Genomic DNA, 285,756 nt, shown 5'->3' on the forward strand with positions numbered 1-285,756 from the left:
TTTCTTCTTGGGACACACTTCATTCCCCGATTGCCTCTAGTGTTAAACAAGACTGATAAACAAGGGCAGGTGCATCCGCTCAGGCAGCACGGCAGGGGCTGGAAACCTTCCTGCCCAGAAACCCGTACTTCAAGACTTGAGAGGGTTCTGATGAGGGCATCTTTACCCACGTGCTTTCCCTCTGGCCCTGAGCGGTGGGCACTGTAATTACCTGGGGTAGAAAGACAGGCTCAGAGCAGCCGAGCCCCAGGCCTGAGGTGATACATGAATTCGTGGCACAGCTAGAATTTGAACCCAGCTCTCGTGATTTTAAAGTCTACCGTCTTGCCTTTGCGCTGTCCTTGTTTCTGGGCTCTGCACGTTCTGGGATACGGGAAGAAAGGCGGTCCCTCTCCACCCCACGTCACCGAGACGGTCAGAGGCCAAGAAAGAGCTTTCTCTGGGATGTCTTACTCGGGAGAGGAACGGAGGAACGAGCTACACATGCCGACTGACTCCAGAGCCCAAAGGAGCTGGCTGTGGGTGCACATGGCCACAGGGCCGGCGGATGGGGGAGGGAAGGAGGGCCCGTGCACTGGGCTGAGGCTCACAGGGCGGGCAGGAGGTCTGGGGGGGGGGGAACGGGAGGTGTGATTATCCTCTGGCTTCTCCCCTCAAGTTCTGCACCCACCCCTTTCACTGTGGGCAGGGACGGAGTGTTACTCCTGCTGCTCCTAAGAAGCCATCCAAAGCAGGGAGGGCTTGGAGACATTGGCTCCTCCAGCACCCTGCACACACCACACACACACACACACACACACACACACACCGTGCACACATGCACACACATTTCCACCACCTCGCAAGAGAATCATTTGACAACGTTTGGAGAGCCAGCCTTCCACACATGACCCCTCAGGGTGCATGGAGATCCGCCCTGGCTTGCTGTAGAGGGACCTCCCCGTCGTTCTGGCACTGGAGAGGCTGAGGCGGTAGGATTGCAAGTTTGAGGCCAGCATGGGCTACATAGTGTGTTTAAGGCCAGCCTAGCTCATATAGCGACACTGACTCAACCAAAACTCACGACTCCGGCTCATGTCTGTGATCCTATCTACTCAGGAGGCAGAGATCTGAGGATTTTGAGGTTTGAAGCCAGCCCAGACCCATCCCCCACCCCCCCCCGCCAAAAAAAAAATCCTGGTCCCGACTTGTCCTCTCTCACATGATTTTTCAGCAGAGTTGGGACTCCAATTCTGAGAGGTGGGCTGCTCACTCACTGGGGACCCTCTGAAGGGGGCCAAGGTCTCTCTCTGCTGAGAGTTGTTTTCCACACACAGCCCGAATCCTGACCTGCTTCCTTGGTCCGGATCCTGCTGGAGGGCCCACTGGGCTCCCCGGTGCCCAGGATGTTGCTGGCTATGACCCGGAACTGGTAATCCATCCAGGGCGTGAGGCCCAGCACCTGGGCCGTCTCCGCGTTGCCCTCGATGTTCGTGGGATCTGCAAGGGAAGGCAGTCGATTCCTCTCTTAGAAACGATGGGGGAGCTTTTGCTAATGTTGTGTGCACCTCTGGCACCCCACGCCTTCTTTCACTGCTCCCGTAATAATACTTCAAAGCCTTCAAAGGCACAGACCCAAACAACTCAGGACTCGGTGTCCTGCCACGCCCCTCCCATGCTCCGTGCAGCTGTCTCTGCCTGACGGGGGGGGGGGGGCTCCCTCTTTGAAGCTCCAGACCCAGTCCTGGACCTCCAACCCCTCCACCCATCAATGTGCCCCAGCCAGGCCCAATCCCTGCCCACCCAGTGTGGCCTCACACTTACTGGTCCGAACCTGCTTCCATTTCCCTGCAGGTAGAGTGCGGGCTTGCAGGGTGTACTTGGCAATGGGGCTGTGGTTGTCAAAGCCGCGGCTCCAGCTCAGCTGGACAGTGGTGTCAGCGACGTCCCTCACGACCACGCCTCCTGGGGGACCGGGTGGGCCTGTGCCAAAAGACAGATGCCGCACCCATGGGTCAGCTACTAACGTTAACGTTAAGCCAGCCTCTTCCAGGCCCAGCGTGGGGTGGTGCAGTACCCAAACCGGGCAGCAGAGGGCGTAGCGAGCACACACAGGTGTGGGGGCAAGGGTGTGTGTGTGCGCGCGCGCGTGCGTGTTGGGGCAGAGGTGGGAAGTTCATCACCTCGGACCAGGACGGTGGCCTCCTTCGATGCCCCATCCACCACCGTCTGGGCCATGCACGTGTACTTCCCTCCGTGGCGCAGCTGGGCGTTCAGGATGGTCAGGTCCCCGACGGTCTCCTTCTGCACCCGGGGGACGGAAGGAGGTGTCAGAAGGAGCGGTCCACAGACAGCAGCCGAGCGTGGGGGTCTCCCGCTCTGTGAACTTCCGCGGGCCCGGCTGTGTCTCGGTTTTCCTGTCTGCTCAGTGGGAGGAGGCAGCCGCCCCCTACGCGGCCCCCCCCACCCCAGGGACTGGGTCTCACAGTGGTCATCGGAGCTCACGATGGCCTGGAGGCCTGGGGCTGATCCAGGAAGGGTGGCTATGGAGGTGGGGAGCAGCGTGCTGGGCGAGGGGAGCGCTACAGGGGGGGCTTGGAGCTGGTGATGGGACAGGACAGCTTGGGTCCCCCGCCTCTCGGGAGCAGAGGAGGCGTCGCGGGCCCCTGGCCCCGGGCCTCACCGCGCTGGCCCTCCGGTAGTGCCCCCCGGGCTTGTGGAAGTCGATGGGGAAGTCGTCCAGGGTCCAGGTGAAGGTGAGGTCCATCGTGGGGTCGTGCGAGGCGTGGCACTGGAGTGTCAGGTTGTCACCCAGGTTGATGTCGGCGCTCGAGGGGGCTAGCGTGATCTTGGTGGCATCTACCAAGAAACAACAGCCCCTAGGTGGGTTGGGGGAGGGCCAGGGCCAGGCAGGGGCCCTGGGACAGGGCCCGACACCCCAGGAAAGGAAAGGAGGATGGCACCCCGGGAGCTAAGTCATGCGCCCTATCTTACCCCGCACAGACAGGACCCCGGTGCTGTTGGCTTTGCCCATGAAATTCTCAGCAAAGCAGGTGTATTTGCCTTCATCGGAACGACTGATGTTCCTTATAATCAGGGTGCCGTCTGGAGTCACAGTCACTCTGCAGCAAGAACAAAGCAGATCTGCCAACCCAGGAGCACACGCCGGAGTCAAGGGGAGAGGACCCCCCCACCCCCACCCCAGGGGGGGGGGGCTCAGGGAAGCAGGAGCGGCTGGCGGGCTCAGGGTACCTGCTGTTGTTCGCCAGAATCTCAGTGCCTTTGCTCCAGAGCACCGTGGCCTTGGGAGCCGCCCGGGGCTGGCAGGGGATAACGATCTCCCCGCCGCGGGCTGCGGGGATCAGGCGTCTCACGGGGTTCTGCCTGAAGTCGGGGGCCAGGGCTGCAAAGGAAAGGAGAGCCACGGGATCTGCGTCACTGTCCACTAGGAGGCGACCTGGCTGCAAAGCTGCCTTTGTACTTCCTGATGCACACCCAGTGGAACGCCACCAGACCTGCCTGGACTATGGTAAAAGCTCCTAGTGCGTTCCTTTCTTCTTTCCCTTCCTCCCTCCCTCCCCACTCCCTCCCTCCCTTCCTCCCCCTCTCTCTCTCTTGTTCTTTTTGAGCCAGTGCTGGAGCTTGAACTCAGATCCAGGCAGCTCTCAGCTGTTTTTGCTCAAGACTAGTTAGTGCTCTACCACTGGGGCCATGCCTCTACTTCAGGCTTTTTACTGGCTAGTTAGAGGTTAGAGTCTCATGGACTTTCCTGCCCAGACTGGCTTTGAAGCAAGAGCCTCAGATCTCAGCCTCCTGAGTAGCTAGGATGACGGGCGTGAGCCGCTGGCACCCAGCTCAACTTCCTTTATACTGTGTTCTTTTAATGACACTCTGGCACTATTTCTTTGATTTTGTGTTTCATTTGTCCCTCTCCTGTAATAAAGTTTGCTGGACCGTAAGCACCTTGAAGGGTGAGACTTGATTGCTAGCGCTCGTTCTTTGGCAAGTGTTGATCAACACAGTTGAATGAGTGACGAATTGAGTAAATCTTTGTTACACCTCAATGAGAATCTACAGGGTAGGTATCATCGTGTCCAGACCAGAGAACACTGGCCCTCGGTGACTGTTCCTGGGCCCCCTGCCATCTGCAGGGCAGTCGGTCCCTTTGTGGCTCAGCCCATTTCCCCCGCCCCCCCCCCCCCCGCAGAGTGGCAGTGTGTGGGCAAGGTTATCGCTGCCCCCATTCTACACAGGAAACTGAGGCAGAGAAATGAAACCGCACAGCAGAAAGGTTAGATTAAACACAGATTGGATCGGGTTGGTTACCTATGCCTTCTGCCACCTTTTTCTTCGGTCACTGCAGCCAATAGTTGCTTTGTGCTTGCCAGATGTGAGGTGGGTTTGAGGTCCCCGTCCCCTCCCCCCAGAACTCCTCACGTTAGTGTCCCACCTTCTTTCCTGAATCTGAGTCCTCCTAATTAGAAACCCCTGGGAAACCAAGGAAGATTGCCCGTGTGTGTGTGTTGTGTGTGTGTGTGTGTGTGTGTGTGTATGTGTGCGTATGTTCATGTGTTGTGATGTGTATGCCTTGCACGTGCATGTGTGTGCTTAGAGATTCAGATGCTCAAAACTCCTGCAGCCCGCCCCCAACGCCCCAGTGTGGACACAGGGATGTCCCCTGCCGTGCCCCCCTCCACCCTTTACCCTTGCACCGCCAGCTCGGCGCTGGCGTAGACGGTGCCGTGTTTGTTCTCTGCCACACACTGGTACATTCCCGAGTCCTCCAGGCTCAGCTTGGAGAACTGCAGGTCCCCGGCCTGCACCTCTACCCGGTTCTGTACAGAAAAGCAGAAAAGCCCAGCCCAAGGCCGGGCAGGGGGATGAGGACCTAGGCCTGGGGAGGGGAGGGGAGTGGCGGGCAGGGACACATACCATGGGGGTCTAGACCCCACAGTCCCTTGGCATGGGGAAGTTCTACCTCAGAGCTATCTGGCGTCTCAGAACTCTGAGACCCACCTAGGACCACATCCTTGGTTTGTGGCTCAGTCGTGCCAGGACCCAGGTCTCTGGGATTCTACCCAGTTGACCAGCCTGGGCACATGGGACTCTGGGATGGAGAGAAGCGCCCAGAACCACCAGATGACACCTTGATTAGCCCGGCACGGAGGAAGACTAGTCCAATGGAAGAGGGCGGTGGTCGATGGCAGGGAAGCGGCCGGGGTTGCCTACCTGGGAGGCCAGAGGCTCTCCATTCCGCAGCCAGCGCACCGTGGGCCGGGGCTTGCCTGCAGCCGCACAGCCCCAGCGCAGGTTGGAGCCGATGTCGGCCTCCGTGTCTGAGATCACTTTGAGCCACTCAGGCTGAGCTGGGGGGAAAAAAGAAAAAGAAGAGAAAACGCTGGGATGGTTGGGAGGAAGCGGAGGCTTCTGAATGGGCTGGGATTGCGAGGCTGCAGTACTGGTGACAGACAGCAGAGGTCGCTACCTGCTTTCTGGACTAGAAAAGGCGACTGGGAGGTGGAGGCGGGGGGCAGGAAGACACTGGTGGAAGAAAGATGGCGCTCTGTGGCTGTGCCCGTGGCTTAGTATTTTAGTTTTTGTTGGTCGTGGGGCTTGAACTCAGGGCCTGGGCGCTGTCCCCGAGCTCTTTTGCTCCAAGCTAGCACTCCACCACTTTGAGCCACAGCACCACTTCTGGTTTTCTGGTGGTTAATTAGAAATGAGTCTCACGGCCGTAAGATTCATCTCTCTTTCCCGCCCAGGCTGGGTTTGAACCGCGATCCTCAGACCTCATCCTCCTGAGCAGCTAGGATTACGGGCGTGAACGACCACCACCCGGCTTTCGTTATTTTATCTTTTAGCAACTTAAATCATTGCTAAGGCCTCCAATGTGCTCTCCGCACCCCTCGCTGGAGTTCGAAACCGGCCTCTCCGTGTTCAGAGAGGACAAGGGGGAAGGCAGGGAGGGGGAGCGGCCGGGCTCCGTACCCTGCACGATGATGCGGCCCTGGACGGTGTCTCGGCCCTTGGAGTTCTCCGCCTCGCACTCGTAGGTGCCCTCGTCCTCGAAGCTCACGCTGGGGATCTGCAGGGTGGGCTCGGCCGTGGTCCACTGCGGGGATAAGGTGCCGTCCACCTTGCGCCACTTGATCCTGGGCACGGGGCTGGCAGAGGAGAGAGACCAAGGCCGAGGGGGCACCCTGGTACCTACGGCCTTCCCCAGGCAATGGGCAGGGGAGGGGCCCGAGGGCATCTGGGGACCATCCTCAGGCTCTTCTCTGGGGTAGGTTCAGAAGGCAGGCGGGGGACACGAAGCAGAGCCCCTCTATACCCACCCCATACCACGGCTATGAAGCCAGTGATGTTGATCGGTACTCCAGAGCTGCCCGTCCCTCCCAGGCCTGGGACCTGGGTGTACACGGATCCTTTCTCCCATCTCCACTCCGGTTACTGCCAATCTGTGAGCTAGTGTGGACTAAGAATCAGCGAGCCCCACGGGACCCTCGAGGTTCCCCTGCTAAGGGTTCGCCCGGGCCGTTTGCAAGCCCTGGGTCCTGTGACATAGGTACGGCTCTTCTCAGTAACAACTTTCCAGAAGGCAGAGGCCCAGGGGAACCTGGGAAGATGGAGAAGGCCACACACATTTCCTGAGCATCTGCTATTGCTTTAGGCCAGTCCCCCGTGAAGCCTTTTGCTGTGATTTTTAAATAACGGTTAACACAGAACACCTCACCAAAGGCGGGGCGTTTTGGTGAAAGTGAGTTAACTCATTCCATCTTCCTGACAATCCCATGCAGACTTATTACCATTCAACAATAGGGAAAGGGGCCCAGACAGGTTAGGTCATTTACCCACAGTCTCCCAGCCAGCTAGTGGCAGAGCTGGGATTTGAACCAGGCAGGGGGCGAGTTGGCATCTGTGCTCTGTGCCCTCTGCTTCCGGTCCTGCATGACTTCAACAGGCCTGAGCCTGACAGGCTCAGGAAACATAACCCACGTGTGCGGGGCCCAGGGGTGGGGCGCCTGGGCGGGGGCTGGCGAAGCCCCCTGTGTGCCTGCGGCCCGTGCCTGCCCCCACCCCGGGACCCCCCCATGTCCCCGAGGGGACCCGCGCTGCTTACTTCCCAAAGGCGAAGCACTCCAGTGTCACCTGCTGCCCCACCAGTGCGTAGGTCTCTGGGGGGAACCGGGCCTTGATGCTGGGTGCAAAGAGCCGGGGGTCTGGGGAAGAGAGGCGAGGCTCAGAGTCATGGAGTCAGAGGCTGCCTTGCCCCTGGGGGCACAAGCCTGAGGGCTTTCAGCAGGGGGAACTGGGCTCCGGGCCTGGACCCTGTGCCCACCCAACCCCCCCTCCCCCACCCCCGGGAGAAGCCCCGGTTCCCAGCGCCCTCCGCCCTGCCCGCCCCCTCCTCCGCCGAGCTCTGCCGCTCTCTCGGGCTGACCTTCGGCCGCCAGGTTGAGCTGCGCGAACTTGCTGAAGACGCTCTTGGTGGAGAAGTCCATGTGGCTGGTGGCCAGGCAGGAGTAGTTGCCCAGATCCGAAGCGTTGGTCCGGGCGATGTACAGGTTCCCTGTGGTCTGGGACACGAAGTGACGCCCATCCGTCGGGATGAAGTTGGGGAACTCATTGAGGAGCCAGCGGTAGGACAAGCCTAGGATGTGGGGGGTTCGAGGAAACCAGGGGATGCTGGGCTCACAGCCAAGCTGGCTTGGACCCCATCATATTGGGGGGGGCTGGGCTTGTGGTACCCTGAGACCCCCCCCATACTCTGAACTGGAGCTGAGGGGACCCCCTAGAGGGAGGGAAGAGGCTTTCACTCTGCCCCGGGGGGGGGGGGAGCACACACCCCTTCAGGGACAGCTAGGACATGATGGACTCAAATGGAAACCGAGTCACTTAACCTTGGGACCCGGGATCCAGGCTTCCCAGAGCCATTTGCCACGGCTCGCGCCTCCTCCCCGCGGGGCGTGGGGCGGCCTCCCGAGCCCCACTCACCTGGGTAGTGGGCTGGCGGGTTGCACGGCAGCATCACACCCCAGCCCTCGTGGGTTTTCACCGGGTCGCGCTCTTCCTTGGAGAACTCCTGTAGAACTGGAGGTGGAGACCGGGGCTCAGGGGCTGCCCTGAACCAGGGGGCCCTCCGGCTGTCCCCCACGGTGGGGGGGGGGGAAGCAGCAATTCACTAGGGCGGGGAGTCCTTTCTAAGCCTTTCCTCCACCCCCCCCACCCACCCCCGCCCACTGGGGCCTCCATCCCCCGTGGCTCTCACAGCCGAAGCGGAGCACGGCCTCCCTGCTGACCACGGTGCCCACTGGGTTCGAGGCCAGGCACTGGTAGACGCCGGCATCCTGGGCCTTGGTGGGGTTGGTGATGACCAGGTTACCCCCCACCAGCTGCTGGCGGGAGCCGGGTTCCAGCCTCATCTCCGTGCCGTTCATCTTCCACCTGCAGCGGCCACAGCAAGGCGACCTCAGTCCTGCCCGGCACCAGGCTGGCACGAGGGAGCCGTGCGCCCTGCCCAGGCCTCCTCACCTGTAGGTGGCCGGGGGGCTGGCCCGGGCGCGGCACGCCAGCGTCACCTGCTCCTCCGTGGACTCCTCCGGGAACAGCAGGCCGAGGGGCTGGTCTTCAAACACGGGCCCGAAGGTGGCCGGGGACGCCCACGTGGAGCTCCGGGCTGCGGGCAAGGGCACCACCGCGAGGCCTCAGGGCCCAAGGCCAGCTGGCGTCACCCCGAGGGTCTACCCCGCCGGGATGGGTTCTGCCGTGGCACTACGCACTACGCAATATGGCGGCCACCCGCCTCTGGTGACTAGTGGGAACTTGAAATGTGGCTGAGGGACCAACACTGGATTTGATTCGTGTGTGTGTGTGTGTGTGTGTGTGTGTGTGTGTGTGTGTGTGTGCATGTATTCTGGTACTGGGGCTTGAACGCAGGGCCTTGGACTCTCCCTTAGTGTTTTCGCTCCAGGCTCGTGCTCTACCACTTGAGCCACACCCGCTTTTTGCTGATTAATTGGAGACAAAATTCTCACGGACTTTTCTTCCTGGGCTGGTTTTCCACTGCGATCCTCAGATCTCAGCGTGTCGAGTCGAGTAGCAAGGATGGCAAGTGTGAGCCAGGGCCTTGGCGCGATGGGACTGAATTTTAGTTACGTTGAATTTGATTTTAAAGAGGCTGGGCAGGGCCCATGGAGTTCAGGTCACGCCTCCCGCGCTTCGTTACCCAGTGCCTGCTGGGTGTGTGGCCCGGAGCTGAGAGAGGTAATCAGACCCAGCTCCTCTGCCTGGAGGAGCTTTCAGTCAAAGGGGCCAGGCGGGGGGGGGGGGGGGGGGGAGGGAGGGGGAGGGAGGGCTGGGGGGGAGGGGAAAGGGAGTCCGGATGGTGACGCAGCCCCCGGCAGACAGGGGTGGCTCGCTCTTGTAATCCTAGCTACTCAGGAGGCTGAGACCTGAGAATCGTGGCTCCAAGCCAGCCTGGGTAGGAAAGTCCGTGAGACTCTTCATCTCCAGCGAACCCGCCAGAAAACCGGAAGTGGCGCTGTGGCTGAACGCGGTAGAGTGCGCTCGCCTTCAGCTGAAAGAAGCTCAGGGACGGCGCCCAGGCCTTGAGTTCAAGCCCCAGGACCCGCACAAACCAACCAAACACGCCACACAGCAAATGCATGGCCTAGGCAGCCTGAGGGCTCCTGACCCTGCAGAACAAATGGGCGCCCCCCTCCCCCATAGCAAGAGGGGGTTTCTCTGCCAGCCCCGTGCCAGGGCTGCCCTGCCGTGTCCTCCCCGACGGGGGCAGGGACAGGGGACAGCGTCTCACACCTGCCTTTGTACGGGAGGGCCCGCGGTGCCCGTTGGTATTGCCACTCTGGCGTCAGGTGGGAGCCAGGTCCCCCTAATTGGCTCCCACCTCAATGATTTCCAGCCCCCGTGGTGGTCATGGAGGGAAGGGTCCCCATTAACCAATTAGCGCCTCCTTTCCCGGAGCATCCAGCTGTCAGCCCTCTTCCAAGGGGGGGCCCCCCACACACCGCAGATGAGGCCCAGCCCTGTCCCCCCCCTGCCCTGCCCCCAGCCCTGGCAAGCTGTCAAACAGCTCTGAGAGCCAAGGGGAGGAGGCAGACATCCCCTGGGCCTGAGCCCCTCCCTGCCACCCGCCATTACTCTCCCCCACTGCCTCCCACCCCCCCTCCCCGGGGCCTGGGGGGCTGGGAAGCCCTGCTTAATCCCGAGTTAATGATGATGGTGGAGGGTGGGGACCCTGCCCCAGCTGGGACCCTGAGAAGGGAGGGGAAGGAGGGGGGAGGCGGAGGCAGCCAGGCAGGCGGCTGCAGCCCCCTGGTACAATGGGGGTTTCCGGGAACTCTGGGGTGGGGCGCTCTTCTTCCTGAGGAGAAAGCAGCGTTCTCCTTTGTGCCAGCCATATGCAAGCCCTCACAAACACCCCAACAGTGTTCAGATGGCCACACGCACACACACACACACACACACACATCGGTTCCTTGCACAAAAGCCGAAAATGACCACGCACGCATCTTGCTAGGCAAGTATTTATCATCCGCTGAGGGGAAGTAGTGGCAAACACAAGTGCTATTGTTGATCACGCGCTTACGGCCCGCCGGCTGCCCCAGTCCACGCTTCCTCCACAGAACCCTCTCACGAGGCAGGCACGGTACCGCCTCACGTGGCCGCCGAGGTGCAAAGTGAGACTCAGAAAGGTTTGGTAGCTTGCCCCAGGTGGCACAGCAAGAAGCCGCAGCTCTGGGTGGTTGGGCGGGGACTCTGCCCACGGCTGGCCTTTCCCTCCCCCTCCAGCTTCTCAGTCGGCATCCTCCGTCACCAGTCTTCACCTCGAGTTTTGGGCGCATCTAGGACCCAGAGGTGTGCAAGCAGACTCACTAGGTGTGAGGCTCAGCGAGCCAGGATGTGCAACTCCCCTGGTCGTATTCTGAAGGGCCGAGAGCCCAACAGCAGGTGACAAAGGCTTCTGGGCACAACCCACCCCCAACCTGGTACCCCCCCTTCTCCCCCTCCCCCGTCACACCTCCCTCCACCCCCGTCCCCACAGCTCACATCCGTGGACACCCACACAGGCCCTACACTGTCTCACACTACATACATACCCATCTGCACACGTCCCTTACACACACACACACACACACACACACGCACACCTACTCCAGAAATCTTGCATATGCCAGGCATGGATGGTGGCTCACACCTGTAATCCCAGTTACTCAGGAGGTAAAGGTGGGGAGAATTACAGTTCAAGGTCAACTTGGGCAAAAAAATAAAATAAAACAAACAAAGCCAGACTGGATCTGAAAGCAAACTAAAGCAGAAGGGGATGGGAACCTGACTCTAGAACTTGCCAATGAGGGCTTCCCTCAGTTCAAACCCCAGCAACCCCCCCCCCCCCACTTGCCAATGAAGGCTCAGTTCAAACTCTAGCACACACCCCCCCCCCAAACAACAACAAAGACTGGCAGAGGGAGGAGGGGGAGGGGTGAGAAGCGGGGACATCCCTTGCTCTCCTGACCAGGGGTTCAGGGAGGGTTTTCTGGTATGGAGGAGGGGGGGGCGTGCAGCAGGTCATCAGGAGATGAGGTGCTTCCTGGCAGGGGCGGGTACCAGCAGGGGATTTGCCTCTTCTGCCTCTTCCTTGCCCTGGGAGGTGGCAGGCCAGGTCCTCCCCACCCCCTAATACCCTTCTGGAACCGCAGGCCCTGAAGGCTCAGACAGAGTGGTTGGGTTCGGCACTGATTTGTCCTGGACCTTGGTGGGGAGGGGGGAGGGTGTGGGAGTTAGGGAGGGAACCAGATCTGTCTTGTGGGTGTGGGGCTCCCTGCTCTCCCAGCTGCCCTGACAGGGATCCCGGGGAGCTCCCCTACTCTCTGGTGTGAACACGTGCCCCTATGTGCAGGGACCCAGGCACAGGGCTGGGCCTGGCAGGGGTGTGGTGGGGCGGGGGCAGGGGGGAGGATGGCGAGTGGGAACCTCTCTGGCCAGAACTCCAGCACCACCGCAGGGAGGAGATCCATCCCTGGGAATTCTTTGGGGGGAAAAGGAATCTCAGTTGCCCCGGGGCCTAGTGTTAGGGACCGAAGCCCCCTCAGCAGTAGCCCTGGAGACCCCTCCCCCCAAGCTCCAGGACGTCTTCTCCCCTCTTGCTCTGCCGGCTGAGCACCGTGGGGACCAGGAGTTTCATGGACTCCCAGGTCTGCACCCTGCCCTCTACCCCTCCTCCCCCGGGCATGGTGCCCCCCTCGTGGGAGCCTCCTGGGGGCCTGCCCGCTGCCCCCGTTGGACTCCAGAAGAGCCTCTTTGGCTCGGCAGGGCGTGGCCCGTGCCCTGCCCTCCCTTGCTCTCTCCTGTGTGCGGCACTGGGGCTGGAACGCGGGGCCTTCCCATCCTCACTCAGCTTCTTCCGCTCACGGCCGGCACTCTATCACCCGAACCGCACTCCCACGTTTGGCCTTTTGCTGGTTACTCGGAGATAACAGTCTGTAGGATTTTGCTGCCCAGGGACCGGCTTTGAACCCCAATCCTCAGATCTCAGCCTGCCTCCTGAGTAGCTAGGATTATAGGCGTGAGCTACGGAGCCTGACTCCATGATCTGTCCTTTCTGAGGTGGCTCCGGAGCACTTGAAACGTGGTGAGTGACACGGAGAACATTTTTATTTGTTGTTGTTGTTGTTGTTTTTTAATGAGTTGAATTAATGAATTGTCTGTTGGACAGAGCGGGCCCAGCTGTAGCCTAATTTTTCCGGGTGACCCGGGTAACCCCCTCACCCTGCCCGGGTCACTCTTCCTTCATCCACCACACAACCAAGACCCATCTCTCCTCCTAGCCTGGAAGGGAAGGGAAGATCCACAGGTGGGGAGGAAGCTCCAGCAAGGCGACTACTCCCGTCATCGTCACCCAAGTTGGGGGGGGGGCGAGGGTGGCTTCTAGCCCAGGTGAACGCTCTTACCTGGGGAGGAGGCGAGGGCCCAGGTCACCAGCAGCAACGGCAGCAGCAGCAGCGGCAGAGGTGGCGGCGGGCATGGCTTCTTCCTGGTGAGGGCCCCCATGCTGGGGTCCCCGGGGGGGTGGGTGTCGTGTGGGGATCGGGAGAGAGAGCACCTGGGCCCACCCGGAGTCTGGCCAGCACCTAGGGAGGCTGAGAGGACAGAGGAGGCTGAGGCAGGTGCGTCTGCTCAGCGAGCGAGTGCTCCCCGTGCCTGGGTCCATGCTGGCGAAATCGCTCATCCTCCCAGAGCCCCAGGGGAGGGGGCTTGGCTATTACCTCCAACAATATCCAAGGGCCCAGGGCCTCCTGCTGTCCCCCTGGGAGTCTGGCTCTGCCCTGTGTTCCTGCCCACTCCCTCCATAAGCCGGTGGGAGTGCTGGGCAGTGTTCACGGAGAGGCGAGGACCCACCTGCCTGCGTGTCTAAGCCCCAGACGGCCCTCCACGCAGGGGCTGCAAGAGCTGGGGCGGGGGGCGGAACCCGCTGTGAGGGCCAGGATGCCCTCCTCCTCTGGGAGTTGAGAGATTGGGACCCACTCTCCCCGCCCCTCCCCGTGGCTGCTGGGGGTGGGGGGCGCGGCTCGTAAAGCCCCTCTGGGAGCTGCATGAGGTCTCTCCAGATCAGCCTGCTTTTCTTGCAGGAAGAAAGAGGTCTCCTGACTTAGCCACACCCTGGGGCCAGGATGCCCAGGAAAGGCACGGAAATGCTTCGTGCGAGGGAGGGAGTCATGACCTTGGCCCCATTAGCAGCAGGTGGGCTGCTTGCAGGTGCTGCTGCATGGAGTTCAGGAAGCACTGGGACGGCTAGGGACTTGGTTCTATCTGCAGCCGCCCAGGCCCTGTCCTGGGCAGGCCGTACAGAGCCAGTCGGCAGCCTGGCCCACTGATCTCTCCATCTCTTCACAGCATCCCGAGAGCAGGGGCCGGCCGGGACCCGCGTCCCCACCCACTCTCTCCCCTCTGACTGGAGTGCATATTCGGGGTCCTGTCTTCCAGTCGCTGGCATGTGCCTGGTCACCAGTCCCTTGGCTTGGTGCAGCCACAGGGGTCAGGTTGCTTGCCCAGCTGCAGGTTCTGCAGCTCTGCCAGCCTGTGACCGGACCGTCTAGGCACAGGGCGGGGTCTGGGTGGGGGCGTTGGTGCAGTCTGGCCATCTCTGGGTCTCACATCTACTTCTCCTTGTCAGGGAGGAGCGCAGTCACCACCAGCCAGCCGCCCGCCCCTCTAGTCCTTGCCACTGTCAGCTCCAGACCGAATCCAGACGCCTCCAGCCTTCTCTGGCAACCCCCTAATCCATTTCCCTGTAGCACCTCACCCTGCCAGGCCCGAGCCACGCTTTACCCCTCCAGAAAGCGCCTGCGAGACCCCAGTTGTACAGGGAAGTCAGTTCCGTGCTGGCTGACACCCTGTGGGGAGAGGGAGAGGGCCTGCCCGCCCCATCCCGGATCACCACGCCCGCACGTTTGTGAGCAGTGCTAGCGTGCCACATCTAACCGTGGCTCCGCACTGCCAAGAGCCACGGCTGCGCAGGCGCACACACAGCCATGGAGCTCAGAAGACAGCTAACAGGTTGGGGGTCTTTGGTGTTCTTTGGGATAACCCCAGGCCAAACTGGTACACACACACACACACACACACACACACACACACACACACACACACACACGTGTCTGTGGGGCTGGGTGTCTGGTCACGGGAAAATGATGCCTTCATTTGGGGCAGTAGCACAGAGAGGCATTGGGACAGCCTGGAATCTTCCAGCATTTGGAACCTGATGGGCAGGAGTGGTCATATGGGCTTCATCCCCCTAACAGCTCTGCGAGCTTGGGTAAGCTCTTTCTCCTCAGGGCACCTCAGTGTTCTTATTTGAAAGATGGGGCTTGTAATACGTGCTTTGCCCAGTCGTTCTTGCACACCCTATGTGGTAACACAGCTGTGTGGTATCACAGCGCTCTCTGGTCTGGCCCCTAAGTTTCTATGAAGCCTCAGGCCAGCGGGGCTTTGCAGGGGAGGAAAGCCACCTCCGTAGGGAGAGACGGGGAGAAGCTGCTCTCCACCCCTTCCCCGCTTCCGCAGGAGCCTCTCCACTTCCAATGGCTTCACCTTAGAAGCGAACTTTCCAGGAGGTTTCCTTGTAGGGAGCCTCCTCCAGCCAGATTCCAAGCTCCCTGTTGGCACCGGTGAGCCGCGACCTGGTGCCTGGCAAGGAGAATGTGCTCCATCTTCATTGGCTCCAGCCTCCTGTCAGCCTGCCAGTGTGAGAGCTCAGCGTGGGCTGCGGGACTGGCCAGGGCAGCGCTGGGCGGCAGGGCGGGGTCCACCTCCCCCCCCCCCCCCCCGAGTACCAGGGCAAGGCCAGGCGGGGCCCCCTGCAGTGGTCAACATCCTCTGTGGTCTCTATTCCCACAGGTGATTACTGTAGATCATGGAAAATCCAATCTCCGGGCTCATCTTTTATGAAGTTCAGTGTAATCCAGATTTCGACCAGCCATCTTTCCAGCCCAAGGCTCTGGGGATATCTGGGGACTGAGCTGTACAGCCTTAGAGCAGGGGTGAGCAGGGCCAGCTTGGCCGAGGGCTTGGAGTGGCCCTGGGGGTGGGCACTGGGCACCAGTGAGCCCCATCAGATATATACTGAGCCCCATGGTGTGCTAAGGTCTTGGGTGAATAGTCTTGCACACACACACACACACACACACACACACACACACGCGCGCGCGCACAGACACTCGTGTATAGTTTGGGCTTGAGGTTGGAGTGTGTTATTGCTCCCTGAAGGTGAGGCGGCTCGCGGGCACCCTTGCCTGTGTCTGTTTCCATGACAGCATCGCTTGACCATGTGCCAGGCGTTGTGCTGAGTGCCGGGGAGATGGCAATGGAGCTGCTGCCTTTACAGAACTCTGACCAACAGGGAGCAGCCATAGGATGGATGAGTTCCCATACCAGCCACCGCCCCCTGCCTTCGGCCCCGGGACACGTTCTAGGATGCCAGCGATGGACGGGGCTTTTTGTTAGGAGCGAGCCCGGAGTGGAGCTATGCCAGGCCCAGGCCTGAACCATCCAAGCCTTGCCCAGGCCAGCTGCCCTGATGTAGGGGTGCAGGCACAGGCTGGCACAGGCTGGCCCAGCACATGGAGGAACTGGCCACTTGGGGGTCTAGGGAGTGTGGGGGGGGGGGTGTGTGGAGCTGGTCAAAGTTCTCAGCCCAGGAAACAAAGGGCCCGGGACACAGCTGGAGGGCAGAGGCGGCAGCCAGACTCCGGCACACAATAGGGCTGGGGAGATTTGCTGCTGAAGACCTATGCTTGGAGCCAGTTGGAAAGTAAAAGATATACCCTCCCCAAATGTTAGCTCTTGGGGTGCCCAACTCTGGTCCCAAATCAATCCGTCTCCCCCAGACAGTGGAGGCTGGAGCCGTGAGGACCTGATAACTTCTGCGCAGGTGGTGGGGGAAAGAGGGGAGTTTGGAGCCCAGTAGAGGGCAGAGCTAGGTTTATTATCAGCCTCCAAAGCACCCTGGGGCCCTACCGTGGCCTCTATCCCGTAGCATAGCCCCAGGGGTTAACATGATAAGGAAATGGAGTCAGCCAGAGCCCCCCGGAATAACCAAGCAACTCCCATAACTTTAGTTATCACTGTGGTGAAGCTGTCCTTGCCCCGGGCAGTATGGGGAGGTCGGGCAGGGGACCGTGAGGCCGGAGCCGGCCCCTGGCCCTTGGAAGGTGCCTGGGGAAGAAGAGAGCTTCACGAGGTGTCTGTGGACGCGCTGCCAGTGTGAGTGGATTTCCTGACTCAGTTCTGGCCCTAAGCCACAACCCCCCGCCCTGCTTTAGGGCGCTGTGTCCTGGGAAGGCGCCTCCCTCCCCTTCCATCCCCAGGTGCAGTGGACCTAGGTCAGCACCCGCCATCACCCCCCCCCCCCCCCCCACCTAGGGCATGGTGTATTCGGGACAGATGTCTACGTGGGTTCTCCCGCACAGGACTCCGCAGCCCCCACTTCCGTCCTCTGCTACCTTGGACAGCACCATTGGCGTCCAGGATGATCAGGATCATTTTATGGCCCCCCTGGGGAGGACAGGGCTCTGTGAGCCAGACAGGATCTCGGGGTAGCTATGGGATGGGATAGGATGGGGATCTCCTGGGCCCCAGATTGGGGGACTGGGGAGAAGTGTAGCCACGTACCCCCTCAGTGCCCTTGCTCTGCCACTTCCCTCCACCCCATAGCTTTCTCTGCCAGCAATTCGTGTCAGCAGCTGGTTGCCCAAGGCCCCGCCTGCTCCTGATGGGGGAGTTGGGGAGCTGGGGGACCCCTGGGGATCATGGGGGGGCCTGACACATGATGGGTAGCCTGGAGTCTCTGTTCATCCTGTGCCTGTCCTCTGGGCTGAGGACCCTTCAGGGTGGGGAGGAACAAAGGCAGAGACTCAGGTCCTTCCAGGAGGAGGCGGGAGTCCAGGAACAAGCCACCTTTCGTGTTTGTTTGGGGTTTTTTTTTGGAGGGGGGAGGTGGATCAGTCACGGGACTTGAAAGCTGGGCCTGGGCCCTGTTCCCGAGCTCCTTTGTAGGTAGTGCTCTACCACTTTGAGCCACACCTCCACGTCTAGTTTTCTGGTGGTTAATTGGAGATAAGAGTCTCAAAGACATTCCCGCCCAGGCTGACTCTGAACCGAGATCCTCGGATCTCAGCTTCCTGAGTCCCTAGGATTACAGGTGTGAGCCTCCAGCGCCCAGCCACCTTTGGTTTTCCAATTACCTGCCTTGCTACTTGTGTGGTAGGAGCAGTGAATGCCAGCCTCAGAAGAAGGGCTCCCCTCCCCTTGTGTACACATGCACACGTGCGTGCGTGTGAGCACACTAGAAAAGCACTCTGTCACTGAGCTACACCCCAAGCCCCTGAAGGACCCCCTTTAGAGATGTCTGGGGTAAGAACAATAGTCTCAGCACGTTCTCACCCCCTCATCTCCACTGGGAGGAGACTACCCCAATGGCCAGGCAGCTTCCTGCAGGCTGGCTCAGGGCAGAAGTCTGGACAGCACAGCCGGAAGGCTGACCCCTGACCCCTGACCCCTGACCCCTGCTGGACCCAGTGGGGGGACCTTGAGGTCTTTGAGGTGGCCAGACACTGAGGGGATGGGGCTCTGGCTGGAGGAGACCCAGCAGGTTTCCCCCAGGGCGGTGGTTCTGAGGTGTCTTGGGGACGGGGTGTGTCCCTGATGGAAGATGTCCAGATTTGGGGTGAGGGGTGCGGTTGCTATCTTCTTCAGAAAACAAAGTAACCTGGGCTCGTTGTGAGGTAAGACCGTGTTAAATGGAAGCAAGGCTGTGGGTTCTCCAGGAAGTCATTAGTGAGGGCGCAGAAGTCCCATCACGAATGGCTCCAGTCACCCAGAGCCCCCTGCAGCGTGGCCATTTTACAGGTCACCCAGCCCCACCTCTGCCTCTCGGGATGAAACTAGTTCCCTACTCCCATTTTTCCAGTCATCTTTAAAGTCATCTAAAACAAAGGCAAATGGCTTGCTCGCGACTCAGGAAGTATCTCCTCTGGTCTAACTTCTATCCCTTCTGTGATAGTGGCCTGTTCTTTGCTCTGATCTCCCCCATGTGCCAATCAACCGCTTCTTCCCGGACCTCTGGTTTTACCCTAGAAATCCCTCCAAAAATACAAACACCACCCACACTCCGGCTTGGAGATTGCATTTGAGATGCACTTTCTCACCAGCATGTGTCCTTTTGAAAAGGTTTCTTCCACGGGGATGGAGCATGCTCCAAACCACCCTCAGATGCATTGCTGGTGGGCTCAGGGTGGACTGCCTAGCAGGGGCCATCCTCTCGTGGGCGCGCTCCACTCCTGGAGAGGAGGCGCGGCCAGCCAGGGGCAGGACGCACAAACGTCCGGTCCATCAGAGCTGCTCAGAGCCCATCCCACATTGTCTCCATTTGGACAATTGCTACTAGAGTAGGTGCCGGAGTGGAGTTGCATAAGAAGGAAAATCTGGCAGGGGAGCAGAGCCAGAGGGGTGCATGCAGCCAGGGAGGGGTACAACGGAGCAGTGGGGGCGGGGTGGGCCGAGGGCCAGAGCAGTGTGTGGAGAGGGGAGCAGGGAAGCGCTTGGCCTGGTAGGAGAGGAGGGGAGAGGAAGGGAAGCGAGGAGGGGGGGGGGCTCTCCATCCAGAGCCCCTCCTTCCTGGGCGGCTTGCCTCAGCTCACCACTCCTGGTGAGGACAGGACCGCGGCTTCTGTCTAAGGCAGGCTGGCTCTGGGTGATTCGATACCTCTAGCTCTGTCTGTCTCCCCTCCCGCCTCCCTCCCTCTTCCCGGCTGCAGACTACTCCCAAGGGTCATTAGGAAGGCCTTTGACCTTGTGGCTCAGCTCTGTGAGCTTGGTTAGCAGGTAGACAGGGCTTGTCTAGGGGTGTCTCTGAGGACAGGACCCTCTTCCATCAGGGCCGGGGGGACAGGGCACCTGTTCTGACTTTCCAGTCATCTCCCTGCCTCACCCCAGAAGCTGAGTCTGCCTCTGCCTTTCCCATAGGTTGACTTCTCTTGGCTGCCCTTGAACCCCAGCTGTGAGCCCAGCCCCGTTAGGTGGGGCCTCGGAGCAGGGGCTGGAGAGCTCAGACACAGCCTTGTCCAGGGCTGCAGCCGGGAGCACTCACCCCCTGCTAGTCACCACCACTGAGTCCCAAATCTTTACACAAACTTTGGCAGCTATCTCCCCCCACCCCACCCCGGACACAGGCTCAGCTCCAGCGGTGCCTAGTGCAGCCCGGTGTCTGCCCCTCCGTCTCATCCTCTGGGGCAGGGGACAGAATTCAGCCCTGGACACCTGCTGGCTCCGCTGCCTCCTCCCCTCCCTCTGGGCCCTTACGTAAGCCGTGGTGCTGGGCAGGGGGGACTCTCCTCTCCGGAGTCCCCAGGAACGCAGAACTTAGAGTCAAGCCTCCCCTCCTCCCCGCGAGGCCGAGGGGCAGGGATACAAGGAGAAGACAAGGTTGGGGAGCAGGAGGGGGAGGGAAAGGAAACGCAGGCTATCGCCCTTGGAGGGGGTAACTTGCCTCAGTTTCTCCTCCCCGAGTCTCCACTCCTGGATAATACGCCTTTGACCAAACTTGTGCCCCACACTCTCCTGTCTCTCCCACAGTCTCCCATGCCGTCCGGGGGAAGCAGGACTTGGTAGGGGCAGTCCCCTGGGTGACCTCAAATCCAAGCCCGGGCAGTTCCACCCAGGGGCTGTCAGGGGCACGGCAAGGCCCTGGCTTGACAGGTTGGTCTAGCACTGGAGCAGCGTTCCCAGGAAAGGTCCGCCAGCCCCTGGGCAGGCGATCCGGCCATCGGGACTGTGGGCCCACGGGGGGCTAGGATTCCTGGGGACCCACTTCCCCAGCAGGCCCTGTGGGATGTCACCATGTAGCCCCCACGGTGATCCCCCGGGGGCTGCTGATCAGCCCGGGCCCCATCCCGCAGGGTGGCCCTGGCCCTGTCCTGGTCCCCACCCAAGTTAGAAGGGAGGCATCTACAGGGGCTGAGCGCGCAGCCTCTGCCCAGATCGCGCTGGGCTCACCGCCGCCGGGCTGGAGCCGACAAAAGCGGTGGGCGCCTACCTGGAGCGCAGGCGGGGTGCTGGCGGGGGCGGGCGGGCGGGCGGGCTCCGCGGGGCGCCGGCCTGGGCTGGGCTGGCCGGCTGGCTAGCAGTCCTGGCGCAGCGGCGGCGGGGCCGGGCGGTGGCGGCGGGCGAGGGCGCGTGTGTGCGCGCCCAGCCACTGCGGCATCTCCGCATTAAGATGTGCTCCTCCCTCCCCCGGCCCGCGCTCACTGGCTGGCTCGGCGGCGGCGCGGCCCTGCCCGGCTGCCTCGGCCCCCCTCCCGCCCCCTCCCCCTCCCTCCCGTCCCCACCCTCCCCGCTTTACCTCATTTGCTGTCATTTAAGGGCCTGTCTTCCATAATACATGGGCAGCTCCTGCGCTCCGGCCTGGCCTGGCCTGCCGGCTGCTTTGGGGGGTCGCTCCCCTCCCGGTCCCCACCAATCCACAGGGGAAGGGGCCCCCAGAGGGGTGAGCCGGGGAGGCACAAAGAAAGTCCTCTCTCTGGCTTCTCAGTCCCTGGAACCAAAACTCCTTGTCTTCCCTGGACATCTCTTAGTGGAGAAATGAGAAATCCCCAGTTTTGGGGGGGGGGGGGAGAGAAAGCCAAAAAGAGCCCCCCCTCTCCCGCTGTGGCAGTCCCCTCCCCACCCCCAACCCCTGCCATCACGTCACGAAAGGCCACTGGATTAGGGGTACCAATGGCTGAAAGGCCCCCTGTCAGATGGGCTGTGTGTGTTTGGCTAAGTGCCGGGTGTCTCTGAACCGTACTGGTAGCCTTGAAGGGGTTAAAGATGGCTCAGGTGAGAAGCTAGGTGCTCACCGGAGCCGAGCATCTCTCCGGTCTCACTCCTGCCGCCAGGGAGGTGCGGGGCGGGGGGGGGGCGGGCAGGAAGATGGGGCTGGAGGCAGAAGGACCAGCCATCTGTAGCACCAGTCAGCCCTGCCAGGCTACCAGGCGGTCTCCCCGCCCCGGCTCGCCGGCTGTCCAGCTCTCACCGGCGAGGCTGGCCATCAGTCCAGATGCTGCAACAGCTGGCGGCCCAGCCTCTGGCTTCTCAATGCCATACCTGTCAAGTAGGGGCGTGGCTCTGTGCTCACTGACCGGCCAGGGGACCTGTGGGCCCGAGTGGCGGGAGAGAGCTTGGGGAAGAGGAGGAGGCGGCCCGCTAGAGTCCCCCATGCGCGCCCCCTCCCGAGGCCTTGTGCAACGGGGAGCCCATCTGCTTTGCTCCTGATGGATGTAGGTAGATAACTTGTTGTTGTTGTTGTGGGGCTTGAACTCAGGGTCTGAGCGCTGTCCCTGGGCTTTTTCTTGCTCAAGGTTAGCGCTCTACCAGTTTGTACCACAGCTCCACTGCGGGCTTTCTGGTGGTTAACTGGAGATAAGAGTCTCACACGGACTTCCCTGCCCAGTCTGACTTTGAACTGTGATCCTCATAGCTCAGCCTCCTGAGTAGCTAGGATTACAGGCGTGAGCCACCAGTGCCCGGTTTTAAAGATAGAGGTGTGTGTGTGTGTGTGTGTGTGTGTGTGTGTGCATGTGTGTGTGTGCATGTGTGTGTGTGTGTGTGTGTGTGTGTGTGTGCCAGTACTGGGGCTTAAACTCAAGGCCTGGGCACTATCCTTTAACTTTTTCAATAAAAGCTGGTGCTCTGCCACTTGAGCCACATGTTCCGCTTCCAGCTTTTTGGGTGGTTCATTGGAAGTAAGAGTCTCACAGACTTTCTTGCCTGAGCTGGCTTTGAACTTTGAGCTACTGGCATGGTAGGCGTGAGGCACTGGCACCCGGATGAGATAGCTGATTTTGCTCAGGATGTTTCTCGGCTCACTTTGAATGCTGCTGTGGGAAGAGAGATAGGCACACGGACCCCCTCCCAGGATGCCCTTTCCCTTCCCGCCCTGCCACACCATCCCGTCTATTTGTCTCTCTGGCTGCAGTACACTGGCCCTGAGTTCAGACCCTGAGCTCTCGGGGTGCGCCTTGCTGCTTGCCCAGGCCTGGGGAGCCGGCCTGCTCCGCAGAGGCTCCGCCAGGTCTCTCCGGCGGGAAGTGGCGGGAGCAGGTCCTTGCCAAGACGAGAGTGATCCGTCAGCCTCTGCGGGGCTGGCGGGCCAGGAGATCAGCTGGCCCTGGTGCCAAGGGCTGCTACAGAGTGAGACAGCTGTCTTTGGGAGTTCATCTCAGCATAGTTGTTGTCCTTGTGGGGGGGGGGGGACCAGGCCGCTGGGGAGGGTCATTCGCGGAGGTGACTTTGGGGTCAGCCGTGCCTCGTCCAGGTGAATCTTTTTGGGGGTAGTGGTTCCCGGATCCTCAGTGGTGGCCTCTGCGGTACTCTGTTGTGAGGAGAGCATGGGTGAGATAAGCATGTGGGGGTTCAGATTGAGTTTTGCTGTGGGGGTGCACAGGGTGGATGATAGTAGCATTGTGATCTGTTTTGATGAGCTCCACATCTCCAGGTGTTCACCCCAGAGGTGAGTGGGGGTGTCGTTTCCTCACCACCATGGCTGTTATCCTCACCCTGCACGTGCTCGACCTCAGCCAGGCCCTTGCCGAAGGAAGCAGAAGACAGGGAGGGGAGGGAGGGGGAGGGGGAGGGTCAGGGGGAGGGGGAGGGGGGCTCTGACTCACCTCCCGGCCTCGCCCTGGGCTGTGCTTGCCAGCCGCCCGCTCCGGTCCACCCTTCAGCAGGGACAGCTTCATCTTCTTCACACACGCACACGCACACACACACACACACACACACACACACGCGCACACACACACTCAACCCCGCTCCACCTTGTCCGGAGCTGGCCACCGGCCCTCTAAGTTGAGTCCCCACCGACTCTCCAAGGGGACAAAGAAGAGCCAGCCGAAGAGAGCCAGATGATGAGACGGCTAATGAAACGGGGTACTGTTATGCTTGCAAACACTCGGCGCTCCCTGGGGAGGCTCGGGAGGCATTCTGAGGACCAACCCACCCTTCCCAGACCATCTGCTCCTTCCTTCCGTGGCCTTACCAGATCAATCGTAATGGAGTCTGAGGGCCTCCCAGTGGGGACTGAAGCCAGTCCCAGAGGACACGGGAGGAAGGACAGGGGAGCCTGCCACGGACGTTGGCTTCATGCAATCTCCCTCCTCTCCACTTCCTACCTGGGCGTCCCCTTACCCTGCTTCTCCAACGTCCTCGCTTCTGGGATTACCCCAGAAGCCCCGCTCCCCCGCTCCCTTTTCGGGAACCCCCAGGGGACTGTACTTAGGCGCAGCGTCTCTGCCTAGAACCGTGGGGATCAGAGGATAGGGTCTGTGACAAAGGGCCTGGAATCCCATCTGGAAGCAGACTGGCCGTGAGAGACCTGTCCATTGGTAGCCCTGGAGGAGAGAGACGTGGCCGTTGGCAGAGCTTTGCGAGAAGAGCCTGGACCCCCTCTCTTACCGAGGGACAGTGTGGCACAGACATCTTGCCTCCCTCCGCACCCAGAAAAGTCACGTTTAAGACACAGGCCTCACCGAGCTGACTGGGAGCCTGGACTTGCACGAGAAGGACAGAGAGCAGTAGGTGCTCAACAAACACCCACCCGTGCGTTCTGCCTGGACCCTTCTGGAATGCAGCGTCTGCCTTCGTCACGTGAGGCGGCTCGCTGGGTGTCCAGGAGGCGGAGCCCATCCGGAGGCGGAGCCCATCCGTCTCCAGATCCGCCACGCCCACTGGGACCGCCACATTGAATCCGCCACGGAAGGAAAGCAGTTGGCTGGGAGAATCCATGAGTAAAATGGGAATAATCCTACTTAGGGTAGGTGTGAGGATGTCTGAGTCAAACAAGTCTTGTTACTGTCATTATTTTAGGTATGGGATTTGAACAGGTGTCCTATGCCTGAGCCACGCCTCCAATCCTTTTGCTCTGGTTATTTTGGTAGTAGGGTCTTACTTTGTTCACAGGCCAGCCTGGACCGCCATCCTTCTATTTTTGCTTCCTGTCACAGCCGGGATGACCGCTGCATGCCACCGGGCCCCGCTTTTCCCGTTGAGAGGGGATCGCGTGGGCTTTTTGTTCAGGGTGGCCTCAAAACATGAGCATCCATTCTCAGCCTCCTGAGTAGTGAGGATTGCGGACATAAGCTGCTAGGTGCCTGGCTAAATAGAACGTTTTCTTTTTATTCTTCCAGGACAGATAATGGGGCTTGAATTCAGGGTCTTGAGCTGTCATTTGGCTTTCTTGCTCGTGGCTGGTGCTCTACCCCTTGAGCCACGCTTCTATTCAGAATTTTTGTCGTTAACGGGGGATAAAAGTATCATGGGTTTGTCTGCCCAAGATACTTTGAAACTTTGTTCCCCAGGTCTCACCCTCCTTAGGAGCTAGGATTACGGGAGTGAGCTACTGTATCCTGGCTCTGAACATAAAGACTTCTAAGAGCACTTGGTGAGTTATCAGGTGCCATTCCAAAATACTGGCTACCCTGCCCTCTGCGGTGTGGTCCCTAGGAGCCGGGACCATCCGAGCAAGGTCTGTGCTTCCTAGTCCTCTCCCTCCTGCGTGGCATTGTGCCGGCTGCATGGCAGACTCAGAAAACGTGTGGGCCAGGCTGTCAGAGGCAGGGGACAGAGGGGGCTGGGAGCAGGTAAAGGATTCTGTGGGCTGGGTCCTGCGTTTGGCCTGGGTAGGTGAGAGGAGGTGGGAATGGTCCTCTAGAGAGTGTGAGGGGTGGCGGGATCTGGGATGATTTGCGTAGGGCTGAGAGGAGCCAAGTCAAACTGAAGGGGAATCTCTACCCCCCACCCCCTGCCTGTGTTTGCCTTTCCTAATTTTGCTTACAGGCCTGGCAGGGTCTGTGTCCCAGCGGGGCCTAATTATACTCTTCCCCATTTCAACCCAGGGCTCTTGGAGATTCTTTTTTCAGGCTTATAATAGACAATGCTAATGTCATTATTAATATTTAATAGTAATGATGCTAATAACGTCCTGCCTTTATGTGGTCTCTCCAAAGTGCGCACAGAACCTTGAGTTCTTGCTTTTTATGTTTTGATTATGAAACAGTTTGTTGAGTGTGGGCAGAGGGAGGGCGGAGGGCCAGAGCCGCGGCGAGGGATGGAGGGATGGGACCAAAATCCGTCAAGGTGAATGAATGATCAGGACGAGGGGACGTGGACTGAGGGCTGCCCAGACTCCCTCAGGCCACCCAGGGCAGGCGCGTGTTTTAGTCCTGGCAAGAAAGCAGCCTTGGGGATGGGGAGGGGGGTGGGGGGGAGGACCTGGAATTGAGCCGGGCTGCGGTGGAGATGGACTTTGTGCCTCACTGAGCCTGATTGGGGTTGATGGGCAGGCATGGACCATGTCACAGAGCATGGGGCCCAAAGGGCAGCCGGGAGACTCTGGAATCCTTGTCTAGAGTCCGTAGGCCTCCCCGGTGGTTAATTGGAGATAAGAGTCTTCGGGAACCTTCCTGACCAGGTTGCCTTTGAACTTCAACCCTCACATCTCAGCCTCTGGAGTAGCTAGGATTAAGGTGTGAGTCAGGAGTGCCTGGCTTATCCAGTCTTTTGAAAGGCCTTAGGAGCAAAAAATGAGGTTTTCCTGAAAAATAAATTCTTGCTGGGGAGTTTCTGGTTTACCCACTTGCCCTGTAGAAAGCTGACCAGTCAGCCCCCCCGTCCCTTGAGTCAAGCCCTTGAACTTGGTCGGCTATGCGTGTGGTATACGTTTTACACATCCACACACCGTCCCTGACTTAAGATGCGTTGACTTTGCAGTGGTGGGAAGGTGGCATGCATTCCGCAGACACCCTGCCTTGAGTTTTGAGTTTTGTTCTCTTCCCCGGCAGGTGATAATGTGGTACGGTGCAGGCCAGGGCAGACGTCACCACAGGTTTGTTGCTAGGTGACGGAGTTTGGTTGGCTCGGGGTGCTAAGTGTGTCGTCACCCTCCCCATTTTCACTTACGATAGGTTTTGTTGAGACACCGGCCGTCCAGGAGCATCTCTGTGTCCCCCTGTTCTGTTTCTCTGTGGAGCCCAAATGAAACTCTGCCTCTGCCTTCTCCACCCGCAGCTTCTCCCCACTCCCTGCTGTCCCAGTGAGTTCAGGCTGCTACCACAAAATACCCCGGAAACTCCAGACCTATGCTTGCACGGTTCTGGAGGCTTGAAGTGCGAGATCAAGGCGCCTGCAGCTCCAGCGTCTGGCAAGGGCTGCTTTGCACAGGTGGCATTTGCTCAGGGCATCCTTACCTAGCAGAGAGCCGCGAGCTAGCTCCCTGTCTCTTCCTAGAAGGGCACTAATGCCACTCAGGGGGCCGCACACTCAGGACCTGGTTACTGCCCAAAGGTACCACCTCCTACTCCCATCCCTCTGGGGGTTTAGGGTTCACCATAGGTAATTTGGGGTGTGCATGGGGCAGGATGACCCAAACATTCAACCTGTAGGATGTTGGGGTTCAGCTTTGGCCTTGAGGGGGAAGGGCTGAGGAGAGCGCTCCCGAGACGCCGCCCTTCCCCCCAGCCCTGGGGGAATGCGGAAGCAGGCCATAATTCTCTGGGTCCGGAACCAGAAGAACTGGCTTTGCGACCAGCCCCCCAACTTTCTCGCCAGCCCATGTGCTCCCCATTCTCGCGGGCTTTTGCCCCTGGGGTGGTGCTATCCAAGTGATGTTAGCTCATGAGGGGGTCCTATGACAAGCTCGCCAGCCTATCGCAAGCTCTTTGGTCGATCACCCCTTTTCTCGTCACCCCTACTATATCAGCTGCTAGCCACTCCCTTATTAAATCAGATTTGCTCTTGAAGCGTCTCCGAGATCCGCATACGCCTGGCTTTCTTCAAGGGTAAGGAGGGAGGTAAAGTGATCTCGTACGGCCGCGTGCACCTGAGGTCTTAAAATGCCGGGCTCGGGTCGCCTCCCCTAGCACGGGGGGGGGGGGGGTCAGGCTCTACTCTAATCGCTCCCTTTCTCACCCTCTCCCCTGGTCACCCGACCCACAGGTAAGGCCAGAGTGGAGTGAGGGGCTCAGGAAAGACCTCAGGTGCACGCGCCCTTTCTATCTTGGTCAGCCCTTTCTGTCTGGGAGTTCGGGATGGAGATAGATAGGAGCATATTGGGGACCGTGTTGGGGCACAGATGATTGCTTCTCTCCTCACCTTGGGTGTCCTGGAAGCAGGGCCAGCACCAGCCTGTACACTGAAGAGCCCGTTAAGCAGGTGTTGCATTGACCCAGATCATAAGGCTTGGGGAGGGAGCAGGGCCCAGCCCAGTGCAACAGCTGCTGGCCCAGCCTGAAGGCCGGTGAGAAGCATCCGCTCCCCAGTTCTCTGAGTGTTGGAGGCAGAGAGGGGGCTCACCCTCCCCCGGGATAAAGACTGAGGTCCAGAGTACCCTTCTGCAACCTGGGCAGTCTCACGCAGCCTGTCCTCACGACGCCCAGGTCTCATGTCAATGGTCTTCTGCTGCCGTCTTGGAATTAGGAATCATTTTGAAAACAAGAAGCTCAACACCCCAGTGTTGCACCAGGCACTGGAAGTCATTTGTTGGTGGTAGAACAAGTGCCTAGCAAGTTGTAAGGCCCTGAGTTCACATCCCAGCACCACCAAAACAAACAAGCAAGCAAATGAGCCCCCATCCACCCAAAATGAACCCCTAAGCCCGCACAAACCAAAATGGTAGCTGGAGTTACTGGGTCATCGTAAATTAAAGCAAATGATCCAGGCTGGGCACTGGTGGCTCATGTCTATAATCCTAGCTACTCAGGAGGCTGAGATTTGAGAATCATAGTTCAAAGCCAGCCAGGGCAGGAAAATCTGTGAGACCTTTATCTCCAAGTAACCAACAGAAAATGGGAAGTGGCGTTGTGGCTCAAAGTGACAGAATGCTGGTCTTGAGAGAAAGAGCTTAGAGACAGTGCCCGGGCCTTGAGTAGAAAGCACTGAGATGGAGAGAGAGAGAGAGAGAGAGAGAGAGAGAGAGAGAGAGAGAGAGAGAGAGAGAGAGAGAGAGAGAAGCAAATGACCCCACCTCTCCACTCACCCTGAAGGAGCAGGACTTCTTCGCAATTTCAGCCTCAGAGGTCTGGTCTTTATCTATGAATGAGTATTTTGTGACTTGTGAAAGTAATACATAGTTTCTATTTCAGTGTTCACAAATAAAGATCAATTGGAGCATAGCCACACTTGTTCATTTTTATTTATTTATTTATTTATTTATTTTTTACTGGAATGAACGGCCCACCTTCCCCAGGGAAGGTAGCCTGTGTATTGAATACAGAGGATACATTTTCAAACTGAGTACACAAAATAAATAACCACACATTTTCCATCCACGGTCCGGTCCGTGGCATGAAGGCCCAGGAGGCCTATCAAAGGCCGGTGACACCAAACTCCTTAAGAACCAGGCCCACCTAGGCAGGAGAGGATACAAATCCTCAGGACTTCAGGCCCCTAGAGACACTTGGAGAATTAGGGGGAAATTCTGAGGCCCTGAGGCCTGGGCACTCCACTGCTTCCTGCACTAGGTACCGTTCGACAGAACAGTCAACTTGGCACCCAGTGGTCTCTTTGGTTTGATTTCCCACTGAAGGTGGCACACACAGAAGGAAGAGGACTTGGCCCAAGGCTGCCCACTGGGAGGAGCTGAGTACAGCTCAATCTCTCCACAAAGTCTAGCTAAGGCCCAAGCTGGGCCCTGGCCCTTCTTCTCCATTTCAAGCAGCTGCAGAGGAAGAAAAGCTTGCATCCCAGCCTGGTTAGCGATGGGGGAGAGGAGACACGATGGCAGCTATGGGGACACAGTTCTGGCTCAGTCCTCTGGGACTTTCCCCCATCTAATAAGGACTTCCTCCAGCCTGAGATTCATCAGGGCCCAAAGTAGAAGGTGAATTCTGTGAGGGGAGGTGGGCAGGGGAAGGCCGCTCTCACAGCAAGGCCTGTATCCCAGGCACCCAGGATTCAGAGGCCAATGACATGGCGGAGTTCCAGGAAGAGGTGCACGGAAGTGGAGCAGGAGGGCGGCTGAGCGGTCCAGGACCCTTTACTAATGCAGCTCCTCCTTCCGTTCCCTGCTCATTTTTATATAGTCTAGGACTTGGTACTTTTCTTTTCTGGCGGTACTGGGGTTTGAACTCAGGGTTTCGCTCTTAGCCTTTTCTCCTCCACCTGCTCTTCCTCCTTTTCCTCCTTCTCCTCCTCCTCCCCATCCTCCTTCTCTTCCTCCTTCTCCTCCTCCTTTTCCTCCTCCTCCTCCTTTTCCTCCTGCTCCTCCTCCTCCTTCTCTTCCTCCTCCTCCTTTTCCTCTTCCTCCTCCTCCTCCTTCTCTTCCTCCTCCTCCTTTTCCTCTTCCTCCTCCTCCTCCTCCTTCTCCTCTTCCTCCTCCTTCTCTTCCTTTTCCTCTTCCTCCTCCCCCTCCTCCTTCTCTTCCTTCTCCTCCTCCTTTTCCTTTTCCTCTTCCTCCTTTTCCTCTTTCTCCTCCTCCTCCTCCTCCTCCTCCTCCTCCTCCTCCTCCTCCTCCTCCTCCTCCTCCTCCTCCTCCTCCTCCTCCTCCTCCTCCTTCTCCTCCTGCTCCTCCTCCTCCTTCTCTTCCTCCTCCTCCACCAATGGGAGGACAGCTTCTGTCCTTGTTCCCCCACAAGGATCAGGACAGGTGTCCATCTGTCTGGCCAGGCGAGCTGGACCCTAGAGAGATTACGGAGGACCCCACCATGGCCCTGGGTGGGGCCGCAGGGGCCAGGAGGAGGCATTCTCGTGGACCAGGTCCTGGGGGTGGGGGTGTAGGGCTCAGGCGAGAGGGGGAAAGGAAGGAGCCTGAGATCGGGGGCCTCGGGGAGGAGGCTGGCTCGGCTCCCACCCACCTTCTGGAGAGTGCGAGGAGCAGATGCCGCGGCTGTCAGATGAGAGGCTCCTGGCACTTTGGGAAATTGCAGAATTAACAAAAGGACGGTTGCTTTCCGAGACCCTGAGCAGGGGTGCAGCGGGCACAGCTGGGCGGGTCTCGGGGGAGCCCCCTTGCCTTGCAGGGCATGGAGCCGGGGCGGGGGGGGGGAGGAGGGGAGGAGGGCAGAGGTGATGGAGTCATCAAGCCTGGGGGCTCCGAGGGTCAGGGTAGAGCCCAAGCCAGGGCCAAGGCCGCCCTGGCTTGGAATGGTGAGCGCGGCAGGGCTGTGTGGAGGTCAGCTCATCCATCTTTGTGCCTGGAGGTCCAGCCCCGGCAGATGGCATCTTGCCGGCAGAGGACCGGGGCGGAGGGGTCCTCAGCAGGAATGAGAACTCACCAGCTGTTCCCCGCCAAGCCCCCAGCCGCCGCCAGCTCTCTTTGGAAGCTTTGTGAACAAAGCTAGCTGCGTGCAGGGTCTGCGGGGCGGTGGGGTGGGGGGGGGGGAGCCTTCTCCTGGTGGAGAGCAGGGCGGTGGGAGTGGCTGAGCCCGTGGGCTCTCCGGGCTGCGAGCCTGGCCCGCAGGAGACACCCCAGGTGGATTGGCATTGTGTGGCTGCGGAGGCAGGAAGGGCGGGCGTGGCACAGGTGAGCTGGAGGCAGGAGGAGGGTTGGACTCTGTGCCCCTCAGAAAGTCTATTAAAAGAGGAAGAGAAGAGGATGATCAGCCATTTCTTGTGTGGATGGTTTTAATTGCAATGTGGAGTTCATTTAAACCCCAAACAAATGCTTTCTATTCAGGCGCAGTGGTTCCAGCCCGTAAACTCAGCTACGCTCGGGAGATGAAGATTTTGGGGGGAGCGGGAAATCCGGGCTTTGGGGAAGGCGTAGGCAGGAGGATTTGGATCTGAGGCTGACTCCGGCAGAAACATGCAGGACCCTAGGAACATGAACCTAGGCTCAAAACAGATAGGGGTTTGGCCTAAGTGGTAAATCCAGCTTGCTTGCCTAGCAAGCTGAGGCTGCGGGCGGGGTGGGGGTGTGTGAGAGAGAGACAGACAGACACACATACAGAGTAAGACAGAGACAGAAAGACAGGGAGACAGAATATTTTCTAAGGCTGGTGGGAGGTAAGTGAGCGCCTGTGGAATTCTCCAGGCTGAGGCCCTATCTGGCTGGTCTGGTGGTTGGGGGGACGGGGGTAGCTAAGGCCCCCTGCCCCGTCCACCATGGTGCTGCCCTCGCCCGTCAGTCCTGCTGCTTCCTGGCCCTTGGGGCTGGGGAGTTGAAGTGCAGGCCCGAGCGGAGCTTGCAGCTGCCCCTGGGAACTGGCTCCGAGGACCAGCGCATCTGGGAAGTGGACTGGCCATCAGTTATGCCCATGACTGGAAAGCAGGAGGGTGAGGGCAAGGAGCAGCAAACAGACGCGGGGGTCACGTCCCTCATTTGCTGGAGTGCTATCCTTCTCCCTGGCAACCTCTCCAGGGGCCAGTCCACAGATGCACCGCCCGGGAGGGCCGGGGGGGGGCTCCCTCCTCCTTATTGGCCAGAACCCCCACTTTCCTGCCAGGTTTCCCTGGAGCCAGTTACAATGGTAGCCAAAGGCCCCGAGGGGGGACAGACTTCAGATGGAAGGAAGGGGGTGTGTGTGTTTGGTTTGGTGGGAGGGAGTCTCTGAACCAGGAACCTATTTGGCTAATGAAGTCATAATTACTCCCAGGCTCACTAATAGGATGAAAGCCGGGGGCTCGGTTAAAAGCCACTGATGGACCCCAGAGAGTCACCTGGCAGCTCAGAAGAGGGACTAAAGAATCAGACATGGAAGCGGGGAGGAACGGGAGGGGTTGCAGGGTCTCCACCCTGGCAGCCAAACTGTAGCTCAGCCTCAGTTTATCGTAGGACGAGGAGCCTGAGAATTACTACGGCAATCCGTCGTCCCGCCTCCGACATCCCCAAACCTAGCACCCTCGCAGCGCTGTGCCTTGGTGAGAGGCCGGAGCGCCGGAGAGAGTCCAGGGTGCTGGAAAACGCCCCATGATTTATTTCTATCTGGCTTTGGACGAGTACAGATCAGCCTGCACCGCCCGCCGAGGCCCGGGGTGCCCTTCTCCAGCTGTCTGGTTGGCCAGGTTCGAAGTGCGGCTGGTGTGAGGGAGGGCACGCTTGCTGTCCAGGGCAAGGCGGAGATTAGACGTCGCCTTCGATGCGGGGAATCCGCACTACCTGGTGTGAACCAGCGCTCGCTCCACCCTGGTGTTCCAGGGTCTGAGACACAGGTGTGTGATGTCCACGGAGGTAAAGCCCCGGCCCTTGATCGCTCCTGTGCCGCAGGGCAGGGCCGTGTGAAGCAGCTCGGGGAAGGAGGCTGACCCCGGTCTTGGAAGGAGGGACCTCGTGCCATTTTTCACGGCGTTTCTGCCGGGGCGGGGCAGGCGGAGTGTTGGCAGAGTTCAGCGACTCCGGCGCTCATCGTTGCTTGCTAGTCCTGTCCCTGGGACGGATAGACAGTGGAAGGGAAGAAACCCCAAATCTTAGGCTTGTGGCCTAGATGGGGGTCCCAAGATGGGGCGCTAGGCTCCTTCATCTCCTTGTAAGATAACCCCAGGGAGGTTTCTCCATCCAATCCCATCCGGACCACGGCTAGGAGCGCTGGTGGGAAGAACGTCGGCCGAGTGGCGGACCTGGGGCCGCCCTCTCGGGACAGAGCCACGCCGTCTGGATGGCGAGCCGCGTCTCGCGCTGTGGTCCGGGGGGCAGAGGGCCATGCTGCATCCTTAGCAGCGAGACGGGAGCGAGGAGCAGGAGGGCGGGGCACGCAGTCCTTTCCAATACACGAGGGGGTTCCTAGGCTTGAAGGAGAGGTAAGAGCACTTTGGGGGTCAACGAACCAATGGGGCTGCAGATGAACCTCCAGCTCTCAACACTGGATCCCGCTCTCCACTTGCTCGATTCTAGGGAGAGAGATACTACCCGGGCCATTCTCCCCACTCTTTTGCACCCCAATGTCACAAAGTTGAAACCACCAGCCTGGGTGTAAATATAGTCATGGAGACTTATGCACAAAAGAGGCGTGGTGTGCAACCAGGAACGACTGGCCCCCCCAAGGCTGGTCCCTGTGCATGAATGGACGGCCCACTGTGCCCAGGGGGGAGCAGATGCAATGCCACAGGGGCACAGGGCATGGGGGGGGCACCGGGCCTGCCCCCCAGGCACAGAGGAGACAAGTCCTTGCAGAAGCTGGAGCTTACCCAGGAGCAGGAGGAGCAAGAAGGTGGAGAGGCAGCCCCGGGCCAGAGCTGCTGGAAAGAAGGTGTTTGGGGGAGCGGAGAAGGGTGGGGAGGGTTTGAAGGCAGAGGGGACAGGCCGGGGAGAAAGTGTAAGCCGAGTCCCACAGCCATTCAAGTAGAACCACACGGTGACACACGTGCGCCCTTGGGAGAACTTTCAGCACCTTCACTGATGAAAGGAGTCGTGATGGTTACAACTCCAGTTTTGGGGAGACTCGGGCAGAGAGAGATCTGAGCGGCAGCACCCCAGCTCTTCTGTCGCCGTGGAGATGGAGGTGGTGGCCCCGATCCCGCGCTGCGCCCCCCCCCCCCCCTCCCCCCGCTGCCTCTGGCAGGAGCTGTTCTGGCAGGATGCCTTTGAAGTGCAGGCGCAGGGCTCATTCTTCATAGGGAAGCTCCCTCCCTCCCCGCTCGAGGTAGTGGAAGGCGGGCGTGTCAGTCAGGCGGACCTGGCCTCTAGTGCCGGCTTTGTGGTTGACCTCGTGCTGATGGTTCTGCTACTTGGGGACCATTCCCTGCGGCACCAACAGGACACGGCTACCCCCCCGCAGGGCAGGTTAACGGGGGCATTGCCTAGCGGGCAGCCACGCTGTCTCACGCAGGAGGCGTCCACATCCTCAGTTCCCTTCTCCTCTTAAGGGTCTCCATGCGAATGTATTGTGACCGAACGCCACCCACCGACGCCCTGCCTCTTTGGCATCAGCGTTACAAGGCTTGTTCCTGGACCTGAGAGCACAAGCAGGGCTCTGACGCCATAGTCTCAGGTCTCCACCCTAGAGCAGCTCACCAACTTTGATTGCTGGCATAAAATATCCACTTGGGCAAAAGACATCTACCATGTGAAATAAGCTTTCGGGTTGAGTTGGCCCACGGGATCGTGCCAGCTGGGTTCCTCTGAGTGTTCCGCGTCGTTAGTCTGGATCAGAATCACTGAGAAGGGTGTTTTGCTTTGTGGTGTTTTCTTGGCAGTACTGGGATGTGAACTCAGGGCTTTGTGTTCGCTAGCCAAGTGCTCAGCTGCCTGAACCACAATTGTGGCCCTTTGGGCTCTGGTGATCTCTGAGATTTTTGCCTGGACCATCACCTTCTTAATTACATTTTCCACCATAGCTGGGGTGGCATGCCACAATGCCCACCTTTTCCTGTGAACGCAGGTCTCCTGGATTCATTACACTGGCTGGTCTGTAGCCGTTTCCCTCTCATCTCAGCTTCTCGAACAGTGAAGATGAGAAACGTGAGCCGCTGGTACCTGGTGAGCAAGGAAACACCAGCGTGTCTGACAGGCAGGAATTCCTGGGGCTGAGGTTCCAGGAATTTGCATTTCTCTCGTTTTCCAGGCAATTCTAGCACTGTCGTTTTGGTGGGGCTCTGCTTTGACACACCTGCCACTCTCATTATCCTGCCTCTCTCCCCCATCCCCTGCACTGCCCTACAATCTCCAAGCCTCCCCTTCTATTTCACATCCTCACCCGTGGTTGTTATCCGCACATCCGAATTGGGTCCTCTGCGCCATGGTGTTTGGACCTCTCACTTTTATTTGCTTATCGTTTTGCTTTCGCAGTGCCGGGGAGGGAAACCGGGGTCTTCCGTGCTAGGCAAGCGCTCTGTCCGTCTCCTGTGTCACCCGCGCCAGACCTGCCTGGACTCAGCCTCGGCAGAGGGCACGTGGGATTTCGAATGCTTTGGGTCCAATGTTGTGCGTTTCACTGCGAAATCAACCTGGTCCTCTGCCTCTGGGCTGAGCCGAGCTCCTTGTGAACCCCAGGCGGGGCTCGGGCCTGTGCGTGGACAGGGGTCAGGCTCGGCTTCTGCTCTGGGACCCCGGGGGGCTAATCAGCGACAAATTCTGGGGTGGGGCTGGGAAGGGGGAGGGGCTGGGGCTGGGCTGTGGGGCCGCAGCTGTGGCTCCAAATTGCTGTGAGGCCCGGAAGTTCTTGCTCCAGCAGGGACCGCCATCAAGCAAATGGGCTCGGATGCATTAAGTCGGGAGGGGGAGGCTAGAAGACACCCCCCACCCCCCCACCTCCCGCCGCTGCCTGTCTGCACCTCATAGCGTCCGTCCATCCGGAGCAACGAGGCTGCCCCTGATGAGGAGGGCGGTAATGAGTTCCCCCATTGCAGCCTGTGGGGGCAGCTGGGTAAAAGCAAGGCCGCCTTCACTCTTAATAAAGATTGCCGAGACGACTTGCGCCCTCCCCACAGGGTCTGTTAATCCAGCTCCAAGCTGGAGGTTAGCATTGCTAATGGGCCGGGCGGCGCTGCATTCGGGAGACAGGGATGAGGGATATGACAAATATTCCCCGGGTCCCTGGGGCCCTGAAGAGGGGCCGGGGCTTTGTCTGGCCTCGGTTGAGCGGCGCGTGCTTTGTCTGTTTCTGCCCATGGCCTGGATGTTGTGTGTTTTAAACACCGGATCCCACTTCCACATGCCATGCGTGTTACCCAACATCCCAACCCCGCTGCTTCTTTTGAAGAATCAGGTCCGTTCCTTCCGGGTGGCAGTCGGGCCCTTCTCTGGACTAGATCTGGGAGCAGAGAGGAACTGCAGTGAAAGAAGGAGACGCTAGGACAAGCCAACCCTCAAGACACATCAAGGGTGCCCTGCTCCATGCGTGCAAACTGACAGAGGAGGTTATGAAGAAATACATGCGTTTGATGGGATTGTCTAACCTGGGAAGTGTGGGTTGTTTTTTGTTAGGCCGGGAGGAAATGGAAATAGGTTCGAATGGCTAGAATTTAGGGTATATGTGAGGAGTGATAAAGAAAAATGAGCCCCAGATAGTGAGTCCCAAAGCTCTGCCATACTGAAGCAAGGAGTTCAGTGTTTACCTTGTGGAAGCAGAGGTTTCAAGGAAGGAAGGCACTGGAATGATCCATTGTGTTTGAGAGGCTCTAGTTTCCTGGCCAGTAGGCAATGTAAGGCAAGGTCACCATCCGTCCGGGCCACAAGGGCTAGGATTCGGGACGCGGCAGTGTGAATGACCATGCGGGTGAAATTCAGAGAGGCTGTGAGCTGGAGAATGATAAGGAAAGCTCTTTCCTCGTACTTCAGGAAACGAGCAGAGTCCAGAGGTGGTGTGTGTGACATGTCCGAGGTGTCACTGAACAATTCAGGGGTTGGCCCTGAAAAGAAAGGTCTCCTCTAATGTAACCAAGTGATATCCCCTCCCCGGGCTTGTGGAGGGAGGGCCACCACGGGGGTTGGAGAATTATTCGGTCTGCATTTTGGGGGTTGTCCTTCAGCCCTTTTCCCATCACTGCTTACAGTGTGGCGGTGACTCCCGGCGCCGCCCTCTCTCCACACCCCCTTCCCCTCCCACCTCCAGGCTGAGGATAGACAAGGAAGAGGGTGACAGTGTCCGGGGTCCCTCAAAATTTATCCTACACGGGTGGATGTATTTGGCCACTTTCCAGCGAGCGCTGCATGATGCTAGGCCACGGTACCAAGAAAGGAGTGTGCAGAGGCTGAGAGGCCCACGGCCCCCTCTGCCTCTTTGCCATCAGCACTGGGTCACTGATAGAGACACTAGTGGCCTTTTCGTGTGCCACCAGGCCTGGGCACTGTCACTTAAGCGTTGACACTCAAGGCTGGTGCTCTCCCACTTGCGCCACAGGTCTTCCTGTGCTTTGTGTTGGTTAGTTGAAGAGTCTTGTGGATGGACTTTTCTACCCTGGCTGGCTTCAAACCTCGGTCCTCAGAGCTCAGCTTCCTGAGTACCTAGGCTTCCAGTGCATAGTTCTGGAGCCTCCTGTCAGTCTATGAAGATGCTTTTAACCGGCAGTCTTATTCTGTAAGCAACATGGATTGTCTGCTCTGTGCCGGAAAATGCTGGGCCCGTGCAGGTGTCACCGCATCCAAGGGCAGAGGGCGTAGAAAGTTGAGGGGCTGGACAGCACAGTGCAAGTGCTCCTCCAATGCCGCGCGCACAGTCGTGTGGAACTGGCGTGTCTCCACGGCTGCACGCACCCCTCCGCCCCCTGCCCCCCCCCGACCCCCGTACTAGTCATTCTATGTGGAAAACACAAATCGTGCCAATGAGCTTTCCAAATGAAGACCAACTTCGAGATGGGGCCTGGCAGAATTCGAACACCACACTATGCCATCGGGGCCTATGAAAAAGCCTTTAATTCAGCTCTTTCCTTTCTTTTCCTTCCTTCCTTCCCTCTCCTCCCCCTTCTTTTATGAAATGTATTTTCATTGCATAACCCAGGCTGGCTATGTTTACGCAGGCGGCCTTGAACTTGAGACCTGGCTGCTCTTGCCTCCCGCATGCTTGATTTACAGGCATGGTCCGCCATGCCTGGCTCTCTTGATTTATTTTGGCCATTAACCCCTTGACCTCTTCTCCCACTCCTTAGTCAAGGGAAACTAAGAAGTCACAAGGCCACAGTCCATTTTGAACAACTTTTATTATATGTTTAGTGTTCTCTATACAAAAGAAATCAGTTTTTTTACAGTGATTCAAAAAAAATTCAGAATAATTTGGCCTTTTCGTTGCTCATGCAGTCAGTTTATAAGTCCATGTGTTAGACGGCCCTCCACGGCCCCAACGTCCTCCCTGCTGAAGGTGGTGTGCAGCACCCTCGGGCACGCACCTGTCGCCGACAGAGTTGGTTAATGTGAAATAATAACTCACGGGAAAAGGAAAGAACGCAATGTGAGGGGTTAAAATGATGTCTGCCATGGAGAGTTAAACGTTTAACGAATGGGAAAAAGATCAGACCACTGGGTGTGTGTGTGTGTGTGTGTGTGTGTGTGTGTGCACGCGCAGGAACGTGAGAAGGAATGGAGACACGGGGAAGAAATTCTCCCACCCAAACTAGCACATCGGAGTGGTGAGGGGGATGTGGGGGGGGGAGGGTCCTCCAGGGTCCAGCATGGGTGAAAGTGGGTCCAGGACAGAAGGTGGCCATGTCGCAGGCGACTGATGCTCTGCTCAGAAGGAGAAGTTGGCAAAGAGCTAGGGATCTGGGCAGAGGGACAACACTGACTGAGGAGATCACATTTGGGGACCAGGAAAAAAAAAAAAAAGAGGCCAGAGTCACCCGATCTGCATCTTTTTTTTTTTTTTCTTCTTCTTTAAAGAAACAGTAGTGCACACAATTCTGGGTGTTTCACCCAGACTTTTGTATTTATTGCTTCACTGAAGTCTTTACATCTGCTGAGCAAATATCAGGGTGGTGGGTTGGGCGGGCCCAGCGGTGCCTCGGCCCCCGTAAGTGCACTCAAAAGAGACAGGGACTCCCTTTATGCCTTACTTCTGAGGAATACAGTGTGTTGAGGGCCCAGTGGGGGGCAGAGCACAAGACACCATCCTGGGGGTACAGTCTAGGTTCACAGTAGCTCATCAGCTCACCGTTCTAGTCCACTGGTCCCGCACTGCCTGCCGTGGCATGTCTGGCTGAGCCGCAGCCTACCACAGACAGACCGAGCTAGGGGAGGTGCCGAGGATGTAGAAGAAGTGGCAGGAAGGGACAGGAGCGGAGCCAGCAGGACAGATCTTAAAGTAATAACACCTGTGAGTCCCGGGAGGCAGCTGCGGTGAGATGAGAGAACACTGGACAAGGAGTCAGAAGGCCCACGCTCCAGCTCCGATCCTACCCTCCCCTGCACGGCGGTCTGAGCAAGTCCCCCTGCCCCTCTGTGTTTCCATTTCCCTGCCTGTACGGCGACTCGTTTCAATTAGATCAGCACTGAGATTCCTTCACTTGCAGAAATCCGATTCTGATCTAAGCTGGAGGCCTTTGTATCTGTTTCATTTCCCTCATCTGCCTTGTGGTAACAGCTGGTTAATACTAATGGGCTGAGAGCAGCACTGGCCCTGCTGTGATCTGAGACACTGTTGGGTGGGACTGTCTGAGCTCCTCTGGTTGGTTGTCTTCCTTTCCTTGTTCTCCCCCAGTGCACCTCAGGAAGGCCCCTTCTGAGGAGGAAAAGCAAGGGCCTGCCCCAGCTTTGGGCTGAGCATTGTGGGGGCAGCTATAGATCTGGTATGAACTTATGTGGGGTGGCACCTGTCTAGTTTGAGGGAGGTAGTGCCCAACCTGCTCATCTCCTGGGGCACTGAGCCTCCTCTTGATATGCTGTGCCCTTTGCTTCATCCGGTCTTGTTTTGCTTTCTTTTAAATTATTTTTGAATCAGGGGCCTTCTGCCTGCGACTCCAAAGCCACCATGCCAAGGTCATGTTCCTTCACTTCATTAGAAACAAGTTACTCTATGAACCCAACTGGTCAAACATAACCACAACCGTGGATCTGGCCTGTGTTTGGCAAAAACTGCTGGACTGAGGTCTGAATGGAGGGCCATCCTACCCCGCAGGTGGCAGAAGCTGGCTGGTATCCTTGGAGCCTGCGGTCTCCTCATGAGGAATGAGTCCCTGGCCCACAGGAGACCTGAGAAGCTTCACCTCAATACCGGCAAACAGATAGGGACAGATAAAAATGTGTCGCATCCATGCTTCTTTGCTAGCAGCTATTGGTGATGCCTTCAGACAGTCAGGCTCAGCATGGGGCTCCAGGAAGGGGCTGGAAGGAGCTGTTGCCTGTGTAGCTTCTGTCTCTTCATTCTTCTCTAGGTTCTTCCCTCAGGAGACTCTCAAATAGGGCCCAACTCGTGGTTTCTCCACTCCCCTACCCCACCCCCCTTTGCTGCTTGTCTGACGTGAGCCCAGATACAAGCTCACCCTCTGTGGGATGATGTCATGATCTGGCACTGTCCCCGCTGGCAGGCAGTGCTCTGCAATGGGACTGCCGTCTGCTGTGTACACATGTGTATTCGCGCACATTCACACGTGGCTTGACTCAACTAGAAGCCCCACAAACACCATAGATCTGTTTCCATTTTGTTCCCCAAAGCTGACTTGGTTAGGAAAAGTAGGGATGCATTTTGTCCAGGTCTCTTTGCTGATGCCTCTTGCAGGGCAAAAACAGTACTGGGCAACTCCCAACATCGCTTCCAGACCTCAGGACTTGCCAGGAATGGGTAGACCAGTTGTCTCTGACTACTGCCTCCAGCCCTGAACCAGTAAAGGTAAAGGGCATGGGAGCGAGCCAGTGTGGCTTTCCCTTTATCTCACACTCAGCAAGGCAGGGAAAAACCGGTCCTGTTCCCAATTCCCCAGGCAAGGTGGGAGGCAATGAGCTGTCCTGATGGACGTTCTGGAAGCAGCTTCTGTTCCTCAGCTCCACTCAGCAAGGGTTGAGGACTTACTCTGTCCTGACCAGACCGACCATGTCCTATCTGGGAAGTCTCCTCCTTCCATCAGCAGCTTAAGCAATAGAGGACAAAATGCTTCCAACTCAATGGCCACTGTGACCCAAGACTCCTTTCCAGTAAGATCAGCGCCATAAAGGTAGGGGTCAAACTTGACCTTATTCACTATGGTATTTAGGTTTCAGGCCTGGGCCCAGACTAGATGCTTGGAGAGCATTTGATGAATGGATGGATGGAAAGACGAGGAGGGTACAGGGAGCCACAGTGCTTATGGCTGGGCACAAAGTGGGGATGGCAGTGGAATCCAGGGAACTTCTAGAGTATTTTCAACATGACCTACACTGCCCCCTCTCTCCCCAGCCGGACAGGCTGAAGCACCAATGGTATCGCACACTGCCAACATCACTGTTGGTAGGTGTGGGGGTGCTGGTTGGGCATGCTGGACAATACTTCTTTCCAGCTGAGCTGGGGTGGACTCTGGCAGGACTCCATGGAAAATGGCCTCTCCTTTTTCTGGAAGGAACGGTCTCCTTAACCTTGAAACTCTCCCACCTCAAAGCTTGGTCTCTCTGGGCAGTTCCCATCTTCACTTGGAGAAAGTTGACTCTTTAGCCCCAGTTCTGCTCCTGTGTGGAGGGCTGTGATTGTGTGGTACGGTGGGAGCTGTCAGCCCCCCTGCCCCCCTCCCCACAAAACAAACAGCCAGAGAGAGGGGCCAAGAGCCTTCTCCTCATACACAAAGGAGGTTGATACAGAGCATGAGCATGGCAGGACTCTGGAGTGACAGTGGGGGCCTCAGCTCCTTTCAGAATTCAAGACAGAAGGTCTTCCTAGTCGTCAGTCTGTGTGGCTAAGATGACAGGTGCCATGAGTTCACTAGTGTGGAATGAGGGCCTGAGAAACTGACCACTCTGCTTAGATCCAAAGGGCTTTCCATGAAAGGCCTTCCTCTCATCCATTGACACCCCTTTCCCTTCGGGGCCCGTGGCCTAGGCTCCAGGGATGCGTAGCTTTATTTGAGCAGGTGTTGGAGAAGAGTCCATGGAGGGACCCTGAGCTTTCCTCCAACCTCTGTCGTTTACCCTGTCTCCCTTCACAATGAGAGCTGCCCCGTGGGGAGCAGACTTTGGCCAAGGCCTGGGCTGGGTTCAAGCAACATTACTGGCTCAGCTCTGGGCTATGTTTTCTTACCTGCAGTCAGAGAGTGTTGACAAACTTGACCTTCGCCTGAATCCTTACTAAGTGATGTAAGCACTGCTAATACCTCTGCGGCTTAGACATGTGGCAAATGATGTTTGAATCAAGTGTCTGAAGGACATAGCCCTGGTCCTGCCTAGGCCTCTGCTCAGCCGCTGGAGGCTGGGATTGGAGGCTGTGCAGTTGGGGGGGTGACCCATTCCTGGTGGTCAGCCTCATCTTCTGACAACTTGCCTGGAGCTGCAGCCTCAGGGTTGAGCCCAGGCTGAGGTCCCCCCTCTCCTTGCGTCACTGAGGCCGGGTACCTTTGGTTTAGAGTGGGTTAGGTGGGGGAGGAGGAAGGCAGCACCTCCGGGCTGAGAACTGCAGGTCTGCAAGTGTCTCCGTTTGGGTGACGGGAGCGCGTGGAGCGTCTGCTTCTGGTCCTGCGGGGGTACTTGCATAGGCTCCCCCGATCTGGAGACAGACGTCATTGGAGGCCTCAAGGCGTGCGGGGAGGGGGGGGAGGGCGGGTAAGTCCAGGGACAGGTCAGACTGCATAAGGCATAGGAGGAGCACTGAGTCTTCTCGGGGTAGGGGCATCACAGCACTTAGTATGGGTCCCCTGATGTGTATTATCCCCTAATGGAAGGACAGACAGGTCAGTCTCGGGATGCAAGGTCACCGTCCACGCATGTCAAACAGGATGGACAGAGGAGAGAATATCTGCGAGAAGGCGGAGGGGGAGCAGTGCTTCTACACTGACATGCACCGGCCAGACCTCCGGAGCCCAGGGTTCCGCCTGAGAGCCACAGCATCGACCTCGAGCAGGGACACCGCGCCCCTAGGCCCGGCATGACGAGTGAAGTCCTCACCTCTCCTCCTCGGGTCTCACGGATTAAAGGAAGGAGAAAGAGGCCACGCTTACCCCTGCTCTCTCTCCAGAGGTGGGGCCAGACCCAGACTGGCTTCTGCCTGAGGCCCAGTCACTGCAGTTCCAGCTCCTGTTCCTCCATCTTCTCCTTCAGACTCCTCCAAGGCGGGGGGGGGGGCGGGGTAAGAACGAGGCACAAACCCAACCCAACCGGAGAGAGAGGCAAGGAGGCCTGGCTGCCTTCTCCCTGCCAAAAACAATACTGTCATTTTCCAGAAAGGAGCCAAGCCCGGCTCAGCAACTGACAAGGCCAAGGCAGATGGGCTGGGAGCGCGGGGAGGAGGCGTGTGGCGAGAAAGGCATCCTTCGGAAACAAGTTGGCCCCGCGGCAGCTTGAATACTACAGCTTTCCTGTATGTTCTGTGACGGATCCATCCTTCTATTGTTTCTGGCTTCTGGGGGTGGGGGAGAATCACCCTGTTCTTTCTGCTTCAGGGACTCTTCTTCAAAAGAAAAAAAAAAAATAAGGAGGTGGGGGACATTGGGTCCAGAGGGGAAGAGGCACAAAGCAAAAATAAGGTAACCGACGGACGCGGGTGACGAGGCCTAAGGCGCCAAGTGTGGGGACAGCTCCGGACGGCCGCAGCCAGCTCCGTCAGAGCTCAAGCTCCCCCATACCGGGGGCACCCAGGGGGGCAGGGGGTCATCTGCAGGGGGGGGGTTGTGGATGGCAAGGTGTTCACGGGTCCTCGCAGCTTCAGAGGCTCTCCTAGGATCCCCTCGTCCCCGAAGGCGGCGGCGGCGGCGGCGTCCTCTCCCCCTTCCCCCTCGTCCCACGCGGGAAGCAGTGGCTGTGCCGGGTGGGGCTCTGTTAGGCCAGAGAGTAGATGGCGTTGACGGGCGATGTGGCCTCTGAGCTCTCGTTGCCTTCCGTCTCCTCCTTGTCCTTTTTGACAGTGTACTGGCCGATGAAGGAGCCGTCCTCGTTGAACTGCCCCTCACCCCCTTCGCCATAGTCCACCAGGCTGTCGTCGCTCTCCTGCTGCTTGATGGTGCCGTCCAGGGAGGTCTGGCTGCCCTGCAGGGGTTTGTTGTCCTCATCGCTGGCCAGAGAGAGAAAGAGAGACAGAGAATCAGGGCCCGAACCAGCTCAGCCCAGCCCAGCCCGGGCCGCTAGCTGCTCACTGAACAACGCCATGCACAGCTCGGAGAGGACGGGATCCAAGAGGTCAGCCGGCCTCCCCCTCCCTTCTGCAAAGGGGAAACAGGCCCGGAGAGGACGCGTGTCTCCCTCAAGGTGAGATGGGGTCAGGAGGGGTGCTCCAGGCCCGCGTGTCACCACCTGTGCCTGGGACCTGGCCACGGATTATATCCTCCAAGAGCTGAAAGGTGGGTCACCTGGGACCTGGGACTCTAGGAGACGGCTCTGCCTCCCCTCCCCCCAAAGAGCCAGGGTGTAAGCGAACGGACCCCCCTGTCTCTACATTGCTTCTGTAGATACGTGGTTTAGCAGATAGTTCATTTATCTACAAATAGGTGCCTAGCAAGTAGAAGAAGTGGGGTGGTAGGAGGGAGCGGAGTATGGGGATGCATCGGGAAACAAACTTAGAAAGACGTCGCAGGATTCTGCCAGCCCTTCCCCCGCCGCCCCCCCCCCCCCCATCTTCAGCTCCTCCTGAGCAGGGGGAGCTGGGAGGCTGCTAAGGTGGCATCCGCCCTGGGGCACAGATGCCCACTCTGGATGTGTGCTGTGCTCCCCAGGACATAAAGGGCGGCTCTCTGAGCTGGCATCTGCTCAGGCAGTGTCCCTCCTCTTGGCTGGGAAACCCTGCCCTTTAGGTTTGGTGAGGGGAGCCAGGTGCGCCTGGCTGCACTTCACAGGGGTACGAGCTCCAGGGCCGGAGGCAGCTGTGGACCAGCCGTAGGGGCCTGGGGTCCGGCAGGTGGAACTACAGTGGTGCCAGATGTTCTGAACAGAAACACGACACCTTCCCCGGCTCCCCGCCCCCAGGGTGCGGGGGAAAACGAGTGGCTGAGTTGCCGTTCCAGGGGGCAGTGCATTCTGATGGAGGCGCCAGACCGTTAGATGTCAGGGGAGGGCCTGGATCGGAAGCTGAGCGGGCAGAGATGGAGAGCCATTAGCCCACTCCCTCTGTGCAGCCCGTTCAAGCGTGGAGCCCTGTGCTCGGGGGCAGCGCTGTGGGCGGAGGGATCAGGGGCAGGCCAGGGGAGTGTGTCTCTAGGGCTGAGTCTGGGCAGAAGTGGAATTTTATCAGGGAGGGGGTTCTCGATGCCAGTTGCCCATCTTTTCACACGCTCTCTCGTTCTCACCCCCTGCATGGTGCAAGGACAGTGTGTGGCGATTTGTGGGAGTTCCCACCCTGGTGCCAGCTGAATGCAGCCGCTGGACAGAGATGGCTCAGTGGTGGAGAAGTCTTTAGTGTGAGGGGCAAGGGGACCTCAGTCTAGAAGAAACGTCATCACAAGAAGCTAGAACAAAGGGGTGGCCTCGTCGACCCACCTGTCAGCCTGAGGGGAGCAGGAGGACAGGCACAGAGGTACAGAGGAGAGGAGGCAGGGCTCTCCCCCCTTAGAGTGGTCAAGCGTCGCAGCCACAGATGATGAGGGGAGCCTCTGTGGGGGCTTTCCCTAGTTTGGGACTTCGGTTCCTTCGAATGGGGGCTCTAGGGGAGCTGCTGAAGAGCCCCCAGAGTCAGGGCACATCAGTGTGTGTGTGTGTGTGTGTGTGTGTGTGTGTGTGTGCGCGCGCGCTGGGCCGGGTGTGCTCTGTGCAGGAATGCACACGTGTGCAGGAGAGCATGTGTGTGCACTGGCTCTGTGCAGGCATACTCGTGTATATATGGGAGGCAGGGGTCCTGCCCTACGGGGGAGGCGCACGAGGGGGCAGCTTGTCCCAGGGCAGGTTGCCCGGCCCCATCCTCATCGCCTGGGAGGCATCGCCTGCCTCCTTGTACAGAGGCTTCTGGAGAGAGGAAAACCCATGGCCTTTGACACTGAAGACACGGAAGTGCTCAGGCAGGCCCTGGGGAAGCTGGACTCTCAGCCAGGGGGGCTGGGGACAGCCAGGAAGACGAGGAAGGCCTCCGTGCTTGCCCTTTGCGGAGGGGATCTTGGCTGGACAGTTGTGGCCCATAAGCTGCCGGACGGGCTCCTGCGCCACCTATTGATCTGGTCCTGCCTTCCAGGCGGCTGAGGGGCAGGGTGGCAGAGGCCCAGAAGGCACAAAGAGAGGGTAGATGAGGATGGCGGTGACCTGGGCCCAGAGAGCAACCTGGTAGAAACGGGGGAGGAGGGCTCTGATCAGACATCTCCCCCCCCCCCCACCCCATGTGGTCTGGAATGAGATCCATGGGCTTGAATGCACCCACCATCCAAACAGCTTAACTCCCCAAAGCCTAGAACCAAAGGCTGGTAAAGACCGGGGGGGGTGGGGTGGGTGGGGGGAGATGGTACAGACATGGAGTAGCTGCCAGACATGAGCTGCCAGTCAGCTCTGCCACTCACTCCCAGAGGGGCGAGCATGGGTGTTCCGGCCAGTCACTTCTAGGTGTGGGCCTCAGCCCTGTCACCTGGGAACCAGGATGCCTCTCCAAGACTCATTCCAGTCTAGAGTCCAAAGATGGGGCCTGGTTCCTGGGGCCTGGAACTCCTCCCCAGCACCAAGGCTTGAAGACAGTCCCGCCTCCCTGCGTCATTAACCCAAGCTAAGGGTGAGGTGCAGCCAGAGAAGGACTCAGGGTTCGCTCACAAAGTGCAGAAGTGGAAGGGCACAAACAAGCGCGCTGGAGCGTGCAGGTGGATGAAAGAGGGCCGGTGTGTGTCGGGGCCGCCTGGCATGGTCAGGACTGGCAGCCTCTCTGAGTTGTGCCCTCGGCCAGGTGCCTCTGTGTCTTGAACAGAGGCCACAAGCCAGAGAGAGAGGACATGGATGCAAGGACTTGAGGGCTGCGTGGAGCCAGTGGGCTGAGGGCCTGCCTCGGGAACTAGGCACGGCGACCAGACGGAGAGAAGGGAGGTCACACACCTGTAGTCAAAGGATCCATCCTCTTCTTTGGGGTCTTCGGGGCCCAGGGGGACATCCTTCTTCTCTCGCACTTTGTCGACGAGGGAAGCAAAGACAGAAGTCATGAGTAAGAAGCACAGCCTGCTCTCTCCAGGGCTCTGCTGAATGGAGAGCCAAAAGACAGCACCCTGGGCTCCATGACACCCCCCCTCTTTTTACTAAAGCCCCGGTGTCCACGTTGATTCTGTCTGCTCTTCACCCCAGGGGTCTCTACATCTCACTACCTCTCCACGAAGCTTTCCCCAACACCAAGGAGTTAAGATCCTGTCTTTTGCCAAGGGTAAATCCTCTGTTCCTCATTTCTTTCTTACTCTGTGCTGTATTATGATCTGCATGCATTTCCTATCTCGTTAGCCCTCTCAAGGGAGAGGGACCGCGTGTTTCTGCACAGATCCTTGCCACTGTTTGGAGGTCACTTGTCAGCTTGTTCCCTCTTCCAAAACCCACGTACACAGCCAGCCACGGCCTGTGCTCCTGGGGATAGCCGTTCCCTCCGAGTACAGCAATGCCATGGAGCCACGTCTCCCCTGGCACCTCTCACAGAGCTAAATAATCACCCCTATTTTAGGTGGGAAATGGAAGCCCTGATGTATATGGATGGGTCCCAGAGCTAATCAGCATCTGCAAGAAGATGAGAATGAGGACGAGAACCCAGACTCCTGGTCACTCCTTTCTCTGATGTACCAGGGGCTTGTCCTGAAGTTGGACGAAAGAGGACTAGCTGTGAAGGACTAGCTGCGCACTGTGTGAACGGGCAAAGGCAGGTTCAGAGGTTATCTGACACATCCCAGGTCTACCCGGGAAAGAGAAATGACTCCGTGCGTCCACTAGCCTGGACATCACGGGAAGGCCAGGTCTCTCCTGGACTCTGGGTCTCTCTCTTATGGAAAAGAAATCATAGGAGACCATGTAGCAGAGAGCCAATCAGGAGCAACCATTCTCCACCCCCCTCACTTAAGCATAGGCGTGGCTCCAGGATCCCTGCATCTGTGGATACCTGGCAGAGGAGGGAAGTAAGCCTCTCCTCACTTTCCTCTGTGTTGTTTTGGGGGCCCCTGGGGGAGGAGAGAGCCAGGTGGGGGGGTGGGAGGTAACTGGCGAGTCATGAGTTCCTTCTGCAGTCCAGCAGGACTTTTGCTCTGGGGTCACTCAGACCTTCCATTCCACGATGTGACAGGCAGATGGCCCAAGAGCAGTATTTCCAGGAACCAGAAAACCAGAGGTCCCTTACCTTGACCTTGTCTGGCCTGGAGGATTTTTTTCCCCCCAAGTACTGGGGATTGAACCCAGGGCCTCCTGCTTGCCAGGCAGGCATTCTAACAACTCACAATGCCCAGATCCCTTTTGTTTTTATCTTGTTGTATGAGAGGCAGCCACGAACTTCCCCCTAGCTGACCTCCACCTCCCAATCCCGAGCGTGGAGATGCTCTTGGAAGTGTCTCTGCGATATGAACTTAGGAGCTTCCAGGGCCATGTAAGAGCCATGGGGTACCCTCCTCCCCCCACAACAGCCAGCCCCTCAGCTCCTCCCTGCCCACCCACGGGGCTGCTGAGCCTGTGGTAGGTTCAGCTTGCATACTGCCCAGGCCCCTCTGCCACTTTCCTCGTGGCTATGCTGCTTCTGTCCAGACCCCAGTCGCCCTCCCTCCTTGTCCTCTCTGCCAAGGAGTTTAGAAATGACGGATGTCACTGGCTGGGCAGATGTGTGGGTCACACCATCCCTTCCCTGGAGCTCTCTGGACTGCCTCTGCCATGCCCCAGGGAGAATGTAACTAACACAAACACTTGCTAGCAGCTCCACAAGGCACAGAGCGGCCCCAGGGCCAGAGCTCCAGAGTGGAGAAGCAGAGGACAGCGGCCCGCACCTAGACAGGATCTGGGGATTCACAGGAAGGCTTGTTTCCGACCTGTTCTTCCGTCTCACCTGGGTATTTGCCACCTCGGCTCCTCTTGATGAAGCAGACGATGAGTAGGATCAGCACCAGGAGAGCGATGGCACACATGAGCCCGATGAACCAGCCCTGGGTGGCGATGTCAGCCTGGTTGTTGGTGTAAGCTGGCAGGGAGGGTGGGAAGCACACTGGTGAGTGATTGCATAGTGTGTGTGGGGGCGTGGGGGGGTGCAGTTACTTCCTGTGAATGCTTCTCCTGGAAGCCCTCTAGCCCAAACTACCCCGCTTGCTTGAGGGACATAAAACAGTGAAAGAGTGCGGGTAAAAGGTCAGAAAAGAGGCAAAGGACAGGGGTGCAGGGTGCACGGAAGCAGAGAAGCAGCAGCAGGCGACATCCTAGAGTGAGCACGTTCTTGCAAATAAGAGTGCGGGCCACAGCCTGGAGGAGCTGGCAGAGGCCAGGGTTGCCCATGGAAGCACAATTCTGGGTCGATGAGCTCAGGGAGCCAGGCTGTGGCCACGTCTCATGAACCGCCGTCAGAACACCCGCAGGCCTGCCCAGGCGCAAAGTAGCATCCGCACGCAGCAGCTCGGCCCTGAAGCCAACCAGCTTTCAGCAGTGTCTTGGACCAGGTGGAGGTCCCGGGCACCCTGAGCCTCTGTGTGTCTTCATCTCCCTGGCAACCACCACCCAGGCCTGGGGACCCCAGATCGGCCAGGGAAGCTGGGGCCTCCTGCTCAGTCCAGTCACTTCTAGATGATTCACGCAGGGAGACGCTTCTGGCGGTCCCGACAAGCCACTTGCTGTCTCCTTGCCCTGGATAACCAGCCTCTCTATTCAAACCCGGGACCCATCTCCAAGACCCTTGGTGGCTTGAAGGGCAAGGCAAGTCCACAGACGTATGGCCGTCATCGCTCCCATCTACACAGGCTTCCACGCCCGCTCCGGTGCCTCCGCAGAAACGGTCTCCAAATCCCCCCTCGGGATCAAAACAGCACCTCATGGCGACCCTCCAAAGCGGCTCACTCCAAACTACCCTCCCCATCCTGCCCCGCCAGGCTGCCGGCTGCTCTCATCACCTCCCTAGTCCTGCGCCCCATTCTGCTGGCTCTCCACGCGCACCCCAGCCTCCAGGCCTTTCTATCTGCTGCCCTTTCTTTTTCATTTACTCCATGACATGCTGCTGCCTTGGGAAGTCCTCAGAAAGGCCTTCCTAGGCCTTCCAGCCCAGCCAGCCCCACTCTAACCACGAGTTCTGATTTATCTTTTTTCTCAGCACACATAACCATTCGATGCATGACTACCAGTTCTCATTTCTCCTTACACCCATTTCCATGGCACCACCCTGAGTATTTTCCCAGACGTTATCTAGCTCGTTCCTTACCACAGCCTCAGGAGGCAGGCTTTAATTTTCAATCCTTATTTGGCAGATGAGGAAATGGAAGCACAGAGAGGTCAAGAGATGTACTCGAGGTCACCGAGCTCCTAAGTGGTGGGGTGGGGATGTGGCTGCAAGCTGTCTGGCTCCAGTCTAAGCTCATCAGCACCCCACCTCCTCCCTGTGCCCAGCACAAACTGCTGTTGGTTCTACTCCATTCCCTGGGGCTGGGAGCGCAGCTGGGTGCGGCGGACCTGGACCGGTAGACATCCCACATCTTTCCCTTCGCTCAGCCCCCTCCCCTCTCCTGGCCCCTGGGGGGCTGCTGCTACCTAAAGCCCCCCATCCACACTTCGGGGTCACCCTGCCACTCAGCTTGGTTTTCTGCTGTGAGCCCCTGGCAGACACTGCGTCTGGAGACGGGCTGATCACTGTGTTGGACACCCATCATTCTGCTAGATGTCGCAGCCTGGGGTACAGCGAGCCTTCCATTCCTCCCTGTCCCCCCTTCCCCCGTGCTGCCCCCTCTGGCCCCCCTGTGTAGCCCCTCCACCCCCTCCACCGATGCTCGAGAAACCCCAGGCACTCACAGTCTCTACAGCCACCCCACTGGTCAGGGACGGCTGTCTTCCTCAGCCCCCCAGAGCTGTCATGCCTTGCCTTGTTCAGGTGAGTGTCTGCCTCTGCCCGGGGCTCCCACTTTTCCCGCCCCTAGGGCTGTATGGCCCCCTCCCCTCCACACGGCTCCCATGCAGGCCCGCTCCGCTCCAGATGGACCCTCGTGTCATGGCTGTCAGTGCCCATGGGCACAGTGAGATCTGGTGTCAGGGCTACTCTTCTACTTCTTTTTATTGGTCCAAGACTGGTACTCATAAGTGGGTACCTGATGCTTTCACTCACTGGCCAGCTCTACCAACGGAGCCTCACCTCCAACCCCAACTCTTTGACTTCTTGCCACACCCCTCCGCCTCCCCTCCATACAGCTTCCCACCCAACCATCCATTCCTGCTTACCATCTTTCCAGAATCTTCCTTCCCAAACCTCTGACTGCTCCAACTCACCATCCCTGGACACTTAAATACATATTAATACTTGATGGCTTTTTGCCGGGTCCTGGCTTCCAATTGTAGTCTTGGGAACAAGAGGTCTTTTTGAGTCCCCAAGGACTAAGCAGGAAACTGGTCATGTGACACGGAGTCAGGGATCACTCATTAAGAGATCACGTTCATTCCAGTGGAATATGGTTAGCCTGGGACCCCATCCTAGCCCCCCTGACCATAGCACTGGTGGCCTCACCGATCCAGGCTAGCCCACCCACCATGCCTGGACACTGGGTCCTTCACTTATGAGCACACAGGGGTGTCTATCGTTTGCGGAAAAATTGGTCTGCATTTCTACAGTGATTCACTTGAGCCACCGTCTTCCTGGCGCCTGTTCCAAGACCCCGGGAGCCACCTTCATGATACGGCCTTATTCTTGGGGAAGAAGTTCACAATCCCAAGGAAGAGTGGCCACATGGGCAATTTAAAAAAGTAAATGTAGTGCTCTGGCCCTGACAGTGGCACAGCGAAGTTTAGATGGCCTTTCAGTCACGACTGGAAAGGCCAAAAAGCCTCCTCTGGAGTTTGGACACAAAAGGCTGTTGAGAAGCAGGTGGGGCTGGGTGCTGGTGGCTCATACCCGTCATCTTAGCAGAGATCGGAGGTTCCCAGCTCAAAGCCAGCCAGCGCAGGAAAGGTCTGAGAGACTCTTATCTCGAATTAACCGGGAGAGGAAGGCACTTCAGAGTACGTTTATTCCCCTGCCAATGCCACACTCAATCGATCTGCTAAACTGGCTTTGAGATTCCTAATGTGCCCAACAGTATCAGCCGAGGAAGAAGACTGGTCAAATTTCCATTCACCACCGTGAGTGGCTGGGGGCGGATGCCGGATCATGGTCCTCTCCCAGGTCGGGTCGGGCAAGCACACCGCCTTCTACACCACACCCCGCGACCCCTGGGGAAATTCCCCCAGCCAGGCCGCCAGTACCACCCACTTCTACATCTACCTGGGAGGAATTTGGCTTAGCCGAAGAAGACAGGCCGGTCACTCTATGTCAGTGGAACTGTGTTGTAGAAGTTTAAGAGGGGTGGCCTTTTTTTCCACGTGCAATGTGGCTTGTCTGCTCTTACTTAAGCCCCATGCGGCTCCTCCCTCCATACCTGTCTGTCCGTCCTATAGTCCCTCCCTGCTTCCCTGAGGTCTGAGCAGCAGCCTGACTGCTGGTCAGCCGTCCGCATCCGGCAGGCCCTGCTCATTCTGGCCATATATTCTTATCCCAACAGGGAGGCACGGATGGGACTCAGAGTCCTGGGTTGGGTGTTCATAGCCCTTCAGGTCTCTATGGCTTCAAAAGCTTCGAGGAAGTGATTAGCTTCCCAACAGGATGTTCTGGTGAGGGTCAGAGAACCCGACGAGTCTGGGAAGGATGCGCGCAATCTGAACTCAGAGCCAGGGCCACGAGCTTGCCTGCTCCGGCTTGCCTCGATTGCTCTGAAAGCAGCAGAATGCGCGGATCCTCTCCAAGGCCAGGGTAGGAGAAGGGCGATGAGGACTTAGGCCACTGCTCAGAAGCAGATATCAGCCCCGTGAGCTTTCTCTTCATGGTGAGTTTGGCACCTTGAAGATGAGGACATCCTCACGGGAGTGGTTCTTTTCTCTCCGGTTTTATTTTTTTCCCTGATTCTCACCTACAGCCACACCCGGCGATGTGAAACTCGGGAAGCTGATTCTGATGCTCTCCCAGCACTCTCAAAAATGGACCTCTAGCCTCGAGCTTTGCTTCCTGCCTCAGAAATGCATGCGCCAGCGAGCAAGAGTGCGGGACCCCCCCACCTAGTTGGGGCAGAGACCAACCATCTGCTCTACTGGGTCAACTCCCTGTCCAGCAGCCTGGCTTTCCCTGCAACAGGATAGCAGAGCTGCTCACCCAGACATCCTGCCTCCATGGGCCTGGTCACTCTCAAGCAGGGTCATGCCATATGCCCTGAGTCCCGGGAGCGTAGACTTGTGTGGGACAGGCGGAGGAGCAGGAAGGACGACGGAGGGGGCGAGACTGGGTTAGGAAGGGAGACAGGGGCACAGATGGGGTACCAGCCTCAGCCTCAGCCTCGCCTGGCCAGCCATGGGGAGGTCATGAATATTCAAATTGACGTTCAGAAATGCATCTAAATCATTGTGGTCTGCCCCCTACCCTGTGTGTCTAATAACCTGCATCTGATTAGGACGTCCCTGGGGGCTGGGCCTGATCCTTTTCTGTCTTAATCTCTTTCCCTCCCATCCCCTGTAGCTCCAGGGCTTAGCATACAGGCCCCTCGGTTGCCCCTCTGTCCGATTTTCAACCCTCAGAGAAGCAAGTGCTCGTGCACTCTCTAGACACCCAGCCGTCGCCACCAGCAGAGTTGGGAACCTCGCACCAGGTCTGAGCCCCGGACAGCCTGCTCATCTGACACACGACGGTGCTCCGTATCTAGTCAAGGCCTCGTCACAGCCAGCGTTTCTTCCCCACTTACTTTAAGGCATCAGACACTTGGGAGGAAAATAAAGACAAAGCCCCACACGAGCTGTGTCACTTACTGGAATTCTGCCTCACAGATGAGCGAGGGTGACAACGCAATGACTCGCGCGTGGATCCCAGGTTTGGCTCCTGGGGACGTTTCTGGATGGGGCCCCTGGCATGGCCCTATCTCTTACTCTCATAGGGAGCAAGCAAAGCCCCGAGCACGCAGGGCAGGCTGCATGACTCGCTCCCGGAACCCCCTCACTGGGATCCGGGGGGACACATGCTTCCAGCCCTCTTTGTTGCGGGCCTCATTATGCAATCCTTTGTTCCCTTCAAATCCCAGCTCCGCCCCACAGGCTCGGGACCGTGGTTTGCTCTGGGCTGTGCATGCACTTGGGCCCCCAGCTTCCTGGGGGCCTTCGACACACCATGCAAGGTGGGAATGGGGAGATGAGTCCTCTTTCCAGGGAGAAGAGACAAGCAGGAAGCTGGGATGAAGATGAGAGGCTCCATGCTGCCAGGGGGGTGGCCAGGCCGGGTCCCCTCTCACCTGTACTGGTCATAAAGGTGATGGCGGTACTGCTGATACCCTCGTTGTCCCGGGAATACACCCGCAATGTGTAAGTCATCCCGGGATAGAGGTCTGTCAGCTGTATAGGCTGGGCCTGGGCCTTAACAGGGACAGTTTTTTTCGTATGGTTGCCTGGGGAACAGAAACCTCGGTCAGCCTACAACCAGGCACCAGGAGCTGGAGACAGGGCTCAGGGTCCTGGTCACCTGCCGAAGGTAGAAAGGGTGGGGGGGGGGAGGGGAGCGCGGGTCCAGTCCACCGCGCAGACCAGGCAGCCCCGCCTCGCCCCTCACGCGGTGCTCTCTCTCACACCACGCCCAGCTTGGTCTCTCTTTTCGCAGTTCTCCTTCCTCTCCACTCTTACTTAGCACTAAATCTACCACGTCCTGCTTCCCTGAGCTCCGGGCCTCGCAGTGGATTCAGTTCTCTCTGGGGGTTTTCTCAGAGTGGTATTGAGACTCCTGCAGGGCTACCCAAGACAAGGCAGCATCCAGCTCCTGATCGCACCCAATGGACACATTGGAGAAGCGTGTGCGTGTGACAGGAAGCTGAACACATCTAGACCACGCTAGGGATTCTGGGTTCTCCTCGAGCCACAGAGAGCTCAGGACTGACTTGGGTTACTGGCTTGAACCCTCCCTCTAGGAGGGCAGAGGTCCTGACCCCACTCTGCAGCCTACGGAGTCTCCCAAGCCACCTGTTGTGGGACAAGAGGCTGTGGTCTCAGTCTCTGCCTGTCCACTGTCGACATCAGAACACACGGACTTCTGAATCAAGAGATCAATACAGGGGTGAAGCCTGGCTTCCTTTGGGGTTACTCGGAGGTCTCATCGTGGGCAGGAAATGGGCAAAGAGCCCATTCCGCCGATTCCGCCGGTCCTCCATAGCACTAATGACTTCAGAAGCCCCTTCCTTCTAGATCCTGCTCCTCCCACCGAGCTGCCATCCAAACATGCACTGATTTCATGAGGCTATAATTAAGCCTGGCTGAAAGGCCTCTCTGAGCCTCGGGGAGTTCACAGGATCTCCCTTAATGGCATCTAGCACTCCCCGCGCCTGCCACAGCCGCCACCCGCGCAGCAATGCTTACTGTCGATGTACTCAACCACAAAGTCAGTTCCGGGCCCGAAATTGTGCTTCCAGGTGATGTTGGCCCATTTACTGTTGGGGAGCACCGTGACGTTCCATATGGACTGCTCGTCGGGGGCTGGTGGACGGGTTAGAAGAGGGGTTAGTGATGAGGGGGGGAGGAAGGAGGAGGCATGGGAGACCCGCATGCATGCACACGCACACACGTACACACACACACACACACACACACACACCATCAGCTGGGAAAGGGCAGAATCACAAATGCCTGTGCACAGGGCCTGGCAGAGCTCCAAGCTGCAGGCCAGAGGTAGGCATCCAGAAACGGGCAGGAGCGATCAGAGGCCTGATATGCAAACAAGAGGCACAAACCGTCTGTGTCCACACAGCAAGGGCTGGGAAGGAGAACGGGTTCTGATCCACATTGTTTGTGGCCCTAATCTGGGCTGACTTCCTTCTTAGATCCTTTGTCAGTGACTGAACAACACAAGGGCAGAGGTCAGGACAACAGCCTCCTTGACCAGGATCAGGATGCTAGCTAGCAGAGGGGGAGACTGGGCAGGCTTCTCCTTTAACCTTTGGCATTCGACAGAAGGGAGAGAAGGTGTCTTTCAAGCCGAGGAAGACGGAGGGCCTGGGATGTGGTTTGGTGGTCGCATGCTTGCCTGTTATTGGATTTTGACCTCCAGGAAAATCAAGCAAGAGTCCTAATGAGATATGCAAAGAAAGACAGGACCAAACATGGGAACCCTGTGGGCTCCTACACTGGAGGTCGGGGGTCCTGACACAGGACGCTGGCCTCAGGACCCTGAGGGCTGCTCTTGGTCTGCGAGAGTGGAGGTGACCTGTACAAAGAGCCTCAGATTGCCTCAGGGGACTTGGGACCTAGAATTTCAAGACCCCAAGTACAGACAGTGCGCACCCTTCCTCCACCCCATCATGGGCTAGATGGGCCCAAGAGAAGAAATCTTCTTGACACCCAGCCCCTCGCCCTCAGTGGTCCTGACATCAGAAGAACCCCATCGGTTGGCTTCTCAGCTCTACAGAGCCTTCGAGGCTGGGTCTCCCTGCAACACCGAGGACAATCATTACCCAGCTCCTATGTGCCGGGAGCCACTTTATCAAAGGCACAGAGCTGCCTGAAAACAGCCTGTGTACGGGAGCATGTCACTAATCTTCAAACATAATCACTTTTCCAAAGTCCCAGCAGTCTGATTACCCCATTTTTTTCCAGCAAAGATTTAATAGTAGAGGACTAGCATGAAGCCTTGTATTTCAAAGACTTTACAAGTGTGACTCCTGTATATTTTATTAGCATGCAAGGGGGGCACTGTCACCAACTCACTTGTCAAAAATAAATGAATAGAGTAAATTGGTGATGCATTTATTCATTATCTATTTGGCACATGATGGAGTCTGCAGGGCTGGGGAAGTGATAAAAGATTCCCTGATTTTCACTTCAAAGAAGTGCCATTCCTACTACAACCCTGTCAAGCGTCGCTTGCCCCAGGTGAAGAGGATGCATGTTAGGGGAGAGGCCAAGAAAGAGGCTCCATTGACGGCAGCACAGCGCCTGCCCGAGGGGGCTTCCATTTCTCCGCCAGATGTTTCATTTCAACCACACTGGCAGCTTTCAGCTCCTGCTCCTCCGAAGTTCATGGCTCTCGCTAGTGGGAATGAATTCTAATTAGCCATGATTTGGAGATCTGAGTTTCATCCCCCTTAGCTCTAGACTCTACAATAAGCCAGGAATTTGGGCTTCCAATAGGATATTAACCCCACTCGGGCTTTGTCTGGATGGGAATAACGGTTGGAGTGTTCTTAGAAAGGGTTCAGGGGGTGGGAATCGAAGGAAGGCATTGCAACAAGGAAAGGTCAAGATGATCATCGCCAAAGAGCTGGAGCGTTCACAGAAAAGGAAGAAGGCCAACTCTGGGAAACCACAAAACCAAGAAGGACCGGCAAGAAGCATGTCCTGTCCTCTGACTTCAAGTCTGTGAGTTAGGGACTCTCCCTGAAATCTAAAAAAGGACACTGAGGTCAAAGAAAAAGGTTGAGTTCATTCCGAAAAGGGAAACTTAGGAAACAGTTTATGTTAGGGTATAAGCTAAGATGAAGATGAAAGGCTCGAGGGCAGTGGGGATGCTTGAGAGACGGCTCCAGTAAGATCAGGACCACGGCCAGGTCCTCTGGAGCCTCTCAGACGCGGTGGGAACTTGGCATCCAGTGCTGTCTGACAGCAAGGCTGATCTTTCCAGAAGGCAAGATTCACTGGTAGCACATTTCTGTGAACTCAAAGCACTGTGAGGACTGGACGCCTGGCTTTGGTGCTTAAGGTACCGACCCCCCCCCCGCCCGCCCCCCTCCGCCCTGGAGAGCGCCAGTCACCAAGTCGTCACTGGCAGCCTCTAAGAGTCTTGCGAGTGAATCCTCAGCAGACCTTTCCCTAAAGTTGCATGCTGCTTACATTCTACCTATTGCACCTTTGAAGCCAATCTGTGCTTCCGAGCTCTAAGGAGCACTCTCAGCCTCCCCTAACAGCTCGCTCGATACCACGACACATGCTCGTGGGTGTAACCTGCAGCCGCTGGCAGGGGCCGAGGGGGAGGCAGAGAGGCCGGGAAGGGGGAAGGGCAGTGACATCTACAGGCTGGTCTGTCACTGCTGGAGGAGAAAGTTCTGGATGCTTCCTACTAGCCAACTGCCTTCTGCATCTGACCTCTGCGCTCAGAAAGCTAGAGAGCCTCCCCTCTGTGGCAAGGCAACTTGGATGCTCCACGCTAACAAGTCTGAAGAGCAGGAACGGCCAGCCCTCGCCTGGAATGGAGCAACTCTGGAGACGACCAGGCAGGGCTAATTCTGGAAAGCTCTGACTTTCTGCAGGAAAAGATGCCAAGAGTTTCTTGAGCACAAGGGGCCAAGAAGAGGGCCGGGCTTCCCGGAACACCGCAGTGCGGTAGCCAGCGCACACTGGCCAGGCACTTCCCACTCCTAGGCCTCCGTCCTGCACAGACACACTGGGGCTGGGAGAGAGTCAGGATGAAGGAACCTGAGGCAGGATGGGAGAGGATGGGAGAGCTCTGGGCCTCTAGTCTACGGGCTGAGAGTCCAGTCACGCGTGAATCTGGCGGGGGGACCACCACCCCGGCTCCCTGCCTCCCAGCTGGAGGGGCGTGGGGGGTTGGTCTCTTGAGACAACTGGGGAGGTGGCGAGGAGGGGCAACGCGCAGTACCGGATTCCTGAATCTTAGTTCCCGTGGTGGTGGTGGTGGTGGTGGGAGGGCTCTCCGTGGTGGTGGTGGTGGTGGTGGCGGCAGTGGTTGTAGTTGTGGCCACGGTGGTGGTGGTGGTGGTGGTAGGTGCCACAGTTGGGACGATGGGGACAGGTGTTGCTTCACTGGTGGCAGCAAGGGCAGTAGCGTCAGTGCTGCCCAGCGCGCCCGTGGCACCCACGGTGGTTGGGGGTAACGTGGGAGGAGCTGAGAGGGAAATGTAAAGTAGCCGAGTCTGGTTGGCTTGGGGGGGGGATCCAGCCTGCACACCGGTTCCCCCCCCTTCCCCAGCAGGCAGCCTGGTGCATGGCAGGCAGCCCAGTGAGGAGATGGAGCTCAGAAACCAGAAGCTTTCCCCAAGCATCATGGACCGGGCCGGATGGATGGCAGCCAATGAAGACACAGCCATGAGGGCAGGAAGAGAATGAAGCCCAGGGCGCGTTTCATTTTCTTCTCATGGTCTGTGTGGCTTGCAGCCCCTGGCATGCACCCAGGCGAGGATGAGCGTGACGGGGGGGGGGGGGGGGAGATGCACACCGAATCGCTCAGACTCCAGCAGCGGCACGGGGCTCGGGGGAAATGCCACCTAGACGGACCTGAACAGCGCCAGTGGGGTCCAGCCCTGCAGCCCTGGCCGCAGAGGTGGGCAGGAGCCAGGCCCTGTCTGGCAGGGGCTCAGGGTGGCCTGGCATGCCCAGATCTCCACTCCTAAGTCATGTTCTGCCACACTCGCTGTAGTTCAGACACCCAGCCCAGCCACAGGGAGAGGGAAGCCCCCACTCTGTGAGCGACCTTGCAAGCCCCGTCTGCTGCCAGCCTCTCCTGTCCACCTGGCCTCCTTTCCCTATGCCTCCTTTCTGTCTGTCTCTCTTCTCTTCCTTCTTTGCCATATATGGTGAACTCTCTCTCCTCCCTCCATCCCTCCCTCCATCCCTCCCTCCCTCTTTCCCACCCTTCCTCTCTTCCTTCCTCGCTTTTGGGGTCCACAACCCCCCCTCCCAGTCCTTCTAGTCACATTAGAACTCGGGAAAGGGCTCACACTGTGGCAAGACAATCTCCCCAGCCACAGGAGAGACATGAACCCCAAGTGCAGGTGCGTGCCATGCTGGCCGTCCTTTCTGCACCAATCTCCCTCTGGGCCCCAGCACGGCTCAGAGCCGGGTTGCCCTCCCCTCTCCCCCCATCCAAGGCTGCTCTTCCACACCAGCCAGCCCTGGAACCTAGTCTAGACATGTGACACTTTTTCACAGCTCTCCTTCCTGGGAAAAGGAGGGTGTAAGGGACACGGACACAGGGCTGCTCTGTCCCTCGTCTCCACATCAGTCTTTATGAAAGCCGAGTAGGAGGCTGTCAGGAGGGCAAGAGCTCGAGCCAGAGCGAGGCAGAGCCACCTCTCCTCTGGGTGCTCGATCTCCTGTGACCTGACCGTGGCTAGGTTCCTGGTGTCACGCCAGTGGTAGGGATCCTAGACACAAGCAGGTCCCTAACTCCCTTCCTGGCCTCAGCTCTCCAGAGGTTCCCCCGCCCCACCATCCCTGCAGGAAGCTGGGTGGGAGCCAGGGAACTATTTCCACAAGGAGAATCAAGGATCTGAAGCCTAAGCCCACTCAATCAGAGCCCGGCTAACACAAGCCCTTTTATTCTCTGGGTCTCCAGTATTATGAGGTTCCCATAGAGAAGGAAGAAATATTCCTGGGGTCCCTGCAGCATCTCTACTTGACCATGCCGCTTACAGCCCATAGATTCTTAGGCAAGTTCGGAGCCACCAACGCTGTATTTCCCAAACCACCTCCAGCCCCTGGTCGGTTCTCAGACGTGAGGAAGACATGGGAAGAGGGGACACAGTCTCCCTTTCTCTTTTTTTTTTTTTTTTGCCAGTCGTGGGCCTTGGACTCAGGGCCTGAGCACTGTCCCTGGCTTCTTCCTGCTCAAGGCTAGCACTCTGCCACTTGAGCCACAGCGCCGCTTCTGGCCGTTTTCTGTATATGTGGTGCTGGGGAATCGAACCTAGGGCCTCGTGTATCCGAGGCAGGCACTCTTGCCGCTAGGCTATATCCCCAGCCCCTCCCTTTCTCATTCTTTATGCAAGGTGGTATTCAGCTCAGCTCAAAGTGGTCTCAGGTCTGAAAAGTCGGCTCAGTGGAACACACGGCAGCAAAGACTAGGCTGTTCTACCCACCAAGGCAACGTGGGAACACAGCACACGCACCAACAGAAAAGCCAGCTCTATCCCGGCCTGGTCCCGGCGTGGCCCTGGCTACGACCACACAGGGGTCCCTGCTGCTTGGCGCTGCCCAAAGGGACACGAAGAGGCTATTTTGCCCATCAGGCTGGCCGGCTTCCACTGAGTACCTTATCAGTACTAAGTAGACTCTACTCTTTCTGGCAGATGAAATGCTCTCAAGGCCTCTCTTCCTGGACTATGTAAATGGCATCAGCGGCTTGGAACTCAAACCGTTCCCCATGTAGAGCTCAGGGATCTTCGCTTCCCTTCCCTCACATACACTAGTTGTCGATTTCCCCAGACCCCCGAATCCAAGCTGGTCACCCCCAAAGCCACACAGACTCTCACGTAGGTCTTCCTAATAGAGGATACACAGACCCACACCATCCACTTCCTCAGGGCCTGCCTGCTTCCTGAACAATCTTTCAAGTACCCCAGGGACGGAGAAGCTAGGCAGGTTGGAGCAGGTTCCTCACTTTGCAAACTGCTCAGAGATGTGAGTGGGAAATGACTTTGGGGATGCTCTCGCCTCCTCTGAAGGCGGCAATTCTCTCTGGGGCTGGGTACCCGGCTTCTTTCCCTCTGCTCCGCGGCAGGCTGTTAGCAAGAGGTCACAGGAAGTGAGAGAAGGCAGAAGCCACTGTCCTAATGGCTTCCCCAGGTGCTCACCATTGGCGTTTCCACCTCAGCCAGCTGTCACAGCTGGCAAACCAAGCACCTGCTGCCCCACTCATCAGCTGTGTCTATTGTCCCTGAGCTGGACAGGGCTACCTCAGACAGGGAGGGTAGAGGCAGGGAGGAAGGGACAGAGGGGAGGCACAGTAGTCGGGAGGTGAGCTGCCAGAGGCCGGGACAAGTACAGGAGGAGATAAGCTCTCCATGGAGAAATCCATCACTGCCTGATCAAAGGAGAGCCAGTCACCCAGTCCTGGGCTGAGCTGGGGGGAGGGGAGGAGGCACTAAGCCCCACAGTGGGGCTGGCTTACAAGCAGAGCGCACACCAGGCGGACTTGTTCCTGGGCTGCATTCTGTTTCCAGCCACGGCAGGACAATGAGTTTGACAGCAATCCTGGTCAGTGCTCAAGGGAAACCGTGACCAGGCAACCAAGAACGGGGAGAGGGGTCTCGGTTACCTAAGAGGTTCTAGGAAAATCAAAGATCCTCCCTCCCCCCGCGAACAAAGGCAGGGTCAACTCCATGGGGGCTAAGGGTTTTCTACTGGAGTATGGGGGAGCACTGTGAGGGAGAGATGACATGTCTCCTTTACTTTCTGTCCCCCCCCCCCAAGCCTGCCACAGAGCTGAGCATGGATCAGAACCCCCCCGCGCACATTTGCAGCTCTGAGCTACATTAAAGAAGAGGAGCGCAGCTTCCAGTCACTCCAAGGTGTGATGTTTGGTCAAAACCGCCCACATGGCGTGCGGACTACCAGGGCCAAGCCACAGATTGCCGGGCAGATGGGCGGCCGTCCTAACAGACCGCAGAGACAGTCTTCGGTGGGGGAGACGGATACGAGCGGATCAGTTGTGGGAAAAGGAGCCCAGGCTTGGGAGGATGAGAAAGGAGAGTGGTGGGCTGGGTGCCCGGCCCACGTCAGAAATGTAGAACCTGAGCATCTCAGCTTTGGCACCTAGGGCCCGTGCAGAAGGTGCCGATGAATGTAAGCGGGGCATCTGATATTATTGGCACATCTCATTTACCAAAAAAAAAAAAGCGCAACCTGCCCCTAGCTACGGTGTGACCTGGAAGCTAGAATCTGGGAGACACACTGGGTGGAAGGACAGAGCCCCTGAGTTCCCTCCACATACTACGGGAGCCTGGATCATTCTAAAGGGAAGCAGGCACAACATTTCTCATCCCCTTTGTGACCGCCACTCACACGAGGGCAGCATGGACGGGCGCAGATACAGACTCCCTGCCGCATACCCACCTGCCGGGGTCCCGGGGTGCCGGGGTGGGGGAGGGGACAATGGACTTGACCCATGAGCTCTGCACTGACTCCTAGGGCTTGCTCTGCCTCTCCCCCCGTTAGGCTGCCTGAGGTCATGGTTGCGAAAGAGAGCCATACATAAACTTGAACCCACCGGGAAGTGTGGCAAGGCTGGCTCTCTCCCTGGCACGCAGACCCAGGACCATCCTAGCAGAGGGGGGCTGCCGACCTATGTGGAGGCGCTGGCCTGGCTGGCCTGGAGACCCAGGAAAGGTGTGGGGGTAGACAGCTGGGGGAGGGGAGCACCCACAGCTTCGCTGGCAAAACGTATGCGAACTGAAGGAAGCAGGGCGTACGCAACAGAAATAGAATCAACCCAGAAAGGCGGTGGGGAGACAAAGGAGCGAAGGCGGGAGGAAACCAAACCGGGCAAGGTGGCGTCCTATCTCCAAAGCCCAGCCTGGGTCTCTGGGCCTGGCTTCCCAGGCCCCCGGGGTGGGGGGCGCCCTCCACGCTAATGGCCCTGAGAAGCTGGTTCTTTGAGGGGCGAGGGGACGATCGTCCCGCCACGTCCCCTGCGACCCCAGGTCCTGGAGCACCGGGCCCTGCTCAGGGACTCACTCGCTCAATTTACTCCCACCGACGAGAGCCCGTGGTCGCTGGTGGACTCGGTGCCAAGCCCCATGCTGCATGCAAGGCCAGCATGCACGCGTGCTCACCCTTTCAAGGGACGGTGACCTGACCGGGCGCCAGGAGCCAGCTGTCCCTGCTTCATCCAGCATGCCTTCCAGGGCCATCGCGGTGCCCAGGCAAGGGAATTCATCACTCAGCATCAAAGACAATGGCAATTCCGAGGAGGGGCTGGGGGCCTACGTGTAAGCCATCCTCCTCTTCAGTGGGGCCAAGCGTTAAATGAAGTGGCGTTGGGGGGGAGGTACATGCTTGCCCCCCCCCCCCCCACTCCATGCTCCATGAACACCTTCCTCGAAAGTCTGGCTTTCCCGTCACTGAAAGGGTGAGTCCGAAGCATGCATGTGGCCTGAGCCTTTTTCTCCTGCTCCACCCAGGCTGGGCTGGGCTGCACCTGCTTAGCCCCATGCTATGCCCGTTACCTCTGCTGCTGGTACGGTACCTGCGGTTGGAGTAGCTTCAGACACAGCACCCAAGGTGGCCAGAGAGAGAGAGAGAGAGAGGGGAGAGGATGAGAGAAGGAAGAGAAAACAGAGCACAGGTGAAACCACAGGACACGCGGGTGGAGGAAGTGGGGCTCACCTTGACAGCATGGCCAAGTGCTGGCTGCCACCCTGAGGATGTTAACTGGTATTCAGGGGTCACAGTTAACCGCCCCTAGAGTTAGACAGGCTCCTACCTTCCCTCCTTTCAATACACTCTTCCTAACACTATTCAAGGATTACTCACCTAGGAGGTAGCAGTAAGGGCAATTGGTCCAGGATACTAGGTCCCTGGTACTTTCTTCAAGGGCATGTTCTGCTCTGGCTGCATTGTGTGACCCTCTAAGATGCAGGAATTGGGGATGTAAGATGGGGGTGGGGCAGGAGAACACTTAGCCTGGCCAAGGATAGTTCCTGTATCTTCACTGGAAGATGCTAAACAGTGTTGAGGAAGAAGGCATCTGTGTGTGTGTGTGTGTGTGTGTGTGTGTGTGTGTGTGTGTGTTCAGTGGTCTTTTCCTCTACAGCTTGCAAAGTAGGGCCTTTGAAAAATAGCAGCTCTGAAACCCTGAAGCCCCTGGATCCTGCTGCCCCAATCTTTCCTACTTGTTGTACTTTATGGGAAAAAGAACCCAAGTGTATACTGAGCACCCTGGGGTGGGGTGGGGGGTCTAAGAATTGCCCACAAATTCCTAAGCTAAAAAGAAAAAGGCCTTTGTTGTCTTGTGCTCTGGCGCTGCAGAAGTTCCCAGGCAGTTGTCCCCGGAGCTGGATAATGGGGCATTGTCTGGCGTCTGGGCTGGGTGGGGAAGAGGCACCCTGTATTTCTATCTCCACACAGAGCTATTGAGACATTGCCATGGCCTGGCCCGGCCTCTGGTAACAGGCTCCAGCAGTCACTTACCTAAGTCCCCCAGTGCTAATCAACCTTCTGAGTGCCCACAGGTTGGAAGAGGACACCAGGAACGGGAGCTTGTTGTGTGTCTCACTCCTGACTTACAAGAGCAGAGGGACACAGGCAGAATGGCCAGCCCTCTGCTTTTGCCCAGACCCCCTTTCCTGCCGTGGGGCTGAGCAGAAAGAAATGCAGGAGTGCTGAGGTCGCTGCACACAGGGAGCCTGGGCTGGGGTCAGTGCAGCAAGGCCCGGCAGCCCCAGAGGAAGGGAAGTTGCCCCTCTGTGAGGAGAGGTGCTCAGGAGCCCCGCTCAGAAGACCCATCCAGGGGCCCCACCCAGGTTAGGGCCAGGCTGTGGGAACCTGGCCTTCTGGAGAAAGTAGTAGACATGATAGCTTGGCGTTACTCTTCTGGGATGTCACATAGTCCCCTCCTCTGGCCGGCCTTCATTCCCTTCATCCATGCTAAGCATGCAATCAGATATTCTTGTGGTTGTCTCTAGATCGTGTGAACATCCTGTTACCTGTGCGCCCCTTGTTTCTGGCAGTACCTGCCACAGCACACTGAGTACTCAAGAGATGGTTATTGCATAGACCACTATACATTTAGTGAGGCAAGAGGGTCCCCATCCAACACTGAGGTTTCTTTCAAACTTGCATTCCTGGCGAGCCTGCAGTGCCCTCTAGTGGAGACCTCAGGTGGGTGCAGCTCTGGTGGGGGACAGGCCGGGTCCCTTGAGGACTCAACTCTAGATGAGGTTGGCTTGGCCAAGGGCTGTTCACACGTTTCCCTTCTTCTGCATAGCCAGAAAACTCATCCAACTCAGGCTGCGAGGAGGAATCGCATTCTCTGCGCTACTCTTCATCTGAGCCAGCAGGCCCTTTCCCCTACCTCCTTTCAGCTTTGCCCTGGAGGAGAGAAGATTCCCCCTGTGCTCTCAGTAATAATATGCCTGCCTCCTCCAGCAGGAAAGTCCAATTCTTTGGAGTTCATTAGCACATTTATTTCCAACTCATGCTCTCTTCCTATTTCTCTACTGGAAGGAAAGATGGTTGGTGTTAAATAGCTGAGTAAATTAGGGCAAAGTAACGCCTCAGGTCTGACGGTATCTACGGGCATCCGACTTTGCCAGCAGCCCTCTGTCTCCTGCCAGGGACTGGAGGCCCAGGCCCCTGTGTGCTTCCCCAGGTATCTGGATTGACTGTCACGGACCTACCTTCATTCGGAGGCGCAGGAGACTCCTCCGTGACAGCTTCCCCAGAGCCCACCTGCGTCCTGGCGCTGAGGGTAAAGCGGTAGCGGGACACGGGGTCTGCCCTCTGCATCGAGAACTTGGTCTGATTGGGAGAAAAGTTCTCCACCATCTGCTTCCCCACTTTGGTTCCGTTAACTGCAGGGAGAAAGGCAGTGAGCGGGAGTTTCGGATTCCTATGACGGATTACAAGGCCTGCAGCTGGAAGGATCCAGCTATCCTGATTTCTGGAAAGGAAACCAGTGGCTCCTGGCTGGTGCTGTTTAAGGGTTGGTTCCAAGGCGGAACATGGGGCAAAACTTCCTTCCTTGCTCCTGGATTATAGCCCTGGGTCAGTTCTCCACCCTGCCCACTGTCTCTAGCTCACTGCAGTCCTGTAGCTGATTCTGAAAGATTCCCGAGCCCTTCAGCAAGGACAAAGCTCTTGAGTTCTTGTCTGATGGGAACTGCTTCCTCTGTGAGATACTGGTCCGGAGCCTTCCCATTAGGGTGTATGGGCGCATAGTTGGCTAGTGAACTTGTTAACAAAATCTGGAGCCCCGAGGTATAGCATGGCCCGTACTGGAAGGCTTAAAGATTTTCAAACGTAATGACTCTCCAGTCCCTGAATGTCGAGGCTCTCCTGATCCACACCCCTGCTCTGGGTCACTCCCCATTTCCTGGCTGCTCCATGCATGGCCATCTTACATCAAAGGACACCTTCTTAAGGTGTCTGTGGGTGCCTGAACACGTGCTGTCTGCTCCTCAGACGGAAGTGCCATGGCATGAAGACACACAGACGCTGGAGCTAGAACATTCCTGAGACTCATTAGACTAGGATTCTCTTGGTCCCAGCTGTCACCCGAGACGTTCCCTGTAGACAGGGCTGTATACGGAGAGCCAGGGTTTTGCCTTGCCTACCTCCCGTCACCCTCTGAGGGACCTTTCTTTGGCCTCTCCCTTCTTCCACGAAGCCCTCGGCACCCTCAGACTTCTTCTCAACTCCTTAGAGGGCGAGGAACTTCTTTTCTGCCATGGGCCATTTGGATGTTTGAACATTCATTGGCCATACAAAAATTATGCATATAGGCAGATGGGCCCCAGGCAGCCGTTGAAACACACATGTCTGTCCTGTCATGTACCAGATGACGTCTCTGGTTTTATCAGCCCAGAGGACCAGAGTTCCCAACCCCCTGCAGGATCTGCCCCCACCCCCGGCTCCCCGCCACCAACGACTCTCGAGTGTCAGGGCAGGACGTACAGGCCACATATTTGAGGATGTATCCAATCAGGATCCCATTGGGGTGCTCCGGATGGTCCCACTCCAGGTTGATTGTCTCCAGGTTGGGCTGCCGGACTCGGAAACGCCTGGGGGCACTGGGTACTTGGGGAAGGAGGAGAGAGCAGGGGAGAGGGAGGGAGGAGGGGAGGATGAGGAAAACACAAGAAACAAAGCACAGGCATGAAGGCATTGTCCTTGGGCAACCCCACCTGGATAGCAGCTCAACCAGAAACAAGAGGGCAGAGTGCAGACCCGCTGCCTGTCCAGACTCGACCCTGTACTTGGCACACCTGAAGACACAATCCTGCAGGAAGCCCTGCAAGCCAGGCAGAGCCATTTCCAGAGCCAGTCCCAGGAAAAGAACCAATCATACATTGGTTACAGCCCAATTCCCAGCTACAGTCTTGCCATTGGGTCTCGGAGCAGGCCCAGGCTTCTGAGCCAAGGGCACCAGGTTCAGGGGTGAAGAGAAAGTCAAGCAAAACCAGCTGAGGGGGTACAAAGACAGGAATGAAGAAATGTAGTGTTCACCTGACTTACGTAACCGTCGCCCCTCTGCACATCACCTTTAGAATAACAAGACTTAATTTTAAAAAATTTAGGGAAGAAAAAGAGAAAATAAGAGAACTACAAGGGAGAGAAGAATGGGGAAATAAGAGTTAAGGAGGAAGGGAGAAAAAAACGAAGGCAAAGCCAATGCAAAGTGAACAGAAGAGGTCTGGCAAGAACACAGGCCAGGTTCTTCCCAGGTGTTGGGATGTCAGGCCTGAGAAGCCGCGACCCTCGGGAGTGGGGAGTGGCACCCGCGCCCCTCTGCAGACGCCACGTGCCCAGGGTGCCCCTTCACCCGCGCGTCTTGAGGCGGTGGAGAGGCTGACGAAGGCTGTGCGGCCCAACACATCTTCCAGGTGACTCCATCCATGGGCTGCCTTCTGTCTCAGACACATCTCCCCCCGGGCAGGTTGCCTTGGTGCCGGATGCTCTGCGCCGGGGTGGAACTGTCCAGCCTGCTGCTCGTCTACAACTCGAGGTCCAGCAGGTGTCACCTTGCTCCATCCACGCCGAGTCTCGCTGGAGCTGTCCCGGGCCTTCCATTGGGTGCTACCCTCCTCCTGCCCACCCGGAAGAGCTGCAGGTCAGACCTACCTCCTTCTGGAGTGGTGAACTCCTTGGTTTCGCTGCGAGGCCCATCGCCTCTCCCATTGACCACAACCATTTCCAGCTTGTAGTTACTATAGGGGAAGAGGCGGGACACCACGCCTCGGTTGCGCTCGCTGGAGAAGCTGGCTTGCTGTCTCTTCTGAGATACCCACAGGTTCTTCAGCAAGCTGCTCTCCCTCCAGTAGTAGGCCTTCGGGACAGAGGCGGGCTGGTGAGTGTAGGGCAGCAGGCAGGGTTAGTGGTTAGTGGTGGAAGGAGTAATGGGTCTTCCTTTGCTTGCTACGGGCTCCAAGTCTCGGATGACTTCCTCAGTCCTGCCTGGGGTCAGGGAAGCGGCCGTAGGCCTCTCCATCCAAGAGCCACATGTGCACAGGATTTTATGTGGAACAAGGAGTTGGCTGTTGTGTCACGTGTTTTCTGGGCCACCTCACCTCTCTGGAAATGGGTGACTGGCCGTACTTCCATCTGAGCTGGCCCAACCCTAAGACTGAGGTCCAGGCTGGGGAACACAACTCAAGGAGCTCGTGCCCAATCCCAAACAGGAGCCAGGGGTCCCAGCAGGGAGAGCTGCGCTCGGTGCTCCGAGACCTCATCACCGTGAGCTGGATTAGTATGGTTTAATGGAGGCGGGCAGGCGTTGACAAGCAGCAGGTTACACGTCTGAATGTGAGCAAAGGTCGGCTGAATCCTCTGAAGTCAAATGGTTTCTTTTCATATTGCTGGAGACTTCTGGAGATGAGCAGGCCCATGGGGAGGACGGTCCGGGTCAGTGGGTGTGAGGGCAGGGCTGCGGAGGGCAGAGCTGGGGTGGGACCGAGTGGGTGGTGGCGGAGCGCAGCAGTGTCGCAGGGTGCGGCGAGGGTGGGATTAGCAGTGGGTAAGAAGCTACAGGTCAGCCTGTGGCGGCAGTGCCACCAGGCTGCCCATAGTTAAAAAAAAAGAGTCCAGGCTTAAGGGGTGCTTTTGGCCAGAAAAATCTCCAGGCGTGTAGACCGAGGACACGAGTGAAGGGCCAGGGAGGAGCCCACGGGAGTGCGCATGGCACTTCATTCACCCTGTCCTACTCGCCAAGTTCCTGTCCCAAGAGGAGGCTGACCCTGCTATCTGTCCCCGACTGTCCACCAGCCAAATCTATTTGTTAACGGAGACAAGGCCTCATTCTGCAGCCCAGACTGGCCAAACTCATGGCGCTCCTGCCTCAGCCTCCGTGGGAGTGCTGGATTACAGGTGTGTAGCACCAGATGAGTTTATGAGCCCACTCGTGGTGCGCTCCGAGGTCACAGAGGCAGCGGTGACCTCCGGCCACGGCTTCCCTTGCTTGCCTCCCGGCCGTCCCGAGGGAACGTCTCGTGTACTCCGGGCTTGTTCTCCCTTCTCCCATCTCTACTCAGCCTCTGAGGACAGATGCCTGGGCAGAAACTGCTCCTAGCAGATAGGACAACCCAGGCTTGGGTAATCTGTGCGCTCAGTATGAGTTGGCTGAGACCGGGAGGGCGCCTGCACCCATTTAGTGGCTTGGCCCGGTAGTGTGGCTCCCCAAAACCAGGCTGTGGGGGGGGGAGGGAGGCAATGGCTCAGTGGGACAACTAGGGAAAGGGGCGTAGGGCCTTCATACTGCACAGGAAGATACACGTGTATCCGTCCTCACACGCATGACACCCGCGTGTGCAGGTGAAATCAACTCAACCTCCCATGTTGAGGCTGAGCCTCTCGGCATATCTGCAAAGCTCATCTGAGGGTGGGGGTGTGGTCTTACAGGACCACATTGAGGACAGGGGTCCTGCGAGGTTAAAACGGAGCCTAGGACCTAGGGACGTCAAGGCTACCTCACACCACCTCACGGACAGGCTTGTGGGAAACACACACCTACTGCACGACCAGCCACGTGAACATACGGGAATACAACGATGCACCTGGGTAACACCTGACGAGAAGAACCAGGCATGACTAGTTCACGCGTTTACTATGCTGTCCTCGCCGTCATTATTTTGTACTTTTTAGACACCGTAGAACGCCCTGGTGTACAGCCGAACAGCCTCACGCAACCCGTGGTTTTGGCTTCTCTCCTTTTTCTGTTTTGCCTTCTGGTGAGGCTGGGTTTCAACCCGGGGCCTTGCACACTTGCTTCCAAGTGGTCTACCACTTGAGCCAGGACTCCAGCCCCCCCCCTTTTTTTGTTAGTTTATTTTTTGAGGTAGGATCTCACTTTTTGCCCCTGGACAGTTGTTGGACCATGACCCAACTACTTCTACCTCCCAAGTAGCAAGGATTACAGGCGTGTGCCACTGTACCGAGCCCCTTCTGCATCTCTTGATTACACGAAGAGGCCAGGCCAAGTGATTCTGTGTATGAAGTCTGTGTAAGGACGCTATGATGCCTAAACAATGATGAAATTGCCTAGTGACTCATCTCTCAGGCCACAACCCCTTGGTTAAAGGAGATAGGGCTGTACATACACATACATATTTGGGGAGTGTATTTTTGAACAGTTCATCTTAGACATCATCTTGAATCAACTTTGGATCCAACAAATATCCCTGTGACCCCGTCCAAACACCTCAGGCTGGCGTCTGCTGCCCCTGGGCCCTGTTAGCAAGCTGGGTAGTTAGGGGAGGGAGGCGGCTTCCTCACTCGGTACTCTCTGAGTTGGCCCTGGACCGTGTCGGAGTAGACGCGGTTCCACTGAAGGCTGATGGCTGTGCTGTTCATGACTCGGATTTTAACTTCGGTGGGCGCAGCCCTGGGATCTGCAATGCGTTGGGACAGAGAGCAGGTTATACAGGCAAGGCTGGACCTCACCCTCGAGGGTCCCCGCTGACTTGTTCTTTGCCAGCCTGTCCTCCTCCCTCGCTGGACACTAGGTACCCAAGGGGGACAGGGCCAGGTCTCCTCCACAAAGCTATCTGCTCTTCCATCCCATTCTCCACTTCCCTGTGACCCGAAAGGCTGCTCTGTCTGCTGGGCACCCTTGTCCTCAAGCCTCTGGATGTGTTTGGCCAGTAGGGGGCCCCCATACGAGGTCCCAGGGAGGGGGACAAGGAAGGGTGCTGACGTCACCTCTGCTAGGGTGCAGGGGCCAAAGCCCCTGAGGGTGGTCCTCACAGGTGACTCAGGTGTCCCCCTGCACCTCAAGGCTCAGACAGGCCTCTCGCTGTTGCTAGCCCTCGAGGAGGTACCTGTGCCTTGCTGTCTGTCCTCTAACACCATCTGAACACTATTAGCGTTCCCTCCGGGTGCGCATGCTCTCTGCCAGTGGGAAGCACTGGCCACAGATGGGAAATGCCTAACTTCATCTAGAGAGGGAGTTGACCCTGTGCTGCCCAGGGACCGAAGGCCAACCCCTCCCTCTGGAATACCCTCGCCCTCTCCCTGTGGCTCTGCCGTGCTTCGGAAGCCAAGCTGCCCACTCCCCCCAGTGCAGCAGGGCACAGGTAATCAGACACAGCGGGAACTGTGGGTGGCTCAGCACATCACAGCCAGAGGCCCTGTCCAGACCTGCCCAGCCAGCAGTCCTTGCTGAACTCCTGAGGGGCAGTGTCTGTCCCCATGGAGTGAGGGGCGGCGTCCCACTCACAAACACCTCCAGGGCCCAATGCTCACGTCTCCCCACCTCACTGTGAAGGGACCACAGCCTTGCTTTGGGTCCAATACCGCCCCTGAGCCTACTCCCCGTCAAGGTTCTCCCTCCTCCTTCCCTCCTGCTCACCCCATCCACTCGCCGTTCCTTCTTGGATCAGACACTGACACAGAGGGGCACGGGGGGGGGGGCGGTCAGCTAACTCCACTGACCCTCTGTGTTGCTCTGATGTGCTGGGCACAGAGAGGCCGCCACCCTCTCCCGCGGCTATGTCTGAAATCGTGATTTGCCCAGTGCCGGCCTCCAAAGAACTTTTCCTTCTATGCTCAAGGGGTGGAACCAGCACTGGGAGTGCTGGCCTGGCCTGGAACATTCTGGTCTGGTGCCTCACCCCTTCTCCTGCCTGTAGAGGGAGCCTGGCCTGTGCCCGGCTTCTTGGACTGTCTATTGATCTTTGGGATGGTGGTCCTGAAGTCTTTCTTGATGCTAGTACGGTTTGGCATGAAAGCAATCTGGCTGGGGATCCAGAGACCCGACACTTGCTGTTACAGATCTTTCTCTACAGGGCCTCCGTTTTCACATCTGTGGTGTTCGGCTGATAGGATTTCCAGGTGTGTTAGCAGGTGCGGTGTGCAGGATAGCTGTCCTTCCTGGGAGCCAGTGACATCCCCACCACCCACCACCACCACCACGGCCCACCTCCGTGTTTCTGGCCCAAGGCAGTGGCCTGGCGACGAAGGTGCTGCTGGGGAGGGGAGGGTGGACAGGTACTCACAATCTTCTCCTGAGTATCCGATGACAGTGTCCGGCTCGGGGCCTTTCCCAAAATCGTTTTCTGCCTGGACCCGAATCTCATAGGGCACATAGACAGGAGTCTGCCCCACCACGTAGCGGGAGCCCCACACTGTCACGTTGTTCCACGTGTCTCGAGTCTCCCTCCGCCGCCACTTGACGATGTAGCGCAGGTTGGGGCCAAAGGCGGAGGTGGCATTCATGGGCTGGGTAGGCAGAGACAGACAGACAGACAGGCAGGCAGGGTGGAAAAGATACAGGTGAGGCACCACCACAGCTCGCCCTGCACTGAGCACCCCACCCGGGTCTCCTAACACTGGCCATGCAGCACAGGAAGAGCCCTTCCCCTCTGCCATGTCCTCTGAGAGCCCCGATTCTGGGGAACTGTGCAGCATGGAGATTTCCTGACAGAAGCTTGACCTGAGATGCAGTTACCTGACTCTGGGAGCCAGCTACATGTACCTCAGTGCTCTGGGAGAGGCAGGTGACTATCAACAGAGCCCTTTCCTAGAAGGAGCATGGAGGACACAAGACAGACAATACAGTTTTCCCCAGAGTCCAGAATGGCAGGGGGTTAGGTCTAACCACAGCTTGCTTCCTACTGATGAATGCAAGCTTTTGGAACTGACTTCCATTCTCCAAATCTTGTCCTTCCCATGAGATCAGAGCTCCAGGTGGAGTCTGTCTCTTTATTCTTTAAGGATCTGGTCAGGAATCAGGTGCCTGGAGCCCACAGGGCGGAGCAGAACAGGTGTCCTGTACCCTATACTCAGCCGGGTGGCTCTGTTTGGTCAGGGCTACTGGAGACCATCCTTTGAGCAATAGGGATGATCGCGATTTAAGCACTGTGTCCTCTGCATCCACGATTCATGGCGGCAGCTCAGAAATGCTGCATTCAGTAACCATTTCTGCATGCCTCAGGCTTGGAAGGGCTTTGGGACCATGTGTGTCAATTTGGGTTGGGAAAATATAGCCAGTGACCCAATCCTGACCCGGGAGGAGCTTTTCAAGTTACTGAGTACACTCTCTGACTAAAGGAAGGGCCTCTCTTGAACACACCCCAGATGCTCCTGGGATGAGTTCCCCAGCACACATCCGAGCTTGTGCTAGTATTCTCTCCAGATCTTTCCTAGAGTCTAAGTGGAGTCTTTCCTTCAACAGAAGACGTTTTTACTTTGCCTGTTGGGGATTCATCTTGGCCTTAAGGGGGGACGCCGCCCTTCCCCCAGACCTGGGGCAGTGTGGAAGTGAGCCACACCTATCTCCTCCTGGGTCCGGAACCAGAAGGGATAGCTTTGAGACCATCCCCCACCTTGCACCAGCAAGCACGTGTGCTCCCTTTTCCTTTTCGCGGGCTTTTGCACAGAGGGCGGTACTATGGGAAGTGACCTTAGCCCATGAGGGAGGTCCTTGGGAGCTGCTCTTGGACGGACAAGCTCACCAGCCTATCACCAGCTTACGCTCAATCCTCGTCATCATCACTATATTACTGTGAGCCCCTCCCGAATAAACCAGATTGCTCTTGAAGCTTTCTCCGAGTCTCCGCATGCGCCTGGTTTCCTTGGTGGGGAAGGAGGGAGGAAAGGGGATCTCGTTCGGCTACGTGCACCTGAGGCCTACCCTAACTCCCCCACTCCACCCTGGCCTGCCTGCAGGTCGGGCAGCCAGGGGAGAGGGTGAGAAAGGGAGCACAGATAAGAGAGTAAGCCTAGCATCCCCACGCCAGGGGAGGCAAACCTAGCCCGGCATTGCCAACATTCTTTCTGGTTTTGTTAAGATGGGGTCTATGGAACTTGGTCACTTTTTTCCTGCTCTGCTTTGATCCTCTGTTCCTAGACACTTGTTCTGCTTGGTTCTTGGATGTGCAACACACAGATGACCTTCGTTCTCAGAGAAGAGTGGCCACCAAAACCAGCCTGGTGGTCTGAAGCACACAGTGCGGGGGAATAAAGAGAGAGGCTCCCAGGTGCACGCTGCCAGGTGACCGGGCCCAGTAAGGACGGACTCTTACCGTCCACGTGATCTCCATGTTGTTCTTTCTGGTCCCTTCTCCCTTCACATCACCAGGATTGGATTCAGGGGCTGGAATCGAAACAGACAGAAAGCTCAAGTCCAATCTGAGCCTTGCCAGGACCTGGTAAGCAACTCATCTTCCTCCCACCTAACTGGTCTCTTCTAGGCTTTGGCTTTTCTCAGCTTCTGTATATACTGGAACTTACTCTATGCATGATACGCCTCCCTAGCTAAAAGCAAATCTCCACAAAGCAGAGCTAATTTCTTTTACATTTTAATCTCTTGCCAGATAGCATTTATCATAGGCCTTCCACACTGTAGGTAGCCAATAAGCCAATCAAGCCAGATTTTCTCCTTCAGGGATCATCCACTAAATATGTTTCATACCATGTACGTTTATCTCTGGCATTTAAGGTTTTGAGGGAGTATTTCCATCCTCCCTGAGCTGGTATAATTGCAGAAATTTAAACATTACCCAAGTAAGTTAAGAAAAGGAATCAGAAATAACATCGGATTATATAACCCTGCGGTATGTACATCTTAACCATATCTCTCCCCCTTTAAAGAGGTAACTAAGCAATCATTAATAATAAAAATGAAGTTAATGCTGGGCATGGGTGTCTCATACCTATAACCCTAGTTACTCAGGAGGCTGAGATCTGAGGATCATAGTTCAAAGCCAGCCCAGGCAGGGAAGTCCATGAGATTCTTATCTCCAGTTAACCACTAGAAAACCAGAGTGGAGCTGTGGCTCAAAGTGGTAGAGCACTAGCCTTGAGCAAAAAGAGCTCAGGGACAGCACCCAGGCCCTGAGTTCAAGGCACACGCCTAATATTTATTGTGTGTTTACCACATACCAGCTGTCACGCAAGCACCCGACAGAGGCCTCCCGACACCCCTGAGGTACAGGTGCTGTCGCTGTTTCACAGATGAGGAAACAGAGCTATGAAGAAGCAAACTGCCTGTGGCTAATAACTGGGGGAGCTCATTTGAACTTGGGGCTCCTGGTTCCAGGCTTTTTAGGGAGAGCTCGAGGACTCACGTGCTCCACTGGTTCGGTAGCGCTCGGATGGTAGGCTGGGGTGACTGCTCCCCACTTCGTTGACGGCAATGACCCGGAACTGGTAGTTGACATACGGGGACAGATGGAGGACGGCTGAGTTGACACTGCCTGGGAACTTGGAATGGTCATGCCAGACCCCTGGCTGGAACTGATCCTCTTCAAACTGGACGACGTAGTCTGCACAGGCGAGGACAGAGCAACATCCTCGGCTTCCACTCACCCTTGTGTTCTCCCCGGGGAGAGTGGCACAGGGAACGCTCCTCCCAGCACGCAGAAGGGAGCCAAGGTCTCCGTGCACACATCGAGTGGGGCCGAGGGGGAGCGGATGCCAGGGAAGGCCCAGGGTCCTATGCCATCACCAGTCCTCTCTTGTGACCTTGAGCTGACCTGTGATGGGGCTGTTGTTGTCATCCCCCGGGATCCAGGTGAGCCTCACGCTCCTCTCAGCCAGGTCGGTGAGCTCCAGGTCCCGGGGTCGGTCTGGCCGTCCTGGTATCAGGGGGAGAAGACGCCACACAGGACTTGTGAGTTAGAGCCAGTCTCTCCTTGTGGTGGCCGCAGCCCCAGGCAGGCTTCTACGAATCCAACCCCACCCCACCCCAGGGCCAAGAAAGAACAAAGAGGAAATCCCACCCCTAAGAATATCCAAGAAGGTGGAGCCAGGAAATAAAGAGGATCACACAGGACATGCAGAAAACTGGGGCCAACCCATCCTGTTTCCTCAAGACGCACATCTGGAAAAGGCTGTTTTTTTCTAGACCCTCCACTCGCATTTAGACAAGCTGATGTGCGTGGGACTTTATTTCACTGCCTCATGGTCCTTATTCTCTGTGGTGTATGGAGCTCAGAGGGGCCCAGGGCCCAGGTGGGGAGTACAGTGTTGAGGGTCAGTCCTGACATGGGTCAGGAAAATGGCCTGGACACCAAGAGAGAATCCCAGGCCAGGGAGGTAAAGGACACTTAGCATATGAGTTTCAGTGATGGCGGAAGCACAGAGGGGCTGGCAGGCCTCCACACAGGGTGAGGACAGCACCCAGATCACTCGGGGGCTCCGATCTCCCTGGGGTTGTTTTCATGAGAGTAAGCGCCATCCTGGCCTGGGAGAGAGCTGTCAGCCACTCAATTGGTGTTGCGGTGGGGGTGGGGGTGGGGGAGAACATTTTGTTCCCATCTTGGCTCCCTGAACCTGCTATTTCCATATTTTGGCTGGTTATTGGAAGGGCCTACAGGCTGACTCATGAGAGGCTTCATTTGCATGCATGCATGTGTGTATGTGTGTGTGCGCGCACACACGTGCGTGTCACAGATTGTAATGGCTATCTGGTAGCAGACACGGGTTCTGCAAAGTGATGGGCCTGCAGGGAGTCTGTGGGAAGCAGGCCGAGCTGGGGGAGAGCAGGCCACCCTAAGGGAGGGGGTGAATGTGGTTGGACAGGCTCAGCCTGCGGGAACAGCCCAGAGCAGGACTGTGGAACGGCTCAGAGGGACCAGTAGACGAGGGCACCTGAGGGACTCACGTGTGCCAGGGCAGATGGAGTATTGCCCAGGAGCCTGCAGGGTGCATTTCTTTCCTAAGGCGTATGCCTCTCTGAGAGTCGACCCCTGGGGAGCCGACCCTGACCAGGGAGGGTACTGGCCAGGGCCCGTTATTAGTAGGAATTACCTTTGGGCAGAGCAGCCAAACGGTTAGTTGGAGTGGCTTGATCGGCTGCAAAGGTAAGATGGGTTATCCAGGTTAGCGGGTTAGCAGTGTTAAAGGTCTCCTGGAAGCATGGGAATGGGTGGCCGGGGTGGCCCAGGCATGGCTGCACCCCCCTCTGCAGCCAGCCCCCCACCCTCCCAGAGGCCACCTGCGATTCCTCCATAGCTGTGGGCGGAGCCTATTTCCCTCCAGTCCCAATAATACTAAAGCACCTGTGTCTGCCACAGCCAGCAAGCGCACCCGAGGGGCAGACGTATACCAACGCTTGTGCAGCAGGGCACCCCGACAGGACAGGCAGAGGTGCTGCTTTCTGGAGGGAGAGATACCTGTCCCCCAGATTTGGATGGCTTAGCATTCGCTGTGCGGCCTGGACAGAGGATAAGAAGGATCAGCGCCACTTTGCTCCAAACCAGACACAGCGTGGAGAAGGAAGCACAAATACAAGCCCAGCGTCATGGCCAGGTTGTTTTAGTTGACTTAGTAGTGTGGAGTTAGCTAGAAGGGGGGGTCAAGAGAGCCATGCCCAGAAGCCCCACCCCCTCCACTTTCTTCTCCCTTCCTTGTCAGTTAAGCGGGGACTGGGGGAAGTCAGTGGTCCCCGTTAGGAAAACTGCCCTTTGTCCTTGTTCTGGGAGTGGCAGCTCCTAACCCTGAGATCCGGAGGCGAGAGACCCCTGCACCTGTGCCTACGGACTGCCGGCATCGCCCTGGGAACCACCCCGACACCCACGACTGCGCTGACTGCTGGGGAGGGGGGACCGGAGGGGTCCTTGCCGCTGGCGGGGGTGACGGCAGTTACCTAGCACAGTCAGTTGGGCTTTGGCCAGGTCTTGGTCTAGCTCAGTGCTGGCGACACAGGTGTAACTGCCCTGGTCCCTCTCTGCCACGCCAAAGATGGTCAGGGAGTCATCCTCCTTCTTCATCCTGCAAGGCAGAGCACGGGCTGCCAGGAGCGCAGGGCGGGGCACTGCTTCTCCCCATGGTGGGTTGGCAGGAAGGCAGTGGGGGGCAGCAGGGCAGGGGCGCGGCGTCGAGGGGGTGGAGAAGCCATGCGGATGGGGCTGAGGCCCCCGGGGAGCACTCGCCGAGCCCATTTCGGAGGGAGGGAAAGTGGGCAGAGCTCAAGTGGCACTCACGCTCCACCCTGCACCCATCCTCCAGCCTTTCTCCTTTTGTGTACTTCTCCCAAACGACGCACCCTTAGGCTCCTTACACGGGTTGGTACTGTCTCCTTTCCTACTTTGCTTTGTCTCTCCTAGCCTACATGTCTCCTCCTATGCCCTTTGGACATCAGCCCCTGGGATCCTCTGGACTGTCTTCCCCAGAGGGAGAAGACGTCCTACAGTCAGCACCAACAAGGGTGCAGCTGGCAGAAAGCCAGATGTGACAGGAAACGGCTAGCACCACCCCAATACCATCCGCACTCCAGACAGATGAACAGCCAAGAGAGCCCTGGGGAGGGAGGCTGGGGTCAGTGGTTCTCAACCCTGGCTACACATTAGGAAACCCAGGGGACCCGCAAACACCAGCAGCACCTGAGTCCTAACCCTGCCCCAGTGATCTGGGAGCAGGAGCTGGAGTGAAAGCATCAGGAGCGCTGAGCCTGGGGAACCAGCAGGCGCTGCTTTGGGGGGGGGGGGGGGGGGGGGCGGGCAGGGAAGTGGGCAACTGTGCCCTCTACTGGAGAACAGAAGTACTACCAGTAGGGTTGCAAGGATGAAGGCCCTGGAGGCAGTAGCCGAGGAAGAAGAGCAGGGAGAGGACAAAAGAGAGAAGGAGTGGGAAAGAGGAAAAAGGAGGAGGGACAAGGGCTGAAGAATAGAGCGGTGAGGAAGAGAAGAGTCGGGAGATGTGGGAAGGCCGTGGCCCTTCCTCGGTAGCTCTGTGGTGGCATGCAGGACACTGAGCACAAGAGTAAAACGCCCTTCAAACCAGCACCGGGAGTGGGAAGAGAGAACAGAGACCTGTTTCCAATATAGAGCGGTTCATCGTCCTTCAGCCAGGAGACCGTGAGCTTCAGGGAGGGGTCGTGTTTCACCCGGCACTCCAGCTGCACCGTGGTCCCCCTTTTGGCCACTTGGTCCTCAGGCATCCGAAAGATCCTCGTGGGGTCTGTGGAAAGTACAGAGAGCTTGCCATCTGTTCTCTGCTCGCCATCCCCTCACTGTGATATCTCCGAGGCTTTGGACGAGCCAGGAAAGGCAGCAGACACAGAATATGGGTGTGAGACTAGAGGAATGTTCCCCCAACTCGAGGATACGGTGTGGCTTCTGGCCTGGTGGTGGGAAGCTGGGTGGACAGCTTACACTTTTTGGACCAGGCCGGTTAAGACGCTGCCTTGGTGTTCCCCGGCCCTGGTTCAGATGGCAGCCCCAGAGGGATGTGCATCCCACAGCAGGTGGCGGGGGGGGCATTTCAGGGTACTGACTATGGGTAACTGTGAGCACAGCTCCCTTACCTTTGACCTCCAGGCGGACTTGGTTTTCAGCTTTGCCCAGTATGTTGGTGGCAACACAGGTGTAGATGCCCTGGTCCTCTTTGCGGATCATCTTATTTCCAGACTGCCATTCTCGTAGACGTGGTAGTTGCCACCATCCAGGTTGCTTCCTTGCCCATTCTTAAACCTCACAACAGAGCAGCAGAACACAGGAGACTGAGGAAGGACCACCCAAGGAGAGCACTGTAACCCACCAACATTAGACACACAGTGGGGGCACTGGGAGGAGCCCCAGGCTAGGCCTCCCACCTCTGGCCGGGGGGGGGGGCCTTGAAAACTCTTAGCCCTTCTCTGGGCCTGGGTGTTCTCATTTGTAAAATATGGGAGTTCCCTCAAAGACCAGACTTGAAACTTTACACCAACGTGTTGCTAGATGACTCTTAGGGGACACATGGGAACCAGAAAGCGGAGATAGATGACCTCTGCTGAAGGGGGACCTGGTCTCCTGGGACTTACCATCGGAGTGTGGGGATGGGGGACCCAAAGAATGGGCAGTCCAGCCGAGTCCGGTTATAGAGGATCACCCTAATGAGCTGGTTCCGGGGTGACAGCATCCGAGGTGGCACATCTGAAATTCCCAGAGACCTGACTTCAGGCGTGGAGGCCAATTCTTCCCTCTTTGCGGTCCTTTCCAGACAGCTACTTTCCAAGCACCTCTCCCCACGCACCTGTCTTCCTTCTAGAAGCCTTTATGGATTGGACGCCTACCACATACGGTACCGACCTCCTTTTGTAAGGCTTTCCCCAAGTCCACTCAACAAGTTCTGAGGCTGCTCCTCCAGCCCTGAGGCATCTGCTAACCCGCACCTTCTCTTTCATACCCAGAACCATTTCCTGCCTGAGATCCAAGGACAACCTGGAGGGAGGGCCAACCCGGACACACTCGAGAGAGGACACCTGCCCTCACCCTTCCGGGGGGGAGGGGGAACTGAGACTGAGACCCGTGGAATGAACTCTGCTCCTCTGGCTCTGTGGAGTTTCCAGATCTCGATCCTCCCCACAAATCTTCCGTCTCCACGTTTCATTCCCTCTCCCGGCATTCTCTTACCCTGCCTGGTCTTATCGAAATGCCAGAGAAGAGCGAGCCCCGTGCAGGGGAGGCTTGCTGCGGGTGAGCAGAGGGGAGACGGTGGGCGGGGCGCACTCACCCAGCACACTGACGAAGGCGTTGGCCAGCAGGTAGCCCGTGCTCATTGGAGGTGTTGCACTGGTACACGGCCCTGCTGCTGATCTGCGTGTCCCGGAAGATGATGGTGTCGCCGGCCACCTCGCGGTTGGGGTTGGGTGGTGCCGCTATGGATAAGGAAGAGAGAGATGCTTCTCCTGAGAGCTGGGCACTCGTGGCCCTGAAACACGCCCTGGGTGCTGAGGTAGAGACAGCACCAGGTGAGGACCAGGAGGCCTGGCTTCTGGACCCAGCAGTGCTGATGAGCCACGTGACCTTGGTCTTCCTGGAGTTTCTTTCTCAATCTGTTGGGGGAAGCATGAGTCCCTGCTCAACCCAAACAACTAGTGGGCAGCTGAGCTTGAGGATACCAGCTCTGGAAACAAGACTCTAACCCCATTTGTTTTCTGAGCTACAGGACCGAATAACGCCCCCCCCCACCCCCATGGGGGTTTTGTGAAGGTAACCTTAGTCTGTCCACCTGACTAGCAGAAGGCCCAGCAATACTGATTGTCATCAGCGTCATTATGGACATAAAGCTGAACTTGCCTTGAAAGGGGTAAAGCAATTCCACCAGTGGCTAGAGCAGAGCCTTCTGCACACGTGGAGTTAAACCCACAAGCCAATGCCAGCTGCTAGCTGTGTCCTGCTCCCCAAATCCCCAGGTGTTTCCCAAGAAATGAATCCTACAAAGAGAGGGCCATTCCCACTCACAGCTCTGCAGACTGCTGGGTTGGGGTGCAGAGAGCAGACGACGGGGTGTATCTGGCGGGGGCGGGGGGTGGGTCTTGGCCCTGTCCTCACATCGCTCTGGGAGCCAGGGCAAAGCCGATCTCTTTCTAAGCATGATTTCCTTCCACTGTAACATCACTCCCATCTTCCCGCCACTCCCAGGGACAATAAGAGAATGGTAATGAGCTATAAAAATAGAATTTTTTTCCCCCAGAAGCATAAAGAATGGCCACATTCTCATCTTTACCCACTGGGATTTCTTGGTTCAAAGCAGATGCTTGGCTGGCAGGGGCCGCGAGCTCAGTCAGGATCGCTCAGACCTCCAAGTATAGTGGGCGAAGGAGAAAGCAGGAGTCTGAGGGCGCCAGACCACTGACCGTGAGTCAGAGAGCCCAGACCCGGACAGTCAGCAGAAGGTAAACCAAGACGCAGTCAGAATCCTTATCCTGCCCTCTGGGGCCCACTCAGCAAAAAGGCAACAGAGGAAGGCAGTGCCAGCACCCTGAACACCTCCTTGCTGGAAAGGTCTCCTTAAGTCAATTTTCCTGCCAGTCACTTCCTCTCGATGCTCCCTGCAGAGGGTGAAAGGTGACCTTCCTAGGGCCCGGGCTCTGCTGCCAGCCCTAGGCTGCTTCTAGAACAGGACTGGAAGCCCCACCGTCCCCCAGAGTCTGGAAGAACAGACAACGGCAGTGGGCAGGCTGGGTCCACCTCTCCTTGCACGGCAGGGGAGGAAGAGTCGCTGTGTGACCACAGGCTCAGTACTGGCAGACACTGGCAGGCACAAGTGGCTGCTGGTGCAACAACTTCAGCTTCCCTGCTTTCTAGAAATGGGGGTGGGGGGGAGTATCCTGAGCAACACTGCACCCACTGGTGCCTGTGACCTCCCCTGCTACGTGTGAGCTGGAAGAGTGCTGACAGGATACAGCGCCCCACACCGAGCCAGACCCACAATGAACATCTAAGAAGGTGCACGCTCACCCCCCCATTCCCCTCCCCCCTCCCCCCCCCCCCCCCCCCGCCACCGGCCTCCTCATCTCTCCACCTGCTTCTGTAAGATGCTGCCTTGAAGCGTCTTTGGACTTATCCACAGCCATTTCCTTCTTCATTTGGTTGATATTGCTGCTTATATTTCCTCCAATTCCTCAGAGAAAGTAATGATTGGACGTGTGTGTGTGTGTGTGTGTGTGTGTGTGTGTGTGTGTGTGTTGGTACTGGGGTTTGAATTCAGCACCTCATGCTCTTGTTGGCCTTTCACGCTCAAGGCTGGTGCTCTATCATTTGAGCCACACCTCCACTTCCAGTTTTTCACTGGCTTAATTGGAGATAATTATCTCATAGACTTAAAAAAAAAATCTGGGCTGGCTGTGATCCTCAGGTCTCGGCCTCCTGAGTGGCTAGGATTACAGGCGTGAGCCACAGGCCCTTGGCTATGACTGGGCATTCAAACTAGCAATGCAACTGGACAGAATAGGATTTGCAAACTTGGCCAAGACCAGCAGCCTAAAGGGCATCAGGAGTCCTCTGGGCAGGACCAACATTTCCCGAAGTCTGTGCCTACACATTAACGGAATCTACATACCCATGTCGCTCTGGGGAAGTTCTTCCTCATGTCCAATCCTAACCTTTCACCTTGCCACATAACCCTGCCTTATTTGGCAATGACAGTGGGCTGCCTTCTAAGCCCCAGCTGTCACTCAGAGCCCAAACTTAGCTGTAGTGACCAAATTCTAAATTTGACTCTGTTGTGAAGGAGCAGAAAGCAAAGATTTAAGAAAAACTCAAGGGAGCAGAAACATCCTAGACAAGTGACAGAAGCACAGAGCTCCAGGCCTCTGACTTCCAGGGTGATCTTGCGCAAAGGTAAAGCGGATGCCTGCCTCTGGAGATGTCTGAAGGGACACAATCAGCTGCTTGAGGCAGCGTGTCTTCCCCGTCCCTTCTAATGTCTCCAGCTTCCACAGTGGCGAGGATCCGGAGCCTCTGACAGGACCAGGGAGAGCTAGGTGGCACCGTGATTCACTACTCACATTGCAAAGGCTCCCCATTCACCATCCACTGGACGGTGGGCTTGGGGTTCCCGTTGGCTCGGCACACCAGTCTCCCATCCTCTCCAGGAGCCAGGATCAAGTTCTTGGGTTCATCCAGCCAGTAGGGAGCAGCTGGAAGAGAAGGCAGCACAGGCAGGGGAGTTAGAGAGCGTGAGGCTCCAGAGGGGCTTCTGTTTAGTGAGGCAGGAGCCCCAGCCCCAGCCCCAGGCCCAGGCCTTCACCCTGGGAGAGCACCAGGGCTCATCTTCATGACAGTGACTTAGTCCAGTGTGGATGTGGCTCACATGGCTGTGCAGGTGCACTGACAGCGAGTCAGAGCCCACACCCGGGCAGTCAGCAGAAGGTAAACGGAAATGCAGTCTCTGATGGGTTTTTAGTTTATTTTTGCCAGTCTTAGGGCTTTAACTCCAGGCCTGGGCATTGTCCGTGAGCTTCTTTTTTGCACAAGGCTAGCACTCTACCACTTAAGCTACAGCACCACTTTTAGATTTTTTTTAAAGTAGTTTATTGAAGAGTCTCATGGATTTTCCTGCCTGGGCTGGACTTCAAACTGCAATCCTCAGATCTCAGCCTGCAGAGTGGATAGGATTGTAAGGCATGAACCACTGGCACCCTGCATGAAGGCGGTGTGTGTGTGTGTGTGTGTGTGTGTGTGTGTGTGTGCGCGCGCGCGCGCACGCTGGTCCTGGGGCTTGATCTCAGAACCTGGGCATTGTCTATGAGCTTTCTGGCTTAACACTAATACTCTATCACTTGAGCTACAGGTCCACTTTGAGCTTTTTGGTGGTTCATTGGAAATCAGAGTTTCACTATGTTGGGACTGGAAATGTGGCTTAGTGGTAGAATGATTGCTTAGCATGCATGAAGCCCTGGGTTCAATTCCTCAGTACCACATACATAGAAAAAAGCTGGAAGTGGCGCTGTGGCTCAAGTGGTAGAGTGCTAGCCTTGAGCAAAAAGAAGCTCAGGGACGGTGTCCAGGCCCTGAGTTCAAGCCCCAGGATTGACACACACACGCACGCACACACACACAGAGTTTCATGACCTTTCCTGGCCACGTTAGTTTCAAACTGTGATCTTCAGCTTTCAGCCTCTTGAGTAGTATTACAGTTAGGAGCCATTGTTCTCTGAAAGGCTTTTAAAATGTGAGTCCTGGTGTTCATTTTAGATCTACTATATCAGATTCCTCAGGGATACCTATGTGGCAGATACATTTATTTATTTATTAGTGTTTTGCAGTAGTATGGTTTCAACCTGCGGCTCTGCAATTGCTGAATGAATACTCTACTACTTGAGCAACACCCCAAGTCCTTTTTGCTTTTAGTTTATTTTTTGGATCCATAAGATCTTATGCTAACTTTGTCTGAGCAAGCTTTGAACCATGATCCTCTGACCTGTCTCCTGGGAAAACGTGATCACAGGTACGCACCACCACACCCAGCTTTCCCTGTATGTAGATGTTTGTCCTGGGGCTTGAACTCAGGGCCTGGGTGCTGCCCCTGAGTTCTTTTGCTCCAAGCTAGTGTTCTACCACTTGAGTCACAGCTCCACGGCCAGCTTTTGGGTAGTTAATTGGAGACAAGAGCCTCAGGGACTTCCCTGCCTGGGATTGGCTTCAAACCACAATCCTCAGATCTTAGCCTTCTGAGTAGCTAGAATTACAGTAGTCAGAATCACAGAGATACCAGTGCCCAGCTCCAGCTTGTTTTTGAAATAGGGTTTTATTAACTTTTTCCAGGTCTGACCTTAAGCCTTAATCCTCCTATTTCCATGTCCTGAGTAGTTGGGGTTACAGGCAAATGCCACCACCCTCAGCTGTAGCTGGGGCTATTGTAGGTGACAGCATTTATGATACGCACCTACAAGTTCCATTTATTTCACTAGGCTGGTCCCTTCAGGTTTCTGTTGCTGCAAGATCAGACTATTTTAAAAAGACTATAAATTTGCTCTGTGGGGCACTGAACTTCAGTGAAAGCCACTTAGCCGGCCACCCCTCTCAAATGATTTTTTTTTTTTTTTTGGCCAGTCCTGGGTCTTGGACTCAGGGCCTGAGCACTGTCCCTGGCTTCTTCTTGCTCAAGGCTAGCACTCTGCCACTTGAGCCACAGCGCCCCTTTCGGCCATTTTCTGTATATGTGGTGCTGGGGAATCGAACCCAGGGCCTCATGTATACGAGGCAAGCACTCTTGCCACTAGGCCATATCCCCAGCCCCCTCTCAAATGTTTTGACACTTGTGTGACTGCGCTGATATGTGGATTTCCCCACCTATCTCCTCTCCTTAAAATTAAGCGCCCCTTGTTTGTGCATGGTGCTGTAAGCAGGGTCACACGATGAACCAACTGTGTTGAGAAAGTTCTTGTGTTCAGGTCTCAGATCTCACTGTCCCCGAGAAGTGACTCAGGGAGCCCGTCACACACGGCTGGGACCCATGAACACAGGCGTTCTCCTGCCTGCAATAGCTCAGGTGCGCTGTCTCTGCTGGGGGTGGAGGGGTGGGAGGGTGGGGGGAAGGGAAGTGAGTCAAGAAGTCATTCTGGTCAAAACGATTCCCCAGCCTTAGAAAGAAGCATCATGCCATGCACACGCACACAGAGACAGCACAGGCCAAGACGACACGCCACGGACGGGAATGGGAAATGAAAGAAAGAAAAGGCTGGGGGAATGATCCAAACGGGCCACGAGAGGACACTCCCCGCTGAGGGAGCCCGGCACCAGAGGGCGTTTGTGAGGGTCAAGGTGTGACTCCTTTCCTCAATAGTCTCTCATCCCAGGGCACAACATACCTGTGGCGGGTCACTGCTGCCCCTAACCGTCGAGCATTCCCCTACTTACTGCGCGGCCCAGCCCCGCTCGGAGGGAAAGGGAGATCATGGCATTTAGGTGTTTGGGGTTAGCAAAATAATCATAATGAGAAATACACACAACGTACCCTTTACTCTCACCGAGATCGTGTGCCGGATGCTGCCCATCTTGTTGGAGGCCAGGCAGAAGTACTCCCCAGAGTCTTCCTCGGAGACATTGGTAATGCGAAGGGCCTTGTTAAAGTTCTCGAACTTGGCCTTGTCAGATGGGAGGTCCCCACCCTTCTTGTACCATGCGATGTCTGGGGTTGGGCTAGAAGAGGGACCGGACAGGAAACAGAAGGCTTACCACGGGTTGTGTGGCCTTTGTTTTCTAGACCACCTGGGACACCAAGGATCTGGAAATGCGCATGGGCCCAGGAGGGGGCCTGGCCTCTCAGAGCCAGCTGTGCTGATTCAGAAAAGGCGCTCAGCCACAGAGAGCCTGAGCTGACTCCCTGTGGCACGCATGTACCTACCGGGTACAGGGTGTCCAGCCGCTGCTTTTACTAGTTTCTCAAATCAGAGATGTCTGGAACAGATGGCGATGGATAGGATTTACAGAGTTCTGATCCCTAAGGGAGGCGGTTTCCTTCCCCCCCCCCTTCCTCTTTTCCTTTTTTTTTTTGGAGGGGGGTGAGTACTGGAATTGAACTCAGACCTTTCTGCTTGCTAGGCAAGCGCTCTGCCACTGAGCCAAGACCTTTTTGCTTTAATTTTTTTCACGTAAGGTCATGTTTTTGCCCAGGCTGGCTTCAGGCTGGGAGTTTAAAAAAATTTTTTTTTTTAATTGTTATTTTAAAGGCAATGTATGGAGAGGTCAGTTACATAAGTCAGGTAAATTGTTCTCAGCCTGGGATCTTAACTACAGCCTCCTACGTAGCTGGGATCACAGATAGGTACCAGGAAGCTCAGTGAGCTTGGTTTATTTGTTGAGATGGGGGTCTTGCTAACTTTATACCCAGGCTGGCCTTAAAACTGTGAAACTCCCCCTCACCTCTGAGAAACGGGATTATAGGTGTGGACGACTGCATGTTTTTTTCCTCCCTTTTTTCCTTTTTGTTACACGACTGGCCTGCCTCCAAACGTGGCAAGAGCATAGCATGGACCCACCCCCGCCTCCCGGAGAGTGGGTGCAGGGTGCAGACTGTACATACACTCCCGACGCGATGCACTCGAGAAGGAGGTCCATGCCTCGAAGCACCATCTGACTGCTGGATGTGCCCTGGGGGTACATGAAGCTGGGCGTTCTCTCTGCAACTCCTCGGGCTGCAAGGACAGAACAAGCTCTCATGAGCTTCCTGCCCAGGGGGCTGGCCCGTGCAGACCAAAGCTGTGGGGGCTGGAGGGAAAGGCCATCGGACCCTCCCTGGACCTTCCTAGCCCAGCCCACCCCCAGGACATGGATAGCAGTAAGAAGTGTTAGGAAACCCTCCAGCACAGGTGTGCGACTAGCTTTAGGTTCTGAAAGGGTGTGCCAAGAGGAGCCCTGATTCTCAGAGACCAGGAGTCCTCCCTTCCTCCCTGCCCTGGGATGGGGTGTGGGGGGCTGAGAAGCGTGAAATCAGCCCCCTGAATTGGACCCCTGTGTTGGGATGCCAGGGCCCACTCTGGCATCCTCCCCAGACAGAGACTTGGAAGATGAGAAGGCAGGTATTCGGGGGCCACAGGACAGACAAGCTGCTCTCTGGGACCCTGAAGACAAGAGGCTGGGGTAAGACCACAAAGCCCCGGATAAATAGTCACACATGCAGAGAGAGTTATTAATGGCTTAGCAAAGACATGGAGAGAATTAATGAGCAGAGATGACAGGAAATCACTCTGGGACCAAGACCACTCTGTCTCCTCACTAATGACTTTGGAAAGGGGCTGGGGAGGGGGGTGTTAATTGCATGTGAGATGCTGGGGGAGGGGAGGGGAAAGTGACATCCAAGATGGACGAGGCCATGTATATAATTCAACGAGGCTGGAGCAGCCAGGGTTGGCTGAGTGGCAATCTATGAAATCCACGTAGGTTTTAAAGGACAGGTGGCTCACAGGGTGACACTGTCAGGGCAGCTGTTTCTCTGTGGGAGGGGTCATGCCAGTCTGGGCGGACCCCACTTTGATTGAGCCTCGCCTCTGTTCAAGAGTTCTTTGTACAGCTCTATAGAATGGATGGGATAGATGAAAGCAAGAAATTTCAAAACCTAAGACAAAACAAATACACTCTCTCTCCCTAAATAAAAACGTAAACTGAGCCTGCCTGTGGCTTTCATGGGTCTTAGACTCAGCGGACGGGTTCAGAGGTGGAGGAAGGCAGAGCTGCCAGGAGCCCTGGGAGATGCACTCATCCAGGTTTAACTGGTGCTGGCAGAGGGAGGAGAGAGTGATGGAGATCCCGCCCTGGGTGCTGGTTTCCCAGGGAACTTGCTGGGTTATCCGGAGCCTGGCTGGACCAGGAGGCTCCTGGCCGAGGGGCACTCAGCTTCTCTCTGATAGCCCCTGGGAGTCTGCTTCTGTTTAATCTTTTTTTTTTTTTTTTTTTTTTTTTTGCGGAGAGAAGAAAGATAAGCTGAGGTATTGAGACTCCTGGCGTGTAGCAAGTGGACAATGTTTGTGGATGGAGCAACTGAATGGGAAAGAAGAGGAAGAAGAAAAGAGAAGCAGCAGCAGGAGGAGGAGGGGAGCAATTTACCCCATCTCTTCCTGTAGGTGTCCTGTCTCCCCAGTGTGTGCGCATGCACACACACACACACACACACACACACACACACACACACACACACACACACCCCAGTGGCAAATGAAGGGTTAATCCATTATGTGGTTAATTGGTTACATCTACGTCTATAGTGCTTGCAGGAGCCAGATCTCAGGACCTAGAGAGCAAAGCAGCAGCTTCCACACCCTCCCCTCGCCCATCACGGAATCACTACACAGTAAAGGCAACACAAGTTCAAGGGCACACTGAGGACAGGAGTCTGTCCAGGGATGGAGACCTTGCTGTGATGTAGAAGCGGTTCCAGCTCTACGTCACATCTATTCCACACAGGGACAAAACCTGCAGGAGTTGATCCGTTAGCCGGCAGGCATTTAATCCACCCCACAGCACGTAGCCACGAGCACAGGTGGGCAGCGAAGCCAGCAGGACAGGGAGCGGGATACGGGCAGAGCCCCACTGTGGGCGCCTGGACACAAGGTAGCTAGCTGTGACAGTAGAAAGCTCACAGCCACAGTGGAGTGTGGACTCACAACCCAGAATTAGCTCTAGGGAGGAGAAGGTCCTGGGAAGCAAGCGAGGTTCAAAGGACAGGAAGGAACAGCCTTCGAGGCAGGGGTAGTGACTGGGACCTCCGTCAGTGGACATTTCTTTTTTAAGGGCCAACCACTGTGCTAACAGCTCTGTACATGGCCAGCATATTTAACCCGCATGTCTTAGGAAGCTATCATCCCCATTTCTCATGGAGGAAACTGCGGTTCTATGGAGATTGTGCTCTACATCTATTCTAAATCTCCTCTCTGTGTAAACGTGGAGGCCCCTCTTGTCCCTACTTCTGACAGGCCACTTGGGGAATATCTTCCTTGCTCAAAACCAAACCCAAAGTCCAAGGGCAGAAGGGGAAGGGGGGACTATGCCCCGTCTTAATGCCACTCTGGTGCCTGCCACTGTTTCATTCCTCTCAGATTCCATCTTGACTCAGTGACTGTGGATTAGCTTGTGACCCAAGTTGGGGAAAAAGCGGCTGAGGACAGAATGAAGAGGTCCAAAGCATCGCCACAGGATTCTTAGGGACACAAGAGTCAGGGCGACGCAGAGAGTCCCGAGGAACAGGAAGGTTGGTGCCAAAAGGAGGGGACGGGGAAATGAGGCCAACTGCATGCAGTAAGCGGACTCTACACAAACATAAGAGGCATGGTCCCGCTGGTGGCTTTGGATCAAACCGGTATGGATTCAGAGGTCCACATGGGCCCACACGATTCTAGCCAAAAGAAAGTCATTTCCCTCTTGCTCTCATAAGCTAGAGCTCTGAGCAGACTCATGGACAGCTAGGGGGCATCAGGTCATGACACTATCTCAGCCATGTTGGCTTTAAAGGTCCAATGAACATTGGCTCCTGAGGGCCTCCTGCTGGGGAAAGATCAAGAAAACTGACGAGCTGAGTCGTTCCGGTCCATCAAGTGCTGGGTTACCAGGATGTCGGCTCAGTGAATGGATGTACCTAAGGACCTTTGCCAGCAAACAGCTTTGGAGGACAGCTGGATCCCACTCCACACTGGCCTGCTGCCTTTGATTCTCTGAGAACCAGAGACTCCTGGGGCTGCATTCCGGCATTCCTACCATCCCAGAATCCCACCACCACTCTGGCCCTAGGAATGGCTAACTGAACAATCTAGAAAACAAGAGAGAGAAACTTCTTGTCCAGTAATTTTTTTTTTCTTTCTGGCTAGTCCTGGGGCTTGGACTCAGGGCCTGAGCGCTGTCCCTGGCTTCTTTTTGCTCAAGGCTAGCATTCTGCCACTTGAGCCACAGCGCCACTTCTGGCCATTTTCTGTATATGTGGTGCTGGGGAATTGAACCCAGGGCCTCATGTATACAAGGCAAGCACTCTTGCCACTAGGCCATATCCCCAGCCCCCCAGTAATTTTTTATATCTCTCACTGTCAGGAAATTTCTTCTGTATGTTGGACTTGAGTCCCTGTGCTGTAGTTGCAGCTTTTTTCTTCTCTCTTACGTTTCTCTAGTCTAACATTTCTCCCTGCAGAGTACAGTCTTCCTGTAAGTATAACCAGCTTTTCTCCCCTTGGCTTCAACTTCTCTGTGTGTATCTTATTTTCAGGTGAGATGGGGTATATTCAGGGTAGTACGGCTGTAATTTTCAAAAACAGATGAACTAGGGCTGGGGGCATGACTCAAGTGGTAGAGTCCTTGCATAGCAAGTGCTAGTCCTTGAATTCAAATCCCCGTTCCACTGAGAAGGAAACAAACTCTCTAGGCAACATGAAACTCTTCCCTTTAAAGCCTTCCATTTGCAGTGACACTTCATTTGCTGGCGGAAGCACCTCCCTACTCTCCTAACCTTCCCAGCCACCCAATAGCTGGCAATATACCCATTTGGCAGGTGAGGACTGTGAACTCCCGAGCCACTCAGTGACTTGTGTGGCATCACTCGGTGGTCTGCCTTGGAGCCTGTGTGGCTCCACGCAGGACCACCTGCTCTCCTGCCTGGACCATTCCTAGGGGGCTTCCTCTGCTGCACACTGCAGGATGGAGCGCCTGGGTAATGTTCACAGGATACCAGCCCACTGTAGAAATCGTCAGAGCAAATCAGGAGTGCGGGTGACTCTGATGCTATGAGCCAGGGTTGTCATCTTTTCTATTTCTTTTCTTTTTTTTTTTGTCATCTTTCAAAAGCCAGAGAGACACACGGGGCCACGTGACACCTATGTCATCTCTGCTCAGCTCCCCGTGTTGAGGGAGAATCTTCTTCTTTCCTTTTTGACTTTCTATTTTTTTCTAGAACATCGCCTGGCTGTCCTTTGCTCAACACTGACTCTACATGCTCACTTTGGCTTTCTATTCTTCCTGTGTGCTTCACACCTGGTCAGCCCCATCCTGCCTTGGATTGTGGGCGAGGGGAGAGTTTCCAAGTGAGCCTCTTGTGAAATTCTTGTGAATCCGTCTTGGGAGGTTCCCACAACTCTCACTGGTGCTCTGGTAATAACACTGGCTGCTGGTTAAATGCTGTTTTAAGTGGCTGGATCTCTCAAGCTTATTCCATTCCCCTGCATGCTTACCTTATATAAAGCAAGCAGTGAGGGCCAAATGGTCTCTAAGGGACCTTCTAGCTCAGGTCCACTCTGGCTTTCAGAATTCTTCCTAGAATAGATTCTTGGAATCCAATTTAGGAAAAGGCATATTCCACACAGGTAGTGTTCTGGGACTCTTGATATAACTGTGATTGGCCTTGATTGGCCCTATTATCTTGAAAACAAACAATCCCCAGATTCCAACAAAGGTCCCCTGCTTTCTGGGCAGTAAATCTCTTTGGTAGAATCTCAGTGTGGTTCTCTCTGCTTGGTGCCAAGTGGGGGGAGCCTTTGCCTCTCTTCCTGGCTTTCACTCCCTCCTCCCATCTCCCACATCAATCATTGTTTATAGCACATCTCTATACCGGCACTTCCTATCTGTCTGAGCCCCAATGACACCCTTGGGGACTGGCAGCCTAGCCGTCCAAGGCATAACTGATGATGGGGACCAGCTGTGTCACCAGAGCCAGAAAATGTTCATTACTCTGATGGCTCTAGGAAAACAAGGCATTCTTGGGTCACAGTGAGGGGGTAGCTCAGGTGTGAAAATAGCTGATTCTCTTATTAACAGACTGAGCAGCCCACCTTGGGATGCTAGGACTATGCCCCACTGTAATTGTTCCATGACTTGCAAATGTGGGCTGGTGGGCAATGCATTTGCATGCATTATCCCGGGAGAGGAGTCACAGCTGTGTGAAGACAGTGGCGGCCCAACTTCATTTACACTCACCTGCAAGGATCATTCCAAGGGGACTCTTGCTCCCATTCCCTTACTCCCTTCTGGGAGTAGCACTCCCAGAATCTAATTCTAGGTGACCAACGAGCTACTTCATTTCCACACACTGAATAGTGTTAACTAAACTAAAAAGTTATCGGTACTGTTTGAATGACCAGTAGGAGCCAGACCTCCAGTTTCCTCCTAACCTGCTCTCAGAAACACTCCATCCACCCACCGATTCCTAAAAGCCTCAGCCAAAACCTCCAGGGAGCTCTTTGGAGCTCCAGGCTGGTTCAAACCACCTGTTAAGAATTCAGCAACCACATCTTGGAGAGCTTATACTTCAGTGCGGGCCCCCTCATTCCCAGACTGGCCACCTTCCCTCCTGGCAGACAGCATCCTGAGGAGTGTTGCCTAGGCAACCTGGCCTGGTGAGCTGTCAGCCCTGCCAACCCAGCAGGAGTTATTGATGCAGAATCAGTCAAGTTAGGCAGACTGGGTTAGGACAGGCAAGGTTACTCCCAAGGTTACAGCCACGACTCACCACTGTACATGTCAGGGTGGTTTCTTAAGGACGAGTCATTATAGGGGTGGTCTGCAATAAACAAAAGAGGGTGAGCAAACAGGAGGCCACGAAGAAGTCACTGAGGCATATGCTGGGGGGGAAAAACAGAAAGGCAAAGCCACACACACACACAAAAAAAACTGGGGTGAGCACCAGTGGCGTTTGCAAAGGAAAGACACAGAGCGCTTGGAAAAGAATATACACCCAGTGAAGACCAAGCAACACAAAGCTGCCCCGCAGGGAACGTAAAGCTTAACTCCTGCAAAAGAAGGCAATCACATGGTGATTTTTTTTTTAAAGGAAAGAAATTAGGCTTGAACTTGGCTGGGTCCTTCTATCATTGGAACGAAAGAGGTAAGGATTAGCATTTCCTAGAGAAAAATCTCAGGACCAACTTCTCCCCAGGGTCTCCGGGTCCCCAGGACTCATTCCACATCAGGCCAGCTGAAGAGAAAAGTTTGAGTGGGTTTCTGCCTGCATGGAAGCTAAGCTGCAGGGACGGGTGGGAAGTGAATGGGAGAAGACAGTCATCAGTAGAGAGGGGAACAGAGGGACCTTGGCAGTGCCCAGCCACGAGCGCCCCCCCCATCTGAGCAGGTGGGCACTATGTGGTCCCCGGGAGATGTCTCTGTTGGCAGAGCCCAGCCTAGGTTCCAGCTCAGGATTAGAAGGGAGAGCACGGGACAGGAGAACAAGATAGCAAGCCGAGAGTGCCCCCTTGGTCCCGGGAAGGCCTGCCAACCATGGTGGAGACTCAGCTCTCCAGACTGTGGAGGGATGAGGACTAAGAGGGGATCAAACCCTAGGGCACTCGCTCAGTCCTTCGCACAAAGACATTTGGCAACAGGACATACAAACTTGCCACTGTCCTGAAGTACCTTTTCCCCTCTCCGCCGTCCCTTTTTCTTGGAGTTTAAGTTCTGATGGTAGCCCCCCAGGGGGGTAGAGGGGGGTACAGCTGAGTGGAAGCCAAGCAGACAGCCCCAGGAGCCCAGGACACAGTCCAACTGCCTGGGAGATGCCAGGGGCTGTGCCAAAACATTTGCATATTTGACGACAGATCAAATCCTGTTTCAACTAATTATGAGGATATTCGAGTTCTTTTCTGGGACTGGCATTGCATGTCCAATCTGCTCCACACCCGGCAGGAAGATGTTCATTATTCAGAGCTAGTCTTTAAGACTTGCTGGTTGTGAAGGAGGTAGCCTGGTTGGGAAGGTAGTTTGGTTGACTCTAGAGTGAAAGGTAATGGAAGGAAGGGGTGGACTTGGAAGGGATAGTCCTCGCCTCTCCCAAGGGAGGATGGCAGCACACGAGGATGGAAAGGACCATGTCTCATGTTTCCCTGGCTCCAGGCCACACGAGAGTATCCTTTTCTGGGGAAATGGCCCACACTCCCAGTAGAGTGAGATTCGGGGAGGTGCTGAATCTTCTAAGAGCATCATGGAGACCTCGAAAGGAAGTGTGGACCACCCTCTACGGTCCTCCTTGGGGAGAGCCCTCTTCCCTCATCACGGTGGCCTGTGATGTGGCAGGAGGGACCCCATGTCTGTCACAGTGTAGGCAAAGAGGGACAGGTGCAGCTCGGCACGCCTGACGCCGCTGGTACCTTCGCGCTCCAGAGCAGACTCCAAAATGCATTTTGATTGCCCAGTGTTTTGTCATCTACCTCTTTCTCTCCCTTTAATGCAATTGATAATACACTGATTGCCCAGTGTTTTGTCATCTACCTCTTTCTCTCCCTTTAATGCAATTGATAATACACTGAGTACATGAGATTGGTTTCTCCCTGAATGGCAAACGGTGGGCAGACTGTTTTGCCTCTCTGCCCTCCCCCTAACCGGGCTCTGAAGGTACAAGAGAAAGCCTGTGTCCTTTCCAGATAGGAAAGTGGAGAAAGCCCAACTGTGCTATTTTAAGCCACTGTGCCCAATTCTAGGCTGGTTCAGATGCCCAGAACTTGGTTCCTGCCAAAGCTTCCCCTGGGAGAACTCCAGCTCCAGGAAGCCAGCGGATTCTGTTCCAGTCACCTAGATGGTTTCTGTCATTTGGAGGAAGGAGTTTCCAGTGGAACAGAAGACCCAGACACAAAGCAGAAACAAATATCCCTTACTTCCTCAGGTACAGAATAGGCTGCGACTGGAAAGTTCCACTTCCAACCCTCCATCTCCTGGCCTCTGCGTGGGACAGCAAAAGGTCGCCCAGCTCAAGCCCAGGAGCAGCAGGTGACCTTGCAGCGAGGTCTCCTCCCCCCGGCCCCCCCCCCCCCCCCGCAAGCAGCGAGGTCCAGGTGGCGGCACGGAGGCGGGGCATCATGAACTTAACAGCTCTGGTCTTCCCCCTGGCTGCCCCTCATGCCAGCCCTGCCTCCTGAGGCCCCTCTGAGATCCTGGGAGGACCACACTGTCCTGCCAATGCAGCCAGCTGGCAGGCAGTCACCGGAATACGCTGAGAAGACACTGCAGACAAACCAACGTGCTTCCCCAGGAGCCTCAAGCTACCTGCCTCACCCCCAGAAGGGAGAAAGGAGTGAGGAGGAAAGGAGAGAACCAAGGGGTCAGGAGCCTGGGTCATTGGCGCGAGCCTCTTCCCAGGCACACCCACCCGAGACATCGCCAGCCACCTCTAGTGGGCTACGGGTTACCAGGACACCGGTAGAAACCTGTGGAAACTGCCTGTCCCCACACCAACTCCCCACAGTCCTCTTCATCCCCGGCACTGACAATGTTCACAACGCAACTGTGGTACACGGAAGTTTCTTTGGGTTGGGGAGGTCTTCTATGCCAGGCATGTTACAAATCTACAGTGTAAACCAACAGAAACCATTTTCCACATCCCATGCAGGCTGAGGGCTTTCTAGCAAAAGCCCCGGGCTGGCTCCTCCCTGTGTTCTTTCTGACTACATTTTTCTCATCCCTCATGGAGGGACTCTCTCTCTCTCTCTCTCTCTCTCTCTCTCTCTCTCTCTCTCTCTCTCTCTCTCTCTCTCTTTTTGGTGTCAGTTATGGGGCTTGAGCTAAGGGATGGGGTGCTATCCCTGACTATTTCTGCTCAAGGCTAGCACTCTACCACTTTGAGCCACAGCTCCACTCTTGGCTTTCCAGCAGTGAATTGGAGATAAGAGTCTTATGGACTTTCCTGTCTGGGCTGGCTTCGAACCATGATCCTCAGATCTTAGCCTCCTGAGTAGCTAGGATGAAAAGTGTGAGCCACCAGTGCCCGGCTCCGCTGACTCTTTAATGGATCAGGAAATGCTGATATGCATTTGTATCAGGAAATAGAAATAAAAACGAATGATGTAAAACATAAATCTGTAATTTGCAAACAGATTCCATAGTGTTTAGCAAATATGTCATGACAGAATCAAATAAAATTTGTTTCACTGTGCCTGTTAACTAACATTTTATATCTTGGCTTTCTTCTAGAAGGAAAGAGAAGCGTGTAATAATTAGGACAAAAGAAATGTGCTGAGGGTATGAGGGGATACTTGATGACCTTTGAGCAAGTGATTCTCAGACCGTGTGGGCATCTGAATGAGAGCAAGGGCTCCAGGAGCTGTCTGTTAAGGACAGGGCTGGGCCTTGCTGTGTGGTTCTGATTCCCACCGCAGTCTGGGAAGCACTGGTCTAGCGCAGGACCCAATTTGACTCAAGGAAGGCTTCAGCATCAGGAGGTGCTGCGGAAGGTCAGCAGGGGCTCAGGCATGCTGAGCCGGAAGGAGGGCTAGACTAGCGGCAGTGCCCAGGGCTGGGTGGGCTCAGAGGCTGCCTCCTCTGGTCTCCAGCCCTGGACAGGGGCTGCACTTACTGGTGAGGACCTTGAGGGTGAAGGGGTTCTTCTGCTGGATGGTGTGGGTGAAGTGGAAGCGGGCATTGCAGCTGTAGTCGGTCTGCATGTCCTGCAGCATCACGTTGGAGAAGTACAGGTCCCCATTGTGGCCCTGGGAGACGCGTTTGTCCTGGGTGATAGGCTCCATGGCTGGAAGGGAAGCAGAGGCGCAGGTGGCGGTGGGGGCTAGGGGTAATTAATGGCCACCGTGGAAACCATGGCCGCCGTTCTGATGTGTGAGCGTTGCCGAAGACCAGCGGGGTCCGGAGCTTCACATCCCTTGGTTCAAGCCTCTCGGCTCGGCTGTAGGGCGTATTCCCACTTTACAGATGCTAAGGCAGAGGCCGAACCGTGACTGGCTCATCTTTATACCCCAGACCCCAGCTCAGGTCCCCGCACGGGAGGGGAAGGCTCTCCACAAGTTCTGAATTAAATGAACTTGAACTTGTCCTTATCACCTTAAATCAACACTTAACCAACAACAATGGCAAGATCCCTTCTTCGATTTATTTATTTTCTGAACCCCTTAAGAAGACCGCAGCTCCTGATTATAATTCGTATAACAATTGACAATGCACACTTTTGATTTTAAGATAGCTTCCAATTTTAAATATTAAAATACAGAAACATGTGCTTTTTAGAATCAATGGTATCACAGGAGTGCCTGAGGATGCAGAATCTATTGTATCTTTCTGAGCACCGACGCCAATGCACAGTCCAGGTTTCAGGGCTGTCAGGCCTGTTAGCGTGCACTTAAAGTTGGTGACCCTTAACCGGTTCTTTTCTTATCCCGTTGTTTTTAAGACTTGATTTTTTTTTTTTTTTGCCAGTCCTGGGCTTTGGACTCAGGGCCTGAGCACTGTCCCTCCCTGGCTTCTTTTTTGCTCAAGGCTAGCACTCTGCCACTTGAGCCACAGCGCCACTTCTGGCCTTTTCTCTATATGTGGTGCTGGGGAATCGAACCCAGGGCTTCATGTATACAAGGCAAGCGCTCTTGCCACTAGGCCATATCCCCAGCCCCATCCCGTTGTTTTTTAAAGTCATCATGTTTTAAAGCCAAAATGTCAGCTTTTCCACAATGAGCTAGCCAGCCATTCAAGTTATTTCCCAGAGATCTGCTCTAGGCTTACTAGGTGCCAGGCCCTGGGCTAGGTGCTGAACAGGGAGATGAGTGAGAAAACCAGTCCCTGCCCTGGAAGAGCTCCGGTCTAGCAGGGGAGACAGCAGGTTGTTGGGGACAGCTGCGCCTTTAAGAGGGGACAGCTGGCTTTAGCCTGTCCCCCCTCCTTCTGCCTTCAACTGGAAGAGAAGCCCCTGCTCCTGGGGGCGAACACGTGTGTAATGGCGGGGACCCCAGAAACCCAGTCCTTGGGGGGCTGTGGTCTCCGCCCATAGAGGAAGTTCCGTGACATCACCTGAGGGACAGTCCTTTTTTTTTTGGCCAGTCCTGGGCCTTGGACTCAGGGCCTGAGCACTGTCCCTGGCTTCTTCCCGCTCAAGGCTAGCACTCTGCCACTTGAGCCACAGCGCCGCTTCTGGCCGTTTTCTATATATGTGGTGCTGGGGAATCGAACCTAGGGCCTCGTGTGTCCGAGGCAGGCACTCTTGCCACTAGGCTATATCCCCAGCCCCTGAGGGACAGTCCTTTTAGCCAATCGTTAAGATCCAGTACCCCCTCTCCTGCGTGCGACTCTGGGGGTATATCTGTTAGCCCCTCCCTTGAATAAACCAGAACGCCCCTGAGGCTTTCTCCGGGACACCCACGCGCCCGTGTCTTTCTTGGGCTGGCGGGCATGCGGTCTCGCGACCACACGCGAACTGAGGCTACCTTGGGTCCCCGCTCCTGCGATTAATCCCTACTGGCCAGGGGACGTGAGAGAGTGAGGAAGGACCACACACGGAAGAGGCAGACAAGCCCAGGACCCCCCCCCCCCCCACGTGGATGGGGGGCGGGTAGAGCGAAGCCCGGCAGCAGGTAACTGCAGGGCGGTGCTCAGAGTGGGGGGGGGGCATCAGGGAGGGAAGAGATGAACGGGACTGCAGAAAGGGGTCCAGTCTACTTGGGGGCCTGAGCTAAACGCTGATGTCCTATGCCGGGCAGAACAGAGGAGCTACAAGGTTTCTAAGAAGCAGAGAGAGCCTGTGCTAAAGGCTAACAGGACACAGGCCATTTCAGGGGCCGAGGGGCACAGGGAGGGAGGGTTAGATGGGCTGGGAACAGAGAGACCTGACCAGGAGGACCAGGAAACGGAGCCTGGATCCCATCTCCCAGGTGAGGGATGAGCCACTGAAGGGCTTTCCGTATCTGAATGAAACTACCGCACTCAGTTTCATAAAGACAAGGGAGACCCTTGTGGGGTGAGTGTTGTAACCCAGGCACAGGCTGGGGAGAGGTTGGTGAGGATGGACAAGAGGCACGGGATGCAATGGGAGCGGGCGTGGACACAGCTCGGACACAAACGAGATGGAGGAGGGGGCAGTCTAAACCAGGAGCGCACAGGCCAACGCACAGGCCAACCACCAGCCTCCCCACAGATGTGGGGAGAGAAGAGGGGGGCCGGAGATTGCACAAAGCCACCTCACTGCAGACAGCTGCTTCCTGGATGGTGGCGGCCTGCTTTGAGGGAGGTTGGCAGGTGCCGGGACGGACAGAAGGATGGCTGGTGGACAGGTAGTTAGATGGATACATGCACTGATAAATGGGAGGCATAGGGAGGGAGGGATGGGAGGAGGGGCAGCAGAGGCAGCTAGGTGGGCAGGGAGGGTGGGGAAAGGAAAGCCATGGTAAAGGAGAGAGGGAGAGGGAAGGGATGGAGGGAGGGATGGAGGGACAGGGAGGAAGAACTTCTAAAGGCCCTATCTGCCTTTGTTTTAATTTAAAAAACGTTCCACGAGCCTCAGATTGAGCCAGCACGACCTCTGAACTCGGCTAACCGGTCCCCCCTCATCAGAGGCTCCATTCCCCCTTCACCCTCTGTCCTCCTCGTAGTGCAAATCTGAGCACCCGGGCCGAGCGACGCTTCCTTCCTCTTCTTCACCTTCCTCACCACAAATACCACCGAGAGCAAGTGTGATCACCACGCGTGAGATCACCTCTTAACCACCGCGGAAGCATTCCATCGCTTGTCTTTACAATAACGCTGGCCCCACTTCTCCCCAGAATACGAAACCGAGACGCAGAGAGAGATGCTAAGCAACTCGCTCCAGAGCACCTGGCCACGGCAGCCTCTCTGCAGCTATCCTCGGCCGTGTGGCCCCCGTCTCTCACAGCTCACCATCTTCCAGAGTGGGGAGGCCATCCCTTCAACCCCCTCTCCCACCCCAGAGGGGGCTCCGGCACGCACAGCTGCTCATCCAGAAGATGACCGGGGACGGGAGGCCCGGCGGGGGGTTGCACTGCAGCGTCAAGGGGGCGCCTTCTTGAACCACGACGGGGTCCAGGTTTTCTTTGGGCCACAGGGGAGACTCTGGGAAGGAGACAGGGAGGCGAAGTGAGGCTGACGGCTGGGGCTGGGGCAGATCCCAGACAAGGGGAAACTGGAGAACGAGGGCCACAAGAGGTGGGCGGGGTCACAGGTCAGGCCATGGGATGGAAGGAGGACAGAGGGCAGTTGTTGGGGCAGATGCCCACCTTCAAGCCGCCCCTCTCTTCTCCCCTCCTGATGCCCAGAGAGGCTGTGAGGCCGTGCCAGACTCTGACCCGGAAGCTTCCTTTCCAGGCAATCTTTCTGAGTGGGAGGCCCATACAGGGGGCCTTGTAGGTCAAGGGTGGTAACCCCCCCGCCCCAGCGTGGGTCCTGCCTGCAGCACTCACTGGACACCTGCAGGCGGATCCTGTTGGACAGGGCCGTGCCGAATTTGTTGCGGGCAAAGCACTGGTACTCTCCCTCATACTCCTCGGGCCGCCCACCGCTGCGGAAGTCGATCACCAGGGTCCCAGACCTTCTCCTCATGGATACCCGGGGGTCCTTGGCAATGTTGAAGAACCTGCTGTTGCGGGTCCAGTGGAAGCTGTGGGCAATGGGGAGGGACAACACTGACCCAGGTCCGCCAGGGACTGTTCCAGGGCTGCCGCTGGTATTTTTCCAGCCAGGGCCGAGAACCATGTCTCTGTGCAGTCACTCAACCAGCTAGGGGGGCAGGGAGGAGATTCTGTAAGAGCACAGTTCACAAGTAAGCAGTGATTATGATTTCATTATTATTTTTTTGGCAGAATGGATTTGAACTCAGAGCCTTGTGATACCACTGGAACCATGCCCTAGCCTTTTTTTTTTTAAATTTAGCTTCTTCTTCTTTTTAAAAGTAGGATCCTACACTATCATACTATCTCTGCTTCCCACCTAGCTGGGATTATAGATGTAATAAACCATCATATTTAAACCTGTTGGTTGAGATGGGGGTCTTAATTTTGCCAGGACTGACCTCAAACCTGGATCCCCCCATCTCCTGCCTCCTGCATAGACAGGATTGCCGACGGTGCTTGTCTGGGGAGGCCTGGGTTCTGTCCTAGAGTAAGTCTCTGCTTCTTTTGGGAGCATGTACGCATCTGCTGTGGCCAGGCCCTCGTGGCCTTGGGTCCATGTTGACCAGGAGGAGAAGCCTGAGCAGTGGTGATGGGCAGTTCTCACAGAGTCGTCCCTGTCCCCATGGAGGAGCCACGGGGAAAAGACCAAACCCCGGCGGCGTGGTCCCCCCAAATGACTCCCACCTGACACAGGGTGACCTGCTGGCCCACCCCCCACTGACCCGAGCCAGAACACGGCCAGAAAGTGTCCCCCGAGGATGGGCACGCCATGGACGGATGGGTCTGAGGCCTGTGGGAGGCTCCTGAGGGCCCAGTCTGTGTGTGTGTGGGTGGGGGGGGGGGGGGCGCGTGGAGAGGGACAACCCTGTCAGCAGGGCGGAAGCTGAGGAACAAACCAGAGCTGTGCATTAAATCTGAGTGTGTGTGTGTGTGTGTGTGTGTGTGTGTGTGTGTGTGTGTTACTGGGGTTTGAACTCTGGGCCTCACATTTGCACCCCTGCAGCCCTATTTTTCACTGGTTATTTTTTTTTTTTTTTTTTTGGCCAGTCCTGGGCCTTGGACTCAGGGCCTGAGCACTGTCCCTGGCTTCTTCTTGCTCAAGGCTAGCACTCTGCCACTTGAGCCACAGCGCCACTTCTGGCCGTTTTCTGTATATGTGGTGCTGGGGAATCGAACCTAGGGCCTCGTGTATCCGAGGCAGGCACTCTTGCCACTAGGCTATATCCCCAGCCCTTCACTGGTTATTTTTAGGACAGGGTCTGGCTTCCTGCAGGGACACGCCGCACACCTCAGCTTCCCACGGTCACTGAGATGGCGTGCCTTCCAGCCAGCTTCCTCCCGCCGAGACAGAGACTTGCAGACTTTTCTGCCTGGGCTGGCCCTGAGCCATGGCCCTCCAGGACCACAAGGGAGAGCCACGGGCACCCAGCTTCAGTGGCATCTTCTCAGGATCCCCTTCCCCTGCTCACCTGGGAGCTGGGTTTCCCTTTGCTTCACACTCAATCAGGATGTTATCCCGGGGGTCCACGATGTGGTCCTTCACAGACTGCTTGGTGATGGTCGGGGGCTGGGTCACTGTAGCAGGGCACATGGAGGAAGGAGGGGGAAAGTTAAAATTTCAGGGATTCACCCAGGTCCTGGCTTGGGAAGCAACTAAAAACCAGGCACTGGAGGAGCCCCCGGGCAAGCCGGTGTGAGCAGAACCCTATTCACGAGGTGCGGTTTCTTACACAGGGCTGCGGGAGGTGGCTGTCAAAGGCTGAGCCTAAGACTCTATGAGAAACTGGAATCCAGACTCTATGTTCCCCCCAGGCTTAGATCCCAATGCCCAGCACTCCGCGTGGCGAACAGCATTCCTGAGAAATGAATACGGGGACAAAAACAGCTGTGTTTCTAGAACGTAGGGCCTGGTACTTCCTGTGAGGCTCAGTAGACAGCCAAAGTGCAGAAAGAACGGAAGAAGCCCTCAGTCCCGGAGAACTTCCCAGGGCTCCTTATGTGCCAAAGAACCACACTGACCTGGGGTGGGGGGGGGGGTGGTCAGCCACTGGAGGACGGGGGAGCAGCAGTGTCTATAAGGGACCCCAGCTTCCCTCCAGAGACCCTCTTCTGAACTCCTCTTCTTTTGGGGCTCGCAATAGGAGGCTCCAAGGAAAGTCTCCCCATCCTCGTGGTCAGAGACCTCACGTGTTTGGCTGGAGTCAGGGCCCCAGCGGCAGGCCCCTTTGTGAAGTCCCCAGCTTCAGGTGCCCCTCACCGGGCCCCTCCTGCCTCCCTCCCGCCTCCCAGAGGCTCACAGAGGACTTACGCTCATTCTGAATGCTTGCTGTTAGTTCCAGCGGTTAGCATTGGGAGGGGGAGAAAAGAAAAACATTGTTATCACACAGGACTGTTAGGCGTCCTTACACCCCAGCATGCAGGGAGACGGGTAGGGATGGCACAAATGGGGCTCTCTCCTCCCAGCTGCAGAGCCCACAGGAGAGCCAAGCCAGCTTGGGGAACAAACCTAGCCAGGCCTCCCTGGGAGACCAAAACCACACGTGGTGCAAGACCAGCCTTTGACCAAAGGGAGAGGCCACTAGAGGAGCCCAAAGTCCCTTAGTGACAAGGAGACCCTGAAGATGTCTCCTGGTACCTGGTGCCATTTGGGCTCCTCAGTCCATGGTGGAAGGGAGGCTGAGACAGGACGGAGGTGCCAGAAAGGGCTAGCTCTGAGGTACCGCTGCAGGGCCAAGGCCTAAGATGCGGCTGTGGCCTTACTTCTCCCACCCTCTCCTCTTCCACATGAGGAAGCATGCTCTCTCCTCAAGGACCTCCTGCTTTTCTATGCTCTGGACCGTGGCCCGGCACACTGCTCCCAGAGGGGGCAAAGAGGCAGGGACCACAAAGCTTCCCTGTCTGGAATATACCAGGACTTCCACACTGATACGCACGCGCGTGTATGTTTCTATTTTCTAGACTTTAACAAGTACACCAATCACCTTAAGTCTGGCTAACAGGCCGGTTGCACTTTAGCCAGGCTGGGATCTGGACTCTAGTTTTCCTTTGTGGTTGTTTTGTTGTTATGTTCTACAGTCCTGGGGATAGGACCCAGGACCTGCAAATGCTAGGCAAGCGTTCTGCCAATGAGCTGCACCCCAGCCCAAAGAATGTCTTTCTGACAAGGCTGGGGATACTGAGGAAGGCAGTCTGAGTATCATGCTTTGGATATCAAGGTTCTAGATGCTGTGTATGTTCTTTGCAGGGACGATGTCTTGGTTCCAGTGTATCTGGGAAGACAGACTGTGTGCCACCATCATGTCACATGCCTTTCCCGGAGCTATCAAAAAATCAACACGGCAACCCCTTTCACACAGGTGGAGATGTCAGGGCCTGCACTGGTATGGACAGCTGGCGTTTCCGGAGGGTGCTGCCGGCAGGAGTGGAGGCTGGGGACTCAGGGCAGAATCACGGCAACCTTGAGGCTTTCTGGCCTGAATAGAGTGAGACGTGGAAGAGGAACACGGGGGCTCAGAGAGGGTGGGACCAGGGGTACGGAGAGGCCCGGGGCTCAAAGGACACAAGTCAGGGGAGCATGGCGTTTATGAACGCCCTGCTGCGCACTCCATCAGCAGGGGAAAAGTCCTAACAGTGTGAGCAATGACAGGGTTCAGTGTGTGTCAGGGTCGTGTGGCCCAGGGAACACTGAAGTGATGTTTGTCCAGGGAGTGCAGGGGGTTGGAAAGGAGGGAGGAAGGGAGGGAGAGTGTGGCTCCTCTGTGAGCACCTGCTCCTCGTCTCCATCTGAACACTGTTCTCCCACCGGTGGCCCAGGAATGGCTGGAAGCCCAATGCGGCTGGCAGAGGAGGGGCAGGGAGAAGGGGGCATTCTCAGGACAGGCAGGGCGGGCCTCTGAGACCACTCCTTTTGGCCACCAGCCTAGGCCTGGGGTTCTACATTTCAAGACCCCGTGGCATCTCCTGGCTCCTCATGCACAATGGAGGATCAACCGAGGCTCTGGCGGCCAGCAGAGGGCCCCAGGAGGCTCCGGCCTCACCCCAGTTGGCTGCCTGACACAGGACCTTCCTTCTTCACCCACACAGACTCCAGCCGCTCTGGTAGAGTCAAGGCTGGTTCAGGGAATCTCAAATCCAAGAGGAAAGGCGGCCCCTCGGGTAAGACCCCATGGAAGTGTGCTACGGAGCTGGAATGGAGCCCCAGTTCTCCAAGGTCCTGGTCCAGGGCTCGTTTTTTAGAAATGTACACACAGGTGGAGAGCGAGTGGCCTCAGAGCCTTGTCCCCTCCACTCTTTGGGCAAGGGTTAGAAAGGAGACCTTAGAGACTCACGGGGCAGCCACGAGGGCATGGCTGCCGCTCCCACCCCACGCAGGCCATCTGGCCACGGCCTTCTTGACAATCTACTCGCTTAAAGAGACAATGACATTTGTAGCCACGGCTGTGCCGGTGCTCCCAAGGAATTTTTTGCAGGAACACAATCAATCTAGAAGACAAGCTACCGGGGAGCCGGGGGTGGGGATGGGCAGGGGGAGACAGTGGGGAGGGCCTGTCTCGAGACAAGGATGACCAAACTCGTATCCAGTGTGGTACCACCTGCTCACCTTTCCTTTTACGGAACCTGATGCCTGTCAAGTGAAGAATGAATTTCTGCCTGTGTCCCCCAAGGGGGAGAAAAGCTCGTCCACCCTGGCTCTGCAGGGTGAGCAGGGGCCTCTCTAGGCTGTTATTTTTGCCTTCATGAATTTCTTTCCTTCTGTCCCAGGATGGAGCCTGTTGGGGGAGTGTTGATGAGGCCATCCTGCAGTGCTATGGGGATGAAGGGCGGGGGTGGGGGTGGGGGTGTCTTCCCCACTCCACAGGCCTCTCTGTGGGCTCCTGGAAGGAAACACTGCGTCCCCGTGGTGTGTGAGGGAGATGGAAGGCCAAACTGCCAACAGACTCACTTTTGGACAAATCTCCTCTGGCTGATGAGGTGACCCTTGGCTTTTTTCAAAGGTCGCGCTGTTCTCCTTGGAGCTGAGGGGAGGGAGTGGCGGGTGGGAGGAAGGTGCGTGTGACTTCACTGGCAGGGTGGTGGGAGCTGGAGGCAGGGCATTCAATGAGGGATTGTACAGCAGCCCTGGGCACTGGTCCAGGAGGCCGCTGTGTCCCAACCCCCAGAGAAGCAGTGCCCAGCCCTTCAGGCACCGAGAATGCCCAGGACATCTGGAAGGGGAGCCTCTGATCTGAAACCCTCAGCGACGGAGGGTGGGCACAGCTGATCTGGGAACGGGCTCAGGAAGAAGCCTGGTTGCCAGGGTAACTGGATCCTCCCAGAAGGGTCAGCAGGGCCAGGCTTGCTGTCGTCTGGGTATCAGCTTCTGCAGACTCAACTTGGGGATGCTATGGTGGCCTAGAGCCCTTGGGGGGGGGGGGCAGTATACTGAAGGCCTTCTGAACCCACACGGCCTGGGCTCCTTGGACTGGCGTGGCACAAGGACTCCCCTCTCTAACACGGAGGCATGAAGCCATCTTCCTGGCTCCGCACTTCCCCGTTTCCTACGCTGCCAGCTGAGGCAGAGCTCTGCTTCCCAGTTAGCCAGGGGATGGCGTGTGTGGGGAGGCAGAGCACCGAGCTCTGCTTGACCCAGGACAGCTGCAATTGTAGTGTCTATTCCAACTCCATCCCTGTTCGTTGTGTGACCCTGAGCAAGAATGGAGCCGAGTTTCTGTGAACACGGCAGGGAAGGGAGGGTGCTCCCCAGTCTCCTTCAGGGATGCTGGGACGGGGACACTGTGGTGGAAAGGTCAGGCTCTTGACACTTTGGAGAGACCTCCATGCCAGGCCTCCACGCCCAGTGGAATTCAGATCTCAGTTCTACTATTATTTGTTACCTGGTGGTCCTAGGGCTTGGGCTCAGGGCCTGGGCGCAGCCCCTGAGCTTTTGTGCTCAAGGCTGGTGCTCTACCACTCGAGCCACAGCTCCACATCTGGCTTTTTGGTAGTTAACTGCATATATATGAGAGTCTCATGGATTTTCCTGCCCAGGGTGGCTTCAAATCGTGATGCTCAGCCTCCGGGGAAGTTGGGATTACAGGTGTGAGCCACTAGTACTCAGCTCAGATCTCAATTCTTAATGTCACGTCTTCACGTCAATGCTATTTTTTCCTCCTTCCTTCTCTTCCCTTTTTCTTTCCTTCCTTTTTTTGGGGGGGGGGTAGAACTTCTTCAACCTTTTTTTTTTTGCCAGTCCTGGGCCCTGAACTCAGGGCCTGAGCACTGTCCCTGGGCTTCTTTTTGCTCAAGGCTAGCACTCTACCACTTGAGCCACAACGCCACTTCTGGCCTTTTCCATTTATGTGGTGCTGAGGAATCGAACCCAGGGCTTCATGTATGCGAGGCAAGCACTCTTGCCACTAGGCCACATTCCCAGCCCCTAACCTTGTTGTTGTTGTTTTTTTTTAAACTCAAGGCTTCATGGTCCTTGCTTGGCTGGTCCTTGACCATGTGCACTATGCCACCAGGTTCTTTTTGTTTTTTGGCAATACTCATGTTTGAACTCAGTGCCTCATACTTGGTAGGCAGGCGCTGTACTGCTTAAGCCACACCTCCATCCCTTTGCCTTTTGTTTTTTCCAGATGGATATTGTGATTTTGACAGGACCTAGCCTTGGACCTAGATCCTCCTACACGCCGCACATGGAGCTGGGGGACCAGGTGCACACGTCCCCAGCCCGTCGGTTGAGAGGGGGAGTTCTTAATAACTTTTTGCCTGGGCTTGCCTTGAACTATGATCCTCCCAATTGTCCACTTTCTCAGCAGTTGGTATTGCAGGCATGAGCCATGTATTTCTGAGTTCACTTTGCAGGTGCTCCTCCCCCACCGACCCCAAGCATCCTGTAGTAGGTGAGTGAGAAGTGGCAGAAGAGAAATGAGCCTTCATCACATTCTTGATAACCCAATTTCCTCGGCATCCCCTCCCCTCTGGGGACGTGGCCTTATCACGCTCCTTATTAGATTGGCTGCCGGGGACTGTTAATGAGAAGCTCTCCTTGAGCCAGCTGCATAGACGGTCGCCATGGGAACAGTTTCTCTCACAACTCCCATCTCCTCCCTCCCTGTGTGCCGCGTTCACACACATTTGGGGTGGACAGCAAGGGCCTTGCCGATCTCGCTTCTGGGTCCAACTTGCAGACACTTATGGCCTCTGTCATGCGGTGGGACCCGCTCTTTTCTTGGACACTGCTATGCTCCCAACTCCTCCCGAGACATCTGCCAACCAGGCAGGGCAGGTCCAGGTTGGCATCACGTGAGCCATGCATCACTCGAGGAAGGGGACATGGGCAGAGGCGGCACCCACAGGTTGGCTGAGACATCCTGGTAGAAACGTCAGAACTACGGCAAAGGGAGCAGGCACCTACAGGCAGTGGCTGCCGGCCCGAGGGCCATCTCTGAACACAGCCACAGATTGGCATGTCAGGTTCTGGGAAATCTAGAAACAAGGGGCCCGTGCCTGGTTCCCAGGGTACTATTATACATTGGCTTTATTTTAATGTCTTATTTAGCCAGGCCTTTTTGCAAGATAATTCCCCTCCCAACCCTCTCTAGGCCTTCCATCCTTCAGAGAACTCCGGCCAAGAGGCCTTTGCATATGTGAGGCTCTATGTGGTTCTTCGAATTCCAAACTGTCACCTGTGGTAACCCCTCCAAGGACCCCACACATCGGCTCAGCCCAGGGAGAGCAGCCCTGCAACATACAACCTCTCATTTCCAAACGCAAGCCTGTGTCTGTTCTCCAGCGAGAAAAATCAGCTCTGAACCCCCAAATCCACTGCTACCCTGTCTCCAACCAGCTTAACAGGTCTTAGACTCCCCCCCCCCCGCCCACCCCACGCTTCTCTTCACCTCCCCCATTCTTCTGCCCCAAACCAGGAGGGAACGGAGAAGAGCAGAAAGTATAACTCACGATCCATAGGAATCTCGATGGCACCACTAAGGCTGAGGAGGAAGAGGAGGAAGGCTGCATGGACCCAGGGTGGTGCCTGCTGCCTGGCCATCCTCGGCACCAGGCCCCACTCCCTGCTCCCCAGCCCTCGGGGTCGCGCTGCCTCGTGTCGCTCTAAGTGGGCCTCCCGGACAGAGCTCAGCTGTGGAAAGAAACACAGAAGCAATAAGGTCCTCTTGAACCTGTGGTCTGCTTTAGGAATCCTACAGGGCCTGGATGAGCTCAAGGGTCCCCTTGGCCACAGATTAGGGATGTCTGAGGGTACAGTTTCTAACTTCAGCACTATTGACATGTGGGACAACGTAGTTCTTGGTGGGGGATGGGGGGAAGGAGGAGGAGAGCTGTCCTGAGCACGGTGGGACGTCTAGCAACATCCTAGGCCTCTACCTACCAAATGCTAGTAGAGCCCATGGGTGCCATCAATCACAAATGTCTCTAGCCAGGTGCTGGTGGCTCATGTCTGAAATCTTAGCTATTCAGGAGGCTGAGATCTGAGGATCACAGTTCAAAGCCAGCCCAGGCAGTAAAGTCACTAAAAATGGCTCCAGTGGTAGAGTGTCAGCTTTGAGCAAAAATCATAAGGAATAGTGCCCAGGCCTTGAGTTTAAGCCCCAGTACTAACACACACACACACACACACACACACACACACACACACACACCCTCTGTATAGTGTCACCTGTCCCAGGAGGGCACGCCACCACCTTCTAAGACCACAGTGGTAGAAGGAAAAGCCAAGTCTGTACAGAGCAGTCCCGAGAACAAAGCACCAGTCCCACTCCTAGCATCCACAAGACACCACACACTGGGCCGGAAGAACCATGGCAAGCTTCCAGCCTGAGACTGAGTGTGGATGGAATGGAGGTCCAGAGTCAAGATCTTAGCCATGCCCTTGGATCCCAGAATGAGGAAGCATGGTGCTATGGGCTGCCGTGGGGGTCATGGACACAAAAACTTGGCTGCCCAAAGGACTTTAAAAAATGATTTCTGAAAACACCTTGTCCTAATAAAGGTGTGGTGGTCCTTGACACTGTTCTTCTAAAGTGAGGCAGTGACTTAGTAGAAACTGGCTTTGGTGGCCAGCAGAGTGGGTGAATTTATGACAGTTCAACAGTAAGCACAGGAAGTCATTCTTGGACTTAGAAGAAAAGGTTGAAGAATGATCGCTCAAGGAAGATACGTGTGGATCCTGAGAGAGAAGAACAAGGGAAGCCTGCAGCTGAGTGCTCACACAGTGTTGTATTTCCTGAGGCCCTGAAACACAGAGTTTTCATAATTGGCCCAGTTTGCTGTTCTACCATGCCAAGTCAAAGAGGAAGGCAGGAAGAGACTTCTGCAGATTTCCTCCCGCTTTTCTAGACGAAAAACCATCTACCACATGGACACATAACCGGCAGCAACTTAAAGTCCCTCGTCACCTGCATTTATCCACCGTATCCCATCCATCCAAGAGGGTGGAGCACAGGAGCAGGCTCCTGGGGGACAAGGCCATCCTTCTCGAGACCTCGAGTAGGAAGCAGGTCACCAATCACTGCAACAGAGATGCCTCCCTGCGCCGGGAGATAAGGCAAGTGGAAGGACTCTGGTTCACATCTTAGCAGTTTCTTCCCTGGCAGCAAGGCCTAATACCGACCTCCAACCTCATACACATGATCCTGCGCGTGTTTGTGTGCGCGCGCGCACACACACACACTTCATCCACCTGCCTCTCTGTCTCTTTTGCTTGTTGTTTGACTCCTAGAGTTAATCATAGCACCAAAGACATAGCAGGTCTCAAATACGTGATGGAACGATATACACATAGATGAAAAAAAAAAATCAAACAAATGACCAAGTTAATAAGATCATGTGTCTTGTTTTTACCAACACATATTCCTCTAGAAAACCACCAGGTGGAGCAAGAGGGTGTTTGCTGTGAGTCTGGGCCGTGCACAGTGAAGATGAGTTTTTCTACAGGTTAATATGTATTCTTGCCAGGAAATCAACCCGCTGGAAAGGGATTGAGAGAGCAGTCAATCTCCCAAGGCGGAACGCTTTGTCTAGAAGGCACCACAGGGGCCTTTCTTTTTCCTCACCTTCTAAGACAACACTCACACAGTTTCTCAAATTGCCTGGAATGCCATTCCTCGGTACGCATGCCTCCAAAGGTGAGACACAGGCCCCGCGGCCCAAAGCTTGGCGTGGACAGAACCTAAGCTAGGGGAAGGCTCAGTAGCTTCACGAGAGACGGTGGGGCAGCTCCAGCTGTGGCTCCATGACCAGTCTGTTTTGCTCAGGACCCTCCAAGCAGTAGGAAGTCATGGGAAAAGGAAGGATATTTTCTTATGGAACAAGGAAGCCAGAAGCAATTCATTAACTAGAAACACACTGGCAAAAAAGAAAAAAAAACCCAGCTCAACCATTATGAATGTGTTTACCTCACAATTTAACAACTCAAGAGAAAAGGGATACCAGTCATGTTGAGCTGTTTCATAGTTCTCTCCCACTGTACCCTAAAGAGGCAACTCTTCCAGCTAAATCTTAAGAGAATTAATTAAACATTAGTTCATTTCATAAATCCCCTTTTCAGATAAGAATGCAAGAGCCCAGAGAGGAAAAGGGATTTGCCTGAGATCACCCAGCTGGTTAGTGGCAAGGCCAAGAAGCAAACCCAGGTGTCCTGACTCCTAACCTGGGGCTTCTGAAGCCCCACCATCTCATCTTGGATATTCAGCAAAGTCCCAGAGCGAAGCTGCTATTTTTAAAGGGAGCATCTCATCTGGATGTTCTTTGAAAAATTACAGATAAAGTTCCCATACAAGCCTTCAATCTTCTCAAAGGTATATTTGCCTGTGAGATAAAACGATTAAAAATGACTACTCAGAGAGGTACCTGCACAATCTGTTAATAGCAGTGGCATCTGCAATGGCATAGAGGGAGAAACAGCCCAATGGTCCATCCAGAGATGAATGGAAGGAAACATTTCCGGGTATACACCATCAGGGAACATTATTCAGCCACAGAAAGGAAGGAGGCAAGCTGGGCGCTGGTAGCTCGTGCCTGTAATCGTAGCTACTCAGGAGGCTGAGATCTTCTCTCCAATAAACTACTGAGGAAAAGCTGGAGGTGACACTGTGGCTCAAGTGGTAGAACATGAGCCTTGAGAAAAAGAAGCTCAGGGACAGCACCTAGGTCCTGAGTTCAAGCCTCAGGACTAGCACCAAAAAAAAAAAAAAAAGGAAGGAAGGAAGGAAGGAAGGAAGGAAGGAAGGAAGGAAGGAAAGACTGATATGTGCTACAATGGAAAACAGGTACAGTGAAGTCATATACTAAATGATTCATGAATAAATTCAGTATAAGAAGTATCCAGAATGAGCAAATGCATAGACAACCCGGACTGGTGGCGGCCACAGGCAGAAGGGAAGGGGCCTGGGGACTGACTTTGCTTAATGGTTTAGATTTCTTGGAGATGAGGAAGATGTTTTGGAACTAGACAGAGGTGATTATTGCGTATAATATGAATGGACCGTCACTCAACTGTGTGCCTTTAAGAGATTTATTTTATGTTTCACCTCCTTAAAGAAGGCGTCCTGCTGGTCTCTACAACAAGCTCATAAAATGAAGGGCCATGACGAGAAAGTTCAGTGTGGAGATGTGGACACAAAGGGCTGCCACCCCTACACACGTGCACAAAGAGAGAAAAGAGCAAACACGGAGCCGCCTGACCAGGAACCGTTTGGCTACACTACGTGGTGAACTCACTGCTTCACAAAGAATCCCTGTGGAGAGGTGTGTTACAGAGGGGAGAGGGAATGCTTCATAGATCGCCGGGCACCATTCAAACACGCAAATTCCTAGACTGCCAAACTCTAGGCAGGGACCAAATCCGATGAAGTGTGTGTGTGTGTGTGTGTGTGTGTGTGTGTGTGTGTGTGCATGCGCACACGTGCGTGCGTGCGTGCTTGTGCTGGAGATTGAACTGAGAGCCTTATATTTGTAAGGCTTGGACCACATCTACTACTTGAACCACATCTCCACTTCCCCTTTTGTGTTGCTTGTTCTTTTTTTGTTTTGTTTTGTTTATTTATTTATTTTTGGCCAGTCCTGGGGCTTGGACTCAGGTCCTCAGCACTGTCCCTGGCTTCTTTTTGCTCAAGGCTAGCACTCTGCCACTTGAGCCACAGTGCCCCTTCTGGCCGTTTTCTGTATATGTGGTACTGGGGAATCGAACCCAGGGCTTCATGTATACGAGGCAAGTACTCTTGCCACTAGGCCATATCCCCAGCTCTGTTCTTTAGGTAGGTGTCTTGCTTTATGCCTGAGCCTTCCTGGGCCACAGCCTTCCTATTTGTGCTTCCCCGTTAGCTGGGGTAACAGGTGCTTACCACTGCTCTGAGATGGAGTCTTGTCATCTTTTGTATTCCTAGCCAGGCCTCAAACCATGATCCCCTAATCTCTGCCTCCCTAATAGTTTAGGACTGAGCCACTACATCCAGTGGATATTTAACTTTGTAGATTTTTCATTTAAAAATTTAATTTTAGTAATTAAACAACTTTATTTAAAAAGAAGTAAATTTATTTACTTTTTTTTTTTTTTTTGAGACAAGGTCTCACTATGTCGCTTGGGCTGGCTTTGAACTTTACACCCTCCTACTTCAACTCCCCCAGAGCTGGGATTAGAGGTTAAGAGCCACCATGCCTGGACAACCTTGTGACTTTGAATACCATACCACAGGGGCTCTGTTTTCTTACCCAGGGATGCCCTACACACTTAAACAACCTGCCTGAACTTGAAACCCGTGAGCCGCGTGAGAGGTTCGGTTCCAAATGGGGTGCTTGTGAGATGGGATACATGTAAATTCAGCAAGGACTGACCAGGGACGATGCTGGACATGACAGCAGCAAGGGCGTTGGCTGCGTAGCCCCATGGCCAGGTTTGAAGCCTCCCCTGCCTTACAGGGTGGAGGGCCTGAACATGTAATGAACCTTTGTACTTCGCATCTGGAAACACCGGGGGGACAATAGCAACACTGGAGGATTTAGTGCCCAGTCCTACACAAAGCACCATCACACCCGTAGGCGCAGTGTAAGCTGGGTAAACATAGCTGCTGCCTGAAGGCGAGATTTCCACTCAGAGACGTGGGGCACAGTTCCCCCCACCCCCAGGAGACGTGGTCAGCATTAGTGGTATGCAGTGTCAGAACCACCCTTCACCATCCAAGCCTGCTTTTCTACTTGTCCTTTTCTTTGTCAGGTCTGGGTTTGCTTTCTTCCCCCAGACTGGAGGCCCCTGGTGTTGATTCCACAAGCTGTCCTTGGCAGACGACAAGATGCCCACAGTTCCTCCCTCAAGCTGTCACTACTGGGAACCCCCTGCCTTTACAACCTCCGTTCTGAGCAGGCTGTGCTGGTGGTCACAACATGTCTGAAGTGACAGGCGAGAAACCTGACAGCCCGAGACATGGCTCAGCTGACAGTCCTGGTTCCTGGAGCCGGAAATGGCCATGGACGTCGGGCACTGAGCCACGGGACAGTGGGAGTGGACACAGCCTTCTCTGCTCCCCTGCAGCTTATGTTTCAGAGGTAACTAGGGAATAAAAATCAACATAAGGTGGGCCAGGTGCTGGTAGCTCATGCCTGTGATGCTAGCTACTTAGGAAGCTGAGGTCTGAGGATCAAGGTTTGAAGCCAGCCCGGGCAGGAAAGTTCATGAGACTCTTTATCTCCAATTAACCAGCAAAACGCCAGCCACAAGTGGAGGTTTGGCTCAAGGTAGTAGAACAGTGGCCTTGAGTGACAAAGCTAAGGGACAATGACTAGGCCCTGAGTTTAAACCCCAATACCAGTTGGTATGTGCACACATACACAAAGATACAGAAGGAGAAGTGAGCTCCGGTCACTGTAGGGGTGCAAGGAGACCAGGAGCTTGGCATGGAATATGTTCAGTGTGAAATGCATCAGAGCCATGAATAAAACAGCTCTGCTGTTCTCCTGGGCTGTGGGCCTGAATTAATGCTTCAGAATCCACCAATAGATAGAGCTCCAAGGCCACATGCCAGCAATTAAACTCTTGGAATAAACTAATAGGGTGACTAGAATAGTACTACAAGAACCAAGTAAGGAACACATTCACACATGACTGCCACAGGAAATTGTGGGGGAACAAAGAGATAATAAAAGCCCACAGAGCCAAGGCAAAACTCAGCCACTCTGCCAAACACAGCGCCCCAAGGCTTGCTTATTACGACTCCCTGGAATCAACCTGTCCAGCAGCCAGAAAGCGGTACAGAAGTGGGAGGATCCAGGAAGGGAAGAGAGCATACCTGGCTCTTTAGAAGCACAGCTAGCCTCAACTCAGAAGATGTGCCCGTCTGTTCCTCAGGATCTGTCTCCTGGTGCCTCTCGGCTTTCTCTCTGACCGCAGTCAAGGCCACCTTTGGAGCCACGCCGCACCCTTTCTGAATCTCAAGGTTCAGATGCCCAGCCCCAGCACTGGCATCACCCATCCGAGCCTCCCATGTCTCACCCGGGGCTCTGTCTCTGCTGCTTTGGGCTGTGAAACCCACCACCAGCAGAGAGGCCAGCCTGGGCCCACCTGAGGCCCCGTCCTCGGCTCTCCCTCTGTCCTGTGATCCCCACTTTACCTCCCTTCCTTCTCTCTCATTCCAAGGAAGGACTGAAGTAACAGCTAGCCACCAGAGTAAGCACCACTCCTTTCAGCTCACCAACACCAGGGTTTCCTTAAAAACCCAAACCACCTACTCCTCTCCGTATATCTCCATTATAATAATTTTTTAAAAAACTAACTAAAAATGCCACCTGCTGAGGACCACCAGCCTGTCCCAGGGAAACAGAACACCAAGCAAGGAGGAGAAAGGCAGAGGGAAGTTAGGAAGACACAAGGTTAGCGGGAGGGGCTCCTGGCTCCTGTCCTGAGGGAGCACCTGCTACCACACCGCCCTTCACCCAAGACTCAGCACCTTCCCAGCAAGCCAGCCCACCCCACACTCTCGCGCTTCCTTTCCCAAAGGGGCAGTGCCCGTATCACTCTGTGACCAGGGGCATTTGCTGGAGAGAAAAGCACTGGGCCGTCTGCTTCTAGATCTCCCCGCAGCTGGCAAGGGTGAGCGACAGCTTCCTCAGCTGTGTAGGGGCCACCCCTCATCTTCTAGGATTTTCACACAGCCGAGGAAACCTAGTCCGTGGGACTGACCCCTCTTCTCCTCCCCACCTCGGGGTCCGAGAGGGGTGGTCTCCGGCTGTTTGCTGGTTGTGCTTTGTGCATGGCTGTCTCCCTTGGTGGGGGGTGGGGGAGGGTGCCGGGGAGGAGTGAGGGGCTGGGTGTCTCCATGGCAGGCAGTTGGTGGGTACAGCCTCCTCTGGCTGCCACGGCTGAAATGCTATCTATCAGACAGTCCTGGCTCCCGCGTGGGGAGGAGCTGAGAGGACACCTGGACTGAGAATTAGAGGTGTGGCTGAAAAGCAGCTGCTTCTTGCTCAAGGCCCAGAATGAATCTCTACTTTGAAACCTGAGCCACTTGGCTCTGTAATATGTTGGGAAAGAGGGAGGACCAGGGAAAGGGGCCTGGGGTGGGGGTAGGAGGTAGGAAGAGACGGTTCATTCCAGGTGACAGCCAGGAGGGTTTGGGAACATCTAGAGCTCACACCGCACACCTGCTACTTGTGGACACAAAGCACCTCATGGGACGCCTTGGACTGGAGGAGCAGGACTGGAGCCCTCTAGAAGGCTGCATCCACCATAACACAGCTCTCCTGGGGAGAGGAGGCCTGTGTCTACCTGCCGGGCCTAAATGGCTGGGTTAAGCCCTGGTGCTCAGACCCAGCCCTCTCCCTCCTCCATAACTACACGTGGGTCTCCACAAATCTTTTAACCACCGTGTATCTTCGCCTTGGTTTTCTGTACTTCTGCCCATGACCTCACTGGGACGGACACCCTCCTACGTACATCCCCATCCTCGCAAGCCTCTCTGACTCAAGGCCAACAGGACCCTGCCTCGTCCCCAGCCTGGCATTTCAAGGCAGCCAGGGCATGTAGGCAGCCTCAGCCTGGCCTCGTGACAGCACTGCCGCCGCCCCCCCCCCACCCCCTTCTAGCAGTCCCTGGATGACAGAAAGGGCATCTCTGACGGTATAACCCACCACCCGGCTGTGCCCGTGTTCTGGGCCATGCACACCCTCCTCGCTGCGACGCACTTACCCTCCAGGGGCAGGACACAAGTGTGGGATGGAGAATCAGATGTACTGGGCACACCCCCCCCCCCCCTCAGCAGCAGCCCCAATATGCTTTTGAGCTGGGGTGTGTGCAAACTAGACTTGATGGGCTGGGTCATCTAAGGCTCATGATCACATAGCCATGACATCCTTCATGCCTGCTAGTGGCTAGACTCTTGACTGGTCACCTTCCACATAAATGTGAGTAGGAAAAACAAGTGGTAGAGGAAGCAGAAGTTAACAGGGTAACAGTACTGATATCCAGAATGAGCCTGAGAGATGAAGAAAAGGCCCCTCTGGGAGGAATTATGTAGACCAGGAAGGAGAAGGCCCCAGCTCTCGAGCTCTTCCTGTCTCTCCCTCAGGAAGAAGTTTTCACAGCACTTATACTTGCCTTCCTCCACTGCTGTAGGGGTCCCTAGCCCCCACTTTGAGGAAAAAGGCATTAAGGTTCAGGGTGCCACACATGGCAGCAGCCGTTGCTCAGCATTCTGTCATTCGAGGAGAGAGGCTCCGAGGAAGGCTGACAGGGACAGGGATAAGAATCTTGTGGGATAGATCCCTAAGTGGGGGGGGGGGGGGGAGGCTCAAGAGTTGGAAAAGGTTCAAGAAGGAGGGACCAAGCTGGAGTCAAGTGGAGATTGGAGGCCAGAACCAGAAAGGAGCTCTGGAATTTGTGTTAGAAGACACGGGGCTCAGAAAGTCGAGCGCGGGTGGCCTGGTCATCCATCAGATGCAGAGATAAACACATTTGGATCTCTCCACACAATGTAATAGTATTCAGCCAGAAGAAGGAACAAAGTCCAGAGACGTGGATGAAGCTTGGAAATATCTTGCTAAGCAAAAGAAGCCAAACACAAAGGACAGTGTACTGCATGATTCCATTTCTCTGACATGTCCTCAGTAGGCAAGTCCACAGACACAGAGGAGACCAGCGGTTCATAGGGCCCAGAAGTGAGGACACCAGGGGGCTACTGAGGGTATGGGTGTTGAAAGGGTCTAAGGACTCGTGGTGGAAATGTCCTACAATTCTCTGTGATGATGGCTGCCCAACTCTGGGCACTAAATCCACTACATACCATACGCTAAAAATCATTGAGGGATAGTCTTTATGTGGATAAATTGATAAGATGAATACTGTGGCTCATTAAAACTGTTGTTTAAAAATACTCATTAAAAACAATTACACAAGGCTTGGAAGGCTTCGTTAGGAAAAAATTGTATGACGTCATAAAGGAAAATGAATGCTTATATTTACAAATAAGGGTTCAAATCAAAGGAATTAAATCAAGTGTTTATCAACAGGTTCAAAGTCAGCCTGGGTAGGAAAGTCCATAAAACACTTATCTCCAAGTAACCACCAGAAAAACTGGAAGTGGCTTTGTGGCTCAAATGGTAGAGCACTAACCTTGAACTCAGGGACAGTGCTCAGGCCCAGAGTTCAAGCCCCATGACTGACAAAAAAAATCAACCAATGATTGTTTGCAAGATTCAAGAAAATTATAAGATGGCAAATAAAAGTTGAAGAATCATTAAGTTTTGAGGTTTTTAACTTATAATACATTGATCTTGATTAGTTTAAAAGAATAAAAGACTTAGGATTAAGTTCTTGTGCCATGACATTAGTGATCTAGCTGCTATCATATACAGATGAAAACTGGCTCTAGAACAGCCAACCATTCTCTCTTTCTCTATCTCACTCTGTGTGTCTCCCTGTATTGTACTCTCTCTCTCTCTCTCTCTCTCTCTCTCTCTCTCTCTCTCTCTCTCTCTCTCTCTCTCTCTCTCTTCCAAGAGAAAGCCAGCTGGGCAGCCTGACCAGCCATCCATGCCTAGCACTGTGGGTCCCCAAGCTCCTTGAGTGGGGTGTCAATTAGGAGTCCATACCATGGTCCACCTGAGGATCAAACATCTGGACACGTCTGCTCAGGACATCCCTCAGGGTGAGCTATTTATTCCTCTCTCTCTTTGGGGGATTCCAAGCCTAGTTTGGACATATCACAGTTCTAAAGCCAGTTCAAAACTACAGGTTGACAATGGTGAAGAAGACAAAGAAGCGAGACTCTAAGAGAAACTTGGGGTAAGAGAAAGAGGTGACCTCAGCCCTTAAGTCACATTTTGAGATGAATGCAGCCAAGGAAGTGCTGTCCCCTTTGTTCCTAGCCCCTCACTAACAATGTGTCTGAGGTGAAGGGAGGTACAGGGCAGGACTTCCTAAATCCTGGTGGACCATAAGCCAGGTGGGACACCATGCAGATTAGAGGAACCATGCCAGGCATGACCTCTGAACTCAGAGGATCCGTTACAAGAGGAAGAGACATGGGATTCCCCTGGCACATGAAGGGCAAGTGTAGCCACAGACCCATCCAGCCAAGTGCTTGCTGTCAGAGTTGTGGGTTTTTTGGTTTTTAAGAAAGTAAAAAGAGGGCTGGGGATATGGCCTAGCGGTAGAGTGCTTGCCTTGCATACATGAAGCCCTGGGTTCAATTCCTCAGGACCACATACACAGAAAAAGCCAGGAGTGGCGCTGTGGCTCAAGTGATAAGAGTGCTGGCCTTGAGCTAAAGAAGTCAGGGACAGTGCCCAGGTCCCGAGTTCAAGCCCCAGGACTGGCTAAATAAATAAATAGAATGTAAAAACATAGCTACTCAGGAGGCTGAGATCTGAGGATTGTAGTTCAAAGTCAGCCCCGGCAGGAAAGTCCGTGAGACTCTTATCTCCATTTAGCCACCAGAAAAATTGGAAGTGGCATTGTGGCTCAATTGGTCGAGCACTAACTAGCCTTGGACTCAGGGATAGCACCCAGGCCCAGAGTTCAAGCCCCACAACTGACCAAAAACAAAAAACAACAACAAAGAATGTAAAAGTAGACTTCTTCGCTGCAGTACTGCTGTGGTGGTTATTCAATGGGTTCATGGGTTCATACAGTCCATGGCCAGACACACACACACACACACACACACACACACACACACACACACACACACGTGGCATTCAAAATCCACTGGGCCTTTCTCCCTAAACCACAACTGGTGAACCACTCCGGTGCATGGCTTTGGATAAAGAAGGATTCCTTTGTGTATCTCTAAAGCAGGATGCCCAGAACGGGCCTCATGCCAAGGAACTACTGTTTACCTTAGAGCCAATATAAGGTTATCTACCTTAGCACTGTACTTTGGCCAGAGAGAACGAGGGGCACTTGAGGGATCCCCGAGCAGCCACTGCACCTCCGGGTTCCCTCTCTCCCGCTCAACACATTCCTCCAAAGCCCTCCACCCCCTCATTCCACTGGCTCCCGCCGCCAGCCCCCAGCTGGGTTAGTTATGAAGTGTCTCTGGGTGCTGGCTGCTGCCAGTCCAAGGACCACACAACCCCTCTGCATTTTTCAAATTCCTGTCTGCGATGACAAGTGGGGAAAGGAGTGAGCCAGCGGGAGGGAATGGCATCTGTCTCTCCCTTCTTCCCTCGCCCATCTCCCTGTGTATGGCATGTAAATGCCTTCTTCATTTACATGCCACACAGACAGCAGTCAGCATCCAACTGTCCTCCAAGCAGGCCGGCAGGCAGGCAGGCGCCTCCATAGGCTGCAGAAGGCACTAAGGGGGTGGGGGGGGGTGCTGGGGAGGAAACAGACAAGGTGGAGTTTTTGCTGAGTTTAAGGATGTACCATTAGTCTAGAAGTCTGGTCGCCCAGTGCTGGTGGCTAGGCGTTCGGACACCGCAGACACTGTTGGGAGCCAGGGTGTACACAGAGCTTCGGGCTTCATGCCCCTAAGGGCTTTCTTTGCTTTGCCATATTTGGTCCTCTGATTGGAAACAAGAACTCAGAGGGTGACCTACTGTGTTAAGCCTAACAGGCCAGCCCCCTACCCCACCCGACTCCCCCATGGAATGGGTCAGCAGAAAGGGCAGAGCGAGCACTGCTTCCGCAGGAAACTGGACATCAGGAACACCTGAGGGGACCAGCTTTCTCCACTGCTACCCACATCCCCACGCCTGCCCCGCCGATCCCACAGAACAAGATAGCTATAGGTAGGTGCTGCCTCAGTGAGAGAAAATCAATTTGAAGGCAGAGTAATGGGGAAGCCAAAGACAGTCCCTAATAAAGTGCCAGGGCCCAGCTGTCACCGACAGGCAGCAGTCTGTCCTGAGCCCGTGCTGTGTGTATCTGCTATGGCCGGTGGTGCTGTTTCTGGAGAGAAGAGGCCCAGCTTCTTGCTGACAGGCAGAGGGGCTTAAGGAGTATGAGTGCAATTAACCAAATGGATCCATTTGGGAAATTGAAGGTTTCCCAGCCCTGCCTCAGAAGACAGGTGTCTGCTCCCAGGGACCTGAGCCACAAAGAGCTGAGGCCCCGGGGGTGGGGGCGGGGCTGGGGGTGGAGTCCAAATGCAGAAAGGTGCCCCACGCTGGGTGGGAGGAGAAGGGCGGGGTAGTGAGGCTGGAAAGCAGATGCCTGGGGCAGGTCCAGATGGCCACGGCCCAGAACAAAGGGAGAGACGAGAAAAGGTGGCTCCCTCTTTACCAGGCTTCCCAGATGGAGCTGCATCCCCAGCCCAACCTACCAAGGCAAATCCACACCTGGAACCCGGTGGAGATGGGCTCAGAAAGTTTATGCAATGTTTGGATACAACTTGGAAAAAAGCCATCCTAAAAGCACTACAGCCTCCAATCTAAAGGGTCAGCTGTACAGGTTCAAAGCTGGACTGCTGCGATTGAAATCCAGGCCTGGTCACTTTCTAAGATGGGGGGGGGGTGGCCTTTGGGCAAGATCTTAGCCTCTGTGGACTTCTCAGTAAAATGGGGGTGATAGGGGACTCTATGTAGGGCTGCTGAGGAAAGGGCCACATGGTGGCTGCAAATCAGTGCCTGGGTAGCACTCTGATGGTGACTGCCCCCACGAAGGACGAGGTTAGCCCTCTCCTGGGAACTTCCTCAACAGCCATGCATGTGCCCATTTGCACTCTTTCCTTTCTAGGTTGCTCTGGGACTGACAGTCTCTACTAGGGGATCCACCCTCACAACGTCCAGCTGCCGCAGTCTGGAGGGGACAGTGTGATGTCCGTCACAGCAAGAGAGACAGCCTTCGGCTTTCTTGTAGGGGCTCTTCTGCTAATTCTGTGAGCTGTGGATGGGTGGGGAGCCTCAGTTTACACATGGGAATGAATGCCGGTGCCAGTCCGGCCTTATCATGGAACTACAGTGAGAGACAGCCAAGCACAATGAACCTGTGTGGCACACTATGAGAGTCTGGCTAGCACTCGGGCCTGCTGGCTAGACCAGCTGTGGTTGGGACTCTCTGCGGGCTTCCGGGTCTCTGTCATTATCATCACATACGGGAGGCCCCAGGCTCCTTGGGGAGCTACAGGGCTGGCTGAACACCCCAGCATATGTGTACCCCAGGAGGGTCATGAGGCCAGGGGTAATGAACAAGGCCCAGAGTGGGGGGGCCGAGGTGACACAATGCTGAGCTCACCACTCCCTGATTCTGTCACACATCTGGAATCTAGTCCCCACAGCAGGCTGTGCTGATTTAAATCTACTTGTGAACCGCTTCTGTGATGAAGAGTCTTCCATGGACAGTAGAGCAAACAGCAGGCTATCCCCGCTCACTGTCAGGTAGTTAGCTCAAGTACACGGTTTAGTAAAAATCAGGGGTCGAAAAGCTTTGCAGTCTATCAAGTGGCCCCTGAAGCCTGTTCTGTGATGAGCCATAGCCCTTTCAAGGTCCACACAGAGACTGCTTGGTACAAGTCTAACAGTGCTGCTACTGCTGTGAAAAATGATAACCTTAATTTACTGACCACCACTGGGCAGAGCTCTTCAGAGGTCTACTCTTCATGTGACCTCTACAATAAGATGCTTACTCCTGTTTACACCTGTCTAAAGCAGGGAACCGAGCATAGCTCCTCAGGGGACTACTGTCCAGATCTCCTAACCATGTCCGCAGCACACTCTGCCTTCTCTGTCCACCTCCTGCCTCCTCAGCCCCGTGGCCACCTCTTCCTGGAAAGAGGGACACCTGGAGAGGAAGCGGCAGCAAGACACAAAGGAGCCCAGCCACAGAACACAACTCCTTTCTCTGCCCCAGACTTCCAGGCTGGACCTAGCAGCCCAGCAGCCTTCCTGGGATCAGCCTGGGATAACCAGTCCATGGCTTCTCTGGCAAAACAGCACTTCTTGCCATTTCGGGTGCCACCCCTGCCACCCTGTCTACCTGCAGGAGCCACAAGGGCAGGGGACATAATAACCCAGACGGAACAATGCGGACCTGCACACAGGGCGTGGCTGCAGTGTTGTGGGCCTCTCGGCTCACTGTGTTCATCTGCCAGGGCCCGGAACCCCGGACCCACCCAGAGGAGGGGCTTGTGCCCCGCCCCCCCCCATATGCCAGGGCTGTCACTCAGGACGCTCCCAGGGTATGCAGGTCCAGGCTGTGGGACACTAACAAAGCTGTCTCTCACCTCTTTAATTAAGGTGGACAGTGGGGACAATGGCGTCGCTAATGTGGGCTGACTGCACCTGCTGGGGGACAAGGAGGCACTGGCCCCTGGCAGAACCCAGGCATCTATATCTGGGAAGGAGGAGGGAGGAGTAAAGACCACCCCCCCCCCCGGAAGATTTTGGAGGCAAAGAGAGGCAAAAAGCCATCTTCAATCAAACAGAGGGGTCAGAGGGCACCCATGTCCACCCCGCCCCCACCCCCATCTCATTCCGGAGCCCTACTTACCCCCTCTGCCTCATTCAGCCTCCTCCTTGTGACACCAACAGAGGCTGCACTCCAGTCTGCACAGGGAAGGACAACCCCAGCGTCCCAAACTGCACATAAGTCAATCAACCTGTCAGAAAGCAAGCACAAAGGAGAACCCTGGGGTTACTCAAGGAAAAGGGGAGGAGGGAGAAGGCTGTGTGGTCTGCAGCTGGTGGTTCGCTCACCAGGAAGATTCCATCTTCGTCCACATCTCATTTGTAGGTGTCATTTTGCATAGCTAAGCAGCATCTTTGTCCAAAGCTCAGAGCATTGACAAGGTACTTAGGCGTGTGGATCTTTGGGGAGGGGGTAATGTCTTATTTATCCTTAAACCATTTCCTAGTGCCTCGATGCCACAGTCTAATTGCTGATTCCCCTGAAGGAGTTAAGCTGAATCTCAAAGAATCTCTCCTATAACCCAAGGGAGAACTTACCCATAATTATCTCACTAATTTCGTAACTTCCTTAGGAGAACGACTACTTTTCTTCCCTATCACAGATAAGCAAACCAAGTTCGCCATAAATCCATAACACATGGAAGGGAGACTTGACTTCAGGGTCAGAAGGCAGGGATTTTCCGTTTGAGTTGGTTCTGTCGGTGGGAGTGGAGTAGGTCACTTGCTTATATGTGTCTCAGCTTCTGCATCTGCAGAATGGGCAGAGTAGACCAGTAAGACCTCTGGGAGGTCGGCTAGCATTTGAAATGTTCAAGCCCCAACTCTAGTTATTTGGAGCAATCAATCTTTCTCAGTACAGATAGTAGATCTTATCTAATTACAAGCTTTGCATTACAACCTATCTGCAGGAAATAGTAATATTCATCTTAGTGTCTATATCTATCAAAATAAGTATGCATTTACTCTTTTTATTGGTAGTTTTGGAGATTGAACATAGGTCCATATGCTTGCTAAGCATGTCCCCAGATCTAGGAGCTTGACTTTTATTTTGTTTTTCAGATGGGGTCTCATACTTTTGCCTGGGCCAGCCCTGGATAGAGATCCTCCTACCTCTGCCTCCCAATTAGCTGGGTACATTCCCGACTTGTTCTTGAAACAGGATCTACTTCTTTGCCGGCTGGCCTCAAACCCAATCCTATCTCTACTCTTCAACTCAGATAGTAGGGATTTATTTGGGTTTTTTGTTTGTTTGTTTTTGTTTTTTGCCATCCCTGGAGCTTGCCTCAGGGCCTGAGCACCGTCCCTGGCTTCTTTTTGCTCAAGGCTAGCACTCTGTCACTTGAGCCATAGCGCCACTTCTGGCTGTTTTCTATATATGTGGTGCTGGGGAATCGAACCCGGGGCTTCATGTATACAAGGCAAGCACTCTTGCCACTAGGCCATATTCCCAGCCCCTAGGAATTTATTTGGAATACATCCTATCTGTCTATGCTGTGTTCTCCAGGGTTACTAAGTTTGAAAAGAATGATAGGGCCAAGTGCCAGTGGCTCTCACCTGTAGTCCTAGCTACTCAGTAAAGCTGAGCTCTGAAGAGCAGTTTGAAGCCAAAGGTGGAGCTGTGGCTCAAAGTGGTAGAGCACCAGCTTTGAGAAAAACAATCTCATGGACAGCGCCTAGGCCCTGAGGTCAGGCCCTGAGTTCAAGCCCCAGGTCTGGCACAAAAAGAGAGAGAGTGAGAGAAAGAAAGAAGAAAAGAATAATAGAAAAAAGTGTATTTAGTTTTAACTTTGAAGGGTACTATACTCGTCCCCTCCAAGAAATGCTGAACTGTTCCCAACGATTGTATTACTGAAGGCACTATTGCATGATATCATTATTAACCTAAGACTTTCACATATTCATTGTGAGATGAATAAACCATAACGTTGCTGAGATTTTCTGATTGATGAACTAGGGGAAGATTCTGAAGTCCTGATGGGAACTGGTCACATCCATGTGAACGCCACACCTGTGTGCGCACACACCCACCTCCTAGCTGCTAACAGGCTTAGACACAACGACCACCCTAGCACAAATGTGCATCCCAGCACGGGATGTCCTCCTCCTTGGACAAATGGCTGATTCCGAATTTGAAGCAGCACTCGATCATGTACAACACGAGTCCAGTACATCTCAAGCCAAAACAGCAAACGCAGCGTCAAAGACTGCTAATGTCAGGCCAGGGGGACTCAGAAGCCAAGCTGGGAGAGTTCCCTGGCCACGGCAAGCAGCAGTGAAGTATACTGTGACAGAATGAACTAGAACGGAATCCTCTAAATCTGGGAACCCATGCTAATATTTAAGACCCAATCTACACTCGCTGTTAATCTTCTTCCTTGTGTGGTTGATGGGTACACTGCATTATCCTCTCTTTTGTGAAACATTGCCAAAACAAGTTTTATTTTGTTGTTGTTTTTTAAATGACAGAACAGGTCATGGAATAGGAAATCATTAGAATGTGAATAGGTAAAATTATTTTGAACCATAGTCGTTTATTATTATTATTATTATCCTAACAGCTGTCTAGATGATATGGATGCTATTATTCACATTTTACAGCTGAGGAGTTAGTGTAAAAATCCACCAAGACAGGACTCAAACATATAGGACCTATCCCAGAGACCAGTACTTCACAGCTGGCTCTTCAGTATTCTCGTTAGTATAAGTGAGTCAATGACTCTTCCTCACTTATAGGAAGATGTCAGAGGCTGCAATGAAATAATGTCTAAGAAAGTACTTGGAAAATGAATTTTTTTTCCTTTCTGGCATTACAGAGGTTCAAACTCAGTTAGGTTTGCTTGACAGATGCTCTTCCCCTGAGCTACACCTCTGGCCCTTCTTGCACTGGTTATTATAATTAAATTTTTGGTGGCACTGGGGTTTAGATCCAGGCCCTTGAACTTAGTAGACAGGCCTGAGCAAGGCCCCCCATCCTTAAGCAGTTAGAGATAGGGTCTTGCTTCCTGGCTGGGTGCATACCAGATTGAGATATACCTATTGCTTTGCTTCCTCTCATGGCTGAGATCACAGAGGTGCACCACTACCTCAACTTCTCCTGAGACAGAGCCTTGCAAGCTTTTCTGCCCAGGGCTAGACTGGAACCATGAACCTCTCGATCTCAACCTCCCACGAAGCTAGGTGAGAGGCCCGGTATGGGCTGAGGAGTCTTCTGCACTTGTCTGCCTGGGCTTGCCCTCCAACCACAGTCCTCCTGCTCTCAGCCCCCCTAAGTAGTTAGGATTACTAACAGGCACGAGCCACTGGTGAAAGGCTTGGGAAAACCAATCCTTGTACAAATATTTTACTGCCATTTGAAAACGGCAGATTGGATCTGCCCTGCAGGACTGCTGTGAGGATCAAATGATAGCTGTGATTTGAAGATAGATGGACAGAGCCTCCTCAAAAGTGAGCAAGAATACAGTCACCACTAATGCTGTTACATCATTCACAGGACATGAGGGTTAAATGAGAAGCGAGAATCCAGGGAAGAGGCCTTCCATCTGACTCAGGGACAGGAGGGCTCCAAGAAGGACATCTGATACTCGAGGAAGAGCAGGGACCAAGAGGACACCTGATATCCTTCAGGTTGCAAGAAGAACAGCTCTGGGTCACAGACAGGTGGAGACTGTGGCTGGCTTGCTGGGTACACCAGGCACTGCACCCAGATTCCAGAAGGCAGAAAAGGTATCTGAGCAGCAGATGCCAGTGCGGTTCCTCTGCATGAGGACTGGGCTGGGGGAGGGCACGGTAAGGGCAAGAAGAGGACCGGGCATGTCAGGCGGTGACAGGAAGGGACAGGTGGGGTTGTCCAGCTCCAGAGTAGCTCTCTCCCTGTTTCCATACTTTCATGTCTGCCAGAGATGGTTTACACATCTTTCTCAGCAAATGTCTATACTCTGAATGTCCATACCTGGACCACAGAAAGAAAGCAGGCCTTAAGGAAACTCTAGCACTTTCTTATGATGGAATACCAGGATTCCATAAGTCTCGGGAACCAGATCAAGATTCTCCAGGCACTGGTTTCATACACATCCCATCCTTCCCCTTGGTATTTTGTCTATGCTCAGGGAACAAATGTCTCTACCCATGTCTCTAGCTTCAGAATTATTTTTTCTTTTTGCCAGTCCTGGGCCTTGAACTCAGGGCCTGAGCACTGTCCCTGGCTTCTTTTTGCTCAAGGCTAGCACTCTGCCACTTGAGTCACAGCGCCACTTCTGGCCATTTTCTGTATATGTGGTACTGGGGAATCGAACCCAGGGCTTCATGTATACAAGGCAAGCGCTCTTGCCACTAGGCCATATCCCCAGCCCAGAATTCTTTTTTCTTTTTCTTTTTTGGCTAGTCCGAGGGCTTGAACTCAGGGCCTGGTTCTGTCCCTGAGCTTCTTTTGCTCAAGGCTAGTGCTTTACCACTTGAGCCATGGTGCTACTTCCAGCTTTTTCTGAGTAGTTTATTGGAGGTAAGAGTCTCACAGACTTTTCTGCCCAGGCTGGCTTTGAACCATAATCCTCAAATCTCAGCCTCCTGAGTAGCTAGGATTATAGGTGTGAGCCACCAGCATCTGGCTTCAGAATTCTTAAGTATGTAAAATATTTTGTATTACTTATTTTTTTAATTACTTTATCCTTTCTCACGAAAGATAGATATGAAAGGAAATACAGTACAATTGTATGTTTATTTATTTATTCCTCTCAACCCTGCCCTCTTCCTCCCCAAGTTCCACTTGGCTTCTAGTCAACCATTGTTACATACTGCAATCCTGGTTACCAGTAGGAGAAAGTGTCCATGTTATTTACCACAAGAACATGTTTTATTTTGGTGTTTTTTTGTTTTTTGCCAGTCCTGGGGCTTGGATTCAGGGCCTGAGCACTGTCCCTGGCTTCTTTTTGCTCAAGGCTAGTACTCTACCACTTGAGCCACAGTGCCACCTCTGGCTTTTTCTATATATGTGGTGCTGAGGAATCGAACCCAGGGCTTCATGTATACGAGACGAACACTTTACCACTAGGCCATATTCCCAGCCCCTACAAGTACATGTGAACCAACAGTTGTCTGAAAAAAATGTTTAATTATCATTACTATGCATTTGATTTCTTTTGTGTTTTCCGTGTAATTATATCATCTGTAAGCAATAACATCATCTTTTCAATTTCTGAATCAAATTTCTTTCTCTTGATTGAATCAATTTAATGTTATTAAGTACAAAAACAAATTAGGAAAAAAAATCTACCACTACATAATGAAATACAAACTCTATGGAAATATTTCTAAATTATATTCTCATTATGGACTGTATTAATACAGATTATAAACTGTAAAAACTAAATACCCCAGGTGCATTTAAAAGCTAATTTCTTTAGAATAAGTGGTCCAATGAGAGCAGCATTTTAAATGCTCAGTAGTAACTTGGTAACTTAGTAGACTTCACATTGCAAATGTGAAAAACAAAACAAAACAGCTAAATTAGAACAGGACACCGGTCATTCAGCCCAGGCGGCCTGCATCCCAAAGCCATTAACAAGCAGAAGAAGTGTCTCTAAATGCAAGAAAGATGGGAAATTTTTCTCTGGAAAGTTCAAGACAGAGGTGAGCACTCTCCTCCACAGTCTGAACAAATCAATCCAAGCCAAACACGACAGTAAACAATGTGGAGAACTGATATTTTCGGGACCTGGCCTGCTACAAGGGTGGAAGGGGAGGAAGGTCTGCTCAAAATGGTAGAGCCAAGGACAACTAGTCCAAGGCCACAGCTAAGACAGTCAAAAGACAAGTTGCAGATTAGGAGTAAATATTTGAAAACATAAAGGACTGCCCTGAGACTACATAAAGAATTCCCAGCCAAATGACAGGAAAACAATAATAATTAAAAAAAAAAAAAAAAACCAACAACACCCAAAACCCAAGCAAACAAAAGATCTAAACAGATACTTCATTAAATAATATGTCAAAGAAGCACACAAGATGAAGGAAATGAAGCCTAAAATCACATCAAGATTCCCTCATGCACCTGTTAAAACAGCTTAAGCCACCAACAAACAAAACCATGTAGTACTTAATCCTACCCAGTAAAAATGTGAAGCAACTGGAACTCCCACACATGTTGGTGGGAATAGACAATGGAGAACATCTTGGCAGTTTCATGGATGGCTAAACATAGAGTTACCAAATGACTTAGCTATATAGGTAAGTATTTGCCCAAGACAAATGAAAATGTATGTCTACACAAAATGCTGCATGGAAGTGTTAGTAGCAGGTTTATTCATAATCACCAAAACCTATAAGCAATGTCTGTCGATGGTGAGCGGACAAACAAAATGTCAGACATAATACAATGGAATATAATTCAGTAGAATGTCGGGCTGGGAATATGGCCTAGTGGCAAGAGTGCTTGCCTTGTATACATGAGGCCCTGGGTTCGATTCCTCAGCACCACATATACAAAAAAATGGCCAGAAGTGGCGCTGTGGCTCAAGTGGCAGAGTGCTAGCCTTGAGCAAAAAAGAAGCCAGGGACAGTGCTCAGGCCCTGAGTTCACGGCCTAGGACTGGCCAAAAAACAAAAAAAAATTCAGTAGAATGTCTGATGACAGATGCAGCTAGTTAGAGGCATCTTAAATGCATTATGTACAGGAAATGACTCAGGCTACAGACTGTATGGTGCCAGAGATATTTAATTTTTAGGTAACTCTAGGAGTTAGACTTTTGGCTCAAGCAGTAGAGGGCTAGCTTTGAACAGAAAACACTCAGGGACAGCGCCCAGGCCCTGAGTTCAAGCCTTTGGGCCAGCAGAACAACAACAATAATAAAAAGAAAAAGGCAACTCCAGAAACACAGCAGAGATCAGTGGTTACTAGAAGCTGATATTGGGAGAGAGGATAACCAAAAGGTGATATATGAGAACTTCTTGCCATGATGAAAATGTTCTGTATGTTGATTATAGTGGTGGTGACAAAGCTGTGTGTATATGGCAAAAGTCAGGACTGTACACCTCACGAAGGCGAATCTCATTCTGTACAAATTATTACTCAAACTGGACATAGAAAAACCCTTAAGGTACATGAAAAGACAACCCTGGGAGAAAAGACTGGACATTTACATACCTGATAATGGAGTACTACCAAGAAATGTACAGTTCAGTTAGTATTACCTTAATAAACTAATAATAAGCAATCTGATAAGAATACAAGCAGGATACAAACAGAAAGATAGCTATGGCAACAAACACTGGTGACCTGAAAACTGCAAATCAAGACCACTGTGCATTTGTTCAATTTGCAACACTACTAAATTTGATGAAACCAAGTGCTAAAAGAGGATAAAGAATCACAGGACTTCTTATACATTTCCAAGCATGAAATCATCTAGGAAAAAGTTTTACTTCATCTCTCACAAACTATGATTCAGCAACGAAGGCAGAAACAATGGAGAATGAAGAGACATCCACTCCACTACAACCATCCCTCTTAATCCTTCCAGTGTTCCACGACAGACACATTATTATCCGGATTTTACACATGAGAAACAAAAGGCTGCTCGCAGCAAGGTGGCAGAGCCCAAACTCAAACCCAGACGGGACGGTCCCCCAGGCCCACCCTCTTTATATCATGCTTAAACCTAGTTTCATGACAAATATGGCAAAATCCCAACTACTGCACCAGGCCAGAGACATGTTTCGGTTTCTGCATGCTCTCTCTAGGAAGTTAGGACAACAGGTGAGCCGTCTCACCAGCCTGGGTCCTGAGATGGAACCTGGAAGGAAGAGTCCAGTGAAGGATGAGCTCCTGCTTTACATGAAACTGGATGGGGGAAAATCACAAGCTGATGGACAGGAGAGCTCGGGAGACCACCTGAAAGAGGCCCAAGACACTGTCCTAAGCACAGAAGGCACTTGGCTTCATGAGATGGTCGCTTTAATTCCCTATGGGATCGCAGCAACTCCTTCCACAGGACATGTTAACAAGTGAAGACGAGGACCACGCAGGCAAGTCATGGTTCAAGAGGAGCATTGATGCCACACCTGTCCCTGACACACACACTAGGGAGATAACTCTCAAGCCAAGTGCTATAATTTGGGTCTGGAATGTTCTCCCAAGGCCATGTGTTAAAGGAATGGTCCTAAGTTGGGAGAGTTGGGAAGGAGCGGAACTTTTAAGAATTTGGACCTACTGGGAAGTTTTCCCATACGCACCTTCAGTGCGGAATAGTAGAGTTTCCTGGGATTCTCTACACCCCACCCTCCACCTGTCACCATTGTTCCAGCTACTCCCTACTCAGTCATCATATCTCAGCTTAGAAGTCACTTCCATGGAGAGGTCTCTTTGATTTCCTGGCATAAACCAGGCTTACCTCCCTGTCAGCTATCATCACCTCCAGACTCCAGTGAATCAGCACCTGTGTGACCTTGCTGAAACACAGACGATTGAGAGGAGACACTGCCTGGAGCATTTCTAACAAGCTCCAGGTGATCAGACCCTTCAGAGAGGAGCATCCTTGCAAAGGGAGAGGCCCCTTGGATACTCATAGTTCTTCTGTTACTATCATCAGTTTTTCCTGGTAGACTCTACCCCCTGGCAGCCCTTTGCCAAATTCTGCCCCTAGCAGATGAAAAAAACTCAGGAATGGTTTGATGTGGAGCCGATCACTATCTATAATGTCCATGGCCTAGTTTCTAGTCAGAGAAAAATGGAGTCTGTATGTGGGATCAGTGACCATAAATAATAACAATGATGTATGTTATATTTACCATTGAACCAGAAGCACCCAAGGTCAAATGTCATGCCCTCCAATAGCTTTAGAATCCCTGAACCTATCTCCTCCTTTAGGCCCCTCCCACAGAGAGGACAGGGGTGTGCTTTCATTCTTCCCCCACAGTTGGTCAATTTGACCTTGTAAAGATCAGTGAATCATAGGGGACCTGATGAGTCTCCTGGGGCATGACCTATCACAGGTACATAAACAATAATACAGAAAAACGGAGAAAATGAGTACAGCTTCTTAAAGTAAGAACCATGTCTTCTACTTCTTCTACCCAAATTGTTCCCAGGATGGTCCTGGATACAGAACCAAGGCCCGACAAAAGTGTTCTGGGTGCATGAGTAACAGAACAAACAGACAAGAGGCCCTGGCCCATGACTCTTTCTGAATATACAACATACATGGAATGGTAGAAGTAACATGTCACCATCCTTGCTATAATCCAACCTCTCCCTTCTACCAATCCCTGCTTGGGGTAGTTTAAACACAAGTGACAGAGACCAAAGAGTTACTGGGCCATTACTGAGTAGTACTTGGAACAAACAAACAAGTGACAGCCCAGGGAGGAGGAGTATTGTCTTTAAAAAAATTATTTCCTTAGTCCTCAAAGAACTGGAACAAAGCAGGATTGTGCTGGCTGCCTCCTCTGCAGGAATTCACATTCTAGACTCATCTAAATGCCAGTGTAAATGCTGCTCAGAACACAATTATTAAATCCAACCCGCAGCAGCCACAGGCGGGGGCTTAGTTCCCTGAGTTCAGCGTTTCTGTTGCCACAGCCCCCTTTCCTCCTCCATATTGTTCCCTTTGGTCTACTCCATGCTGTCTCTTCTGGGATGGACAGTGGGCAGAGCTGTGTGTACTTTGGTAACTTCTAGACAAAATAATCCCAAAGAAACCAGTAAATTGGGTTTGTTTTCTGACACCTGTGCCATCTGCAGAACCCATTCCTTTCTCAGCCTTCCACAAACGGGAAGAAAGCAGACACGTGGAGATGGCCCCCCAAGACTGCAGCTCCTGCTTATTTAACAAGATGGTTATGGGTTTAGGAGAGTCACTCACAGGGAGGAGGCTGGAAATGTCCATGCTCAAAAGAAACTGTAGGGTCCTAAGTACTAAAAAAGTGAAAAGTAATAATGAAGCATTGAAGGGATGTCTTAAAGGCCACAGTATCAAAGATATTACCAGGAAGGAATCATCTAGTAGCCAGATGAATCATTCAAGTGTCTTGGTTTATAGGTAGCACATTTCTGGAGACAGTATCTTAATGGGCATCTTTGGAAGCTGAAATTCTGACTGCCCACTGCCATGGTCACTCCACCTTATGTGAAGTCTCGGTAGCAAAAGTCAGGGCAAATGAATGAGAGCAGTGAGCATGAAAGCATCTCCTCCCCGAGGCAGCTCACAGAAAGCAGGGGTGAATGACACAGGGCTGTCATAGCCAGAACTGGAGCCCTGATGACCAGCAGCAAAAGGGCAATGGTTGTGAGAGTGGAGAGATTGTGGGAGGCTTCCAGGGAGCGGGGCCGTGGTGCCGTGCAGGACAGTCTAAAACTGGAAGGCTTGAGGAAGGGGGCGAAATCAGGTCAGGAGGGAAAGGCACAGACCATCTGATGCAGGGCTGTGGTTTGCAAACTCAAGACTGGTTTAGACACGAGTTTGGAAGTAGAGGAAAGTTCATGTGGAAGAGTAATGGGAGAGCTGGAAAATATGTGGGGAGCTTTGAATGCCAGGCTAGAGTTTTCTCTTTTCATTATGCAAATAACACGGATCAGATCGTATCCTTGCTTTAGTAAAAGGTCTGCGTAATAGATACAAAGCTAATGCAACTCTCAGTATTCGCTTCTGGTACCCATGTCCATTATTACTACCTTTCTGGCAGGGTGGAGAGCTCAGGCAACAGGCCCCCGGGGGACAAGTGTAACTTTCTGATACAGGGACTGTGTCTAAGTGGGGAACAGTTAACTGAGAAAGTTGGTGATTCTTGAGAATACAGCAAAGCAAGACAAGAGATGGAAGAGAACAAATGGAGACATCAAGCAAAGAAGCAGCTTGACAGTGACATTGAGATTGACCAACAGGAATCCAGACTTGATTAAAGGCAGAAAGGAGAGAAGAAGATAACCTGTTTTAAAGCCCAGGGGAGACAAGATGTACAGAAGTGAGCAACAACCTCCATCACAAATAGAACAAAGAGGATGGGATAGAAGGCTTGCTGGGCCAAGCAAGATGGTGAGAGAAAGCTAGCTATAGCATCAGTTTAGAAGTGAGCCGAGTCTAAAGAGCCATGTTTATTAGTATACCAAGTAAGAAAGAAACTAGTATACCAAGTAAGTAAGAAAGAACTTCAAGGAAGGATAGAGGCCAAGAATAGAGGCCAAGAAGAGGTGACAGTCAGTATTTTAAAATATGAAAGTTTGTTGTGGTGGTAGGTACCTGTAATACCAGCTACTTGGGAGACTGGGCCTAGAGAATTGATTGAGCTCAGTTCAGGGCCAGCCTGGGCACCATAACGAGGCCCTATCTGAATCAAACAACAAAAATAAAATTCTGAGTTGTTACCTGCCTCAGTATTGAAATAACTTTTCTTGAAATATAGTGAATATTATAAATTTAAATTTTCAAGTGTAAATTATAAGGACCAAAACACATTAAAAATTTGAAATGGGGGCTGGGAATATGGCCTAGTGGCAAGAGTGTTTGCCTCGTATACATGAAGCCCTGGGTTCGATTCCCCAGCACCACATATATAGAAAACGGCCAGAAGTGGTGCTGTGGCTCAAGTGGCAGAGTGCTAGCCTTGAGCAAAAGGAAGCCAGGGACAGTGCTCAGGCCCTGAGTTCAAGGCCCAGGACTGGCTACAAAAAAAAAAAAATTGGAAATGGAAGACACCATTAGCTTTCTACCTAAATGGAAATTCATTCTTCTTTCCTTGTATATACAGCTCTGGTTGCTTTGGTATTTTTCCCCGCCTAGTATCATCATTCTCCCCCCAATCCCCATGTCCAAGGAATGAGTTCTATGGTTTTTCTAGGCCAAGCCCAGGCATACTAGTTCCCTTTGCTAGTTGTTGAGTAAGGGTTGATGGCCACGTGGCTAAGTTGGTGAATGATGCCTGGTAAAGACAACTGGGGACACTTCTGATACCTATTTTTATCTGTAAAAGATATAGCAGCCAGGTCTCACATTTTATGACCACCAGGAACTTGGCTGATGAGGACATGATACACGGAATATTGCAGCCATTCTGTAACTACAAGGTGGAAAACTTGGGGACAAAGAGTTGATAGGCTAAAGTTACTGAAGTGGAAAAGCAAAAACAGATAAATGGATACAGTAGTAGACTTAATATTTGTTAAAAGAGTCCAGGAAAGGCCAGGCCCTAGTGGCTCACACCTGTAATCCTAGCTACTCAGGAGGCTGAGATCTAAGGATTATGGTTTGAAGCCAGCCCAGGCAGGAAAATCCAGGAGACTCTTATCTCCAATTAACCATCAAGTGGAGCTATGGCTCGAGTGGTAGAGCACTAGCCTTGAGCAAAGAAGTTCATGGGTAGCACTTAGGCCCTGAGTTCAAACTCTGCCCCCTGCTTCCACAAAAGATTCCAGGAAAGGAAGGAGTTAGCTTTAACTGAAGGAAAGAAGAGTAAAGCTAGCCTTGCAAAGACAAACTCACAGGAATCCTCTAATGTATAGCAGATACCAAGTGATTCAGTTTATGCAATATATTTCTACTTTACCAACTCCGAGTTCTCTTCCTGTTTTTTTATATTGTTTGTTTGGGGATCATTAATTTACTAAGAGGAGGAAGGCGGAGGAGGAGTACCTCATCCTGCACTGCCTAGACTTAAGACGTATTTGCTGTACTTCTTCCTTCCAACCCTGGAGTTTCATCCTGACATTGAGGGTGAGGCAAAGCTGGACCTATTCGGGGAGCTGGAACTGCAGGGAGGCTGAAGCCCAGTGGGATGGGCCCTTCTCCCCTGGCCTGTCTTGAGGAATAGACATTTTTAGAGTCCTGAAAGCCACAGCCACTGGTGGAAATGGATACTAAGTGTTAGGTCCTCTCCCTGAGGGCTACATGCAGATGCCCCCACCTCATTAAGTCTCCACCCAGTTACCTGGGTAACCTGCAGACCTGGAGGCAGTTACCTCCCCTTTCCCTGAGGTCACCTCCTAACCCACCTGGCCACACCCCTTGCCCCTGCCCTAAATAAAGCAGGGCTGGGTGTGAGTCTCTCCTCTCTTTCTCTCTCTCTCCCCTCTCTCAGGCCATGGATCATCACAGGCCAGCAGTTCGGTAATAAACTTTCTTTCTTGCCTGAATACCGCGTGGCGTTCTCTTTTACCAGCTACCTACTTTAAAAACCTAACATATATGGTGCCGTGACCCGGGAAGGGCTTAAGAGTCAGGACAGGCGGAATTCCCCTCTATTTTTCTTCTTTTTCTGGGAGTATCCCCAGTCCTGACAGCCCTTTTTCCGCGAACCGAACTGCTGCGAGTAGCCACGCGGCACTTTTCACTAATATCATTGCTGGCCTCCACATCCACATCCACCTCCACACCACTTGTCTACCCTGGTGAGTGAAACTGCTGCTGCTCGGGTTCTCTGCCGCTCCGTCCGCCGCTTCTGCTGCTCCGTCCGCCGCTTCTGCCTGCCGCTTCTGCCCGGTAAGCTCATTCACTCACCAGGCGCCTCCCTCCTGTGCTTTTTGGGTTGTGCATCACAGTCACACCCGAGCCGGGACACTGCTAGCACGCCTCTTGACAATGAGGCCTGCTCGAAATACTCACTCAGATACAGTTTTTGCCACTGCAATGAAGACACTGCTAGCACGCCTCTTGACAGTGCAATGAGGCCTGCTCGAAATACTCGCTCAGATACAGTTTTTGCCACTGCAATGGTAAATGGTTAGAAGTCACTTATATTCAGGCTCTCTCTCTCTTTCTCTTTTCCTCTCTTTCTCTTCCTTTTTCTCCCTCTCTCTCTCATCTTCCTGCTTACTTGCTTACTTTATAAAATTCCCAAGTCGTACCATCGTTGTGTGCCTTGCTCACAAAGCTGCCTCTTTTCACAGACCTCTGAAACTGAGGCTTGACCACCAATGTGCTTTGTCAGCAAAGATATCTAAAAGTTCTTTTCTCTAGCATTGACCACGTGGTGAATATTGGGTTTAACAGGCATCAGCTCAGGCGCCATTATGCCATGCCACCTGTTCTCTGTTAGTGTGTTTGTGTCCTGCCACCCCCCTCAACATGGCATCCCACTGGAGTTTATCAAAATATGGTTTCTTCATTTGATAATCTGAAAATTGTTGTTTGCTAGCAAAATTGTTTTTCTAACCGACCACGTGGCTTTAAAATATTGGGCAAAAAAAACCTGTCATTTACTATTGGAATTCCGAAAGAGTCTACTGCTGAAATTCATTTTTACATGCTGTAAAAACCTATGTGCACAGTGTGTATGTGTATTCCATGTGTGTATGTATGTGTAAACATCATTTGTTAGTATGTCCATCTAGCTATATATCTGTGCTAAAAACTCATCACATCTACTGAGTTTTGTCATTGCAGAATTCTGGCAAGTATTTGGTCAGTTCTTGACAAGGTACAGCCCCTGCCTCATGAGACTTCTTCCAGGCTTCATTCAAGGACTGGCATCTACCACCAAGGGACCCTGCTGCTCGCCTTCTCCAGGAGGGGCCACATTTCTGCCTTTTACCCCTAATGCCGACGCCCCTTGCCAGCAGGAAGCAGCCAGAGAGAGTCTTCGCCCTTTTTCATTACTATTAAAAGGCTGGAATGTTAGGTCCTCTCCCTGAGGGCTACATGCAGATGCCCCCACCTCATTAAGTCTCCACCCAGTTACCTGGGTAACCTGCAGACCTGGAGGCAGTTACCTCCCCTTTCCCTGAGGTCACCTCCTAACCCACCTGGCCACACCCCTTGCCCCTGCCCTAAATAAAGCAGGGCTGGGTGTGAGTCTCTCCTCTTCTCTCTCTCTCTCCCTTCTCTCCGGCCTTGGATCATCTTGGCCACAGGCCAGCAGTTCGGTAATAAACTTTCTTTCCTGACTGAATACCGCGTGGCGTTCTCCTTTACCGGCTACCTACTTTAAAAACCTAACACTAAGAGGTAGCTAGGTCAACAGCACTTCCTCGCCCTCCCTCCTAGCCTCTCTTGCCTTTCCCTCTGTCTGTTCTCGAAGCCTCATTTCCTAAGAAAGGGGTAGCACCTAAGTCTGCGCCTTAGCCTCCGCTGCCTGGGTACTCCAGATCCATAGCCAAGTAATGAAGGACCCAGAAGCGATCATTGATTCTTCCCTTGATAGGACCTCAGGTACCTGAGGCACCTTATGTCCAGCTGCTTCTATGAAGACCTGAATTCCTGGTTGCTCAAGGAAGCAATACTTTCTTTGCACATCCCACTATCCCAGCCCCAGAGACCTGGTCTTCCACCAGGGCACAGGAGGGCGAATGCCACCATCACTTCCTTTAAAACAATTTTCCTTGCTTTCCCAGGACAGAGGCACGACGTCTCCTCTTCCCACCTGAACTTCTCTCCCTTCTCACCGCCCCCTGCTATTTCCCTTCTCCTGGTATTCAGGAGCAAGAGCTTGAGGTTTATGGCTCAATTTATGGACGCATAAATGAGAATATTGGGTGCCCAAAGGTCTGTCTCGTGTCTGCATGGACAGCGCTCTAGCTGCCTCAGGCACACTGGGGTCCTAGGAAAGGCACACAGTAGGCTCACAGCTCTGAGGCCCAGGCCATTCCAGCACTGGCAGGAACAGAGCCCAGCAGCACACCTGAATGAATGGATGAATGGATAGAAGATGGGTGGATGTTACTAGGCAGGCATCCCATAAACTCCACCCTAGGAGATTAAAAAAAAAACCAGTGAGTAATTCTTCCTCTCTCTATACACATCTATGAAGGCTGGCTCTCTGAGGCAGTGGACCCCTCACAAAGCCCTTTCTGGCTCATCTGATGGCTCCCTTACAGCCTTCAGGAAATGCAGAGGATCTGCTTTTTACACACAAAGCAGGGGCACAGAGAAGTCAGCTGCCAGGAGGAGGAGAAGGCCCCTTTGAAGCAGTAACAGGATGCTGAGATAAGGTGGGGTCTAGTTACAATTAGCAGCACACATTGATGCTAATGGATTTGACACATTTTGTACTCTGAAGACATGATGACAGCTCCCAGCCGTCAGATAAATATCACCAATTACCACAGGGTTCCTTGCCTTTCCTGATTGTTCCTGGGATCTGAGAACTCTTGGGAGCCCCAGGAAAGGAAACAGGGATAATGCTCATGGGACAGATACCTGCCTGACCTTGCAGGGGAAAATGGCCTGGAGGGAGAGAAGTCCTAGATGTGGGAGACAATGGGGCTAAAAGCAAATTGCAAACCATTGAACTATCTAGAAAGGAAGTTGCATCTGCTGACACACACACGGAAGTGACAGAGATCCTGTGGATTAGACCATATCAGCTTCACTGGTTCTCTGGGTTAGCCTGGATAATGGAGCACTACAAGAGTCATGTCTCATGATGTCAACATTGGGTATCAGGCTGCCTCAAAAACTTTCCCTCCTTCCCTTTCTCATCCTCCCTCCTCCTCTTCCTTCCTTCAATCCTTCCTTTCTCCTTCCCTCCCTCCCCTCCTCCTTTCATTTCCTCCCCTTTCCTTCTCTCCCTCTCTTCTTCCCTCCTTTCCTGTCTCTCACAAAAATAACCTATCCATTTGAGTAACTGATCCTAGGAAGGGTAGGAAAGTGAAACAAGCCTTTTGGAGTTCTACACTTGGTTGCTACTGCTTTTAAACTCCACCAGGAAGAAAAACGTGGTATGGGCTTCATTTTCTTTAGGCCTAAAAAATAATTTTGATTTTAGAGTCTGCAATATCCCCCAGAGTCAGCTGAAGAAATATTTGAGTCTTTGCAGACTTGGGCTGAAACTGGGGAACAGCCAATGCAGAGCCTGGACCTCCTTCATCTTCACCTTTACTTTCAGGGCTCCAACGCTCACCTTCATTTTCAGGGCTCCAACACTCTGTTGACTCTTGGAGTCACTGCTGTCTATTGGTCCCACAGGACCCCCATCTCCACCAGGGTAATCCAAGGAAGGTACCCGCTCTCACCCTCAAACTGGGCTCTCCAGTGACTCCTCTAACTTCAGTGCAGAACAAGAATTTTTTGAGGCGAGAAAGCTCCAAAGACTATTAACAAAGACTATTAAAATAGATCACTTATCTAATTGTTTCTTTTTGTCAAACACCCTGCCCCTTGAACCTAACTCTCAGTACTCTTTTTTTTTTTTTCAAGTCCTGGGGCTTGGACTCAGGGCCTGACCACTGTCCTTGGTTTCTTTTTGATCAAGGCTAGCACTCTACCACTTGAACCACAGTGCCATTTCTATATATGTGGTGCTGAGGAATGGAACCCAGGGCTTCCTATATGCGAGGCAAGCGCTCTACCACTAGGTCATATTCCCAGCCCCCTCTCAGTACTCTTGCCTTCTAGTCATTAATTCCACCAACAGTGTAAGATTGTTTAATCTCTATTACCTATGAAGACATTCACCCCCCTCTCTCTTTTCACGCACACACAATCTAGCATATTGCCTCCCCAGATAACACCCCTTTTCCATCTAGAGACTTTAGTGCTGGTGTGTTAAGTAAAGTTCATGGAGGATATTGCTATGGAAAGGCCGCCTACACTTGGCTCAGCAAGACCATACTGAGCCAGAATGAAGTCACCAGTGCTAAGTGCCACATAATCAAAATACGTTTGGAAAAGGGCAAGTTTCAAAAAACTGGAGATTCCAATCAGCATGAGACTGGCACTAAGGAAACCCCTATACAGACATTAATTTTGAAACAACTAATGGACTTTCCCCCTCCCCCCCTCAATTTGGGCTCTCTTTTTGATCCATTTCTGCCTATAAAGGAAAGCTCTGCTCAGATCACTGCTGTGTTAAAATACAGGAAAGCGCTGTCCACAAGCGCTGTCCGCAAGCTAAAACCACAAGCAAAAGCCAATTAGACGTTTAAACTAAATTCCTTGTTAATGTTGTTTTTTGATGGGTACACTGAGGTTAGACCCATTGGTTCTGGACTGCATTCCACTTTGTAATGAGGTGAGTTTGGGGCCTGGTTATACTTGGTGGACAGGAGTATGAACAGGTAATGCCTGAAGACAAAAAGATTTGAACATAAATAGAGACATGATGATGATGATGATGATGATGATGATGTGTGTGTGTGTGTGTGTGAGAGAGAGAGAGAGAGAGAGAGAGAGAGAGAGAGAGAGAGAGAGAGAGAGAGAGGCGGGGTAAGGGCAGAGGGAGAACCCAAAAGAGACCATCTGCAGCCCTGGTAGTGAACTGCGAATAAGAAACAGGGTCACTGTATTGCAGGGCCTGGGGCAGCTGAAAGCCTTCCAGCAAACCACCAGATGGGGAAGAGGCCTTGCAGGGGGTTTATCCACTCATTCGTTAAAAGCAGATCAGTATTTCCAGCCTCAGTCACAAACAAAGTTCCTCAAGAAATGAAACACAGTACTGCCTATAATCCAGCAATCCTGCTTCTGTGTATATACACCCAGAAGAACTGAAAGCAGGATCTTGAAGCAATACTGGCACTTCCATGTTCATTCATAGCAGTATTCCTCACAAAAGCCAGAAAGTGGAAATAAACTAACTGTCCACAGACCACTGAACAGACAAACAAAATGTAGCACATCCATACAAGGGGGCATGCTATTTGGCAAGAGGAAGAAATTAAGCACTGACACCTGCTGTAACATGGGTGAACCTTGAAGACATTACGCTAAGCGAAATAAAGCAGTCACAGATTAATATTGTATGATTCCACTTTAGGAAGTACCTACAGTAGTCTTATTCAGAGACAGAAAACAGGATGGTGGCTCTAATTTGTGAGGGAGAGTTACTATTTAATGGGTAGTATTTCAGTTTGGGAAGATGACTAAGCTTTGGAGAGGATGCTGAGGTGTGAGTATGGAGAGTTTAAGGCCAGCCTGGGCTGGTGAAAGTCCTGAGAAGAAGAAGGGGAAGGGGAAAGGGAAGAGGAAAGGGAAAGGAAAAGGATATTTTTAGGAGAGAAACACCAAGGTGCAATGTCTAAATGCCTGCTCATATTTATATAAGATAATATACATACTGAAATGAACTCCAAGATATGGAAATAAGAAACCTCTTTTTTTTTTTTTTCCAAGTTTTTAGTTTGTGATGATTCTGTCTTCTTTATCTTATGTATGGTGTATTCAAGTGTACATCTTTGGAAGGGTTGAGGGCAGGGTCTGGAGGTAATATAAACATGAAGACTGACAACACTGAAATGTACTTGGTGCCACAGAAGTATACATTTAAAAACAGCTAATACGGTAAATTTTATAGCATGTTTTCCGCTATTTTATTATTGATTTACTTTATTGTTACTATAGAGAGATCACAATTGCACGAGTCAGGTAATGAGGACATTCCCTTCTGTACAGTGTCTTCTGTTCCCTCGCTCTCTCCCAGTCCCTCCCTCCCATCTCCACTCAGCCAGTTGTAGCGTTCCCGTTCATCCAGGTCCACTGAGCTCCACTGCTGCACTGTTCACCCTTTCCCCCTGGAATTCTGTGCCCTCCCCTCCAACCTTCTGAAGATACACATGTGAATACACCATACATAAGACAAGGAAGACAGAATCATCAAAAACTAAAAGAAAGCAAGAAAAAAAAAAAGATGTCCCTTGTTTCTGTATCTTGGAGTTCATTTCAGTATGTGTATTATTTTATATAAACATGAAGAGGCACTTAGGCATTGTGCCTTTGTGTTTCTCTCCTAAGAGTATCCTCTTTTGGTCTCTATGTAGGTGAGTGTTTAGAATCCTGTATAATTTGTCATATCCCGGCGTATTTTAGTTATCATTTCCACATAGCAGAGTGAACACGTGCCATTTGCCTCTCTGAGCTTGGCTCACCTCACTTAACAGGATTTATTTTAGTTCCATCCATTTCCCTGCAACTGACATTATTTTATTCTTTCTAATTGCTATGTAAAATTCCATTGTGTTTAAGTACATTTTTTTTGATTCACTCACCTAGTTTCCATTTCTTAGCTATTGTGAATAGTGCGGCAATGAACATGGATGTGCAGGTGTCTTTATCAATATTCAGGGTAGATGCCCAGGAGTAGCATGACTGGGTTGTAGGGAAGGTCTGTGTTTAGTGTGTGTGTGTGTGTGTGTGTGTGTGTGTGTGTGTGTGTGTGTGTTTCGTCAGTTGTGGGACTTGAACTCAGGGCCTGGGCACAGTCCTGAGCTCTTTCGCTCAAGGCTAGTGCTCTACCACTTTAAGCCACAGCTCCACTTCTGGCTTTTGAGTGGTTAATTGGAGATAAGAGACTGACCAAGACCTTTCTGCCCACTGACCTTAAACCACCATCCTCAGATCTCTGCCTCCTCTGTAGCTAGGATTACAGGTGTGAGACCCCAGTGCCTGGCTTATGTTTAGTTTGTTGAGGAACCTTCAGACTGCTGTCCAGAGTGGTTGTACTAGTTTACATTCCCACCAACAGTGCAGTAGGGTCCCTTTTGCTCCACATCCCTGCCAACACTTGTTGTTGTTTGAATTCACAATTTTGGCCAATCTAACTGGGGTGAGATGGAATCTCAAGAGTTGCCTTGATTTGCATTTCCTTTATGGCCAAGGATGAAGAGCATTTCCTCATGTTTCTTTGCCATTTTTACCTCTTCTTCTGAGAAATCTCTCCTTAGTTCCCTTGCCCATTTAGTGATTGGCTTATTAGGTTTGAGAGGGGTTAGTTTCTTGAGCTCCTTGTATATATTAGATATTTGGCCTTTGTCTGCTATATTGCTGGTAAAGCTCCTTATCCAGTTTGTTGGCTGTCTTCCTAGTTTAGTAACTATGTCCTTAGCTGTGCAGAAACCTTTTATTTTTACTCAGTCCCACTTGTCAAGTCTCTCTCCTATCTGTTGTGCCCATGGAACGCTTTTCAAGAAGTTTCTACCTATACCTATAAGTTCTAATGTTTTTCCTACTCTCTCTTGCAGTATTTTCAACATTTCAGATCTGATGTTGAGGTCCTCAATCCACTTTGAATTGATATTAGTGCATGGTGGCAAGCAGGGATCCACTTTTAGTTTTCTACATATGGATGCCTGTTTTCCCAACACCAATTATTTAAGAGGCTATTTTTTTCCACTGTATATCTTTGGCTCCCTTATCAACTATCAGATAACCGTAAGTATAGTTTTATTTCCTGGGTCTTCTAATCTTTTCCATTGATCTTTGTGTCTATTTTTGTACCGGTATCAAGCTATTATTGTTATTATAGCTCTGTAGTAGAGTTTGAGGTCTGATATTGCTTTTTCTTTTTGGCTTAGAATTGCCTATTCTATAGGTCTTTTGTTCCATATGAATTTTTAGATTGGTTTCTCTATCTCTATAAAGAAAGTCATTGGGATTTTGATGGGGACTTCATTGAATTTGTGTAACATTTTTAGTAGTATGGCCATTTTCACAATATTGATTCTACCTACCCATGAACATGGAAGGTCTTTCCATTTCCTGGTGTCCTTTTTTATTTCTTTCTTCAGATTTTTATAGTTTGGGCTATAAATATCTTTTATGTCTTTGGTTTAATTCCTAAGGTTTTTTGTTTTGTTTTTTCTGTTGTTGTTTTGTTGAGGCGATTGCAAATGACATTGTTTCCATGACTTCCCTTCTGCTTATACATTGTTGGGATGCAGAATGGCTACTGATTTTTGTGGGCTAATTTTGTATCCTGCTACTTTGCCAAAGTGATTGGTCAGCTCTGGGAGCTTGGGGATGGAGTTTTTTAGGTCCTTTAACTATAAGATCATGTCATCTGCAAACAGGGATAATTTGATTTCTTCTTCCCTATGTGATCTTTTAAAGTCCTTTTCCTTTTTTTTTTTTTTTTTTTTTTTTCCTCAAGGCTAGCACTCTACCACTTGAGCCACGGCGCCACTTCTGGCCATTTTCTATATATGTGGTGCTGGGGAATCGAACCCAGGGCTTCATGTATATCAGGGAAGCACTCTTGCCACTAGGCCATATTCTCAGTCCTAAAGTCCTTTTTTTGACTTATTGCCCTGGGTAGAAATTCCAGACTATATTAAAGAGGAGTGGAGAGAGTGAACGTCCTTGCCTTGGTCCTGATTTTAGGGGAAATGGTTTTAGTTTTTACTCATTCAGTATGAGGTTGCTGTTGATTTACCATAATAGCCTTTATTACTTTAAGGAACATTCCTTCTATTCCTAGCTTTTAACATGAATGGATAGTGCATTTTGTTGAAGGCCTTTTCTGCATCTATTGAGATGATCATGTGCCGGGCTAAATCTACACCTCCTTCCGTGTAGAGATCCTGGGCCTATTTGCCCCCTCCGTGTGGTCCCCTTTCGCTCTCAACGCATATCCTCTGGCCAGTAGGAATTACTGCGGGAGCGAGGGCCACGGGCAGCCTTGGTCAGCGTGTGGTTGCGAGAATACCCTTCCCCCTCCCTATACTTGCCAAGGAAGCCGGGTAAGCACGGACACCTCGGAGAAGCTTCAAAGAAGCATTCTGTTTATTCAAGGGAGGGGCTAACAGACTTATAGCAGTAGTGATGAGCGAAGGGGAGGGACTGACCAGGTGCTAACGATAGGCTAATGAGCATGTCCATCACGGTGATGTCACGGAACTTCCCGCAGAGGCCTGGCCTCTTGGCTCAGCCTAGCTCAGCCGGCGCCATGGTGGCACAAGTGCTCTTAGGCGAGAGGTGGGGCTGGTTTGGCATCTCTTCTGGTTTCAGACCCAGAAGGAGGTGGGAGTTGGCTAGCAGCCAGCCGTCCCAGGTCTTAAAGGCATAGCCATCCCCTACAATCATGTGGCTCTTATCTTTGGCTCTGAATTATATTTATTGATTTGCATAGTTAAACCAGCCTTGCATCTGTGGGATGAAGCCTAATTGGTCATAATGTGTGATTTTAAAAATTTCTAGATTCTGTTGGCTAGTATTTTATTGAAGAGCTTTGCATCTGTGTTCATCAGAGAAATTGGTGTTTACTACAGTTTTTTTTTTTTTTTTTTTTTTTTTTGGCCAGTCCTGGGCCTTGGACTCAGGGCCTGAGCACTGTCCCTGGCTTCTTCCCGCTCAAGGCTAGCACTCTGCCACTTGAGCCACAGCGCCGCTTCTGGCTGTTTTCTGTATATGTGGTGCTGGGGAATCAAACCTAGGGCCTCGTGTATCCGAGGCAGGCACTCTTGCCACTAGGCTATATCCCCAGCCCCTTTACTACAGTTTTTTAAAAGGCTAATCAAAGGCTTGAGGTGCTTCTCAAGTAGTAGAGTGCTTGCCTAGCAAGCTTGAGGTCCTGAGTTCAAATTATAATACCACTAAAATAAATAAGTAAATAAATAAAAAGCAGAGCAAATACAAGCTCCTTTGCTGATGAAATAAATATCACTCTAGACACATGAAAGAGCAAGAGAACAGGTCCAAGAGGTTGTACAAAGTCTTAAAATGTATTGTCACGCTAATTAGAACCAAGAATTACTCATTTTTGAGCACTAAAAATCAGCACTTAGCTGCCTGGGTATTTGGAACTTGGATTCTCATTCTAGCTTTGTCACTAATTATACAATTTCAGGTAAAGGAGTCACTTCAGTGAAACTGAGGCCCAATAAACTGGGCCTCAGTTTACTGCTCTCTACAAGGGGTTGGCTTAGATGAGCAAAGCCCTTTATAGCTAGGCCAAGAGTTCTCAAAATTTAGTCCTAGAGCAGCACTTGGGAACCTATTAAAAATGCACACTGTTGAGCCTCACTGCATGGTTTGAATAGATTTCAACAAGTTGAACTCTGAGATAAGACATTTTATGTTGTTATAACAAATAATGACGCCGGTAGGCCACATTTTAAAGAAAACATAAAATACAAACACCTGTAAAGCAAGTGAACTTACAAATAAAAGAGGATAATTACTTCTTTTTAAAAATCAGGTATAAATATAAAATAGCAAGTCAATTTTTAAAAATCATAAAATATCCAAATTAATGGTCTTTCAACGTTGTAAGACTCTACCACCTGTTGATATAATGAAGCAATTACTGCTCAATTTCAAAACATTTTTGAAATTTTACCAGCAACCTACTTCCTAGTCAGTTTCAAGGCTGAACAAAATCAGCTTCATTTGTTTGGAACTCAAAGTCTCTTTGCTCAGCTAGATCTTAGACTGGCCTGGGAGGATGCTTCTAGAAAAAAAATTCTCTCTAAAACGAAGAAGATTGCTCAGTGTTAAAGATAGTCAGAAGAATGTGCTTCAGGCTCAAAGGCAATTTCCAGAGCATCTTTTGAATATGCGTTGGATACTGTGGTATCCTCACCGAGGGCCCATCTGGGAAGAAGAGACACACACCCCTCTCCCAGGGCTCAGAGCTGAGCAGAAAGTACAGCAGATCATCTTAGGAAGCAGCCCGGTCCCTTACCACACACTCACCCTCATTTTAGACATGAAGCCACTAAGGTCAAAAGGGCTTAAGGAATTCATTTTGGTTCAGCTTTCCTGCAGAATCTTGCCTAGGCTAACAGTCTGTGAATAGAGAACAGGGAGTGGGGACAAAACCCGGGGAGTAACCCCACCCATTAGGGTCTGATGTCAAATCTGAAGACGCCCAGCCCAGCTTCTTTCTTTATAACACAAAAGACTTCTGAATTTACTGAATATTTTGGCACCAGTCCTGGTCAATTCTTTCTCCTGGGGTGGGTCGAAAAATATTTCTAGCATCCCACATAGTCGAACGAAAGCAAAGAGGGCAGAAGACTCCTGCTCCAGCAAGCAGTATGGACTTTTTGGTCTGTATGGTAAGGAGCCCAGTGGACTGTCCCCTCTCCCTGGGGGGGAGGGGAAAAGGAACTGTTTATTCCCAGAGCTCCTGGCTACTTGGAACTTCTGCCTGGCCCAGGCTGGAGGACTTCCTGCTTGCTCCACGTGCTCTAAAGTGCTCATTTCGTAACTGGCCAAGTTATTTTTCTAATCCCTCACCCACGCCACAAAGGCCTTTATGGTCCTCATGGTCACTCCGTGACCCCTTCCCCCACATCCCCATAGGCTCCTTCTCCACACACATCTCCTCTTTCCTGGGCAATCCTCTCTAGGGCCAGACTGGAGTGTGACATGCTCTTTATTGTCCATACCAACCAGCATGGTGGGCGTAGCGTAGGCACTGTGCTTTCCTGTTGCTGATGAGCACAAGGAACACATCACATGCGTACCTACTGTGTGTTGGGTACTCAGAAAAGTGTTCTACTCATGGGTGCTAACTTCACTAACCTGATTATATACACTTCTTAAGCCAAGGCTCCAAAACATCAAATAAAAGGCCTATTTAAGGTCCAAGTGCAAATCTAGATGTCTTGGTGTCCCAAAAGCAGTTCTTGATGTTTAGTACTCCTCCTCATAAAGTTAAAGAGCTACATCCAGCTTGAAATGTTCTCTTCAAGAACTCCAGCCTCCTCTCACTTTCCTTTCTAATGTCTAGAGGACGAAGGCAACAGGAAAGGACTTCAAAACTCATGGGGTGGCTGGGCATTGTAGCCCATGCCTATAATCCCAGCGTCAGGGAGGCGAGTCCTGAGTTCCAGATCATCCTGATTTCCATAGTGAAACCTTGTCTGGGAAGAGTGTATGTTGATCTTAAGAATCTTTAATGAGATCACTGAGTCTTGAGGAAGTAGGAGGAAGGAGGAGGAGAGGAAGCTGGCGGCAGCAGAGGAGCTGGGGTCCTGAGGGGCACAGGGCACCCCTCCCACAGCCTGGCTGCTCCACACATAGACATTCCCCTGTAACTTCAAGCTCCCATGGAGCCAAGTACTGTCAGGAGTGGTTAAACACAACTGTAGCCCCAGCTAGTTGGGGAAGCAAAGGCAGGAGGGAGGCCAGCCCAGGGAAAAAGTTGGAGGGACCCCCCCATCTCAAAGAGAAACCGGGATTACACCCTTGGAATCCCAACTACATGGGGAGAATGGAGATCTGAGGCTGGCCTGGGTTTAAAATTGAGAATCTATCAGAAAAACATACAAGCCTAAGGACCAGGCAGGGCAGGGGGGGAGGGCGAGGGCGGGGACAGAGGAAAGGGTATGGCTCAAATGTTAAGAGTGCGCTTGCCTAGCAAGTGCAAGGCCCTGACTTCAATCTCTAGTACTGAACAAAAACAAAAACAAACAAACAAAGAGCATGGTGCTGCCTGAAGCCCAGTGCCTTCTGTCACTCCTGGAAGCACAGTAAAGAAAGCCCATCACAGCTGCTGCCAGGGCAGCGCAACTCTCCCCTCTCCCCGCAGCAGAGGGCAGACTGCATTTACTTCAACTTCCCAAACCAGAGCTTCAATGCTTGTGTGTGGTGTGCAGAGAAGGACACCGAGGTACCGAGGCATGGCTGCCATAATTCTCTCACGGCCCCCTGGGCCCCCTGTCCTGGAGGATAAAACACAGGTGTCAGGAAGCCCAGTCTCTGGTCACAGCTCTTGTAGCAAGGAGGTGCCTCCACGCCTCGTTCCCACAAGGTCACTGCGGATAGTAAAGGCCTCCCGGCTGCTCAGGTCTGAGCCTGGGTCCAGGCTGCGGAAGCCACACTGCCAATCACATGCCGCTGGCCCCAGCCGGGCTGCAGACAGTGCAGAACTGATGCCAGGCTGGAGATAGGACCTTATCCTGGCTGGCTCCTGGCTGGGAATCTGACCCTGCTCCTCTTCAGCCACAGGCAAACCCTGACAGTCTTCCAAGGGGAACACTGACCCCTGACCTGGAAGGTTCTCAGAGAAACAAAGGGCTGCAAGCTGCTGAGCTGGGGACCACCTTCCCTAGGGCTGGGTCATCTTCCACCTGCCAGCTGACTCCCGTACACACACATGCTCCACACCCCAGCTGCACAGGCTATGGGAGGGGAGTCGGTGCTCCCCAGGGGGACCGTCATGCCCACATGACTTCAAAGAGACCTAAGTGATGGGGAAGGGGCCACAAAGCAGGGTTCATGGGTCACCGCACACTGCCGCCCCGGTCCCGTGCAGTTGTCACTCCAAATCAGGCTGCTTCGGCTTGTTCTATACTGATTCTCACTCCATCTCAGCCTGGAAGACAAGCTCCCTGGTGACCCCCAAGGGTTGCCCCCCATGGCTTCCAGCCTTTGCACAAACAAGGCCCTCACCTAACGTTGCTCAATGCCCTCCAGTGTTGTAAGAAGACAGATCCTTTCTTTTCTTTTTTGAAAAATGTTTTTATTTGCTATTAGAAAGGTGATGTACAGAGGGATTACAGTTACATAAGTCAGGTAAAGAGTGCATTTCTTTTTGGACAGTGTCACCCCTTCCCTTGCTCTCTCACAGTTCTGGCTCCTTCCTTCTAGCTACTGTTTAAAACCTGCTTTGCAGAAAGTCCTCTGCAGATCACTTTCAGAGAATCCTATCTCAGTCTCTCACATGGATGAGTTCCTAGAGCTCTATACCAGCTTCCTAAACTTACCCAGTACACAGACTTCTTCCAAAGAAACAAATCTCTTCTAGCATAGCTGAGAATCCCCAGGGCCAAATAGCATACCCCACTGCAAATCAAAATCAAAACCAACTCTTACTTTCATGGGGAAAAATTGGGATTGCAAATGCATTTTAACAATGGGGGAAATAACAGAAAGGCAGATGGCAAACATTCTCCCAGAATTCAGTGTGATGGGCTAAGCTACATTTTGTGGCTCTCATTATTTATTGAGTGCCTCGCATGTGCCAGGCACTGCCCTTGGCAATGAAATTCAGGGTAAGCAAGGCCTGGTGTTAGTTGGAGCTCAGTAACTTACTGTCCTATGGTGGAGACGGTAATAAAGCAGTAAATTTGCCAAATACTGGTGACTCACACCTATACAGTTCAAAGCTATCTTGGGCAGGAAAGTCCATGAAACTTTTATCTCCAAGTGACCACCAGAAAAATGGAAGTGAAAGTGGGGCTCAAACTGGTAGAGCGCTAGCCTTGAGCAGAAAAGTTCAGGGACAGCAGCACAGGCCCTGAATTAAAGCCCCATGACCACCCCCCCCCCCCGCAAAAAAAAATTCCAAGAGAACCACAACAGTAAATTTGTAAACTTGTAGATAAGGGCAGGCAGGAGAGCAGGATAAATACTAGCAAAGGAATAGGGCAAGAAAAGAGAGGTAGGGTGTGTGGGAAGGAAGAGGGGCAGGGTTGGAGGACGACATGGAGTATTCAGGAATGTAATAAAAGTAGAAAACTGAAAAAAAAAATTAAGTGAGGTGAAATGTGAAATACCTCCCAGCAGAGACAGGCCCCAAGACTGTAGCTACTTACAAAGTCAGAACAAGACCAATGGCCAGCGTGGCAGGGGTGGGAGGAGAAGCCGGGGGAAGAACAGGGAGGAGGAAGGCAGATGGGGGTTAAGAGGGATGAGGGCCAGGTCCCTAGTGCTTTGTGTATTATAGGGATGAGTCTGATTTTATGGGAAGTATGAAAAGATGCCACTGGAGTTTGAAATGTTCAAGAAAAAGATATTCAGTGATACTTGTTAAAGCGTGGTAAGGGAGACTTTGTTCATTCACTACCATTGATCTAGGTATGGTGGAGACCACTGCAATGAGATTTTACAGTGGGGGAGAGCCTGGACTCCATTCCTAATGCAAATTGGGTTTGTATCCAAAGAGCAGGTAAGGTCTGTGGATGGGAATGGCTAGTGGGATCTGGTTTAAATCTATCTAGTAGGATTCCTGCCCAAGATGAGCCAGGACAGTCAGATACCTGTTGGGGAGTGGTAATGGTCAGATCTGGAGGGTAGAGGCTTCTTGCTAACTGATTCATCAGGGAAAAAAATTAATTTTGCCAGGAAGTGCACACACAAACCCAGGAGAAGATTCAAGAGTCTAAGTTTTGTCAAGCAAAGAATTGCTGTGAGTAGGGGAAAGGGAGGGATGTTAAGATAGACAGGGTCCAGTTATGTAGTCTGAGCTACCTAACCTCAAGCCTTAGCCTTCTGAGTGCTAGGATTACAGGTGTGAGCCACCACACAAAGAAGTTCTGTCAGAAGTAATGAGCTGGCAGGCTTTTCTTTTTGCCTGCTCTTGAACTGGGAGCTGTCTGGGGGCAGGGGCTGTGTCCCCTATCATCATCATCATCATCATCATCATCATCATCATCATCATCATCGTTGTCATCATCAGTTGAGGGCCTGGGCGCTGTCCCTGAGCAGTTTTGTTCAAGGCTAGTGTTCTGCCACCTTGGGCCACTGTTCCACTTCCAGTTTTTGAGTGGTTAATTGCATATAAAAGTCTCATGGGGACTTTTCTGCCCAGGCTGGCTTTGAACATGACCCTCAGATCTCAGCCTCCTAAGTAGTTAGTATACAGGCGTAGTGTCCCCTATTACACAGGATGACAGGAACTGCATCTCCCTTTGGTACTTCCCATCCGCCTCCAGGGCAGGTTCCCACTTACAGAAAGCTGACTGCGTGATACTTCCCTTCCAATGACATGTTCTGGGGAAAATGACACTGATCACGATGCATTGTTTTCATAAACAGCTTTGGTAAATGGCAACTCCTTTGTTGAACTACTTTTTTTTTTTTTTTTTTTTTTTTTTTTTTTTTTTATTATCAATTGAACATAAATTTTTTTTTTTTTTTTACAAGGTGCTGTGCAAAGAGGGTGCAGTTACATAGTAGGGCATTGTGTACATTTCTTGTGATATCTTACAACCTGTTTTCCCATCCCTTGTCTAGGTCAGGTAGACCCATATGCAGTATACAATGTATCAAGCACATATACAGTGTTCACAGACTTGGTCTCTACTGTCTCTCCATCTCCCTTTGTTAACAGTCATATATCAGGGAGATCATGCCCCTTTGTTTTCTGTGTTCTAGGCTTGTCTCACTCAACATTATTTGTTCGAGTTCTGACCATTTCCCTGCAAATAACAATATTTCACCATTCCTAATCGCTATGTAGTATTCCATTGTGTATAAGTACCATATTTTTTGGATCCATTCATCTGTGGAGGGGCATCTGGGTTGTTTCCAAATTTTGGCTATTGTGAATTGTGCTGCGATAAACATGGAAGTACAAATGTCCTTTTGATATCTTGGGTTTTGCTGTTTAGGATAGATGCCTAGGAGTGGTATGGCTGGGTCATAGGGTAGGTCTATATTGAGCTTTTTGAGAAACCTCCATACTGTTCTCCAAAGTGGCTGTACTAATTTGCACTCCCACCAACAATGGAGAAGGGTTCCTTTTTCCCCACAGCCCCTCCAGCATTTGTTGTTTCCTGAGTTCAGAGTATAGGCCATTCTAACTGGGGTGAGGTGGTATCTCAGGGTTGTTTTTATTTGCATTTCCTTTACTAGCAGGGATGTTGAGCATTTCCTCATGTGTTTCTTTGCCATTTTTATATCTTCTCTTGTGAAGTCTCTCTTTAGCTCTTTTGCCCATTTCCTAATAGGTTTATTGGGCTTGGAGGGGCTTAGTTTTTTGAGTTCTCTGTAGATGACAGATATCAGGCCTTTGTCTGTTGCTGTGCTGGTAAATATCCTTTCCCATATCGTTGGCTGTCTTTCTATTTTGGTGGCTATGACCTTAGCTGTGCAGAAACTTTTTAATTTGTAGTAGTCCCATTTGTTGAGTCTTTCCCCTATTTGTTGTGCGCCTGGGACTCTATTCAGGAAGTTCCTTCCTGTGCCTATAAGTTCTAGTGTCTTTCCTACTCTGTCCTTCAGTAGTTTCAAGGATTCAGGTCTGATGTTGAGGTCCTTGATCCATTTTGAGTTGATCTTGGTGCATGGTGATAGGCTTGGGTCTACTTTGAGTTTTCTGCATATGGCTGCCCAGTTCTCCCAGCACCAGTAGTTGAAGAGGCTATGTTTATTCCATTGTATGTCTTTAGCTCCTTTGTCGAATATCAGTTGGCTGTAAGAGTGCGGTTTTATTTCTGGGTCTTCAATTCTAATCCACTGGTCTTCCGATCTGTTTTTATACCAATACCATGCTGTTTTTGTTATGATGGCCTTGTAGTAGAGCTTGAAGTCTGGTATGGTGATACCTCCTGCACTATGTTTTTTGCCTAGAATTGCTTTGGCTATTCTAGGTTTTTTGCTGTTCCATATGAACTTATGGATTGGTTTCTCTATTTCAGTGAAGAATGTGGCTGGGATTTTGATAGGTATTGCATTGAATTTGTATAACAATTTGGGCAGTATGGCCATTTTCACTATATTGATTCTGCCTACCCATGAGCATGGGAGGTCTTTCCATCTCCTTGTGTCTTCTTTGATTTCCCTTATTAGATTTTTGTAGTTTTCATTGAATAGGTCCGTCACGTCCTTGGTTAAGTTGATCCCTAGGTACTTTATTCTTTTTTTGGCTACTGTAAATGGAATCGTTTCCATAATTTCCTTTTCTGTTTGTCTATTGCTGGTGTACAGAAAAGCTGCTGACTTTTGTGGATTGATTTTGTATCCTGCTACTTTGCCAAATTGGTTTATTAGATGTAGGAGTTTGGGTACTGAGTTTTTTGGGTCCTTGAGATATAAGATCATGTCGTCTGCGAATAGGGATAACTTGATTTCTTCCTTGCCGATGTGGATCCCTTTGATGTCCTCCTCTTGCCTTATTGCTATGGCTAGGGATTCCAGTACTATGTTGAACAGAAGTGGGGAGAGTGGGCATCCTTGTCTTGTTCCTGTGTTTAGGGGGAATGATTTAAGTTTCTCTCCATTTAATATGATATTAGCAGTTGGTCTGTTGTATATGGCTTTTATTGTTTTGAGGAATGTTCCATCTATTCCTGTTCTCTCCAAAGCTTTTAATAGGTATGGATGTTGTATTTTGTCAAAGGCTTTTTGGGCATCGACTGAGATAACAATGTGATTCTTGATTTTAGTTCTGTTTATGTGGTGAATTACATTGATTGATTTACGGATGTTGAACCATCCTTGTGACTGAGGGATGAAGCCTACTTGGTCATGATGTATGATATTCTTGATCACTTTCTGGATCCTGTTAGCTAATATTTTATTGAGGAGCTTTGCATCTGTGTTCATTAGTGATATTGGTCTGTAGTTCTCTTTTTTTGTTGGATCTTTGCCTGGTTTGGGGATGAGTATGATATTAGCTTCGTAGAATGAGTTCGGGATTTTTCCCTCCGTTTCTATTTCGCGGAAGAGTTTGAGGAGTATTGGAATTAGCTCCTCACTAAAGGTTTTGTAGAATTCATTGGTGAATCCATCTGGGCCTGGGCTTTTCTTAGTAGGGAGGTTCTTGATTACCTCCTGTATCTCACCGTAAGTTATTGGTTTATTTAGTTGATTTATTTCTTCTTGGTTCAGTTTGGGCAGTTTGTACTTCTCTAAGAATTGATCCATTTCTGTAAAATTATTGTTTTTTGTTGAGTAGAGGTTTTGGAAATAGCTCCTTATGATTGTTTGAATATCGTGTGTATTTGTTGTAATTTTTCCTGTGGAGTCCCTGATTTTACGTATATGAGTCTCTTCTCTTCTTTTTTTTGTGAGTCTTGCAAGGGGTCTGTCAATTTTGTTTATTTTCTCAAAGAACCAGCTTTTAGTCTTATTTATTTGTTGAATGGTCTTTCTATTTTCAATCAGATTTATCTCTTCTTTAATCTTTGTAATCTCTCCCCTCCTAGTCGTTTTAGATTCTGTCATTTCTTGTTTCTCCAGTTGTTTTAGTTTCATCGTGAGGGTATTCACCTGCTCTGCTTCCATTCTTTTAATGTGGGTACTGAGTGCAATGATCTTGCCCCTCAGTACTGCCTTAGCTGTGTCCCATAGGTTTCTTTGTGATGTGTTTTCTTTGTCATTGTGGCTTATGAATTCGTTGATTTCATCTTTAATTTGATCTGTGGTCCAAGTGTTGGATAGCAGCGTGGGGTTTAGCCTCCAAGAGTGTGTATAGGCTCTGTGGTATCCTTTGTTGTTGAGGGTTACCTTTAATCCACTGTGATCAGATATAATACATGGGATGATGTCAATTCTTTTGTATTTGCTGAGGTTCTTTGTGTGGGCTATGACGTGGTCTATTTTGGAATATGATCCATGGGCTGCTGAAAAGAAGGTGTATTGGGTCTCTGTAGGGTGGAAGGTTCTATATAGGTCTGTTAGATCCATTTGGGCAATGGTGTTATTTAGGTCCTCAGCTCCCTTACTAATCCTCTGGGTGTTGGATCTGTCTCTTGGAGAGAGAGGAGTATTAAAGTCACCCACTATGATTGTGTTTGCATCTATCTTGCTCTGTAATTCTGTGATAATTTGCTTGACATATGTCGGGCCTCTTTTGTTCGGTGAGTATACATTTATCACCGTGATGTCTTGATTCTGGATTTTTCCTTGTATCAATATGTAGTGTCCTTCTTTGTCTTTTTGAGTGGACTTTAAAGAGAAATCCAGCTTGTCTGAGATCAGGATGGCTACACCTGCCGTTTTGGTGGGTGCATTTGCTTGGTAGATCTTGCTCCATCCTTTCATTCGAAGCCTGTTTTTGTCCCTTGCTGTAAGGTGGGTCTCTTGTAGACAACAGATGTCAACTTTTTGCTTGCGGATCCATTCTGCCAGTCTGCTCCTCTTGATCGGGGAGTTTAAGCCATTTATATTTAAAGAGATCAAGGATAAGGGTGTTTTTTCTCCTTCCATTTTCTTGTTGGGCTGTTTTTTCCTGTTGTTTTTTTTTTTTCTTCTTGTCTTTAGTGAGCTTGTGTTTCTGCTGGACTTTGGCTATTGAAGTTTCTTTCTGAATCTGTCTGTGTGTCTTTTACGATCTCTGTTGGGTGGGCTTCCCCTCTTAATATTCGCTGTAGGGCTGGTTTTTTATTCACATACTCCTTTAGCTCCTCTTTGGTGTGGAAAGATCTGGTTCTCCCTTCGAATGTGAACTCCAGTTTCGCTGGATATTTGATCCGAGGTTGTAAATTGTTATTCTGAAGTACTTGGATGGTGTTCTTCCACTCACTTCGAGCTTGGTAAGTTTGTGTGGATAAGTCGGATGTTATTCGAATCCTCTTCCCATTGAAAAAAGTTTCCTTCTTCGCTTTGGCTGAATTCAGAATTTGCTCTTTAATCTTGAGGTCTGTAGTCTTGAATATTATGTGCCTTGGGGTGGTTTTCCTGGGGTCTGGCCTGCCAGGTGTCCTATAGGCTTCGGTTACCTGGATGGGGTCCCCTGTGAGATTGGGGAAGTTTTCTGCAATAACTTTATTGAGAACATGATTAAGCCCTCTGCTCTGATATTCGGCTCCTTCTTCTATTCCAATTATACGCAGATTATATCTCTTGTCTTTGTCCATTAGTTCCTGGAGTAATCTTCCCTGAAGCTTCACCTTTTCTTGGAGTGTGGTCATTTTCTGGTTGTTGTCAGCTGCTTCATCGTCCAGGCGAGAGATTCTGGATTCCATATGGTCCACTCTTTGTGTTATGGTTTCAATTGCGGAGTTTATGGATGTCAGAGAGCTATTCATGGTTGTCATATCAGCTCTGATCGTGGAAATTTCTTCCTTTAAAGAGTTGTATTTTAAATCTATTTTTTCATGCATTTCAATTCTCAGGGTGTGGAGATTTTCTTTAAAGGCGGCTTGCATTGTATCCATTTTTGCTTCCATTTCTTTAAACGAGGCTTGCATTGTATCCAGTTTTGCTTCCATTTCTTTCTTGGCTTCCTGGGTGTCCTTCCAGATTTCCGCTCTAAACTCCTGGAATTGTTTTCTGATTTCATTTCTGACGGTTTCGATCATTCCTGTTAACATGTCCTCATTTGCTTTTTTATTCTCCATCTCCTCTCCAGTCGTGCTGCTTTTTGGAGCTGGCGAGTTGGCTTGTCCTTTGATGAACTGAGTTATGTTTCTTTGTGATTTGCGCATCTGGAAGTCTGTGTAGTTCTTCCCTCCCTTCTGTGTAGGTGTGTCTGCGTCAGCAGGTGCTGTCGCTGTGGCCCCGCCCACCAGTGCAGGGCACGCCTATCAGAGCGGGCGCTTTCGCCGGGGCCCCGCCCTCCTGTGCACTGTGAGTCCCCTACAACAGGCACTTAAGTGGGGTCTGCCTCCCAGAGCGAGCCCTGGGTTGTTGGGTTGTGCTTGCGCCCTCCCGCGAGTCCGTTGCGGGGGGGAAGCAGTATGTGTGGGGCCCAGTGGGATCGACTGTCCGGGTGTGGCTTGGCACCCTCAGACCTCGCCTCCGCTTCGAGGAGGGGGAACGAGATCAGGCTCAGGTGATCCTGCTGGGCTGGTATTGCCCACCAGCGCCTGTGATTTTAGTTGTAAGAGTCCGCAAGGTCTAGGCGCCTCGGGTGGGGCTTGCCCTGCCGGCCGTCCCTGGCCCCTGTTGGGAAGGGGACGGGGCCGGTTCTGCCAGTTCAGGAACCTTTGGGGGCTTGGGGCTGTTCCGCCCTTCCCCTGCTAGACTGGCTTCCCAGTGCCTGCTGGGAGCTTCCCGCCTGATTTGGGGAATCTTTGTTCCCACGGGAGTGGGGAGGGGGAGGGAGGGAGATATATCGTCTTTGTCGGGCTTGGGTCTCCCGTTGGGGGAAGGGATTATGGGGGACTCACTTTTGCTGCTTTGTGTGCGTGTCCCGCACCGCCGTTGGCCCTTCAGGGGTTGGCGAAGTGTCGTGGTGGCTCCCCCGTTCCCTCTTTCTGCCGCGCTGGGTTCCCTTGTCCGAATCCGGTGTGGACCCGAACTTCTCGTCGCTGCTGGGTGTGTCTTGGTCCGCACCCTGCTTTGTGTCCGTGGGGTCTCCCGCTATATGGATTCTGCGCTCCTGGCAACCTGTCTGCCGATCGCCGGGTTCCCCTTTCCCAGCCTGACCCTGTTTTCTTGTTGAACTACTTTAAAATAAGATAAAAAAATAAATAAAATACAATGAGAAGAGTTCATGCGCTACCCATGGTTAGGCCTCTCTAGCCGGAACTGCATCCTCCCTGCCATTTTTCACCCAGCGACCTGCCCTGGCATGGCTGACCTCGGGACCATGGCCCCGGAGGGGCTTGGCAGAGGTCGCTGTGGAGTCCCCCTGGCTGAGGTGGCTGAGGCGGTGCACAAAGCTGGCCCTGCCCCCTGTGGAGGCACCATCTTGGGGAAGCAGCGACACCAGGCTCCACATCACTGCCATAAACAGCCATGCTGCCATAGCCCCAGGGGAGCCTCAGTTGCCTGTATCCATAGCAACCAGCATTTGTGCGCCGCACTCCCAGGAGGCAGGGTGGAAGGACTGCTGCTCCGTGTCAATCGGCTTATTCTAAGAGGAAACACCATTTCTCTGGGCTGGGAAGCCTGCGATTCCTGAAAGAGAAGACTTCATCCATACTCCACGGTGGCGCCCCGTCCCAGTCAGCACGGGGCAGAGGGATCCAAACACTGGACCTTCTCTTGGGTTCCCTTTGAAGCAGATCCTGCACAAAATCTTGCTATTGCAATAGCCGGGAAGAGCTTAGGAAACAACAGAAACGCAAATCACACAGCTGGCAGGAACTGGAGGGGTTCCAGTACCTTGCCTCTCTCTGAGCCAGATAAAACGGCACCCCTTCTCACAGTGCAACCTCAAGCTAAAAACAGAACAAAAGCCACTTGCAACGCTTGGGGTTGGAGGTGTGGCTCAGGTGGTAGAGCACTGGCCAATGAGCGAAAAACGCCAGGTACCAAATTTGAGTCCCAATCTTGGACCCCCCTCCCCAAAAATTAAAATGCTAATTTAAAAACCGCTCCCCTTTTCCTCCCACTCCGTAGAGGGCCCATCCACTCCTGGGACTCTGGCCACCACGGTCTACACCCCTCCTAGGTCAGACCAGCAGCGCTCTCTCAGGTTAACCCTGTGGGCGACATTCAGAGGTGATGGCTTCAACATGGGCGAAAGGCTAGCTGAAGGGAGGAGAAAAGAGATTGAGAGGTGTTTCTTTAAAATAATTCGTTTATTCCTCCTGCTACTGAGAGACTAGCTGTCTGTGTTCTGTCTCTTGGAAATAGGATCATACTACCCAAGTAGGCCGGCACTCGGCCTGCCTTGCTGGCACCCCCATACGCTCTGAGGCCTAGGTGCCCACCCTAAGCTAGTGGATCACCAAGCAAGGTTAAACCAGATCAGAAACTGCCCCTGCCTAGAGCTGACACTACCCCCCTTTTCCACTGCTCCTTCCCCTTGGGTAAAGTTCTATCTTCTTTTAAACAAACCAGAACAAGCAAGCGAACCCAAATGGAGTCTCTTCTCTCCATCCTTTTCTGCATTCTCAGGAAAGAACTCTTTGCTAGGTTCTAGTCATCATCTCTTCTCTCTTCCAACAGAACTGTCCTGGTTTTGAAGTAAAAATAAACCCCACAGTCTTCTATAATGTCAAGAGAAAATGTGCCGTTCGGCTGTCCCCAAATGCTATGAGCAAACACATCTGGAGAAGTCTTACAAAACCTCATCCCTGAAACTCACAGAGACGGCCTGTGGTAACTATGCACTGTCCTTTGGTCTCCTCCCTTCACCCCTCATTCTGAAGCTCAGGCCACAGAAAGCACAGAGCCATGCCGCTACTTACTAGCATGTCAGATACCCAGCGCTCCACCTGTAAAACAGAGATCTCAGTTGGCAATCCTAGCGACTCAGGAAGCTGAGAGGGGCAGATTAAGGTTCTAGGCTAGCCTGGTGGTGGAAAAAATAATCATGAGACCTCCAACAAACATCTGGGCTTAGCAGTACATGCCTGTCAACTCGATTGTGATTACAGTTCAGGCCTGCCTGGGTGTGAAAATAATGAAAGAAAAATGGGCTTGGGTATGCTTTAAGTGGTACAGCACAGGCTCTGAGTTCAAACCCCAGAAACACACACACACACACACACACACACACACACACACACACACACAATGATTTCTACTTTCCAGGCTGTTCTGCAGGGATAACAGACACATGCACATGAAGTACTCTGGCACACAACAAACATTAGTCTATTACTTGTATGAATCACAAACTTTTGCGAGCAGACACCGCTTGCATTCTTGGCACGCTGTAGATAGTTTTAATTTTTCATTTAGAAAATACAATTAAGAGTGTTTGTTAAGTCAGGTGCCAGTGGCTCATACCTATAATTCTAGCGACTCAGGAAGCTAAGATCTGGGGATTGTGGTTCAAAGCCAGCCTGGGTAGCAAAGTCCATGAGATTCTTATCTCCAATTAAGCACCAAAAAAAGCTGGAATGTAGAGCACTAGCCTTGAGAAGAAAAAAAAATCTTAGGAATAGCTCTGAGTTCAAGCCCCAGGATTGGTACTTATGACCCATACCACCCCAAAAGTGTTTGTTAGATTTAGTTGAAGAGACCACAGGCTCATTTTCCCACTGCGTTGTCCCAGCTTCTGCCCTAGGACCAGCTTGGCTCAGCTACGGTCCCCTTAGGAGAAGGTTGTCCTCACATGACCTTCTCTCCTTCCACCCGAGGAATCTCCAGCAGAGGAAAACTACAGAAGAAAGTGCTCCAAAATGGCACAGTCTCTCTCGGCATACCACCTCACCACGCCTGGCCAGGTCTCTCAGGAGGGCTGTCCCCATCCCAACTCCCGGACAGTGCTCAGGAACCAGACGAACAATGAACCGACAGAGACTCCAAACCTTGGCAATTAACACACCTCCAGCTGGAAAGGATTTAGCTCCAGGAGGCCCAGATCTGCCCATTTCCCTTCCCTCTTCCAGAAAACACCAACTGCTCCGGACCCCCAGATCAAAGAGAAGAATCTCAGAGATGAAAGGAGTTGGACAAGCAGAGATGGCACCGGAAGCTGGGTGGTGGGGACGTGGGGATTCATTAAAACATTCTCTCCAGTGGTGTATTTTGAAAAACCAAACCAGACTTTAATTATAATTCTCTATCTTGCCAGAACTAGGGCAAGGAAGCCCAAAGGGTTTTTCTTTTCAAATCATAGAGGAAAATTCAGTCTGGAATTCCATTGTAAAAGAAAAGGCCCAAGAACTCTCCCTGGCTCCAATGAGCCTTGGAAGTTCCATGGAATAGAAAAAGAATGTTGGCCTGCACGAGCTTGGGCAATAACTGAACTCTGAGATTCTCCCCATTTGCTCTTCCCTGAAAACTGGTTCTGGCTGGATATGTGGACACACCCTTTAATGTCATCTACTCTAAAGGCAGAGCAGGAGGACTGAGAGAGTTCCAACCCCAGGCAAAGTTAGTAAGATCCTATTTCAAAAACAGAACATTCAAAACAAGAAGGCTGGGTATGTCTCTCTGTCAAGGGGTCCAGCACTTGCCTAGCAAAGCATGAGGATTTGGGTTCTGCTCTCAGTACTGTAAAGCAAACATACAAAACACAACTTCTGAAGTGACCTCATAGCTCTGTCATATAAAAACCGGGTTGATGCTGGACACCAGTGGCTCACACATATAATCCTAGCTACATAGGAGGCAAAGATCAAAATTGTGGTTTGAGGCCATTCTGGGCAAAAAAAAAAGTTCACACAATCCCATCTCAATAGGAAAATGTGGGTGTGGTTTTCATGTGCCTGTCATCCCAGTTGTGGTGGAAAACAGTAAATAGGAGGATAAAGGTCCAAAGTGATCTGGGGAAAACGTGAGACTCTATCTCAACGATAACCAGAGCAAACAGAACTGGAAACCTGGCTCAAGTGGTAAAGAACCTGCCTAGAAAGTATGAAGCTTATTCAAAAAAGGAAGGGGGGGGGATGCTTGTGCCATTGTAATAATGCCTCCAATAGCATATAGTAGATGCCCGATGAAATTTAATTTCATTTCTTTCCTTAAATGAAGATGATCTGTTATACTGTTGTATCTGGAGACTTATTGGAATGAGTAACTAAGACATACTGAAAGAACACTTCTGGAGAAAGGAACTCAAGACTCCATTACCTGAGACACCCATACCCATCAAAGACTAAAGTACTGGGAATGTATAATTTGTCACAGACCCTAAGCTAGAGGACGCAGGGCAGCAGGCAAGGGACAGGGGTAGGGACAGGAAGGCCTAACGTTTAGGGTCCTTGGGTGTCAGCAGGTAGTAGCAGGGATAATTGCTAGAAGACTAGTGGAACATTTGAACAATGGCCACGACAGGAGCATTATTCTCCATAGCCAGAAGGTAGAAGCAATAGAAGCAACCCAAATATCCATGCTCCAATATATGGATCAACACAGTGTACACTGTTATAGTTTGAGTAGAAAATTCCCCCGACAAGCCGAGCACACATGGTTCACACCTATAATTCTGGCTACTCAGGAGGCTGAGATCTGAGGATAGTGGTTCAAAGCCAGCCCAGGCAGGAAAGTCTGTAAGACTCCTATCTTCAATTAATCACAGGAAAAGCCAGAAGTGGGGCTGTTACTCAAGTGGTAAAGTGCTAGCAAAGGAACTCAAGGACAGTGCTCAGGCACTGAGAAGGATAAACTAGGATATGGTTTAGGGCAGGCAGGAGGCCGCAGTGGGAAGGAGTTCTGCTGGTAGAGACAGGGAAGGGTGCAGGGCAGCTACAATCATGATGAGCTGGTAGGTGACAAGGGAGGCACATCCACAAGGGGGGCTGGGAGCACAGGATCTGGGGGCAAGGCCTGGAGAGCCCATCACAGCACGGAGAGGGGATGGAATAATGCCAGGCTCCCAAGCAGCTGTGAGGAAGATTCTGGGAGTCAGAAACCTGACATCAAGCCTTGGAGCATTCACCTTCAGAGACCCAAAGCGGGGCCAAAGGTGGCCCAGGGAGCAGAGCTGGCAGTGGGTATGTGGCTGAGCCCTGGCTTCTCAAGTGAAGGGAAGAGACCAACCCCAGGGAGGGGCAGGTGACAGAGCTGAGGCACAGGGACAGCAACTCCATGTGGGCCAGGACCCGAGCATGAGAAAGCTTGGGTCTAGAAGAAGGGCTCCCCTACCCTCCACCCTCTTCCCATGCGAATGACCTCATGGATTAAATAAACTATCTTCACGAAATCTCAGAGGCAGGTGTTATTCATATCGCAGCTGGCAGATGAGGAGAGTGGGTGGCCACTCCGCTGGGAGCTTGCATGGGAAGCAAGGCAACCTGGCTCTACCAACCACCTGTTGGACTTTCTCCACAACTTCCAGGGTGCTGGCTGGCTCCCCACAACTCACCGCAGGTCCTCGAGAAGAGAGCATGTGTTTCTCAGGACCACTGCCCTGCCGTGGTACAGGTCAGGGGGCAGAGGTAGAAGATGCTTCAGCAGCCCAGCTGACTGTCAAAAAGCCCCTCTGGGCCCACACAGATGGCTGGACGATCCCATCCCTGTTGAGGGGCTCTGGGCCCCGCTGTTGCAGCTAGGAAAGCCCCCAACAGCTACCCGAGCACACAGCAGCCAGAACCACCCAAGAAGCTGAGTGCTTCTTCTGGGTGAACAGGCACATCTGACTTGAAGGTTGGAACGAGATGTCCACTAAGCTACAGGCTTATTCCCAGGGTTCATTTCTCTTTCTTGGGCGTCTCTGCCCCTGGAGAATTCTCCAGGCTCCCTGGCCTTCTCCCAGGACCCCAAATCCTAGCCAGGCTCTCCCTGGCCCTGCATGCTGCTGGCTCAGGCCTAGGCCTAGGCCTAGGAATGACATATGGCCCGGCGTCTTCCATGGATGGGCAACACTGGTCCAGCTGCCACAATCCCAAGAAAGAAAAGCCTTTGAGTGGTCATCTACCCAGAGGTGGGGGGGGGGCGGGGGAGAGCGCCCTCCTACGGGACATCCTCAAAGATCTCTAAGAGACCATGCATGCCACACAGCCCCTTTGCAGGCCTCTGACCTGAGTCCTTCTTTCGGTCACCAAAATGATACTCCATCACCTTCTCCTGGGGAGCAGCACAGCTTAAGGGCTCCAAGCGAGCCAGCCACTGGCGGGGGACACACTGCTCACTTCTCTGGGTCTCCATCTCCTTGGTTATAAAATGAAAACGGGGCGTTGTTGGGAGATCTCTCTGAGAGGACAGATGTGTCATGCTTGGAGCAGGGCCTGGCATAGAGTAAGCCCTCAGTAAATGGCGCTCATTGTTGCTGTGGCTACTGTTGATGGTGCTGCCATTATGGACAAGGCCAGCTCCTCAGTTCTTCCTGGAGCACCATGAGCAAGCAGCCTCAGATAAAGGACTGCCTAACCACTTGGCCTGCCTCTGCCTCTATTGGGATTGCCTCGTCTGGGTTCCCAAAGCTTTCAGGAAGCACCCATAGCATCAGGGAAGCATATGAAATACTAATGTGCCCCCTACTAACTAATGGGTACCCCCAAAGGCTTGGGAGAATGACCCTGGTCACTCCTCCAGGCCATGGGCTCCCTCAGGCTGTCTGCTGTTGGGTTTAATAACATACAAGTTCCCCCCTTCCAAACCCCTCATTTTCTTCTAGGCAGAAAAGCCTAAGGGCTTGATACATACATCACAGGGAGGGGGTGGGAAGAGAGTGCCTGTAGCGTCAGTAGGAGCAAGGGCCCAGGAAGGCTGCAGTTCTATGCACAGCCTCCTCCTCATCCCCACTGCACAGAGCCCAGGCGCATTGTGCTGGGGGAACTTCTGCTATGATGTCATTCACAGAGTCAAGGGAGCTCCCTACCACATTCCCAGACTCAGACACTGACCTGGGGAAGGGTTGGCCCGCCTTCGGGGAGGCTGACCCCCTGCGATTTGAAGGAACAATATGGCACCTGTCAAATAACTAGGGGGCATTCTGGCCTTTGAGTCATCAACCCAAACCAACGACCTCTGCCTTGCTCCAGCAAGGGCAGAACAGCCCTCTACCACCACCCTCCTGTTCCCCCCTTCCCTCTCACAACCAAACCAGCACACTTCGTGGCACAGCTGTCCTGGGATGAACAGTCAGGACAGCACAAAGTGAGCGGCCCCAGATGCCGACAGAGCCGGATGAGCCAGGCCTGGGTGGGCTCTGTTCTAGTTCAGAACCAAGTAAGAGGAACCTACATTCCTCAAGACAAGAAACCCATTCTCTTTCCCAGAAGCCATTGATAAAATGGGAGTGTGCTCTCCTCCTGCCAACCAGCAGCCTCACATCCCTGGCCATGCCAAGATCCAGCCAGTCTGGCTGAGCTGGAGGGAGGGGGTGATTAGAGATGGGGGAGCCCAGAGCCAAGGGCTAAAGGACAAAGACAGAGGAGACCTGCCCAGGAGAGGACAAGCCACAGAGCCAATACAGCCTTCAGGATTAGCCATACCACCTGAATTCTCCCACGGCTAGCATGTTCTCCAGCCTCCCCCCATCTCCCAGAGAAACCCCTTATTCCTCAGACCAAGGTTCCTCCGCCTACCCATACTAAAACCTCACAATTAAGACCTTGCCCTGTTTCAACTACCATTTCAGCTCACACAGGAAGAGAGACCCTCATCAATGCTCTCTGCCTTCTAGCTTGCCTGCATTGTACCCCAGATCCTGGGCTCAGGACACACGGCATGGCAGGGCCAGACAGGAGGAAGCGAGGAGACAGGAGGCAGCAAAGCAGGGGAGAGCGTACCATCCTACCTCTCTCCTGGCTTTGTCAGTGTCTCTTCAGGCGCCCTCCTTGGGGACAGGCAAGGATGGAAAGCTGGCATTTCCCAGGTCCCAGGCCATCCCAGTAGGTAGACTTAAGCCAGAGCAGATCCCCAACTAGACATCTCCCACGGGCACTGGCCTCAGAGCAAACACAGCAGCCGGGCCCCAGGCGGAGTCAGAATCATTTCTGGTGTTCCTGCTCCTTGCCAGCTCCCACTTGCCACCTCCCCAGCCCTCTGTGGCATACACAGGGCTTTCTTATCCCAAGCCCACCATGTCCTCGGAGTGCCATGAATGGAACGCCACACAATACATTTGTTTATTAATAACCACCCGCCCCTTCCCCCTGCCCGGCTCGCTCACTCACTCACCGCTGGGTCCCCCCCACCTCCTGCATAATGGAGGAGTTGTGTGACCCATGACACAAGCCAGACTGTGCTCCTCAGGCTCTGAGGGGATAGACGGAGAGAAGTACCAGGCTGGACCAGCCTCCCCAAGGCAGGGGAAGGTAGGGAACAGACCCCCAGTAACGATTCAGAGATGTAAGGTTAGTAAGGGGACAGTGTGTGTGTGTGTGTGTGTGTGTGTGTGTGTGTGTGTGTGTGTGTGTGTGTGTGTGTGTGGTGGTGGCGTGCTGGCTCTTCCCCATATGTATGTCCTACACAGATCCAAGTCAGGGGTGGTGTAACATTCACTCAACACCCACCCTGTCCTGTCCAAGGCTGCGTGCCGGCTCTGCACAGGACAAGCGCCGTCCTTGGCTTCAGCCCGGGCTCGCTGCTGCTCGAGGGCCCGGGGACAAACCTCTCTTCCTCACCTCGTGGTCCTCACACTTCTCATCCAGTCCCAGAGTGTGGCCGTCTCTCCCACCGCCCACATCTGCCACCTCCAATCCCTGTGGTGGCCCCTGGCAAAGCGGTTTCCACTTGCTACATGGTCTGCTCCCCTCGGATAGGTGAACCACAGTGGGGCAGGGATTCCCCGGCTCCACACCCAGCTCTCCTAACAGCCATCCACAGAGGAGTCGGGAAGAACACCAAAGTCTTAAAATGCGTCACGCCCAGTGTTCCACAAATTCCCTTTCTCAAAGTGGGTCTTAAATAAGGATGATGAGAATAAGTAGGTCACATAAATGTCCCTCAGAACAGGAACACCCCTCAGAAGCCAGGGGGATCAGGCTCCAGGAGGGACCCTGGCGTCCATAGATGCTCAGGTCTCACAGAGAATGGGGCCGTATTTGCAGACACAATCCTCCTTGTAACACCTCATGCAATGCCAGTGCTGTGTACATAGTCGTTACAGCTTACACAGATATGAAAGACTTAACGGTATTTTTTATAATGATTTAAAAAGATGGAAAGAAGCCAGGCACAGGTAACTCAGGCCTGTAACCGCAAGCTACTCAGGAGGCTGAAATCTGAGGATCACAGTTCAAAGCCAGCCTGGGCAGAAAAATCTATGAGACTCTGATCTCCAATAAACTACAAAAAAAAAAAAAAAAAGCCAGAAATAGAGCCTTGGCTCAAGTGGTAGAATGCTAGCCTTGAATACAAAATACTCAGGGACAGCATCCCGGCCCTGAGTTCCAAAACCAGGACTGGCACACATGCACACGTGCACACGTGCACACACACACACACACACACGGAGAGAGAGAGGGAGAGAGAGAGAGAGAGGAGAGAGAGAGAGATGGAAACAATGGGCACAGTTATCACTAGGGAAAATGGTTTGACAGGCAACAGAATGTACAAATTATGAGTTCCAGGGCCAGAGAATGTAGGTTCAAAATTGGCTCTGGCAGCTTGGGGATATGGCTTAGCGGTAGAGTGTTTGCTTGCATGCATGAAGCCCTCGGTTCGATTTCTCAGCACTACATAAACAGAAAAGGCCAGAAGTGGCGCTGTGGCTCAAGTGGTAGAGTGCTAGCCTTGATTGAGCAAAAAGAAGCCAGGGACAGTGCTCAGGCCCTGAGTCCAAGCCCCAGGACTGGCAAAAAACAAAATTGGCTCTGGCTTTTTTTTGACTGTGCTACCTTGGGCAAGGCACTTAGCATCTCTGTGCCTTCATTTTCTTTTTTGTATAACTGGAATAATCACAGTTCATCTCAAGTGACAAGTACTCAATAAATGACAGTACCTGATACATTTGGCAAATGGTAAAAAAAAAGAAAAAAGAAAAAAGTAGCTTAACCTCCTACTATTACAAGCAATGAAATACAGTTATTAAAGTGATAAAATAATGGAGAGTATTTTAATAAAATGGAAGATTAAATGAAAAAAGTAGATTACCAAAATAGAGTGAGTATCATTCAGTAGTGAAATTGTGGGCAATTTGCATATTTTCCTGGATAATGTGCTGGAAAGAACATGAGCTAGTTTTGTTAGGAAGAAAAAGTATGCAGAGGGGCTGGGGATATGGCCTAGTGGCAAGAGAGCTTGCCTCGTATACATGAGGCCCTGGGTTCGATTCCCCAGCACCACATATACAGAAAATGGCCAGAAGTGGCGCTGTGGCTCACGTGGCAGAGTGCTAGCCTTGAGCAAAAAGAAACCAGGGACAGTGCTCAGGCCCTGAGTCCAAGGCCCAGGACTGGCCAAAAAAAAAAAGAAAAAAGAAAAAGTATGCAGAGGGGTATGATGGCCAGAACATCACAGAGGTGGCTCCAGAGGTGGCCCGGTGAGTCAGACACATTTGTGTGACCTCTGCCCATCACAGCCATTGCTGTTTTGCACCGAGGCCCCTGTCAACCACGAAGACACTCCTCCCCCGACCCCCAGCCCACCCTGGTGCGGCTCTTTGCAGGGCTGCTCTGAGCAGTTCCTCTCGCCTCCCATGAACATGACTGGTGACACTGGAGTGGTGGAAAGGGCAATGAAGAAGAGCACACCAACCAGTTTGAGGAGGTAGCAGCCCTAAGATTCAGAACCAAGGAGATGTCCCAATGAGGGCGAGAGTCCTGCCTACACAGGTACAGCCCCTCTTCCAGATGAGCTGGATAGAGGAGTTAATAGAGAGCCCAGACTTGGCCCATATTAAAGAGGTGATTCTAATACTAAGGAGGTGATTCTGAGAAAGCCAGGTAGGCAGCCAGGTGGCCTCCTGCTGGGTGACCCAGAGGACAGGTTCCTCACTCCCTTTGCAGAGTGTGGGAAGCCATGCTTCGCAGGTCCCTTGGCTCTCTCCTTGGGGAGGCAGCCCATCTCTCAGAGCTGCCTGTAGACAGGTCCTTTTCTCATCCCAGGAAGCCTGACTCCACAGTAGGGGACAGCAGTGTGGAAAGTAGGCGTGTAGTGGGAGAGAGAGCCACGGTGGCCCAAATATGGGTCACACTGTCAGAGGAAGCAGCCACTGACAGGGAATGGCCGCAGCGGCAGCTGGCACGCCTGGGGGAGAGCGCTTACACACTCCAGCTGTGCACAAGTCATGCTCCCAACTGTCCCCTTCTCTCCCTTCCCTTGTGGACACAGCCCTCTCCTATGAGATCTGGTATACGTAGTCCAACCGGCCAGCTCTTCCATATCAGAACAGACCTGCCTTACTTGGGGGACAGTTGACCCTATGGCTAAAGGCTGGTGGCAAAAAGGGGACAGGGTGGGCTGAGCCATCAGGAAGCCCTCTAGTCAATCATCTGTTAGCTGACAGTCAGTGCTGGGGCTAAGGCCCAATGTTGTCCCTGGGAGTGTCCTCCTGTCCAGCAGGAAGAGGGATGCTATTGCAATGGGGAACTTGCATTCCCAATAGATTCTGTCCCAAGTATGTAATCCCCACACTGGGGTGTGAGGTGGGGTGGGGGCTACAACCGCCCCCGAGGAACCATCCAGGGTGGATGATACAGGAGGACATAGGCTACCAGTGGCGATCAAGAAGCAAGTCCTTCTGAAGTATGCCATGAGGACAGTGTGGGGAACCTACAGGGTACCCATCCGAGCCTGCCTGTCTCTTCTTTGGTGAGGGGGATGTCTGTAGCTGTGCCTTTGGGTGAGAATCCCACTGTGTCTAAGGCACAGTGGGTGTGTCTCTTGGGGAGGGGGTTCCATCCCCACACAGGACCCAGTGAATATGAACATATTCTGGCTGTGTGTCCAAGCGTCTCTGCGCACCTGCCTGGCTTGTGAGCACACGTGCATATCTATCCCAGTGTGTCTGTCTGTCTTGTTGCAGGCATGTGCCTTAGTACCTGGGAATCAAGGTGTCTTAGTGTACACACAGATGTTTCAGTACATGTGCATGGCTGGTATTATACATTGATGCCGTGTGTGGTGTTCTGATATATAAATAGGTGTGTTTATGGGCAAACACGTCTTTCTTGACATGTGCACTGTAGCTCTGTCTGTCTCTGTCTCTGTCTCTGTCTCTCTCTGTCTCTCTGTCTCTCTCTCTCTCTCTCTCTCTCTCTGGGTAGAATAAGAAGCTAAGGAAGGTGGGCTAACTGCCTCTACATCTGTGCCTTTCTGGTTCTGTCCTGGAATTCCTTTACCCTGAATGTGCTTAGTAAACCCTGTTTATTCCATGAGCTGCAGTGTCACGCTCCCTTCTCCTGGAAGTCCATTCAGCACCAAATTTGGTCCTGGCTTATCTCCTGTGGCCCAGCAGCTCCACCTATTATCCGGTAGAAATCAGTGTCCATATCCACAAAAAGATGTTTAAGAACAACGATACTCAAATTCCTATGAAATGGCAAATGGTTCAGATAGCTAAGACAATCTTCCTACAGAACAAACATATACATTTTTTGCTTCAAACCTTACTACCAAGCTATGGAAGTCAATCCATGTGATGACACTGAGACAGACATATAAACCAGTGAAACAGAATTGCAAGTCCACAAATAAAACCACACATCTGAGGTCAAATGATCTTAGCCAAGAGCTCTTAGTCTGCTCAATGAGGAAAAAACAGTTTCTTCACCAAATGGCACAGGAGCAGCTGGATTTCCACGTACAAAACAAAAATGAAGTTGGACTATTCACTATGAATTCATATCATGAACAAAAATTAAGGCAAGATGAACCAGTAATCGGAATATAAGAGAACTACAAAACTGTTAGGATAAAAATAAATTAAATCTTCATGGCCTTGGGTTTGAAAATGGAATCTTAGACGTAATACCAAAGCATGGTGCTGAAAGAAAAAAAAATGGATAAAGGGGACATTATCAAAATGTAAAAATTTTATGCATGGTAAGACATGACCCAGAAAGTAAAAAGACAACCTAGAAAATGGGAGAAAATATTTGTAAATTTCTCATCTCACAAGGGCCTAATTCCTGTAAAAAAAAAAAAATATATATATATATATATATATATATTTAAAACTCATATAAAGCTCAAGCACAAAAAAAAACAAAAATAACCAGTTTAAAAATAGGTGCCAGGGGCGCATGCCTGTAATTTCAGCTACTCAGGAGGCTGGGATGTAAGAATCACAAACTCAGTCCAGGCAGGAAAAACTGTGAGACTCTTATCTCCAATTAACCTTCCCAAAACCCAGAGGTAGAACTATGGCTCAAGAGGTAGAGCACTATCTTTGAGCACAAAAGCTCAAGCACAGTGCCCAGGACCTGAGTTCAAGTCCCAGTATCAGCATGGAAAAGAAAAAAAAAAAGGCACCAAGCTCGATTAAACAGTTCTCCAAAAAAAAAAAGATGCACAAATGGCAACAAAAGGATGCTGAGTATCCCTCTTCAGTGGGAAATGCAAATAAAGATCACAATGAGATACCATTTCATACCTACTGGGATGGCTAAACCCAGTAACAGAAAATAACAAGTGTTGGTGAGGCTGTAGAGAAATCAGAATCTCCTAAACTGATGCTGGGAATGTAAAATGGAGCAGCTATGGTGGAAAAACAGCTGGTCACTTCTTTGGCAAGTTAAACATAATATTACTCTATGACCCAGAAATTTCACCACTGGGTATATTTCCAAAGGAAGTGAAAACCAGGACTCAGATACTTATGCGTTCATATTCGTTGCAGCATAACAGTCCAAAGGTGGAAACAATCCAAGTGTCACTCGCAGTTCATGCTGCCTATCCACATGCTGGAGGAGTATTCAGTCATAAAAAGGAATGAAATTCTAGTACACGCTACAACATGGGTGAGCTTTTAAAACATTATGCTGAGTGAAAGAAATCAGACACAATGGGCAGAAAGCAGATTGGAAGTTACTAAGGGCGGGAAGAGGCAGGGAATGCAGAGTTGTTGCTTACAGAGTAGAGAATTCTATTTGAGGCGATGGAGACATTTTTGAAAACAGAGTAGTGATAGCTGCACAACATAGTGGATACACCCAATGCCTCTGGATTATAAACTTCAAAAGGGCTAGAATCTATTTTTCTATCCATCCACCCCTCCATCTATCCAGATACACACATGTATGTACAATAAGAAAAAAAATTTTGGAAAGTGCAGCAGCTCTTACTGCTTTGCTGTCAAAGCCATTGATATCTGACCCCAAAATAACAGATTTCTGGGATAAATGAGACAAAGGATGAAAGAGTTTTCAGAAGCACGGAGTCCCCCAGGGTGATATTCTTCAAACCTTGGAGTGAGTTACTGTGGTGATGGAGGGCGGGGATCTATTCTGGGCTCTGAAATTCCCCTGACCTTGCCATCCACCTTCAGACCTGGTTGCAAAATGGGGACAGTGTAAGCAGGCTCCCATGTGCCTCTGAAATTTCCTAAGAATTAGGCAAAACCTCTCCGGCCGCAACCTTCTCTCCAGGCCAACTCTATCCATTTCTTTACTTCCACACCCGTCGCTTCTGAACTTGGTGTTTCGAATAAGGAAGACAATCACCGCAAAAGTAAGTCACAGATACCTGGTATTTTGGCCTAACTTTGTCCTCCGTGTTTTTGCCAGACTTCCAAAGCTGGCCGAAATATTTCCTACCTAAAGGAAGGCGCTTAGCTATATGCCCAGCCTTCAGCAAGAGTCCTGTGATTTTAAAAAAAATTTAAAACTTTCCAGGCACTCACTGATGGCTCATGCCTGTAATGCCAGCTATTCAGGAGGCTGAGGTCGGAGGATCATAGTTCAAAGCCAGCCTGGGTAGGAAAGTCCGTGAGACTCTTATCTACAATCAACCACCCGAAAACCGGAAGTGGTGCTGTGGTCCCCAAGTGGTAGCGCACTAGCCTTGAGCTAAAGAGCTCAGGAACAGTGCCCAGGCCCTGAGTTCAAGCCCTATGACTGAAAAAAAAAATTTTTTTTAACTTAACTCCCAAGGCTCCACCTGCCCTTCTCACCAGCTTCCTCTTCCCTCATATTGATCCCCAAAGATGGACAGCAAGACAAAAAAGCTGTGTTCTCCACAAGGTTCCCTTACCAGCCAGCCCACCTAAGTACATCTTACCTTAGGAAGATGGGAATGCATGTTCTAATCCCATAGGATCTGTGCTGCCCTTCCTGGAAGTTGGGAATACTATTTGGTGGGAGCCATCTGATCACATTTTCAGGTTAATATTTTAGACTTCATCTCCTTAAAACTCTCAACATGAATCTTTCCTTGATTTCCTAAAGGTGTTCCTAATTCAATAACCATTCATCAGCTTTGTACTGTATGCCTATAAAGCTTTCTGACTGATGCATTAAATGAATACACCAGAATTTATACACTTAAACGAGAACTGTCTCCTTCAAAGAGGTCCCTCTGGGAGGCTATCTACATATTCCCACAATGCCTCAAGCATTTCTGCAGCTCTTCTGTTCACACTGCCTTCAAAGCCGGCAGCATGTCTTTTGATTTTTCTCCCCATGGCGGCACATTTTTATCCTTTCAGGGGAGATGCAACTTTCCCCCCTTATGTTGATAGAGCTAAGAACGGGAAAGATGGAGGGTGACTATTTAGTGTCAAAAGCAATGAGTAATTATTGGGAAGAGCTCAGAGGACGGCTCCTAAGGAAGATACCTTCATTAATGGAACAAATATGCAGCCCCCCAATGGTCCAGCTTTGGGGAGCAGCACACATGTGGGTGAGTAAAACCTGGCAGTATCAGAAAAACAGTAAGTCACTCCATTGTCACCGCAAGACTCCCTTGCTGGGCCCACCTGCGTCATTCTGTCTTGACTGAGGACTAGGACACAGAATCCTTCCCTAAGTGGCTGCCCAAGGTCATGAGGCTGGAGTGGACATAGGAAGCGGGCTGCTTTCTCTCTCCAAAAGACAGAGAAACAGTCAGTCCCACAAGTCAAACACCGAATTTTCATACGATCCAGCCATCCCTCTCCTGGGTATACACACCAAAGAGATGAAAACAGGTGTTTAAACAAAAATGAATACACAAAAACATTCAAAGCAGCACTCTTCACAATGGCCTGAAGGTAGAAACAAGCCCAGCGGTCCATCAATAGATGAATGAATAAACAGTATGATACATACACACAAGTGAATGCCATTCAGTCATAGAAATGATCCAGTGGTCCATTCTTGGACATGTATCCAAAAGATTACAAACTAGGTGAAGATACCTGCACAGAGATGTTCATTCCAACACTGTTCACCATAGCCAAGTTACAGAACAGCCAAGATGCCCTACAATGGATGAATCAATCAAGAAAATGTGGGGCTGGGGATATAGCCTAGTGGCAAGAGTGCCTGCCTCGGATACACGAGGCCCTAGGTTCGATTCCCCAGCACCACATATAAAGAAAACGGCCAGAAGCGGCACTGTGGCTCAAGTGGCGGAGTGCTAGCCTTGAGCGGGAAGAAGCCAGGGACAGTGCTCAGGCCCTGAGTCCAAGGCCCAGGACTGGCCAAAAAAAAAAAAAAAGAAAATGTGATGTATATATGTATGTATATATACATATATGTGTATATATGTATATGTGTGTATACATATATATCTTAACTTTTATATTACATATATATTAACTTACAGAAAAGAAGCCCTGTGGAGAGAATATTACAGGTTGAATACAGACAGACAGACACACACACACACACACACACACACACACACACACACACACACTGGAATTTAACTTATCCATCAGGAAAGGAAATGGATGAACCTGGTAAAAAATCATGTGAAGTGAAGTAAATCAGGCTCAGAGCTACAAAGAGCACATGTTTTCTCTTATATGGTAAGCTTGATCTAAATTATAAACATATATGGAATATAGGTCATATGCACGCATACATAAACTTATGGCCTAAATTTGATATTTTCATGGCAGGAATACACTGGTGCAACTTCTTTGAACAACTGCCTTATAGTTTAACAAAAGAAATAGCAGGAAGCTACTGAAAGCTACTGAGATTAGGAGGAAGAGGACCCATGAACAGGGAGAGGAAAGGTGAGAAAATACAGTCATAACAGTCAATGCACATACTTGAAAATAGAACCTGGTAACTTGAGAGGATGGATAGAGTTGGGAGAGATGGGGGAGAATGAGGGAAGGGATGATATCGATCAAAATGCATTGGATTCATAACCTGACATGTTGAATTGAAACCCCACTGGGCATCTATGTAAAGAGGAATTTTTTAATTAAATTTAAAAAGAAAAGAATAAAGCGCTGACACCTGCAATAACATAGCCCAACTCTGAAAATCTTGTAAGAGAAAAGGCCATGTATTATATAAATCCATTCCTAGGAGACACCCAGAGAAGCCAAGTCCACAGAGCCAGCGCTTGCCAGAGGCTAAGAAGGGAGAACAGGAGAGAGAGGACATTTAACTGGTAGGGGGTTTCCTTTCCAGGGGACTTAACAGTGGTGATGACTGCACAACATCATTGCACTGTGCACTTCAAAATGGATAAAATGATAAATGACATAGTTCACTACCAATGGGGAAAGGAAGGATGAAAAACACTGGTTTACGGAGAGCTAGGTCTGGATTGGCAGGATGGCAGCTGCTGGCTCGGGATGGCAGTTCTCACGGGTACCAGCACTGACACCCTCACAGATCACAGAGCCAAGAGGGAGGTGTAGGGGATCCTGGCTCACAGGCCAGCGACAAGCAGGTCAGATGCTCTGGCAACGTCACCACTCACAGAAGTAACTTAGGGAAAAGAAGCCCCAAACAGAGAATATGACAGTTTGAATATGAATGCCCCCCACGGTCTGCCCCCCCACATGTTGAATGGTTTGTCCCCGGTGGCAGTGGCACTATTTAAGGAGGTTCTGGAAACTCCTGAAGGGGGAACCTGGCTGGAGAAAGCAGGTCACCAGGGGTAACTTGTCCCCAGCCCCTTCTTGTGGTACACTCTGTAAGATACTCTGCCATACCTTCCTGGGTTGATTCTATTCTGACAGACCCCAAATAAAACCTTCCTCCTTTGAGTTGTTATGCAGGCACTGTGTCCCAGCACCTAGAAAGGCTGACTAATCCTAGAGTTCCTGAGATAAGCCAGAGGAAGACATTTCCAATACAGCTGATGTTCTTGTCCGCCCTAATCACTGCCTACAGCACCGTGGCCATCAGATTCCAGCCCACTGCCACCTCTTTTGTATCTTCAGGGAGTGAGCTTGGGGGCTGGGAGGGGGATGGAAGGAGCTGAACTCTGCCTGCAGCTGCTCAGTGCCTTGCTCCTCTGCTGTGTTCCTCTTTTCTTCCCAGCCCCAGCCCCCAAGGATGCGCACAGATGCTCCTGGACGTATCCCCTGGATCAAGGCTTTATCAGGACACGAACACATCAGGTAGGTGGCTAAGGCTGGTCTGCAACCATCCAGCTCCCTAGGCAGCCTCGGCTTAGGGGTATGTTTTCCTAATCTTTGTGCATGAGGATTTACCAAGTCAGAGACAAGACAAGACCCTTAGCAGCAATTACAAGACTAATAACATTAAGTCTTAAATGGTTATTACAGCCTGGATCCTTTATTAGTTGTGACAGCTAGTGAGTCAAGGGAACAGTGAGTTTGAACGTGCATGAAAAATAACTTTAAGGATTCAATGGTCTCCATCAGTGCAGCTGTTGGGCCCAAGCCCGAGTGCCTGGGAAATCCTGGGAGAGACCTTGAAGAAGCAGCTGGCTTCTGACGTTTCATTCTTTTATTCCACAACATAGCACAGATATTTACTGGAGTCCTTACACGGGGCACTAAGGATAGAATCCCTGCCAGGGTGCTTACTGGGGCATGGTGGGGACATACAAACTTTCTGGTTAGCAGAATACTGTTAGCATCTCTCCACCCACAGAGGCCAGGAGGAAGGAATGAAGGACCAATCATTGCAGCCAATGATGCACAGTTCCAGGGTGAGTAGGGGACTAGGAACTGCTTGACTCTGTGAGTCTCTGACCCAGCCCAGCTAGACCTCAGTACAGGCAAGGACTTAGGAGAGGTCACCAGAAAGGCTTTAGAAAAAGAAACACCCTGTCTTCTTGTGTGCTGAGGCAAAGTGAGAGAACCACTCACTTGGGATTTTCCAGAAAGAGGAGTGAGGGTCATGGCCCTGTTGGGGGAAGGAGCTGCTACAGCCTTTGGGGGTCCTAGATAGAGTCCCTTCCCTGAGCATGCAGTGAAGGAGATGCAAGCAGGCTCCACTCCACAAAAAGACTCTGGAGACACACAAGAAAGACGAAGGAGCAGGGAGATGTCAAACAGAAAGCAAAAGCAAGGAAGGGGGAGAAAGGAGCAGAACCAAGCAAGGAAGGATTTCTGAGAGGGAGCTGCCAGGCCAGCTTGTTGCCGTGGCAACGCCCTCCTGCCTGGTACCCAGGAATAAATTATTGATCATGGACACTGCTTCTCCTCCCTCCTCCCCACAGCCCCCAGTGCCCTCTCCGCTGCCATCATTATTCTCTCCCCACTTCACTTGCTCTGTATTTGCCTACAAGATCCCAACAGGGGCTCAGAACAATCACAAGGACTTCTCTCCTTGCCCTTATCTAGCTCTGCTATTCTGGCCACCTGTTATAGCCTGCATTAGGTCCTCCTCAAACTCGTGTCAATCCTTAGGATCTTGCAATGTGGCTCTATTTGGTGGTGGGGTCTCTATAAAGGTGCCGGAGGCACTATGAGGTCGCACAGGTAGACTGTATGACTGGTGTCCTTATGAAAAGAACTGAAGGGGACACAGCCAGAGGGGAGATCATGAAAAAAAAAAAAGGAGGCCACAGCCATCTACAGCCATGGAGATGGTCCTCAGGAGAAACAACCCTTCATCTCACACTTCAGCCTCTAGGACTGGGAGGGAGTACATATCGTTGAAGCCACATCCTGTCAATGGTACCTGGTTATGGTGGCCCTAGAAAAGCCACACACCATCCAAGTAGGATCTCCTAAAGGCAGTTATCACTTTGGGAACCTTTGCAGGACTGATTCTGTCTCGGTAGCAGGGTCAGAAGACTCTGATGTCCTACAGGTTCCTACCATGGTCTTCCAGCGCTGGATGCAGGTTCGTGGAGAGCACAGGGAAGGTAAAGCAGCTAGCTCCAGCGACCAGCCAGCAGTCCTGAGACTGCCAGGAAGGCAGGGATGGGTGGTACAGAAGACAGCATCTGTCCAGGGTTTCCCTGCTCAGTCATGCAATGAGATCCAGTCCCCTAAGCTGTAGAGGACATGAGGCCGTCTACGCCCTTCACGGATGCCCTTTAACAAGACTTCATCTGTGAAGGCCTATCTGCACTGACTCACGGTGGCTCCCATCTGTCTGCGGATTCACTTTTCCTCCTCTGTTGCCCTCCTAGAGATCCACTCAGACCCTGTAGCTCATTCTTCCAACTGACAGTAAGCCCCAGAAGGCAAAGGCCATGTCTCTTCATTCTTATCACAAGCAGGGAGACAGGCTCGAGCCCTACACATGCTAAGCATCCCAAATCCAAAATGCTCCAAAATCAGAAACGTTGGGAGCACTGGCCTAACAAACTGTTTCTGCACCGATCCTGAAACTCTGACAGTGAACGAGCACTGCTGATAGAATCAGGTACACTGAGAGCAGAGCCGGGCTCCATCCCGCATCCTCTGACTGAGCCCAAGTCCCAGGGCTCCTAGTAAGGGCTCCCAGTCAGAGCACCTGGCTGTGCTGTTAGGAGACTCAGGTGAAGCCTTTACACAGGTAAAACAACACCGTATACCATAAAGCATGAGGCCATGTAAGACACTATTAGTAAAGTACACTCTCACCAATGTTTGCTGCATTGATGACTGTGCCTTGTATGTGGTTCTCAGCTTCCCTGAAGGAGGTGGGTCTGAGACTGGCTGTCAGCCGCCCAGAGCACCCAGAGCAAGGGCTCCCTGGGGACTGAGTCATTCCAGTGTGGACAGGTTGGGAAGGAACCTCGAGGAAACCAAGTCAAGGGTATGTACATAAATAATGCACCCCATTGCCTGTTGTGTGTGAGAGAGACAGAATTAGAGATAGTGACCTGGGGCTGGGTGCCTTGTATCCCAGAAGTGAATGCCCAGGGCAGGCCTGGAAGAACTCTAAAGCTTTTCACACCCATAGGAAGGTAACATCCCAAGGGTTAAAGCCACAGTGTATCGCCCACCTCTCCAAGGGCCCCTCCCACCCCACCAGGAGCTAGCTGCAGCATCTGCTGGGAATCAATGCTGCTTTCTCTCCCAGCAGGTAATTAGGGCAGCTTAGAGGATTTCCCAGGTCGGGAAGGTAGGCGGAGGCAGCCCCTCTGAGCTGTATTGTCTCAGGCCAAGCTCCCAGGTGCTGATTTGGCCCCTCCCCCAAAGGCAGGCACTCTTCTACCGGATTAAATGCCAGCCCAAGGGCTGGGGATATGGCCTAGTGGCAAGAGTGCTTGCCTCGTATACATGAGGCCCTGGGTTCGATTCCTCAGCACCACATATACAGAAAATGGCCAGAAGTGGCGCTGTGGCTCAAGTGGCAGAGTGCTAGCCTTGAGCAAAAAAGAAGCCAGGGACAGTGCTCAGGCCCTGAGTTCATGGCCTAGGACTGGCCAAAAAAACAAAACAAATAAATGCCAGCCCAAAATGGGAGGCTACCACCTTGCAGCCCTCGCTCACACATCCCCTCAGGGAGCCCGCTGTCCAAGCCCACTCTGTCTCAAGTAGAAAGAGAATCCACTCAGGTGTCATCTTCTTACTGAGCACAGGTCAGACAGGAAGGCTGGTGGGTAGAGTGCAAATGGACAGCCTGAAGACAGTCAGCAGACAAACTTGTTGCAAGATCCCGCCAGTGGTTAAACTAGAGCCTTTCAGAAGGAAGGACAGAAAAGAAGCCAAGCAGAAACCCTCCCAACTGGGTCTCAGGTGGCCCATTTCTCTCCCGCCCCTCTCCCTCTCCACCAGTGGGCCTCCTCTTGCCAGGAGGGGCCCAAGAGTGTGGGCAACAGACAGGAAGCCGTGCTGAGAAACTCATTCACACCCTCACCAGGGAAACTCCCTTCCCACTTTCCAAGTGGGACAAGCCAAGTGACTCAAGCTTCTCTCAACGTGTCATGAGATAGAGGGGCTGGCACATGTTTGGCATGACACCAAAAGCAACATGAACAGCTGCATTCAGGACGGACACACACACACACACACACACACACACACACACACACACACACACACACAGAGAGAGAGAGAGAGAGAGAGAGAGAAAGAGAGAGAGTGCCAAGGTCTCCTTCAGATAGAATAAGACGCAAAGAACTGACAGAAGGTAAGGAACTCTGCTTCAGTTAGCTTCATTTTAATCACTCCAAAATACTCTGGGAGACAGACAGGCCTGGATAGAGAGGGATACAGAAGGAAGGCTCTGGGCTGGGACTAAATGGCAGGTGGGGGGGGAATGGAGCAGAGTGTGAGCAAGAGCAAGTGAGAGAGAGAGAGAGAGGTAATGGCCAAAGTTGAAAAGGATTAGTATATAAAAATATACGCTAATGTGATTATGGAAACTAAAAGCTCTCCTCGATTACCTGCAGTAAATGTCCAAGCCCGGGCCAGCTTATTTCTGAGCCTGAACGCATTCCAGGCTGGCCACTTCTCAGATGGACACCAAGTCTATAAAAAGCATTTGTTTTCAGCCTCAACAGAAGAAAAATTAGGAAAGATAATCTAAGTATATTTTTAAAATTATATGAGGTAGATCATTCCTAAACCAAATGTGAGCTGTGGATTATCTGGGGGCTGGGGCCACCCACGACATTGGTCCCCATCTGTTAGTGTGAGCATGAACGCAGGGAGTCGGCTGGAAGGGACATGGAGACAATGTCAGGCGGCAGAGTAAAGGTGCTTTGGGTTAGGTTACACCACAGGTGTGGGGCCTCAATCCAAATCCAAGAACCTACCCCAGACCAGTGCCATCCGTCCTTCTTCTTTCAAAGATCACTCCTAAAGCAGGCGACTAAAACTCTAACGCCATTCAGTGCACACCAGCCAGCTCACTTGAACAAGGCCCGACCGAGTCCACGAGGCTGGTGTGGCATCCCAGAGATCCTCCCAAAAGTGCCAGGACCAGTCCCTGAACTCACCCATCCAAAGCCTGACCTTTGCCAAGGGCGGCTTTTAGCTGGCGGGAGAGAAGGGGAGAGGTCTGGCTCACTGGCTACACTTGTTTCTGAGCCCTCCCCACCCCCCCCCACCCCGCCGCACCATGGCACACTCCACTCATGAAGGCCAGCACAGCAGACCAGCATCCCAGGCATGGAGTCAACAGCCTCTGCTTCCACACTCCTGAGAAGCAGAGCTGACTTCTCATGGGCTTCTCTCTCTTCACTTGCTAATTGGGGCAGCTCTATCAGTATTGGATGATAGCAAATTTCTTTTCCAAGCCAATGACTCTCTAATGGTTGTAAAGTTCTTGGGTAAACTGGATAGAAAGCAGCTCTCTGATGTTAGATAGGACAAATGAATTCTCAAAGAACATGTTTAATATCATTCCCAACAACAGGAACAAAGTGTCTCCTGTCCCCAGCCAAATCTCAGTGCTTTCCTATTTTTCATGGTTCCCGGGCCCTGTACCACCTCAGAAAACTGAGCGTCAGAGCCAGGAATACCTCAGCACACTCTCTCTCATGTTGCCAGTCTTTTCATCTTAAAAATCACCCCATGGAAAATGTTAAATATAGTCAATTTTGCGGTGTGTGTGTGTGTGTGTGTGTGTGTGTGTAAAATGTTAAATATGGTCAATTTTGGGGTGTGTGTGTGTGTGTGTGGAAAATGTTAAATATAGTCAATTTTTTGGGGGGGTGGAAAATGTTAAATATAGTCAATTTTGGTGTGTGTGTGTGTGTGTGTGCGTGTGTGTGTGTGTGCGTGCTTGTGTGTATGCGTGCTGGTCCTGGGGCTTGAACTCAGGCATGGGTAAATGTCCTGGTACTGTCCCTAAGCTTTTTTACTCAGGGCTGGTTTTCTACCACTGGAGTCACAGCTCCACTTCCAGGTTTTTAGTAGTTAATTGGAAATAAAAGCCTCACAGATTTTGCCACCCTAGCTGGCTTTGAATTGCAATCATCAGATCTCAGGCTTCCTGAGTAGTTAGGATTATAGGTGTGAGCCACTGCTGCCCAGATTTATTTTTACAATATGTTGTTTTGGGTCAAAACAATATATGAAATCTTATGAATATTACAATAATAAGCATACAATAAATAATCCATATGAAGCACAACTTTAACACAGTATTTAACAACAACATAGGATACTTAAAGGTAAATTTCAGCTTTCCTCTCCATTTAGTAATTGGCAAATACTGTTCAATTTGTCTCAGATTAACCAGATTAAGAAAAAACATGACTTATGTGAACACAGTTTTAGAGGTCATATCTTGTCAGGCTCTGAAGCCAAATTACATTCTAATAATTGTATCAAATGTTAAGGCATAGAAATAACCAAAAGATGTTCTCCTACCTGGAAGTTGGAAATTTATACGGTTGGAGCTTTTTTTATGTTTCAATTGCACAGAAATGGAGGAAGGGTGAACAAATGCAGTCATGGTATTCCGTGTGCACTATGTGGGTAATGAACTCTGCAACTCGTGCCAGGAAACTAAGGGAAAGCAAGGGAAGGGGTGGCACTGTCCAAAAAGAGAAATGTGCTCATCACCTGACCCTATGAAATGACAACCCCTCTGTACAAACCTTAATAACAACAATACAATTTTATGTTTTCAGAGGCTTTCAGGCTGATTAACATATACCTCCCTGCCGTAGATGTGGGTAGTATTTATTCTGAGCAAATGAAAATCCATTTGAGGCATAATTATCACTTGTTTTTAAGTCCCAGAAGCATTTTGATGTGTTATAATGTAAAAATTCTCAACAAATGAGCACAATCTGGTACGATCGCCTCAAAATGAATTTGTGGAATTATTATTATTGTGCTTCTCCTTTACTCTACGAAGTTCCATATGCTTCCTGTTTCCACTAAAGGCTCATTATGGATCAAATAAACACTAGACAGCTAAGAAGGCTAAGAAAAGCAAATGGAGACTGTGAGGACAACCCACCATTGGCAACATCAGGCAGGGGGGTACAGCACTGGGGATGGGAGCCTAGGGGCACCTCAGAATCTCAGTCCTTTCTCACCCAGGGGGCCTGGTTCACAGCACCACATACAAGGGAGCAAGGTATTCATTGACTGAGAGCAGAAGTGCAGTCAGAGGCTATCACAGCCATTTGAGAACCCTCAGATTTCTAGACTCGTAGGTTGAGAAAGAAGTCTTGTTTCTCACTGCTCTACTGGTTGCCTCACTGAACTTTCTAGAAGAAGCTGAGGCCCAGTGAGGAGGATGAGGTAGCGGAAGTCATCAGGTAAGGCAGAGCAGAGCAGGAATTACTATTCAGTCTCCTGGCTCTGAGTCCTCTAGCCTCACGGAGGCCCCTTGGGGAAAGGATGGCTCTAAACTCACTAGGGGATAAGGCAGAGGCTCTGAGTCAAGGGAGGAAGGGTGAAACCATTATTGCCTTGTCTTCCCAGGTGCCCCTCACAGTGCCAGGGTGAGCTATCAGGCTCAGGCTCTTTTAAAGCTTCTTAAAATATACAATTTTATTGTTATTATCAAGGTATTGTACAGAGGGGTTACGTGACCTGACATGACACGGCTCTTAGTTGTAGTTATGGCTGGATGGCACTTGGTTGTAGTTATTTGCTGGATAAACAAATGGATGAATGACCAAATTCCAGGATTTCGACTGTGGCCTCCAGCAGGCCTCATGCTGTGCCCGCTCTCTAGGTGCCCGGAAGGCAGTTCCTCACTGTCCAGCGGCTGGTCCTTCCAGGAGAAAGATAACCAGAACACCCAGGGGTTGGAACACAGGGTTGAGAACTAGGAGACCAGCTCGGAAATGGAATGGCATGGAGATCATTACTTGGGTGGATTCCCTCGGGCTTCCACTTGCAGAACAAAGGAATTGGGTTTGTGGTCTTTCACTTGGGAACCTGGCTGAAATACATGTTCTTTGTTGAGCCCCAAACCTACAGTCTCCGTCCGGTGTGGGCCCAGGAAGCTGTGCTCCAGTGAACCCTGCAGGTGAGCTGGTCATTCGCTAAAGGCAGCCTGTGGGGAAGGTCCTTGGCTACTCTGACAGTCCGTGCCAGCTGGCGAGGGAGATGACGGTGACTTTGGTGGTGATGATGCGGGGTCCTCCTAAGGCACCAGACACTTGCCATCACTTCTTAAAAAATCACACGCTTCCCCAGCCGGACCCAGTGTGCGCAGGGAGGCTCGGGAGCAAGCAGTGGGGCTGACAGGCTCAAGAATGAGGCCACATCTCACCCGACAGGACTCCACCCCCCCCCCCAAACCTTGATCCTAAGTCCTAAAAGGAGGCCCAAGAAGCAGGCTAGACCTCAAGGAAGATGTGTGTAAGCCCACAGCGCTTTTACCCAGACCACCTGGCATCCCTGGGGACCTGCTTTGACCCCCCAAGCCCAGAACTCACATTTCAACATGTCGAAGTTGACTTTTGGCATTTTGAACAAGGCAAGCTGTTCAACAAATAATGGCATGCACCGTTTTATTGCTGGCTGTATATATGACTAACTGTTGGACGAGGGTGCCAGTGAGCACTGCTTCTAAGCCTGCAGGTGGGGGTCAGAAGCTGGATTGTCACCCAGAAAAATCCTGAGAAGGAGCAATGGATCCTGCGTAACCCACCCTACCCCCCCGCCCCCCCCCCGTCCTCATCCTCTCGGGACCACCAAATGCTACCAACAGCTCTCACATTAGGATAACACGAATGGGAAAAAAGACGCACCAAATAGTAATGCTGCTATTGTCAAATAATTGGGGCTTTTTGTTTCTTCTCAAATTTTACGATTTTAACCTTTATAACTAAGAACATAACATGTAAAAGCAAAAGGTTTAGGTCTGTATACTTTAGCATATGTTTTACTTTAATAAAATGCACAGAAAGTAATAACAGGGGACTGATTGCGTGGCATCACCGCATCCCTGCCCGCTGAGTCCTGCTGAGAGGTAGGGCCAGTTGCTAGACCCCAGAATGGAGATTGAGGAGGAGCTCCAGACATTCCAACTTAGGACGCTAGGAGTCTCAGTGTGTTCCTCTGGGAGATGGGCAAATTTGGTGATTATCATTGTTTCCAGGACAAAGAGTTAGTGGGAAGACAAAGGAGAGGCAGACTAAGTTCCCAATCACTACCCTACTGCTCTCCACCCTCTCCCCTTAATGCCCTTTAACGCTTCTGCCCCTGGAGGGATCTGTAGCCTTTTACCTCAGAATGGGACAAACAGACAAGCTCAACAAAGTGTCCTCAACACCACCGTCACCTCTGGACACCATCACCTCTCCCTGCCTGTGCCTACTGCATGGAGGAATGTAAGCACCTATAGCGTGCCCTACCTCCAAATGAAACAGAGGCTCATCTAACTGAGCAAGGGCAGGGAAGAGTCCTGCAAAATCAAGGAAGTTCATAGAATTTTCTGGAGAGAAAGGGGCGGGGGTGGCAGGAAAGAGTCAAGTCCATGATGCCCTGACTTCCAAAGCATATACCCAGTGGGTAGAGACATACAGGAACTGGCTAGTAGCATTTTGGGGGAAAGAGCCAGAAGGAATCTCAGCCCTGTAGTGAAGTCCACAGCAAGGCAGGAATCCATGATACAAAGTGAACAAGGCCTGTCCAGGACCTGATCCTTCTGGTGAACACCTACAATGGCTCACACCCTTTTGTTTCAGAGGGGAAAAGAATTACACAGAATTAGGCCTCCTTTCCTCCTTTTCATCTCATGGACAGGTGGGAAGAGGAGGGAGTATGACAGTGAAAGTAAGGTACTTTATAACAGGCCCAAGCCAGGCAGGCTGTGCTGCTCCTGGCTTTGCTGTTAGGCTGCTGCACAGCTACGAGCAGGGCCAGACTCAGGTTTCATTTCCTCTTAGGCAAAATTCTGGACTTCACATATCTGTTCCCAAAGTACCCCAAAGCGCAGGCTCTAAAAGCCCCAGGAACTCCCGCATGCTTCCTTCTAACAAGGGGCCCATCAACTGGTCAGGCCTGAATTCAAGCCCCAGCTGAACAGCTTCCTAGTTGAATGACCCTGGCAGGGGTAGGGGTGGGAGGAGGAGAAGGGAGGAAATAGAGAATCATTCAAACTCTCTGCCCTTCTGTTTAGTGCCTATCACACTGGGCTACTGAGGACCCTCGAAGGCAGACTGTGTAATCCCAACTCCTTAATAGGTGGCAAGGAGAGGTGTTGTGTTACAGTTTTAAGGCAGCCATATGTAGTGACAAATGCCTGTGGCTATGGCTATCTAGAAAGGTCAACACCCAGGCAAAATCAATAGACTATGTGACAAAAAAGTGTGGCTCAAGTGGTAGAGTACTTACTTAGGAGGCCCTGGAGTCAGTCCTCAGTACTATGGAAGGAAAAGGGGAATGTGTGGAATGAGCTCGTATACCAAAAACACTTAACACACAATAAGTTCTGAATATCAGTTGGCTGTCTTCTTTAATCTCACCTTGTTTCTTCTGCTGTTCCTGCTATGTCAAAAGCCAGGGGTGGAGAGGACACAGGACACATGTCTAGAACCCATGACCACAGCATTCCTCTGTCCTCATGCCGGTGGCTAGGTTGGTAAGCACCCATCTCTCAACCTGGAACTCATGCCAGTGGAGAAAGCTTACTACCTTCCTTTTTCCTCATCACCACAGGTACAAATGCGCATGTGTGCGTGCGCACATGCACACACACACGCACACACACAGTCAGCAGTCTTCCATGGGTACCACTGAGAATTCTGTACACTGGGGCACAGGTTGGGCAAGTGCCAACTGCTCAGCTGTGGCTGAATACAGGGCTCAGAGCAGTCTCCATGAGGAAAAAAAAAAAGAACAAAACCCAGCAGCCACACAAGCCAGTGGTGATGCAAGGAAACAATGGGCTCTTCCCAGGCCTGGGCACCAAGTCCCGTGGCTGCTGAGACCAGGCCTTGGAACCCGGCCAGGGCCGGGAGAGTATAGTGCTGGTCACATGATATGCCAGGCCAGAGCTGCTCCACACAGAAACCTAGGGCGGGTGGAGGAGGACCCAGGCTTTGGCCTCTTCTCTTGAACAATGAAGGCCTGAGGGCTTGCTGTCCAGCACAGAGGGAAATGGTGGAGGATCTGGGGCTCTATGAAAGGTTGGACAAATGGAACTGCATCAAACTGCAGCGCTTCTACATGGCAAAGGACATAGCTTGCAAGATAAACAGAAATCCCACAGACTGGGAGAAGATCTTTACCGGACATACAATGGACAAAGGCCTCATATCAAAAATATATGGAAAACTAAAAAAATTAAATTCCTCCAAAACAAGACCTTAAAGAACCAACAGCCTCCTCAACAAATGGGCCAAAGACCTAAAAAGAGACTTCTCTGAAGAGGAAATGAGAATGGCTAAGAGACACATGAAGAAGTGCTCTACATCACTGGCCATAAAAGAAATGCAAATCAAAACAACACTGAGATTCCACCTCACCCCAGTAATAATGTCCATCATCAGGAAAACTAATAATAACAAATGCTGGAGGGGGTGTGGCCAAAATAAAACCCTACTACATTGTTGGTGGGAATGTAAACTTGTTCAACCACTCTGGAAAGCGGTGTGGAGATTCCTCAGAAGGCTAAACATAGAGCTTCCCTACAACCCAGCAGTCCCACTTTGGGGCATCTACCCAAAAGATTATAAGCAAGACCAAACTAAAGCCACCAGCACAACTGTGTTCATCGCAGCACAATTTACCATCACTAAAATATGGAACCAACCCAGATGCCCCTCAGTAGATGAGTGGATCAAGAAAATGTGGTACATATACACAATGGAATTTTATGCCTCTATCAGAAAGAATGATACTGCCCTATCTGTAAGGAAATGGAAGGACGTGGGGAAAAAATCATACTAAATCCTACTTTTCATGTCTACTCCAGAGCGGCATCTGGGCCTGAATCCTAGGACTCCATGTACTTGAGCTGCTGAGGTGCCAAGAAGGTCCTGTGTCTGAGACCCTGTGAGTATTTAGGGGCTAACAAGGAAAATACAAGTCTCTTCTGCTTCCACAGAGCCCTCTTCCCCACTGTCCAGTCCCCCTCCTCTCTCTGCCGTGGAAGAGGCAAGCTCAGGACAGCACCACCTCCGCTCCTTGCTGGGGAGACAGCGAGCTGACTGAACAACCAGAAAGACAGCACTGTCTCACAGGCCTGGTGCCGGCTGGTACCGGTGACGCTCATGAAGGGAATCCTCGAGAGACAGCCAGCCAGAGGCACGCATATCATCTGCCCCCAGCATCCTGCACCCCACACTCTGAGCCCTGCTACCACTACCACTTTCTGTCTTTGTTTCTATCACGTGCCGTGTGTGTGTGTGTGTGTGTGTGTGTGTGTGTGTGGTCTCACATGTGTTTGCCTTTGCACTCCTGTTAGAGGAGAAACAAGCATACTCAGCTCTGTGCCCATAGGAACTTGCACCCAGCAGGGGCTCCATAAATATTATTTGTGTTCCCATGCACACATTTTCTAGGGGTCACACATACACACCCCTGCACCAGGCTAACAAAGAGCTACTCACAAGCAGGCATTTATTAAGGATGACTAGCAGCACATTGAGATTCTATGGAGAAAACAAGAAAACAATAGAGGGTCCCTTGAGAAGCACAGGGGCTGCTCAGGAAATCAGTCATTTACCACAAGCCTAAGGCCAGACACCTAAGGAAAGCAAGCATGTTCTGACTAGGTTAGGCAGGTCTATGCCCAATGTAATAAAAGTTTCTGCTACAGGCTTTGGTTTACTGATTGACTGGCTGTGTGTGTGTGTGTGTGTGTGTGTGTGTGTGTGTGTGTGTGTGTACGCGCACCAGTCCTGAGGCTTGAACTCAGGGCCTGGGCTCTGTCTCTGAGCTTTTGTGCTCAAAGCTAGTGTTCTATCACTTGAGCATAGTTCCATTTTGGGTTTTTTTGGGGGGCTGAATTGGAGGTAAGAGTTTCATGGACATTCCTGCCTGGGCTGACTTCAAACTGAAATCCTCAGATCTCAGCCTCCTGAGTAGCTAGGATTACAGGTATGAGCCACAGACACCCAGCTTGGCTGGCATCTTTAAGCATTTTTCCTCCTGGTAAAACTTCTACCACGCACCCATGCTTTCAGCCTGGAACATATCTATTACAGAGTTAAGTGATAGACTAAGCCCAGGAACCTTTTTCTACTTGGCGCCTGCAAGCCTCTGACAAAGCAGCATTTCATTTGCAGTCCACTTCACCCCAGGGCCGGGTTTCCATGGCCACACACACTTCATAGCTCGCCCATTCTGGGCCCCAAAAAGTCTTAGACTGAGTCACTGAAAGCCCAGACAGAACCAAGGAGCCCTCTCCCTGACCCTGAACTGCAAATAGCCTGGGTAGAGCTGGGCACGGGAGAAACCCAAGTCAGGCCTGGGTGTGGTGGTGCACACCTGTAATCCCAGAAGAGGTGAAGATAGGAGGGTGGCAGTCTTCAGTCAGAGGCCAGCCTCAGCAAAAGCACAAGACCTTATTTTTTAACTAGATTACTTAAACTAAATTAAAATTAAAATACAGTAAACAAAAAACTCACAGCCCTGACTTCAATGCCCAGTACCAAAGAAAAAAAAAGGGGGGGGGGAGGAGGTCAGGGGAAAACTCAGACAAACCCAGTCTGGACTTTGAATTTAGCATGGGCCTGTCTCCAGCAATTTGTCAAACTTACCCCATTCAAAATTTCACTTCCCTCACACCTGTAATCCTCACTGCTTAGGAGGCTGAGATCGAAGGATCACAGCTCGAAGCCAGCCCAGGCAGGAAAGTCCCTAAGATTCTTATCTCCAATTAATCACCAAAAAACCTGGAAGTAGGTCTGTGGCTCCAAGTAGTAGAGCACAAGCCTTGAGCGAAAAAGCTAGAGGACAATGCTCAGGCCCTGAGTTCAAGCCCTATGACCAACACCTGTCCCTCTCACCAAAATAATTTTTACTTCACATCAGAGAGAAGCTTAGGTATAAAGGATCAAGAAGCAAGGGTATATATGCGGCCAAGGTCAAGGATTTCAAATGTATAGAGCTTTGAAGTCTAATACGGTAGCTGCTAGCCACACATAGCAGTTTAACTTATGTAATTCAAACTTCAAATTCTGAGCCAGTGTGGTGGTACACTCCTGGAATCCCAGCTGATGTAAAATCTCCAAGTATGAGGCCAGCCTGGACTACATTGCATGACTTGTCTCAAATATGTGTGTATTATAATATACACTATATCCTACATTAAAATATGCAATACATAACATATACATATGCATTATAGACTATATTGTATATAATATCTTTGACCTCATGAACCACTTCCCAATGGCTCAGTAGGCACAAGGAACTAGTGGCTACCATGGTACAGAGTGCAATGAGAGAAGATTTCTGACAGCACTAACATTGAGACCTTGCATATTTATTTCCTCTGCAGCAATGTAGGGTCTCCTGGAAACTGCTCCTTTCTCCTGGTTTGCCGGAGAGGTTTTTAGGTGCTCTAGGAAATGCTGAGCAGAGATGTGTATCGCACAGTGAATGAAGCAACGTGCTAGGATTCTCATGTAAACACGAAGATGGGCGGGGCTACTACTCACATCCTCTTGGCATGCAACTGTGCACGCACCCGGCCTCCCCTGCTTAAGGGGTCCTGTCCTGTTGCTTTCATCACAAAGACTGTGAAGTCAGATGCTGTAACCACTTTGCTGCCAGAAAGCCCACATGCTGCCTAGTTATTGCCAGAATTGTTTTCTCAATCCTTTTTGTTGGTTCTAAGCATTTCCCAGCTCTGCTCAGCTCTTCTCTCTCTTCACACCTCTCTTTCTTGTCATCTCACTCTCTCCTTTCCTCCTTCCCCTCTTCCTCCTCCCTCTCTCTAGAGTCTCATCATGTACTGGACGCTGGCCTCAAACTTACAATCCTCCTGCCTCATCATCTGGAGTGTTGGGATTCTAGGCATGTATCACTCATTATACCAGGTCCCTGGCTTTACTTTTCTAACCTGGAATTACTGGGAAGAAAATCTTTGCAAGGGCAAGTCAGCACTCTGGACAGCGACACGCTCCCCCTCAGCATTCTAGAAAGTTTCAGTACTCCCCAATCCCTATGGAGGGACTTTCCCTGTCTAACACGACAGCCTGGTCATCTTTCCAGCGAGAGCCAGTTCAGCTAAGTTGCAATTATTCCTCACCAACACCAAGACCAAGTTCAACATCACAGTCTCAAAGGAAAGTTCTTTGTAGTCTGGTCCAGGCACCCCAATCAATTCACCTGCATCTCTCCTCTACACCTTTGATTACGTTCCTTCATCCTATCAGAAACAGCCATGCTCTTACACACAAATCCTTCTCTTTACATCCCAAGCTACCTCCCACCTCTCTCAAAAATGTCCACCAAGACTTTTGTATACACTGATTCCCTCCCTACCCTGACATTCCAGAGCACCTTCAGCTTAGATTAATTACTTGTCACTTCATCCAGCTACTTACTAGGCTCAGGTGCAGCTGAGAAGGTTCCAGGCCAGAACACGGGAAAAGAACCTGCTTGGCCACAGCCAGCCACCAGCCACACAACATAAGCCACCAAACAGTGATTCAGACCGCCATTTTTGACTCATAAAATGATGATATGACCACATTTCTAAAAGCCATGAATCGAGGATTCGCTCCATTTCTTGTTGCCACTAGAAACGTGCTATGCATTTCTTAAGGGATTCAAAGAACATTGAAGATGCAATGAATCCTTTATAAAACTGAGGCAGAATCCAGGGCTGGATAAAGCCAGAGAACCCAGGATTACTCCCCAATATGAGTTACATAGATGTCAGTTTCACTCCCTGTGTGTGAAGGTCAGAAAGAGACCTGGTTTCTTCCCTCACCCAAGTCAGCACAGGAAAACTGTTGTGGCTGCAGAGGTATTTTCCTTCCTAAAGAACATCACCCCCACACATGGAAGATACCACACCATGAGCACGACAACAATGCCTCCCATACAATGGTCTCTCAGACAGCCAACCAGCACCCAGAGCAGTGGACAAACTCCATTACTAATGATGCAGACGCCAGACAACTATGTAAAGTCACAAGAAGCATAAATCTTGCTGGTGCTGCTCTCACAAATCAAGATGTTCCAAGAATTTGGGAGAAACTGGCTTCAAGTTTCAGTTCATTACTCTACTTCCTGTCAAAAGCAGAGTTATAATATCTCCTCTTCACTGGGTGTTGGTGGCTCATGCCTGTAATCCTAGCTACTCAAGAGGCTAAAATCTGAGGACCAAGGTTCAAAGCCAGCCCTGGCAGGAAAGTCTATGAGACTCTTACCTCTAATTAACTACCAAAAAAAAACAAACAAAAATGGAGCTGTAGTTCAAGTGGCAAAGCACTGGCCTTGAACAAAAAACAAATAAACAAGCAAATAAAAACAACAAAAAGCTCAGGACCTGAGTTCAGGCCCAGAACTGGCATGTGTGTACGCGCACGCGCATGTGCACGCGCACACACACACACACACACACCATATTTAATAGCTTATTCTCACAGCATTCACCTTATAAGTCTACCCACAAGTCTTACAAAAGGAAAAATCGAAATGTGTAATAACTTTTCCATTATAAATAAGCATCAAATGAGAATCAGAATCTAGTTGGAATAATCTCAGTAACACAGGTAGCATGAGTGCACACGTGTACATACACACACTCACACTCAGAGAGCTCTTAGCAATAAAAAGAGAAGAATTATGAAACTCACTGACCCTAGGTCTGGAAGATTCTGCTAACTATTTGTTTTTTTTAAAAAAAAATGGCTCTTGCCAAAGCAAACTGGCAGTGTCAGCAAAGAAGGAAGGGACACCCATCAGTGGGGAAAAGTCCTTGACTTCTCTCTGCCAGCCATTCACTCTCTTCCCAGAAAAATCACAGGATCTGAGACCACAACTCAGTGTCTGGTCAGGCCATCCCAACTGGCCTAAATGGGATCCAGGAAGGCTAACGCAACATGAAGCCAGACTTCCCTAGGAGGTCCCTCCCCCCCAAGCTTGCTTGTCTGAGTGCTTGGGAAAGCAGATCAGGGAGACCCCATACAAGCATAGGCTGCAGCACTGGGGGCACCCACTCTTCCTCCAGCAGCTCTGATCATCAAGTCTTCAAGTGTTGCTGTCTCAAGACCCCCATCATCTTACCCAATGAACCCCAATATCATAGTCCATCAACCAAGTTAACTCCAGCTTCTGTCTGGAATTAATAAATCTTCCTTCAACTTGAACGTCTCATGGCCCGTAGGGCATAGACAGGGTCTCGTGAGCCTTCTTGTCCCTCTAATAGGTGGTGTGCCCTGATCCAAGTTGGTTGATGCTGATAACGATTAGAACCACTCCAAAAGTTCATCCACCATCTAAGTACGGAACTAGGTTGGAAGCTAAGTGCCGGGGCTGGGTGACGGGGCCAGGCAGCACTGGTGAAGGAGATCCAGCTGAAGGACCCGAGCCCATGCAACCTGCTTCTAACTCGAGGTGCCTCCCCTGTCCTGGGACTGAGATGGAAATCCTCCTTTCCAGCCCCGGAGTGGCTGCTCCCAGTCTGTTTATCTCCTTAACTCTGTGTATTGTGATCCTGGTAAGAGGTTCTGAAGCCCTCCAAGCCCCTCTCTAATTAAATTCATTAGAACAGATTGGGGCTTTCTTTTGGGATCCCAGAAAAATTAACAACACAATTAGCATCATAATGATGAAGAGAGGGGCTGCCAGGGAGGCCTTTCAGGAGGGGCTGGAGGGGCTGGGCCGGTCCTCAGGGACGAGACTGAAGGGAAGGAGAGCAGGTGAAGGAAGGGAGGGCAGATGCTCGGACAGCTGCTTCCCAGAGGAGGGAGCTGCAGGAGCTTGGTGACACCCGGAAGGGGTGACCCCCTTGTGCCAGGAGTGAGCCAGCTTTTCCATGTATTGCATTTGGGAGAGTTAAGATAGGACAAGAAATTAATCCATGACATCAAACTCAGAGACACAGCTTCTGGGACAAAAGCTTGTGGCACTCTTCTAATGATAGAGAGAAAGCAATGTTTGCGTTCTGCTAATGCGAGAGCCAGAGCACAAACCTACATGCCTTTTCCTTAAGACTTTACTGTAAGGATGAAGGAGAGGCAGAGCTGAGCAGTGAGGGAGAGCAGGTGGAATCAGGCAAGCCAGAGAGCCAGAACTGCCGGGTTCCAGCTTATAAACTTGACGGCTTCCCTCTGTCTGGCCTCAAAGGCTGAGCGGTTTCCGGTGTGCCATGTCACCTCCCTGACTGCAACAGTCTGGTACAACTGACAGGTTCCATCTCCTTGTAAAAGACTGGCATACACGGTCCTGGCTTGTCCCACCGTGTTCCACACATCTCTCTGTCTCCATCGTATTTCCCCTATTCAAGAAGCAGCAGCTGCCTTTCTGTGACTTTCAGAAAGACAAAATAGGAACTCAGAAATGCATGCTGACGGAGCCTGTCAAACACGAGAGGCTTGTGCATAAGGACAGACAGAACATTGCCACTAGAGCTCAGGGAGCTTGGTATTACATGTAAGAGAGGGGCAATGACTTTGAAGCAGGTTAAATCTAGCTCTGTGATTCACCTGTTCTGTGACGTTAAGCCACAATCTCTGAGGACCAATTCTATTACCTTTAAAATCAGAATCCTAATGGCATCCCTTTTGTAGGATTAAGTGAGATGCTGTACATAAAGCCCACAGTGGGATACCTGGCACATGGTAAGCACTAGCTAAAGGGGACTATTGCTATCATGCCATTTAGGTTTCTCCTGGCTTACTTCAAGACCTAATGAAACAAGGTTGGCTCCAGTGTTCTCAAGCTGGCTGGACAGTCTGACTGGTGCCCTGGGTCAGCAAAGCTGCAGAAGTGCCTACTCAAGCTCCTAGTACAGCCATTAGTGTCCACAGCCTTCCCTTGCAATCCCAGAGACCAAGCCATCTGCATCCAACATCTGCTCCTCAGGGAGGCCTGGGCCCTGGCTGAACACTTTTGAGTCACTGCTCCAAGTTGTGCCATCAGCTGAGTGCTGGTCACTCACGCCTGTAATCCTAGTTACTCAGGGGGCTGTGATCTGAGGATCGCTGTTTGAAGACAGCATGGGCAGGAAAGTCCATGAGACCCTTATCTTCAATGAACCACCAAAAAAGCAGGAAGTAGAGCTGTGACTCAGTGGTAGAAAGCTAGCCTTGAGCTCAGGGCAGCGCCCATGCCCTGAACTCAAGCCCCAGGACTGGTGCACACACACACACACACACAAAGCTGTGCCATCAAACTGCTTCCAGACAAGATAAGGGTCCAGCCAAAGAATTTGGAAATCACTCCAGGCCCTCTGACCACTGGGACCCCTCCTAGGCTCCTACCATGCCAGCTGCCATCCAGTTTCTGCTGTAACATTTCTCATACTGAGAGTTCATTTCTTTTTACTTCTTGCTCTCCAGTTCAACAAGCATGCCCCACACCTAGCACCATTGCGGACATCAAAGGCTCGGTGCACACTAACAAAATGAACCAAACTGGACACGTGGGGAAGGGAGAGGCGACTCAGATGGCCAAGGCCATCTGTGGTAACCTGTGCTCAACGTAAGGATCTTCTTAACACCAATCTTTCTTCTTCTGCCTGGATGTGTGTATGTGTGTGTGTATGTGTGTGTATGCGCGTGTGTGTGCACGCACATGCGCGCGCACTGGCCCTGGGGCTTCAACTCAGGGCCTGGGTGATGTCCCTGAGCTTTTGTGCTCAAGGCTAGTGCTCAAACCACACGAGCCACAGCTCCACTTCCTGCCTGGACTTCCTGGTGACTGTACCTGACTCCCCATGACCATGAGACCCTTGTCACACATCCAGAGCTCTCACAGTCTCCTTGCCTTACTTCTGAGCATGACTCCTACTTAGTATTTATTACCCCATTAGACTGGGAGCTCCCTGAGAGCACACAGGACCTCTTCTCTCTGACTTGCTCTGGCATTCTAAGCTTTTCCGGAGTATACTTGGCTCCTAAATGCCAGTTGTCAGGAGACAGGATTGGGAGAGTCAAGGAATCTCAACCTGGACCAAGAGTTCCCTTAGGGTGTTCCCCTATCAGACTGCAATCCTACCTAAAGGCTCAGCTGTGCACACATCACGTACCTCCCTTTCTCCTCCCAATAAGGAGCTGGTAGTGCCTGAGTCTTTTCTCCTCCCTCAGTCTTCTCTGGCTCAGCTGCGAGCTGCCATTCTGGGTGGCATGAACCATCCCTCTGTATGCCACCAGAATTCCAGATCCTTCATTCAGCATCTCTGCCTGCATGTTCTAATTCTAGCTTATCTTTGTTGTCTCACTACTGGTCCCCATCTTCCATTACATGGGGAGCTCTGAGAGATCTGACTGTCTTGCTTTTTCCTCTGTGAACCCAGTGCCTAGCAGAACAGCACATCACAGAGCTTAGTGAATATCTGTGAAATGATTATGTTCCTCTCACCTCGCCCATGCCCCTTCCCCCCCAACTAGACTGGGAGCTGAATTTCTTTGCCTTTCCACTTATTCCTCCATAAGAATTACTTTTTCTAGAGACAAAAGAAAGATCTCCAACTCTTCGATGGCTAGGTGGACTCAGAGATCTCAGTGTGCCTCTGGGCTCCAAACCAGCCTGAGGGAGAGCCTTGGGTCCAGAGCTGGCAACACAATGGTCAGAGCCTAGAAATCCAATTCTCTGCAAAAATAGGGCCTTCCTCTGCTCTGGCCGGTCTCTCCCCCACCCCCAAAGTCCAAACTCTAAACCAGACCTCCAGATCTCAGCCACCTCTACAACGTGCCTGAAAGGACTAGGCATTTTAAGCACAACCCCGTGGGTTCAGCCCACAGGGAGCCCGCCAGCAAGGCACAACTGGCAGGTCTTGTCCCAGCTCTCTCTCTCTCTCTCTCTCTCTCTCTCTCTCTCTCTCTCTCTCTCTCTCTGGGGAGCCGACTCTTTAGTCAGTGAGCCTGGATTTAGCTGCAGCCTTTGTGATGCCACACGAGGGGAAGAGGGGTGAGATTCCATGTACAAAACTGGGAAATACATTTGCTGTTATCAGAATCCTCCCCCCACCTCCAACCTGCTCCCCAATCAAGCGTTTCTACGTCAGAACCTTAATCCAATCAGCTGCCGACAACAGCTGCAGGTGATGCCTCCTTCCTTGTACCAGGAAAACCTGGCACCCAGGAGGCCAGGGGAAGCTTCCCTCCCTCCCCCGCCGACAATGAGGACAAGACGGAGAAAGGCAACAGAGCCGGGGGCAGCCGGTGGCCCTGGCAGGGTCCTTCCAGGGGCTCATACAGTTACCCATGTCAGTGGAAGGCATTCAGCCACTCAAACTTCCCAATCCCGCCACAGCTGGCTATTATTCTCCCACCTTTGAGCCCCTGGGTTTTCAGCTGGGGCTCCCAAGACACAGCATGAGAGGCCAGACCCTGCTTCACAGAGGCAGGCACACTTTCTGAGGCCATGCGTGAGTCTCTTGTCTCATTTGGGCCATTCCTTCTCCTCTCTGTGCACGCGCCCCTGCCTGCACATGCACACTTTCAGCTGAATCTAAAGACTTGGGGGGTGGGGGGGGGGAGCTATCTCTCCCTCCCAAGTACCAGCTCAGTCAGGACAAAAGGTGAACTTATTCCATGGGGAGCAGGCTCCTTATCTCCTTTACCTCTTCCTGCTGTGCAATTCCAGCAACTCCATCCACCTCATCTCCAAGGAAGGGCTGCTCTCTGCTCTCTTTGCCTCTCCCCACCACTTGGTGTGGCCCCATTGGGGAAGACGGGGTAGGACAGAGTGGGAATCTCCCTCTCCATACACATTTTCCCTGAGCTTCTACTTACATGTGTAAAGTTTTATGGGTTCTCCACATGCAGCCTGTCTCTGGCTCCATATAAACCAATCAACTCTTGCCTAAGTGGGTCTCAGAGCCCCATGCCTGCCCTGGCCTCTCCAGGATCTGATAGAGCTCCGCATTGTCCCAAGGATGGAAGTGGAGGAGGCACACCAGACCCCCTCAAGCAGAGAGGGAGAGGGTCCACTTCTCCAGACTTAGGGAAGAGGCAACTCTTTGCCGCCCCCACCCCTCCCCAGCACACACAGCCCATGCCAGAAGAAAGGAACCGGAAGTAGACCCTGGCTCTGGGCAGAAGAGGGGCTGTGACGGGGGCAGAGTCTTGGTGATTCAGCATCTGCCCACTCGTAGCCCGGCGACGCCACACTCATGACGGCTTCCAGTGCCAAAGCAAAGTGCTGACTTGGAGGATGAGGAAGAATCCTTTCCAAAATCTCCAACCCTCCAGCGGGGCTTCCCGTCCATCCAGGCCTACGGGGCTCAGCACCAGATCCAGGAGCTGTCCCCTCCCCTCCGCCTCTTCCCCAGCCGTTTCCCAGGCAAGTCCATCCTGGAAATTACACCTGAACATCCCGAGGTGAGGACAACGGTGGCTGGAGAGGGACACACAGAGGCCTACTACCCCAACACCCCCACCACCACCACCACCACGGGACACACAGACGGGGCTATGGGGAGGCTGGGTCCTCAACCCTGAGCACACTGGGCCTTCCGAGTCCTAGGCCACCCCCCTGGCAGAGAAGGGGGGGGGCCCCGGAGGGAGCCCCGGAGAGGACTGGGGCAGCACCGGGAAGGGCAGGTGCCGAAGGTGACAGGAGGCCAGGGACTCCAGAGGGGCTTCGGGGCAGGAAGAAAGGGGGAGGCCGCCGGGCTGGGTTGCTTGGGACCCGGGGGCGCCCGCGAGGCCCGGAGGAGGAGTCCAAGGGGAACCAGGCCCTGGGCAGGGCGAGGGCAGGGGGGACAAGGGGTGGGGAAGGGCAAGGAGAAGAGCCGGGGACAGGGCGATGCCAACCGCGGGCTGGGGTTGGTGGGGGGGGGGGGTAACGGAGGCACACGGAGGGGCCGCCAGGGCTGGAGGAGGATGAGGCGGGGACGGGGCCCGCGGATGCAGGGACTGGGGTGCGGAAAGCGGGGCCGGGGGGTGGGGGTGGGGGTGGGGTCGGGGTCGAAGCCGGGGCCGGCCGGGGTCTGTGGAGACGCGGTGAGGATGGACGGAGGAGGGCGGGAACCGGGGGGCCGTCCCGGCATGCGCTGCCACAGCCCCCCATGCGATCTCTGCCCCCTTCCTCCACCCCCTCCCCCACCCCCGGTGCCCGCGCTCGCTTACCTCCCGGGGCTGGGGCTCCGGCCCGGGGCGCAGTCGGAGCTGTCGGCGGCCGGCGCCGCCGCTTCCCCCGCGTCCCCTGCAGCGCCTCTCGCCGCCGCCAGCCGCCGCATTAGGGCAGAGACCAGCCCGTGCGCGCGCCCGCGCGTGGACCGCGCGCGCCCCCCCCCCCGGCGGCGGCGGCGTGCGCGTGTGCGCGTGCGTGCGTGCGCGCGCGCGCCCCTCCCTCCCTCGCTCCCTTCCCTCCGCGCGCGCGCGCGCGCGCCGGCGGCGGAGCGAGCGTCCGCGGAGCCGTGGGACGGATGCTGCGGCCCCGCCCGCGCCCGGCCGGGCCCCGCGGCGCACCGCGCCTCCTTTCCTTTCCTTCCCTTCCCTTCCCTTCCCGCCCGCACCCCGCATCCTTGAGAATGGCCGGGGTGGGGGTGGGGGGAGAGCGCGGCTCCAGGATGCTGAGCGCCTACTGTGCGCCCGGCTCCGCGGAGGAACCGCGCCGAGGCCCGGGGGGCGGATCCGGGCCTGGCCCGCGGGGACCCTGGGTCAGGATGCCGGGCCTCGGGGCGGGGATCTGCGGGATGGACGGCCCCTGATCACTCCCGGGACCCGACCCCAGGCCTCGGGCGGACCTCCGCGTGCTGCCTGCGGAGCCCTGGGACCTGCGCTGGGCTCGGGAGGAGGAGGGTGCCGCCGCCGCCCGGGGCCTGAGACCCGGGCCTGGGCCCCAGACCTGAGCGAGGATGGGAGGAATCCGGGGCTGGAGGCCAGAAACCCAGAAGCGATCCCCCTCACCCCATCCCCTCCCTGGCACAGGAGCCAGACGCTGAGATGTGGGCCTCGGTTGTTTGTTTGACTGGAGTCCTCTAAATTTGGTTGCCTCGTTGCCTGAGGTCCGTTTCTGACTTTGCTTCAAGAATCCATTAGGCCCAGGCATACACCTGGGCTCAGGATATCCCCTGAAACAGCAGAACGACCCTGGTTGGGGAAACCATGAACCTTAGTCTAGGAGGAGCCCTCAGAAGCTTCCAATTAAGACTCCCCACCCCAGACTGCCCTCTCTGCACCATCCCTCCCTCCGAGGCCTGGGAGGCTGTGCAGAGCACCCTTTTCTATGCACATACAAATCTCCCTCCTCTCCTCCCCTCCCCTCCCCTCCCCTCCCCTCCCCTCTTCTGCTTTCTCTCTCTCTCTGAGTCCTCCCTTTCAAATCTTATGAGCTGTTTTGATGGCTCTTACCCTGTGTCACTCGTTCTTGCCGTTTTAGGCCTCAGCCCTGGATTTTGCCCCCACGGAAGACAGTCTTTCACCCACAAGCTCACCTCAGGTAGATCCTTCCTGTTCTCCTCTCATGCCTGCCAAGGTAGCCATATCTCGATACTGGTTCTGTAATTCCACCTATAACTTCCAGCTTTTGATTTTTCCTGGAGTTAGTGTTTGTCATTTTTTGTTTACTTATTTTGGGTGCCATTCTTATGGGTAACTACCCATAACACAACCCTAAAATCCCCATCGGCTGTGTGTGTCCACATGCTCAAAACCGCTAGGGACTCCATCTAGGTTCTTTTTGAAAAATCTCTTTTGGAATATTCTGGCATGCCCAGTGCCCTGCAAAGGTTGACATCTGCGGACCTCAGTTTCACTTTCAGGTAGGGATCATTGTAGTACCTAATAGTACTGTGAAGGAAAATGAACTCTTTCATGTAACACAGTTTTGCCCTATAATAAGCATCCAATAAATATCACCCATTCTTATCCTAGATGAGGAAACAATAGATCAAAATTGAATGCGTCAGGAAGTTTCTACTTAAAACAGCATTGCTATTGTAAGATAAGCCCTAAAAATCCCTTGGTTTACCATATTAGAATATTCCTATACTTAAAGTGGGCGGAACGCAGGATTTGGCAGGAAAACGCTGGCTCGCTGGCTCATGGGTGCAGTGAGCTTAGATTGTAGTAAAGGGACAGGCAGTAAGACTAAGATCCTTTGTAAACCAAAACACTCTGCTCAAGCATTAGCTGCCGCCCAGCCCTTTCTTATCTTTCTTCATGCTTTTTTCTTTTGTTTTTTGAAAACTGGGCCTCGCTATGTAGCCTGGCCCTAGCCTGTGCCTTCCAATCCTCCTGCCTCCACCCACCAAGTGCCGGGATTATAGGACTGTGCCACCGTGCCCAGCACGTTTCCTTCATGATTTTTTTGCTTTTGTTTATTTTAGTGTGTGTGTGTATGTGTGTCTGTGTGTGTGTGTGAGTATGTTGGTCCTGGGAGTTGAACTCAGGGTCTTGGCACTGTCTCTGAGCTTTTCTGCTCAAAGCTCATGCTCTACCATGTTGGGCTACAGCTCCACAACCAGTTTTCTGGTGGTTGGTTAGGGATAAGAGTCTCATGAACTTTCCTGTGTGAGCTGGCTTTGAACCTTGATCCTCAGATCTCAGCCTCCTGATGAGTAGCTAGGATCACAGGCAAGAACCACTAGTGCCCAGCTGACTTCATGGTTTCGTTTCATTTTGTTGTTTTGTTTTTTTTTTTAACAGCAATGAGAAATGAGATGCAGAGAGGCAGATCACCTGGCGATTTCCAACGGAACTGGAACTCAAGGCCTCCGAGGTGCAGAGAGGCCTGGGGTAGGAGAGGAAGGGGGTGGAGTGGGGAGGGAGGAGGGCCTCTCAGGCCTTAGTCTCGGAGCTGCTTTGGGTTCTGCTCAGGAGCGGAGCTCCACCTGCTGGCGATGGGCGGTGGCGCGTCCCTGCCTCGGATCCTCAAGCTGTTCTAGTCAGGCGTCCAGGCCACGCACAGGGGTGTTGGAGGCAGAGGGACAGGGCAAAGCCCCAACAGCATCATCCTTGCCTCCCTGCAGGCAAACCGGCAGCTTCACACAGCACTGGTGGAGGGTAACTTGGTATGTCCTTGGGGAGAGCGATTTGGCAGGACCATCAAGACTCTATAAACGTACCTCGTGCCATCAGTGCCACCTCTGAGAATCTGGCACAGGAAGATGAGCATAAGACACCCAGAGGTCTGGGCACAAAGTCACACAGTGCAGACCATGGAGAGGCAGTGATTAAATGCGTATTAATCATCATAATAATAATGATAATAATATACACAGTGGGGAGGTATGAAGCTGGCATGAAAATGAAAACACAACCGGGTGCCGCTGGCTCATGCTTGTAATTCTGGCTACTCGGCAGGCTGAGATCTGAGAATCACAGTTCAAAGCCAGCCCAGGCAGGAAAGCCCATGACACCTCACTCTCTACTAACCACCAAAAAGCTGGACATGGAATTGTGGCTCAAGAAGTAGAGCACTACTAGCCTTGAGCTCAGGGACAGTGCTCAGACCTGGAGTTCAAGCCCCAGGAACGTTACAAGGAAATGAAAACACAACTACTCAGGGGTAGTAGAGAAGGGAGGAGTGAAGATCAAGGCCAGCCTAGGGGGTATGGGGAAATTAATGAGACACTATTTGAAAAGAATAACCTTTAGGGCTGGAGGCATGGCTCAAACAGTAAAGTGCCTTCCTGGCAAGCATGAAGCTCTGAGTTCCAAATCCTAGTGCTACCAAAAACTAAAAATAATAAAATGATCATGGAGGTACCTTTACATAATCCCAGCTACTAGGAAGGAAAAGATTTGAGGCTAGCCCTGGGGTGGGGGGGTGGGGGGAAAGCAAAGCTCTATCTGAAAAATAACTAACGTGAAGAGGGCTGGTGGTATGGTAGTGTCTGCTTAGCAAATGTATGGCCCTGAGTTCAAACCCCAGCACCACACACAAAAACGTTTGGTAATACACATATATCTTTTAAAAGGGAAACTCAGTAACAACATGCAGGGTGTTTGCACACTTTGTAGAGAATGGATGATCAAATTGGGACAAGAGATGAGAAAGATAAAAAGAAGGAATGATACCCTGGGCTGACTCCGGGGTAAGGTCAGAGAGCCCATAAGATCTGGAGGGACCTAGTTGTGATTTTGTTGTTGTTGTTGTTGTTTTGTGCTGGTACTGGGGCTTGAACTTGGAACTTGGGTGCTGTCTCTGAGCTCTTTTGCTCAAGGCTAGAACTCTTATCTCTTGAGCCACAGCGCCACTTCTGGCACTTTGTGTTTAATTGGAGATAAGAAGAATCTCATGGACTTTTCCTGTCCAGCTTGGCTTTGAACCATGATCCTCAAGTCTCAGCCTCCTGAGTAGGTAGGATCACAGGTGTGAGCCACTGGCACCTGGCAGGAATAATAGAAGACTTGTACACCACCTTTACGTCTCTTACATTACCTGTCCTCACAAGTACCCTAAGGTGAGGTCCTTGTGCCCCACTTACAGAGGAGGAAACAGGCTAAAGGGGGGCGGGTGGGAGGGTAAAGTCATTTGCGTGGGTTTGGGCAGAGGATCAACTGAGAGGTCTGACTTTGGCCCTTGGTTCCTGGGAGGTGACCGCTAAGCTCTAGGATTGGGGAGCCTTGAGTCACACCCCATAATCTGTGCTAACATTGAAGTGTGCTGGCATCTTTGGCAAGTATCGGCACAGCCTCCAGATGGGCTGGAAACTCAGGTCAGCCCCACCGGTGGTTGGCCATGTCTCTGCGATGGCGTCCTGTTAGAAACAGACACTGAGACGTGGGGAGGCCTCCCTGGGTGGGCGTGTTACACGTGTTACATGTCCACCCCTCACTGAAAGGAGAGTCTGGGGGTTCTGGCCACAGGACGCCCCCCCCCCGACACTGCAGCACCTGCCTCTTCCTTCCCGTCTGTGTGTTGCTGGGGTAAAGCATGACCGTGCACACGCTTGCCGTGGCTGAGCTCCCAGAGTCCCTCAGCCATCATGGACCCGAGTGTGGCCGGGGGGGGGGGTGCTGCTCCCTAACTTCGTAAATGATTGTGGAAGGAGGGGACAGGGGCTGGAGCACAGGGCAAGCCTCCTCCCTGCCGTCCTCTCTCACACTGACCTGGAGGATAGATTCCAGCATTGCCAGGGAGAGCAAGGACAGCACCATGGCCGGGCCAAGCGATGGCAAAGCGCATGGACCAGGATGCAGAGAAGTGGTCTGAGTGAGGTACGAATGTGATGATGACCCAGGAATCCCGGCCCTACGCAAAGCAGAAGGCCCGGATCCTTCCCCGGGGCCTCCCATGAGCTGGACTTCCCCGATCTCTGCTCTCGTCTCTCCCTCCGCCTTTCCCGCCCTCCGGAACCAGCACGGATATTTAACACCACAATTCACACGCGCCGTTTAGGGAAGGAAGGAGAGAGCTCTGAGACGGAGTGCTGACCCCGCTTCTACTCAGTCAACCCACAGGTGCTGGAGGCGCTCGCCGTAGCATGGGTGGAGATTCTGTGCTCTTCTGTGGGGCTTGAACTCTGGGCCTGGGCGCTGTCCCTGTGCTCTTTGACTCGAGGCTAGTGCGCTACCACTTTTTGAGCCATTTCCAGTTTTCTGGTGGCTAATTGGAGGTAAGAGTCTCATGGACCTTCCTGCCCAGGCTGGCTTTGAACCTCGATCCTCATATTTCAGCCCTCCTGAGTAGCTAAAATTACAGGTGTGAGCTACTAGCACCCGGCCGACTCTGTGCTCTCTATGGGACCATCACTGAACCCCTACAGCTCGCACCTCTTGGGTGTCTGTTCTTCCCCTCCACCTCCCCCTTGGGGAATACCCAGGGAGCCCAGTCCGGATCTGAATGCAAGCATCTCTCCGCCTGCTTTCTTACTTCCTGCTTTGAAATTAAATAAACACCAACATACTCTCCTGGGTTTGCCCTGTACCCAGCGGAGGTTGCTGTTGCCCTTTACCACAATGAAAGACCAACACCTGTATATTAACAAGGACGCCCAGGGCAGCCATTTCTCCCTCATGCCTCCATCGAGTCAAGCAGCAAGAAGGGAAGCACACACACACACACCCCGCCCGCACCCCCACCCCAGCTGCAGCCTTGTTCTCTCTACATACACAGGAATTGTGAATCTCCAGAGGCTTTTAAAGCAGGTTGCCATATATCTCAGTCTCTAGACAGATGGCTAACGGAGTCCCCTCCCAGACTGGGAATCCTAGGATCAAAATTAATAATAATAATTAATAATAATACACATAGAACTAGATTTCCTTCTTGCCCTTGTCCTGCAGACCTGCTGGGCTGGCAGGCCTCATTCACAGCCAACCCCAAAAGCAGCCGTCTCCACATAGCCAAGGGGCTGAAGCACACGGAACTGGCTCTCCTGAAGTTCCTTGCCCACTTGGTCACGGTGCTGTGCTCCTCCTTTAAGATCTCTTTCGAGCAGAATCCAGAGACCAGACCGAGAGGATCACAGTTGGAAGTCAGCCCTGCTCGAGGCAATAGCAGGATGTTAGAGTGGGTCACTAGCCAAGCAGATGCGGGCTGTCGGGGTCCTCCTCCATGGGAACAAGTGGCCATGGAAGGCCCTGCATCTTGGCGTGGGGTTTGTCTAATTGGGGGGGAGTGGGGAGGGCAGTGATCTGGGCATCGCCGGCAGTCTCCAGCGGACACCGGTTTATCCAAGGGTCCCATTGTGTGTCACCTTCTTAGCCAGTCAGAACATCTGTCTTTGCCCAAGACTTGCCAACAGATGAAGGCACAATGATCAGGTAGAATGTTCCAAGGGCGAGAGCTGGGACCAACCTTGGCTGGTGACCTGCTATACAACGCATCCCGCCATAGCTTAGGCTAGGGATTGGCTCTGACAGTGGTGGCCAAAGGGGATTTCTAGTGACCCACAAGGGCAGACCGGGCCCCTCTGCAGGTGCGGGCAGCTCATCTCCCAGGAGCGAAGCCAGTGCCTGACTTCACAGGCCCTAGCCCAGGGGGGCCGCAACTGGAGGAGTTGCGAATTTGTCCTCCTGTGGACCTTTATCCGGCCCCGCCACAGGGGGAGCTAGGCTTTGGTTCTCGGCAATGGTCCCTCTCCAGTCCCGGGGTGCCAATCTAGACAGCAGCGGGGAGAGACTCACTTTAGGCTGTCCTAGCTGGGTCCTGGCATGCTGTGGAGAAGAAAGCCACGCTTCGTTCCTGAGACCCAGGACCTTCCTTAATCCCAGGCAGGGCCTGGGCTCTGAGATGGCGTTCCCTCCCGTCCGTCCCGCGCTGCTGAGCCCCTTGGCGCCCAGTGCTGCCTCTCAGCCCGGAATGGATTTCCCAGCCCTACGTTGCTTCCAGCTGCTGGGATAATTACTTACTCCCTTCTGTCAGACCTCTGTAGAGAGGTCCACTCTCTCAAGTGCATGTATGTGTGTGCATGTGTGAGCATGTGAGCACACGTGCCAGTACTGGGGCTTAAACTCCAGGCCTCCCATTCCCATTCGGCTTTTTTCACTCAAGCTAGCATCGAGTCACCGCTCTACTTTCAGCTTTTTGCTGGTTCATTGGAGATCAAAGTTTCGTGGATTTTTTTTTTTTTCCTGCCTGGATTGGGTTTGAACTGTGATCTTCAGAGCTCAGCCTCCTGAGGAGCTAAGATAATAGCTGTGAGGCACCAGTAACCAGACCAGAGGTGTTTCAGAATTCTGAGTTAAGCCGGCATGTAGAAAGCTAAATGGTACAAATATTATACATTATGTAACAGCCCCAAGGAAGTCCGGGCAGTGCTCTGCTCCATCATTCACACTTGCATAGTTCTGCCATGAACGGTATGAATTTTCACCAAGAGAGATGGATATGGTGGTCCTGCCTTGCCCTGTGCCAATTCAGGTCAGGATATGCCAACAAATAATTTCAGATTTAATCAGATGTTCCTACTGTATCCATTATGACGAGTATTCCATTTACAGGGACGCTTGAATGGTTGAATATCTTCCATATACTATTTATTTCAGATACCTCATAAGATGCTTATGAAAAGAACCAAGTCTCGTTCATCTTGATATTTCTGGTCCCAAGCGTGTAGTAGACACGCCGAGTGAGGGGGTGGCTTGTCTTCTAGCTTGTTCCATTATTTCTTCATAGGTGACCCAAGGGCGAGCACGCCCGCCTGGCTTTGTCACCCAGGCCCACGGGCTGTCACAGACGGGCTCTGACCGGATTCCCCTCAAACCTCCGCAGCGGCTCAGTACTCGGCAAGCATTTCCTTCCCCTCGCTGAGAACCCAAAGCAGGAACGTGAAGGCCAGGCCACAGAGAGGTTGTGTGGAGGGTGCACAGCATGCTGGGAAGTGAGCTGGGTGGCACAGGAGGACTCAGGCTCCAGTACCCGCTCAGCACCCCCCGGGAGGGAGACTGTGATTATATCCTGGTGTCCAACCTCTTCATCTCCTAGGAAAGTGATCCCCAGATTTGCCAATTGTCAGAATCACTGGTATAAATTCACACACACACACACACACACACACACACACACACACACAGGATTCAGATTCTGTGTGTGCAGAGTGGAAATCCTGAAAGTGGGGGAAAGGACGAGAGCTACAAAGGAGTGAATTTCTGCACGGCTCTGGCATGAAGCGTGTATAAATCTGTAGCTGTGATTCTGATTAGGTAAGAGGCATGGGGTACAATTTAGACACTAAAACAACCTCTTGGAAAAGGTGAGAACCTTTCTTAAGAGACTAGAACTATGGATATTTTTAACATATAATATTAAATTCAAGAGGGGAGAACATCATAATGACAAACATCAACCCCTCAGGATAACATAACATTTTTTTTGGTTGGGTGTGGAGCCTGGGCACGGTCCCTGAGCTTGTTTACTCTATCACATTGAGCCACGGCTCCGCTTCTGGTTTTCCTTTCCAGGCTGACTTTGAACTGAGATCCTTGAATCTCAGCCTCTTGAGTAGCTAGGATTGCAGACATGAGCCACCAGTGCCAGGCTAAGATATAGAGATTTTAAACACATATATACCTAATAATAGAGCACAAAAATATATGAGGCAAAATCTGACAGAAATGACATGGACAGTTGAATAGCAATAAATGAAGACCTTAACACCCCACTCTCAAAACCAGAACAACAGGATAGGAGGCATGGACATAGAACATTGTAACAATACAAACCAACTGGGCCTAACAGCCATCTTTGACACACACCCAGCAGCAAGAAATACGTTCTTCCCCATTGTAGGTGGAGTGTTCTCCAGGATCAACCATATGTGAAGCTATCAAACTAGCCTCGACTGCACTCTTGGGCATTTATGACAGAGAAAAGGGAAGTTACACTCAAACAAAAACGTTGTACACAAATATTCATAGCAGGTTTGTTTACAGTAGCCCACATGGTGTTATCTCCCAGATGTCTTCTAACAGAAGAATGGTGAAACAAATCATACTTTTATCTTCATTATGACTAATAAGAAGCCCCTGAGAATCTCAACATCAGGACCTCTCCTGCTCCCACTCATGTGAGCATTCCATGGGCATTTCAGACAGCTCCACACTCACGAGAAGCAGCACAGACTCCTGGCCCTCTGCCCGAGATGCCCCTCAGAGGAGCACTGCATTGGGGTTGGGAAGACTGTGGGGCTTAAAAGCTCCCCAGCTAATTCTAAATGACTTCCTTTGGTGTGTGTGCCCATCCTGGGCCTTGAACTCAGGGCCTGGGCACCATCCTTGACCTTTTTTTTTGCTAATGCTAGCTAGCACTTGAATCACAGCTCCACTTCCAGCTTTATATATATATTTTTTCTTAATTGGAAATAAGAGTCTTGTGGACTTCCTTTCCTGGGCTGGCTTCAAGCCGCAATCCTCAGCCTCCTGTGTAGCTAGGATTACAGGTGTGAGCAGCCAGCACAGGACTATGACGGCCTTCCTCAGAGGGAGATCCCATCTCCTCACTACCCAAGAAGCTCTTCCCACGGTGCGCAAATGAGGTCGTAGCATCTGCACTCCTTTGTAAATCACTTTTTTACATTTCACACCATACTATTCAATGGTTGTATAGTATGCCATGTTTTCTTCCTATAATAGAAATGCAAGCCAAATTCCGTGTTTATCATTGCTTATATTTTTCCTATGAAACAATATAAAACTCTGGCTGAGCGAGGTCACTCAAGCCTGTAATCCTCTCTACTTGAGTGGCGCAGATCTTGATTCCAGGCCAGCCAGAGTATAGAAGTTTGTGAGACACCCTGTCTCATACAATGACTGGGCTCAGTTCACTGGCGAGAAAAACATGCATGGAAGTATCACAGTCCAGGCTGACCATGGCTTAAGTCAAGACTGTATCTTTTTTTTTTTTTTTTTTGGCCAGTCCTGGGCCTTGGACTCAGGGCCCGAGCACCGTCCCTGGCTTCTTCCCGCTCAAGGCTAGCACTCTGCCACTTGAGCCACAGCGCCGCTTCTGGCCGTTTTCTGTATATGTGGTGCTGGGGAATTGAACCTAGGGCCTCGTGTATCCGAGGCAGGCACTCTTGCCACTAGGCTATATCCCCAGCCCTCAAGACTGTATCTTGAAAATGCCCAAGACCAAAAGGGGCTGGAGACATGGCTCAAGGGGTACAGCGCCAAAGCACGAGGCCCCAAGTTAAATCCCCAGAACTGCCATATGTAAACAAATAAAATTTTGTAGCAACCATCGTTGTATATGTAATGTGCACCTTAGATTACATTGCAACTCGTGGGATTTCTGGATCAGTGGGCTTGAAGATTTAAGTTTTTGTTTGTTTTGTTTTTTTTTTTTCCCCCAGAGCTGAGGACCGAACTCGGGGCCTTGCACTCGCCAGGCAAGTGCTCTTCCGCTGAGCCAAATCCCCAGCCCCAAGATTTAAGTTTTTGAAATAATGCCAAAATGCCTTCCAGGAAGATTGGATTTTTATTTCCATCAGCACTCATCCAACAAATATCGTCCAGGCAGCATTTAGTTTGGGGAGGAGCCCCTAGGATCTTTAACCTGTAAGGGTGAATCACAAAGGGCTTTGTACAGCACTGCCCTAGGCTTCTGAAGGCCCATGACCCAGGCCTTTAATTCTCTTTGCTGCCACTGAGTGGTGAAATGGAAGTTTCCACCCCCAAGGACCCCATAGAGGACCACACCACACACACACACACACACACACACACACACACACACACACACTTCCGCCCCCCCCCCCCAATCCTGGGGCCTGTCCAAAGTGGGTGCAAGCCAGGGAGAGTAGGGCCTTTGGGTTCGCATGAGAGCGAGGCCCAGGGTTTTCCACCCTGAAGGTAGTGACGCGTTCATGAGCTGCCAGTCGTGTTTGTTCAGTCGTGTCTGGCTTCTTTTTTTTAATGAGAAGGATAAAATAAGAAATAGCGGGGCTGGGAATAGGGCCTAGTGGCAAGAGTGCTCGCCTCATCCACGTGAAGCCATAGGTTCGATTCCTCAGCACCACATATATAGAAAAGGCCAGAAGTGGTGCTGTGGCTCAAGTGGTAGAGTGCTAGCCTTGAGCAAAAAGAAGCCAGGGACAGTGCTCAGGCCCTGAGTCCAAGGCCCAGGACTGGCAACCCCACCCCTAAAAAAAAGAAAAGAAAAGAAAGAGCAGAGAGGTCCAAATGCATTGTTTCCTGAACTTTCTGAACACACGGTGTCCCGGGGTGTCCAGTCCAGTGTAGAATACTGGAGAGACAGACTTCCCTACAAGAACAAAACAAGCAAGCAAACAAGCCCGGGGCGGCCCGGGGGTCAGCACCCTGGAGAGCTCCGAGCGGTTCCCGGGTGAGGCCCGGCAGGTGCGCGCGGCGCTGACCCGGTAGGGACACCAGGGGGCGCCGCAGGGCCAGGTAAAGCCCGGCGGCGGCCTCACCGCCACCGCCCTGCGGGAACCGCCAGCAAGCGGGAGCCTCCGCTCCCGGGTGCGGAGGGACAGCGGAGCCGGGGGCCCCCGGGCGTCTCGGCGGCCCCCGCCCCGCCCGTGGATCTGGAAGGGCTGGGTGGTCTGCCCCAGGGGTCGCCCCCATCCCTCCGCCCGCGGAGGGGGTGAAGATCCCGGGAGGCTGCAGAGGGCGGGCGCTGCCACCAGGGGGCAGCAGGACTCGGACGTGAGCCCTGCCCGGCCTGGGCCTTGACCTGGGCTCCAGGGCCCCCCAGGCCCAGCTGGGGCTGGCGGGAACCCGACAGGTTCCGGAGAGCACAGGTTTTGCAAGCCCATGGGTCAAATGCCCTTCATTTAAAACTTACCCCTGAGGGGGCTGGGAATATGGCCTAGCGGTAGAGTCCTCGCCTCCCATACATGAAGCCCTGGGTTCGATTCCTCAGCACCACATATATAGAAAAAGCCAGATGTGGCACTGTGATTCAAGTGGTAGAGTGCTAGCCTTGAGCAAAAGGAAGCCAGGGACAGTGCTCAGGCCCTGAGTCCAAGGCAAAAAATAAACAAACAAAAAAACACCTTACCACTAAATAAGTTACATTAAAATAACATTTTTACAAAAGAAGCTAAATATTCAACTTCATTTCCCTTTGAGTGGTACTGGGATTGGAACTCAAGAGCGTCCTGCTTAGCAAGGCCGGTTACTCTACCATCTGCACCCCACCCCACCCCTTCCTTTTTTTTTTTTTCTGCTTTAGTTATTTTTCTGATAGGGTTTTTGCCCAGCTCTTCCTACCCACGCCTCCCTTGTGGCTGGGATCACAGGCTTAAGCCACCTCATCTAGCTTCTTGGTTGAAATAAAGGGTCTGGCTGCAATCCCCATCCTCTTCGTTTCCACCTCCCAAGGGCCGGGGTTACAGGTGTGAGCCACCCTAGCTGGTCTAAAATTCATTGCTTGAAAAGTTAATATGCTCCGATCAAGGAAGACGTGACACCGTGGGAATCGGCAAACACTGCACTCCAGGATGCTGAGCGCCCGTTGTTAGCATTCTGCCAGTATGCCCTAGGGCCTTCTTTCTCCCTAGGTACCAGCGGCCCCTCTCGCTGCCCTCGGCCAAGGAAGGGAGGGGAAAGGTATAGTGCCAGGACACTTTGGGGTCTTACCTGGACATGGAGAGCTTACAACAGAGGCTGGGGTTCAAATGAAAGAGCTGCCTGCTGCAGGGCGGTCCACCATCCCTCCTCCTTCACTCCCTCCCCTTCCTGGGACTCGGCCTATGCCCGCAGAGTGCAGACCACAAGAGCAGGGAGAACTGTGTAGAAAAACTTTGAAGGGCTGGCACGTAGGCTCAGACCTTCTCTATCTGCACCCAGGGTATAAAACTAGAAATGCAGACCAAAAAAATATATATACACACCAACAAATACAGACTTGATTAAGATAAAGATCCTCACTTCAGACTCCAAAGACAGAATGAGATGGCGCATGCGTGCTAGTCCCTCCCCGGGTAGATGGCGTGCATCAAGAATGATACAGAAAGTCACGAGGCCCAGAACCCAGCATCACAGTATCCGCTGAGAACTTGTGGGAGATACAGGACCTCAGGCTGCACCCCAACCCTGCTGGATGACAGTCTGAATTTCAACAAGACCCCTGAGTGATTTGCAAGTCATAATAGTTTCAGAAGCGTTGGACTGAATTACCTTTAGGATGCCTTTGCGGCGCTATCTGTAATGGCACACCACGGGAACTCCCCTCGGGGGGCTGTTAATACATATAGAAATGCAGGGCATAAGGCTGGGTGCCACAGCTCATGTCTGTAATCCTAGCTACTCAGGAGGCTGAGATCTGAGGATTGTAGTTCAAAGCCAGGAAATATCCATCACACTTTATTTCCAATAAACTATCAGAAAGCCAGAAGTGGAGCTGCGGCTCAAGTGGTAGAGCACTATCCTTGAGCAAAAAATCTCAAGGACAGTGCCTGAGCCTTGAGTTTAAGCCTAGGTGTGTGTGTGCAGACACACACATACATATGCGCACATGCACATACACACACACACACACACACACACAAAACCATGAAATAAAATAACTATTCACACAGGAAAAACAATGTGATAACTTTACTAAACTTGTAATGATGAAATTCAAACTACATCATTTCGTGAAAATTTACAAAAATCAAAGTCTTGTTCTAGACCACCACTAACATAATTCAAAATGAAATGGAATCTCTGCAAGTACGAAAAGAATATATATGAGTGTATATGTGCATATATGTATACACATATATTTAATCTTGAACTTTGTAACACCTACCCAGGCACTGGTGGCTCACACCTATAATCCTAGCTACTCAGGAGGCTGAGATCTGAGGATCAGGGTGCAAAGCCGGCCTGGGAAGGAAAGTTCATGAGACTCTTAACTCCAATTAACCACCAAAAAGTTGGAATGGATCTGTGGCTCAAGTGGTAGAGTGCCAGCCTTGAGCAAATCAAAATAACTGAAGGATAGTACACAGGCCCTGAGTTCAAGCGCCTCAGTGCTCTCTCTCTCTCTCTCTCTCTCTCTCTCTCTCTCTCTCTCTCTCACACACACACACACACACACACACACACAGAGAAAAGAAAAAAAAAGAAAATTTTAAGATTGAAGTATGGGCCAAACCCAGATTGGGTGCCAGTGGCTCATGCCTGTAATCCCAGCTACCCAGGAGGTAGAGATTTGAGGATCACAGTTCAAAGCCAGCCTGAGCAGGAAAGACTGTGAGACTCCTATCTTTAATCAACCACCAGAAAACCAGAAATGATGCTGTGGCTCAAAGTGGTAGAGTGCTAGCCTTGAGCAAAAGAGCTCAGGGACAGCGCCCAGGTCTGGAGTTGAAGCTCCACAACTGACCGAAAAGAAAAAGAAAAAAAAAAAAGAAAGACAATAAACTCAAAGCACATATATAAAACGCACACATTTCTACTTGGTAAAACACTACCATAAGACAAAGTAGAAACACAAATTATTGGCAAGGTTTTTGTAACATAAAAAGAGGTTACTTGGGTAAGTAGAGAGCTTCCGCGAATCAACAAGAAAGCAGTAACAATGAAATGGAAGTGGACAGTCCTAAAGCATTCATGGAAAAGGAAATGAGAACACAGCTTTCCATGTGAACAGACGGGCCACACAGCTCCCGTGGAACAAGGTTAGCATCGTGGTGAGACACAGCGATCACTGGGGCTGGCCCAGGTGAAATGGGTATAACTCTGGAGAGACGCAAGCAAGCACTCACTGCGGCCTTGTGCGGAAGGTAACTGATATCGGTCTAATGGAAATGCACGCAGCCCTTGACCTCGTAGAGTCACGCTTGTAAATTGACAGGGTCACAGGAATAATAATCTGACACTAATTATAATAACAGAACATTGGCAGTCACCTGACTGCACATCAATGCAGATCTGTTTCAATTAATTTGTCACCAGCATGTAGTCAAATGCTGTGAAGCCAGAGAAAATAAGATGGCAGCTCTACAGGGAATGACATGGAATGATCCTCTCGACGTTGCAATGAATAGGTAGAGAACATCGTGTGAAGTATATTGCCATTTGTGTAGAAATATGAGCTTTTATTTATTTATTTATTTATTTTGGTGCCAGTCCTGGGGTTTGAACTCGGGGCCTGGTGCTGTCCCTGGACTCTTTCCCCCGAGGCCGGCACTCTACCCCTTGAGCCACAGCTCCACTTCTGGTTTTCTGGAGACAGAGTCTCCAGGACTTTTCGGCCCAGACTGCTTTTGAACCTCGACCCTCAGATCCCAGCCTCCTGAGTAGCGAGGTGAGCCACCAGTGCCTGGCTTGAGCTTTTACAGTCTTAGAAACCTCTGGAAGGATAAGAGGTGTGTACCGTGGGGCTTGAGACGTGTGGGCTGAGAGTCAGGGTTTTCCACCATTGTCTTTCATGCTGTCGGTGGTTTGGTGTATAACATGCCTTGACTTTAAACTTAAAAAGGAAACCATTGGCAGGAGGCGAGGGGCCGGGGCGTGACCTCACTCACACACCCTGAGCCAGCTGAGAATCTTGGGGTCCACGGCGTTGCGTCCACCCTTCTCGTCCTAAGAACTCAATGCAGCGCAGTCTGCAGTGCCACCCTGCCGGGGCTGGGCAGAGCCAGAGCCGGGCCGAGCCCTGGTCCTTCGCAGCCCTCAGAGCCCAGGGATGGGGTGGGGGGGTGACGGGTGGGGACACAGAGGAGCCAGGAAAGGCCCAGGGGACGGCGCCTTGGGCCCTGGGTCCTGAGGAGGCTTCCGGAAGAGGTGATTCGGTCCCAGGCTGAGTGATGGGTGAGGGTGTGGAGAGGAGGACCGGCTGCCCCTCCCCTCCCTCCTCCCCCCTCCCTTCTCCAGAGGGAGGGGGAACGGGAGGAGGAAGCCCAGGGAGTGGAGTTGGATCCTGGGGAGACAGATGTGTAAAATCCTGCTGGCAGAGGCTTGGGGTGAGAGGAAGGGGAAGGGAGGGGAGGGGAGGGAGGGGCGTCCTTGCTCTTGTGGGGCACCAACGATCTCCTGCGTAGGCCAAGCCGGGCCGGGGCCCAGACGTCCCCAGGACTGGTGGCCTCCTGCTCAAAGCCTCCAGGCCCACACGGGGCTGCTCTGCAGCCAGGCCCCCCCCTCCCCTTCGCCCTCCGTTCTTCACCCCTCCTGCAGAGTCCAGCACGGGACAGCACGGGAGGGACGGCTCCTAAACACACACGAACCCCGCAAGCCCTCCCGTGGGGCTGGGCTGGGGACATACTGGGAGGTGTTGGGGGACTACAGGCAGTCACTGAGGACTTCCTCCCTGGGCTTAGCTCTGGGAAAGATCTAGAAGCCTGGGGAGGGAGAGTCAGAGCCCCCAAGGGCTGAGGACAGCCAGACCCTCTCCCCTGACCAGCACCCTCATTCCTGAGGCTCCAAACTGCAGGGCCAGGAGCTTCAAAGGCTGGGGGTTCTCAGCGCCCTTGGTGGTGGCAGCTGCCCGCAACCTTCCCTGCAAACCCAGACGCTCAGGTTGCCGCAGTGAAAGGGCAAGCTTCCAGAACATTCCGGGAGGCAGAGAGCATCCTCTCTGTGCCAGTGACTGCTGTTCCTTCACCCGGGACCCCCTCCCCACGTGCAGGGCTTCTGGTGCTAAAAAGCTCCCCCTCTGAAGCTCCAGGAAGCCTAAGCCGACCGCATTGGCTGCGTGTCATAAATATTTATGCCTCCCCGACCCGAGCCCGTGCGACCGATGGGCGCAGAGGAGGATTCCGAGTCAGAGAACAGGGCCGTGTCCGCAGTCAGGGCCACGCAGGGACAGGCAGCCACGACACGGGGTGTTTCATGGGGAAAACGATGAAGTCACGTTTACGGAGCACTTCTGGCGGGCCCCATGCTCCGTTAAATGCTTCGAGATCATTATCTTATTTCGGTTTCAATAACCCTCCCTGGCAGGTAGAGAATAAGAGATTGAGGTTTACAGGCTAGGGAATGGAGGGCGGAAGTTGCGTAAAGATTAATTGAGTAAAGATCTCATAGATAGTCAAGAGCGGGGCGGGAGTCTGGCACTCGCCGCTCATGCCTGTAATTCTAGCTGCTCGGGAGGCTGAAACTTGAGGATCAACAGTTCAAAGCCAGCACTTTACTACCACGCCTCCACTTCCCACTTTTGTTGGCTAATCAGAGATACCAGTCTCGCAGATGATGATTATTATTGCTAACCTGGATTGAACCACGACCCTCCTATCTTAGCTTCCTGAGTAGCTAGGATTGCAGGTATGAGCCACCGTCGCTTAGCTCTCTCCCTGTTTTGCCTCGGCAGATTCTGGAATTCAGTCTAATCCAAAAGGTACAGAGAGCAAATGGGCTCTGAGGAGACAGCATTAGGTATCTGAGTAAATAGAATAACAATGTAATGTTTCTCTTCCACTCTGCCCAGCCCCAGCCCAGCCCCAGCCTCCCCGAAACAAGCTAAAGTGTTCAGAGTTTGCCTTTAAGTCACCGAGGGAAAGCGTTTGAAATTCCCATCCGCCCTGCTGCTCCCCCACCAATGATGTTTCTTGTCACCCGTTAACAGCATTTAAAATATTTACAGCCCTTTCTTTGCCCTGGGGGGTGTATCAGAATAAATCATTGTTACCACCAATAAATCAAAACCTAATCTCCAGAAGGCTCAATGCCTGTCTTATCCCTCAACTAACAAGTAGCAGATCTGTCCAAGGGAGGTGGTATCCACTCTGTCAATGTTCCCTCCGGTCCTCCGGTGAAGTCTATGCTGGGGGAGCCCGGGCTCCACACTGCCCCCTGGTGGAGCCGCGGTGGCACCTGCTAGCCAACCCTCCCCCCTCCCCCCGCCCCATTCAACCCAAGGCCTGCAGCCCTTATTCAGTATACTAACTCCTCCCAGATTTCACAACCCCCCCCCCCGCCTCTCTCTCTCTCTCTCTCTCTCTCTCTCTCTCTCTCTCTCTCTCTCTCTCTCTCTTTCTCTCTCTCTCTCTCTCTGTGTGCTGATACTGGGGCTTGAACTCAGGGGCTGGCTACTGTCCCTTAGCTTTTTTCTCAAAACTTTGTGCTCTACCAATTGAGCCACATCTCCACTTCCATTTTTTTTTTTTCTGCTGGTGGTTAATTGGAGAGAAGATTCTCACATACTTTTCTTCCAGGGACGGCTTCAGACCATGACCCTCAGATCTCAGCCTGAGTAGCTAGGATTATAAGCACTCTCTTTCCTTCCCTCCCCTTCCCCCCTCCCTCCCTCCCTCCCCTCCCTTTTTCCCTCCCTCCTTCCTCTTCTTTCCTCTCTCCTCCTTTTTCCCCCTACTTCTCTTCCTATTCTTTCTCCACCTGACCTTCCTTTTTTCTCAGTCTCTCCTTTCTTGTCCCACTTTTACCTTAGATTCTGTTGAATTAAAAAAAAAAAAAATTCCTCCCCACCACTCTCCTTTGAAAGCAGAGCTGCCTTTCTCCTTTGTCTCTTACCCTGGGATCAGAATAGAAGAACACATGGTGAATCACCATGCTAGACAGTGTATATATCTCAACTACCCACCTCCCCAAGTTCGATATTCCTGTCTTACAGAAAAGGAAACTGAGGCTTAGAGAGGTAACTGTACACGTAAGCTGGTAAGAGGTAGAATCCAGAAACCACACATCTTAACCAGAACTCTGCTGTAGACAATCTCAAAAGGTCAGGTTGGGGAGTTTGGGAAGTTATGTTGGGCACAATCTAGATCCATGGAAGATTTTTAAATCCAGAAAGTAATATCATAAAAATTTAAATCTGCATTTTAGAAATCTTTATGGGAAAATAGGTGGACACATTTCTCATTTGTTCATTCCAAATGGTTTGTATATAGGTATATCCTACTATTTATTCCCAATGTCTTAAAAAAAAATAAATGAAGTGTTTTATAATTTCTGCTTTTTGGTGGTTTCAGAGTGTGTGTGTGTGTGTGTGTGTGTGTGTGTGCACGTTGGTACTGGAACTTGAACCCAAAGATATAAACTCTAGCTTGTCTTTTTTGCTCAAGGCTAGTGTTCTATCATTTGAGTCACACCTTCACTTCTGGTTTTTTGCTGGTTAATTGGGAATAAGAGTCTCATGAATTTGTCTATCCAGGCTGGCTTTGAACTTTATTTATCAGCTCTCAGCCTTCTGAGTAGCTAGGATTACAAGTGTGAGCCACCAGCACTTAGCTATATAATTTTCTTTTTAAGTTAGAGAAATACATCTTCTGGGGCTGTGTGGAAAACCCCAAGGGTTTAGAGAGGCATTAGGGCTTGTCACAGAAATTCATGCGGTGGTATAGAGGTCTGAATAGAGGCCATAACTGTGGGGATGAAGGGAATAAACTGTTTTTAAAAGATATTGAAGGGCTGGGATGTAGCTCAGTGGCAAAGCACTTGCCTAGCAAGCACAACATCCTGGGGTCAATCCCCAGTACTAAAAAAAAAAAAAAAAAGAAAGAAAGAAAGAAAGAAAGAAAAGACACACACACACACACACACACACACACACACACACACACACACAGAGAATGGGCAGAGAAAATACACCCTGTGGTGAGAGGGTTAAAAAGACAGTAAGAATTTATGTTCAGAATTTATGCTCAGGGCTGAGCAAGTTTCAGGAAGGAAGTAGGAGGAACAGAAAATGTGCGTGGCATAGCAGTCCATGAAGGTCACCTTTACAACCCTCCTTTTGTGCACCTGAACCTGCTCCCTCCTTCTCCTGGTCCCTGACTGACGTGTCTCTGTCAATGTCTCATCACGTTTATCCACATGGATAGGTGAAGGTAGACAGGAGAGAACCCAAGGCAAAGCTCTACCCAGCCACCAGGGGCAGCAGCGGAGCCGAGGCAGCGTGAGTGGCAGGTGCGGCCTGGGCTGGAATCCAGTGAGGGGAGGCGTGGACCAGAGCCCCTCACCCTCGGGCTCCGTAACAGATCCTCAGAGAATGGAGATGAACTGTTTTCTTTCCGTTTTGCTTTGGCGTGTCCCTAAACCTCCTAGTTGAACAAACTTTCTACATACCTCCTGGTAATGAGGTTCTTTCTTACCCTGTTACCATCTCTGTGTTTTAGAGAATTTCAATTTGTAGTGAATATAAAATAACACATGCTCAACTGTGGCAGATTGGGAAAAAGAAGACAAATAGAGGAAAAAGTAAACCCACCTGCTATCCTGCCACCTACAGACAACCACTATTATTAATAATTGGGGATATTTAATTCCATTTTTCTTTTCTCTACCTATATGTGTGGTGCATACACTTCTCACAAGGACACTGTCATCCAAATCTATTGCACAGGTAGGTTACACGGCAACAAGAAAAACGACCTTGGGTTTTTCATGGCTCAATGCATTAGGAGTTCATTCGTTGTTCCTGTAACCATCTGACAGTTGTCCAGGTGCGCAGGGTGGCTCTGCTCCACAAAGTCACTCAAGGACGTGAGCTCTTTCCACATCATAGCTCCGTGGTCTCCTCAGGCCCTTGTTGCTGCTTCTCTACCCAGTTCTCAAAGAGGAAAGAGAGCAGGAACATGCCACACACACTGTTGTTTTCTTTTTCTTTTTGTCGGTTGTAGGTCTTGAACTCTGGGCCTGGACACTGTCCCTGAGCTCTTTTTGCTCAAGGCTAGTGCTCTGCCACTCTGAGCCACAGCCTCACCTCAGGTTTCTGAGTGATTAATTGCAGGCAAGAGTCTCATGGGGACTTTTCTGCCTGGGCTGGCTTGGAACCCCGATCCTTAGATCTCAGCCTCCTGAGTAGCTGGGCTCCTAGGCCTGAGCCACCAGGGCCTTGCTAGGAAGTAACAGACACTACTCCTTCCCTAGCAGCAAAGGAGGCTGGGAAGTGTGGCCCAGCCGTGTGATTGGCTGATATCCTGTTTCTGTTAACGAAGGGAGTGGCAGGCACTGCCTAGTGCAGCAGAGAAGCCAGGAAAGACAGGGGCTGAAGGGGCCACTTGGTCAGGCAGGCTGGAGGACGTTGTGTGACTGGGAGTGGAGGCCATGTCTCCATCAGGAAACTCCTCGGCAATCACGCAGCTAATATAATCTAATGGCGTGATGAATATTTAACTCGTCCTAAAAAGACGTTGAAGAAAGACACCAGAGAGCAAGACTGTCCGTGGCCACAATGGGAAGTGGGGGCACCGGTCCCAGTTCTTGGCCCGGCCCTTGTGAAGCGACGGTGGGGAGTTTGGTAGGCATCCGGATGTCAGGACTGTGACCCTCAGAGCTCAGCCTCCTGAGTAGCCAGGATGACAGGGGTGAGCCACCAGCGCCTGGCTTTTTTTTTTTTTTGTTTTTAAAAACTTATTTTTATTTTGTCTCTGATCTCAGGAGATACATTCAACCCAAATATCCACCAGCAGGTAGGTGGATGGGTAAGCTGCAATGCGTGCGTACAGTGGCTAAGCACATCGTAGTGCTGTATACAGTGGCGACTTACCACTGCGCAGCCGGCAAGGTGAACTGTGGTAGGGATATGACGAGTCTTAAAGCCACGCTGAATGAGAGGAGCCAAGTATAAGAGAGTGTATACAGTATGACTTCATTTAAATGAAATCCAATCTCCCAGCAGAAGGTGAATCTGTCCTGCTGGATTTAAGGGGGGAGTGGGGAGGGCTGATGGCTTGAGGTAGAGGTTAGACGTGCTGGATACATTGGCAGTGGTGAAGCCATCACAGAGATAGATCCATTTGCCCAAACTTATTTATTCGTTCAAACGATTTGCATTTTACTGTATGTCATTTACATACACTTCAGCAAAGCTGATTAAATAATGTTTTTTTTAAAAAAATACACGAGAAAGAGAATAATGAGACCCAGTCCTAAATGACATCAAAACTATAAATAGAAGAGCTAGCCTGGAATAAAACAAGTTACATTTTATTATCCTTGTACAGTACCTGCAAGGAATAAAGAGAGGGTGCAGGAGCATAGCGATCTGGGGGTCCGGTGACTTTGCGTGGAGGGGGATGGGGGTGGGGGATGGGCTGGAGCAAATCAAATTCACCCATCCCGGGTTGTCTATCTTCCAGGGGGCTTGGGAAGGCCTCTGTTGTTCGTAAGTGTAGAGGTGAACCAGGTGGATTTCAGAGTGCTATCATCTAGGAGGATAGATTCATTTTTCTGTCCATTAAGGAATTAAAAGGCAGGAAAGTGTGTTAAGGTAAACAGAGTAAGTTTACTTGAAAGTGAAGGGCAAGCCATCGGGACCGGGGTCTAAAGAGGAGCCCAGTGGAGGGGAAATTTCATAGTGCAGGGTTCCTCTGACAGCTCCTCCCCTGAGCTTTGCACCCACTTCTGGCTGACTCTCGCACGCACGCACCTCATTGGCTGAGTAGGCACCCAGGGCATTATGGGAAGAAGCACTGGAGCAAGAGCTCGAGGTACTATGGGAATTGCCTTGATGGGACATGTGTTATCTGCCATAGGGAAATAGTCCAGAGGCCCCACAAGAGATGAGTGGATCAAAAAAAAAAAAAATGGCACCTACACACAATGGAATTTCACACAGCCATTAGAAAGAATAAAATAATGTCGGTTGCAGGGAAATGGATGGAACTAGAACAAATCATGTTAAGCGAGGTGAGCCAAGCTCAGAGAGACGAATGGCGCGTGTTCACTCTGCTATGCAGAAGTTAGATCTAAAACGCACTGGGATAGGACAAATGACACAGGATTCTAGATATACGCACTGAGACCGAAAGAGGATACTCTTAGGCGAGAGAAACAAAGATGCAATGCCTAAGTGTCTCTTCATATTTATATAAAAATAATATGCATATTGAAAGGGACTCCAAGATATAAAAACAAAAGACTTTGTAAAAGTTTTTAGTGTTTGATGATTCTGTCTTCTTTACCTCCTATAGGGTGTATTCACACATGTATCTTTGGGAGTGTGGGGGGAGGGCTCAGAACTCAAGGAAAAAGGGCGAAAAGTTCAGCAGGAGACTCACTGGACACTGAAGAAAGTGAATTATGCAACGTGTGGGCAATGTAAAGGAGGGACTGGGAGAGAGGAAGGGACAGAAGACACTGTACACACAGAAATGTACTCATTACCTCAGCCATGTCATTGTAATCCTTCTATGCATCACCTGTATAAAAACAATAAAGCAAATTAATTTTTTTTTTTTTTTGGCCAGTCCTGGGCCTTGGACTCAGGGCCTGAGCACTGTCCCTGGCTTCTTCCCGCTCAAGGCTAGCACTCTGCCACTTGAGCCACAGCGCCGCTTCTGGCCGTTTTCTGTATATGTGGTGCTGGGGAATCGAACCTAGGGCCTCGTGTATCCGAGGCAGGCACTCTTGCCACTAGGCTATATCCCCAGCCCGCAAATTAATTTTTTAAAAGTGGTGTTGAGGGCTGGGGATATAGCCTAGTGGCAAGAGTGCCTGCCTCGGATACACGAGGCCCTAGGTTCGATTCCCCAGCACCACATATACAGAAAACGGCCAGAAGCGGCGCTGTGGCTCAAGTGGCAGAGTGCTAGCCTTGAGCGGGAAGAAGCCAGGGACAGTGCTCAGGCCCTGAGTCCAAGGCCCAGGACTGGCCAAAAAAAAAAAAAAAAAAAAAGTGGTGTTGAGTAGATAGGGTTAAAAATAGCATGGTGGACCTAACAGTTTCCTGCGTGTGCGTGCTCTCTCTCTCGCTCTCTCTCTGTTATCCAAGGGCACTCAAGAGTTCAAACTATGAGCCTGGGCTTATGCTCCTATTTTCCAGCTCATTATAGGTGCACAAAGCCGTTTTTGCTGTTGTGGTGGGAAACCTCAGATCCATAAACCATCCGGGACCTGAACCACTCTAGAATGCCTCTGACCACACATTATTATGCAGTTCAAACTGCAGGCTCGTGTTGTGATTTTTCTTTTTCTTTTTTTTTTCTTTTCCTTTCTGCCTTGGGTTTTAAGGCAGAAGAGACAGCCCAGCGAAGGCTTACACATGTTATTTGGAAGTATTGTGACAGCCAAGAAATTGGGCTAGTGTCAAGAGAACCTGCAGTGGCTGTTTCCTTTTTATTATTTTTTAAAAAGCAATTTTGATCTTTCAAGCCCGGTGAGAAAAAAAAAGTTTACTAAATATACCTCTATGGGGGTGTGTGTTGACTCAAGCATTTATCTTGTCTGTGATCTCTGGGAGGTATTCATCTTTGTTGTTGTTTTTTTTTTTCCCATTCTGGGCTCCATTCCCTGTACTTGTGAACTCAGTGGGATGAAAGGTTCAGAGGGCAAAGCCCTTTCCGGAGAAGGTGGGCCAGCTCCTCGCCTTGCAATGAGAGAGTGAGAAAACTATTATAAAGCTAAAAATAAAAGCCAATGTAAGGTCTTTGTGAGAAGTCCGGGGCGGGCTAGGCTGTGCCTCAAATCTATCCTGAGGACGCAACATTAGCTCTCTCACAGGTCACCCTTCCTGGATGCTGGCTTCCGTCTAGGCTCCAGGGGTTGAAATCAAGCAGCAAAACTGTACCTTAGGTTCTTCTTGGGTTTCTGGTCTTTGAGTGAAATTCAAGGAACTGGCTTTGATTGGCTCCTTCGGGCATCCTTTGGGTCATGTGCCCATCTCTGAGCCAATCATAGTCAAGGGGAAATTCAATCTGCTGATTGGCTTAGGCCCTCAAGCCAGAACTCACTTTCCCTGCCAGGAGGGAAGGAGGCTCCTCACGCCACAGGGACATAAGTGATTTCTCCATGAAGGACACAGATAGCGGTAGGCCCAAATGACCAACAACTGCCACACTGGGCAGCATGGGGCACGTGCTTCCAGACTGAATATCTGGCCCAGGCTCCTTAGAAGAAGAAGCGAGATCTGTGAGATGTAGAGTGAGGCACTACAGTTTAGGGTTCCCGGTTGCCATTCCGGGCTGAGAGGCAAGCAGTTTAGGGTTCCCGGTTGCCAGGGTAACAAATGTGATTTCCCAGGTCCCTGATAGGACCAGATCCATCCATAAAATAGCCTTTCCTGACCTTCAGAGAAAGGACATTCTTCAAGGAAACGTTCCACTTACCGGGGTTAGTAACAATGCTGGTAAAATTCCTGGGGCCAGCTGGGTACCAGTGGCTCACGCCTGTCATCCTAGCTACTCAGGAGGCTGAGATCTGAGGATCGAGGTTCAAAACCAGCCCAGGCAGGAAAATCCATGAGACTCTGATCTCCAATTAATCACCAGAAAACCAGAGCGGAGTTGTGGCTCAAAGTGGTAGAGCACTAGCCTTTAGCAAAAGAGCTCAGGGACAGCACCCAGGCCCTGAGTTCAAGCCCCATGACCAAAAAAAAAAAAAAAAAAAAAAGATGAGTCAAGTCCTTGATCACCACAGGACTGGTTCATCTGCAAGCAGAGACTCCCTCCTCCCACCAACGTAACTTTGTGGTTGAGTGCCTGCCTAGCATGCTGAGGTGCTAGATAAAATCCATCCTGAGAACCCAAACAACAACAACAAATCTCTTGTCAGACCATCTGGAGTCTGCTGTCGATGCTACTGTAGATGCTGAGACCTTAACGAATACAATAACTGGTGGCAGGAAGAGGAGTCCTAATGAAGTAAGGAGACTGGATCTAAGCAAAAGGCCTTGACGATAGAGGACGTCCTTTAGTTTACAACTGTGTTTTGATAAGTTCCAGACAAGTCTAACTCTCCTTAGATGATTGGTTCTTGATTTACTTTGATTGTGTCCACATCTAATTTGCTTTCTACTTTGTGAAGATTAATTCCATGTACCTAGTGGGGTTTGGGGCTATATAAGCCACGTGCCGGTTGCATGTAGAGCAGTAGGGCTTTGTGACAGGAGTCCCGGTGCCACCTGCTAGCGCTCCAATGGAGACTCCAAATTCGGCCTTTTAAATGGTGGCTTCTCTCTCTGTTGTCTGGACTGGATCTACCATACCACACTAGGAAACAACCTCCGAGATTCTGTCACCAGATTTCTCACTGAGGATCTAGACATAAATGACCTCGTTGCTGAGGGGAAAGGGGGACACCTGTGTGGCAGGAAGAAGCATTGGGATTGTTCAAATTGTCACTGGTGTTGCTGTGGTGTGGAAAGGCAAGGTTTAAGAACGCACTAATGACTAGCGTTTCATTGCCATGGCAACCATGATAAGTACCAGAACCACTGAGAAAACTACCTGTTTACTGGGCAGGAGGGGGAGGGGAAGAGGGGAAGGAAGTAAGGGAAGGGGGAGGGGAGGGAGGATCTTCCAACTTCCTACTGAAGACATGGGTGCAGAATCAGAAAGTTTCTACAGTGGCCTTCCAAGAATTCCTTATCTCATACAGCTGTGGGTCAGGCGTACAATGTAATTATGTGGATTGAAGATGTGTAATCCTGTTAGTTGTACAACCTTATCAAGTGTCTGTACTAACATCCGTGCACTGGCTGAGAAGAAGGACCGTGAGAGTGGGCCGAGGCCATTTGGAATAACACAGATGGAACCGAGCTGCTTGGAGCCCTAGTCCCCCCCCTCCCCCCCCCCCCCCCGCCCCGGATCTCCTTGCTGGAGAATCCGCATAAAGATGGTACCCAGGCCTTGCAAGACGCATGGCCCCAAGGCCCAGCCCCATTACCTCATTGCCTGCAGCCTCATAATTGGTTACATCTCATCACAGCCCAAAGGACACCCAGAAAGGTCCTCCCCACAAGAGGATGGGCTTTTCTCCCAAAGGAATTAGACTACTCTTTCATTTGTGTTGCCAGGAACCTTGGAACATGTATGGGAATAGATTCTAAGAGTATTGAGCCAAGGAAGATGAAATATGGTTAGATCCCATCAAATTCGTCAATATGGGTGAGTTCACCTGGGACTCAAGATATATTAAGGCACTTAAGCAGTTTGGAGTGGCTCTAATAGTTTGCCTGGTTGAGTAATTAAATCCTTGATTTAACAGTGCTCTACATCTAATGAAGCTGAGTACGCCAGAACTTCCCTAGCATATTGTAGAAGCTTAGTGTGATGAGAAACCAAAATGTATCTATTGAGTGACACTTCCTTAATTTCTCCCACAAGGCTCAGCAAACACTGCCCTAATAAAAGCATTTCAATTCATCAGTAAGATTGTCAGCATCCTAGAAAAGCATTCTGTCCTCTCTAGAGCAGAGTGATGATGGGAGGTGTCGCCATTGAATTGAGTGGCTAGCACTAACACAATGGGAGCCCACGGTGAGCTGGGGTTCCGTGAGTGACTGTCAGAGATCGAGAGGGGGAAGAACCAGTCACGTTAAGCCAGAAGGGAAGGATGGTAAGTAGGCTGTTTTGGATTTATGATATTACCTGAGGGCTATCAACACAATCCAATAGAAAAGTCATTGTGAGCCACATTAAAATTTCTAATAGCCATACCAAACAAGTAAAAGGAACAAGGTGATGATAGTGTTTAATAGTATATTTCAACTCACTGTGCTATTGTTATCACGATATATAGTCCACATAAAATACTGAGCTATTTTTACAGTATTTACTTGTACTGTCTCTGAAATGCAATGTGTATTTGCTATGTAAGCACATCTTCACTGGGACCGGCCACATTTCAAGGACATAATAGTCACGTGTGACTAGAGTTACCTGTTAGACCACGTAGACCTATATACCTAAGAGAATTATGATTGTGTTGGGTAGAAACCCGATCCAAGTGAAACTAGATTATTCTCTCAGAGAAAGGGAACTAATCAGACCTAGCAGAGGTTATTGGACATTGACTGAACCAATGCTAATCTCTGGAGGTTATAAACAGTTACTGTGGTCCATCGACCAGAGCGAATCCTCCCAAAGATCTGGCACTAAGTGAGGTATTATCTGGAGCTGTCTTAAATACTGTAAAAGCCACAGATTGAGTCTGCACTGCTTCCCCTTGTTCTTGAAAAGGCAATGGAATGGTCACAAGGAGCCAATAGAATAATCCATGCTGGTTCCAGGAGCCATGAAATGAGGACTGGGAGGTGAGAGAGAGCCAGAGGAAGCCTCTGGAAATCCAGCCTCACTTGTTCTCCAACTGGCCCCAGAGAGGAAACAAAAAGCAATCCCACATTCCCGAGGAATCTATCAAGTGTAGCCAATGTCAAGGCCTTGCAAGATGAAGGGATGTTGGTTCCAAGGACACTCCTGTCTAATATCTTCACTGTTGAGGGGAAAGTCATGGAGGTTGTGGAGAAGGCTTATGGGTTGCTCTAAACTTGGTTAGGACAAAGCTCCACTTTGTCCTGGGTGCCACAAAGAAAGGGAATCAGTGCTAAGTGGATCCTGGGATTATGAAAGAAATACTTGGATGTTCTAATCTGCCCCATGTACACAATCACCCATGAACCTGCCATTTTAGGGTGGTCTCGGAGCACTACAGGACTCTGTACCCAGCTCAGGCTGTGGTATAAGTTACTCTGTATGTTAGGATCCACTGGATTCAATGATACTTTGACTAACACAGAGTGAACCCTGGACTTTTGCCCAACTGGTTCTGTGATCTGAGCTGTCCATAATGAACTGGGAGTTATCCCATTCACCAAATCATCAAGTGAGGTGTGTGTGGCAATTCCACTACTGAAAACAGAACATTTTTCCATGTGAAAGCAAGCCTGAGTCTACATTTCCTGTGTCTGGGAGGCACAGGCAAATTGAGCTCCCCATTAATAACCTTCAGTCCTGCTGTTTTACCACCGCTTCCATGGCGTCATGGGGAATTACCTCTGACCGGTTGGTTAACAGAAGGAAAACCTGTAGGTCCAGTTTATAGAGAAGCCTATTTCGATCTTGGCACTAGCTAGAGGTGGATAGCCAATGTGCTACAATGCTACTCAATGGTAGCTTTGAAAGACAACTTTTCAGTGGCCAGAAACTTAGACAAAATATCTGATTTTGTTTGGAAGGAAAGATGAGCTTCAGCTCAAATTATACAACTTATTACCAATTATTCAGTCTCCTGGGCAGTGGTTAACAGGTTAACAGGCCAGGTACAATGGAAAGACTGAGCCGAAGAATGACTGGATGAAGAAGCCCGGGAAGAAGCATGTGGATGACACCTGCGGAGCGAGGAAGTCTGTGAGGACATTCCTGGCCCTAGGAAATGTGAACAGAGAGCATTCACTGCTTAGAAGGAGATTCTAAGATGCCCCCTTTGTTGCTATGGTTACCTTCTATGGTTACAAGCTACCATGCTACTTGTTTCCCCGGCCCATGTATAAAGCGGCCATAGTGGAAGGAAGGGACTCACCAAGGGCCCTCCGACAACCGCAACGGAGTGCCAACCTGCCAAGAGCAGATCTGGAAAGGGCTCAGTCCTGGCTCAGAATCTGCCAGTCACCTAACTTTGGATTCCTTCTGCCTTGCAACGGGCGGGGCTATGTCTCCATGACTAGGTACCTGTGTACACAGACTTGTCACCTTTGCCCAGTCAGAACTCCTCTGCCCACGTTATCATCAGGGACAGGGAATCCTGTTGCGAGGGTAGCTTAGACCACACTGCCTCTGACAAGGAGCTCACCTGTATAAAGCTAACAGGAGAGGATGCATGCCCGTGGAATTCCACCTGGACTGTGTGTCCCCAACAACTGGAGGCAGCCGGTCTGACGGAAGAGCGGAATGGCCAGGAGAGGCCCAGTGATGACCCTCGCATGGTGACAACACCGTGAGAGATTAGGGTGCCGTAAGTGTGTTGAATCTGTGACCCAATAATGGCGCCGTTTCCTTCAAAGCCAAAAGATAAAGATGTGGAAATCACAGGGGAGGGGTGGGAGTGACACACCTCACAATTTCACCTAGCAACACACTAGGGACGAATGAGCAAACACAGCCACAGTCCCAGTGACTGGAGGTTGACACTTCCTCACACGCTTCCACCCTGGTCACTAAGAGCTGAACCAATAGGGTTTGATGAGAGGCCCCTGTGCTTGGCACAAGTGATTACTTCCACTTGAATGGTGTCCCAGGACTAGTGGCTATTGCAGGGTGCCCCGGGGGATGGTTCTAGAATGTTCTCCACCATGACATTGTCAATGCAGGATAGGCTTTCCAGCCAGCTCAAAAGAACACAAGGGAGGCCCTGCGTGGGTGGGGCCTTTCTTCACTCTAGTGAGTGAGAAAACAAGGTTTGTGGAGTTCAATCCAATTCAACAGACATTGATTGGAAAGCTTTTGGAGCTAACAACGCAGCACAGTCAGCCAGCAGGTTCAGGACAGGAACTGTACTGGTACATTTTCTAAGTAAACTTGATTTGGAAAATTCTTAAAATATCTTCCTGAAATGTCTGACTCTGCCTTTTTTTTTTTCTTCCCCACTAGAAACCCAGCCTGGTGCGTTTGGTGGATGCTTTCTTTGATGAACAAGGACGTTAAAGAGCCTCAGGATAATTATTTCCAGAAGATCAAGTCTCAAGGTGATAATGTCGATAAAGGAAGAGAAGGTGATGGGGCTGAATGAACTGCATAGGAGAGAAATTATTACTTCATCACAAGGAAAAATTCCCACTATCCGCTTGATTCAAAACCATTTGCCTTTTGAAAGAGGAGTCCCAAAGGCGCCTTGGCTGGTAGGAAGCTTCTGGGAGCTGAGGATTTATGGTTGTGATGATAGTAGCTCTTAGCCCGTGATGCTTGTGTTTATGTGGAACACTATATTTTCACAACTCTTTCATTCTATTTTTATTGTGTTGGTCCTGGGGCTTGAACTCAGGGCCTGTGTGCTGTCCCTGAGCTTTTTTGCTCAAGGCTAGTGCTCTCCCACTCGATCCACAATTTAAATTCTGGCTTTTTTTTTTTTTTTTTTTTTGATGCTTAATTGGAGATAGGAGTCTCAGGGACTTTCCTGTCCTGGCTGGCTTTGAACCACAGTTCTCAGATCTCAGTCTCATGAGTGGTTAGGATTATAGTCATGAACCACATCTGGCTTGAGGCAGGGCAGGTTTTATTATTCCCACTGGGCCCTTGGAACAACAGGGGTGCGGGGGGGCCGAGTGACTTTCCTACCATCCAGGTAGCAGAAGACTTGGACACCAAATCCTTGCGTTACTACTCTGTTGGTCTGGCTTCTGTGCCGGCCCAGAACATGGGAAGGAGATATCGTATTTTCATGGATCTTGAGAAAATAAAAAATCTTGTGGGCTTCCATTGAACTGAGAAAGCCAGGCTGCAGAAAAAGAGGAGAAAAGTCAAGAGATTCCCCCCCCCCCGCCCCACTTTTTTCTTTTGTCATGGGGCTTGAACTCAGGGGTTGGGTGCTGTCCCTCTGCTCTTTTGCTCAAGGCTAGTGATCTACTTCTTTAAGCCACAGCACCACTTCCAGTTTTTGAATGCTTAATTGGAAATAAGAGTCTCATGGACTTTCCTGCCCGGGCTGGCTTCCAACCGCGATCTTCAGACCTCAGCCTCCTGAGTAGCTAGGATTACAGGCAGGAGCCACCAGCACCCAGCTGCCCAACAACTGAAAGGGACACAGCCCTCTCCCATGCTCCAGAGCCCGATCAACAGAGCACAAAGACCATTCTCCTCCTCCAGTGGCAACCTGCCCTTACCCTGACACTCCCAGTCAGGGCCTGGCACCTGCCCAGAGAACACTGGGAGATGCATTTGCTTTGGGAGAAGGGCTGTGGCTGCTGGATGTGCCTTCTGCTCCCCGTTTGTTCCACAAAGGCTGGAGAACTCCCTCTCTGGGCTAACACAGTGGTCCTCACCTATGGAGCAAACAGGGATGGAAAGAGTGAGGGGCTGGGAGGCAGGAGCTTGGGTTTGAAGTCTTGGCAAAGCAACATCAAGCAAACCGAATGGATTTTCTGGGGTTCAGCTGCTTTCCCATGTGTGTAAGAAAAGCAGAATTATCCTTGCCCCTCTTGAATTCCAAGATGGTTCTGGAAGGAAATGAGATATGCAAAGGGGGATGGAATGTGCTTTTTCAAAACAGGACTGTAGACAGTCCCTCTGAGAGGTCCACTGTGTGAGTTCTGGGCAGGGAGGGAGGGGATGAAGCTACGTTTTTTTTTTTTTCCTAAGTGTAAGGAGGCCCTGTGTCCCTATGCACACGTGACACACCTGACAGGTTTGCAGGGAACCAGTACATTATCTTCCTGTCTCCTCCAAACTCTGACCTTTATGTGTTTCCATCTTATGTCATCTTGTGCATCTGGGCCTTGGAGCTGATATTAAGGATGAGTTGCACACACCACTGTCTGTGACCTCAGTGAACATTTGCAGTCACTTTTTCTCTATGTATCAGTTTCCTACACCTGCGCGGTGCAGGAGGCTCATGGACCATGACTGGCTACAGGAGATTTGACAGTGTGCTTGAAAGTGAGGATGATAACAGTGCAAACCCCTGGTTGTGTGGTTGTTTACCCTATGTCTAAAGACACAGGATTGTGACTGACCTTTTGTATCAATTCCATTAAAAGTGGAAGTCCCTGTACGCAGTTAGCTCAGTGAGGAAATCCTGGATCCCTTACAGAAACCGCTTAAGTATTTCTTGGCTTTTGTCGTCTTCCCCTTGGAATGTGTTCTTTTGTCAATTTTCCTGTAATGTTCTCCCCCCCCCCTTCCCGCCAAGTATGCCCCAGGCTAATTTACTCCTATAATAATAGGAGAGGCTGGGGAGAGAGAACGTCAGTGTAACGGTATCTTTCTGTTAAATGCATTCCAGGCCCCATGGTGCTCATTGGAATATTAATGATTTAATCAAGAATATTCTGAGATATCACTGCATGGGCATCTCTTCATTCCATCACCCCGGAATGTGCTGGTTGGAACCGGCAGGCTCAGGCAAGGCGATCAGTTCTAGTAGATCACTTTGGAAGCCCTTTGGAAGACCCAAATAAACTGGAAAGTCTCTCTCCCCAAAGAGAAATGTGTGTCCTGGGCCATGCACATGACACATGACAGGGCCAGCTGGCTCAGGGGAGGAGGCGAGAGTTTAGGATGCACGGATGGGGTAGAGGAGAACAAGGAGGTGGACTCCTGAGCAGCCGAGGAGGTCTGAAAAGAAGGGATTGCCCAACTAGAGAGAAGGACCTAGTCTGAAGGGAAACACAAGAGCAGTCTGAGCACCTGGGCGTCTCAGTGTTACGGGGTTCGAGGGAGGGGATTCCATGTCTCTCCAAGAGTCTACCACTCAGAGACAGTCTCAAGCAAAAAAAAAGATGGATTTATTGGGGAAGCAAAAAGTGAACTGACCGGCCAGGGACACGGTACAGACTCAGGAGCTAACACTGTGACACCCCTCCCCCCCTCCAGTGGCCCCTCAAGTTGTTGGTGTTATAAAGGCAAATACCACATGGTCAAGCCTGGCCACACACAGGTGGCCAATGAGGTTACAGCACTCACAGAGAAACTGCATGTTCACGTCAGGTCACACGCAGGTGGCCAGTGGAGTTACAGCCTGCCTCATTGTAAACGTTTAAACCAACGATGCGGGCGGATATGCTTACTCACGGGGGCAGGGGGCAGGGGGCGTGGCTGCTCCTTCCTGGAAAGCAAAGGTGGCTGGGCTGCTTTACGACTGCCTAGCCCCTAACACTCAGCACTGGATTCCAGGCGTCCACGCCTCAGCCTGGCGCGGGGTAGACGTGTCACACACGTGCACACGTGCTTCGGTGGTTTTCTTACATTCAGAACGCAGGCCAGATGCATCCCTGTCTGTAGTCTAACGGAAGCAAGAGGCAGACCCACGCGTGGACAGCTATGGAAGTAACGGCCAGGATTGGGTTAGGATCGCTGGACAACAAGGAGCCGAGCCTGAACTCAAAGAGCCAGCGTGCAGTGCGTGGCCCCGTGGAAAGTCTTTGGGTCCGTTCCTTACAAACATCTCTACGGAGGGGCGCTGCCGGGCCTGGCTAGCCGGCCTTCCTCTGAGGAGGCGGGGAGGGGGTGGGAAAGGCCCCCCCCTCATAGCCCCTCACTCTCTGTCTTGGCTCTGGATTTCCACAGAAAGGTGAAGCAGGGTGAAGACGGGCAGGCACAGGAAGACAGATCGATGGCGAGCCCCTTGGACTCTGAAAGAAACAGGTCACCATGTCTCAAGGGGCGAGCCAAGAATTGCTCTTACCAGAATAACCTAGCATGCCAGTTTAATGTATGTTTTTTCTGTGTTCTGTGTTCTTTTAATCCCAGAATCTGCATCTTAGGGGTCCTGGTATTTTTTTTTTTAAAGCAAACTATTTAGCGTGTTTCTTATGCCCATGGTGTTAGAAACCATATGAGTTCTTGGAGTGTCTGACATATAGGAAGCACTCAACACAAATATGACGAAAAACTGACTGAATGAAAGACTGAATACATGCGTGAATGAAGAAGACTGAATGCATGGGAAAATGAAAGACTAAGTGCACAAATGAATGGGTGTGTCAGCAAGTTTATTCCAGTGAAGGCCCCCATCTAAGGGATGGGAGGAGAGGAGTATGACTACAGCACTTTATACATATGTATGGAAAGGTCATAATAACTTTAGTTTCAAGTTGTTTAAAGGAATAACTTTTTTTTTTTTAAGCTGGATACTTTATGCCTGGTACCGGGGCTTAAATTCAGGGCCAGGGCAAGCTCTTTGAACTTTTGTGCTCAAGGCTGGCACTCTACCACTTGACCCCTACCTCCATTTCTGGGTTTTTTGCTGGTTAACTGGAGGTTAAGAGTCACATGGACTTTTCTGCCCAGGCTAGCTCAGCCCTCAGATCTCAGCCCCCTGAATAGTTAGGATTCCAGGTGTGAGCTGCCAGTACTGGGCTTCCTGTTCACCCTTCGAGGAATGTTGAACTGGGCAGAGAATTCTAAGCAACTTGTTTTAGTTCTCGCTCATCAATTCTGACTTTATATAGGCTGAACCTTCTCATCTGCCCTTCCCCCTCTTAGCCTTACTTTCATGGTCTAATTTCTGTCTCCCTAAGCTGTGTCGAAGGTCACTCCTTCAACTCTAGCTTTTTTGTTTGGTTGGCTGGTTTTGGCCGGTTGTCGGGCTTGAACTCACAGCCTTGGTGCTGTCCTTGAGCCTCTTTGTGCTCAAGGTTAGCGCGCTTTCCAGGTGAGCCACGGCACCACTTCCAGCTTTTTGAAGGGGTTAATTGGAGATGAGCGTCTCACAGGGACTTTTCTGCCTGGGCTGGCTTCCAACCACCATCCTCAGATCTCAGCCTCCTGGGTAGCTAGGATTACAGGTGTGAGCCTCCAATGCCTAGCTATCACCTCTGGCTTTAAGAAAACATTTCCATTTACTTTTTGTGTGGTCTATTAAATTTTTTTTCATTTCTTTATTGTTAAAGTGATGTACAGAGGGGTTACAGTTTCATATGTAAGGCAGTGAGTACATTTCTTATTCAACTTGTTACCTCCTCCTTCATCTCCCCCTTTGCTGTTAAATTTTTATTTCCAGAATTTTCATATGTTCTTTTGACAATTACATGGTTGTTTTTATTTTGGCATGGCTTGTTCGTGTTGTTTTAAGGTTTGTTTATTCCTTCTTCAAGTATTTTAGCATTTTATTTATGGCACTAGTGATGAAACTGAGGGCCTTATGCATGCTAAGCCAGTGCTCTACCACTGTGCTACCCAGCTAATATTTTAAATGTATGTACTAAATTGTCTTTTAAATTGTTTTGCTATGTCCTGATATCGGGTGGGTGTTCAAATATTTCTATTTGATGTATCTGTGGACTACCTTCTAGGGTTTAAAGAAATGTTGTGATTGCAATATCTAATGATGATTAACTCTGCCACTTTCCCATGGGCCCTGGAATGTGGAACTCTTCTCTCCCCTCCCTTCCCCTCCCTCCTCTTTCCCTGCATATCCCTCCCTTCTTCTCCTTTCTCTTCCTCTCCTTTCCTTCCCTTTCCTCTGGGGGTGGGGTGGGGGGGGGTGGGCTGGAGCTTGAAGTCAAGGCCTGTGCTCTCCCTTAGCTTTCTCACTCAAGACTGGTGCTGTACCACTTAAGCCACATCCCCACCTCTGGCTTTTTGCTAGGTAGTTGGAAAGAAGAGTCTCTGAGTTGTCTATGTGGGCTGGCTTTGAACCCTGATCCTCAGATCTCAGCATCCTGAGTAACCAGGATTACAAGTGTGAGCCACCGGTGCCTGGCTCCCAATTGCTTGACAATGAGCCTATATACATTCATAGCCAGAGCCAACAGCAAGCTTTCCTCATCAGCTTCCAGGACGGTTGGCAGGGCTTGCTAATTCCCGTGGAATGGGGTCACTTGCTGTCATCATCCCTGCCTTCGGGATGGCTTATGCAGCCTGAGGCTGAGACTCGGCCCAACCATGGTGGGACTAGCCTGCTAGCCCTAGCACGAGCTAATTCCATCAGCTGCTTTGCCTTCAACCACGATCAGGCCCTGACTTTGCTCTTTGCTCAGCGAGCACCAGGAACTGCTCCCTCTTAACTTTGAGCTGGCTATGCTTTTCAGTTCCTCTTTATTCGACTTCCCCGTTCCCCCCCCCCCGCCCCCCACCCCCCAAGAATCTCCTAGGTGTGGAGAGGACCCAGCGCCCTTCCCACCCGCCCGGAATGTCCTCTCAGCCTCCCTTTTACCATGTGCAGCTTCTTCTTGGCGTTGGGAGAGACTGGCTTAATTCATCTTCTGGTTCGTTTGATGGCTGTTCAGAGGGAAGAAAGGCCCGGTTTCCTCAGAAGTTAGATGAGAAAATGAAGATTGCTCCCATTCAAAGGAGGGAGCCGGAGGGAGCGCAGGAGCGAGCTTGCTGGGGGAACGCGCTGGCGGGGGCGCCTCTTTTGAAAGACGTTCGAACCACATGGGGCAAGTGGAAAGCAGAGCCCGTCTCCAAGGAGGCTGGCGCCGTGAACAAAGGGGCAGGGGGCCCGGGAGATAATTAATATCAGCCATGCCTCAATCCTGGAAAGAGGCCCCAGGCTGCCTGGAGGCGGTGGTGGGGTGCTGAGCAAGGGAGCTGCTCCAGAAAGCTAGCTTATTTATAACCGTTTTGTTAATGACAAAGCATTCAAGTCATCCTGAGGAGTTTGGATTTAACCCTGCTCCTGCTGGACAGTCTCGTAGACTCTAAGGGGAAGTGTTTTGTGTTGTTGGCTAATTAGAGTGGGAAAGGAGATACCGTCCAATATTGGATTCCCTTCCCCCCCTGTGATTTCGGGAGGTCATCCTCCGGTACTTCCCTGAGCTGGGCAGTGCTGGCCATTTGTGGACAGTGTCTAGAGACCCGGAGGTGTGAGGAGCCCTGGCCCGCGCTGGACTGCGGCAAAGGGCCCTGAGGTCAGGAGGAGCGGAGTCTGTTAAACAAGGGCGGAGCGGGCACGTTTTTGGAGTGCTTAAGTGCTAAGGTGCAGGTGCAATCGCAAAAGACTCTGGAGCTCAGGGAAGGGTGGACCCCATGCCCAGCCTGCTCCCCACAAGCTGGCCAAGAGCAGCAGAGGAGCACAAGGTCTTGAAGGGAGTGGACCACTGAGTTCTCTTCTCACCCAGCTGATGTGACTTCCATTGCCGTGGCACAAGCAGCCTGATTATGGGAGCTAAATAAATCCCAAGGACACAATGATCCCAGGCAAGGGACGAGGGGAGAAAGGAGGGCAGAGGGGAGGTAGCTTTCGCACTGGCTTAAAGGAGGCGGGGAAGGAGAAGACACTTCGTTGGCGATGGAAAGGGGAAGGGAAGAAACTTTTGAACCCTACTGTGTAGGGGGTGGGGGCCCGAAGTGCCAAAGTAGGGAGGAGAAGCAACTGACTCTTGATGCTCAGGTGCTGCAAGGTGAGCAACCAGCATGCACCTGGCCCCTGGGCTGCTGAAGGCCAAGGGCTTTGGCGACACCTTCCCGATAAGGATGATGATGGTGATGATGGTGACAGTGGTGATAACGATGATGATGGTGTCGGTGATGATAATGGTGGTGATGCCAGGTATTCTTTGAAATATTTCCTAGGTCATACTTCATTTAATCCTCATGCTAATCAGTGAGTGAGGTAGACTGAGGTACAGACTGAATAAGCAACTTCCCAAATGCACGCAACTAATAACTGGAGGAGCTGTTTCAGGTCTTGGAAGAACAGCTCAGGGGCCCACACTTTTGAACACAGAGCTCTGATGTGCTTATAACAGAAAATACAAGTCAATAGCTAAGGATAAATCTATAATAGCATTACCAGCTGCTATGGCGTGCTCGTTCTATGTTAGACCCTGTACCAGATGCTTTAGAACCACAACTACACTGACCCCAGAGGAAAGTAGCAAGAAGAATTATTACTCCAGTTCTATGAGACAAGACAGAGTCCTAGCTGGGTGCTGGCGGCTCATGCCTGTAATCCCAGGCACTGCTCTTGCGGGGGGGGGGGGGGGGGGGTGAAATCCGAGGATCACAGTTTGAAGCCAGCCAGAGCAGACAAGTCTGAGAGACTTTTTTGTTTTTGTTTTTGTTTTTTTTTGGCCAGTCCTGGGCCTTGGACTCAGGGCCTGAGCACTGTCCCTGGCTTCTTCCCGCTCAAGGCTAGCACTCCGCCTCTTGAGCCACAGCGCCGCTTCTGGCCGTTTTTCTGTATATGTGGTGCTGGGGAATCGAACCTAGGGCCTCGTGTATCCGAGGCAGGCGCTCTTGCCACTAGGCTATATCCCCAGCCCTGAGAGACTTTTTTTTTTTTAATCTCCAATTAACCATCAAGCAGTCAGAAGTAGAGATGTGGTTCCATCCGTTCATCTATCCATTTTAAGAGTCCACAAGGTGTGAGGCAATTTGTACAGGAATAGTCCAGTCTTTAGGACTGATTCTCTCTCTTTCTCTCTCTCTCTCCCTCTCTCTCTCTCTCTCATACACACACACACACACACACATACACTGCCACTTGTAAGACTTGAACTCAGAACCTCATGCTCTTGCTTAGCTTTTTGTATTCACAGTAGGCACTCTACCCCTTGGACCACACCTCCACTTCCGGCGTTCCAATGGCTAATTGGAGACGAGTCTCCTAGATTTGAGCACGTGGCTTTCAGAACCCTTGACTTCACAGGAGGACAGACAGTGGAAGGGAAGGCTTTGGGGAAGAGGAAGGGTGGGGCACCTATCATATAGCCTCTATTCTTCCAACCAAGAGGGGAAGGAACTGCCGTGAGAGGCTGGAAGAGAGAAGACACTTGAGGCAAAAGTCGTCTTCCACAGTGCTCAGCTTTCCCCAGAAAACAAACGCAGTGGCACAGCCTGGCAGTGTGGGGGGCCCACCTGAGGCGGGGGACAGAGTCAGGAGCTTAGGGCACAAGCCGGCTCAGCAATAAGATTCCTTTCTGGTGGCCTTGGGCTGCTCAGAGTCAGGCCTAGAGCTGGCAGGCGGGAGGCGCGAATGAGAGCTAGCGAATGAGAGCTAGCCTCGCTCCGTGGGGACAGCATTAGGAAGTACATAGGCACGGAGTCTATTAGAGGCATAGCATTTGTTAACTGGCATAAGGTCACGGGTCACGAGATTGGAGGTATTGATCAAGTCCAGTCTACTGAGAACAACACCCACCTCCTCGTGCAAATCCTAAGCCCTGATTTTTTTGCTGACAGGCTCCAAGGCATCGAGGAAGCTTTGGTTCAAAGTGATGATTAGCATTGTCGATTGGGTCTAGAGGCATTGATTTTCCAATTAGCCTTAAGGGTGTACTGTGGCCTCCGGTGGGGTTGCCCTTGTTAGGCCTCCCTAAGTCCAGGCTGCCACTTGCGTAGGTGAACCTCTCACTCACCTACCTTAGACATTGCCTTGGCAATCACGGATGGACATTTCTTTTTTTTTTTTTTTTTTTGCCAGTCCTGGGCCTTGGACTCAGGGCCTGAGCACTGTCCCTGGCTTCTTCCCGCTCAAGGCTAGCACTCTGCCACTTGAGCCACAGCGCCGCTTCTGGCCGTTTTCTGTATATGTGGTGCTGGGGAATCGAACCTAGGGCCTCGTGTATCCGAGGCAGGCACTCTTGCCGCTAGGCTATATCCTCAGCCCCAACGGATGGACATTTCTTAACTCTTCACGTCAGACCGCCATCTTTCACCACCTGATCTTCCTGTCATAAGTCACACCCAGAAGACAGCCTACGACTCGTTTCTCTTTTACCCAACCATGTGAAAACAGGATGCAACCACCTGCCGGCATGTGGAGTCCTTGGGATTTTGACAATTCTGCTCCCTACGCCTCGCCTTGACTAATCTTGGTTTAACTCCATTACACCTACAGAGGGATGAGTTGTTGTTTGTTGTTTTAAAGTAAATTGGCTTGATGGGCTCATTCCAAAGTAGTCAACCTAAATTTTATAGGAAAGAAAACTCCTTTTGAATGCTCATGTACTATTTCATTAAAAGCATGTCATCACAAAAGAGCACAGTCGGCGTGGAGTTTGGACGGTGCTTAGCTGGCTGGCAGAGAAGGGGGAGCCTGGAGGGACACTGGAGGACATGGCCCCAGACCCTGCCAGGCCCAGCTGCACCGTGTGTATGTGTGCACACACGTGTGTGCATGTGTGTACATTTGTGTGTTCACACATGCATGTGTGTGCGTGTGTGTGCACCCGTGCACACATCGATACCGGGGCTTGGACTCCAGGCCTCCTGCTCTTGCTTGGCTTTTTCTGCTCAAGGGTGAGCACTGGAGCCACAGCTCCACTTGGGGCTGTTGGGGGCCGTGGATAACAGAAGATGAGAGTCTCATGGGCCTTTCAGCCTGGGTGGGTTTTGAACCTCAATCCGCAGGTCCCCGCCTCTTGAGTAGCTAGGATTATAGGCATGAGCACTGGCTGGTTAAGAGGCAGTGGGCTGAGCCGGCCTCTGCTAAACACCCACCGTGCCAAATAGTTCTGGGTGAGAGAGGGAGACTCGTGAAGTCTCTAGTTCATAGGCCGAGTGGGTCAGGTTTGTTTTCTTCTCTTGGAGACAGCTGGCTGAGCAAAAGTATAGGAACACTGGCATTCCCAAATTCCAGAGAGAGCCCAGCCTCCCTCCCGGCGGTTTCCAGGCTGAGCTGGCTTCGTGGGTTTGGAGCCTGGGGCCCTGCATCCACCACTAGAGGGTGCCAGGCACAGGACAAGAGCTCCGCGCGCAGCGGGAGGAGGCCCTGGGGAGAAGGTGGATGAGTAAGGGACAATCCGGCCGTCATTGCTGACCTTGACTGTGACTGCTGTCAGGACTTGGGGCCTGGCTGACCATGCTATGAGTGACCCCAGAACTCTGGCGTTAATTAACAGGGGCTGGTGACAGGAATTCTGGGTCAACAGAGGATGCCAGATTTCTGGCTGAAGTTACGAGGATTCTGGAAATGATAACCTGGGAGAGAGTTGGGGGATGGATGACCCTTTCCTCCCGCAGAGGAACCTCGGTTCTCTCTGACTTCTGCAAGGAAATGAAGAGAGGAAGCCAGATGGGTTGGGCTGGGAGAGAACCCAGGAGTCAGATAGTTAGAAGCAATCCCACTTATTTGTAAGCTACTTGCATGGTGTAGACCTGCGCCTCAGCTTCTTCCTCAGTAAGATGGGAAAATCTATACATAGCTCAGTAGGTTGTTAGGATAAAATGGCATTAAATCACCTAGCACACTGTGGGCACATTGGAAATTTTCCATCTGACCACAGTGTGGATGGGTCTCACTAGAACCTGGGGGGGGGGTGTGACTCATTCAACCTCCCCCAGCCTCAGTTTCCCTTTCCCTACCACAGAACGACCTCTTTCTAGTAGTAAGGCAATGGACCTCCATGACAACACCTATTGGCAATTTGACAGTGAGAGGGATGTGGACATAAATATTAAGTAGACGACACCGGAGGCACATTTGAAGTGAGTGGATTAAGCTGGGCACCAGTGACTCACACCTGTAATGCCAGCTAGCTGACACCAGCAGATCATCGTTTGAAAGTCCGTAAGTTTCTGATCTCCCATTAGCCATCCAAAAGCTTGAAGTGGAGGTATGGCTCAAGTAGTACAGTGCTAGCCTTGAACAAAAAAGGCTAAGGGACAGTGCCAGGGCCCTGAGTTCAAGCCCCAGTACGGACTCTCAAAATCCTCCAGTGACAAACCAATCTGATCCAACTTCCCATCATTACCTTTAATCCCTCGAGGCCTGGGCTGATGGTTACCCTTGCTTCCGGTTCTTCTGGTCTCCTTATCTGAGACTTCCTAAGGTCTAAACCCCGGCGTTCATATTCCCGCAGAGCATTCAAATATCCCTTTCTTTCTGAGGGGGAGCCTATTCCTCATGCCTTGACTGAGAGCCAGATTTAGGAGCTGAGTTCCACAGAGCAAGTTGCTGCTGACCAAGGAGAAGCTACCACAACGCCCGGGCTGCCCCGCTCTGCGCTTCTATGTGCAAAGCCAGCTTCTAGCTTGCTCAAGCCGCTCTATTTTGAATTTCCCGTTGTCAGCTGCAAGCTCATGCCTACCTAGTACATTCTCCTAATTGATTTTCATGCCTTTGGGCTCTCTTTCAAAATGTTCCAGCTGCCCAGATACCTGCTCTCTATTCCTGCCTTGTATGGACACCTTTCCTTTTTGGGGGGAAGGGGGCAGGGGATTGAACTCAGGGCCTCATGCTCGCTAGGCAAGTGCTCTACCACTAGAGCCATTCCCCCTAGTCCTTTGCTTGCATAGCTAGCTTTCAGATAGGGTCTCTCACTCTGCCCCCATGGCTTCAGGCCATGGTCCTCTACCACCACCTCTGGAGTAGATGGGATTATAGGCATGCCCCACTCGTTTGTTCCCTTCCTTCCTTCCTTCCTTCCTTCCTTCCTTCCTTCCTTCCTTCCTTCCTTCCTTCCTTTCCTTCCTCCTCCTCCTCCTCCTCCTCCTCCTCCTCCTCCTCCTCCTCCTCTTCCTCCTCCCTTTGGTGTTAGTAATGAGGCTTGAACTCTGAGTCTGGGTGCTGTCCCTGAGCTCTTTTTCTCAAGGCTAGTGCTTTACCACTTGAGCCACACCTCCATTCCAGCTTTTTGTGGTTAACCAGAACTAAGCATCTCACAGATTTTTTCCTGCCCAGGTTGACTTTGACCCTTGATCCTCAGATCTCAGCCTCTTAGTATAGGCATGGGCCACTAGCGTCTGACTTATTTCCTAACTCCGACCTAGAGCAACATGGTAGTTACTGCTCACCCATCTGTCTCCCCAGATAGTGACGCCTTCCCAAGATGGAGGAACTTTGCCTTAGCTTCTGTACCCAGGAAAGTTAACCTAATCTGGACCATAAGTCTTCAATAACCAGTCCATGAATGTTAATGGAACTAAGTGAGAAACTCTGCTCTTCTCACACAGAGCAGGATAGCACAACATTGCATATGTTGGGGTATACTATTCCTCCCTCTCTCTCTCTCTCGCTGCCAAGGCTGCTAAAAATTCTTATTTGCTTACTGATCATTCAACAAAGTTCATCTTTTATTCTATAGTGAAATGGAGCTTACTTTTACTACTAAGTTTTGTTGGATGGATGTTTTCTATCTTATTTGATTCTCTACAACACTGAGAGGTTGTGTGGGCGTGTGCATGCGTGTGTGTGTGTGTGTGTGTGTGTGTGTGTGTGTTCAACTCAAGACTTTAGGCTCTCTGTTAGGTCTTTGCTCATTGTTAGTGCTCCACCACTTGAGCCAAAACTCTACTTCTGGCTTTTTACAGGTTATTTCATTGCAGATAAGACTTGAGGACTTGTCTGCCCAGGCTGGCTTTGAACCACACTTCCCAGGTCTTAGCCTTCTGAGTAGCAAGGATTACAGGTATGAGTGGCCAGCACGAGATGCTTACTGAGCGATATTGAAAGCTGAGGCTCAGGGAGGCCAAGTGCTGACTCCAAGGTCACTCAGCAGGCTAGGGGCAGGTGCCATGATTCTTATAAAGAAGAGTCCGTCGTTTAAAACCGAGAGAAGCCTGAGTCCTAGCTTTACAGGGGTTCTATGGGCCTGGTTTCTAATCACGCCTCTCCATTCTGGTTTTGCCTCAGTTTCCCTGCGTGGTTTTGTGATGTGCACTCACTCAGAGTATAAGAGTCTTTCATATCTAATGAGGAAAGTGAAGGAGACCAAAGACACACAAAGGAAACCAGTGGGGTGGGGGAGAACAGGCTAGAAGAGCAAGCATGGTGGACATCCGCTCGACACTGCCCTGCTTGCGACCTGGACCCCCGAGGTCAGCACGGCTACCGTGTGCGATTGGCTCCGGATTTTAGGTGACCACAGAACAAGAGCTTACCTCACTCAGATCTCACTGCAGACTGGTCTCCCAGGGACTTGCAGAAGGCCACGTGCCGGGCACGTGCCTCGCCTGGGCTGCCTGGATTTGCACGCAGAGCCTAGGGCAGGAGCAGGGTGCTCCTCACGGTGGGCGTGAGCACTCCGCGGGCAGCCACCGGCTGCTAAGCCCTGCTTCTGCGTGCACATGTTTGCTTCTGCATGATTCATTCCAACGTTTCTGCTTTCTCCTTTATGAACCGAGTTATTAGCTTATCATCATGAATACTTACCTACTTACCAATCCTCACCTTCACCTGAGACATAGGAAGTAATTCATGTTCACAAACCACTAAGCCATTCAGCCAGCATGGAAGGCTCCCAGGCCTACCAAGAGCCAACCTTCACCTGCCCGGAGTCCTCTAGGCTTCCAGGCTTCTTGGAGGAGGTGGGCTCTGAAGTGCGAGCTGGAGGATGGAGAGGGAAGGATGTTGGATAGGGGAAGGGGCGTAAAGGGGGGACATACAGAGCTCTGGAAACCTGAGAAGGAAAGGGATGTGTTCGCGGCCAGCCTCGTGTGCTGGGGAGGCAAATGGCTAAGAAAGGAGTTAGGACAGCCCGGCCTAAGACATGTTATGCAACAGGCTTACATCCTGCAGGCATTAAGAGACTGTTCAGATTCTTGCCATGGAAATCACAATTCGTAGCCTTACCAGCAAGCTCAAAGTGGGGCAGAGGAGCAGGTAGAGTGACAGGGCAGGGGCCGACGGGAAGCTTCTGTGACTTGGGGGTGTGGGTCTACCTAAGCCCCCTTCTCCTACGCCTCCTTGTCCTTCACTCTCCCCTTGGGTCCCTTCCACGTCCCCGAGGCTCCGTCTCAGGGGCTGCTTAGGAATGGCTGCAGACGCTTGCCCCAGGCCGCCTCTCGGGAAGACTGGTCGCTGTGGCTTTGCGCTTCCCGCTGTCCTTCAAAGCTGGCCTGAGGGCAGCCAGGCACCGCTGGGCGACACCGGCTGGGCATGTAGAAGCTCCGGCCTCTCGGGGCCTCTGGCTCTGCAGCCAGCGGTCGCTGGGAGCTGCTCCGAGGGGGCTCGGGGACACGCTGGGGGTGCCACGACCCCATGACGGGCCCAGGGGTGGAATCAACACGTGTGCTGTGTGCTCACGTTTAGTCAGGGAGGTCCACTAGAAAGCCAAACACGCCTCTGACAGGGCAGAGGGGACCTGTGCCCCAACCTCAGGGCCCCCACTGAGTCTCCACCGGTGTGCCTCACTGACTCTAACGGAATCCTGATCCCCCACAGACACCGGGCATGAGCACAGTCGAGGCTGCTGGCATCGCAACCAGGACCCTCAACAGAACCTTCTCTGCTTCTTCGAGTGCCTCTCCAATCCGGGAGCTGTGGATGATTGCATTAATCACTGCAGTCCCCATGATTGCGGGGACATGCCAGAGACGCTCCCCCCCCCCCCCATACACGCACTTCCTGGACTTCCCTGTGGAGATAGCCTTTATTCCATGGGTCTGGACCCAGGGGAGCAGCACTCTACCAGCTGCCAAGGTGATCCACTCCGGAGAAAGCCATGGGAAGACGGTGCCTCAGCAGGCATGTAAGACGAACTCATTATCCACTGACCCCCCCCCCCCCACACACACACAGCTGGGAAGGTGGCCTAGTGGTAGAGCGCTCACCTAGCATGCAGGAAGCCCTGGGTTCGATTCCTCAGCACCACGTGAACAGAAAAGGTCGGAAGGGGCGCTGTGGCTCAAGCGGTAGAGTGCTAGCCTTGAGCACAGAGAGGTTCAGGGGCAGAGCCCAGGCCCTGAGTTCAAGCCCCGGGACTGGCAAAACAAAAAACAACCCCAAAACAAAAACACCTCACAGTGTCCCGGATGGCGGAGCACTCCTGTAATCCCAGCACTCAGGAGGCTGAGGCAGGAGCACCGTCGGGTGTGAGGCTTACCTCTGCTACACAGCAAGACAAGTAAACAAAGGCCTCACAGTGGCTAAGATGGCGCTCTGGGTTTCCAGTAGCCGGGGTCTGATGGTCCCTGAAGGATCTGGCTTCTTCAGGTGCCCCGTTCTGTCCCCTGGATAAGGCTGGAAGGCCTGCAGTGCAGTCTGAAGCTTGTCTGTGGTGGAGGATGAGGAAGGGTGGGGCTAGAAGCCTCCGGTCCTAACTCCGGTCAGGTCTCAGGGTTTTCAGCAGCGACACCAGTGGTAAGAAAGAAGCAAGCAGGCATCTCCCAGGTATCCTGATGTGGCAGCAGTCTTCCTCCTGCCCCCAGGTCATCAAGTCCTTGTGGGGCAGACAGGGCCTAAGAGCTGGGCCTCAGGTCCCATGCAGAAACTTTTGGCTGGACCCTGTACCCCAACATTTCCATGGCCAGGAGATTTGAATCTTGTTTGCTTTTCTCCCCTACTCCCCAGCAGCCCCCACCAAATGCAGTTAACACTGGGCCTCAGGTTGAGGGGCTCCCTAGTGGGCAGGCAGCAGCCCTCTGGTAGGAGGCCATGGAGACGAAAACCCGAGATGGTGTCTCATGCTTCGTCTACCCAACCAGCAGGAAATTCAAAGATCTTTCCCATGCTGCTTTGCACCCTGCCTCCAGAACACCACCTGATCCGGCGAGTCTCCTTTCCTTAGCCAACCCAGGGAAGCAAACCCTACCAGAACAGGAGGCAAAGTTCTCCATTTCCATCTAGTTCTCTATCTCCATCTCTGTTTCCATCTTAGTGCCCCTGGGGGCTAACCCTTCTCCTTCTGACTGGTGGGAGCTGGTGGGTACCCGGCTGGTATTCACAGTGTGCGCTTTAGGTAGGTAGGCTGACTAGATAAAGTTAGGATGGATAGTCCTTCACATTGCCCATTCTACAGTTTGACTGCAGCCATAAACAGAACAAGAGAAACATAAGAAACATAAGGAGTGTGGAGTAGATGGGGTCTCATACAAATCTACTCTTATCTCCCCAATTCTTTGTTTCTTTTCATTTCAGCTAAGGAATTTCTGGCTTCTCAACAGTCTTTAGAAGGAACTACTATGGGCTGATGTGTCAGTCAACTGATTGGATTGGGACTATTCCCAACGATTTAGGCTGGGGCTTTCTGTCTAGATCTGCAGGAAAGTGTCCTAACATCCTCAAATTCTCTAATATCCTACATCCTCTAATATGCTATTCTCGCCTCGATTTTGTTCTCTCATTATTCGTTCCTACATAAATGCCACCAGGTTTTTTGGTGATTCAACTTAATAACATAGAATACTCCCAATTTCTCCTCTAGAGTTTAACTGTATAATTAACCACCTCACCCCCTCTGCCTGCTGGGATCTGCCTTGAATTATTTGCTTCAGTCTGGAGATGGAGAAGGGCAATAATTCCTCCCCTAGCAAGATAGCTTGTCTGAGGTTTCTCAGAGAGACAGATCAACTTCCCCAGGATTCTTATTCCAACCACTGGGGCCCCACCCCTTCCCCATCAATATTCTGGCTTCCACTTTAGAAACGTGGGGAAGCCGTGAATTAACTAAATTTGCCACTGTTAAATGGCATCAAGAGGGCTGAATTCGGTGATTGTTTTTTAGATTCTTTCAGCCCTGGTACTAGAAACCACAGGAACCCCACAGAATGCTCCCAGGTTTCTACCCCTTGCCTTGAGCTGAGATTCATGAATTTGCACTTTGCATGCTCCCCTTAAGGCTTCCTGGCAGAAGTAAGTCCAGCCCCAACGCCTGTGATTCCCTCCCCGTTGAGCTTGGGCTCTCCTGGAACGGGAGGAGATCACCTCCCAGTTGCAGGTGCCTCATCCAGGGTTTACAGAAGGAAGCAGATGAGGGAGCAGAGAGAGAGAGACAGGAAGGAGGAAAGAAGTCAATTAATGCGGCCGGCTTACTCCTGGTGGTGGGGGGATGCTTCTGAACCATATCACAGAAGAGTCCTGGGAAGAAATGCGTGGGGATACTTATCCACAATTCCCAGAGCCCTCAGGGAAGGTAATCTCCTCCTCCCCTGGGACCTGGAGGCACTTGGTCACCAGGCTAGGTGACATCTGTGGCTTTGGAGAAAGCTCTGGGACAGGAAAGGAGAAAGGCACTGCCACCTACTCTAAGGTGACCTACCACAGCTGCATTGAAATTGCTGGTGCCCAGGGGACACGGCTCAGGCCCCCAGATCAACAGAAGGCCCCATCGCCTTGTCTATGCAGGGCAGACATGCCGGCGATAACTCAAGCCGCTGCTCTGCTCCTTCACCCCGGGGGCTGCTAGAGTTCGAGGCTGGATTTCCATTGCTTTCCGCTCCAGCCAGACCGATGACAGGCCCTGACACATCCGCCTTTCTCTGAGGGTCTGTGTCCTGCCACCACTGAAGATGTCACTTTCCATATCTGTCTTGGGGTCCTGTTGTAATCTGAACAGAGAATGTACGCACACACACACCCCACAAAAAAAAAAAAAACAGTAGAGAAGATTGGAGAAGTGTGTTCCAATAACCGGCAGCCCTCAGGCGAGCCGGCCAGCTGTTCAGAATTGACGGGATGCACCGCTGCGAGCCGGGGTGATCCATGCCCAGGCGGTGGGCGAGCACGCCACTGCGCGAGAGCACAGAGCTCTGGGGGCCCGTGGTCCTCGGGGAAGGAGGGGAGGGCAGAGGCAGGCATGAGGCTTCCGGAACACCTCGCGCTCCTCTCTGGCCACTGCGGCTGAGGGGCGAGGCAGGCCTCCTCCCTTCTTCCTCTGGCCTCGGGACTAAGCTCTTACCTCCTGGCTCTTATGCCCTTCTGTTCTAAGGGAGGTTATTAGAATTAATAAGCTCACTCATTCAGACTGTAAATCTACCGTGCTATGGGGAGAGAACATGTTTAAAATGTGTACACATTAAACCCAGTGGAGTAATTTATAGGTACACAGCCCGGTCATCGTGTGGGGCTTGGCAGCCATGCAAGTCTGGTTTTCCGAGTTAACCTATTCCAGCTCCATTCCTCCCCCCGGGGGCGGGGGGAGGCACAGGAGCCCTGTTTGCCCCAAAGGCTGAAGGCCTCCGCCTTGGACAGTGTAAGAGCCCTGCCTCCTTCAATGCCCCCACCGCGCCACCGGCCCTAGGGCGCCCAGGTTCTCCCCCACCCCACTCCATCCCCACTTCCTGTCCCCACCCTGCTCACTACAGCCTGACGCCCCCCCCTTCGCCATGGTCGGTGCCTAGCACACACTCAGGGGGACACTGCCGGGCTAGACTGCCCCCTCTGCCTGCGACAGGGCTCCCACTGGCCCCAGTAAATAAGACTGGCGTCTCCATTTCTGACCACTCCTGCTTTGCTGACTTCCAGTCTCTCACACAGCTTGTTTTCTTCCTCCTGTCTGCTTATAATTCACGCCAGCCCTGGATAATGGAGCTTTTGTGCTTGTCTCTAGGAATGAACAATTCATTGATTTCAGGTAAAAGCTGCCCTCTCTACAAGAGAATGGCTTCGATTGAATTGTTTATTTGTATGAGAAACAGACTTTCTCTTAGCTGGTGCGAGTACATTTTGTTCATTCACTTAATTCCTATTTATTGAACAGCTACTATTCAATCGCTGTGTTAAGTGCTAAGTATGAGGAGGCAAATAAGATATGGCTCTTACCTTCAAAGTTCTTACAGTCTAAAGGAATGAAAAATCCTGTACTAAAAGCAATACAAGCCTGGCTCTGGTAGCTTATGCCTGTAATCCTGCCTACTCGGGGGGCTACGTACAGGAGTTGGAGGCCAACTCAGAAAAATAATTGAGATTGCATCTCAGTAGTGGGGAGTCGAGGTGCAGTGGCACACACCTGTTACCCCAGCAACCACGAGAAAAGTAATAGGTGGATCATTATCTAGGCAAAAGTAGGGCCAGAGGCATGGCCCAGCAGTAGAGCACCTGAGTAGCATGTACAATCTAATAAGAGCGGGGAGCATGGTAAATGCTATTTTAATTGAATCACGAGCAGAATGTCATTTATTTTTAGTTGATTTTTGCTATTATGAGGAGTGTGTGTGTGTGTGTGTGTGTGTGTGTGTAGGTGTAGGTGTGGGTGTGTGTCCTGCGTGCTGTCCTGGAGCTTTTATGCTCACGATTAGTGCTCTACTACTTAGGCCACAACTCCACTTCTGGCCTAATGGACTTTCCTGCCCAGGCTGGCTTTGAACTATGATTCTCAGATCTCAGCCTCCTAAGTAGCTAGGATTACAGGTGTGAGCCACTGACTCTCAGTTTAGAAGGATTATTTGACTAGGGTCATATACCTAGAAAGCACTGGAACCTGGAATCCCAACCTCCTAGAGAGTACATGAGGGGGGGAAGGAGAGCAGCAAGATGGCGCGGAGGCTGAGAAGACTGCAGAATGGATGAGAATAACTGAGGCTGGGAAGCGTCAATCGTGGATGTTTACAAAATGAACTCAGAGAGTTACTCTAGGTCTTAGAAATGCATTTTTCTACTCACAGAAACCTATAGCAAGGAGAAAATGCGAAGGGTTAGGGGGTAAAAATGCTCCATAAATTCCAATGTCTCTAAAAGGAGAACAGAATAAAGGATGATGTTGGGCCAGACCAAGATGCATCGTCTTGGATGACACAGGAAAAATTAACAAAGCACAAGAGGTAAAAGCAAGGCTTAAACAAAGAAATCCATCTGTTTATTCTGTTTTAGGAGCATCAAAAAGGCTTTTAAAGGAAGTGAAATTCACATCACTAAAATAAACCATTTTAAAGTAAACATTTCCGTGACATTCAATACACTGACAATGTGCAACCACCACATCTGTCCAAAACATTTTCAACACCCCCAAAAGAGACTCCACCCCCATGGAACAGTTCCTCCCCAGCCCCGGGAGGCCACAGCCTTCCCTTCATGGAGTTCTGGATATTTCATAACAATGGAACCCAGCAGTACATGACCGTTTGTGTTTGGCTTTGCTCACCAGCGCCGTCGTTTTGTGGTTCACCCACACTGTGACCCATTGCAATCCATCCAATGTATCATGAGGTCTCAGGACCTCATGCTTGCTAGGCAGGGACACTACCACTTGAGCCATGCCCCCGGTCCTTTTTATTTCATTGTTTTCCATACAAGTTCTTCACTTTTGCTGAAGCTTCTCTGGATCACAATTCTCTTATTTTGTGCTGCTTTTATAGCTGGTGTGACACGCACCAAGCTTATTGGTTGAGAGGGTTTCACAGACGTTTTGCTCGGGCTGTCTTAGAACTCTCGTCCTTCTGATCTCCACTTCTCAAGTGGCTGGGATTACAGACCGAAGCCACGGTGCTCACCTTTCTCTCTCCTCTTCTGCAGGCTCTTGTTTTAGACTTTGAATGACAACTGCACAGAAGTTTATGTCCACATTTCCCTGAAAGCCACGGTATTTCCTAACCATGACACTCAAAAGCAAAGAAAAGACTACACTCTGTTCAGATAGACCTGGTGTTTGGGACTAGAGTAAGGGATTGAAGGTCAGGGAAAGGCTGGAAGGTCAGGGCAACTTGAGGCTGGAGGATTTGAACCCATCTGTGTTCTTCTGGGTCACAATGGAGAGAGGTCTAGAAACGGGAAGTTTCAACAGGACCAGTCTGAACCCTGCTTGACTGTGTTGTCTAGAGTAAGGAGAGAAATGAGGCTCTGTACCTATTAAATAGTTTCAATTAGGAAAGCTGGGAGCTTTTGTTTTTAAGTGCTTCTGTGACTAGACTGAATAGATTTGAGCTTCCTTCGACTGAGAAATCTGTTGATGCTCTTCTGTTGTTATGCTTTGTTGCCTTCTTTGATAATTTCCCATCTGTCTTCTCTTGGTTTCATAAGAAAGTTCCACTGGAAAATTCCAAATCAGCCTGTGATGGGGGATGAGAGTCGAGGCAAACGGGGCTCGCCCTGAGGGGAGAGAAGAGGCTGGGCGGTGCGGTACATGAGCCTTTTCTCCATCTGGGGGTCTTGGTATCTAGAACCGGCGAATCTTTCCTGGGTAATGCTCCAAGAACATCCCAATTTTTAGAAACCCTAGCCCAGCCCACTCCACGGCAGCAGAGCCCCAGCCGCTGTAACATTTCCAAACATTCCTCCACAGCGGCCCAACTCTGAACCCCAGGCCGAGAACCCCGGCATGAAAGACGGAAGAAATGGAGACTGGAAATACTCGAACCTGTGTAGAAGGGACTCCGAAAGATGCCCCGCCTTCTTCATAGAGGATTCTTCTGGAGCCCCTTGTGAAGACTCTTTCCCTCCCCTGTCTCCCCCTGGACTGCTCGGTTCCTCCTGAGCTTCACTCTGCCTCAAGCCATTTCCTCCCCCTCCCTAGTATGGATCAAAGGTGGTTGTGTTGTGGTGGTGGTGGTGGTGGTGTGTGCCTGTGTTGCTGTTTTACTGGAACTTGAACTCAAGGTCTGGGCGCTGTCCCTTAGCTTTATTTTGCTCAAGGCTGGTGCTCTCTTTGAGCCACAGCTCCACTTTTGGCTTTTTCATGGTTAACTAGCGATAAAGTGTCTCATAGTTTCATCTGCCAGGCTGGTTTCAAACTGTGATCCTCAGCTCTCAGCTTCCCGGGCAGTTAGGTGTGAGCTACCAGCACCCGCTCTTAGGCTTCCTTTAGTTTGTTCTAAAATCATAGTTTTTCAGCCAGGCACCACTTTTTTTTTTCCCTAGCAGTCTCCCCCACCCCACCCCCCACCCCCCAAATCATACCTCAGGCCTTCTGCTGTCTGGCTAGCTTATCAACCCTTGGTCTACGATGGGACTGGGCATGTCGAATGGCCACTTGACTTCTTCCAAATAGACTGGGGTGTGGATCGGGGGCACGGGGCTGTCCAGGTTAAGAGAACAGCACGGCCAAAGGCTGGCATGGGAGGAGCTGGAGTACTGGAGCCGGGACAGGCCCAGGAAGGCAGCAGGCTCCATGCTGGGGTGCCTGGAAAAGAGGCGAGAGAGCCAGGCTGGAGGCACATGGTCACCCTGAGCCCTCACCTGGACAACGTGCAGGAAGAAGATGGCCAGCCCTTCTCGGGAGAGCCCTGCATAGATTCAGCTTGACAATGCTGCGGCCATCTTGAATAGGATTTTCCTGCGTCGTTTCTCAGCCGGCTATCATTAGGCAAACCCATTTCACCGGAATATGGAGCTTCACAACTGGACTCTAGTGACAGGAATGGGCTGATGGTGTCAGGTTGGAGGAAGTCCCTTTTGTCCTGAGCAGGAGAGATGTCCTGTCTCTCTGATTCAAGCTGCAGTGGTCTAACTTGCCTTGCCGCTGCCTAGCACTGTGCTTCGGTCAATAACTCCCCTGATAAACTGCACTCTGAGCTATGCCAGATCTGTCTGCCTCCTTCTTTGTCTCATGGCACCTGGTAGCCTAGCCGCATACTCTGGGCTGTGGTTGTTCCAGGACAAGCTCAGCAGTGTGGACCTTTCATGATGTCACTGCCACAGGAGATGTGCGTCTCTGGGGACCGGAGGGGTGGGCTGTAGCTCAGAAGACAGGGCCAGAAGGAGAGGAAGACATCTTGTGGGTGTTGCCCTGTTGGGATCTGATGCCCGATGGGACGGTGATCGTGGGAGTTAGTCTAGCCCCGAGAACTGGGTGGGGTTGGGTAAATTGGCCAGGGCACCCACTAACCCACAAAAGTCCCTCACCCAAAAAGGGTGCAGTGCCTCATCCTGACTCCATCTTCTGATGAATTCCATCAGGCAATTGGCTCGACTATTTCTCAATTACCATTTCTCCTTCATGATAATATGCATCCTTTTCCTTCCCTACACACATTTCAGCACTTCCAAAATAGGGACGGGTCTTAAAATAGATGTGCATATTTATTATATAGTTCCTCTCTCTTTTTCTGAGGCAGCTATTTAATCAATGGTGCATCTTATAATCAATGGCATATCAGAATTGAGGAAATAGGGTAATTACTAGAATTGATTTCCCATTTTGATGTTGTATAGATAAGACGGGTTCAGGAGACACCTGTGCTTGCTCCCGAATGCCGAACTCTTGACAGACAGCCTCGACAGGCCCCCAGGTGTGGGCTGCGCCCCTCCTGCCTTGGAGAGCTGGCTGTTTGCAGGCTTTGTTTTGCCATTGGATGTTCAAAACCCAGAGGCACTCACAGGGTGCTAAACGCCACCTTCCCGTTGGAAATGTCGTGAAGAGTTGCTTTGGGCCTCCAGTAGCCCTGACTTCTCTGCTGATGGGTCTTTGTGAGATGCGGTGGCACTGTACCTGACAGGAGACAAGGGCATTCTGGGAGCTGAGATCCCTTCAGACCAACCCCATGGCTCGCACATCTGCCCTCATTGCCGTTCTGGCTTGGTAGTCTTCCTGCAATGGCTAATTCTCTGGGTCACAAAGGATTCTCCCGTAGCTGGTGGAATGTCGTTTCTGGGCAGGTCTGCGAAGGTGCACTTGGGAGAGATTAGCTAGCATTTACATCGACGGACTAAGCAGAGCCACCTTCACCAGCGTGAGTGGCCATCACGTACCACAGCTGGAGAACTTTTCTGCCAAGATGACATTTGGATATATAACACCATTATGGGCCATGCAAAATTACTGCCACACTGTCGGGCGCTGGTAGCTCACTCCTGTAATCCTAGCCACTCAGGAGACTGAGGTCTGAGGATCTAAGTTTGAAGACAGCCCAAACAGAAACTCTGAGAATCTTATCTCCAATTAACCACCCAAAAAACATTAAAAAAAAAAAAAGAAAACAGCCAAAAGTGGATTGTGACTCAACTGGTAGAGACATAGCCTTGAACAAAAAAGCTCAGGGAAGCTAGGCACCAATGGCTTATCCTTGTAATCCTAGCTACTCAGGAGGTTGAGACATGAGGATTGGGGTTCAAAGCCAGCCCAGGCAGGAAAATCCATGAGACTTATCTCCAATAAACTACTCAGAAAAAAAAAAAAGCTGGAAGTGGTGCTATGGCTCAAGTGGTAGAGTGCTACCCTTGAGCAAAAAGCAATTCAGGGACAGCACCCAGGCCCTGAGTTCAAGCCTCAAGACCAGAAAAAAATAAATAAATAAAGCTCAGAGGCATTGCCCAAGCCCTGAGTTCAAGCCCTAGGATTGGCACCAAAGAGAGAGAGAGAAAGAGAGAGAGAGAGAGGCAGATGGCTATGGGCAGCCAATGAGAAACATTTGAGAAATATACAAGAAATGTGCAAGTCCATTCTGTCACATATGATTTCTAGGTCCTTATTAAATGACCCACAGGCCAGACCTTCCATACTTCAGACCCATTAAGGGTCAAAATAGAAAAACCAGGCAGAGGAGGAAGTAGAAGTGTGACTCAAGTGATGGAACACCAGCCTGGAGTGCTGGGGAAAAAGCCAAGTGAGAGTCAGAGGCCCCGAGTTCAAGCCTTAGTCCTAGCACACAAGCATTTTTGAAGAAGAAGAAGAAGAAGAAGAAGAAGAAGAAGAAGAGGAAGAAGAAGGAATAGTTCCCTCCCTTTTCTTAAGCTGGCATCTCCAGGTCCTGCCTTACACCCTGCAGCTCCTGGTTCTCAGGCCTTCAGACTTGAGTGGATTCAATCACCAGCCCTCCAGCTCTCTGCAAATCATAGACAATAGATCACCGACTTCCCAGGTGAGCCATGTGTAATCCATGCTGTCTTCCATGTCTGTGTGGGTCCTGTTGGTTTTGTTTCTCTGGAGAACTTTGACTAGCTCATGCCTCATTCTTCTTCCTTTAAAGAGAGGGGGGCAGGATGTGGGTAATGAGGTAGGTGGTTTAGGCTTGCCTGGGAAGACACCAAGGTTGAATGATGGCCATTAATACCCTGTTGGTTGACTAGACCAAAGCAGTGGAGAACTAGGTCGGGGGCTTTGCTGCTGCGGCGCCTCTGCTGGAGATTCCAGGAACTGCCACGGTCGCCAGCCTTGAGAGGAAGAGGACACAGGGCAGGCATGGGACCCTTCTCCTCCGCAGGAGAAAGTCCCTCCTAACAAGTTCACCGTGGTCCCTCTGCCCAGGATGCCACTCCAACCTAACTTTTGTGGCCGTGGAAATTTCTAAGCTTTCCAGAAAGTTCCCTCTTCCTGGCTGTCCTTTGAGGGGTGCTTTCTATGTTGCAGGGTGTGGCTGAGGTAAGCTGGACAAGGCGTTAGGCTTTGACCGTGATCTAGGCCTGGTTGTTAGCAGGGTGCAGGGAAAGGGAGCTGCAGACAGAGAGGCAGGGCAGCCTCCACCCCCACCCCCACCCCCACCCCCACAAGCAGCGACTCCGCTTCGTAATTTCACTTAATGCCATTAAGGGGCCAGTTTGGGCCATTTGCTGGAGAGGACTGGAAAGGTTCCAGAATACTTGGCTAATGAATCCCAACTATTAATCTCATTACTTTTCTACTGTCTGCAGCCTCCGACTAAGTCACCCCTCCCACCCCCAGACCTCCTCCCTCTGGAGGAAGCTCTCTGACCCCCAAAGCTCATGGCATGTTCCCGTAAGCCAGGGCGGGATTTGCTTACCAGGCTAATTTTACCAGAAATTGAACAAGCAGCATGGCAGTCTCCCATGCCAGGCGACAGGGGCAATGGCTTAGGAGAATCGCCACCTCCATTAAAAAATCCCCAAGCGGTCATAGCAGTCTCACCCACCACACCGCCCCCCCCCCTTTCTGTCGTCGGTCATGGGGCTTGAACTCAGGGCTTGGGCACAGTTCCCGAGCTCATTTGCTCAAGGCTAGCGCTCTACCACTTTGAGCCATAGCAATACTTCCAGTTTGCTGATGATTAATTGGAGAAATGAGTCTCACGGTGTTCCCTGCCTGGGCTGGCTTTGAACTGCCTGGGCTGTAATCTAACATTTAACTCTAACCCATGTGCCTGGGGAGCACAGGGAAGAGATCATTGGTTAGAGTTAAATGTTAGATTACAGTCCAGTTCTGCTATTTACCTGCTGTGTGAGGCACATGACATCTCATGGATTGTGGGAGCTTCCATGGATGGTTCTTGAAGGTTCTAGGTCCTTGGTTTCTGGGGTAACTAATTTTTAACAAAATTCTATATGATATGTAGCTCAGGCCACACATAAATGAGTGTCATCCTTTATGAATATAGAAACAAAATAGTGTATTAGAGACTTCTGTTCCAGGGACATCGGAATACACATATGTTTCCCTGTCTCCCTGCTAAGTCTGTTGAAAACACTGCCATTGTATAAAACTCAGACCCAAGAGACTCTGATGGGCACAGAGCAGACTGAAGGCCTAGGGACTTGAGACCTGAGGAATGACATAAAGGTGAGCTCACTGGCTCATTCTCTCTTCCCTTCCCTTCATTCCTTCTCCTTTCTTCCTTAATTCCTCTCTCTTTTCTTTGTTTCTTTCCCTTCCTTCCTTCCTCCCTTCCTTCCTTTCTTCCTTCTTCCCTTCCTTCCTCCTTCCTCTTCCTCCCTCCCTCCCTTCCTTCCTCCCCCCTCCCTCCCTCCTCCCTCTTTTCTTTGTTTCTTTCCCTTCCTTCCTTCCTCCCTTCCTTCCTTTCTTCCTTCTTCCCTTCCTTCCTCCCTTCCTCCCTTCCTCCCTCCCTCCCTTCCTTCCTCCCCCCCTCCCTCCTCCCTCCCTCCCTCTCTCTCTCTTTCTCTCTCCCTTCCTTCCTTCCCTTCCTTCCTTCCTTCCTTCCTTCCTTCCTTCCTTCCTTCCTTCCTTCCTTCCTCCCTCCCTCCCTCCTTCCCTCCCTCCTCTCTCTCTCTCTCTTCTTTCTTTCTTTCTTCCTTTCTTTCTTTCTTGCTGTACCAGTACTAGGGCTTGAACTCAGGGCCAAGGTATTCTCCCTTAGCTTTTTCACTCAAGGCTGGTGCTCTACCACTTGAGCCACACTTCCACTTCCAGTTTTGGGTAAAGATAAAAGAGTCTCATGGACTTTTTCTCTCCTGGCTGGCTTCAAACTGAAATCCTCAGAGCTCAGCCCCCTGAGTTGCTGAGACTATAGACATGAGCCACAGGCACCTGGCTTGGATTTTTCTTTTTCTTCTCTTTCCCCACCCCCCTCCCTTCTTTTTGGTGCTAGTCCTAGCACTTGAACTCAGGTGCTGAGCTCTGACCTTGAGAATTCTTTGCTCAAAGCTAGTTCTCTACCACTTGAGCCACAGCTCTACTTCTGGGGTGGGGGGTTGTTTTGTTTTGTTTTTGGTAGTTTATTAGAGATAAGAGTCTCAGAGGCTTTCTTGCCTGGGCTGGCTTTGAACTAAAATCCTCAGATTTCAACTTCCTAGAATTACAGGCGTGAACGGCTGGTGCCTGGCTGGATTTTCTTTTTCCTTACATATCCCAGACTTAGAGCTGAAAACACTGGCAACCTAGAACCACCAATAGGTGCCAAAAACAGAAAAGAAAAATAAAATTTCTTTTTTTAACACAAGTGTGGCTCAGTCAAAGCATTGAGGAAAAGAGTATCGTAGCAAGTCAGAAAAGTGTTTAGAATGATAACTGCTCTAGGTAAGCCAAAAACTACAAGGGGAAAAAACCCCCAAAACCAAACCTGACTGGACCCCTTGTGCCCATACCAGAAGATAGTGAATATTGTGTTCCCCATCGCCAGTCCTGGAGGAGCTGGGTAGAGAAAGCCATATAGAGTGGGTGGTTGCAATAAGATGGGGAGTCCTACAATGGAATAGGAAAAAGCTCAAGTTTCAATAAATAATTTGTCATATCAAGAACCAGACAGATATCAAACCAACTGAAAAACAAAGGAAAATAAAATCACCAATGCCAAACACTGGGATGACAGAGATGCTACAGGGGTCCAACAAAGATTTTGAAGCTGCCATGATAAAGTACTTCAACACACAATTACAAACACACTTAAAAAAAAAAAGAAAGTCTGAGCAAAAGAATAGAAGATATGAAGAAGGATAAAATGGAAATTTTATAGCTGAACAATACCCCAAATTAAAAGCTTAGTGAATAAGCTCAATACGCAAATGAGAAGGAGTCAGGGTTTTTATTTTCAATCTGTGACTTGAAGCTAGAACAATAGGAATTATAATTCCAGCTACTCAGAAGGCAGAGATCAGTTCAGGCAAAAGTGGGACTCCATCACAACAGGAAAGCCAGGTGTGGTGGCTCACATCTGTAATCCCAGTTATAAGGGTAGCATAGGAGGGAGGATCATAGTTCAAGGCTGGTCCCAGATAAACAACATAAGACCTTCTGTAAAAAATAAGGCCCCAAAGGGCTGGAGGTATGGTTCAAGTAGTAGTGAAAAAGCATGAAGCCCCAAGTTCAAATCCCTCTACTACAAAAAAAAAAACTAGCAAATTTAAATAACTGAGGTAAATTAGTCTGAAGATTACCAGAGCGTCAAAAATCTGTGGGAGTGTAACAATGGTTCTAAAATCCATGCCACTGGGGGAAATGAGGGAGAAAGAGACTGTTCCTGAAAAATTATATACACAGCCTTGGTGAAAAAGGGCTGGAAATTCTGAATTTAACAAGGAACAAACTTTTAGATTCAGAGAAAACCCCAAACAGGATAAATCAAGAAAAACCCATGACAGAATATATCACAAACTTTGTAAAGACAAATAAATTGGGTGTTTTGTTGTTTTGTTTTGTTTTTTTTTTTACTTCTTGTTACTTTACCTACAGGGGAAACAGTTTGGTGACAGCTAATGTCTCACTAGAAACAATACGGGCAACTGTAAGAGTGGCAAGTTCACACCCTACACAAAGTGGAAATGTCTATTATGAACCAATGGGGAGGTTAAAGTATTCTCAAAGGAAAATGAAAATAATTTATTACTGGTAGATCTAGGCCAAAAGAATGACTAAAAGAAAATTTTGAGGGGCTGGGAATATGGCCTAGTGGTAGAGTGCTTGCCTTGTATACATGAAGCCCTGGGTTCGATTCCCCAGCACCACATATATAGAAAATGGCCAGAAGTGGTGCTGTGGCTCAAGTGGCAGAGTGCTAGCCTTGAGCAAAACAAAAGAAGCCAGGGACAGTGCTCAGGCCCTGAGTCCAAGGCCCAGGACTGGCAAAAAAAGAAAAAAAAAAAAGAAAGAAAATTTTGAGACAGAAAGGAAATGATGGAGAAGAGACTTGGAATATCAACAAGGAAAAAAATCAGTGAAAATATGGATAAAACAGAATATGCATTCTTTCTCTTCTAAAGTTTTCTATTTGACCTAGAAGGAAAACTATGATAGGATGATCCCGTATGGTTCTAAATTTATAGGAAATATTTAAGAAATTCTATTAGAAATAGGATGGATAGCCAGGCACCAGTGGCTCACGCTTATAATCCTAGCTACTCAGGAGGCTGAGATCTAAGGATCACAGTTCAAAATCAGCCTGGGCAGGAAAGTCCGTGAGACTCTCATCTCCAACAAACCACCAGAAAACCAGAAGTGGCGCTGTGGCTCAAAGTGGTAGAGTCCTAGACTTGAGCAAAAGAGCTCCGGGATAGCACCCAGCCTCTGAGTTCAAACCCATGACCGACCAACCTCCCACCCCACACACACAGAAAAAGGAAATAGGACAAATAAAAAGGCAGAATGTTTGCATACGACATTCAACCTGGTAAAATGATGACCACCAATACGAGTTATTGTGCGTAAAGCTATGCCTAGAGAAAACATTGCGCAACAAAAGAATACCCTCAAGAACATTAGTGATAAGTCAAATCGTACTCTAAATAATTTTTTTCAAGCAATCCACAGATTGACAAGGCAAGAGGAAAACAAAAACTAAGAAACAAACTAACGCGGCAGCTGTAAGCCCTAACTTAGCAATAACCAATTGCATTAAATGTAAGTGGCCCAAATAAAAGACCAGGATTAGTCAGACATAGTGGCACACGCCTCTAATGCCAGTATTTGGGAGGTGGAAGCAGGAAGATTGGGAGTTCCAGACTAGCCTTGGCTATACGTATTAGGGAGACTGACATAACAACAACAAAAAACTAAGATTAGCAGATTTGAAAAATCACTAACTGTATGGTGTTATAAGAAATTCATTTAAAGGATAACATTATATGCGAATTGAATGGAAAAAGAAAAGATAAGTGATACAAACATTAAGGGCCATCATATGCAACCAAATTAATATTCAATGAAACCATCAAAGACAAAACAGTATTTATGATAAAAATCTCAGTTCACTGAGAAGATGTAGAAATTGTAAATGTGAATGTCCCAAGTAACAGAGCTTCAAAAATATGTAAAGCAAAACTTGGTAGAATTGAAAGAATGGTCGAGTCGAAATTGTAAAGAACCTTTTTAACATTTCTCTGTCAAAAATTAAAATCTGTGAGGACATACAGCCTGGAAATATTCTTTTGCACAACATCTTAGTTGTCAATTTTATTTTATTAATAATTACAGAACTATTCAAAATATACATTTCATATTGGCTTCTGAGGTGGAAATTCAGGTTATTGATTTGAGATTTATTTTATGAGGAATCCAGAATCTGTAAGACTCAGTAGTGATAGTCCCATCTGTCCAGGAGATATATTAGGGAAGAACTGAATGTACTTAAGTGTGGACACTGCCAAAGGTTGTGGATTTATCTTCTTTAGAAAGGAGATTGTTTTTCCTATTAAAATATGTCAGATCAATCACACCTACAGTACTTACTCATGCTTCTTTCCAACATCTCTCTGAAGTGAGAATAAAATAATTGAAAGCCATAAACTCTCAAGGTCAAACGAGGTGAGAGTCATAGAAAGCAAATGTTTGTATATGTGCATTCATTTATGCACACACACACACACACACACACACACACACACACACACACACACACCCCAGACAGAATTGTTTGAGACAGGATCTCATACATAATGCAAATTGACCTTGAACTCATGACCCTCCTGCCTCAGCCACTTGAGTGGCTGGGATTACTGGCATGTGCCATCATGTTCATTCAGAATGTGAATCTATACGTATATGAGAAACTGTAGAAGCTAAAATGTTGATATGTGCAAATAACTGACTTAGCAGTCCAAGAAAAATGGAACCCTAGGAAACCCAACAAGCAATAAGCCAGTTAGCACCCTAGAACCGTGTTTTAGGATGGGAGGCACGTGACATCTCTGAAGTAAAAGTTATAGGGTGGGGCTGTCGTAAACATATCAACTGAAAGCTGGGCATTGGTGGTGCACAACTGTAATACTACCAATTCAGGAAGCTGAGATCTGAGGATCATGGTTCAAAGCCAGCCCAGGCAGGAAAGCCTGTGAGATTCTTACCTCTAATTAAGCACTGAAAAAACTAGAAGTGGAGCTGCGACTCGAGTAGAGAATTAGCCTAAACTAAATGAAAACTTTAAGAAAGTCTTAATGTCTTTAGATGCACACAAAAGACATTATATTCATGACACAAAATAGATGGAGGAGGAGGAGATAAAATCCTAAGAACATAGATTTAGAAGGGGGGTTGAGGTGGTAGTAGTAGTGGAGAGAGGGAGGGAGGGGAGAGGGGTGGAGAGGAGGAGAGGAGGACTTAAGCCAGGTGCTAGTGGCTCATGCAAGTAACCTTATCTACTTGGGAGGCAAAAATGTGAAGGATTGAGGTTCAAGGCTACCCCAGGCAGAAAAGTTCATGAAACTGTCACCACAGAGAAAATCTGGATGAAGCCTCAAATAGGCAGATCATAGTCTATCTAGGCTTGTACCTGGCAGGAAGAGAAAGCTGATCTTAAAATGTACCTTTAAATATAAATTACATTTTATATAGAAATTTCATATTTTATGTATGTTTTATATCCTTATATTTAGGGATATACCCTTAAATATAAACAGTGAAAAACAACCTAGTAAACACAGATCCTGAGTTCAAATTCGAGATACACCAAAGAAAAGATAAGACTTTCATCTCTAATTAACTACCAAAAAGCCCGACATATGTCTGTGGCTCAAGTGGTAGAGCACCAGTCTGAGAGAAAAAAAAAGCTTTCTATAAGCACTGAGAGAGAGAGAGAGAGAGAGAGAGAGAGAGAGAGAGAGAGAGAAGATAATAGCAGGGTTCTTGGAGTTAAATACATACATAGAGGAAACTTCAAATTTCAAAACCAGGTTGAAAAATAAGTTACAGAACTATCTTGGGAGTCAACAGATGGAGCAGATAGAGCAAAGTTAAGGAAATTAGAAGACTGGTTCATGATAACAGAAGTTCAGCAAGGAAAGAATAGCAAAGTACGAAAGAAATTAGCAAATAATTTTTCAAAACCTTTTTCAGAACTCAAAGGGTACAAAATGCCACGCTGACAGTTTTCATACTGACAGATTTCCTAGTGTGATGAATAAAAAGACCGACAACAGGGCACACACATAATTGAGAAACTTCTAGAAATAGAAAAATCTTAAAAGTTGCGGAGAGAAAGCAAAGCAAAACAACAAAGGATGAGGAAAGCGGTGAGAAGAGAAAGAAATGCACACAAACTTCTAAAGCAGGATTTGGTCAATTATGGCCCACGAGCCAAATCCAGTCTACAATCTGCTTCTCTGTTGTACCTGAGATAGGAAAGGTTTATAAGTTTCTAAAGAATTTTAAAAAGAGAAACAAAAACAATGTGGACAGAGAGTATCTGAGTTCCTCAAAACCTAAAATAGTTGTTATCTGCTCCTTTATTTTTTTTTAAAAAAAAGTTTTCTAGCACCCGTTTTAAAAGGTAATTATTTTCAAACCAACCAAGCTATAAAACAGATTTGAGAATATATGAAGCACCCTCTCCAAATCACGGTAGGAGACCAGCATTCATTACCCTGATATCACCACTTGACAAGAGCATCACATAAAGAGAAAGCTGTGGACCAATGTCTCTTTGGATGACAAACACACAACTACTCACCACAATCCTGGCTAACTCACTTCAGCCACATATCTAAAGGGTCACACACTGTGATTAAATGAGGTACATCCTGGAAATAGGAGCTGGATTTAATATACTGAAGTCAACCCGTGTAACAGCTTTCTGTCAGTATCGTAAAATGCCCGAGATAGTTAACTTATAAAGAGAAGAGGTTTGTCCGGCTCACAGCTCTGGAGGCGCCAGGCCGACGTCAGGTAGAGACATTGCTTCCTGCCTCGGTTGCAGCCGCTGGATGGAAACGGCAGAGCACGTGTAACAGAGCGGATGGCTTTCCTTCTGGCCAGGAAGCAAAGTGAGAGAGAGTAAATGAGCTGGGGTCCCAAGTTCCCTTTGGGAGCATTATCCCAATGACCTAAAAACTTCCCACAAGGTTCCTTCTCCCCAAGGCTCCACCGGCTTCCGTCAAGGACTCCTTGAGGACGGCAAAGCTGGGCTGCACAGGCTACAAAACAAGCAAGCAAACCACCGCCACCAAAGCAAATGGACAGAAAACCCATAGCAATTTAGTAATTAGCAAATATATATATATATATTTTTTTTGAATAGACATTTTTTTTCCCCAAAGGAGTCAAGCAGCATCAAAAGACGTTTCACTTCTTGAGTCACTATGGAAATTACAAACTCAAGGAAATACTACTTCTCTCTCGGTGGAGTGGCTGCAATAAAGACAGACAACACAAGAGCAGGTGTCTGTAAGGGCATAAGGTGGGTACGGCCATGTCAGAATGGAGTTTGGCAGTTCCTCAAGACGTTAAACATAGAATCAACACGATCTACTGCTTTGGTTGGTCCACGTGTTAAAAGCTTGGTCAACCAGCCAGTGGTGGTATTGGGAGGGAGGCGGTTGTACCTTTAAAAGGAGGGGCTTGGTGGCAGGAGGTTAAGTCACCGTGGGCGGGGGCGGGGCGGGGGTGTCTTTGAAGGGAATCTTGAGACCTTAGCCCTTTCCTAGTCCTTCTGCTTCCTGGCTGCCATGAGAGAGGGAGCAGCTCCCTTCACTCTCTCCCACAGAGACGTGCCACCTCGTGCTGGCCCAAAGTGACAGAACCAGCTCACCGTGGACTGTGAGCGAAAATAAGCCTTTCCTCTCACCAGCTTATTAACTTGGGCAACTTTCCACAGAGGTGAAACGCTGACTAGCATAACGAGCAACTCTACTCCTACGTGTCTACCGAAAAGAAATAGAAATGCGTGTCTACATAAAAACATGTACGTAAATATCCACTGTACCATTGTTCAAAATGACCCAAAAGTGAGATGGATTGAAATTGCCCATCAACAATATTTCCTGTCCTTCAACAATGGTATAAGCAAAACCTGGTATACCCCTACAGTGAAATAATATGCAGCGATTGAAAAGAATGAGCACTGACGTATATCCCTACACAGACAACCCTTGAAAAGATTTACACTAAGTAAAAGAAATCAGTAACAAAGGACTACACATTCCATTATCCTACTTATGTGAAACGCCCAGAATCGATAAAATCCAGAGAGTTAGAAAGTAGACTGACGGTTACCTGCAGTTAGAGGAATGGATTGGGGAAGAGAGATGAACAGAAGTAACAAGAGCTGCTAATGGGTACAAAGGAATGGTGGCGGGGGGGAGTATTCTAAAATCAAATTGGGATGATTGCATCACTGAATATCTCCCAAACACTGAACTAAATGGCTCAAATGGACACATTTCATAGTGAACAAAGTATATTTCAATAAAGCTGTAAAATACATAAATTTTCAGATATGCAAAATTTCAAAACATTAACCTCCTACCTATCTTTTTCCACAAGAAGTTAGCTGCATACACATTTTGCCAAAGGAAATGAATATATCAAGAAAATGAGGGAAAAATGGACTCCAGAAAATAAGAATTTTAACACAGCAAAGAAGCAAAGGGAACTCACAGATGAACCATGAAGGGAAGTTTCCAGTAATAGTTGTGCAACAAGCTTTAAAGCTTCACGTTGGAGGTAACAGAAGGTAGAAAATCTTCAAGTGGAGAAAGACAAGAATAGAGACAGCTAAGACCAATGCTTGCATGCATCGTGGTAACGTGTTCTGAGGTCAGGGCATTTGAACATCAGTTTGTGATCAGTACAGAGAAGCAAATGAGAAAAAAAACAAAACATGGAAGCAACTATTAACTCCAAGTAAAACATAAAGTTGTTTTATTGTCCAGTAGTATCCCTAGCGCAAAAAATTACATTTTCCTGACCCCAGCACTGAGCATCGATTCCCACCCACAAGGTAACATTACGTTGTGAGGACAGAGGAAAAAAACACCAGGAGCCACAGAATAACTGGAAGCAGTAGGTTCTAGGAAGCAAGATTTCAAATTGTCAGGATTCGAGTTTTTCATTACAGGGGTAATGGTGCTTTTTAATTAAAAAAAAAAATCCTGAAAAACGACACTCATGCACTGGTCTGGGTTTTTTTTTTCTTCTTTTTTATGATGAAGAAATTGTGTTCAAAATATGATAGATAGTGCAGCTGGAGCCAGCCTTTCCAGATAGCTCGACGGTCTCGTTGTGACCTGCCTCTCCTTCACTCCCGTGCTCCTCAGCGCCCTCGCAGTCATTGACTCAGCCCCCATCCACCTGCTCCTGTCCGTCTCACGTGGTGTGCTTGGCTTTTGCACCTGCTCCTCCTGCGGGCCCTCCCAGCCTAGCCCCTGCTTCCCTCGCTCTCGTTCTCCTGCTTTAGAATCTCAGGCATGGACCCTGGGCCCGCGAGATTCTGAATCCCGGCGAACGAGTCCGTCCCAGGCCGCTTCTCTTAGCTGCTCCGCCAGCCGGGTTTTCTAGACGTACTTCAGCACCGCTGTGACCCCTGACTCTTCCTGGGCCTGGAGCTGGACTAAGCTCGGTTGTCCAGGAGTGGACTGGCACGATGGATGGGTACGGTGTCCTCTCCCGGAATCGGATGTGCTAAGGAAACCACTGAGCGCGGGCTTACCAGCCACCCGGTCACTCCCCTGATTCAGTGACTCCACTGGATACACATGATCCCTCTCCAGCTACAGGGCCAGGTCTCCCTCCCCATTCCTGTACTTACATAAGTGATATTTTAGCCTAGATGTAGCACATTTACCTATATAAAGTTTTATCTTATTTTTTTTTAGGTCATCTATGGATCAAACATACTGCATACAACACAGACTTAAGCAGACGTTCCCAGGCCCATGGCTGGCAGGATTGATATGGTGCTTGGATGTACCCCCCACCCCCGACCCTTGACATCCCACGGAGGGCCATGATTGGGTTGAACGTGACCCGGAAGCGTCTGCGCTTATATGAGCCAGAACCACATATTAATGATGGACACTTGAAGGGGAGAGATCCTGAGTTTGCGGTTAGGCTGTGTCAATCCCACTAGCATGAGAAATTGCATGCAGCCACAGCAAAGCAGGCTGTGTAAGGAGTTTGCTGATCACCACTGTCCCAACCTGACACCTACCTCCTGAGACCAGGTATGTGGGCTACCCAGGGGGCACTTCCAGGGTCCTCCAGAAGGACAATCTGTTTTCCCTTTCCTAGGCATTCCATATCTGATCTAGCTGGCCTTTGATTAATTAGCTTTTCCTGTAAGGTCTTTCTCAAAGCCCTGATTATATATATATATATATATATATATATATATATATATATATATATATATATATATATATATAGAGAGAGAGAGAGAGAGAGAGAGAGAGAGAGAGAGAGAGAGAGAGCACCAGGCCCAGGTGGCTCACACCTGTTGCAAACCACTGTGAGCAGCCCACTGTGAGCTCCTTGTCCCGCCGTGATTGGGAGCAAGGCAATGATGAAGACAAGATCGTGAAACTGGTTTGGGGGCACCAGGGGGTCTGTGCCTCTAACCAGCAACAGACATCCAAGGTCCCGTGACAAGGTCCCACGAACAGGGCTTTGATTGATCATCAAACAGTGGAGTGTGTGCAGAAGGCAAGGTAGCAGTCTCTTTGAAGTTACCAACATCAGAGTTGGGTGGAACAATCCTAGGATTGGTGACTTCCTAGAAACTGGAAGTGAAGACCAGCAGCAAACAACCACAATCTGAACAGGCCCCTGCCTGGCTGGCTCCAAGGTCTAGGGAAATTTGGATGCTGATTAACTCGCCCCTAGGGTGAAATCTGTGGTCTTCGAAATGCGGGAGCAGTAGATCTTCCTCAGGCCACTCTCGCCTTCTGAGAATCAGAGAACGGCATTCCCGGGGCAGAGCTCATGGCTCTGCACTTACAGGTCCCCACACACCTGTAATCCTAACGCAGAAGGAGGAAACCTGAGGATTGTGGTTTGAAGCCTGCCTGGGCAGGAAAGTCCATGAGATTCTTATACCCAATTAACCACCAGAAAACTGGAAGTGGTGCTGAAGTGCTAGCCTTGACCTAAAGAGCTCAGGGACAGCACCCAGGCCCTGAGTTCAAACCCCATGACTGATAAAAAAGAAAAGAAAGGAAGGGGAAAAGTGAAAGAGAGAAAGAGGAAGAAAGAAAGAGATGAAAGGGAGCTGAGCTGGGGACCCCTCGCCTACTCCTTTTTTTCTATAAACCTCCCTCACCCCCGAATCTGGTACTCCCCACCCATGGAAGGAGATATCAGAATTGAAGTTATTTCCTGAGGGATATAAATTTCCTTCCACCTAAGGAGCAAGGACATACTGTTATGCAGTAAATTATCCAAGAAGCCACATATTGAAGGATGGAATCTTGGAGTTTTTATTAGAGCATGAGCAGTCTGCAGGCAGCCAATAGCTACAAAGGCCTGCAGCCCGCAAATACACTTAACACTGTCAGGATCCAGGCCAGAGAGGGGAAAAAAAGAACAAAAACCATACCAACAAACCAATTCAGCTCCAACGGAGAGCTGACTTGGGACACCATGGTGACCGGAGATGAGCCAGGGGACAGGACACAGGACAAGAACATGGAGACGTGGGGTGGGACATAATGATGCCTGAGCTGGCCTGACCCTAAATAGTCAGGTCAGGGGGCAGGGTCGCAGGAAGCTCCCAGTCCCAGGCATTTGACTGACAGGTTCAGTAACCTATAGGCCAAATGCCCACCCCTATCTCTTGGGATTCAGGAATCCCCATCACCTGGGGATGGGACTTCCCTTCCTCTAGGAATTCAGGCACACCCATCAAGACAAGATGCCAGATAGTACATCTCTCCGTGTGGCCAAATCTGACCTCCATATTACAACACTTACCTCAACAGAACTGAATTCAGCAAATTAAGGGGGGGGGGGAGGAAGGTGCCCACATGCTGGTACTGGGGCTTGAACTCAGGGTCTCACACTCAACCCTTATGCTCCAGGCTGGCATTCTACTACTTGTGCTGGTAAATGGAAGGTAAAAGTCTCACAAGCGTTGCTGCCTGGGGCTGGCTTTGAACCCTGATCCTCAGATTTCAGCCTCCTAAGTCACTTGGATTATAAGTGCCAGCCACTGGCACTTGTTTGGCACCGCACTTCCTGATGGGTGAGCTGCTCCGGGGGAACGGCAATGAGGAAGGCAGGAGGCACGGTTAGCCTGGGATTTGGCCTAGGCCGTTTCCCTGCAGTCTTGGCCTTCTGCCCTCTTTCCTCCAAAGGTCACGGGGCTCAGAACCTTTCTCATATCAGGACCCTGGAGTGGCACCCAGACTGCTGATATGACCACCAGAGACCTAGGGCGACTGGGGGAGGGGAAGTTGAGGGAGGGTTGGGAGCCAGGCCAGAGGGACAGACCTGCATGAGTTGGGGGGTGAAGGGAGCCGAGGGTGGGAGGCTCCCTGTCCTTACTCATTCCCCTGGAACTGTGAGGCCACCCTGTCTCCAACTCCACCAGACTCCTGGCACTCTCAGAAGTGCATCTGGGAGAATTAGCTGCTTGAATGCCTAATGTGACAGATACAGGAGCAGAGAGCATGCAAGAGCACGAGAGAGAGAGAGAGAGAGAGAGAGAGAGAGAGAGCATTATGAGATGGCAGGAAAGAGGCAGCGTCTTCTCTTCTTTGGAATTATTTAGGACTGTGTCGCAGGTGTCGCCTCTCAGAGCCTCCCCATCTTCCGGCAGCCATAGTGACACCTCCCAGGCAAGCATCTCCACTGTCCCCAAGTCTCTAGGCCTGTCTGTCCAAGCAGGGCTTTCCCAACGCCCTCCCCGCAAGCTCAGCTCGCACCTGCCATGCCCAGAGTACCCTCACCAGCTGGGACCCTCCCCAGCCAGGCTGCTCCGCCACTTCACCCAAGGACCTGTCACTTTACTGTCACCAGGCATCTCCAGGGGCTGTACAGTGAGGAGCCCCTTCTCCCCTGCCTCCTCATGTCAGAGCTACGAAATTATCCACTGAGCACACCGAGAATTCTGCATTAGACTGTATCACCTCCTGCCTGACTGTGAAGTCCTGCCTACCTGAACCCACCGCCCTGTGCTCTCCAGCACTCCGCCTCTTCCCCCTGTGTGCCCCCCCCCCACACCGCAGGCCCTGCTCCCCGTCTTTTTATTTATTTATTCATTTCTTTATTGTCCAAGTGATGTACAGAGGGGGTTACGGTGTCGTGCGTAAGTCCCCAAGCCCCTCCTCTGAAGCCCATCCTCTGTCTCCGTTGGGATCTCGTTTTCTCTTGCAGACCTCAGTCCAGGCTTGAACTTTGCCATGAGCTTCCCTGGGTTTTGATGGAACACAGAAGTATTTTACAATGAGAAGCTCGCCTGGTGCCGGTGGCTCACGCCTGTCATTCTAGCTACTCAGGAGGTTGAGATCTGAGGATCACAGTTCAAAGACAGCCTGGACAGAAAAATCCAGAGACTATCTCCAATTAACCAGTAGAGTCAGGAAATGGAAATGTGGCCCGAACTCCCCACCCCGCCACGCACACAAAGCAGCGTACTATGTTGCATTTGATTGCATTCCCTGTCCCCCTCAGAGCCGTGGAGCAACACAAGGCAGAACACTATAGCAGACTCCCTTCATCCTCACAGCCCCCAGCAGGGCACACTTGGGGAGCCCTTGAGGACTCCCCAGATGCTTTCCAGCTGGAAACACAAACTCTGAACACAAAGCTGCCTTTGCTCCTCCTACCTCAATCAGACTCCTCCCTCCAGTCCTCAGGGATTAGACACCCCAAGGAGCATGACGGGCTTTAGAGGAGCAGGCCGCCTGCAGACCTCAGGCTGTAAGGGGCAGCGGAGCAGCAGGGAGGGGAGGCCGGCGCTGGCTCAAGGTGCTGGTGCCGGATGGAGAGGATGGAGAACGATTGGTCGGTGTGACTCTATGAAGTTTTTCTCTGTGATCTTCTTTGACCATCGACCGCCCATGAGATGTACTAAGTAGATGCCATGATTCTGGGGGTTCCCCGAGGTGATGAAACGAGCAAGGTGGGAGGCGGGGATGGGAGGGCCCCTGCTCCCACAGCTGGTTAGGACCGCGTTGGTGCTTCCCAGCGGGGGCCCTCCCGGCCTCCCATGGACAGGACTCAGCTGCCTGGTAGAGGAGCCAGTGTGAAGAAGAGGAGCTCCCTGCCTGGGGCTATTTACACGCTTCCAATTGATTTGTTGTAACCTGTAATTATTTTGCTGAATTTTTTTTCACGCTCCATTTGGGCTTTCCTCTCCAGCAGACAGGCTACGGGCAAAAGCTGGTTGGGAGGTAAGTGGGAGACTAGAAGCTGTGAGAGGCTGTGGGATTGGAGAGAAGGGGACCCCGGATGTGGTTGGGCTTCTTGCTGTACCCCCCTACACACACACACACACACACACACACACACACACGTATCCATCTCTGCTCAGCTCTGCATTGCTCTCTTCCTTCCCAGAGCTGAAGTCAAGACCTTTGGGGCCAGATCTCTCTCTATCCCAAGGACTACCTCTTGTCTGGAACCCGCCAACCACAGAAGGCCATCCAGTGTCCTCGCTGCTTCCTACCACCAAATTACCTCGCCATTGGCACATCTATCAGGACACTACCTATTTGAAGGAAAAGAAGGAATAAGGCCAAGAGCTGGTGGCTTTCTTGTAATCCAAGCCACCTGTAGGCTGAGATCCAGAAGATCAAAGTTGAAAACCAGCTCAGTCAAAATAGTCCATGAGACATCATTTCCAAAAGAAAGAGCAAAAAGCCAGGCTAGAGGCGTGATTCAGCTTTGGGTACCTCCAGATGGCTGTCTTATCTACAACTTGTCAAAGGGTGTCTCCATTCTTCAATGAGAGGACTCTGTTGACTTTTTGAGCTCCTTCAGGAGTACACGGAGAAGATGAGCACGAGGGAGGGGGGTGAAGCTGGCGTTGGGGGAGGGTGGCCCACTGTGGGAGTACATGGGATGATGTTCAGGTCATGGCTTCCATTCAACACCATGTAAAACAGTAGACTCGTAGAAAGTCACGTTGGACGAAACCCAAGAGACAATCGTATCTGGAATCTCCATTTACAGATGAGAAACTGAGGCCCAAAAGAGGAAATCATGAGAGCAAAGGTGCATTGCTAGCAAGGGATAACACTGGGTCCAGACCCAGGTATGATACTGAGATAGCCTTAAAAAAAAATCCTATCTATCTGACGGCTATAGTGGAGCCTGCCTATAATCTCAGCTACTTGGGAGACAGAAGTAGGAGGATCATGGTACAAGATCGGCTGGGACTAAAGCTCAAGACCTTATCTGAAAAACAAGCTAAAAGCTAAAGATCTGGGAGTAAAGCTCAAGTTTTAGGGCATTTTCCTACCAAGCATGAAACTCTTGAGTGCAAACTCCAGAACCTCATGTGCAAGAGCTATGGGAACTTTTGACCCCCCACCCTCACCCCCCAAACTCTGAGGAGAGCTGGATGAAAGGCTGAGTCGATCTCTGGAGGCCAGGGAGGTAACCGATGGTGTCTACGCAATGCCGCTTTTGGAAGCCCTCAAAGGTTCGGGGAGCTCCTGAACAGCTGGACACCTGGAACTCCTGGAGGGCAGGGCACCCACGCAGGGCCTGTGAGCTCCATGCCCGTCCCCTCTACACCCCGATGCAGACCCCATCCCCATCCTTTGTAGCATCCTTCATCACAAGCCTGTACGTGTACATCCTTCTCCTTCCGTTCTGTGAGCCGCCTTAGCAGAGGCATGCCGTCCAAGGAAGGGGAGGACGAGCCCCTAACTTACAGCCTAGGCCGTAACCTGGACCGGAGACTGGCAGCAGAATCGGGGCGTATCTTGTGGGATAGAGGCTGCGACCCTTTAACCTGTAGGATCTTACGGCGTCCTGGGCAGATCAGGTCAGAAGGGAATCAAATTCTGGACACCTATTATTTGCTGGAGAGTTCGTTGGCTGGGGAAGAGCCCACACACCTGCTCACAGAAGTAGGTGATAGTACATTATTTTTTTTATTCAGACCACATCTCCTTGAAATCTATTCTTTTCTGAGAACAGAACTTGACCTTAAGTCTCTTGACTGCAGATACAATATCAAATTTATGGATGTATATATAATATTCCTGGAAATATGCTGACCACTATGAAGTCAATAAATGGACTTTCTGCCATCTGTAGTCTGACCGACAGCTTGAAACCGTCTTGACAATCATCCATAGAGGAGTCCATTGATTATCACTGTTAATAATCGCCATTGAGGATTGTCTCCACTGGCCATCAATGTAAAGTTAGTCTAAGGAGGAAGGCATGGACTTGAGGAATAAACACCCCAGCTCAGATTCCCAGCCTGCACTGTTTCTTGTATGAGCTACCCAGCCTTTCCAAACTTCCACTTCCCTGATTGCAAATGGCAGACAGCAATATCCACTTACAGGGATGTCGTGGGGGGTCGAAGAGATGTCTTTAGCCTTTGTGGTACAGAACCTGGAGTCTTACCAGGTGCTGACAGCTGTTACAGTGTAGGAGGGCTGGGCGGGGAGCTGGGAAAATATTACTTACCTACCTGTTGTGGGTCACAGTGGCAGCAAGATTCCACAAATTTGCTTTTCTCCTTATAATTGATAGCTAGCCTTGTGAGACATACCAATGTTAGTCCTATTTTATTGGCTACAGCGCACCTAGCTATTTATGCGGTTAAGATTTATTGTTCCAGGCATGTTCTCGCTTATGAGAACTACCTTGATTGCATTATTCCACCTTGCTTTAATATAATGGAATACCTGAGGCAAGCTAACTTAATAAAGAAAAGAGGTTTATTGAGTTCACAGTTCTGGGGGTTCAAGGGCAAGGCACTGGCACTGAGTCAGCTCTGGGTGAGGAGCTCAGGGTGGACGACATGGTAACAGCAGGACAGCATGTGAGAGAAAACCATCACAACTCAAGGCTGGAAGCTGGAGAAGTGAATCAGGGTTACTTTTATAAATACTCTGAGAGATCAGAGGTGTGGCAAAAAAAATAACCCCACAAAAACTACCTTAATCCCTCCGAGGGGTGGTGGCCCAATAGTCTAAAGACCTCTCAGTAGACTCTGCCTCCTAAAGGTCCTGTTGTTTCCTCACATTGCTACATTCAGGTGAGCTTCCAACACAGGAATCTATGGGGGACAAACCACATCCAGGACACAGCCAAGAACTAGAGGCTGCGTCATTGTCCAGGCACTGGCTGGGTGTCCTGAGGCTGCTACATCTTCCAGGCCTCACTTTTCTAGCTCAGGAAAGGCTCCCCCTCCACACCCCCAGATAGCCTGAATTTTAAGGGGAAGAAAGGCAGACAGGTGGAGTTACCATGGACTCGCTCAACCCCATGGCTGTCCAGAGCAGCTGGGAGGAGCCAGGTGCCCTCCAGAGGCCTCTTCCTTGATGACTCCTCCAGACTTGGCATGTGCCCGTCCGTGGTGGGCTGGAGGAGCCTCCTTCCCGCAGGACAGTCGCTCCTGGGCTGCTGCTCTGGGCTCTATGCCAGGCAGACTCTGGCATTCGCCCAGTCAAAGCCGAAGTGCAAGGAACGAAAGACAAGACAGGTGCTGCATGTCAATGACAGGAAGGAGGTAGAAAACGCTTTGCCCTGCTAGTCGGGGAGCCAGCCAGAAATGGAGGGGCGCGGTGGGGGGGAGGAGGCGAGGCAGGCGTATGTGCATGGAGCCTGGGCAGATGTGAGAGTGACCACATCTGCTCAGGATGTGGTTCCCGGTGAGAAGGGAAGAGGCCTGTGCATTTGGGCAAGTGTGACTGGAGAGCGTGTCTCTGGGACTGTGTTTGTGGCATGGGTGTTTGCGTGCGTGCTGTGTGTTGTGAGAGTGGTGGGTGGGTGTGAATGTGTGAGCTGTATACATCCAAGATGTAAATAGAAAGCAAAGAGACTGATACCATAAGCCACAGACAGCAACTTCGCAGACAAACACTGTGTTTCTGTACATGAGCTTGTAGATGTGAGCATGGGGTGTCACTGTGGTCTGAACGCTGGTGACCGCCGAAAATTGGTGAGTTACGATCTAATTCCCAAATGTGATGGTATTGAGAGAAGGGGCCCCTGGGAACAGGATAAAGGCCTTTACAAACTAGATGGAAGGGAGCTGGCTTAGCCCTCTGTCTTGGGAGAATACAGCAATGGGAACCATGTTCTGAGCATAGAGCTGCCTTCATCACTCACTGAACTTGCTTATCTTCGACTTCCCAGCTTCCAGAACTGTGAGACATAAATTTCCACTGTTTATGAAGTACCTAGTCTAAGGTGCTTTGTAGTAGCTAAGAAACAGCCAGGTGTGTAGCCAGGTACACGCATACCTCTTAGTACCTTGTGTATGTACACGTGTACCTCTTAGTATCTTGTGCATGTACGCGTGTACCTGTTAGTACCTTGTGTACTTCTTGGCTAGAATTGGGGACAGACAGGATACTCACATAGGACAATGATAGATTTCCATTCTCCTAAAGGCTTAGGAGTCTTGGTTACAACTTATTTATTCTGAATGAAATTCGTCAAATAAGGCTTAGCCATTGACTTAGACAGTTTTGTGTTAGTATATTTAAAAAAAAAAGCCTAAGGCTGGTTACTTCATAAAGAAATTCATTTAGCTCTCCGTTTTGAGTCTGAACATCTCCCCGCAGCCCCATCTGGCTGGTTTCTGGTAAGGGCCTCCTGGCTGTGTTATAACATGGCCAATGGCACCACGAGGCCAGAAAGGTCACAGGACCAGGGAGGAAGTGAGACTGGGAATTGGCAGACTCACTCTCCTGAGAATCCATCTCAGGAGAAGCAACCCATTGCTTCTCCAGGGGGGCCTAACCCAGTCACCTTCCCTCAAGCCCCACTTCTTAAAGGTCCTCCCCCCTTTCCGTGTTATTACACACGAACAGCTGGAAGGCAAACTAACAACCTGAACATTGATCAAGCCCCAACCACCCAGGGACACATCCCTGCTGGCAGAGCTACCAGGAGAGGCCTTGGGCCCAATGACTAAACAACCCACAAGATTGTTATGGCTCCCCCTCACTCTGTCCCTCAGGGAAAAGAAACAGCTAGTGACAGCTTCTCCGTTCCACAGCTTTGTGACACCAGCGTCCGTCCCCATTTCCCACCCAGGACCTGGTCCCTCCCTGCTCCTACGCTGGGGCTGACATCCCTTCTCTGCTCATTTCTCTCCGCTTTTGTCTAATGAGGTACAGGAGGCTGCCAAAACTGACAATAGAATTACCTGGGACGTTGGATTCTGCCAATCTCCATTAGAAACCCAGGGAGAGAACAGTCAGAGCACCAGGACACCTTGGTGCTGTTATTACAACCACAGGGTTTCCTGTGAGAATAAACAAAGCACCCTTCCAACCCCCCAGATGCTCACCCTGGGCTGGTGAATCAGACTGGCTCCAGCCTAGGCTATAGCCTCTACCCCCTCCCCTTCCCAAGGGGAAAGGAGAATGCCACACTCCTGAGCCCCTGGACACAGTAGGCTCTTCCCTCCCTGCGGGATTCTCCGATTTCCTGGGTGACTTGTGTCCCCTTGCTTATCTCTGAGCCTCTGGTGTTGCTTGGTTCATGAACTGCCACACACACACACCCCCCCCCCCCGCCCCAGTTCCCAGGATTTTTTGTGAAACTCAGTCTTTTTTCCCAATAGGCTCAGAAAGACTACCCAAAGGTGAGTCCTAGCAACAATGATGCTAGGGTGAATGGAAACACATATGCAAAAAACATGAGTCTCAACCTCATTATTTCCTCAAGAGTAATTCTGAATGGACCACATGAACTGGTGTATATATGAAACCATACATAAAGCTTAAAGACTCTACAGTTTCTAGGGAAAAAATCACAGGAGAAAAATCTTTCTTCTTTGTGATGAAACTCTTTTAATCTTTGTGATCCTGGCTGGGCAAAGAGTATTTAGATAAAATAAAAAATGAATTACTCTTAAAAGGGAAAATGATAGATTAGATACCATCAAAATTCGTCTATAAATGCTAATAAAATAAAAATCTCAGGCCCACAAAGAGAGCAGATATTTTCAAATCATGTTTTGACCAAGTAGATGTGTCTAGAATATATAAAGAAACCGCAAAACTCAGAGAGCCAGACATGGTGGAGACACTTATCATTCCAGCACTCAGAAGGCTAAAGCAGAAAGATCTTGAGTTTGAGGCCAGGTTTGGCTACATACTCAACCTAAAAAAAGGAAAAAAATTAACAATAAAAACACACCGATTAAAAGCAACAGACAGGGCTGGGGATATAGCCTAGTGGCAAGAGTGCCTGCCTCGGATACACGAGGCCCTAGGTTCGATTCCCCAGCACCACATATACAGAAAACGGCCAGAAGCGGCGCTGTGGCTCAAGTGGCAGAATGCTAGCCTTGAGCGGGAAGAAGCCAGGGACAGTGCTCAGGCCCTGAGTCCAAGGCCCAGGACTGGCCAAAAAAAAAAAAAAAAAGCAACAGACAGGAGATGTAACGCATGCTAGTCCCTCCTCAGGTAGATGCTCTCCGGGTAGATGGCGTGCACAAAGAATGATACAAAAGTTGACAAGGCCCAGAACCCAGCATCACAGTATCCGCTGAGAACTTGTGGGAGATACAGGACCTCAGGCTGCACCCCAACCCTGCTGGATGACAGTCTGAATTTCAACAAGATCCCTGAGTGATTTGCAAGTCATAATAGTTTCAGAAGCGTTCGACTGAATTACCTTTAGGATGCCTTTGCGGCGCTATCTGTAATGGCACACCATGGGAACTCCCCTCGGGGGGCTGTTAATACATATAGAAATGCAGGGCATAAGGCTGGGTGCCACAGCTCATGTCTGTAATCCTAGCTACTCAGGAGGCTGAGATCTGAGGATCACAGTTCATAGCTAGGAAAAAAATCCATGAGACTATCTCCAATGAAGCACCAGAAAGCCAGAAGGAGCTGCGGCTCAAGTGGTACAGCACTATCGTTGAGCAAAAATCTTAAGGACAGTGCCCTGTCCTTGAGTTCAAGTTCCAGTACTGGCGTGCCCTGGGCACACACACATACAGATCAGGACAAGGAAATTTTTGGAGCAACAGAATTGCTCTATATCATGACTGGGTTGGTGGATTCAACACCAATGGTGCTATATACCATAAAAAGTGAATTTTACTGTGTTCCAATTTGTAAAAGCAGACCAGAACATTGGGAGAACCTAGAATGTAATTACAAACTAACAAACAAAGCAAACTGTACTGCATGTGAATTATGAAACTCTACTGAAATAATGTAGTATAGATAGGAAAGAAAAAAAAAACTAGCCTGAGTAATAGGAAAACAGATTTAAAGACAAAAAGAACTTCCCACTGTACTGGACTGTGATTGGGAACTCTATGTCTCATGGGCTAGGGATTCACAATTGCGAAACAACTTCAGGTGTGAGCGCATTCTGAGAAACTTAGTTCTCACAGTGGTAGGTGTGTCCTATAAATTACTGCAAACATGAATTAGCAAATGCTGTACTGAAGCCTTGTTCCTAGGGGAAATAAAGGCTTAGGTGCCTAATAGCCTCTTGTCACACCATTTCCAACCACCAATCCATTCCTGGCCTTGATGCATGTGTGCTTCTGTGTATAAGACACCTTACCTGACACATACGTTGATCCATAAATGCAGAACCACAGCCCGCGGGCCTGGCCTCTCCCTCACGCCTGCACAAGGCTCACCTAACCCGTGTGCTTTCTCCATCGGACACTCCAGCCTTCTGCACTTAGCACTGGACAGCAATCCTCCTACTTGTGCTTCTCTGCTGGAATGACGGGTATACACTCCTGCACCCAGCCATTGGTCGAGATGGAGTATTTCAGGTACAGATCTCTTGACCCGTACCTCCCTAGTAACTAGGATTACAGACTTAAGCCACCACCCAGCTTTGGCGGGGAGGGGGGGGGGCATTTAAAAAAGGAAACTCATTGACTTAAAATATATATATATATATATACACACACAAAAGGATAATAAGAAAAAACATGGCACATAATAGATCATGTGAAGAGTCCTGATTTATAGTATGAGAGTTAAAGGCAGAAGGCAGATGGAGACTGTAAGGTCCATCTCTGGAAGGCTCCATGCAGATGCCCCCACCTCATTAAGTCTCCACCCAGTTACCTGGGTAACCAGCAGACCTGGAGGCAGTTACCTCCCCTTCTCTGAGGTCACATCCTAATCCACCTGGCCACACCCCTTGCCCCTGCCCTAGATATAAGGCAGGGCTGGGTGGGGGTCTCTCTCTCTCCCTTCTCTCTGGCCATGGATCATCTCGGCCACAGGCCAGCAGTTCGATAATAAACTTTCTCTCCTGCCTGAATACCATGTGGCTTTCTCCTTTACCGGCTACCTACTTTAAAAACCTAAAATAGCTCTGATCCATTCCGCCAGGAATGATCCCATAGGAGAACTCAAATCTTTCATGCTTCTCTCATGTCTGCCAACAACACCAGTGTGATGAGCACCAATGGTGAGGTTACAAACCTGAAGAAGTCATCTGCATAGCACAGAATCCATGACAAACAAGATCAGCCAATGGTATATTAGAAAATGTCACCCAGGGCCGGGGCCTGAGGTGCCATCTACCCACCAGCCTCTCTGAGGTCAGTCATGTTGGCCAAGTGTACCATACCTGATGGAGATTAATTCATAGTCTGGGAGCCAGAAGGGTCTCCAGAGACCAACCTCCACCACCCCTTCTGCAAAGGAGAAACCGAGGCCCGGGAAGAGAAGGGACGTCCCAGGTCACCTTAGCTCACTCCTCTTATTTCCCATAAGGATGTGGGGTGGCCTCAGTTTACCTCCTTCAGAACCAGAGGCCCTAAAAGCTGGGAGTTTTGTAGGAAGAGGGATGGAGGAGGGCAGGCCTCCACGGCCCTGGATGGCTCTGTCTACGGTGAGTCTGCCAGAAAGCAATTCTAAGCATCCGGTGCTGGATGCCAGGCTCAGCTCAGCCTCCTCCCTTCCCGCAGCCCTGCCCGGCAGGTGCTCTCATGCGTTTGTACGGCTCTAAGTGCCATCTACATGCAAATGAACACCTCAGCCCAGACCTCTGCCCCTGAACTCCAGACTCCAATTGCCAACCCTTTCTGCACTGGCCACCTGGCTATCTCAGGGGCACCCCAAGCCTGGCACCCCCAACCCAGACTCTGACGCCCCTCTTGGCCCCTGCGCCTCCCCCCATTCTTTCCCATCTTAGTCTGTGGTGGTAGGGACTGCAGAGGGACCCATGACCTGCGACCTAGGACCTGTCCCCACAGACTCTGCCCTTGTCCTCAGAGCCAGCCTCTTCTCACCTCACAGACAGTTCCCAGAGCTCATCTGGAAGCTTCCAGATTTGCATCTCCAAAGAAATGAAATTCCACTAAGTGCTGTTTATTTTTCTTTGTTTGCCCTGAGGCGGGCCCGTTGTGGCTCTGGGAATCTGGGGTGGGTAATCAAGGCAATTTCAGATTTTGTGGTTGGGGAGCAGAGAGGGACCTGAGGAGCCTTCACAATAAAGGGGTGGGGGGTGGGGGTGGACTGTAACTCCAGTTTGAAAGGAGAAAGGAGAAGGGGGAAGGGGAAAGATAAATGACAACAAAACCTGCCTGACACAATTACAGCCACATTTGCATAACAGAGAGGAGCGCTGGCTTAGGAGGAGTGGTAATTAGATTCTCCCGGTGATTATGGACACTTTCCAAAATGTTGGGAGAAGAGATGAAAATCCAACCTTGAAGTAGAAAAAAAGAATGTACAGGACTCAGGGTTGCTAGCGGGAAGCAGGCAGGGACTCACGGGCTGAGCGTTAATGAGCCATGGCTGCCCCTGGCCGGGTCGGTCAGCACCCAGCCCAGATCTCCCGCTTTTGAGGGTCCTGGTGGAGAAACCATGGATGACCCAAACCCTACCTGGGGAGAGTCCAGGCTCCACCACGCACCTGTATGACCTAGCATGCCAAGCTAGAATGCCTGGCGTTCCTGTTAGATGAGGTGTGGATAGGACTGTAACAAAATACCCGGGGCAGGCTCACTTGATCAAGAAAAGAGGTTTGCTTGGCTCGGTTCGGGAGTCTCACGGGCACAGCACTGGCATAGCTCCAGCCCTAGTGAGACCCTCCTGACCTATGGCGTCACGGTGGTGCACACGTGTGTGGGACAACGATGTTGTATTTTAAGAAGCCAGCCAGGGAGCGGTGGCACACATCTGTAATCCCAGCACTCGGAAGTCCGAGGCAGGGGGACCGTGAGCGCCCGGCAAGCCTTGTCTGCACGGCAAGACCCACGTTTAAAAAATGACAAAAAGTGGGGAGCCAGGAAGTGATTTAGCATTGGCATCACTATGACAAAACAACTTGCTCCTGTGGGGATCTCAGGGGTCACCCCAGACGACCTCCCTTAGTCCCTCTGGGACAGCCAGTAGCCCCAGTGAGCAAAGGACCTCCCCGGAGGGCTCGCCTCTTCAGGGGCCCCCAACACTCAGCACCCCCATACTAGAGATCGAGCTCCCAATGCATGAATGCTCAACCCACGTGCAAACCTGAGCCCTGCAGCCAAGGGCCGTGGGGGAGGGTGTGGAGGTGGAAGGCAGGCAGGACACCCCCCACCCCCAAGCGGCCCCCACCACCACCATTGCGTGGCTTCCTGTGTGGTTGATGGATGGATCAATGGATGGATGGATGGGTCTGTAGTGCAAACTTGATCCCTTCACAAGGAGGCAGCTGACCATGGGGAATGCTGAGAGGTTCACAGCCCTGCGGCTGGGGAGGAGGGAAGACAGAGACCGAGTTGGAGAGAGTCCTCCCATCAGCCCTTTCTCCCCCACCTTCTCCCCTCCAGAAAGCCCAGCATCCCAGAAGCCACAGCCAGTTGACACCTTTGTACAAATATCAAAAACCACGTGCAGCTATGGATCTTTCGTGATTAGGAACGGATCATTTGCAACGTATCGCCCACTGCTTGAGTTGGGAGTTCCTTGATGACAGGGACCAAACATATTATTATCAGGTTATTGTTATTATATTACTTAATATCACATTACACTTCTGGCACCAAGCACATAGTAGCTGCTCAGGAAATGTTCAATGAGTGACACACCACCTTTGAGACTCCTTCGCGGGTCTGTGGCTGGCCAGTGGCCAAGGATTCTTACAAAGCAGAGATGGCTTCACCGTGGGCTCTGCCCATCGTGACTGGGCGAAGTGACAAGGGACTTGGGGAACGGACTCCTACATGATTTCTGAGCAATGTGGGGATGTTGGAACAATACTCCGAGTTTCCAGGAAGAGTGAACTGCAAAGAGCTTCTTTAAAAAAAAAAAAAATCCATTTCGTCTTCACCTCTTGTCTGGATCCAGCATTAGAACCTAATTGCTATGATCACAGCCCCAATGAGTCAACATTGGTTCTTCTTTTAAAGAGGGGTGTGTGTGTGTGTGTGTGTGTGTGTGTGTGTGTGTGTGTGTGTGTGTGAGAGAGAGAGAGAGAGAGAGAGAGAGAGAGAGAGAGAGGGAGAGAGAGCGCTCGTTTAAGTTGTGGCTAGGGCAGTATTTCTATAAGACAAGCATCAGCTGAAGTGAAAAGTTTGTGTTCTGCTGGTTTCCATGGTAACCTGCTAGCTTCTTGCTCCTCCCTCCCCTCCCCTTCCCCCATAATGGAGACACTTCTTTCCTAAACCAAAGGGCCAAGGTTAGTAAGAGTCAAGGGACACCCAGTGAGTTTGTCAGTGTGGAGTGGGGTACAGTTCTTACTCCCTGCTCTAAGGTCTCCCCTCCTCAGAATCCTGTTGAGCCTCCATCCCTGCCCTGCAGTCACCTGCCCTGTTGCCAGCCCAGCCTGCCCGGGACTTAGTTAAATGGCATGGAATTCCATGCTCTCAAAGAGCAGGCATTATTTGGTATGGCTTTGTTTTATGATGTTTGTTTATGGTCAGTCCTGGGGCTTGAACTCAGGGCCTAGGCTCTGTCCCTGAGCTCTTTTGCTCAAGGCTAGCGCTCTACCACTTTGAGCCACAGCCCCACTTCCGGTCTCCTGGTGGTTAATTGGAGATAAGAGTTTCACAGCCTTTCCTTCCCTGGGCTGGCTCTGAACTATGATCCTCAGATCTCAGCCTCTGAAATAGCTAGGGTTACAAGCTTGTGAGCCACCAGCGCAGCTATTAATTTTTAAAACAAAAGAGGAGCAAAGGGTTAGAAGAGAGCCAGGAAGAAAGAAACAGAAAAAGAATAAAAAGACAGAAGGAGACAGCTAGGAGTCTCTGAGAGAGAAAAGATCAGAGATGAAGTTAGGAAACATGAGCCACAACCAGGGCACCGGTGGCTCACACCTATAATCCTAGCTACCCAGGAGGCTGAGCTCTGAAGATCAAGGTTCAAAGCCAACCCAGGCAGGAAAGTCCATAGACTTTTATCTCCAAGTCACCAGCAAAGAGCTAGAAGTGGAGCTGTGACTCAAGTGGTAGAGCACCAGCCTTGAGCAAAAAAGCTAAGCAAGAGAGCACTAGGCCCTGAGT

General features: G+C 51.7%; 2 protein-coding genes across 2 annotated transcripts in view; both read right to left on the reverse strand.

Annotated features, from left to right (window-relative positions):
- Cntn2 (contactin 2) overlaps positions 1-13,050 on the reverse strand; it is a 17,489-nt gene extending 4,439 nt beyond the window's left edge. The window contains exons 1-15 of the mRNA XM_048358248.1: positions 12,951-13,050; positions 8,512-8,656; positions 8,249-8,424; positions 7,975-8,070; positions 7,421-7,630; positions 7,100-7,199; positions 5,968-6,143; positions 5,209-5,345; positions 4,687-4,814; positions 3,232-3,384; positions 2,974-3,101; positions 2,663-2,838; positions 2,163-2,283; positions 1,804-1,962; positions 1,330-1,479 (exon numbers count right to left, since the gene is read on the reverse strand). Coding sequence (XP_048214205.1) covers positions 1,330-1,479; positions 1,804-1,962; positions 2,163-2,283; positions 2,663-2,838; positions 2,974-3,101; positions 3,232-3,384; positions 4,687-4,814; positions 5,209-5,345; positions 5,968-6,143; positions 7,100-7,199; positions 7,421-7,630; positions 7,975-8,070; positions 8,249-8,424; positions 8,512-8,656; positions 12,951-13,050 — 2,155 coding nt within the window. The remainder of the gene's footprint in view (positions 1-1,329; positions 1,480-1,803; positions 1,963-2,162; positions 2,284-2,662; positions 2,839-2,973; positions 3,102-3,231; positions 3,385-4,686; positions 4,815-5,208; positions 5,346-5,967; positions 6,144-7,099; positions 7,200-7,420; positions 7,631-7,974; positions 8,071-8,248; positions 8,425-8,511; positions 8,657-12,950) is intronic.
- Positions 13,051-43,722: 30,672 nt separating this feature from the next.
- Nfasc (neurofascin) lies at positions 43,723-201,866 on the reverse strand. The gene is given in 33 exon segments (XM_048357419.1): positions 43,723-44,054; positions 46,997-47,066; positions 48,960-49,091; positions 54,400-54,552; positions 55,511-55,627; positions 58,743-58,988; positions 64,068-64,082; positions 66,220-66,393; positions 67,496-67,618; positions 68,663-68,867; positions 71,309-71,424; positions 73,030-73,252; positions 75,058-75,128; positions 76,102-76,299; positions 76,510-76,611; positions 77,786-77,830; positions 78,624-78,748; positions 79,789-79,936; positions 80,283-80,378; positions 80,381-80,448; positions 80,778-80,889; positions 81,470-81,506; positions 81,508-81,614; positions 84,249-84,380; positions 87,200-87,384; positions 88,268-88,379; positions 97,991-98,161; positions 101,356-101,478; positions 101,826-102,022; positions 103,505-103,610; positions 109,980-110,160; positions 124,960-125,068; positions 201,782-201,866. Coding segments are annotated over 31 exon segments (4,032 nt in total). The 5' UTR covers positions 110,071-110,160; positions 124,960-125,068; positions 201,782-201,866; the 3' UTR covers positions 43,723-43,822.
- Positions 201,867-285,756: the final 83,890 nt, after the last annotated feature.

This window comes from Perognathus longimembris, chromosome 11 (assembly GCF_023159225.1).
Source record: "Perognathus longimembris pacificus isolate PPM17 chromosome 11, ASM2315922v1, whole genome shotgun sequence".
Taxonomy (NCBI): domain Eukaryota; kingdom Metazoa; phylum Chordata; class Mammalia; order Rodentia; family Heteromyidae; genus Perognathus; species Perognathus longimembris.